The sequence below is a fragment of the Lontra canadensis genome, unplaced genomic scaffold (genome assembly GCF_010015895.1).
Source record: "Lontra canadensis isolate GAN:19392208 unplaced genomic scaffold, GSC_riverotter_1.0 scaffold23, whole genome shotgun sequence".
Lineage (NCBI taxonomy): Eukaryota > Metazoa > Chordata > Mammalia > Carnivora > Mustelidae > Lontra > Lontra canadensis.
The window spans coordinates 17245575-17493153 of record NW_022631017.1 but is presented as its reverse complement, the minus strand read 5'-3'; the positions used below and the strand labels follow the sequence as shown (position 1 = coordinate 17493153).

The 247579-nt window shown below is 37.0% G+C and overlaps 2 protein-coding genes and 1 pseudogene across 3 annotated transcripts; 1 reads left to right on the top strand and 2 right to left on the bottom strand.

Moving 5' to 3' along the window:
• Positions 1 to 16634: 16634 nt before the first annotated feature.
• Positions 16635 to 57815, bottom strand: PKIB (cAMP-dependent protein kinase inhibitor beta). Of its 2 annotated transcripts, none has more exons than XM_032862430.1 (4): positions 57811 to 57815; positions 39586 to 39690; positions 22520 to 22696; positions 16635 to 17266 (listed from the first exon to the last, which is right to left on the bottom strand). In XM_032862430.1, the coding sequence occupies exons 2-4, from the start codon at positions 39668 to 39670 to the stop codon at positions 17199 to 17201; spliced, it is 330 nt and encodes a 109-aa protein (XP_032718321.1). In that variant the 5' UTR covers positions 39671 to 39690; positions 57811 to 57815; the 3' UTR covers positions 16635 to 17198. The 2 variants fall into 2 exon arrangements, with proteins under 2 accessions (XP_032718321.1, XP_032718322.1); XM_032862431.1 differs by lacking the exon at positions 16635 to 17266 and adding an exon at positions 22263 to 22409.
• A 4-nt stretch (positions 57816 to 57819) lies between these two features.
• LOC116870546 lies at positions 57820 to 124655 on the bottom strand (annotated as a pseudogene).
• Positions 124656 to 209271: 84616 nt separating this feature from the next.
• Positions 209272 to 247071, top strand: SERINC1 (serine incorporator 1). Its single transcript, XM_032862429.1, has 10 exons — positions 209272 to 209380; positions 228006 to 228167; positions 231063 to 231232; positions 238695 to 238774; positions 239002 to 239139; positions 240838 to 241007; positions 241114 to 241204; positions 243548 to 243692; positions 243799 to 244029; positions 245467 to 247071. The coding sequence occupies exons 1-10, from the start codon at positions 209342 to 209344 to the stop codon at positions 245600 to 245602; spliced, it is 1362 nt and encodes a 453-aa protein (XP_032718320.1). The 5' UTR covers positions 209272 to 209341; the 3' UTR covers positions 245603 to 247071.
• Positions 247072 to 247579: the final 508 nt, after the last annotated feature.

Here is a 247579-nt window from a genome sequence, read left to right as displayed (position 1 = left end):
TCTATTTCTAATTTTTTTGAGGAATCTCCACACTGTTTTCCAAAGTGGCCTTACCAACTTGCATTCCCACCAACAGTGTAAGACGGTTGCCCTTTCTCTACATCCTCTCCAACACATGTTGTTTACTATCTTGTTAATTTTGGCCATTCTAACTGGTGTAAGGTGGTGTCTCAATATCGTTTTGATTTGGATCTCCCTGATGGCTAGTGATGATGAACATTTTTTCATGTTGTCTCCAACATTATTACTAAAATTATAAAGCCAATACAAAAAGCTAATGAATATTAAATGTATATAAATTAATAAATATTAAACATTTTCATTTTTAAAATTCACATAAGTCTTGTTATGTGTGTCAATAAAGTGTGAATCTCTCAAAATCCTAGCATTCAATTTTCATCTAGTTTAATTGGCCTCACAATGTATATCTAAAAGTAATATAAATTACATACTACTGGCCACCTTAAAAATAAAATAGCCAGCCACTTTACCAGCAAAATGAGTTTATTTGGAGATAATAGGGGAATCGGAATTTCAGAAATGGAAACTATGGTGAGCTATAAGCAAGTCCAGAGAACAAGGTAGTGGAGGTTTCTTTTACAGAGGAAAAGAAGGACTTAAGGAGGGGCTGTTTGGAAGGAAACAGTGCTCATGGTTGTGGCAACTTACTGGCTAGAATGTAGCAGTTTCTGGGTTGTTGCTGGACAAAGAGCAAAATTTCCCTTCCTCCTCTTGGGGTAGTAAACTAAGTCTTCCTGTTGGGTAAAATGAACTGCAACAAATGGTACATGGGTGAAGGCTCTCCAGCCGGAGCTTCCCAGCCCCATATTGAATGAGGTTTTCCCTCAAAGTTTTCACAAGGCTGTCAAGTGTTTCTCCACCACATGCAACTCTTGTGAATGCTGTTAGAATTTAGAGTTAAAACTGGAACCGCGAATTGCAGTATGAAAAGAAGCAAGAAACAGTACGTCTGGGCTTATGGGAAATAATATTTTGTAAGGCAGGAATCTACTGCATTCTTATTACCTGTAAGAAATAGTTTGACCAGTTTGGCTTTTATCGTAACTAAATGTTTCTCCCCCTCAAATCCTCCCTGCCCTTGAAGCCTTGTTTGTCTCTGACAGAGGCAAAGAAACAGACCACAAACATGCACATTAGTTATGCATCGTTACCTTTCATTTCAAGTCTTTAATTTCCTGTAGGCACAAAAAGTGGTTCCCTGGGGCCTATATGGTATTAGTCATGAGAGGGGATATAAGTCATGCTACTCCATTTAGGAGCACCAGAACCCTAAAAACGGACATGCACTTCGTTCCCCTAATACAGAAATGTTCACATATACACCCATATAGAGAGAATATGAATCATCACTTAGCGCTCACTGTTACCACCATGGGCACGTGTTCTTTAAAAATGTATTCAGTGTCACAAAATATTTTCAAAACTCAGGGAAATAAGGTGTTAGCCTCTTTGTTGATTTGCTCCTTTAATAAGTATAGGTATCAAATTCTCCTTCTGTTGAATTTTACTGGGTTCATATGGGGCTAACCCTCTTTGTTTCTTGCCACAGAGGGAGAACCAATATCAGTCATTGCCCATCCAAGCACCTTCTTCTAGAGCTAAAAGGTTCAGTACAGGAGCATATCTCCAGTCAAATTGACCCAAATATTCCAGGAATTATTTGCTGGAACTATTGGGGAAGAGCAGTCTCTTCCATGGGATATTTAAGGTGGGAGTTAGGAGTCTGGGCTTGTTGGTGGCTTTCTTGTCAGTCACATGTTTAGTCCTAGAAAAATCAAGCCAGACAGAGACAAGGAGAAAAGCAAGGGAGAGGGGCAGATCTCTGGTGACACAGCTAGAGCCCCTGAACACAACCATTAATATGGCAGACATAGAAGATAGGGAAATAGACAGAGAACATCAGCATTATTGAAGGGCCTGGACTTTTTTTTTCAGGAGGCATACCTCTGGACTCTAGTTACATGAATCGATTGATTCTTTTTGTTTAAATTCAGATTGAGTGTCTGCATCTTGCAGTCAAAGAGCACTGTGAGTGATTTAAGTTAATCTACAATAACCTGATTAAGATGATTAACAGACCCAATGTAGACATGACAAGGCTGGAGGAAGGCAGATGGGAGAGTACAGAGACACTCTCTGTACTCAATGGTGATACGACGGATACAAATCACCCCGTCATAAGAAGTGTGTATTGAAGATCCTCTGCCAGCTAGTTTAGTAGTACTGAGTATCTGTGCCGCAAAGAAGAATTGGTTTAGTGTCCTCAAATAAGAGATATTTAGAGGCCTGAAAATAGTGAAAGTATTCAAGGAGTGAATGATGTTTGGTAACGTGAGGAAGAAAGTCTCCATGTAAGTTATCTCCATTTCTGCTACCCGCACCCTCCTGTTGGTTCATGTCTTCCAGAGAACTGAAAATCCTGAACCTGTGGGACAAGTTGTAATGTTTTAATTATTTTTATTTTGAGAGATGCAGATTTTTAAAAATCATAGTAAGAAAAATTGAGAAATTAATCATCGTTATGGAAAATGAAAGTGGAATACTTGGGAAAATCCATGTTAATTTTCTCTGAGCAGTCACATATATGAAAAAAATAGTAAAATAGAGTTAAAATAAAGCCTTTTCTCTCTTTTTAAAAAACATATTCGACTAGAAATAACAAATTTAGAATAACAAATCTTAAGTTTTAAAATCCCAGTAATCAAGTTGCCTAAGAAATCATGTAATCCAGGGGTGCCTGGGTGGCTCTGCCTTCAGCTCAGGTCATGATCCCAGGGTCCTGGGATCGAGCCCCGCATCGGGCTCTCTGCTCAGTGGGGAGCCTGTTTCCTCCTTTCTCTCTGCCTACTTGTGATCGCTGGTCAAATAAATAAAATATTTAAACAAACAAAAAAGAAACCACATAATCCCAACAGTAAAGTTGAATTAGTTCATCACGGAAAAGCCATAGAAAAGCATATTAATCCGATTAAAGTGTTTCGAGACAATATATTGAAAATCAAGATTTAAATCTTTTCATTACTGTAAAGCAATTAAGAACCACCATAAGCAAAAGGTTTTACATTTAAGAGCATTATGATAGCCATCTTTTAAAAGATATGAAGTCATTCTCACCAAATATTAAAAACTATGGTCAGACTTAAGCGGTGTGTCTTCATTACTGGAACTTTTATTCTGAATATATTCTCAAAAACTGTAATGTTGCAGTCAAACTGACTGTATGAAATGTATAGCTATTATAGATAATATAAATGCATTTATTTATTATCAATGGTAGTTTGTTTTATTATGTGTAATTCAACAAACAGAAAAGGTATTTTCTTAGCTAAAAAAGCATGTTCTATGTTTAATAATGCCATACTTCTTGGAGATTAAGTAGTTTAACTATATACAGATTTATTGTAATATATTAAAACAGAAGACTCTCTTAAGACTCTTTCATGAAAAATATGCAATGTGGTTAAATAATTCAGTTGAGTAGTGAAACATGTCAGTACCTTTGCAAATAAAAATGTTTATTTAATTTAAACATAAAATTGCAAGTTGGTTAGGTTTTTAAAACTGTACTGCTAAGAATTTTAGAGACCTGTGGCCATTACCAAAAAAATTTTTAAAAATTAATATGCCTGTGGAAAATGCACCTGAAATAAATTCTTAACTTCGATAGAATTTTATGTTCAAATTTTCAAAATAAGATACAGAATTTGTTACACAATGATGATAAAATATACCCTTTAAACAACATTGATGAGTTTTATAGGTTTTTGTTGTTTTTAGTGTTTATATATACCATATAAATATATACATACATACGTGTGTGTGTGTGTGTGTGTGTGTGTGTGTGCACTAAGTGAGGTGCTGAAACAAAACAGCTAGGAAGTGAACAGTCTTTGCTAAAAGGACCATCTAGGGAACATTTAATTCTTCGTGGTTCCCAAACTAAGATTGCTAGATCCACTTTATGCTGTTAATAAAACTATTTAAACCAAGTTAAGGACTACTTAATATTTCATCAATACATCATCCGATTGCTTATTAAAATGTCTGTGCCACTGTACATTTCCACCAGCATGAGAGACACAATAACTTATTAAGATTAAACTCTTAGCATATACTAGGAACTGTGCTGAGCACATTAAGCTCATTTAAATCATCATTAATCACTGTAGGAAGTAGGTGCTATTGTTATTCTCAATTTGCTGTAGGAAAATGGAGACTTGCCCAGGGCTGGCAATCTCCGAGGCATAACCACAATTGTATCAGGTCTGTCAGCCTCAGACTCAGGCTCTTAATCACCACACCATATTGCTTTATTTTGGCTAATTCAATGGTCGGAAAAAATAAAATATGTATTTTATTCACATTCTCTTATTATTTTCTCAAACATTTGTTTCTCCTCCTTTGTGAACTGTTTTCTGGCTTTGATGTGGGAAGCAAAGGCAGAAGAAAAATAATTATGAAATTTCTTTACTACTTACAGCCCTTCCTCGAGTCCTTGAAACAGCTACAGTGACCTTCCCCTAGGGACCCAACTGCCTGGATAAAAGAATCAAGGGTCAACACTTCGCTAAGGGCAAAAGGCAATCTTAGCCCAACCCGCAGGATCCTGTAAGTCTACTTTAACATAAATACGCCTTTGGAAACTTTATCTCTACCCCCAAGATACAAGTTGGCAATCATCCTCTAAGCATACGACCCACCCACCGGTACACATCTGAAGGGTCTCATTGAGTTAGGGACAGGCGGGGCTAGGTAGAGAAAGATAGGTAGGGGGCTGTGATCAGGCTCACAGAAATCCCAGAAATGCTGAAGCCTAACAAAATCAGAGATAAGGGAACAAACTAGATCACCCTGCCCTGGGCATTAGAGGTGGGGTCTTTTTAGGCAGTCACATTGTGATCAACAAAGAATAACCAGACCCCAAAAAAGAAGCTGTGAAATGTGTTATCACCAATCCTTACTCAAATCAAGACGTCACAAGAATGTTAAGGTCACATGCTCCCTGGTAAGTTTTGAACAAAAGACTGTCGATGGAGGCCCGTGTTGGCAACTCTGTCAGGACCCCACTCACTGAGAGCTTTTTCTGTATCCTTGTTTAGTAAAACTATCACTTTCCTCACTCTCCTTTGTCCGTGAGATTCATTCTTCGACTCCATGAGACAACCATCTCGCTCTCCCACTTCAGTATCATCCTTTATTTTTTAATTTGACTACTAATGCTTTTCATAATTGTTTTATTTGAGTTCTTTTATTTTGTCTAAGCAATTATATTTTGCACAATTTTTATCTTTCTTTTCTTTTGTATAATGAACTCTTAAACAGTAAAACCTACAGAATTTTTTTCAGAATAGAATTTGTAAAAGATCATCTGGGTTAATTCCCTCACGTAATATTTGAGAAGAATCAAGGTCATACACTCAGCTAATTGCTAATCTCTTTGAGTATAACCTGGAAGGCCGCTGTTAAGAAATTTACTATGTTAACTTTGTACAATATCAGAATAGAGTGGACCTTCCAAAATTATTTATTTTATTACAGTCATTATTTGAATTAGACCACTTTTTTACACTTCTATAAGATTTGCTTAGAAATGAAATGTATGGTGGCGCTCCTGGGTTAAGCTGTAGACTTGGTTTCAGCCCAGGTAGTGATCTCAGGGGCCCTGGGATGGAGGTCAAGCTCAGGAGGGAATCTGCTTATGGATTCCCTCTCTCCCTCTCTCCTTCTCTCTGAGCCCCTCCCCCCTGCTGTCACATGTGCCTCCCTGCTCTCTCTCTCTCTCTCACTCAAATAAATTAAATAAATAAATAAATAAATCTTTGTAAAAAAAGAACTAAAATGTGTGGCTATTTTGTTCAACTGAAACATAAAAAGGCCTAAAAAATGTATGCATAAGTGATACAAAATATGCAGAGATGTATTATATCTGCTTGACTTTCTTTTCAGTGTTCCTTAGATCCAGGAAAATAAATAAAACAGAGCAAAAATCCACCAGGCTTTTCTTGGCTTTCTCTACTTCATTCCTATTTCTGAAAAAATCTTGACCTTAATCCAAATAGGTGGCCAAGGACTGAGTATTGCATTTGCTTTGCTATTGGTCCTACTGTGAACTTAGATTTTGCTTTTTTCTCTGCTAGATGAAAGTAAAGAGTAAATGATTGGCAAAGTGATTCCCACGGAGGAAATTCAAACACTTGCCAAAAGCCAAAGATAATTTTATTTCATGCTATGATTTTCCAATTTGTTGTCTATAAGCATAAATGTTTATATCTAGGATTCATTATATCCCACAGGATAGCATATGAATTTGTTTTCTTTATAGAAACCGTGTTCATATGAAGGCAAAAGAGGATGACACAAGCAAAGTATGTTTCCAAACAACAGCAAAGATTATCACACTCTTTATTCCTGTTTTTGCTTAAAAGAAAGAGATGGCGTGAGTCATGATGGAAGACAACCACTCTTATCACTCCTATTACCCCACACCCCTTCCCACATTACTACAAACACGCCCGCAAGAATTCAGCCCCCCAAATACAAGAAGGACAACTTTGTAGAGATGCATTTATTTATAACAATGTAATACTAACATTTTCTGGAAAATACCGTAAACTATAGGAAAGACAAATTCTAATAGGGGGAGTAAAGCATTTTAAAATATTTTTGTTCTTTATAACTATTCAATTAAACAGACAACAGTGATAACAGTATCCATAGGACGTGCATGTTAATGGAAGATAAAAAACTGTCTTGTAAAAAATGACATATTTTTGTCTCCACACTAAATGGCTTCAAGTGTATCAAACTCTTTACATGGAAAATGCTTTTTGACAGGATCAGCGGCAGTCTGTAAAGATGATCTCACATCACCAAATGGGCTTTGGGCTGCTTCCTAATTTACTCTTCCCTCAGTTTGTTACTTGATGTTACACATACTAATATTCTAGGCTAATCTGACTTCCAAACCCTCACCATGCTTGTGTTTCAAATCACTGAAATCAACCACTTCTATCGTTAGGAGAAAAGCATAATATAGAAAACATGGCACCCGTAACTAAGATTCCTGGAATGTGTTTGTTTTCCAGCTGATACTCTTGGAGCCGACTCTAAATTCGGGGTGTTTTCAACAACTATTCAGTAGAGAGAGAACCACTTCTAGTGAAGTTGCCTAGGCAACAATTTGGACAAAATCTGCAGTTTAAATTTTTTTCTCTCACCTATTTTTCTAGAACCGGCTAATTCTTTCCTCTTGTTTTCCAATATCTATTCCTCCTCACACGTCTCTTTATATACTATCTTTAGTATTTCTTCTCCTCTTGCTTTTTTCTCTTATTCTTTTCTTCTACTAACTATCCAAACTTTCTTTCCCTTAGGAAAGAGACCAAAACAAATATTTGCCTTTAAAGTTGGCCTGTCAACTGCCATCTGGTTACTATTTTGTTCCTTTTTAGAAAATCAACTGTAGGCCTTTCATAAATATGGAAATTCTGCTCACTTCCTCTAAAACTCAATTATAGGCCTTTCGTAAATTTGGAAATTCTGCTCACTTCCTCTAAGACTCAATTATAGGCCTTTCGTAAATTTGGAAATTCTGCTCACTTATGCTAAAACTCAATTGTAGACCTTTCGTAAATTTGGAAATTCTGCTCACTTACCCTGCAACTCAATTTTAGGCCTTTTGTAAGTTTGGAAATTCTGCTCACTTACTCTAAAAATCAACTGTAGACCTTTTATAAATATGGGAATTCTGCTCACTTACACTACCAGAGCACTGCTGAGTACCAGCTTATTATAATGAAGAAGCCTTCGTGATAGAGACAACAGTGGTTCAGACTAATTTCCACGTCCATCTGCTTTCTCTGAAGGCTGAGGGCATGTGAAATGCTATTTCTTAAGCAACACCAAAAACCCAAAAACGAAAGGTGAAGAACCTTTGATCTGAGGAAAGATTGCTTTTGTTAGATTGCTAACTAGGGTAAGTTGGATTGGTAAGAATTAGATTAAGTGTTGTGGGAGGGGAATCCCTGAATGCTAAACAGTCATTTGTATGGACTGAGGGTTCTTACAGCTTCCAGATCTGGTTCTGACGTGGTGATCTTCTTGACAGATTCAGCTAGTTTGGGTTAGTTGGGTTAGTTGCCACCCATTTCTCATCTAAGAACTGAGCATAAATATTTTCATTTCTATAACCTAAAGTTGTTTGATAATTTTCATCTTATGGCTTCCCTACTCAAAACAACAAACGAAAAACACCCTTTGAAGTGAGTTGCTATTGACTGGGTAGAGCCAGATGACTTGGCCTGCCTTTCCCAAGTCTCTAGAATCTGTCCAGAATCTCATTTCTGATCTTATTTCCAATATCTCCCTCTACTCTCTGCACCTCAAGGCCAACCACACCAGCCCATTTCTCTCCAGCTATGCCATGTGCATTGCTGTCTCCTCTCAGCCTTTGGTGATGACTGGGATGCTCTTCCCATTCCACCAATCGCATTGTCCATCATTTGCAGCTGGGCCCATATTCAGGGAGGCAGGAGATACTCTGCAAAGAGCATCCAGAAAGGTAGCCAGTGAGGTTTTCCCTGCTCTCTTCTCTGACCGCTGTTGCCGACAACTGCAAATTCCAGAGCCATTTAAGGATAAGGACCAGATGAGGTGAGGAGTCATAGATTATTCAAGTAGTGAAAGTCTTAAGGAGAAGGATGCCCGTATGGTCACTGGTCACTCAGATGAGATGGCTCCTTCCCAGGTGTAACTTGGTGTGACACCACGTTTAGAGGCCTTCTAAATAACTTCGTTCTACATATAAGAAAACCAAAATTCCAAGAAATAAAGAATGCTTTTATTTGAAAAGAACCTGTCAATGAAAAAGAACCTCTTTTGGATTTTCTGTCCCTTTTGGTGACAGACTCATCCACCCCATGGTCCTCACTTTCTGCTAGTAGGTGAAGTAACTGCTAAACTGTGTCCTTGGGTCTACAGCCTCTGATGAACAACCTGCCCCAACAAACCCTCACAGGATCTCCTGAGCAACCATCCACATCATTTCTGCAAGGAAGCAGTGATTCTCACTGTCAGAGTGGGGCCATTCATTTTGTCACTTACCAGTGAGGGGACAAACATTTGGGGAAGGGGACCCAAGGCCATCTTGGCTGGGGATGGGGATGGGTAAAGGAAGACTGGTAGGAAGATGGCATGTATGGAGGGCAGGCTGGATGTGGGAAGAAGGTAGGCTTCTAGAAGGCTGCCCCAGAACTTTGGTCCAAAAGCAGTACTCTCTCAGCACACAGCGCTCAGCAGAGGACATTAGCGTTTCTTGCTCTCCCTATTGAGGGTCATCTTTTTAGGAAAACCCCAGTGGTGACAAGAAACATAAACAAAACAAAACAAAACAAAACTACTTCATCCCCATACCTAGACCAAAACTACCAAAAGAGGCAATGGGACTCGGGGACAGCCTGGAGGCGGTGGCATCATGGAGGTCAAAGGACCCCAGGGAAAAGGAGCTCAGGGTTCAATTCTGCAGCTGCCAAGCATTCTTGAAATGGACTTTGTTTTAAAATCTTGCTTTTAAGCACACCCTTGACTTCAATCACTATCTTAAACATTTTACTGGTCCGTGCCTCAGTTTCTTCAGTTGTAAAATGGGGACGATAATGCATGCATCGGGTTTATGAGAATTAAGAGAGTGTATGTGGGCAAAACACTCAGAAAGGTAACTGGCATATAGTAAACACTGATTTTGCTCTTCCTTCGAGAAGATGGTATAAGTTAGTGGTTACAAGCACAGATTCTGGTTTCCTGTCTGCTTTAGTTTGAACCTTGGCTTTGCCATTTACTAGTGTGATCTTGGGCAGGGACTTCTCTGGACTGTTTTTTCATATGTTGTGCTGTTAAGAGAAATGAACACACATAAAACACTGGTAACTGTCCTTAATGTACTGTTACATTAACTGTTAATGCATAGTAAGCAGTATCTCTCCCCTCCCTTCTCTACTACTCACCCACATGTGGCCTGTCACCCAATCTGGAACTTGTGTCCAGTGACAACACTCCAGAGGTATCAAGAAGCTGTGCTCAGGGCCTCTTACACCCAGCAGGGACGTTGCCAAGACTACTTGGCCAGCGTCCCCTTTGTGCACTCAACTTTCCCACACAACATGCAAGGAAGTTATGGGAAAAGGTTTCTCTGCTTCCCTTCCTGCCCTTGGGAGACCAGGAATAATCACTTAGTTAACCCACATTCTAGTTTCATGAGACCCATCTTTCTCCTAAGTGGAGGAGAAACTCTGAAGTGTTAGAAGATGTTTTTAATTTAATTAAATTAAATTAAAAGAAGAAAGCCACATATTCATATGCCATTCATTTGGTTGGGCTCAAGCTGCCAGAGGCTTTTCAAAGTCTCAAAGTCACAACTAAAAATAGTACTTTTAAGTTTTAAAAACATCAAAGGCCAATTCTGAATCTTAGATTGTAGACAATTCAAAACTGTTTCTAACTCGATTTTAATGACTAAGACATTTGTTCATAACCATATTAGATTTTAAAAAAGAAAGCCATTCAGTCAACCCTGTTGTACAGAAAAAAGAACTCTTTGTTGCATGGAAGAAAACGTTGTAGCCTTATTTCTAAGAAGTGTATTTTTAAGATGTATTAGAGCACCCTCTTTTGGTACCTAAGAACATAGGGTGTCCTAAAAATTCAATAGCCGGAGATTAGCACACTTTCTTAGCCCATAATTTCCTTTCTAAACTATCTCAGAAAAAATTGTGTCTGAAATACTGTAATTTTTGTTTGTTTTTATTGTTTTATTTGCTTTTGCAATAATCCGGAACAACACACAGAGCAGAATTGGTAAAGCCAAACAAAACAAAACAAATTGTAAACCTTGGGAAAACGGATAAAATTTGACGCCTGTGAAATCAGTAAGAAATGTGGTGCTTGGCGCCACCTAGTGTCAGTTTTGAGTAATTCTTGCACATGAAAAAAAAAAAATTTACCCCAAGGAAGATAATTTAGGTTACATTTAGGTCACAATTCTTTTTTTTTTTTTTTAATTTTATTTTATTTTTCAGTGTTCCAAGATTCATTGTTTATGCATCACACCCAGTGCTCCATGAAATACGTGCCCTCCTTAATACCCACCACGAGGCTCACCTAACCACCCACCCACCTCCCCTCCAAAACCGTGTTTGTTTCTCAGAGTCCACAGTCTCTCATGGCTCGTCTCCACTCTGATTTCCTCCAACTCACTTCTCCTCTCCTTCACCCAATGTCCTCCGTGTTATTCCTTATGCTCCACAAGTAACTGAAACCATATAATTAACTCTCTCTGCTTGTTAAGTCACAATTCATCAACCAAATTCAGATTTATTGACTGACACCTCCCTTCTCTTTTTCCATTGTTTTCTACAATCTTTATAATACCAAATAACTGAAATATTTTTAAAATTTTTTTTTTCACTAACAGAAGTCCAATTTAGGTGAAAATTTTATTATAAACCTGGAGCATTTGGATGTCTAATATGTCTAAACTCCCATGAGACCCTTCAAAGAGCTATCAAAGTACATTCCATACACTTAAAGGTGAGGCAAGACTTTTTTTCTATTTCTCGCTCTGAGAATGGTCCCCCAAGGCTACCCAATCTATCCCCACCTGGTGCTTCAGGGTCTTCTCCCTCTGCTCAGTCAAACATTATTCAATCCCCAAATAGATAGATCTGCGTGGAACAAAGGCAATCATTTCATTTGCCTGTGTAGCCCTGCCTTTCAGATATTCCTGATAGTTAATATTAAGATATTAAGATAGTTCATGACGGATTGTTTTGGGGAGTCCCACAGATTATCAGTGTGAGTTTTCCGGTCAGAGGCAGCCCCAGGACAAACATGAAGTGAGTCTGGTTGAGGAACTCAGTGCAGCCTGTTTGCCCCTGCCTCATTTCCTGGGTGCTACCTCCCACCCAAAAGAGCCATAAGCTCCTCACAAATTTCTGTGCCTCAGAGTCCGGCAGGTTACTATGAATTAAACGGCAGTTGTACTTGCCATATCTTTTCTGGAATAAGTTAAAATATAAATGAATGAATGAATAAATGCCAAACGAAATTCCTGTTGCTAAGACATAAATGTCTCATGATGGCTGATGTGCTATGCTACCTACATACAATTCCTCTGTACTTTTTAGGAATCCTGAGTGGAATTCAGAACAACTTAATACTGGCAGATGAGATGGTTTGAACAGTGTGCTTTTTTGTGCCAGAGGGGCGGGGCACATCCTGGCTCTGAGACCCTCACCCCAGGTCACTGTTGCTACTTTCTTAAATGTGTGAATTCCCCAAAGGCATTTCCTGAAACAATTTTCTTCATCTGTAAAATGGGTAACATTAGTGCCTGTTTTATATGATCATTATCTGAAGCTTCAGAGAATCTTCTAGGCTACTTAGTAAGCATCACTCAAAGAATGGCTACATAACAATAATTGTTATTATCATTATTCCTATTGGTATGTGCTCAATAAGATATCTGTCCTAGAATTTTAACAGGGAGCAACAACATCTTCCCAGCCTTTTGTTTGAGCCAATGCCTCCATTTTTAAATACCTGCAGATTATCAATGTCCAGTAAGAATTATCATTAATAACTCTGGAAAAAATGGGATCCATTGTGATTAATCTATCCTGGTTTTAGCTAAAGAGGTGCTGCTCATGGAAAGAAAAGAGAACAAAGGAATAGGAGGAAAATGTACTTTGGCAAATAACATAGAACAGACATTCACCTTAAAGTTTCTGCCACTCTTTATGCTCAGGAAATTAACAGTAATTTTAATAATAATAATAATATTAATATATTACTATTAATATAATTAATAATAATAAACTGTAATTTGAATTTGAGGTGTTGGATAAGGCAATAGGCTAGTGTGCTTTGGTAGCTCTTCCTCCCCCTCTCTCTCCCTCTCTCTCTCTCTATCACCATCATCTCTTCAAAGTGGCCGAAGCCAACTGAGCTGGCAAAACTGAAGCTAACATACCATATCCTTCTGCAAATAGGACACGGTGCTGTGTAGTCACTCACATTCTAAGACACTTCCAACCTTTCCAGCCCAGAACATAGAAAGATCTCTTAGCACATGGAATAGAATTTTTTTTTGTTCTTGTTGTTCTGCTTTCTCTACCTAAACTTCAAGTTTCCAACTAACCACTTTATAGCTTTTATCATTCCCTCCTGTTCTGGTTTATCTGACAGTATTAATGAAGACTTTACAGCTATTGACTAAAGCAAGTAGCTTATAAATAGACAACAGCAAAAATGGGCTTGGAGATTTTCTTTAGTGAGCCTCAGCTAGATAGTTCTTTTGACACTGTCTTTGACAAAACAGCAAAGGTTCTCCCAAAAGAACTTGATTTTTTTCAAAAAGTCGGTAGGCAAATTCAGTTTTGCCTTTAAACTACAACAGACCTCTCATTCTCCTTTTTCTGGAGTCCATCTTAGCAAATAATAATAATAATAACAATAAATCCTTTCATTAGTAAATACTCAACAAGCCTGATACCTTCTGTAACACAAAATACTTACAAATATGTATATAATGGGACATGTATGTGTGCATTGCGATGAATAAGTGATTAAGGATACACATTTGGAATGTGTGTCATTACCAGCAATCATGAGGAAGGACATGGCTTCATTTCTTGTCTTCTAATTCTAAATGAGAAATAAATGCTATATAATACTATGACCCAAGAGTTGTTAATTTTTTTTCCTTCTACATTTTCATGGAATAAGTTACTCATTTAAATACTCAAAATTCTGTTTGGTTGCTGTAACTGTCATAAAACATTAGTGAGGTGACTCATTGTTAAAGGATAATACTCATCACCTGTCAGCAGCTCGTTAGTGTGTCTGAATTGGCATTAATGTGGTAATTACTATGAATCATCAATTTCCATTATATTGTCTTCCCCTAGCACCAAGAACTGGGATGTTTGTGAAATCACACAGGAAGGCACAAAAGAACCAAATTAACGAGTTCAGTTGCCCACTACCTCTTCTACCAGAGAACAATGGCAAAGCATCTGGAATAAAAATGATGATGATGTTAGCCAATATTTATTGAATAAATTTTCTTTGCCTGGCATTTGCCAAGTGTCTTACATTTATTATCTCATTTACTACTTCCACTCACCCTACAATGTATGTGCTATTCTTAATACCATTCTAAAAGGATAAAGCTGAGACTTGAAAATGTATAGACGTTTTTCCGAAGAAGACATACAGTTGGCCAACAGACATGAAAAAATGCTCAGCATCACTCATCATCAGGGAAATACAAATCAAAACTACAATGAGCTAGCAGCTCATACTGGTCAGAATGGCTAAAATCAACAGTAAGAGAAACAGCAGGTGTTGGTGAGGATGTTGAGAAAGGGGAACCCTCTTGCACTGTTGGTAGGAATGCAAGCTGGTGTAGCCCTGTAGAAAACAGTATGGATGTTCCTCAAAAAGTTAAAAATAGAGCTACCCCATGACCCAGCAATTGCACCACTAGGTATTTACCCAAAGAATACAAAAATACTAATTCAAAAGGATACATGCACCCCAATATTTATAGAAGCATTATGTATAATAGCCACATTATGGAAATAGCCCAAGCGTCCACTGACTGATGAAAGGATATATATATATATATATACACACATACATACACATAAACACATATATATATATGTTGGAATATTACTAAGCCATAACAAAGAATGAAATCTTGCCATTTGCAATGACACGGATAGAGCTAGAGCTAGAGAGTATTATGCTAAGCAAACTAAGTCAAAGAAAGACAAATACCTTATTTTTTCACTCATGTGAAACAAAACAAATGAGCAAAAGGAAAAAAGAGAGATACAGGCTCTAAACTTCAGAGAACGAATTGATGTTACCAGAGGGATGGTGGGTGGGGGATGGGTAAAATAGGTCATGGGTATGGAGGAGGCACTTGTTGTGATGAGTACGGGGTATTGTATAGAAGTGTTGAATCACTATATTGTACACTGGAAACTAATACTACACTGTATGTTAACTAACCAGGATTTAAATAAAAAGTTTAAAAAAAGAATGAGGCAGAAACAATACTTATTTCAGAAAATGAGCCTTTATAAATGTAAGAAAACAGGGGAGCTATGAAGATTCAATTTGATGCTGGCCATCATGTTTTTATAAAGAATTCAATGTGTATAATTCCCTCACACAGATCAAGAAATTATTGTATAAATTATTGTATAAAGAAAATATTGTATAAATACTAAACATTTGGACAAGAGGAATGATCTAACAATTCATAGACAATGAAGTACTAATGCTTAATAAAAAAAAAATCCACATGCTTAGCAGTTTACCCCAGGGTTTCTCAAGCTCAGCACTATGGACACACATAGTCAGATAATTCTTTGCGGGGAGTGTCTACCCTCTAGGATTGAATGATGCTTGGCCGCTTAGCACCATCTCTAGTCTCTGCCCACCAGATGGCAATAGCGCTTTCTCTCCCTGGCCCCCACCCTCCCAGAGGCAGTCAAAAATGTCTCCAGATATTGCCAAATGTCCTTTATAAGGCCAAATTGTCACTGTCCCACAAGTTATAAAGTATTGTTCTACTCTAATACTCTTTATACTGTTTGCATAATAGCATGTCATTCCATAATGCTCTGAAATACAGTTTTAATGGCTATAATATATTTTATTGAAAATTTAGTGCTACACTGAAGATATTAATTTAGATTTTTCTATTAAAAAATTGTATTTGAGAAAACAATTGGGTTCTTTAAAATCTACCCCTCTGGTGTATATAAAACATTAAGTTAGACTTTGTCAATGAAATAATACAGAGGAGGTGATTCATACTGTAAAGTTTACTAACTTCCTCCTTTTAAATGTGTTGCCAATTTTTAGTTGGTATACCTGAGAAGATAAAATTAAGAAGACTTGTATCAGTAACAAGTTTCTTGAACAGTGAAGAGTTTATTTGATAACTATATACAGACATGGCCTAAGTCAACAATCAAATAAAATATAACAGCATGCATATATATCTGAAAATGAAAATAAATTTGTTAGCCCATTTTTAAAAAATACAGAATTTTATTATTTCCTAAAATGTCTAATAAATCAAAATTTACTAAAACTTTGGTTTTGTTTTTGTTCCTTTCAAAATATATGCTTAAATATATATTAAAAGCAGATATTTTGCTATTTCTACCTACAACATTCACTAAATATTTAGGTATTATGTTAGCTACTTTAGGAAAGATATAAAAATGAAGGTCTGCATTCCTGAGGAAATCATTTTAGAAACAAGTCACAATACACAAAAGCCCTAAGAATTAAAAAAAGACAGTATAAAGCAATTAGTAACGTGTTTTGTATTGTATAATTAATATTAAAGAAAAACATATGCACACACATACACCCAAGTTAAGGAAGATAGTGAAATTCATTTAATAGTTATGTTCCATATAAACAATTTGTCACTAATTTTGTGTTCTAAGAGTCCACATGAAAAAAATCACAATATGAATAGACTAGAAACAAAAACAAAGCATTTGTTTGATTTGTTTGATGTAGCATCAAACAAAAACATCCTAGAGATATTTAGGTTGTCCAACTTCTGTAATTTTTCCAAATCCTTTTAGGGTTTGGGGAAAAATGGTGTATTTCTGGTTACAAAACAAACACTCTCTGTGTTTTTGACCATTATTCCTTCCTACCAAAAAACCATAATGTCTTAGAAATTCCAATAATTTTTAAATGAATGGTGTTTGCTTTATATTTACTAAGAAACAAGTCATCCATTACCATAAAAATGGAATTAAAAATACATCTGGCTAAGTAAATCCAAAAGAGAGCAGTGGATTTTGTTGGGTTTATAGATAATGATACGGATTTAAGTGACCATACATTCTTAGCCTTTTCCTAGGGTGCAATTTGGAAGTAATATGCTTTTTAATAACCCACACTGGACATCATGGTTGCATTCTAAGTGAGTAGCATCACAACAAAATTGTCTAATACACACATGTTGTTTAGGGCTACAATGTTACCATAGTTACTACCAGATCAAATATCTCAGGAATGCAGAGCCACTAAGTCTTTCAATGTACAGAAATTCAGTACTTTTGATAGTTTTTGAGCCTTCATTTTTCTTCTTTCTTCGGCTTTTCCAATTGCCTTTGTGTTGTTTCTTCATTTTTCTTTTGTACATCTAAAATAAATAAATAAATAAAATAAATAATCTCATTCACTTATAGCATATAGTGAAATATATTTCATATTATACTGCAATGAAACAGTTGGGATTTCCTTTATGCACCTTAATCATTTTCTCCTTGATTCAGACATGCTTTCCCCTCAATCTAGATAAGGACACTACACGAAGAAAAGACATATGCGTCGTTTGGGGAATCTACATTCTCCTAGTTACCTTTCTCTCTGACTCTCCAGAAGCATTACATACCAAGCAGTCTCCCGAGGTATTATTACAATCTCCATTTATAGACTGGCCCATCAAAGCACAGAGAGGTTAAGTGACTTGCTCCAAGTCATAGAGCTAGTAAGCACAGAGACACAATTTTGACCTTGCCAAGTGGTTCCATACCCCACGCCCTTAATGATCTTCCCATAGTGTATCACACTCTCTCCCACTTCCTCACACTTCTAACTCCATCGCTCTTAGGAGATGATCTGACTTTCTACTTCACAGGGGTAAAAATATCATTCAGGTTTATCATCAGATAAAAGCTCCCCCGACTTTCTGCCAAAAAACCTTTAAAACCCATGGTCTGTACTTATTCCTACTACCCTTCCTCTTATTACAATGGAAAAGGTAAGCTACACAATTTATGGGAGCCCTGTGCAAAGTGGAAATGCAGCATCTCTTGTTCAAAAAACATGGACAAACAACTTCAAGACAGGAACAGTAGAGCATGACACCAAGTGCAAATCTCCTCTGAGCCCAGGGCCCTGTGCAACCGCATTCACCCACATCTGTGGAGCCGGTCCTGGTGCTGCTCAGACATTCCAGGTCTATTCCTTCATGATCGGGGATCCTATCCGTCTCTGCCTCATCAGGAAGCTGCCTCTAACAATCATCCCCGCCTCCCTTTCACCTGACTCTCCCTTTCTCCCGACTCCTCATTTCCTCAAGTCACTACCAAACTCACACTAACAAGGCCTTCTTTCAACCGCAATTCTTCCACAGACTATCTTGTCGTATGTGCTTTAAAATGTATTATTGTTTGCTGTTTCCGTTTTAAATGGAAATGATTAAGTTTCTACTGCTTCTCCAAAAGTGCTTACTAAAATCATCACTGGCATCTCTGAAGTTTAATCTGATGGACTCTATTCAGTTCTTCAACTTTCACTCAGGAAATACGTGTGAAGCATGTATTATGTACCAAGCAGTTGGGAGGGGGGGAATTCCAGCTCTCAGGAGACGTCTGAGGAGGGATATGAGGAACAAACAGAACAGGTAAAATGTGTGGTGTGTGAGGTGTCCTGAGTGCTATGGAGGAAATTAAAGAATAGGAGTTGTCAAGAAGTCTTGGGGCCTGGAGGTTACAGCTTTACGTAGGATTGGCTGGGGAGAAAGGGCATGCGAGCGATGCACGTGAAGACCTGAGAAGGGGAGGGGTGAGTGATGCCAGTAGCAGGGAGAGTGTTCATCCCAAGCAGAGGGAACAGCAACATCAAAGGCATCAGTGTGCAGGAAGGAACTGCAAGTGGAACAGAAGGGAGAAAAAAGACTGGAAGATGGAGTCCGAGAGGTACCAAGAGACCTCATATTTTAGGTGAAAAATGGCAGCTGTCTGGACAAATGTGAAAGTAGAGCTGACAATTTTTGCAGATAGATTAGATACAAAGTTGAGAGAAAGAGGGGAGACAAGGATAATCCCAAGGTTTTGGCTCTAGCCACTGGACACGTCAAACTCCCATTCACCAAGATGGAGAAGAGGCAAGAAGAGCAGGTGTCAGGGAGAATATCTGGAGTTCTCCTTCCTGCCCATGAAGTTGGAGATTCCTGTTAGATAGCCAAGCAGAGAGGTCAAGTAGGCAGATGGACTTATGAGTGTGAAGTCTGAGGAGCTTCTGGGTAGAGATAACAAATCTGTGAGTAATCAGGAAGATGATATTATCCCAGTGAAATCAAGTGATATCTCAAGAGGAGGGAATGCTGATAGAGAAGAGGTCAAAGATTGAGTTCTGGTACCATCTAATTCATTCAGAGGTAGGGGACATAAAGAATCAACAGCAGGGACAAGAACAGTCAGTGAAGCAGGAAGAAATTCGGGAGAGGGGAGGGTCCAGGAAGCCAAGGGAAGAGGGTGTGATCCACCAAGACACAACTGCCAGGAGATCATGTAGGGCGGAGACTAAGAATGGATCACTGATTGCATCCGAGACAATGTCATTTGTGATCTTGAAATAGAGGTGTGGTGTGGTGAGGATCAGAGAGAGAGAGAGACAAAGGATTTGGAGGCATGTCCACTCTAAAAGCTTTTTACCAGCTGCTCCTTCTGCCAAGACCACGCTTACTGCTGATCGTTGTGTGCCTGCTGCTCCCTTCAGTTGTGATTCAAAACACACCTTTTTCATTCTGGTTTCAGTTAGGGCTGCCCTCATTTCTCAGTCTAAAGCCATGCTGTAACTCTACCCCCAAATCCTACTTAATTCTCTGATAGAACATATCACTGTTGACATATATTTACTTGTTGATAATTTTACTGTCCCACTGGAGATATAAGATCCATGACAGCAAGACTTTGTCTGGTTTACCACTACACTGTTAGTTTTTAGAATGGTGCTTAGCACCTGTTGGACACTAAATTATAATGATGGATCAAATAAATAGTGACAGAGGGTGTTAAGAAAAGACCCTTGTCATGTGCACCTGAATGTTTATAGCAATGTCCACAATAGCCAAACTATGGAAAGAGCCTAGATGTCCGTCAACAGAGGAATGGATAAAGAAGATGTGGTATATATATACAATGGAATACTATGCAGCTCTCAAAAGAAATGAAATCTTGCCATTTGCGATGACATGGATGGAACTAGAGGGTATTATGCTGAGAGAAATAAGTCAATCAGAGAAAGACAATTATCATATGATCTCCCTGATATGAGGAATTTGAGAGGCAGGGCAGGCTGTCCTGGGGGTTACGGAAGGAAAAAATGAAACAAGATGGAATCGGGAGGGAGACAAACCATAAGAGACTCTTAATCTCACAAAACAAACTTAGGGTTGTGGGTGGGGTGGTGGTGGTCATAGGGATAGGGTGGCTGGAGGATGGACATTGGGGAGGGTATGTGCTATGGTGAGTGCTATGCATTGTGTAAGACTGATGATTCACAGACCTGTACCCCTGGGGCAAAGAATACATTATATGGTAATAAAAATAATTTTTTAAAAAAGGCCTTTGTGACATTTACAGCTGTCACCCTCTGTCACTTTTTTTTTAAGATTTTTATTTATTTATTTGACAGACAAAGATCACAAGTAGGCAGAGAGGCAGGCAGAGAGAGAGGAAGGGAAGCAGGCTCCCCGCTGAGCAGAGAGCCCGATGCGGGGCTCGATCCCAGGACCCCGGGATCATGACCTGAGCTGAAGGCAGAGTCTTTAACCCACTGAGCCACCCAGGCGCCCCCCTCTGTCGCTTCTTGCCGATATGTTATCAGGCATCATTGTCCTCCCTATCATGGTTATTAATTTGTAAGAGATAAAGACAAATTATGAATGAGACAAATTTTAGGTAGGTTAATTTCATGCAGGATACAGGACCTTTGAGATCCTACAGTTCTTCCCACCTAAAAATACTTATCAAAAACCAAAGAGGACAGATCTGATGGAAACCACCTAATAACTACATAGTAATCCACCTAATAATCCCCTTTCCCTTCCCTCTAAGGGCATGTGATTTCGCTTGGAACAATGCTTTCTTTTCTTTTGCTAGTAACTTCTCTGCCCCACTCTCTTTCCATTTGTATAGCTCCTCAGGGCTCCCCTCTGCTTGCTAGATAGAATGCTGCTTGATTCATGAACCCCTTTATAAAGCCAATTAGGTCTTCAAATTTACTTAGTTGAATTTTTGTTCTTTAACATATAAAAATAGTAACAATATTCTTTCAGAGAACAGTCTCTTTAGTGGCCAAAAAAAAAATGGTGAAGACTACTAACTCTCCCACAGAATATTTTTTTTTCTCTTTCATTTAATGAGGTAATGTCAAGAATCAGTAAGGTTTTGTGTGTGTGTCCGGGGAATGGACACTTAAATTAGGCCTGTCGTACGAACAGGTAACTTAGCTTCTCTGCCTCTCTAGTTGAGGATGGCCCTTCAACAGCAACATCACAGTCTGATAACCACATTCCATTTTCAGACTTAAAAGGCCAAAACCATTACACACATTTTTTATTTATTTTTTCTTTCTTTCCCTTTTCTCATCTTGTAATAGTTTGTATGGACGTAGGCACTTTTTTGCTCTTACTTGTAGGGTCTCATATGAGAAAGGCAATGACCTCTGGGAACACATGAGGTGTCCCTGGACAAAGACATCCGCATTTCCTAGGATCAAACAAGGAACATCTGTAACTTTACCAGGTAACAAATAATGTCCTGAGGCAGAGGACCAAGAGCCTTCTTCTGGCACCTGCATGAACAGAGTGGGGCATGCAGCAGCTGCTACCCTCTCTTGCCTCCTTGGCAGTGGCAATAAATTTTTACCCATACTAAAGTCCACCTTGGACTAAATGGAGCACAAGGCCCAGGTATCTTGGTAATGACTTGGAACTGAAATTTTCTTTAACCTCCATGAATGTTTTCTGACTAAAAAGACTTCTTTAAAACTCTATTGAAAGTATCTTTATGTTTATTTCCAGAAGACTGAACTCTGGAAGCTAGATGAACTGTATGTAAGCAATGGGGAGACAAACCCAAGTTTTCCTCCATTGGTTTGACAGCTCCCCTTTGTCCTTAATTCAACTTTTTCCACTGAAGAATGGTTACCTTTTATACAAATACTTGCCTTAAAGATCTCATCTTTAACTGATGATAAACTTCTTAGATCTGAGACAGAGAAGAGCTTATAGAATACTATAGCAAAGCACAAGCCTCCAGTGCGGTTGGCTAAGGGGATGATAGGAGGGAAACTATTTTATATAGGAGCGTTTCTCGATGAATTTTTAAGTTTATTGAGGGATTATATTTGTTCACATTTTATCCCTGATTTCGAGCACTATGCGTGACTAGACATGTCCAACAAATACATAAATGTTCAGCTTGCACATACACATCGGGAGAGAAAAAGATAAAACTGTTCACTTTCAGAAAGCCTAAAAAATGACACTTAGCCTGCAACAAAAACTGAGAGATCTTAGTCCACACGTAAGAAAAAAAGAGCACTTATATAACCAGTTATAAGAGAGACTGCTCCAGAGGCAAGGAGAGAACTTGTGCATTACCTTCCTTCATGGACAGGGCCTCCAGTTTGAGGGGCAGCTCTGCGGACCCGCCCATCCCGGCTGAGCCCTGGATGTCCGGCACGGCATTCCGGCGGCCAGTCCTGGCCGAAGAGGCAAAATTGTTGACCACGGACTCCACATCAGTCATCTCGGATGAATCTGTCCTCATAGCAACATCTGCAGATAGAAGGTGCACATGAAGAGGAGGATGAGCCTATTGGGAGGTAAACGTTCACAGTGGTGGTGAAAGGCATGGCCAGACCGAAACGGCGACAGGCGTGCAAACAGAGTCGTTGCTCACACCTTGCATCGATGTCTACTGTCGCGGTCCTGAAGCCTCCGTTCGCACATTCGCACATCCGCTGCCTAGACCCGGGCGTGCTCAGTGTGAGCCGGCTCGCTATAAATAACCCCTGAGCCGCGTAAGCCGCTAGGATGCTTTAGGGGCAGTGATCTCTTGCCTTTTGTTCTATTTTTCCATGGATGGATCGGCCCAACCAGGGCTTGGAAGGAAATGAAAACTGACTTGTTCGGCCACTCCTGTAGAGAGCCTGCCTGCCAGGATTTGTTTGTGGTGCTTGTTCAGGTGGAAACCAAATCACTATAATTTGCAGGCCCCCAACAAAACACACTCGGCTTCTACTCCTTAGAAATAAGAAATTCAACTTCATCTCAAAGGCATTGTGCCCCAGTGACAGCTGTGTATTTCGGTCTGCTTGAGGCTCACAGCTAATTTTCAACAGCCTCATGTTCGTGTTTAGGGGAATAGAACCTGTATCGCCTTTTCTCGCCTTTAAGTGGACCTGGTAATTACTAGTGCTTTCCAAAGCATCCTTTATCTTTCTAGTAATTGTCTCTATGAAAGTAGTCTTAGGAAATCATTTATGCTACAGGGAGGCAGGGAGGCAGCAGACACTGTTTATTCTAAAACTAACCCTCGTTCATAGGTTGTTTTCTAATGAATCTTCCCTAAGAAGTCAATGCTAGTGGTATCACAAAAGCAGCAGCAGCAGGGGCAAGCATCTATGGAGAACCTGTGAAGCCCTAGGCTCTCCGCCGGGCCCTGAGAGTACAAAGGGACACTAGACTCTCTGTTTTTAGGGGACTTGTGCTCTCAAAGAGGAGAAAGAAGGTATACATGCGAAGACAGATACCGTCATGCCACAGAATATGCTGAGTATCAACCCAGGGAGGGAGACAATCACTTATGGTGCTTGAGGGCAGAAATAGCTGAGTCTTGACCTACACAGAGCAAACCAAGCTTTTCACCACTGTTGGAAGGGAGCCCTTTCCAACTGCTTAACTTCGATTCAGGAAATGCTAAAAATAAAGTGAAATAGTCACAAAATACAGTGCGTTTCGTATTAGAATTACAACTCCTTTGGTTCCACAGACCCAAGAAACGCACGCTGAGCTCAGTGTGGCCCTCGGGAGTCCAGGAGTAGGCGAGGCTCCTTCCCCAAATAGGCACATTTTTTGCAAGAACCGTGGAAAATTTGAGAACACAGCTAGATTTTCAGACACAACTTTGGAACCAATTAGAATTCTGTTTAGTATTTGCCAACTGTCTGGCATTGACAGACAACATAGAGCAATGTAAAGAGCACTGGACTGTTAGTCAAAAAGAACTTCATTCCATTATAGGCTTGCAGGTGATACTAATTCATTTAATTTCTCTGAGTCACAGTTCCTCCCCGTGTAATGGGTGTAAAAATATTAGCCTGATCCACAGTATTCTTGTGAAGAACTAATAAGATAAAGCATATTGAAATTCCTCATAACTCTAAAACCATGTTTGTTTATTGGTATCATCATTCACGTTGCAAAGTTTTCTTTACCCCACCGCCATTCTATGTATCCCTTTAATCCTACCAAGAAACATCTTCATAGTGGAAGACCACTTAAGTTTCCTAAGAGGGAAACTAGGTTTATTCAATTCAACATGAACATTTTATATCTATTATCTCATTTTAATCCTCCTAATAATCTTATGAGGTAGTAAGGAACAACCCTCCCTACATGGATACGGAGCCCAGGGCTCAGGGAGGTTAAATGATTAACTGGGAGTCGCGCAGCTGCTACTATAGCACACAAGCAAGCAAATCCGGTTTCACGTCACTGTTAAGGCATGATGACATGGATTGCCACAAAATTATCTTTCCAAATCCCTGTGATAGATATAGACAGACATACAATAGCTACTTTTGATTCTGTCCTTCATTACTCTTTAAATAGGGAAAATTATGTATATGCGTATATATGTATGTGTGTGGGTTTGTGAGGGAGAGAAAGAGAAGGAGAGATTCCCTATCTCTTCACAGGTATTCCTCTCTGGCTTAAATGTTTAGTTATCTATAATACAGGAATGTCAGTTATAGAGCTCTTCTCTGTAGTTCATGAGAGGTGCCTGACACCAAGTTTGGAAAGAGACCCCATTTACAGGCTTCCAGTGTGTCCTCAGCCAGTTAACAGCACATCAGGAGCCATGGCCATGATCAAATGTTTATTTCTATGGAGCACTTTACTGTGTCACACAAGTAAATTAACTATGCTAAGACTCGAGGACCAGTTCTATGAATACTTTGATGACTACCGACCTCAGAGTCTAAAATCTTAAAGTTGAAGATAACAACACATATAAAGATATTAAGATATGTTATTTAGAATACTTAAATGCTATATATTTTATATTAAATGAAGTGAGGAAACTTCTTTAGTAAGATGGTCTATGTTAAAGAAGTATTGAATTAGAATTTGTATATCAAAAGGGAACTTCCAAAAGGTGGCCTGTAGACCGTTAACACGGAAGAAGAAATTCTGGTCTCCAAGTTTACTTCAAGGCTTCTTGGCTATTGGCTGCTATTTTAGAAGTTTTTGTTCTTACCTTTACATTATTACTTCAGACATGGTCTTTCTAAATGACTCCTTTTTTGTCTATTAGTGTTAGAAAATAAGATCACAAAACTCTCTAAAAGTTTGTCAAAGTTATATTTGTTAACTACCATTTTAAGATCAGAAACAGAATTGGATGTGCGGGGAGGCCAAGCCATGAGAGCCTGCTTTACCCCGGAGCTTTACTTTGTCATTTCAAAGCTCTCCCTCTTTCCAGGATGCTCTTCCTTTCAGAGCCTGCCACTGACACCAGGGCTGTGGAGGATGCCAGGCTCCTCCACAAAACAGCAGTTCACCCAGCCCTGCCCTCCAGGGCTGTGGGGAGAGGGAGATGTCTGCTGTGAAAAGTCATCTCATCTTCCTGACAGAACGTGTCCATGACTTAGAGATCACTGCGTGGCGGGAACTCTGGAACCCACAGGGTCATTCTCAAATGGGCTCTTCTGATTTCTCTGGCAAGGAGATTTACTGTAGCATTGGAAATAATCTAAAAGTCTGTGAGGGAAGAATGGTTGAATAAACTATGTTACATTATGGAACATTATACAGCTACAAAGAATGTGTTAAGTTTAGTTAGATCTACCTACAGAGATGTGTCCATGACACATTGCAAAATGAAGCAAATTTTAAAAGTGTGGGGGAGGGGAAGCAATGAATGCAATATGATCTCAACTTTGTAAAAGTTTGTAAAAAGAATAAAAAACCCTAGTTGAAAATGTAAGAGAGAACAAGAAGAATGTTAACCATTTGTTGGTACTTCCTTACATATGTTAACTTGTAATAATGAGCATATATTATTATTGTAACTTAAAAGTACTGAAATACAGTCACCTGACAAAATTAAGAATACACAGATATTCTAGCACAGAAAGTCTCTAAAAGTCACACTTTGACAATTTAACTGAAAATAGTGCATCTGTAAATGTAAGTTTCTTCCTGTAACAAAGAGTCATCTTACCTGCCTGTCATTATTGTCCTATGCAACATTGATTACATATGTCTGATTTTTTTTTTTTTTTAGAGGGATGATTATATACATTGTAAAAGAAGATTTCAAAAGGGAGCAAGCAAGCCTAGTTAAAAGAGTCTCCTTTAAAAAAGGGTTGTTAGGAGGCCATAAGAGGAGAGGAATTTATGCACATCCTCAACAGAGAAACTATGAAATTTCTCTTAAAATTTTATTTATTTATTTGACAGAGAGAGTGTGAGAGCACAAGTAGGCAGAGCACCAGGAGGGAGACGGAGAAGCAGACTCCCCACTGGGCAGGGAGCCCCACGAAAGGCTCTATCCCCCAGTACCCTGGGATCACAACCTGAGCCAAAGGCAGTCACTTAACCCACTGAGCCACCCAGGTGCCCAAACTTTCTGAGCTTTAAAGCCAGCTGCAAGCCCTCAGCCTGGACTTAACTTCCTCCTCACCATGGCAACTGGATCACCTGTGGTGCTTCACTTCTAAAGGAGCGAATTCAGTTTAACAAGCTTCGGTCCTTCATTTGCATACACAACCAATCCCAGTTAATTTTTCAATTCCTCTTTTGCACAGAGGACCTAAATGAAAACTACACTCCTATCCTTCCATCTTTATATCTCTGCCCCTCCCGCCTTTGTCTTCGTTGGAATGCAATTTAGGTGTCTACCTGAATCTGTGTTTCCCGAATTGCAATTCTAATTGCCCAAATAAATGTCTGCTTTAATTTTCGGTGAATCCTTTCTTGGTCAACGTTATAGGGAGAGAGAACTGCTCTTTTCAAATGCTTTGTAACATAACCCATAGAAAGATGAGGAAATAGTACTAATAAATAAACACAGAAGAGATTAACTTCCAAGTCCTTCTAATTTTGGGGGCTTGAAAAGCTAATTATGTTTATGTTTGCTAACGAAGGCAGCTGACTCACTAGCAACTCCTCCTCTTTTTCTTCTACAGAATTAGTAGGGAATCTGGATGAGTTCTGCTTTGTCAACTGTGGATGATTACAAGAGTGGAAACCATTTGGACATTTGGAGATTTCACAGAAGTCCTTGCATGCCCCTAGCAAGGTGATGTAATTTTCATCTCTTTCATCTCTTTTGGAAACACACAGTTTTCAAGGTGCCTTAACAAAAGCCCATTACCCGGTCATATAGACACACATGCCAGCATCTGCAGCTCTGTCAAATCGAAAATGCAACATCAGCATGAAGAGGACAAACATGTTCAAGCTAACTGAAGCACTGGAAGAATACGTATCTATAAGACATGTGTACTTATATATACGCATGTAGGTATGCATGTGTATTTATGTATATAAAATCACTGGTCAGCTCCCAGTGAGCTAAGAAGGGAGTGTGTTAGTAGGTTAAAAGTATAACCAGGAACTAAAGTTTTTGCAGTTTCTTTCTCTCCTAGCTGAGATGTTCCAGCCTCAGAGCTCACACTCACTCTCTTCTCAAGTTCCCTTACTTGAAGCGGAGACTGCAAGGAGCTGGTTACCTTTTCTCTAATCTCTGGATCGGTATCACTCACTTCACCTCCTACAGTGAAACTCATTCTGCATGAATGACTTGAAATACACTTCTTACCCGTTAATCAGTTCCCTGGAGGTGTGAGTCAGGCTCTCTGGAAAAAAAAAAAACAAAAAAACAAAACAAAACACTTAAAGTAACAATGAAGAACATATATTTTGGAAAATTAGTGCTTTTCCTGGTCATAAGAAAGAGAGGATGAGATAGAGCGAGACACAGACTGGTCTCCGTTGATGTCTCTCTCTCTCTCCAAGTTTCAGCACCTCATGCTATATTTCTTCAGTTGTCCGCCTACAGCTCTTATTTTGCAAGATTTTCTGTTCTGGAGTACGAAAACTTCTTCCAAACAAGGTCAGAGAAACCTAGTAATTGCCTCTCAATGTGGACCAACAAAAACGGATAATTATTTATTCATCCAGTCGACATTTATCAAGCTCCTGCTAAATTATTAAGTGCCAGGCCCTGTGCTAGGCCCACAAGCTACAAAGAGGAACCCACAGTCTGGTGAGATCAAACACATTCTACTCTTTTCAGTAGCTTTCCTGACCTCAAATCCTGTTCTTTGAAATAAAGTAAAAGTATCCACCTCTAAAAATGGGAATCCTAACACATCTACTCACCTAAGTACTAAGACCATTTTAGGCTAAACAGAGCTTAACATGAAACATATACCTGTATAAAAATGATTTTTTTTTTAACTTAGAGACCTTCCTTTTTTTTTTTTTTTTTTGGTAATTCCTCCACATAGGGAGTTTCTGTGCCTCAAGTACAAGCCAAAGGAAATTCAACTTCTAGTCTATTGACACACATATTATTTTTCATGCTTAGACTCTTTCCTGATAATGATTTAAACATAAACAAATGATTAAACCCTTCAATATACATTTGTAGGCACATGAAAGCTATTTCTACCATGCAGAATTTTTGGACAACTGAAACCTGTAAAATTCTAAATATAAAAGCAAATTGACTTTCCTATAATCTTCCAGATAAAGTAATTCACATATCTGAATACCCTTCTGACACAATAACATTGTTATGCTAAGATAGGGTCACTTAGAATAATAATGTGGACTGATATGGATAAGAACCTCAACTTTACTAAGCACTCAACCTCCTTGAGTGGAGGGGTCCACATTTAACTGGTCATCCTACTTTTTCATTTCCTGCTAGAAAAACTTACCGGAAACACACCTTCCATCAAGGATTATAGGGAGTTCGCTTGCCACAGGCCTCCCCGTACCCCTTGCAGCTTCCCCAAAAGACCATTCCACGTAAATGGTATAGACCCAGACACTTGAGTGATTTACCATAATGCAGCCAGTTTGTGTCAAAGTCTTTTCGAAGTCCAGACAGTCCTCTTTCTGCCATTATCATGACTCCCCCCTGCTACTCTCCAAAACAGATTTCCCTAATTATCAGTACATCATCTTGGGTAGCACATCTGTGCATGTGGGTGTTATGCGTGATGGGTGGTATCCAGGACACACAGTGATATTTTCAGTTCTCCTTTAGATGAACGTCATTCTAAATGGTTGTAAGTTGTAGCAGAGCATCCCTCCTATCTTACGTCTGATGTAGTTTTGGCTTTTACTTCCCACCTTTTTATTTCTATCTTTCTGAGTGATCAGAATTGAGACCACTTAGCTTGAATTAGAACGAACCGTTCTCAATTTTTCCCCCACATTACCTCACACCCTGCCTGTACTCCTTCATTCTCACATATTTCTCACATTCTCCTTTTTCCATTCAAGGGACACAAATATCGTTGTTTTCTTATTTTATTAAGGTACTGCAGGCTACTAAAGGAAGTACTTGTATTCAACTCAGAACGTACTTATTTAACACCAACTGTGTGCAAAGCACTCTGCTGCTTGCCACAGTAAGGATTTCCCTTGCCTCAGCTGGAGACCTGGAAAGGCCGCAAAGCCAGGCAGCTCTGGGACGTGCATAGGGGAGGGAGTGGTTAGGTCCAAAAGAGAAGATGGGGCAGAACTGCAGAGGGGGGTTCCAGAGAAAGAGCGAGCAAATTCCAGCAAGAGACTGCTCTCAGATCATCCACCTCTCATCTTCGCCTTTTCCAACCATTTTCGGACACAAAGTGTTCTTAGATTTCAAAAAAGGCACAAAGATTCTCCAAGCTCACAAAAGCCCAAGAACTGAATTTGCACTACTGGGAAAATGAAATAATTTTGAGGATCCTATGGTTTGCGTGCACCATTCCCATGTCAGAGTGAACACAATCTGTCTGTGCAGGGGGGTTCAAAGGAAGTTCTAAGAAGTCAGTTCCTTTTTTAATGAGACCGTGGTTTTAAAATGTCAAGTGACTTTTGATGACATCAATAGAAAGGAGGAAAAGGGAAGTTAATCTGACCAACATGGTCATGGTAGAAATACCTTTGTATCCCTCTACCTAGTACATGGGCTGTTATTTATTTATTTGACAGAGATAGAGATCACAAGTAGGCAGAGAGGCAGGCAGAGAGAGACAGAGAAGCAGGCTCCCCATTGAGTAGAGAGCCGACGTGGGGCTCGATCCCAGGACCCTGAGATCATAATCTGAGCCGAAGGCAGAGGCTTAACCCACTGAGCCACCCAGGGGCCCTAGTCCTCTAACACTTTAAATAGCCCAGATCCTATAGTTTTAACTCATTCAACAAATTCTCTTTTACCATTTTCATTCTCAACAAGGGGGAAAATAGAGCCTTTTATCCTCTGGGCTTATTTTCTTTCCTGGGATTATTATTGAGAGTGGTACATCTATGACAAAAACTAGTTCCATAATTTTTCTTCAGTGTGAAGGTCATCTAAAGGAATAGCTTAAGCTTGGACAATTTATTAATTTTTTAAAAGATTTTATTTATTTATTTGACAGAGAGAGAGAAAGAGAGCACAAGCAGAGAGGCAGGCAGAGGGAGAGGGAGAAGCAGGCTCTCCGTAGAGCAGGGAGCCCTACGAAGGGCCAGATCCCAGGACCTTGGGCAGACGTTTAACCAGTGAAGCCACCCAGGCACCCCAAGCTTGGACACTTTAAACTGCATGCTTTTACTTCAGAAAATTTTTGTAACATATATGCTTATATGTCTTCAAAAGGAAAAATGCAGTGACACAAAAGAACTAATTTTACTAACATATACAAATGTTATATATTTATATGTGTGTGTGTGCCATATTCATCAAAACCATTCCTTTAGGAAGCTACACATGTATTCCACCACCTAAAATATTTTTGTGATTTCATCAGTGCAACCCACTTTATACTCTTATATAATATAATGGAAGAATAATGCTACATTTAAAATATAACATTATATTTTATAGTAAACTGTTTTAGTTAAAAACTATCCCAACTGGGGCACCTGGGTGGCTCAGTGGGTTAAAGCCTCTGCCTTCGGCTCGGGTCACAGTCCCAGAGTCCTGGAATCGAGCCCCGCATCGGGCTCTCTGCTCGGCAGGGAGCCTGCTTCCTCCTCTCTGCCTACTTGTCATCTCCGTCAAATGAATAAACAAAATCTTTAAAAAAAAAAAAAAAAACTATCCCAACTGATCACCCATTTTTTTGTACTGAAATGACTTCAGGTTTTTTTCAAAGCTTCCTTAAGTAATTTAGATTTGCATATACTCAAAAGAATTCTATTTCGAGATTTCAAAGCAGAGGTCTGAGCAATGACAGCATTACTGAACTACCTTAATATACCCTTGGAATGACTGCCCTTAAATTAGTCCTCATATTTATTAAGCAGTCCAAATGGCGCAATGGAAATTTTGGTCACCTAAAAGTGAGCATGTAGTGGCATCTTGCATCGCCTTCTAATAAACTTGCAACTTTCAATAAGACATTTAACTTCTCTGTTAATTAAATTTCCACATTTATCAAAAGTAGAATTAATACTACCTATTTTACTACCTTGGAACCCAACAAACTAATGGATATAAATGTGCTCAGTTAATGACCACACAAATGAAATTTATTTAGTAATCGATCATATTAATTCATAGGCACTATAATAGATTATCATTATAAACATTGATTATCCTGTTAAAGTAGGCTTTTCCTTTGGCTCTAGAAACAGCCTCTGACATTGTAAGTTATAAAGACAAGAAAAGATTAACGCAGAGATATTTCCAGAAATTTGGTGTTTAGGCGGGGAAAAGAGCCTAAAAAATTACATCCTGTCCCCCAAATCCCCTCCAAGTTGGCTACCTTTCTGCAATATCTGTTCTAGATAAGCCACCTGTCACAGAAGACCAAATCTCCCTTACACCATTCATCATGGTTTCTCCCTAAGGGTGAACATTTTGTGTAATTCCAGCAACAAACCATGTTTGAGTGTTTCATTACTAGTTAAGATATGATTGGAATTATCAATTTCTTCATGACACCTGAAAAACAATTCTTAATCTGAGTAATAACATAACGACACTATCTGGTGAGGAAAGAAGAATCACAAAATTTGTGAGACAATTCTGCTTTCTCAGTAAGCCTCCTCAGCGCATTTGAAACTGTCTTCTCCCTGTTGCTCCTAACCTCCCTTAACTTGCTCTATATTCCCTTGGCACTTAGTAGCTTGAATGCATATTATAACTTGCTGTGATTGCACTGTTGCCTACTGACTATCTCGCTCTACTACAATGTAAGCTCCATTAAGGCATAGGTTTCTGTAGGCACAGGTTTTGTAGGCATAGGTTTTTACAGGTTTTTTACCAATGTACCACAGCACTAAGTCATGCCTGTCATTCACTCAGTAGGTACTCTGATACAGAGTTTGTTTACTGAATGAAACAATTATCCTTCCTTGTCTCTCTTTCAAAAGGAATTATTTTCTTTTTGCATATGAAAATAATATATGCTCATTGTTGGGGAAAAATGATAATTTTTCTGGAAGGAAAAAAGGAAGTTGCCTTTTACCCATTATCCAGTGACAGCACTATTATAATTCTGGCGCATATCCTCCCAGAATTTTTTCAGCATTCACATACATAGATGTACCAAATATCATACATATCTGTATTTTGAAGTTAGAATATATTTATTTAATATCATTTTTTTCATATCTTCTATAAATCATTTGATCATATCTCTTAAAAATATAAGTTTTCAGGCCAACACAGTTCTGAATTTTTAAAGTTTGAAAAAAAGAAAATTTTCTAGAAAGCCAACATTCCAGGGCATATACCAACTATTTAAAATAGACAGAGCCACAAGCTCAAACATGAAAAACATGACTGAGGCTGAAATCATTCATAAACCTTTCCTTAATTAAATTGGATAAAGTTGATTTATAGGTAAGATGCTTTTTTAAATGTAAACAACTTAAAAAGTTCCAGTAATGTCTTTTTCTCCTATTTCATCAAAGTAAAAAAAAAAAATTCTTTGGGATGTCTTTTAGTCCTTTTTTGAATAGATTTCATTCTCATCTCTTTTTTTTTTCTTCCAACTGAGAAAAATGAGGAAATGATTGGGCCTTTTCAAGCTCTGATTTGTTTCCTAAGTTCTTTTCAGTATTTTATTTTTCTTTGCAGAAGAAGAAATCATTTTAGTGTTTCATCAAGCAAAAAATTCAATCAAAATCACAGTAGCAAAAATTTTTAAGCTGTTCTGAGGATTTTCTGGGTCATATAGGCAAAAAAAAATTCCCAACCAAATAGCGAGTAACTTCAGAGAGAAAAGTTATACCATTGAAATATTTTTGTTCATCAAATTATGTGTATTGATGTTTGTCTACAATTAAGTTAATAGAAATGAAATTATTTATATGGATGCATCTAACTTTTTACAAAAGCCTTTTGAAAAAAGAATACATTCTGTTACTATGTTTCTTTAATATTATAGAAGTTCATTAGGAAAAAATGAATCTTCATGAAAAATGGTATCTAAAATATATTCAATGGACATAATAAAAAAGTTCAAAGCCAGTATATACAATAATTCTCAAAACAGTTGCACAGAAAAACATGATAAGGGAAATATCCAAAATTTTAACAGTAGTTCTTTGTGAGTGGTGTTATTATACATGATTTCTATTCTCTTGTTTAACTTTGTGTTTTCTAAATTTCCTATGATGAAGATTTTCATTATGTGAAAAAAGGCATAAGCATGTGTTGAGCACACACCATTTTAAATCACTTTAGTGAGATACAACGTATGTGATTCGGTACCGTGAGGGTGATCAATACTATCTTCGTTTTACAGGTAAGAAAACTGAGGATCATAAAAATGAAATGATTTGGCTAAGGAACAGAGCTAGCGAGTGACAGAGGCAAGACCAGAGCCCATTCCATCTGACACCTCATACATTGCTCCTTCTATTACATTTCACCAAATATTTCTTGAACAGAGACTCAGCCTTCATTCAGCCAACTGTTATTGAACATCCTTCATTCAGTGCAAGATACTAGAGAAATAAGACCAAACACTGTAATTACCAGAGCGGGACACACACAAAAAGCATAATGCATGATCTTTACTCTGAAAAAGTATGTGACCTCACTGTACAGATGAAATACATGTACATGAAAGGGAATGTAAAAACAGAAGTCCACATATGATATATCCATGTAAATGGTATAAATGAAAAATGCTATGGAAGTATAAAAGGGAAATGGCTATTGAATTTTGGTAATTAAGAGAGACTTCATAGAAGCTATAGAACACACATCGGACCTTAATATCTGGGAGGGGTTCATACAGATTAAAAAAAAAAAAAACAAAAACATGAAAGACTTACCAAGCCAGGGAAATAATTTAAGCTAACTCATGAAGAAGTGAGTGTACAAAGCAACTTCTAAGTAAAGGAAAAGGAAACATCTAGCTCTGATGGAGTGTTAAGCCATATAGAGTTGGAAAAATAAGTTGGAGCGCAGTCATCACTGGAACCCAGATTGCAAAGAAAATGAATGCCATTTAAAAGGAAATTGTGGGGGCACCTGGGTGTCTAAGTTGGTTAAGTATATTCCTCACTCTTGATTTCAGCTCAGGTTGTGATCTCAGGGTCGTGAGTTCAAGCCCTGTGTTAGGCTCCATGCTCAGCAGGGAGTCTGCTTTTCTCTCTTCTCTCTCTCCCTCTCCTTCTGCCCCTACCCCTAACCACTGCTTACATATACAAGCTCTCTCTCTCCCTCAAAATAATAAATAAATCTTAAAAAAAAAAAGAGGAGATTGTGTTTGTCCCTCTGAGCACTGAGGAACCATGAACATTTCTAAGTCACATAATAAAAATATGCATAAGATGCACTATGTGTAAGTAGAGACTACTGTCAAGGAGTATTGTTCAAAGGTTATTAAAAATGGAAGTTCTGTAAGCAAATCCACCGCATGAGTGATGTTCTGATTATAAAATTTATATGTAAATGCAACATACCCAAGAATAACTTCTTATTTAAAAAGGAAGGAAAAAGGTAGAAGGACTTACAATGAAGACTAATTATAAAGTTTAAGGACTTAGATCATCAGATATAAAGATTCATTACAAATATTAGGTATTAAGATAGAGTGGCATTCTTCAAGAATAAACAGCATAATAGAATAAAATAGAGATTCCAGAAATAGACACATATACATATGGGTCCTTGATTGCTGAAAAAAGCAAAGCTAGTGATGTGGTCACTGAACTACTGCTGGTGATCTTGGAGGATTCACAGAGAGGAAACATTGACATTGACATTGATGGGAAGATTGTTCATCATGGAAAAAACAGATGGAGCTTATAATAATTTGTGACAAATTCTAGGATTATTAAATAAGTGACTTCAAATTATGGTGTCTTCCCTTGAATTTTGTATTTAAATACTGTCATATAGGTAAGTTGAAAGAACAGTGTGTAACCTCCATTTGATTTCAAGAATTGTTAACAGCTATATTTACCCTTTCTCTGTAAACATACACACAATTTTTGTCAGTCATTTGAAAGGAAGCTTCTGATATGACACTCACATCAAATATTTCAGCATTATTTAAGAACTACTGTCTTCTTTATATCCATATTACCATTGTATTTCCATGACATTTTTTTATATATACATTGCAATTCTGAGATAATTCCCCCTTTCCCTTAAAGTATAGCTTTTAGAAATTCCTTTGGGGAAACCAATGGTTTTGTTATGTCTGAAAAGATCTATTTTATCCTCATCTTCGTGCACTATTCTAGGTTGAAGTTACCTTCTCCAGGCACTTCGCAATATTAACATACTTTATTCCATTTTTGTTGTTAAGAAGTTGTTGAATACGATAATTTTATGTGGCAACTTGGCTCAGCCATAGTGTTCCTAGTGTTTGTTCAAACAATGTTCTGGGTATGTCTGTGAGGGTGTTTCTGGAATTAACATTTGGGTCAGTGGACTGAGTAAAGAAGATTGTCTTCTCCAATGTGGATGGTCATCATCCAATCCACTGAATTCCTCAATATAATAAAAGACTAAGTAAGGAAGAATTTTCTCTCTCTGCCTGTCTCAGGCCCCAGCTAGGGCATCAGTCTCTCTGCTGTCTTTACACTTAGCCTGGGACTGAAACTTAAACCATCACTCTTCTGTTTTTCAGGCCCTCAGACTTGGAAGGGAATAATACCATTGTCTCTCCTGGGTGTCTAGCTTGCTGACTATAGACTTTGGAATTTCTCAATCTCCATAGTAGCATGAGCCAATTCTTTATAATAAATATATACCTGATTGATTCTGTTTTTCTAGAGAACCCTGACTAATACACTGATGGTATAATTGATATACCATTTTTGGTAGTTTGTGGAGTCTATTTTTCTGGCTTATTTTGAGGATTTATCTCTTTGATGTCCTGAAATGTCATACAAGGTGCCTAAGAACCCTTTTTTTTTTTTTTAATCCTTCTTAAGATTTGTTAGTATTCCTGAATTTAAAGACTTTCATCGATTCTGGAAAATTCTCAGGTGGTATTTATTTGAATACCACTTTAATCCTTTATTATTTCCTTGGGAATTCCAGTTAGACACATGAGATAGACAGTCTATTAACCGTATCTCTCAATCTTTCATAGTTTCCCTTTCTTTCGTTTCTCTGTGCTATATTCTGTATAATGTTTTCCGACCTATCTTCCCATTCACTAGTTATCACTTCATCTGTGTCTAATCTGCTACATAAACTACACATCAAATTTTAATCTATATTTTCCATTTATAGACAATCTGTTTTGCTCTTTTTTAAGTCTGCCTCACTGTATTATATTTTGTTCTTTATTCACACATAACTTACATACCTTCATTTATCTTTTCAAATATATTGTCTTTTTAAAAAATTTTTATGAATAATCCTAATATCTAAATTCTTTATATTGTGATTATGTTGTATAATCTGTAAACTGTATAATCTAAACTGTAATTATGTTGTATAATCTATAAACTGTATAATCTATCTCATTGTAGCTTATTTCCTTGCATGTTTAATGATTTGTGGTTGTAAACTTACATTTTTTAAAAACTTTTTCCTTGAAATTACCTGAGACACTAATTAAAGTGTTTTCCTTTATACAGGCTCTGAATTTGCCTCTACTGGGGTCTGGTAGCACTACGAAATTGGTTAGCCTTAAATTCTCAAAATGAAATTTTTCACACTACGAAGTTGCAAACCTGCAACCCCTTGTCATAAGTGATCAGGACAATTTTCCCTCCTTTTCCACACAAGTCAAGGACAAGACTGGCAAGTATCCATACTGTTTTCCTTTGAAGTTTAGGGTTTTGCCACATTGTCGCTGGACTGAATATGTCACTCTTCAATAGCCTAAGCCTTATACCAGGGACTCAATTTGATTTCCCAACTTGAGTGGTTCTTAAGTTTCTTTCCTTGTTCCCAGAGCATGGCTTTTTAAAACAGAAATTGTGAATTACTGGGGAACTCAGGGAACTGAGTACACCATTCACATGCCTCTAGATTTGGGATTTTTCATTGTTCTGGGATTATGATGAATAATCTTATCAACATGAGCATCCATTTTAAAGTTTTGAAGAGGGGGCACCTTTGTGGCTCAGTCAGTTAGGTGTCTAATTCTTGATTTTTGTTCAGTCATGATCTCAGGGTCATAAGCAAAAGCCCTGCATAGGGATCCATGATGGGCATGGAGTTTGCTTAAGATTCTCTCTCTCCCTCTCCCTCTGTCCCTCCCCCAAGCATGTGTGCATGCTCTAAATAAATAAATAAGTAAAATCTTAAAAAATTGTTTTTTAATATATCCTACATTGTAGAGCATTGTGTACTAGGGCTTTCTAAAGGACATTAAGTTTTCCATTATTTTATAAAAGGGAGTTCTAGTTCAGTTTCAATATTTTTTTTAAATAATGCTCACTGTCTTGTTTGATGGTATAGTGGTAGACAAAGGGGTTTTATTTTGTTTTTATATTTTAAGTGATCTCTATATCCAACATGGGGCTCAAACTTATAACCCTATGATCAAGAGTTGAATTCTCTACCAACTGTGCCAGCCAGGTGTTCCTCAATAATTTTTTTATCCAAGTAATAGCAAGATACTCATTTTATTCAGTCAAAAAACAGATGTGCAATGATATAAATGCATTATTCTTTAACAGAACTGATTTTAATCCACAGATCCCTGTTTTTCCTTCAGAGAAACAATCTTGTGATTTCAAGTGTAACCATTCATTTCCACATTAAAACTTATTCTCTCTGGGGTAAATTTCCAACCAATTCACAATCATACACAGAATTCATTTCTCCATGTGGTGTAAAGCCTAAAATTAAGGCTCAATATTATATGCTGCCTTGACATATGGTAAAACTGGGAGGGCTTCAAATGGCCTAAATATAAAAGTTTCCCTCCCCACTCTGTTCTCAAGGATAAGGTATGCTATCCAAACAATCAGAGGGACCAGGCACAGTTCCTATTTATCCTTTTGCAAGCCTGTGGAATATTCAAACAAACCAATCATATCATCTTGTAAGAACCAGGAGGCATCACACACTCATATTACTACAAAGTCTGCCTCCTATCGTCCTCGGTTGGTTACTCTGTGTCTAAGTACAATCCCTGTGAAGCCCTGAGTGGCCTTCAGTATCCTTCTCCCTGAGCTATAAATACATGTGACTAAAAATTTGCTGTCAATCTCATCTGTTCAGTGGCAAGTGCTCAATGTCTAGCTATTCCCATATCCACAGGGCAGGGATCTCTCCCTTACCAACGGGGCGATTAAGAAACCACTGTGTTCCAAACCACATGACATGCTCCACCATGACTGAGGACACCTGGTCAACCTCAATTAACTGCTCTTGATTAACTAAACTGACTCTGTGATATGGTAACACTGCCTGGGAAGGAATAGCTAATTGCCGGCAGATTTGGGCTATGTCCTGTGAGGTATTCTGTTGTCTTTGCTAGGCGTTGCCATCACTTTCCACCCTAAAACTCTCTTGTCCCCAAGATGAGAATTGCTATTTCACTGCATCCTGCTATAACCTGGTGATGTCAGGTTTAGTCTGTTTGGCAGGTCATCTTTGCTTACCAAGGATCAGCCTAAGTCACTGTCTGGCCTGGGGACTATCATCAGCTGCTTGGGAAGCTATACAGACATTGTAATTGTGCACCTCTGGGCCAGGCCCACAGATAGCCTTTTGTGAGATTTGTGGAAAGAAAGGAGATCACCACCCCATAGAGAATTAAGCATGACATCCCAGTTGTTCATGCAAGGGTAGTGACCTTGCTGGTTTCCTGTGCGGCTGCTCCCCTTGCCACTGTTGCTTGCGCTCTCCTGACCCTCAGGAGTATTGAGGTGCACATCCATCTTGGCCTGTAGCCCAGGGGCTGGTGAAAAAAAAAAAAGGTAGGGAGGGGAAGGAACATTGGTACTCAACTCTTCTCCCAAAACAAAACTTGTAGCCAGTGTACCTAGGTTTTGCTCAGTATTCCTGTCTACCAACACACCAAGGGGCTAATCTTGCAATCATTGGCCTTATGGTCTCCATCCAAGCCATACACAAAATGAGTTTACTGGATATGGACCTTGATTCCAGGAAGACTGGAATTCCCTGGACAAAGAGGCAACCCCCGACAAAGGAGGCTACCAAGCTCCTGGAACTTTCCCCATAAATACCCCGAAGGTATGCACTATAGGTGATTGTGCAGACAGAAACTGAAAGCTGCAACTTTACATGGCTAAAAACCTAAAATATTTCATATTTGTGGAATTTGAACAGAGGAAAAAAAGAAAGAAAGAATTCCACATGACAAAGGAGGTGGGGCCACAGCAGAGGAGGGTTTTGATCCAACAAGCCTGGTAGTAGACCCACAACTCTTACCCTTCACCACTCTGTTCCCCATGTTTCAGTTGTAACAAAGATCCTAATCCTCCACAAAACACCCACGGCACCCATGTGGCATCATGAAGGGGTTCATTCAAACTGAATTTAAGCCCACGGTTTATAAACCAACTACTGCTATTGGGGATGTCCCCAACCCTGATGATACTGATTTGAGGTTCTCTGGGGGAAGAAACTTATAAGTATGATAGGAGTAGAGAGCACCATTCCCCACATCACCCTCATTCCTCACCTATATCCAGTGACCGAACAATAATAATAAGATAAATTAAAAAAAGAAAAGAAAGAAAGAATGCAGAATACAAGGAGAGAAAACCAACAAGAAACAACTTAAAACAAAGGTTCATAATTTGACCTCACTGGAAATCCAAAATTTACTAGAAACATTTATATAGCAAAAGATAAAAGGACACTGATTTGTGTGCCTTTATAATATAGATTCTGAGTTAATTTTCTAAAGATTTTATTTATTTAAGAGAGAGAAAGAGAGAGAAGTGAGGGAGGGGCAGAAGGAGAGAATCTCTGAGCAGACCTCCTGCTCTGCCTGGAGCCCAACATGGGGTTCAATCCCATGACCTTAACTGAAACCAAGAGTTGGATGCTTAACTGACTGAGCCACCAAGGCACCCCTGAATTAATTTTACTATCTGCAGAAATTCATCAATTGATCTTAACAAATACTAAGGTTAAAATTACAGTTATACCTTGACTCCCACTAAAAGTAAACATGGTATTCCCTACCATGAGGGAGTTACTGAATATAAGGTAGAACACAAAGAGGTATGACTTTCCTTAACTATAAGAAGTTCTGTCTAGCTTACATTCCCTATGGTTTTAGCACTCATTGCCCTAAAATATCCCATAGTGAGCATGGATATTCTGACCCAATTAAAAAATAGGTGAAAATTACTGGCTTAACAAAATAAGAACTCATGACCCATCCCTCACTCCCTACTCCCCCAACCCCATTAAATAGTTAACATGACTCAATGTAATTTAAAACAAGGTCCTCAAGGATTAAAAACTTGCTATTTAACAGGTAATGAGTGAATCCTTTCCTGATTCCACTGGTATTCCATTTAAGAGCCTTATTTGACTTGTTCCTTAAATCTGGAACAAATGAATGGTGGCCTATAGTTGATTGCTGCAACTGTAATGCCACATGCCATCCCATTAAGGTCCTACAGCCAACAACCTAAATTACTGAAATTGCTGACTCCATCCAATCAGCACTGGGCTCCATGTTTAGCGAGGTGTCTGCTTGGGATTCTCTCTCTCCCTCTATCTCTGCACCTCCCCACTCTTATGCTCTGTAAATAAATAAATAAAATCTTAAAAAGAAAAAAAAAGAAACAGGTATTGACCTTCTCAGCACTCACATGGTTAAGACAATTTCACCATCTTTAGTCCCTTTTGGGTTCTGGGGGTAACATATTCTTCAATAACAAATTTTACTTAATGTCACTAAAGTTGTTATTTAAAAATTAGCCCACCTTGAAAGGGGATCCCACCAATAAAAGTCTCTAAAAATCTGTCCAAATTGAAATCAACAGGCACTCCAGTTTGTGCCCTCAGAAACCTCTTCACCAGAGAGGCTTCAGTAACTATCTTTCATGGCTCCTAGAGTTTCTGGACCACCTATGATGGCCATAAGTTGCCCATGGGCTTCTGATACAAGAAAGTGCCTTTCCTGGCTTGGCACTATATACCATTAAAATGGCAATTATTGGCCATATAGTGTTTTCTTCTGGAAATAAAGCTCTCATAAACTTTGAGCCTGTGACCCCTGGTACCTGGCTAGCCATTAAGCCTTGAGTCATTAAAGCAGCACCCCAAAAGCTCAGCATAACTTCTGAGCCTTCCTTGCTACTGGATAAAGTCAAACCTGGACCCTCTGATATAATCCACCTGCAGAAGGGGTGTCCTGTCTTCAGTCTCTCGACAGATGCCACAATGTTGATGGAGGCCATGTCTTTCCCAGAGCCCTAAGCTACTTGGCAAGCCCATTAGAATCAAATGAATCACCAGCAGTGGGAGTTCATACATTTTACTGATGATATCACCACCATCATACATCAGTGGAGAGCTGCTGTTTTCATCCCTTAACCAGAATGTCCCTGATAAAGGGGAAAACCCAAGGGTCAGGATGATTGGTACACCTTAGGCAATAACAACTGGCCCCATCTGTACATTTTTGTACATTGACTAAGAGTTGCCTCCTTTTTTGTAAAGAACTCTGGGAATCTCTTCACAGATACCTAAAATAAAAATCAAGGTAACAGATTTCTCTACACCTACCACGACTACAATACAAAACTTCACGAGGATACCCCTTATCCCCTTTGGAGTTCTAAGTACACTAATAGTGACCAAAGCACTCATTTCACTTGTCAGAATACATAATACTGGGATCTTGAAGAAAGCATTCAAACTTTCAGCTCCTCTATAGGACCCAGGCAGCCAGCCCCAGGCAGCAAGTTTAACTGAGAGGCTGAATGGGCTCCTCAAAGTACTATTTAAGTCACAAAGTAAAAAATTCATGCCTGCCGACCCCTGAGGATATCCACTTTTTACAATAATGCCACACAGATTTCTGCTTTGCCATGTGATAAAATAGACCACACATGGCCTAACCACAAGTTCCCTCCCCACACAGCCCTTGTAGATAAGGCCCCTTTGCCAAACAACCCTCCCTCTATCAAAGGGACCAGGCCTAATTTCTCTCATCCCTGAGTAGCAGATTTCAGTTTCCTGACATGACTGAGCCAAAGGCCACTCAATCAACTGAGCTACCCAGGTGCACTGGAACCCCACTTTCTTACTACTACAGAGCCTGCCTCCCACAGCCCTGTTGTTCACTCTGTTCCCAAGTGCATGCCCTAGGTAGTCCTGAACAGTGTCTGCCTACCCAAAGCTGTGAATATATGTGACTAATAAACTTCTCCTGATTTCATACAATCTCCTCTGTCCAGTGTCAGGTGTCATGTGTTTACCATCCCCACAATCCTCAGGTGGGAATCTCTCCTTCACCAATAGGGTGAATATGAGGCAACTAAAACACAAACACCAATACCACTCTCCTTTCTCTCTTGAAAGGGAGCCTTAAGTATTAGGGAGGAGAGGCATCCAGTTCGCAGATGGCCTGTGACCAGGCATACCCTCATGGAGTTACAACTTGTCTTGTTCATCATTGGGCGCTGAGATCCACTGCCATCGTCTCATGCATGACCAGGACCTCAGGTAGAGGTATGTGCATCTGCACCCTTATTGTTCCAACCCTAGGGTATTTAGGGCTTAGAGTCTACTTAAACCACCCTGTGCCCTTCTTGAGTTCATTTCAGTCTTTCTCCTGTACCCCTTTGGGAGTCTGGGAGCTCCACATGGCCATCTGCTGGGGCGCTTCTCCTCATCATGGTTTCTCTATCTTTCTAGGGTTCTACTAAATATGAAGCTTCTTGAAGGTACTATCTTTCCTTGAGAATTAAGTCACAGTTCTGTCTATACTTGGATTTCCTAACCTCATTCAAATTTCTATTGCTTAATTCTTCTGTAACTCAACCAGAAAACTGGGGTTCTGGGCATCTTCCCAGAGACTCAGATAACACCCAGGGCCTTGTCACATCTTGAATAGCTCTCTCACCAGCTAATGAATGACTCAATTCTCTTGCCAGAAACAAAAAGTATTATGTTGTCATGTACTCTTTCCCACTCTGAAGTCTGTTTTCAACTCTCCAGGTTTAAATGCCTTAAAAAATCCTTTCTCTCAAAGAGTCAGGCTATTTCCAGAGACGACTCCGACTTCCAACACTTCAACTTTTCGTTTGCATTTTAAAAAACTAATCAGGGCTGCCTGGGTGGTCCAGTTGGTCAGTCAGTTTATCCATCTGACTCTTTGTTTCGGCTCAGGTCATGATCAGGGTCATGAGATCAAGTCCCATGTTGGGTTCTCATGCTCAGCGTAGGGTCTGTTTAGGATTCTCTTCTCTACCCCTCTGCTTTTGCTCTCTCTCTAAAAATAAATAAATAAATCTTTAAAAAAACTAATCAGAAACTTAAGTGAACATGTATCATTACACAACAAATAATGTCTATAGAAAACATTAAAGGAAGTGTAAAGGAATAATTATTTTAATTATCAGCTGTACACCTTTAAAACAGCCACTCTTAATTGAGCCTTTACTTACCTAGGTATAATGGATTGCTTTATATACATTATTTTATTTACTCTTTACCACAAATGTTAGAGACACAAGGTCAGGTGAGATAGGGTGAGAATTATACCCATAATTCAAACGAGACAACCAAAAATTGAATCTTCCAGATATTTGGAACTTGCTCCAAATTAGGATTTAAGCCCTGTTACTTGTGATTCCAAAACATGGTTTTTCATCGTTTCATTTTATTGCCTCCCTTCTACAATCATCAACCCTTAGAGGTTTAGAAGAGATTAGATAGCATAGAAATGCCCAGAATTATAAAGTTAGGGATAGACGCCACCTAAAATTCGCCTACTATACCATATACCATTCACATGAATCACCTTATCAAGAATATTTTCTTGGGGGCGCCTGGGTGGCTCAGTCGGTTAAAGCCTCTGCCTTCTGCTCGGGTCATGATCCCAGGGTCCTGGGATCGAGTCCCACATCAGGTTCTCTGCTTGGCAGGGAGCCTGCTTCCTCCTCTCTCTCTGCCTGCCTCTCTGCTACTTGTGATCTCTGTCTGTCAAGTAAATAAATAAAATCTTTAAAAAAAAAAAGAAAGAATATTTTCTTGATTTGAACTTCATATTCTCCATAGTGTTGGACCAAACTCATAACATTTTTCAAACAATTCATCTAATATGAAAATTTCCATTCAATTTTGAATCTTAAAAATAAAGCTCATATAATTGCAATAATAAGCACTTTGAATAAAAATCAATTTTTTCTCTTTATACTTCTAATTAACTATTACATGACATACATATATAGTATAATTATATAATCTGTGAACACACACATGCAGATGTCTTAAAATTCTTTTCCAGAGTAAAATGAGAGCAAATTCCTATTGCTGGTGGTATAATATTCTCTATAATCTAATTACTGCTATTTTCAGGTTGTTACTTTTACTTTTCAACTTATCTTATATCATAAGTAGCAGAATTCAATGAAAATAGTATGAGGTCGATATAAATTTTTATGTAAAAACCATAAAACTTTTTGTTAGGGGGGAGGGTAATTTTAGACTATTTAATTGCTTATTTATTTATTTTTCCTGTATCCTATCTTTGTGGTTTTAGTTGGCATTTTGTGGAAAGACATTTTCTGATTACAAAGGAGAGGAGGACCCAACAAACGCAACAAAGGAAATCTACTGTTAGATTTCCTGGGGGTAATTGACCAATGATGGCAATGTATTTATCAGGCTGTTTAGTCATTTTTGTACAGTAAGACAAATAAGTATGCATTTTACTGTAAAATTCTGAACTTTCCCCTTGAAAGCTGTAACTATGATTTGGTGACCTTCGTCAAGCTGCCCCAGCTATATACACCTTGGCTCAAAGATCCTTTAGCTCAGTAGCTGCTAAATGATCAGGCACTCTGCTTCATCCATCTGCTCTAACAGGGACCTCCATGGAATTTTTTAATAAGCTTTGGATACTTTCTTTTTATAGCTTTGCCAACATAATCATAATGCATCCTAACACCAGGCAGTGTAAATTAATTCCTCTTCTGTCTTATGAGCCACTTCACAGAGAAGAATCAGATTTTCACCTTAACACTTGATTAAATTGTGGAAAGAAGACGACCAAAAAATAGGTCTCTTGGAAAACTGTATCTCACTTATTCCAGCCTGGAGACTAAAAGTAAATTTAAAGCAAATTAGCTCTTTCTAAGATTTATTTATTTTTGTAAGTCTTGATGGGGGAGAGGGAGAAAAATAGAGAGAGAGGGGACAAGGGTGGGTAAAAAGCCTATTTAACGAAAATTAATCTTATGCCAGATGAACTAGAGATTCCCAAATTTACCTGCCCATCAGGCTCACCTGGGTAGTCGGTTAACAGTACAGACTAGAACCTCCAACTCAGTGTGTTTGACACCATGTGCATTGTAAGCACCCAGGGAGATTCATGCTGTCACACAAATTTGGGAATGACTGAACTGGAATCGAGGTTATTTATAAGTTATTGGGTTTCAGGGTCTAACGGCATGTATGACCCCGAAGAATGGTTGTTTTAGCAAAGTATACCAATGCATGTGCACAACCTTAGACATCTATTCATCCAATTTCCAAGGTTATTGCAAATTTTCTTGTAGCAGATTAAAAATTAAATCACTAAATTTTTCCAGACCTGCTCTATTAGGACATATACGATGGCCTTGGCTGTATCAGTCATCCCCTGGGTTTTTTCACTATTCACTCTAACAGTCAACCTTAAAGTCCACCTCTAAATAAGTTTAATATATTTTTCATGATGTGTTCTGTGTGGATGATTTGTTTTACCCCTAGAAGACCATAACTCCTGGAAGGAAAGAAAAATACGTTCTACGTGTGGACAGTGGATAGTAGTTGTTCAATGAGTGCTTTCCAAATGAACCTCACATCGATCTGACTTTGCAATCCACATCATTTGTAAATCCTGTCTGAGCAGATAGGAAGCTTATGTTATCAAACCTGAAAGCACTCTTTGGCATTTCAAGCATTAGTACATTTATACTCTGGGCCTGGCAATATTTCTGAATCAAGAAGGATGTTGCAAGTCAACCTAACACTCTGATTCATTTCACATCATATTTCTTTTTATCTTTTTTTTAAAGATTTTATTTATTTGACAGAGAGAGAAACAGAAGCAGTGGGAGGGGCAGAGGCAGGGAAGAAGCAGACACCATGCTGAGCAAAGAGCCCAATGTGGGACTCCATCCCAGGATGCTGGGATCATGACCGGAGCCAAAGGCAGACACTTAACTAACTGAGTCACCCAGGCACATTAAATTGTGGAAAGAAGACGACCAAAAAATAGGTCTCTTGGAAGGTTCAAAAGAAGGTAGAGCTTTTGCACCCCAATTTCACATCAGATTTCTCATTGTTATCCTTTGATATTTGATTAAGGATGCTGAAGAGTTTCAGCATAGAAAAATTCTCCCAAATCCATCATTAAAATAACCAAAGAAAATACTAAAAACCTAGCTCATTTGTAATAATCTGAAAATTAGTGTAACTATAAACACTTCTAAAGATCTTCACTAGCAGGGGAAGCAGAGGAGGAAGGAAGCATGGAAACGTGGATACACTGAATATAGCAGAAACAATTGCTCGCCAAAGCTTGTTTACCTTGTAAAGTCAGCCTGAGGAGCCAGAACACTCTGGACGATATTGACCAAGATATCTTTGGATCTTTCAAAGAGATTGTAAAAAACAATGGACTAAGAAAAAGGCAAGGTTGAAGAAGATTTCGCTTAATTCAACTAATATTTGGAGAGCATCATTTATAAATGTGCATCTTCTGAATAAAAAAATCAGAAGCAATCTTTTGAAATGTGATGCATGTAAAACAGCTGTTTGTAAGAGGATAAATACTGTGAATGAATCTATGAAGGCAGTGAAGTAAGGGAAACAAACATTACATGATTACATTAAAACACATTTAGAGCACAATTTCATTACAACAGTCAGCACTGCCTTTAGTCAATTACAGACTCTCCCAGGCCAACTTCTTTGCACCCTTCACAGTCTTCCTTCATCAATTTTCTCCTGTTCTCCTGACCCCACTCCTGCTGTAGACCTTCCAATGTCCTCTTCCTCTTTATCCTATTCAGACCAACTCTTGGAAAAATTTGTAGGGAACCACACAGAAATATGCTGTGTGGTTCCCTACAAGAAAAACTCCAAAGTCTTAGACCAAAGAATCAAATCGTTAATGGCGGCACTTCTGCAAATTAGTTAATAGAAAAGAAGTGTTATTTGGGAAAGTAGGGGGAAGACTTTCCTGAATTATCAGCATTTTATCTTCTGCCCAAGTTTAAGGTTGGGGCAGGGAGGCTAGAGTTGCATCTGTGTTTTTAGCAACACCAATTACACACCATCAGGCAGATTCCTCAACCTCTTTGAGCCTCAGTTTACCCTAACTCTGTCTTGTTATGTCTCCTCAATGACTAAATCCTTTATCTTCCATTTGCAGTGTAGGCATGAGAACCTAGATCTTTAGAGTTTTAAGTTGCTTTTAGCTGTCACCTCTTTCACTGTTCTTACCTTCACACAAATCTGCCTAAATCCACCTAAACTTCCCAATCATTCATCAAAAGCAGCCAGAAACTAAACAGGAAAGTAGTCATTAAAGCATATTGTAATTATAAGGATTTATAAACCAATTTGTTTCACTTTCAAGACCTACAGACGAGGTACATTTATTGCAATAACTTCAAAACTTGGAATTTTTTGAGCTAGATAGATAAAAACTAAAAATATATTTTACTTGCACTAAAAAGTGTGAGCTTAAAGAAAAATGAATCAGTATATACACGATAGCTCTTGTTTCATTTGAATGAGGAATGTTCTTATTCAAGTCATTCTTGTGTCACCAGGAGACTGTCCCTGGGTCTTTCAGTCTCAGAAGAGATGACTCTTAAGTTCTAAGCTACATACTCCACCTCAGAGTAGTAAGGTTTCTGAAAACCAGGAAGTCTTGCATATTGGGGACTGCAGGATAGTGACAATAATCATACACACAATAATCATACATCACATTGTATGGAGAGAGGAACATTCTGGCATTTTCAGAAGCCCCATTAGGAAATAATGAAAACAATACAGATGTTCATGGGTCTTTTTTATACCTATCTATGTGTGTAACTTTCCCCAGCAAATCATCCATGAGGCATGGAGGGAAAGCAGAGCTGCCTGTCTTCTGTTAAATAGTCTTCATATTTTAAAATATTAATTGCCAAAATTAAAATTCAAAACCTGTTTTCTAGTAAATTCTATATCAGAAGGCTTTCTGTAGTCTGAAAACATCCTGTTTCTTTGATGTGTTTTTAATTTAAGCTAACCCAGTCATAACAATATTTTCATTGAGTATTTTTTTTCCCATAAACTTCAAGTTGAGTGAGCATTTTGCCTCTAGTTAATGCATGTAGTAAACTCTTTGGAGTTTAAGAATCTTCCTTTTCTTTTGATACTTTCTGTAATTTGCCTCAAGATTTATCTGGAGAACATATATTGAAATATTCTCATCTTCGTTTCTCATACACATAGTAATAATTATAAATGTAAGTAGAATTTTTGGTCTCTTTAAAATTGCATTTTTAAAATATTATCTGCACCCTGACACAGTCTCTTCCTTTAAATTATCTTAGTGTTAACTCTTATTTTTAAAGTTAAGAGTAGTGATGGAAACATATGATTCAACTCCTAATTCTATCACCATCTATAACTGGGGGCAAGTGACTAATTTTTCACAACACATTTTTAATGACCTATGAAGTTCAGTAGCTGGGTGAAAATTAATAAGTGTGTTTCCTGCTTTTAAGGATATATAGAAATATTTCAATAGACTAATTTAAAAAATCGAGATGTAACATTTTGCACAAGGCATTCAAATGTTTATTCTGACCTTGACCACAGCACACTTAATCTAGTTTTTTTCTCTATTTTTCAGTTTCTTTTTTTTTTAAGACTGTATTTACTTATTTGTGTGTGTGTGTGTGTGTGTGAGAGAGAGAGAGAGAGAGAGAGAGAGAGAGAGAGAGACTGCATGAGCAGGGAGGGGGCAGAGGGAACTGAGCAGGGAGCCTAGTGCAGGGCTCGATCCCAGGTTCCTGGGATCATGACCTGAACCAAAGGTAAACCCTTAACTGACTAAGCCATGATTAACTGACTGAGTCACACAGGTGTCCTCTATTTTACAATTTCATAGAGTTGATGCAAAGCCAAGCTACTCAATGCTACTGAAGACAGTCCAGAGAAAAGCAAAACAATAGACATTCCATAAGTAACTTGGAGATATCTGAGAATTTTGGAGTCAGAAGGAGTTTAGTCATCAGCAAATAATAAACAAAAATCAAATTAACAAGAAAGCAATCCTGATTTCAAAGATGAGAAAAAGGAGACCAGATTGCTGGTATGACAGAGATCTCATTAATTTCAGAATCAAGTCTAGACATCATGTCACTGGACATTTGGGCTGGTATTTATCCCACAATAATTATGATTTTTAATTTTTTCAAGGACAAAACCATTTTTTAAACATCAGATCACCTATGGACATGGTGGATATAATTTGCAACAGGAAAAGACCAAGCCTTTGGGTGCAAGTAGGAGAAGAAGGTAGACCTTTTGCTCCCCCATTCCATGAAGGTTATGCCTTCATGTGCTGAAGGGAAGGTTTCTGATTGCAAAATCTCTTAGGGAAAGACATCTCCATATCCTGACTCTGTGCTGTGCTTAGAAGTCAATCTATGTTCTTCTGAGACTTTGTGAAACTAATCATTCACCCTTTTGATTGGAAAGCCCTCTTGCTTGGGAGTAGATTGTTGGGGTAGAGGGTCATTAAATGATAATCCTACCTGGGAATGATAATATTCAGACAATAACAGTTACTTATTATAATTTTAAAGTTGTATACACTAGGGTCTGAATGGCATAATAACTTCTAGGATATAAAATCACAATATGTAGTGATTTCTTTATGTGCAGGGAGAGGGATTCTAGCCTAGAGCCCATGGAGGCAACGGCCTGTGGAAGGAGGGTAGAAACCTGAAACAAGGCTAGACACTAAGGACAGAGCCAACCAGTAGGGATCTCCCATGAATGGGCATAATGAACTGACTCTAGTAGTAATGATGTTGAATACCTAATGCTAGGTTTCCCATTTCTGCACTATAATTCTCTCATATTATCCTCCAGTCTTGGGTAAACTTTATTATACACCACAACCATCCTAATGATATCTTTGCTTTGGGCAACAAAGAGAGGACCCTGAGGACAATCCTGATTTCAACTAGAGAGTTTGGCAGCAGCATCAAAAAAGTTGTGGGAAACAGTAGAAAGTGGTAAGCAGAGAAACCAGAGCATCAAATGAGAAAAGTGAAGGTAGCACTCAGGATGGAGTCCTATCATCTGAAGATTCTCAGAAATACTAGGTGTGGAGAAAAAAACAGTTTGTATACCCCATAGTATGAGAGATATAACTTGTTCATTGAGATTTAATGCAAAATGATGCCTCAGGATTGAAGAACCCACATTTTTTAGATATCTGACTGAGAAAATACATAACAGATGAAAAGATTCTATGAAATATAAATTCTCATTTTTATGATACTAACCTATATATATTTGGAAAATGGTAATATGTATGATATATGACAGTATTTATTTAGACACAGATGCATACATGGCTTGTAGACCCCTCTAATAATTCTGTAGAATCCTAGAAGACCAGTATGCCCATGTTGGTAAATGCTGGACTATATCATAAATTGTTGTCCTAATGGCCAAAAACCTATTTCCTGTAACAACCGGAACTTTAATCTCTAATATATAAGCCTTCTTCCACCTGCCTTTAATTTGTCCCTTCCTCCATGTAGAATTACAAGCTATTCAAGCTAAAGAACTTTGTTGGGTGCTCATGTAATCTAATCCCTTCAGTTGGCTCTTTGAGATTGAAATGCTAGATAATCATAGTCAATGTTCACAGACAATTTGGGGGGGTCTCAGCAATGTATCTGTACAATACATTGCAAAAATATCTTATGCTAGATTCTATCCCAGTCCAGCCCAATCATTTATTCAGTCCTGAGTCCTGGTAGCCTATTTTGAGCACTGACAGTCCACCACCACTTGAGGGCCAAGGGCTCACACATTAGTGGCATTCTTCACTAGGTCTAATCCAAGCCTTATTTGTTAGAGTATGATCGTCACATGGCAGAGAATCATTTTTGAGTGAAAAAAATAAAATATCACTCCTGAAAATTCCAAATTATTTTCAGCAAGGCTGGGATGGAAAAGTCTCATTTAATTGGCAAGTCCAATAAAGATGTGACATTTACAAACTAATTATAACACATTTCCATTCTTCATTGGTACACTGAATGATGACATATTGTTCTTTTATAGTTGCCATTTCCAAGTCTTAATTGCTTTGGTTTAATTGGTTTAATCCAAAAAATGTCAATTCAGTAATTACCACTATGCTGTTGGAATTAGCTTCATCTATCGTGCAAAAGAAAATTGACTTCAGAAAGGGAAAAACAATTATAATATAATACCAGGGGAAATACTGTATCAACAAGATATTAAAAAACAATGTTGGGTGCCTGAGTGGCTCAGCGGGTTAAGCCTCTGCCTTCGGCTCAGGTCATGATCTCAGGGTCCTGGGATTGAGCCCCACATCGGGCTCTCTGCTCAGCAGGGAGCCTGCTTCTCCCTCTCTCTCTGCCTGCCTCTCTGTCTACTTGTGATCTCTGTCTCTCTGTCAAATAAATAAATAAAATCTTAAGAAAAACACAAACAGTGTTATATATAACTGAAATTAGTTATTTTATGGGAATAAAGAAAATATAATATACCAAATAAATAATCAAATATAAATTAACTAATCTAGAAATGCATTCATTCTTTTGTAAATTTATTAATTTGCTTAGAAAATATCTATTGAGTGCCAATTATATGCCTGGAAAAACAGTTATAGAACTACTTTTATGGAATCTAATGGGTGAGGAAAAAAATGAACACAATGCATGTATAAGTACAAATTGCGGTCTTAGGTGAAAAAAATTGTTTTGTTGAGTGTATCAGAATCTGATTCGTTGACAAGATTAGCTGAGATATGAAGAAAAGGCATTAGCTGGTTGATACAGAGACAGAAGACAAGTATTTCATGCAGAGGAGAAGAGCATAGCACACTTCAGAAGCTGAGGGAAGGCCAGTATGGCCTAAGTACAGAGAAGAAGGTAGAAAATGGCACAAGATGAAGTGGGACAGTTAACAGGGGCTACACATCACTGGGGCATGTTAAGGTTTTGTTCTATCCTAAAAGCAATGGAAAGTCATTGACATTTTTTAAGCAATAGCACGAAGATCAAAACTGAACTTTAAAAAGATCACTTTGGCGCAGATTGAAAAGAAGAGTGGATTCAAGAGCTGAGTTTGGAGACAACTGCAGTATTCCAGGTGAGAGATAATGACCGGTTAGAAGGTAGAGTTTATGCCTTCAATTTAACAATACATAAAATCTAAAGTTATTTGTGTTCTACAAGTGACCTATTTTCACAGAATTATACATATCAGGCTCAAAGGGATAAGGGAGCAATGAAATAGAAGGTGCGCGTGCTTTAGAATGAAATGCACCTGGTTTAGCTTGGTCTGAACTTTTGGCTCCGCTACTTATTAGCTAAGGGACCTTATACAAGGCATTAAACTCTCTGAGCCTCAGCTTTCACATCTTTTGAGCAAAGAATACTACCTCCCACAGCTGAGAAGACTAAGTGTGACAACGTGTGTGATATTCTCAGCATGTGGAAGGCCAGTTAGTATGAGGAGCCCCAGGACAGATCGGCTGGTTTCATCCCCTCATGTTAGAGATTCCCAAATTCCTTTTGAAGCCGGTTCCTCCCCCTGGGCTTCTTTCTCCATGAACAGCACTAAAATTTACCCAGTTGCACAGGTCAGAAGCCCAGCAGGCATCCTTTTCCCTCACCTCTATGACCATCAAGTCATATAAACTCTTTTCTCAAATAGCTATTTAGTTGATGGACCACTTCTCTGCCCACTTTTCCTAACCTAGTTAAGGTCACCAACATCTTCAGACTGGAGTATCCCCTTCATCCTGCCTCAGTTTTCTTTTCCTCTTCCACTCTTTATGCTAGCCATGCAAATCTTACTATCTTAATCTTCGACCATTGCCCTTAAGCCAAGAAAAAGTAACCAAGTTCATTAGCACGACTAACAACACCCTGCATGATCTACATTCTGCTTATATATCAGCCTTGCCTTTTGGTTCTCCTCCCCTCTGGTCCAGTAGCTGAAAGAAACTGCTCCCTACTCAGGACTTGTAGCTCTCAGAAATACTCCCTTCACCTCCAGACTCAGGCCAGTGGATGGACGCAGTTCCTCCTGGCTGGAGCATTCTCCTTCCAAAGCTTTTCTTCACTCATTCAATACCTTAAAATTGAGGTATTGAGGTAAGCTCAAAACTGAGGCTTTGGCTCAGATAGCACTTCATCTGGGAGGCACTTTTCTTCCACCTGACTGTATCTCAAAAATGTAGGACAGCCTATAACTTGAATTTCACTATTTGAATGAATTCAGTGAGCACTCAAGTGGGGCCAATGAGCACTCAAGTGGGGCCAGAGAAGTCTTACTGGATTGACGCAAGTCACATAGGTTGGGATTGGTAGTGTGAGCAGAAGACCCAGGTCTCCTGCTACACGTTGCAGTGTCCCTTTCTCACCATCATGCCAACACCCACCTTATTCATCTCTGATGGCATTAGCTCTCTTCATTAAGCCTTAGAAACATTCTCTTCAGGTGGTTGCACATTTATCTTATGGGTTATGATTTTTTCACTCAAAAAAGACTGATGTCACTTCCTTTCCCAATATTTCTTTGACTCTCTTGACATGGTATCCTTGACTACTGTAACACTCTCAAACACTCCTGCAGATGTGTTGTATTGATTCTCTCCCCCATGACACTGAAAACTCTTCTGAAACCAGGACCATGCTAGCTTCATTTTGCATTTCAGGTACCCAAGACTGTCCTTGGAACACAGTAGTATTTAATATTTGTTGAACTTAATGGCACGCCAGAGCTAAATGGTGTCCAAATGAGGGCAAGTAAAATGATGTAAAGAGTGCTAAGAGAAAATGATGTAAGAGTAAAATGACAGACAAAAGCAATGATGGCTCTGCCATCTAGAGATAAAGAGAGAAAAAGCAGATGACTCTGGCTAAGATAAAGAATCAGGAAGGCAACTGAGAAGATGGTGCCACTGCTGGAACAGGCTGCCTCTCCTGGGGAGTACCTTCAGTCTTTCAGTGGCCTTCCTGCTTCTTTGTTATTCGAGAGAGAGAACTAGAAATAGAAAGGAAGAAGCTGTCACTTTCAGACAGCTGAACAGTTAAGTAGGAAAGCTGACTCACACAGCACTTTCTATGCCTGCCGGGAAGCCCACAGCCAGCACAAGAGTAGCTGGTTTCACAGGTTGCACATCATTGAAATGACAGAATCAAAGTCAACCAACTGCAATGGAAATGGGACCGAGCTGGGAACAGAAATCCAAGTGTCAGTTTGGTCTTGTCCTCTGGCCTTCGGCAGACCTCGGAGCCCCACTGTCCTCTTCCCGTGAAACACAGGTTCAAAGTAGGTGGTCTCTAACAGTTCTTTCTCATTCCGGAGTTCCACAATTTATGGGCTTGACTTGATTTACTTAAAGCAGCTACATAACCAAGGTAAAGAAGACTGTCAGCCTTGTTCATGTACGCAAATGCAGACATCCACGCTCTTCCCTTTACTCCTGGAACTTGAACCGGACTAGTTGAAGCGTTGACACATAATGATATCCCCTCATCTACATATGGTAAGCACAGCTATAAGCTTTATCAATCAAAAGTTAGAATATGGTGAGGCTGTAGAGCAGTGGTTTGCAAATATAAAAATCGGCATGGCAAGTTGTTGAAAACAAGTTGCAAGGCTTTGCTCAGGATCTGCCAAATTGGAATCTCCAAGATGGAGCCCTAAGAATATATATTTTGCACAAAGTTCACTTGTGATTTGATAAATCAACTACTCTGAGGCTTATTTTTAAGAGAAAATTTGTGTTTCTCAAAGGGTGGCCTGTAGGTCAATTTCATGTGCATTATCTGAGATACTTGTTAAAAATATCTGGGAATGTGGCCAGAAATCTCCATTCTCACAATTCTTTCAGTGATTTTATAAATAGTTTATATACTAGGACAAATGAAATCATTATGTGGACAAAACCTCAAAGTCTATGAAACAATATAATAAAGATAGGAAATTATGATTGTAGTAGTTTATTTCAGTATTATTATTTATATTATATTTCATCATTTTACTTAATCCCCCATGCAAGCCTAGAAAATAAGCATTTTTAGTTTCATTTTACTGATAAATTGAAGCGTTAGAGAATTCAGGTAACTCGCTCAAACACACAAGATTCAAATATGGTTGCATTGGAACTAAAAATTAATGTCACCTAGCTAGGAAACCACCTATATTGTGACAGCATGTGTAATTAAGATTTCAGTACACCTTCTAATTAAACAATTTGTCAAGATCTTATCTGATGAGGCAAGCTAGAAATATGTCTCTGTTCCTGCTGGTTGGTTTTATTAGCTACTACGCACATGTTAAAGTCAGTATAATAAGCATAGATTACCCAAGATAAAATGACTATTAACTACAAAGCAACAAAGTTTCAGGGATGTCCTAGAATCATAAAATGATCTAAGGTAGTCATCAACTCTAGTCAACACAAATACTTACAGTTGAGAAGCCCAGAAGTATGCTAAGCTCTTACCACCTAGTGAAGAACATCTCAGCTCCAGACCTTAGCTACTGACTGCTTCATTGTCTGTGTTTACTCCACGGGCCCTAGACTCTTGCTCTCAACTCAGTATGACGATTATTTGTCTTAGTGCTAGAAGAGGACTACATGAGATGTCAAATGTCCTTCAGGGAACAAAATATTAAATGTTGTTGCTACAGATATGCTTTTAAGACAAAGATTTTTCTTCTTCTTCTCATTGAGTCTTCTCAATTTATCTGATAAAATAACTGCTTGTGAAAAGATATGCTTGTCTTGGCCTCTTGCTAAATTGAAGCAGGAAGGGTGTCCCCAGTTCCCTGTTCCTGAGTTGGCCAGTTTTGCATCTAGCAGAGTAACAGACACTTCAAAAATATGATGAAAGTGACTAAACCTTAGCTATTAGGAGACCTAGTCTGATTTTGTACAAAATTCCCTGAAAGTGTGACTGGAAAATACAAAGTTGTCCAAAGCCATGTAACTTTTTTTCTTTTTAATTTTATTTATTTATTTGACAGAGAGAGAGGGAACACAAGCAGGGGGAGCGGGAGAGGGAGAAGCAGGCTTCCCGCTGAGCAGGGAGCTCAATATGGGCCTCCATCCCAGGACTCTGGGATCGTGACCTGAACCAAAGGCAGCCACTTAAGGACTGAGCCACCCAGGTCCCCCAAAGCCATGTAACTTTTTACAGAATACAAATTCTTCCCTTTCCTGTGTTCACACCCTACCCTTTTCCTCTTCCTTCTCATTGATGTTACAGACTTCCTAAAATATGCAGACACACAGATATTTTCACAAAGGGGAAAAAAGTAATGACAATGACATCAAGAAAGAGAAATTGCCAAAAAATAAGTCAAACGTTCACAAGCTATAGATAGATTTGATGGTTTTCTAACAGCAGTTTTGGTTTCTTTGTTTTGGGTTTTGAGAGGTGATTTTCTGTGTGTTTTACTCTCACTCAAATTTTGCATGCCAACTCAGATTGTTTAGCCGTATCCTGTCAAGAGTATTCTTGAAGGAGCCAATTCTTCCACAAAATCAATATCTAGTTCTCTAAATAAAGAAGAAAAGGATACTTACAAGTCTCTGATATGCTGTTATCTCTAAGAGGTTTAGGAAGAAACTCTGATAAACTTTCTTTCCTGTAAATTAATTAAAAAGAAACTATTAAGTACCAAAAAGGAACAAATTCAGTTATATTAACAAATTTTATTTATTTTTTTAAAAGATTTTATTTATTTGAGAGAGAGAGAGTGAACATGATCGGGGAGGAACAGAGAGAGAAGCAGACTCCCCACCAAGCAGGGAGCCCGAAGTGGGGCTCCATCCCAGGAGCCTGGGATCATGACCTGAGCTGACAGCAGACGCTTAAACAACTGAGTCCCTACATTAATGCAGGTGCCCTTACATCAACAAATTCTAATCATTTTGTTTTTATAGAGTTACAACTGGTAAACACCATGACTTGACTTTCTTAAGAAAAGCAACACCTCCAATTCTACAATAAAATTTTCTGTTAAAAGTCAAAAGGCCTTCATCTCAAATAACAGGTGTTAGTACCTAGAATTGCCAGCTACGAAATGCAGTGGATAATTACTGCATCAGTGCTGTTAGGGATTAATGTCAAGTTGAGAAGGTCATCATCTAAAAGTGACTGTCCATTACAACAAATACTTATAGGCAGAGAAAAATGTAAGAAAATATTTGGCATGGTTACACCTTTGGGAAACTGTAGAAAGTTATTATACTTTTGGAATAGGACTGTAGAAAATTTTTTAAATCTTTCTTAAGTGCCCTGAGGCATTGTACCAATATTCTACTACCCAAATGGGAACCATGTGAAAGGAATCCAACAATCTTGCTCCTAGAAACAAAGATAAACAATGTACGTATAATTTCTGTTCACAAAATGGGCCCTGTATCCCAGGGTTGAGCACCTGACACAAGAAGGATGAAAAATAATAAGAGCCATTTACTCTTCTCGGACTCTTGCAATGACATCCTAAATGACTCTTCTCTTATGCATTCTTGCTTCCTACAAATCCATTCTTTACTCAGATGTCAGATGGAATTATTTCAAAGTAAATGTGCTCATGGTCATTCTCTAATTAATCCTTCACAGCCTTCCCATCACCTACAGGATCAAGTCCAAGCCCTTTTGCAGAATGCATGGTGCCCTCCAGGAGCTGGCCCCAATCCACCTCTCCTTCATTTTCACCCATGCCCAACCTGCATTAGTCCTAAAGCTCTGAGGTCATACCCAATTAATGGCACCTCTTTGCCTTATTTATATTGGCCTTGTGACTGAGGTCCTTTGCCCACGATTCCCTCTCTATCCCCTGGCTAGCATACATTCTCCCATTCAGGGTTAACTTGGGCACCCCTATCCCAGAAGACTTCTATGCCCTTTGGGCTAGTCATGCTCCTTCCCCTGTGCTCTGAAACACTCTGATGTATCTCTATTACTGAACTTACAAATTTCTGATTATTGCTTCCCATCTCCACCTCACACAATTTTTAAAGCCTTTTGAGGACATCGGCTGTGACTCATTCTTCTTGCACAACATTTTGTACATGGTAGGAGGAATAAAATAAATATCTGTTGAATGTCAAGGTGCATGAGGTATTTTTCAGACTCGGAGCTGCCTGGATGCATACTTTATCACTGTGAAAGAATTTTAAAATCCAAAATGGATATCTTTTAACTTGTTCCTGTACCCAGCTTCCCATATGGTTTGCACTGTTCCTCTCACTCTGTATCTGGGACTATTTCCCTTCAGTTGAATCTAATTTGTTCAGGCCAAATATAAGGAACTGAGAAGAGGAAGAGAAAAATAAATGAAAACATGATCATGGGGGAAGTAGCAATAAAATAAAAATGTATAAGCTTCAAAATTTATGTACTGTAATATAAATATTCACCCCTAAAAACAAGATTACAAAAACATACTTTTGTAGTTCTAATTTTCTCAAACATCTGCATACAGCTCTTGGCAAAGATCTAGTAGAAACTGCAAACAGGAACTCAATTTAAAGTAAGTTTGATAAAACTAAACATTGTTATTTGTGTCTTTCAAATGCATGTTTTAAAAAATCCCTTTTGTATACCTTTACCATATTTGTGTTTTCATCTTATGAATTTCCACTATTCCTGCCCATTGTAATAGAACCAAGAAACAAAAAAAGAAATAGTATGTTGACATAGTTAATTTTCCCTCTCTACCTCTTTGCAAGTTTATGTTATATCCAAGTATAGTTATAGGACGGACTTTGAAAATAATATTCCATACATATTTTTGATAACTCGCACAGATCAAAATTAAAGATTAAGAGACTGGGAGAGTCTTTACTTGTCCTAAGTTATCAACTATCAACAATTTTACTAACAAAAGAGCAGTAATTTCTGAAAAGATTTCAAGAACAGTGGCATGCCCTTAATAACAACAACAAAATTGTTTGAGTAACACATCTCCTATTTATGAATATTTATTTTTATAAATTATAAGTATCACTCTACTAATAATGTAAGTTATATGTTATATTATAAATTATTACATATACTAGATACATTGACAGAAACTTAAAGTGAAATAAAAATAATATAACTGGCTATTCTACTATGTTCTTCCTGAACTTCAGTATAAGATGCAGAATCTGTAAGACATTGTTACTGCACAAGGTCTAATTCTCTCTACTATCTCTCTTAGAACTGCTATTAAATCTAAAGAAAACATAGTGTTACATACAAAGGCTAGGAGATACTCAAGGCGAGGAGCCAGCAGTCTCACCAAAGGGTGTTTGTTGCAGGCTTGACAAGAGGAGCAGATCAAGGTGTGGGCAGGTCAGCAGAAATCCATCATATCAGAACTACGTACATTCAGAATTGTGAATCATCTAGTCCAGTGGTTTTCAAACTATTTTTTTTTTTCCCAAATGAACTCTTTAGCAGATGGCCCATATGTAAGACAGATACACACAGAACTGCTCTGGTTAAAGCAGCTCCCAGGCTCTACCCACTCTCTCCTCTTCCTCCTCTCCTCCTCCAAAAGATGTAGTCTGAAAATGACATAACCACACTGCCATTAGAGATGAGGCTACCAGGCTGGAGATGGAACGAGAGCAGCCATTTCAAGACAGAATGTAAAAAAGCAGCTAAAATTACTCAGACTGGGCACTTGTTCATCTTCCCATTTAATGCCCCAGCCTTTTTTCATGGAGAGGCTTCCCTGTGCATCCTGATCTGATCTCAGTTGTAAATGTAAATACTTAAACTATGATGATCTGATAGCATTTAAGATAATTTTTGCTCCTAGTGTTTGGTAAAATAATGAGTATTTTCTCTTTGAAATACATATTTCCTAACTTGCAAGTTTTAATGACTCAAGCAGCCAGCCATGTCGACATACAATTAATTTACATAAAGAAGGAGGATCTGGAGCATCTCAAACACAAGATTTTAGGAGGTCCCTGAATCCTCAGAAATCAAGGTAAGTAATATTTAAGGCATTTTTCAAAAAATTCAAAATTAGTTTGAAAACTCTATGATGAGGGATGCCTGGGTGGCTCAGTCGGTTAAGAGGCTGTGTTCGGCTCAGGTCATGATCCCGGGTTCCTGGGATTGAGTCCCAGATCAGGCTCCTTGCTCAGAGGGGAGCCTGGTTCTCCCTCTGCCTGCTGCTCCCCCTGCTTATACTCTCTCTGACAAAAAAATAAAATATAAGAATATATATATAATAATAAATAAAAACTCTATGATAAAAAAAATCAAACATTTAAATAAAGATTTGACCTGTATTTGTGCAATTCAGCTTCACATACCTTGCCTGGACCTGGACCTGCTCCAGTATCTTCTCTGAAAGAATAAAGAACTAAATATAAATATAACGTCAGATTACTCGTATTAAATAAATATCTGTCTCTACATTACCTAGAAAAAGAAGCAAATGTAATCTGGAGGACAAAGTCCAAACCAGGTGTGTTCTGTGATATAACCATCACACCTCAGTCTGAAGGACCTAGGACAAGGTTAAGGTGTTTGGGAACAAAGAAGCAGCTGGACAACAGTAACACATGAAGTAATCCTTAGTTCATGCTTGCATTTGAGCAATTTTACAATTTCAGTGAGCTACTAAATCTAGTTATAGTTGCTTCAATAAACATTCTTCTATTTTCATTTTGTTTTTAAAAGCAAATCGTAGTTCTAAAATGCATAAAAACCTGAAAGTTGAAATGGGTCAAGTGAACATCATCTGATTCCTAAAAGCAAATTAACTACTTCAACTGCAAGACCTAGTTTCAAAAGGCTGTTCTTAAAATGTACTTAACCTCTCAAGCATGACACTGGTGAAAACAAGCTTCAAAGAAATGAATCATCGTGACATTAGCAAGTACGTGCATTCATGAAGATGTTTCCATCCACAGCCCTAGTTTAGGAAAATAAATGACTCCATGTCTGACACAGAGCAGGCACTCAACACATATTTACTAAATATATAAATGAATCAATGGATGAGTGAACTTTGAAAAAAAGATTGAAACAGGTAGACTATGACCAGATAATAAAGAGCTTTGAAGGTTAAGAACAGGAGGTTAAACAAGGGGCGGGGGGAGGGGGGGAGTGGCTCTTTAAAAGAAAGACTGGGTGGCTTGATAATGAGCCATCAGTAAATTCAGCCAGAAGTCTTCTCGCAAAGTCTTCTAGCAAAGGGCAATAAAGGCATACCAAAGGGTAAAGACAATAAAATTGTAGTAAGGAAGGTGTAGCAGCTGCTGTTAGTTGGTTCCCAAAGTTCTTCTCCTTGTCTTCTGTAGAAATAGGAAGTTTAGCTGGGCATGTAGCTAAAGACCATATAACCAGGCCTCCCACGCTGCTAAATAAGGCCCTGGATTTTGCCATTTGAAGATGGGTTATGAGCAGAAGTAATGTATTTCATTTTTAGGTTATTTCCTAAAAGAAAGGAGAATGTGGCCTCTGCCTCCTCTTGTCCCCTTGTTGAACACTGGTCTGTGCCTGTTGTGCTGAGCCATCACCCATCAAGCAGACAAGGACAATCAAGACTTTGGGGATGACAAAGGATGAAAGGAGCCTGCATTCTTAGCAGGGCTATGCCACTATTCCACCCCTGTACCATTGACCTGAGCTGTCCACAGTACAAAACTACATTTGCATCGTGGTTAATCCAGCTATTTTGGCTCTTTGTGACAACTGGCAAACATCTCTTATCTGATACAGATGAATCTAAAAAACACTTCAAAATGGAAAACTCCATAGAACATGGTGATAGCTCTAGTGAATGAAGGAAAGCCGTGAGCTGGAACAATTCAAGGTTTTATGTTTGGGGAACTAGGAGAGTGGAACCACTAATAAAATAACTGATGAGGAGGAGAGCTGGTGACATTTAAATGGTCCCAGTAGAGCCCAGGGGACATGAACAATAAGTCATGGAACTACAGACTCAGGCAAGAGGAGAAAATTTAAAATGGAAACTTCAGCAATTTTGTATAGAATATAGTTGAAAAAATGAGAATTGATAGAATGTCAGGTCAGAGAGATCAGTGTGTCAAAAACTTAACAGGTGTTCTCCCAGAAGGCAGGAAGAAGAATCAGTAATCAGCAAAGGCTAAATAAATAAATAAAAATGTTTATTCTTATCTTAATAAGAGAAGGGTAGTGATTTGAAATCTAAAGAACAGAATTAACCTTAATCCAAGAAGACAAACAAATTTAAAAGGGATTTGATACAGCTTATAGTTCTTCAATCTGTTTAAAGTTCTCATGAAAAATTAAAGCAAACATCTCTTTTTTTTTTCATTGTTTTTTTTTAATTTTATTTTTTATAAACATATAATATATTTTTATCCCCAGGGGTACAGGTCTGTGAATCGCCAGGTTTACACACTTCACAGCACTCACCCTAGCACATACCCTCCCCAATGTCCATAACCCCACCCCCCCTCTCCCAATCCCCCGCCCCCCATCAACCCTCAGTTTGTTTTGTGAGATCAAGAGTCACTTATGGTTTGTCTCCCTCCCAATCCCATCTTGTTTCATTTACTCTTCTCCTACCCCCTTCACCCCCCATGTAAAGCAAACATTTCTTGAAATAAAAAAGCACTAATGAGGGTTCTGAACAAGCCAAGCCTCAATCATGCCTTAGTTTCCAGTTAAATCCAGAAGGCCAAGACAGAAAAGAACAAGCAACAGATACTTACACCATGTTTTCTTTTCCTTATTCTCACGGTAGAGGAAGGAACAAGAGGAGAGGAGTAGAGGGAAGTGGAAGCAGAAGTGTTTTGTTACTGTTCTCATCCTTCCTACAAGGCTAATATCTGGAAATGACAAAATAAAACAAAAGCCTCCCCAACTTTTACTAAGTTACATTCAAAGACGCAGTAGATCTCAATTTCACTCTGGATCTAAATTTAAGTCACAGTGGATCTAAATTTATGCTTTGAAGTTTATACAAGGTTGGCAATGGGCAAGTCAACTGTGACAATGTAAGAGTCTGGGAATCTGTTTCACTCACCAGATGCATTCCTATTACTGGAAGATCACCAGCATTCCAGAATATTCAGGCAGCATTGTATGCCATGCTCTTAGATAGCTCATCCTCCCCACCTGGCCTCTACCACCAGAGGATATTTTTTAGGGAACCATCACACCAAAGATTTCTGTTCTCCATTCCACTGGCCACCACTATCCACTTCAGACTGATGACGATAACTATATTAGCTTTTTCTTAAGATTATTTTCTCCGTAGCTTTAGGCTGCAGAATGTACATTGTAGTTACCCAAGAACATCAAAATTTCAGGATTCTTTACCATTATATTTTTATTGAAACCAATCATACTAATTCACTTTGTATGAGGAATTGATATTCCCCTCCTTTCCTTTGAAGAGAAATCTGTTAGTAATCTTTTCCTCTTCACATAGTGACTGCATTATCCATGGTCTTTAAACTGTGTGTGTGTGTGGGGGGGTTGTCCTTATTGTTTCTAGCATTATACTTGCGTTTCATAATCTTTTTTAAAGTTCTTAATACTGGCTCAAATTGTGGGATTCCACCCCCCCTTTTTTTTTAAATAATGACCAGACATTACTATTTATTCTTTTAAGTAAATCAGGGTAGAAAGGCTTGCCCTAAAATAACCTCTCCTTTATAAATGGTTGCAGAATACCTGAACAAAAGTTACCGTACACCATCAAGTTAGCTTGTGGCAAAAAAAGAGCTTTTCTCTAATCTTGAGCTGATATAAGGGAAGAAGGTATACGTGTATCAGGGGCGGGGGGCAGGAAGGAGGATTGTGTTTCATGGTACTTAGCATACAACATGCAAAACTGTCATGCTTCACTCCCATCTGTCCTGCCCATCTCCTCAGGTGTGGCTTGTGTGGTTCTAAAATTCCTGGCATTGAACATATAAACTGAAAGCCACTCTGATCACTCAGGAAAGCCCCTTTCTCTACCTCTTTATCATGTGTCATCAGAAAACCACATTGCTAAAGCGCCAGTTACACATTTATTATAAACTACTTACTGTTTTTTAATGTTTGCTTGCCAAGCCTCAATAAAGGAAGTTATATTTTAAATTTTTTTAACATTATATTTATTTATCTGAGAGAGAATGAGAGAGATCATCAGGGGGAGGGTCAGAAGGAGAAGCAGACTCCCTGCAGAGAAGGGAGCCCCCTGATGTGGGACTCGATTCTGGGACTCCAGGATCATGACCTGAGCCAAAGCCAGTCACTTAAGCAACTGAGACACCCAGGCACCCTATATTTTAAAATTTTCCAACAATATTAAACTTCTTAGCCTATACTACTTTCTTACTTATATCACAACCCTCAAACACCAGGAAATCATCTCATAAGCCTCAGATGTGCTCTAAATGATTTACAACATTTTAATAGGTATATCTGGGACTAAAGAGAACACTGTCTGGCATCACAGTTAATACAGTAATTTCGGTGTTAATAAAAAAAAGAGTTAAAATTCTGAGTACTAACCCAACACTCTTACATTCACACTAGCATATTTAGATCTGGTGTTTATGTTCACAAAGAAAGCCAACGAAAACCATGTTATATAGGAACATGAATATACCAACATGGGAGCTACAAGTGTTGAGTATTCATGATTTTCCAGATGTCTCACACTGGACATTCTCACACTGAATCCTTACAAAAGACTTCAAAAGTAGATATTAATGCTACTGGATACCTGACAGAGCCTGTGGTTATAATGGAACCAGCACCAAGCAGTGTCAAGATGGGAACCCAGTCTGCCTGACACTGAGACATACTGTCTCATGAACAGCAGTGGAACTTGATTCATTCAACCCACAGGAGCCCCAAAAAGTAAATACATGGAAAATATGCCACATTATGTTTTCAAAGTGTTTTTGTAGGACACTGTATTGGCATTGTGTTTTAATACCAGATGCTCCATCCTCACCTTGATGAGATCAATGACCTGCTCAAAGGAGCCAGCTCTGTTTTTTTAGAAGCACAACAATATCCTTGAGGATAGTTCAGGACAACACTAGGTGATGGACATGAAGGAGGGCACATGATGTAATGAGAACTGGGTATTATATAAGACTGATGGATCACTGAACTCTACCTCTGAAACTAATAATACACCGTATGTTAATGAATTGAATTTAAATTAAAAAAATAAAGACAAATTAACCAATATTAAAAAAAAAAGTGTTTCCATCCTCCCATATCTATCAGAAAGTGATTTCACGGACTTTTAGAGTAACGGGTGTGAAATGGAAGAGGAGCACAATAAATAGATTCTCAGTTTTAAATGACATATATTAAATATAAAAATATTACAATATATTATTCTCTATAAATACATTTATTATTGTTGTTGTTATTGTTACTGTTACTATTTAGTGCTCTTTTGGGTAAGACAAGATGCTTTTATGAAATGGACACACTGACTTGTGACAAAACAGTAAAGCCTTCGGACTTCATTTTCCATATTTGCTCAGATAGCCTGTGGGAGCTTTAAGGGCTTCTGCAACATAACCCTTCCTGAGCCATGTTAAGAGATGGTGTCAAAGGCAGGAACATTAGGCAAAGGAAGTCAGACAGTCCAGAAGGTTTGGCCAGAGAAGGCTAAAGCTGGGAAAGAGTCTAATACTAAAGACAGTATAATGCTACACACATGGGCTTTGAAGCCAGATGGTCTCTAGAACTTAATAGCTATAACTTGGATAACTTTGGCCCAACTTTCTGTATTTATAATGTGGAAAGAAAACTTCTGCCTCACAGAATATGTTATGAATGTTAAGTGAGACAATGTCTGAAAAGTACTCAGTATAATGCTTAACACGTAGTAAGTGCTTAATAAATGATAGTCTCCTTGTACCCAAGGAGAAACTACTTTAGAAGGCTAAGTGACTAGCACAAGATCATAGGCCATTTCTTTATTGTGGGGGAAAGGGAATACAAACTCAGCTGCATCTAAAGCCAAATTGCTTCTAAATAACCCATTACCAGGGCACCTGGGTGGCTGTCAGGCATCTGAATCTTGGTTTCAGGTCAGGGAATGATCTTATGGGTCTTGGGATCAAGCCTTGGCTAGTGGTCGGCGCTCAGCAGGGAGTCTGCTTGAAGACTCTATCCCTCTGACCCTCCCCACCTGTGCACATGCTCCCTTGCTCGCTCTCTCTCAAATAAACAAATGTTTTTTAAAAATTTTTAAATAAATAACCAATTACCAACATAGGACCAGAAAAGGTCTGAGAAAATTTCAAATGCACTCTAATTTTTTTTTTTCACTAACAAAACTGACGTTACAGCCAACTCTTTTTTTCTCTTCCTGACCTCCATTTCCTTTCAAATCTGTGTGAATTCCTATGTGATTTGATTCCGTTAGTTCTTGGGCGAAAGATCTCCTTGCATCTATTTGTCCTGATATTCTCAGTCATAGCTATTTCTCTTTCCTATAGTCTAGGAAAAACACACATAAAAGAAAATTCTACAGAGGAACATTATTCAAAAGGCATTTATCTTTGCTAACTAACGTGCTGCAGATTTAGAGATGTTTCCAACTGAATAAGATATAGAATGTCAGTCTCAGATTTTAGAATAATATTAAGAAAAGAAAAAACCTGAAATAGCATTTTGAGATAAATCCATTCTTGAAGGGTCTTTAAGAGTTACTCGTAAGCACCAACTATAAAAACAGTCTCTAAAAAGCAAAGCAACCAAGTAAAGACTTCATACTCAGTTCGTCAGTAAAGATACGTAAGCCGTAATGCTCATCTCCGATTTCCTATCTATCCTTACTAAGGGATGCAGCCTAGTCTTGTTTCTTTTTGACATTGTTGTTGCTTGTTGTCATTGTCATTTTAAAGAGTTTTCTTTAATCCAGGTATATGGGTCAACTAAAAAAAAAACTTCGCTTTTCTAATTTTTGGTCTGTCTAGAACTGGAGAGCTATTCGGAGCAGGCCACTGCGTTAGGCTGTGTAGACTGCACGTCACAACTACCACTCACACTGTAGTCCCACACTCACAGCTGAACTGAAGACACTGTTGTCATTGAAGGACAAATTTAGAACAAAGGAAAATCTTAATACTTTTTATAAGGATTTATTTTTTTCCCCAATGTTGTTTACTAGGCCCACTCAATTCCTCATATTAAATATATTTGGCTTTTAGAAGAATTAACTGATTTACATATGCTTCACTTGAACTGATGTAGATAAGCTTCACGTTAAGACATTAAATTCAATGCAGGGTGACAGGATCAAAAATAAAGAGCCAAAACTCCACAAAAATATATTTAACGTCAAAATCATCCCCACTTCCTTGAATTTGCGAATGACTACATGTCTCAGACTGAGGCCAGTGACATTTATTACTGGCTGTATTTACATCTCCAATAACAGCAGCTTATTCACGTCAGGATTTATCTGGCTCAGAGAAAAATGGCAGCTGCGGTGGTGATTCACTAAAACCAATTCTCAGTGAAGCAGCTGCCACCGAAAGCTGTGCTACTCACATCAATCACTTACTGATTGTCACAGCTAGTTGAGTCACAGCATCTGCCCCGTCTATTGATTTCGAGGTTGTTGATATTTGCGTTGCATTGCAGCACTACTGTTGTCACATCACACTGCACTAGTTGAAATAACATCAGCTTGGGGACCCTTCAAATATGAGAAAATTCACATCATCATTAAAATACGACCGTTCTGTGAAGGAGCTGGTGAAAGAGCAATCATTCCAACTGCTAAGAGACAAACCTATTTTTAGTCTAATGAGCCCTCCCCACCCCCCACTTCTGGGCTTCTCTGGGGGATTGGCCTTGGTAGGTGAGACACCAGCAAGTGTCACAAATACCAGATTTGGCGTCATAGGTTGAACTGTGTCTCTTAAAAAGACACTTTGAAGTCCTAACCCCAGTACATATGAATGCGATCCTATTTGGAAATAGGATCTCTAGGGGCACCTGGGTGGCTCAGTGGGTTAAGCCTCTGCCTTAAAGCTCAGGTCATGATCTCAGGGTCCTGGGATGGAGCTCCACATCGGGCTCTCTGCTCAGCGGGGAGCCTGCTTCCCCTCCTCTCCCTGCCTGCTGCTCTGCCTACTTGTGATCTCGCTCCCTCTGTCAAATAAATAAATCTTTAAAACAAAAAAGAAATAGAATCTCTGTAGATATAACCGAGTTGAGATGAGGTTATATCGAATTAAGGTAGGCCCTTAATCCAATATGACTGTGCATCCTTATAAAAAGAGCAAAGACAATGTGAAGAGGCAGCTATAGAGAGAAACCTCATGGCAAGATGGAGGCAGAAATTGGAGTAATGCGTTTACAAGCCAAGGAGTACCGAGTCCTACCAGAAGCTGGAAGAGACAAGGAATGATCATTCCCTAGAGGCTTTTTGGAGGGAGCATAGCCTTGCCAACAGTTTGGTTTCAGACTTTTGGCTTCCAGACTGTGAAAAATAAATTTCTATTCTTTGTAAGCCCTTCAGTTTGTGGTACTTTGCTATGGCAGCCCTTCTGGGGTATCGATCTGGGGACAAAGAAATCTTCAGCAGCTCCTGGAGGGCACGGGTATAAACAGCGTTGACCCAGGGAACCATAGACTAAAGTGACAAGTGACTACATAGACTTCTCTCACAGGCCACGTTTACTCAGATTAGAGACTTTTCTCAAGTTAAAGCATCCTTAACTGTATAGATAATTCTGAGGATAAACAAAATCAGGACACAACTAAAAGATCTTAGACTTTAAAATATATAAAAATAGCTTGAGAGGAGCCAAATACCCCATAACACCTTATGTTTCTAGTGCTTCCTGGTGTTATCTCATGACCTGTCAGTATTAACAGATGTCAAGCTGTCACCACATTTATTCATGCCTAAAAGTTTCAACACACTCAAAAAAATGAACAGATGTATTAGAATCACTAGAGTACCTACTTCCATGAAGTTTTTCAAAGCAAAGGAACTGCAGAAGAAATGGCACAATGAGGATAGGGAGACAGAAATATGCTCAAGGAATTGAGCCATTAAATTAAATCTTCATAATTCTTGCTTAAGTTTTTCTCTTGGAAGGTAGAAAAACATGGCAGCTAAATTCAGACACCCTTGAGTTATGCCAGCCCCACTGCTAATGAGCTCTATGTCTTTGGGCAAGTTACATATCCTCTCTAAACTTCAATTCACTCATTAGTAAATGAGACTAATAATCCTACCAACTTTATAAAGAAAGCATTTGGTTATTATTATTATTATTATTATTACTAATCTCCATGTTAACTTAAGTTGTCACTTCAGTCATGGAAGAGTGTGCCTCCATACCTCTGTCATCTATTTTTAATCCAGAAAGAAATAAAGTCAGCTACAAAATGGGTCGACTTTAAAAAATACCTAGAGTGCCGTAGCCTTACTTGGACTACATGCAATTGGACAGAAAGAGAAAATCATTTGCAAATCTTGTTGATAAGAGTTTCTCTAAAATATTCTAATCATTTTCTCCTGCTTGGTAAATGGAAGATACTGGATATGACACTATCTTTTTAATCACTGAGGCTCTCACAGCTTTTGATAGTCATTACATACCCTGAATATCAAATATTATTAAGATGATCTTTTTTACATAATACTTTAAACTAATAAATATATCAAAATTGTCTTCTATAATGTATAAAGCAAGCTCACTGTACTAAATCTATACCCTTACAATGTTATCCTATTCTTCTGCTTCATTTTGTTTCATCTTCCACAGGTAGAATTTCAGATATCTAAAAAACCATTTATCATGCCCTAACTCTTTTCTTATCAAACTAAAATAAATATCAACTACCTATAACTTGTTATTTTTAAAACCTCTTCTGACATGTTGTTGAGTTATGTTTTTGAATGTAAATATAGTTATTCACTTTTTAGGCTGACAACTTTAATATTGTTGATTTCAGTTCACCAGTCTGGTCAGAAATAAGTATCATTTCTTCCAATATTGTGCCATCAACAAAAATGGGGAAAAAAATGTCTTCTAGTATTAAACAAAGCTCACCCAAAAACAGTGCTAAGGAGAATATCACTAGAGGTTTTTCTCCACCTTAAGTTGGGTCCATCCAAGAAAGGAACATAGAGTTTATAGATAGATTTTGGATCTGAAGACTTAAGATGGCTAACATGGCAATACTCCCCCCCCCTCCCCAAACTGACCTACAGATTCAAATATAAGCAACACTAAATCCCAGCTTGCTTTTTTTTTTTTTTTGGCAGAAATTGACAAACTGATTCTGAAATTCAGCTGGAAAGTAGAAAATGTGAAACAGCCAAAACAATCTTGAGAAAGAACAAAGTTGGAAGACTCACAGATCTTGATTTCAAACCCTAACACAAAGCTCTGTAACCAAGACCGTGTGATGCTGACATAAAGATAGACATGTAGATCAATGGAACAGAATTGAGAGTCTAGAAAAAAACAAAAGAACACATTTATGATCACTTGATTTTCCACAAAAGTGTCAAGACAATTGAATGGGGGTGAGAATAATCTTTTCAACAATGCCAGTACAACTGGATATCCAGGTGCAAAAGAATTAAGTTGGATCCATTTCCCACCACACACAAGAATTAATTAAAAATGGATCATAGACCTAAATGTGAGAGCTAAAACTGTAAAGCTTTTAGAAGAAAAATAAGTAAATCTTCATGAACTTGGGGTAGGCAAGAGTGTCACAGATATAACACCAAAAGTGCAAGTGGCAAAAGAAAAAAAAAATAGATAAATTGAACTTCGCTAAAATTAAAAACTTTCGCCCATTAAAGTATACCCTCAAAAAGTAAAAAGGTTATCCACCGAAGAAACTATTTGCCAATCATATATCTGATTAGCAACCTATACCTAGAATATATAAGAACTATTACAATTAAATAATAAAAGATAAATAACCCAATTTAGAAAATGGGCAACAGGCATTAATAGATGTTTCTCCAAAGTAGATATGCAAATAGCCAAAAGGCACATGGAAAGATGTATAATATCATTATTCAATAGAAAAATGCAAATTAAAACCACAATGAAGTATATCACTTTATAGCAGGATGACTGTGGACAACGACAAGTATTGGCAAGGATATGGAGAAACTGAAAGCCTCATCCAATGCTGGTTAGAATGTGAAGTGGTGCAGCCTCATTGAGAAATAGTTTGCCAATCCCTCAAATTGTTAAATAGTTACTATATGACCCAGGCATTCTACTCCCAGGTATACACCCAAGAGAAAAAAAAAGCATATACTCATCTGAAAATGTATACAGGCATAACATTTTAACATTCCTTCACAGCAATGTCATTCATAATAACCAAAAAGTGGGAACAACACAAATATCAGTTGATGAGTGCATAAACAAAATGTAGTCTGTCTTCACCATTGAATATTATTCAGCAATAAAAAAGGAACGAAGTACTGATACATGAAATAATATGGATGAAACTTGAAAACATTATGCTGAATGAAACAAAACGCATGTATGTTTCCATTTATATAAAATGCCCAAAATATGCTTATTTATAGAAACAAAGTAGATTTGTGGTTTCCTAGGGCTGGTGCGGAGGGAATGGTTTGGGAAGACCTGGGGAGTCACATTAACAGCTTTAGAGTTTCTCTTTGTGGTGATTAAAATGATCTAAAGCTGTTTGTGGTGATGGGGCATGAATATACTAGAAGCCATTGAACTGTATATTTCAAATGGATCACTTTTATGGTATATGAATTTAATGTCAAAGAAGTTTTTTTTTTTTTAGGTTAAATAAACTAACTGGGGCATGTGCATGGCTCAGTTAGTTAAGTGTCCAACTCTTGATTTCTCAGGTCATGATCTCAGGATCCTGAGATCTAGCCCCACATCCAGTTCCACACTGAGCCTGGAGCCTGCTTAAGAACTTAAGATTCTTTCTCTCCCTTTCCCTTTGCCCCTCCCCCACCTCTCTCCCTCCATCTCTAATACACAGCAACAACAACAGCAACAACAACAACAACGTAAAACAACATTAAATTTACTGCAAAACATCCTCAGAGGATGTTAATGTTCAGTGCAAATACTAATATGAGGGAGGATTTGTGTGCAGTGTGCCACCCAAGTTTATCCATACAGTCATTTATTCTTAAAGAATTTTGGAAAAACAGATCTCAACTTGAACTTGTTTCTTTTTTTTGAAAAAGAGAATGTAGAATTAGGATGCCCTTTTGTTACATTTAATATACCTTGTATATGTTCTCTATCTTTTGATTGTTTTTCTGAAATAGTAAGAAATATCTAATATGAATATTCAATCTATAAGTCTAAATGTTCATATAAAGAAAAGTTTATTAAAGGGGTAAGTGTTTTAGATAAGTGATTGCAGGAATGCACAAATCACTGAGATTTTCTCCTCTTTTTACAGCTCATGTCCAAAACTGTTTTCCTGAAGAAGTCACACATTTCCATACAAAAGCATGTTCTCTTTGGTCGCTTAATCATAGATACAATCATCCTTTTGACCATAAAATAGTATGGCGAGGGGGTTGCCTTATCTTATTTTGATCAATAAATAAATAAATACAAAAATACATAAATAAAAAAAATTTGTGCTTGATGGAACCAGAATTTTTTGGCATAAGTAACCATGTAGTTATTTAATTTCAAGATATTCAAGCCTTTCATGCTTTCCAGTGATTACTGTTCTAAACATATAGCAAGTTCTCTTTGCCATGAACTTTATGCAAGGAGGATGTGACTACGTCTATGGTTTAGATTCTAAGAGAACAACCAATCACAAAGCTACAGAATGCTAGAGTGGGAAGGAGCCTTAGAGAAGAATATATTTAACTCTCTAATCTCAATTCTCTAATTTCAGAACAGAGGCCCTCTATGCCATAGTTCCTGAAAAAGTTGCCAAAGCATGGAGCAGAGGCAGAATTAGATCAGGTCTTCTGAGTGCCTCCCCATTGTTCTTTTTACCACATTAGACTGTCTTTCAGCCCATAACACAAGATGGGCTTTTTTGCTCCTGACCATGTTGTCAACAACAATGTGCTTACGAGTATGATAAACCTGCCATGTTTTGTGGGGCTTATCTTACACGTGTCAGAATCCTCTGGGTTCTACTGTGTTCAGAAAACACCTGCAAAATGATTCAGCGTTTAGCTTTCTCGTTCATCCAGAAATTTGACATTTCTAGCTCATTTGTAAAGGCAAACTGAAGTACATAATTAATTTTCATGTTCTTTCAGAATATTTTAATATGTTGCGCAGGATAAATGTTTTTCTCATTTTCTTTTTCTTTTGCGCAGTGTTTTCTATTTTGAAAATGACTCAAATGACTGTCATTCTCTGCCTTCTTATTTAAAAGTTTCTTGTATCTTACTTTTTTCCTTACTCGTGTCCTCCAAAAATAGTCTGAGCAGAAATCTCTCAGCTAATAGATTTTGAAATTACTTCTTTTGCATTTACAGATTTTCCTCTTGCTATTTCATTTAATCAATGCCAGTCTGTACATAGACAACTCACCCAAAAAAAGTTTGAGACAGAGAGTTCACGAAATTGGAATTTTAGATGTTAGTTAAGAATATGACTTCTTTCAAATACGTGAAATTCTTGCCATGAACAGTAAGGATGACAGAATAATATACTCTTCTACTGAGTTAAAGCTTACTCAGTGTTTGTGTGGAAAAAAAGTAAGCCAAGTACCTATAGTTAAATCATATGACAGCCAAATAGTCTTGCAAATGATTTCACACTTTGTTTGGTTTATCAAAAGATTCATGATTCACAATGTCTTTTAAAACCATAATTAAATTTCGCATAATCTCTGAGGGAAACAGCATGGTAAGGGCTGAATATTCTTGATATCAACAATTTTGAAAATATTTAATAACTCTATGGCTTGAAATTTAAAACTACATTCAAGTATATTTTATGTGTATATATATATAGTCTCATTAATTTTGCTATGTACATTTATGGAGTAAATAAAATTCTAATGAGAAGTAAAGATCTTCAAACTTGTCAAGAAAACAAATTAATTTAAAGTATTTAGAAGTATCTATTTCCGTGTAAATAATATGCAGATAAAGACATTTGATTCATTTAAATAGTCCATATGACTTCTCTTTGAAGTCTAGTTTTTGTCCCTCATGAAAAAATTGCTTTGATTAAAACTATTAAATAGAGCTTACTGTTTAATATTATAAAATGTTAGTAACATCAGGCTATGATTCTATTGTATTCAACACTATGTTCCCAATATTTAAGAGAGCCCCTGGCAGATGGTAAGTAGGTGCTTCATAAAAATTTGTCAAAGAGTGGTAAATAAATGAGCAAATATCATTGTTAATATAAAATCTAACATTAAAAAGTGCTTTGAATATGCCAGGAACTGGGCTAAATTTGATTTCATTACTTCCATCCTCTAACAGACCAACTGCAGACAAACTATTGTCATCTCCGTTTTATAGATGAGGTTAATTTCAGAAGGCTAAGTAAATCCCCAGGGTGGCCCATTGAGCAAGTTTAGGAATATAAACCTAGTTCTCCCTGACCGCAGAGCCTGACCTTCACCCCTACTCTACAGTAACAATAATAGTACTAATAATATTAACAATGTTGTAATAATAATAATATTGTTGAGCCCTTCCTGTGTGTGTTACACATGGTTTTAAGCCTTTACACATGTTAATTCATCTAATCCTCATAATATTCTTATAAATCAGATACTATAATTCTCAACTTACAGATAAGCAGACAGTCTGTTAGTCTGTTTTCCCCTCAATTATTTCCAATTATTAGGCTTGTTTTTATTATGGCTTTTTCAAGTAATAAGCCAAAGAAGAAAAGTATAGTTATGGTATATCCATACTTTGTTCCAAAGCCTGTTTCTGGTGGGACTCTGGCTAGGGCATAAACATATGATAAAATTAACTTCTACCAAGCAACTGAAATATGCTAGGTAACTAATGTGACTTATTATCACAGTCCTCCTAACATCCTGAAGATAGATATGATTATCCTCATTTCATTGATGAGAAAATTGAGGCTAGGAGAGGTTGCCCAAACCACAAGCTGGTTGGTGCCGTGGTCAAGATTCAGCCTCAGGTCTTGGCCAGTTCAAACACACTAACCAAATATTATTGGTACTTCTCATCTTCTGGGGACAAAAACTTTCCTAGAACTTTGGTGAACTAAAATTGACCCATTCCCGACTTTGCTCCTGAAAGCAGCCTCTTCTCTATGAGCTTCACCACTGTGATACACTTAGATGTATCAAAGCAATAAACACAGAAGGGTTAGGTTAGTGTGTTTGGATGGGACTCGGTACTAACATATTTCTGGAATTCTTTTCCACAGTGGACCCAGAGTAATTCCTGGACAAGAAATCCATTGATGGTAACCTGATTTGTTTTCACTCCACTCGCTTGTGGAATATAAACTCTTCCATTTGTCTTTAGTAATTTAGTGCCTTATGCTTATAATACTGAATTTTTCATGTTTTATCGAATTCAAAGCTGACCAAATCCATTCATTATAATATCTCATTAAGGGGCATCTGGGTGGCTCAGTCAGTTAAGTGTCTGACTTGTGATTTCAGCTCAGGTCATGATCTCAGGGTTGTGAGATGGAGCCCCATGTCTGACTCTGTGCTCAGCGCGGAGTCTGCTTGAGATTCTCTCCCTCTCCCCATGCCTCTCCCTTCCTTGCCCCGTCTAAAAATAATTATACATATGTATAAATAATTAATAATATAAATAATTAATTATATAATATATAATTAACCAATTATATATTATATAATTAATGAATTATCACAGTTTTCTGAAATAAAAATAAAAATCTTTATCTCTTCAATGAATGGTGCTGGGGAAACTGGACAGCTATATGTAGAAGAATGAAACTCGACCATTCTCTCACACCATACACAAAGATAAACTCAAAATGGATAAAAGACCTCAGTGTGAGACAGGAATCCATCAGAATCCTAGAGGAGAACATAGGCAGTAACCTCTTCAATATCAGCCACAGCAACTTCTTTCAAGATATGTCTCCAAAGGCAAAGGAAACAAAAGCGAAAATGAACTTTTGGGACTTCATCAAGATCAAAACCTTCTGCACAGCAAAGGAAACAGTCAACAAAACAAAGAGGCAACCCACAGAATGGGAGAAGATATTTGCAAATGACAGTACAGACAAAAGGTTGATATCCAGGATCTATAAAGAACTCCTCAAACTCAACACACACAAAACAGATAATCATATCAAAAAGTGGGCAGAAGACATGAACAGACACTTCTCCAATGAAGACATACAAATGGCTATCAGACACATGAAAAAATGTTCATCATCACTAGCCATCAGGGAGATTCAAATTAAAACCACATTGAGATACCACCTTACACCAATTAGAATGGCCAAAATTAGCAAGACAGGAAACAACGTGTGTTGGAGAGGATGTGGAGAAAGGGGAACCCTCTTACACTGTTGGTGGGAATGCAAGTTGGTGTAGCCACTTTGGAGAACAGTGTGGAGATTCCTCAAGAAATTAAAAATAGAGCTTCCCTATGACCCTGCAATCGCACTACTGGGTGTTTACCCCAAAGATACAGATGTAGTGAAAAGAAGGACCATCTCTATCCCAATGTTTATAGCAGCAATGACCACGGTCACCAAACTGTGGAAAGAACCAAGATGCCCTTCAATGGACGAATGGATAAGAAAGATGTGGTCCATATACACTATGGAGTATTATGCCTCCATCAGAAAGGACGAATACCCAATTTTTGTAGCAACATGGACGGGACTGGAAGAGATTATGCTGAGTGAAATAAGTCAAGCAGAGAGAGTCAATTATCATATGGTTTCACTTATTTGTGGAGCATAACAAATAACTTGGAGGACAAGGGGAGATGGAGAGGAGAAGGGAGTTGAGGGAAATTGGAAGGGGAGGTGAACCATGAGAGACTATGGACTCTGAAAAACAACCTGAGGGTTTTGAAGGGGTGGGGGGTGGGAGGTTGGGGGAGCCAGGTGGTGGGCATTAAGGAGGGCACGTATTGCATGGAGCACTGGGTGGGTGCAAAAACAATGAATACTGTTACGCTGAAAAAAAAAAATGCCCCCCCCAAAAAAAGAATGAATGCTGAGAACTTTCCTGTCAAAGAAACTCACGTTTTCTTCGCATCCCTGTCTTCAATGACCCCTGGTTCAGATTTAAGGCAAAAAGATGTAGCAGCCAGTGATGGTCCCTAGTCAGATCTGCTCTTGCCAAGAACATGAGGTTCTCCCTAATTTAGAAAGAGTTCTGCATAGAGGTTCCCCACTACTAAGGTAAAGTCAAGCTTGAACTCCAACTTCATTAAATTTCTATAGTAATATGCACATTACATCATAATGAGAGCAATAATTGCAAGCTTGGAAAAAGAACAAATTAGTTTATAAATGAATGAAGGCAATTATTGAAAAGTTAGACATCAGGCAATTGGATTTACTGTATCTCAAAGGATAATACTTATGTCAGTCTTAAAGGATTCAGCAACCTAAGCCAATACATTTCCTATTCCATGAATAATATGTAGCCAAAAATTTATAAATGTATATAAATAATTACATATTATAATTATACTAAGTATAATTATATAAATATATAAATAATATACATATACATAAATATATTTGAATAATCACTTTTTTAAATTTGTAAATCAAATTTGACTCATCATTTACTAAGGATTATTCAATTATCATAACTACATAGCTAATCCAGTGCCTAAATGCAAGGTGTTGTCAAGACACCATAAAAATGACTTCATCGAAACCACTTCTGCAAATATAAGTTATATCTAACATTTTCTACTAATTACTCCAGGACCAGCATAAAACTAACCTCTTCCAAAACTATTTCAGCAACCTCCAGAAAATTAGAACTATATAATATTTCTAACAATTCTTACTTCACAAATTAAGTTTCCAGGCTCATTTTTAAATTTGAAATTTACATGAAAGATTAGTAAATTTAATGTATATCCTAATCAACATGTAAGGAAGTAAGGAACTTAATCTAGAGATCCAGGACAACAGCCAAGAATTAGGATTTGTGAGGGGCACCTTGATGGTATAGTTAGTTAAGCGACAAACTCTTGATTTCAGTTGAGGTTATGATCTCAAGGTTGTGAGATCAAGCCCCACCCTCCCTGCCCCTCCCCCCTGCTCGCTCTCTGTGTAAAATAAATAAATATTTTTTTTAAAAAGTACTTGTGAGTATTTCTTTGGGGTTATCATATACGTCACCATATATCTGATAATCGGTAAGCCTCTTATATTTATTCATTTCCCTTACTTGCTCTAGCAAGAGCTTCAGATTCCTGTAGCTGTGAAGCTGGACCGAGAACTTTTACTGGCTGAGTACACTGAGATTGGCTGAAAGTTAGTGTTTAAGTTGAATTACTCCCTCATCTTTCAAAGCTTAGAAACACACAGCTGAAAAAAAGAGCTCAATATATGTCAACACAGTTTGCTGAAAACACCAATGTAAGAAAGACCCCAAGAAGCTCTTGCTTAACTATCGAAAAGAAGGAAGCAGGATGCAGATATGCCCAAAACAAGAGACAATCCAAATACTTCTGTAATCAGTCACTCATAAACTCCCCTCACCAACAACTCTCCATATTAGCCTCAAAAAAAGCTAAATTAGCTCTAAAATATCATCTTAACATCAAATAAAAATAATTAACAACATTAACACGAATGGTGACACTCCGTAAGGATGAACAGCTGCATTTTGGATGGGAACAGTCACCAATATCTAACTGCAAGCCGACTGAATGATTTTTCTGAAGAAAAAACCAACAACACTAACATTTCCAAGCATGTTAGTGATGCTCACGAGAGCTCCAAATGAAGAAATAACCAAGAGCAGCACTTTTAGACTGAAGTCCTAGTGGACAAAGGGGGAAGCTGAAAGCAACTAATCAAAAGCTTTGATTGTCACACACTGCTTTAACAAATATGTGTTGAACAATTAGAACCTGAAGCTGGGTAATGTGATAAAGAAGAAAGACAATATCCTACTAATCTACAGCTCTGATGAAGGCTTTGAAGGGGAAAATAAGAACTCAAGGACAGTTTAAATCAGGTAGAGAGATCAGAAACAGCACCCTGAGGCAAACTTGGTAGAGCTGCACGTGCCAAATATACCAACTACACCGTGGGGCAAATCCGTGGGTCCCGCGACCCACTGATAAAATGATGCGTCTTTGCTTACATGCCAGTTCCCTCTCTGCACCCTCAGTACCACATCTACAATTGAGGGATGCCCTTGTTTCCCTTCTCTTTCACTCCCAGGAGTCCCGGCTCCTCCATCAACCTCTTTGCCCCTTTCCAGCCTCCATCGCACTTCTCCTAGCTGGCTGTCAGGATGAAGCTCAAGCTCCTGGTCCTGCTGCCTTGTGGGGTCAGGCTCGGAGGAATGAGAACCAGCCAGGTGATAAGGATGCATGGGGACAAGTCTCAGCACTGATGAGTGAGTGTGGCTAAAAAGCTTTTCCTGATGTTATAGGAGCAATTCTGTACCACAATAGCCAGGCCATATTTATTCTTCTCAAATTCAAGCACTACATTTAAAAATCTAAGTAAACAAATTTCATCTCCTTCTCCATAAACTAATTCTTTCCAATTATTTAGGAATATGCTTGAGGTCTTAGTGTTCAGTCCACCTAAAATAAAAGTGAGGTTTATGCTATTGTTACTCATCTTTAAAAAAGCATTGAAAATTTGATGATATAATGTTTATAACACAATAGTCTTTTATATAACAGATTTGCTAGATCTATTATTTAATGGAGATAAACATTACCCTGGTCAGATTCTCCTGACATACACAATAGCTCAATAACCAACTGTTGTTTTTAGGTATAAACATTTGCAGGTGTTAAATCTGAAGATTCCTAGTTAGGAAGAAAAAAAAAAGAAAAACTAAGAATATTATGTACCTAGGCAGACAAACCTCACAATACCACAGAAGACAAATTACTATCAAGGGCAGAAAAAAATATGAAAATAAGTACCTTCTTAGGTTTCTAAATTTCAAAGTCCTACAGCGGGACAGACCATAAATAATTGTTTCTTCCTGACTGTTTTATAGGTAGAATCAAGCTCAAATGACTATTTTCCTAGGAACTTTCTAATACAGACTTTTAAAAAAATTAAATTACTTTTATTAGCACTGTTAAGTATTGTCTACTCTCTCCAATAACATATTTTTTTCCATAATACTCGTCACAATTAGTAGCTGTATTTTTCCTGTTTGTCTATCTTTTCTGCTAGACTATTACCTCCTCTATGAAAGCGGGTACCATTTCCACTTTTGTTCCATGTCCCTAGGCCCCAGTAGGCCCTCAATATATTTTTATTGGATATATGGTATTTGTATGTAAGAATTTTAAATTCCTGAGTGAAATGCAGGAAAGGAAACATGGAGACAAAAAGTTATTTTGATTTTTCACCATATTAGTAGTATAAACAAAAAGGGAAACTGACTTGAGCCATATTTTTCTTGTACACGAGAGAAATAAATCTAAAGTATTCAGATTTCAAAATTTCTTTTCCCAATACTGAATTGTGAGAGAGTATAATATTTTTAAAAAATAATGTAATAGGGGTGCCTGGGTGGCTCAGTCGGTTAAAGCCTCTGCCTTCGGCTCAGGTCGTGATCCCAGGGTCCAGGGATGGAGCCCCGTATCAGGCTCTCTGCTCAGAAGGGAGCCTGCTTCCCTTCCTCTCTCTCTGCCTGCCTCTCTGCCTACTTGTGATCTGTTTGCCAAATAAATAAATAAGATCTTAAAAAAAAAAGATAATGTAATATATTCCAATAGGTTATGAGTAAATCAACACAGAAAAACAGAACACTAATAACTGGGAGCAAAGCTTACATCTGTTTTTAGAGTGTGAGGAGAGAATACCAAAATGTAGGCTACATTCTTAACATGTATAATCACACAATAATGCCAGTTGGTATTCACGGTTCTCCTTAGCCTTGGCTAACAACCCTGAACAAAGTAGACTTTCAATAAATGTCTGTTAATACAAGTAACATTCTCGAGGTAAAAGTAATGATTATGGGTTCGCCTTTAGAATATAAATTATGGAGACACAGCTGAAGGACTAGAGAAAATGTTTGGAATGACTCCTCTCATCTCCACCCTTTGTGTATACATTTTTGTCCACATTTTTATGTTCAGAAGGTAAAGTAGGGGATAGCAGCAAGAAAAATACCTTCTGTTAAGTGCCTACCCTGTACCCTGTACTTTTCACACACATGATCTTATTCCAATATAATCTGAATTATCTCCATTTTTTTCTTATGAGGAAACAACAGTTAGAAAATTTAACCTCTCAAGATAGAAAGAATTCCAATCCTGAGGTAACTAGTTAGTCTCCAGAGCTTAAATTCCTCATACTACATCACACTACCAGAATAGAACATCAGGAGTTGAGCTTGGGCAGTCTAGGAGAGGCGACAGAGGGAATTTGGATGTCCTCAAGCACTAAAATAATCTGGTCTAAATTAAAACACAGGTAATGTCCCACTGATGAAATGTAAAGACAGGGAAAGGCACCCAGTGGAAGAGAGGGTTGCTGATCATTACCAGGAAGCACCCCCCACCTCAATATTTTTTCTTCAAATAATCCTATTCAGTTGTACTAAATGGCACAGGGAATTTAATACAGAGGGAAAAGCACATGTTTTGAAACCAAACTCCTCCTACTCCCAATCCTTCCTACACCCCTGCTGACTCCCCTGCCATCCCTCAGTTTGAACTGTAACACATCAGATAAGCTGCCTTCAAGGTTTCCTACAAACATCTCACAGCCGTAGATTGCAACCGAAATCCTGTCAGAGCAATTTATTTCCTACCTTTTGGCCACTAGAGCATATGCAAGAATCCAGAGTGGCCTAACACACATCATTATTCCAATAAACAAGTCCCACAAGCTTGGCTAAAGGTTGTAGTCACCTGGAAAAAAAATCCAGGAGGACCTGTCACTTTGTTTTGTGACTGACAACCAAACTTTTTTTAGGAATTGCAGGAGGGAAAGGGTTCCCTCAGAAGAGATAGAATTTTAGTTACATATCAACCTTTTTTTCTGAAGTACGTTTTAAACACTCAACTATGCAGGGGCCAGCTTTCTGGAATTTTCAAGTTCTAGAATTCCTAGATAAACAAAACTAAATTCCAAACCTGTTAAAAGAATCAGCCCTCAATAGGCAGCAATAAATGAACACAATGGAAAAGACTCCTGGACCCAAAGATCAAGACTGACCCACTTAAGTATGTTTTAATAGCACTGACACTACTTAAAGCGTCTACAATTTAAAGACACTAATAGACACAGACTTCAAATAAGATGATTTTCAGGAAGGTGAGAAAATCTGTTGAGGAAAAGTCACTACAGCTACCTCTCTTTGGGGAGAAAAAAAGGACTACATCGTGCTACCAAAGAGCATAATGTAGCTGCAATACTTCATTCTATTTTGAAGGAAAAATAAATGACTATTTTTAAGAAAAACAAATGACTAAAAAGCAAACTATTATCTAGAAGTTTTTCAAGAAACCAAGTCCTAGGCCTGTGCTTGAGTAATTAGCCATAATCTTTATGGACACAACATTTATATCTGCCTATAAGTGTGATGACTACAAGTCATCACAGACAAAACTGAGCTATTAGAATTGTCAGTCTTACATGTTCACTACTGTAGGCTATAGTCCCCAGTTATTCAATCAAACACTAATCTAGGTGTTTTTTTAAAGAAATTCTGTAGATGTAATTAGCACCTATAATCAATTGATTTAAATAAAGGAGATTATCCTCGTGATCTGGGTGGGCCTGACCTAATCAGTTGGAGCAGCAGAACAGTGGTTTCCCTGAGGAAGAAGAAATTCCACTTATAGACTGAAAATTCAGGTCCTGCCAGAGAGTTTTTAGCCTGCCAACCTGACCTATGAATTTTGGACTTGTCTAGCCAGCCTCCATAATCTCATAAACTATAATCATATAATCCTCTCTTTGGCAGGAACTAGGAGGGAAAGACAGGGATGAGTTCAGGGCTTCAAAGTCCCAATTCAAGTGCTGCATAAATTACCTGAAAGTTTTCCTTTCCAGAGGGAAACCCTTGTCTTCTGTAGCTGTAGGGTTCATCCTGTAAATTGCTAAGTTACAATACAAATCCGCACCTTGCAAAGCATCTGTTAAAGTGAGGGTACAACTGGGAAAGAATGAGATCCTGAAAATTGCAATACAGACATATGAGAAATTTCAATGTAGTTGAGGATGTCACACCCCTAAATTGTGCTGAGTCATCTTTGCCAGTAGAAGTCATTCTTCCACTTCTGTCTAAAGAGGTCCACCCCTGCTTTGCTTGAAAGTCTTATAATAGTTTCTTCTGAAGTAGATGCCTTGCAAGACACTGCTGATTCTCCTCAGGCCCTATCCCTGCCACCCCTCTTTGTTTCTAGACCAACCAATAACTAGACTCGTGTTCCAGCAGAATCCAAAGGGCAAGGTGCAAAGTGTGGCCTGTGAGAAAGCATGCTACATACCAAATAAGAAGCACTGTTTTTCTAACTTGTTGGATAATTGTGGCAGAAAACATAAAGTTGGGTCAGAATGAGCTTATTGATATGGGCTCCCTAAGCAGATTCTGGATTCAATGTTTTAGTTCAAGGGTTAGAAAAAAGTCTAACATTTTGGTTGGTTGGTTGAAACATGAACCAACATTAAATGAAATCAAAGGGCCAGAACTGATTGCCTTGGTATACTATAGAATAATTGTTAAAGTGTCTTATTATGTAATACCTGCTTACCTCCCCAAGGAGAACCCAAAGGACACACCTTTCACTATGATGTGAGAAATACATTTGTGAGGGGAGCTGCAGTACCCTTGAAGAAATCTGGGGTCACTCTTATAGGTCAGAAATTACAGTGAGAATTTCTGCCACTGAACTGGATTCCCTAAATACAATGAGGAAAATTGGATGCCAGGGACAGGTGGCAGCACTTAGTCATCAAAGACAAAGTAGATTTGGTTACCATAATGGACAGCAAAGCCAAAACTAAGAATAGTCTGACTTACAGAGAGAAACCGATGGCATTGGGTATGTGATCATGGTACCCCTAGTCAATGGATGGGCTATCTGATACTTGATCCAAATAAGCCCAAGTGTTCTAGGGCTAATGAACAGACATCTCTCTTTAGTCATCAAAATAGTGTCATGATCTCTCAATCAATCCCTAGCCTTGACCTATTTTACAGACCTAGAACCCTTTGAATGAAGGGGAGGCCAACTGTCAGAATGTATTGTACTGATAAAAAATCATATGGTTGATCTTTCTCACAGCCTATGAGTGCCAGTGGCAGGCAGAGATGTTGTCTGGAGTTGTGGCAAACCCTGTTAGTGAATTACAATGCAAACCCTGGGGCTTTTGGAATAAAGCCCTCCCTTCCTCTGCAGATACCTACTCTCCTTTTGAGAAACAGCTTTTGGCTTACTACAGGGCCTTGGAAAAAAATGAACACCTTATCATGGGCTACCAAATTGCCAAGACACCTGAGCTACTTATCACATGGTTGCTGACCCAGCAAGCCATAAACCTGGGCATGCGCAGCAGCACTCCAGTATCAGCCGGAAGAGGCATATATGGGAACAGGTTCAAGCAGGCCTGAAGGCATAAATAAATTACAGGATGAAGTGACGCAAATGCCCATGGCCCATACTCCGGCTACATTACTTAATCTCTCTCAGTCCATACCTACTGTCTCATGAGGACTTCCCTAAAGCTAGCCGATTTCAGAAGAGAAAACTTGGGCCTGGTTTCCAGGCAGTTCTGTGCAGGATGAAGGTCCCACCTGAAAGTGGGCAGTTGTTGCACTGCAGGACTTTCTCAGGTATCTTGGAGGCACAACGGTGAAGGGAAACCCTCCCAGGGGGCAGAACTTCCAACAGTGCAGCCAGATGTCCATGTTGCTTGGAAGGAGTAATGGCCAAAGGTGTAAAACTATCCTGACTCCTAGGCTGTGGCAAATGCTTTGACTAAATGGTCAGTAATTTGGAAAGAAAATGTTCAGATTACTGGTGACAAGGAAATTAGGGGAAGAGGTGTATTGGTACTCAGACCACTCTGAATGGGCAGCAAACAAGATGTTTGTGTCCCATGTGAATCTTGACCAGAAGTTGCCCTCAGCAGAGGAAGATTTTAATAATCAAATGGGTAGAATGACTCTTTGTGTGGATACTGGGCCTCTTTCCCCAGCCCTGGTGTCATTGCCCAGTGGACTCATGAACAGTGGCCCTCGTAGCAGAGGTGATGATGATACATGGGCTCAGCTACAAGAGACTGAACTCACCAGGCCAACTTGGCTACAGCCACCACTGAGTGCTCAATCAGCCAGCACCAGATATACACTGACCTCCTAATATGGCACCATTCCCTAGGAAGCTCAGCCAGCTATCTGCTTCCACCACGGAAGGGGCCACATTTTCTTCTTACCATAATAGATACTCTGGATATAGAGCTTCTTTCTCTATAGGCCCTATTTCTCCCCAAATTAGCATCCATGGATTTATAGAATGTTTTCTCTACTCATGATATTCCACACAACATTGCCTCTGATCAAGGAGTTCACAGCAAATGAAGACCAGCAATACTCACTCACTGGTAATACCATGTCCTCCATCACTCTGAAGCAGATGGCATGATGCAACAGTGGAATGGCCTTTGAAGACTTAGTCACCATGCTAGTGAGGTGGCAGCACTGGGCTGGGCTCTGGCAATATCCTTCAATAGGTTACATATGCTCCAAATCAACATTTAATTTATAATACTCTGTCTCCCACAGCTAGGATTCATGAGCAGGAATCAAGCGGTGGAAATGGGAATGGCACCACTCACCGTTACCAATCACTCACTATTACCAATCAACTAGCCATCTCATTTGAAAAACAAATGCAAGGTTTCTCTAGACAATATTCACCATTATAAAGAAAATCTATTAGAAAGAACCACGGATTTTCTTCTATTGAAAATAGTACTTGAAGAAATAATGACTAAGGCTTTGGAATTTCATAATAGTTAAGGAAACTTCAGCAGAAAACTGTTAAAAGCTAAGACACAGACAAAAGATGCAATTTCCCATTTCCTCTTTTAGTCCTTGGAAGTAGAGGTTTTAGTTTGATGCTGAACATTTCCAAGTAACATAAGTTGGCCTGAATTCCCCTAAACGGTGATTGCCAGGGCAAGGCCAGTGAACACTCCATGTAGTTGTAAGGAAATTAATTTCAGTCACTTCTATACTGTTTTCTCCTCCCTTTCAAGTAATCTTAGCAAAAAACAACCACCTACTTGCTAATCCTGTCATTTTTACACTCTCTTCTCGGATATATGACCTCTTAGAATAAATCCAAGGATAGGAAGGAATAACAACACCTCTACATTGTATGTTTCACTTAACCTAGGCCCCATGTGAGCAGTTTCAACTGCATGGAATTCAGTCTTATCTGAAAGCCTTAAAACAAAAATAAAAACTAAAAACAACAATGGCAAGGTTCATTACATCAAAGATACCTTTTAATCTAACTCATTAGAAATAAAACACAGTTTAATAATAACATGCTTGAGTTTTTCAGTTTTCAAAAGACAGTCACATGAGTTTATACCAAGAACTATCAAAGTCAGTACCTATAAAGACCTGCCTGGCTTCCTGCTCCCGCTTCCCTCCAAGCCACACAACTCCCAGATTCAGGATGTCACAAGTCCCCTTTACTCTGAGGCCTCTCTCTCATGCCCCCATAACAGAGTCTCTGCTTTAATGCCCTGCATAGTACCTTATTCCCTCCAAAACTGGCCTGTACACTAGTCTACCCAGTTTTCCCAGGACCTGAATTTCAGGCCCCAGCCCCATCCCTAACCCTGGGGCCCCACTATCTGTGATCAGACCTCTCTGTTTATCTGCCTGGATATCACCTGCTTCCAGACTCTGTGTCACCATGGCACGCCCACCTGCTGGGACACCATCTGCTGCACCTGGCTGGTCTTCCTGGACTCTGACCCCCTGCCTGTCAGGACAGCCTCCTGGAGCTGTCATCATCCTCCCTAGATAAGCCCACTAGCTTGACTGGATTTTCTTCCATCAACTGAAACAAATGCCAATGTCAGTAGCCTCTTTTACTCCGTCAGGCGTTGCTGTCCTGTCTTTAAAGAACAAACTAATCCATCCCTCTGCCAAAAAGCTCTTATTCTGATGTTAGACTGCTCTATGCCCTACAAAATATTTCAGTTTAATAGGTTTCAAGCTTAATTAAAAGATATTGCGAGTTCCTTAGCAAAGAGTTATGTACGTGTGAGACGCTTAAGAAGACAGAAACCCTGTACCAACCTGCAATAAAGAAACCTGAGAGACAGTGGAATATTTTCACTGATACTACAGAGATGAAAAGCAATCATCAAATTCAGTTTTCCACACAGCTTGCCATCTAATAGCACATTTATAAAGACAGGAATTGAAAAATTGAATTGAAAAATGAAATAAATGACATTAACCCTTCAGAAGATAAACAAAATGTCTACACAGTGCAAAAAACAAGTTCCAAGCCCAGTTATAGAGATATCAGTATATACCACTATGAGATGGAGAGATACTTTGCCTAGATTTTAAAACAATTCTTTAGTTATACATATGTGCTTTAATTTAAAACAAATGACAGGGATACCTGGCTGGCTCAGTTGGTGGAATGTATGACTCTTGAGCTCAGGGTTGTGGGTTCAAGCCTCACATTGGGTATAGAGGCTACTTAAAAATAAACTCTTTAAAATATTTTAAAAATTTACTTTTTTGGGGTGCCTGGGTGGCTCAATGGGTTAAGCCTCTGCCTTAGGCTCAGGTCATGATCTTAGGGTCCAGGGATGGAGCCCTGAATCAGGCTCTCTGCCCAGCAGGGAGCCTGCTCCGCCCCCCTCTCTCTGCCTGCCTCTCTGCCTATTTGTGAGCTCTGTCAAGTAAATAAATAAAATCTTTTAAAAAATTACTTTCTTTAAAAAAAGATTTTATTTATTTATATTTAATTTTTTTAAAGAGAGAGAGAATGCGTGCAAGTGGAGGGAGGGGCAGAGGGCAAGCGAGAGAGAAAACTTAAAGCCGACTCCTTGCTGAGCATGAAGTCTGATATGGGGATCGATCTCACGATGTTGAGATCATGACCCGAGCTGGAATCAGTAGTCAGACGCTCAACCAACTGAACAAACCAGGTGCCCCTAAAAAATTTTTTAAATGACCAAAAAAAAAAAAAATCATCCATGTTCAACCACATAGCCACTAATATTCAGTACAGAAACAATGTTTTCAATGGCATAAATTTAATGAGTTAAAGGTGTGTTGAAAAAAAAGGCAAGAAACAGAAACTTAAAATGATACAGTCTTCCAACTGGAGATACTCTCATAGAAATCAAACCCAATGACGTCCAATCACAAAATTTTATTAAATAGTCATATGGGCACTAAGACTTTTTATAAATACCAGTTAATTTAATCTTAACAACTCTATAGGATAGGTACTATTGTCAGTTCCATTTTATAGATGAAAACACTGAAACAGAAAGGTTAAGTAAACTGCCCTAGAACAAACAGCTAATAAACGGCACAAGCAGGACTGAAATTTGGCAATCAATGATTTGATGCACTGCACATGCTCTATCTCTGAGTGACTTACTAAGACTCACGCAGCTAGAAGGTGGCAAAGTAAGGTACAGAGATTTCATTTCCAACGTTCAGTACTCTTTCCACCAAATCTTTTGTGGCGCTCAAAGTTTCACTTAGTGTCAGAGACCTGAAATGACATGGCGGGCTAGTAAACGGCCACAAGCAAAACAGCCAAAGAATATTTTAAGTACTGTTGAAATTACAATTGATGTGATGGGATTACATTATGATATGCATTTAAATACTAACAACAGACTCATGAAACTAACGGTAGTAATGTTAAGTGAAGTGGCTCCTTTTGGGGGATCCTCCGGCAGTCAGCTCACAAAGTTGAGCCATGTTCCACATAATAGACAAATAACATATAACCACAAACCAGACTAAACCAAAGAGTATCTTTCGTAGTTCGGCAGTGTGGATATGACTGAGGCACAGTGTCCTTTTGGCCACCCTGCAGCCACAACACCCACACATACAGAACTGTTACACACGGAAGACTTTAATAGTAATCAGCAGCTAAGAGATTCATGACGTCTTCCAGCAATGTGAAGGTAAGTCATCTGACAATAACCAGTTCATGTGCAGCTCTGACGATGATTTCATCTTTTCAAAAGCTGTATCTCTGAACTTTCAGGGTTTTTTTTTTTTTTTTTTTTTTTTTAAATTTCATTTATTTATTTGAGAGGGAGAGAATGAGAGAGAGAGAGAGAACAAGAGGGGGAACGTCAGAGGGAGAAGCAGACTCCCTCCGGAGCCTGGAGCTGGATGTGGCACTCAATCCTGAGACTCCAGGATCATGACCTGAGCCAAAGGCAGTCGCTTAACCAACTGAGCCACCCAGGTGCCCAGAGTTGTGTTTTAAAACAAGCACAAACACTTCCCTACCAAAGGATATTTATTTTTTATGACTGTAGTTAAAATTTCTAAGCTATTCACAAAGTAGAATAATAAACAGATGTTAAATTAATAAAAAAAATTATGTGTTCTCAAGCATCTGTAAATTAGAATTTTACAGGCTGAACAAATTTGTAAAATAATCTAATTATCAATTTTATTAAGAACCTACTTAGGTGAAACTTGATACTTAATACATGATAAATCTGTACTTTCAGAATACCATATAATTCATATAGAGGACATTAGCAATTAAGTAGTTCTGTTTTCAGCAGGTAGTCAAGAATACTTGTTTTATGTACCTTACAATTGCATAAAACATCTTGGAAAAACAAAAACAAATTTGAAACAAGTAAAATTTAAAAACTATTTGCAAGCCTTTAATCCAAGGAGTTGTATTACAAGTTTAAAATAAAAATGAAATGATGACTTCTTTGTCCTAACTCCATAGACTTTAAATGACCTAATTCAATACCACCTTCTTATGGAGAATGCCAGAGACAGAACCTGTTTAAAGAGAACTGCAGACCTGAGTTGGAACTGAAAACCCTTGGCTAACTGGGGAGTGAGTGCTCTGTTTCCCATATAATCGTGGCACCCCCAAACATTGCAGAAATAGACATGTCATGTTCATTAACTTGCCAGCTGTTAACAAGGAAACTATAGAGTAAAGCAAAGCTGACAAGTAACTGGAAAATAAGTGACCTCTGATCAAAAGTGAAACCTGACTTACCTAACCACATTTTTCTACCTATTGGGACAAAAGGGACAGAGGTCTAATCCAGTGGAAAGAGGCAATAATTAGGTTCACCTGGGCAAGGGAGAGAGCAATCATAGGGGAAAAATTATGGATGAAAGCCATACTGTAACCAGCTATTCTGAAAGCAGGCTATCAGGCATTTTCCTGTTGAGGTGACCCTAAGAAGCCATTATCTTTCTTTCTTTTTTTTTTTTAATGTAATTTTTTTTAATCTTTTTTTAAATTTATTTTCAGCATAACAGTATTCATTGTTTTTGTACCACACCCGGTGCTCTATGCAATCCGTGCCCTCTCTAATACCCACCACCTGGTTCCCCCAACCTCCCACCCCCCCACCTCTTCAAACCCTTCAGATTGTTTTTCAGAGTCCATAGTCTCTCATTGTTCACCTCCCCTTCCAATATCCCCCAACTGCCTTCTCCTAACTCCCCATGTCCTCCATGCTATTTGTTATGCTCCACAAATAAGTGAAACCATATGATAATTGACTCTCTCTGCTTGACTTATTTCACTCAGCATAATCTCTTCCAGTCCCGTCCATGTTGCTACAAAAGTTGGGTATTCATCCTTTCTGATGGAGGCATAATACTCCATAGTGTATATGGACCACATTTTCCTTATTCATTCGTCCTTTGAAGAGCATCTTGGTTCTTTCCACAGTTTGGCGACCGTGGCCATTGCTGCTATAAACATTGGGGTACAGATGGCCCTTCTTTTCACTACATCTGTATCTTTGGGGTAAATACCCAGTAGTGCAATTGCAGGGTCATAGGGATTCTCTCTATCTTTCTTAAACATAAGAAAACATGATGAAAAGGACAATGGGCTAGAAAGCTTTATCTATCTTACCCCATGCAATTATTTGAATTTGAGATTTGGGCTGGGTATTTCAAGGACTTCTATTAACCATCTGTGTAGCCCAGAAAGTCTTTTCACCTCCCAGAGCCTTGTTTTGTTGTTGTTTTGTCTTGTTTTGTTTTGTTTTTCATTTGTGGGCGAATTCTCCATTGTGATTTGCCTGGGAAAGTCTTAGTTTATTTACATTTTCCTGACTTCCCATCCGGCTTAGGTTTTGTCATTTTCAAAAGGTCTCAGTGTTGACAATATATAAAGACGTAAGTTAGAATGATGTTTTTTCCTAATTCATCCAGCAATAACATCCTGTCATCCATGAGCCCGATTTAGGAGGAAGGGAAGCCAGTAGATGTGAATAGCAAATGTCTTACCAAGGAAAACATAAATTTCACTAGGGAGAACAGAGCTAGAACTATATATAACTACACAGATCTCAAAAACATAATGTTGGGAAAAGCACTGTATTATTATTTGTGTGAATTTTAAAAACACAAACCAGGACTAAATATCGAAATGGTCTCCTAAATACATGAGTAACATGATAAAGTGGATTGGAACAATAGACACAAATGCATAGATGCTTCTGAAAGGAGACTTCACAAATTCTAGGTTTTTTTTTTTACTTCTTTAAAAAGAAAAATTAAGCAAATATTATAAAATGAGATTCTAAGGAAGACTGGATTTTATTCTTTGTTGATTTTGTGCTCTGCATTGCTGAAATGTCTCAAGATAGAAATTTCAGAACATGAGGTGGAGCTAATCAAAGGCAGGCCTGGAAAAGCAAGCATACAGAATGCTTGTTAATTGCAGCTGGTACACATGACCTGCGGTCGGTGGGTCTGCTGAGTTGGTGTTCCAGGCAATCACCCATTGCTTTACTGGCTCATGACTGGACTCTAGGACAACCACCTGAGGTTCTTCTGGCCTTCTTAATGGGTAATTCAAATTGTTCGGTGGTTGATACCAAGTACATAACTGTAACACAGGAACTGACTGCAACACATACATGACAACCAAAGCCCCTGCAACTTTCAAAGTTATCCAGTGTGCATAAGCAGGCTCTCCTTGAAGAGGTCATAACACATTGTCCAAGAGCCTTTTTGATACAACAGACAGAGGCTGACCATACAGGTCCCTTAGCATAATTCAGAGAGCTAGACACTGAGCTAAAAAAAAGAATCTTCCCAGCATCTAAGAACAGATGAATAATAAGCAAATGCTAACAAAATGCAACAACTGACCCAGTGTGTTTTGTAATGTTGTATGTGTTTATGTGTTTACTATTTCTCACTGCACATTTTAGAAAGATTTTATTTTTATAAATCCCAGGATAGGGCAAGAGGGACTTTCTACATTAATGGGTATCCTTTTTATTTTCTGGATTAAGGCTGTCCAAGTGTTTCCCAAGATAAGGCTCTAGGTTCCCATTATAACAGTACTATTTATCAAGTGTCTATTACAGGCTAAACATTTTAAATTAGTTCATTTACACTTATTTTATTCAATTCTCACCAACAAATATCTCATTTGGTGAGACAAATACTAATACTATCCCCATCTGTCTGATGTAGGAATTAAGGCCCAGAGATAGGAAATTTGGCCAAGGTCTAGGAGTTAAGTACAAAGCTGGTAAGCCTGATTCTAAAGCACCCTTAGAGTCTCTCACTGAATTGTCTTCAGGAGAACCCTTGTATCAATGATATCAATAACAGGTCCTAGAACTTTTGTTCTCAGAGATAAGTTAGTGAACAACCCTCCATCCCCAGCCCCTTACCATCCCGTATATTAATTCCTTGTGCTACATTTTATCCTACTGGTACCTACTGGTACCTAACCTATTCTAGTGGTACCTGACCGGTACCTAACTGGTGCCTAACATTGAGAACCATCTCAATGACCAGAGGTAGCTTATTTTAACTTCAGGTAGCTTTTTCTTTGATTAAATAAAAATGGGTCTCCTCTGATTCCCAACCACTCAACCTAGTTTTCCTTCTCAATCATACAGAACAGATGATACTACTCACGTAACTGAAGAAAGTTAGCATGGCATCTGCAGGACCTCCCCAAACTATTAAATAAATGTCAGCTTCTCTTTTGAGTCTCCTCACAGTTCTGGTAGTTCCCACGGTCTGGGGAATTGCAAAGTGTCTTCCACTGTGTAACCTCACTGCTCACAAGAAAGCCTAGCACAGGGTAAAAGGGGTAAGTGCTCAGTAAATACTCACTGAACCAAGGAATGAGAAAATGAGTTTTGCAAACACCACAAACATTAAATGACTATGATTCTGATCATTAACAATTAGTGTTAAACTGTCAATGACCATCTCATTCTATGTATAAGCTCTCTTTCCTCCCCTTTACAGGTATGTCTGTATGTTGGTTGTTACTTGTTTGGTTGCCCATTTTCTCCTCCAGAACTAACCGCTTACAAGTAGTTTTCTAACAATCTTCAAAGGAGACAGCTAGCATGAAAATCAACAAGATTTATTTCTTTATCTTTAGGTTTGTGCTTGTTCGGTTTTGTTACTCTTAACACAAAATGACTAAGGTTCTCTTTTGCTTTTACTATGAGGGAAAACATTTTATACATTTCTTTTGTCTACTTCCAGGCCTTTTTCTGAGGATGGTCAATCATATATACATACTAAGTATATATCTATGAACAAATAAAATACATGCTTAAACAAATAATTGTTTAGCAGGGGTATTAGAGCTAGGGCCTAAGCGGGATTAATTTTTTTTTATATTTTTAAGATTCAGACATTTCCAGGCATGTCTCATGAGCCAGCAGGATAAATGGATGAACCTGCCAAGGATATAACTTCATGAGACCTAAAAGTTTTTATAGGAAGGACAATGGTAATGACTACTAGCCAATCCCTAGGACCAAGACTTCTAAGAGAAAAAGCCACCTATTAACAGCCCCTGCCCTTATGTCAGAGAAGGAGAAACCTCTTTAGAGTTGGCAGCTAGAGAGAGTCAAAGAAACAAACCTGATCCAAAAGCAAAGGTCGGGTTAGAAAGGAAGGGAAAGGTGGCTGAGTGGGGAACACTGGGCAATTTGACCCTGGAGTCAAAAAGCCATCACAGATGCGGAAGAGGCAGCAGGAGGGGAGAGTGTCCATGTCAGCTGAGGAACCACTACAGAAAGCCATGGGGTAGGAGGAGAGACCTGGAGGAATAGCAGTGGCCAGGTATCTACACATTGACCAGAGACACTGAGAAGGACTGGATATGAACAGAAAAAAAGACTAGGAAGTTCATGGGCCTGCTGTTTCCTCTTTCTCATGAGATATTTGGGGCTTGTACTTTAGCAACTTTTCTAATAGGTTTGGGGATAGAAAAGCACTGTTTTGTTGGTATTAATGTGAATTGTCATGGTCCAAGATGATATCACCTGGATGTTTAAAATAAAGTAAAACTTTTTTTCTTTATTTCATTGTCCATTGATGACAATTAACTTTGCTTTCTCACTTGCCATAGGGTCCCAGCATTGAAGGGGCAAATCTACTCTAGAGGGAGAGGAAGAAAACAATCTTTCTTGTACTATAGTCTATTACAAAACAGGAAATACTTCTCTCCAAACTTGATCATTGTGACACCCTTCTGCAATTATCAATTATACCACAATCCAAGACAGGAAGCTATAATGATTTCATTTTTATTAGAGATAACATATTTTAACACATTATATAAATTCAAAATTACTCAATGATGTTGTAAGTAACTTATATTGAAAGGAAATGCCTTGGCATATGTTAAGAATTATAAAATTGTCTAGCTGAAATCCCTTACTCTCTTGGATGGTATAACTCAAATTTAGTTGACCTTTTAGGTGGAATAATTCTAATTTCTATGTCACTATTTGGTCATCTCTAGAATCTAGAATCTAGAATCATCTCTAGAATTTTTAGCTAAGACATATAATATGTTCACTCTACAAAAATGTCAGTAATGCTCTGTGCCTACAGCAGGTACAATACCAAATGACTACTATTCCAGGATGGGCTCTGCTTTATCAAGCCTTCAGACAGTAGCCTATTTGGAATATTAGTAAGAAACTGCAGATCTATTAATTCCAAAAAAATCAAGAAAAAATAATTTTCAAATTTCACATTGCTAAGCATGCTGCTTGAGTCTTTTCTCTCCTTATATTTATAGACATTTTGATATGTTCATATTCAAGTCTATCAAGCTTCAATAATGCTTTCTACCTTTGAGGTCTTATTAGACAAGATTATAAGAGTATTCGCCATTTTCTTCTGGTTATGTTTCACTGTTTTTTTCTTCTTTAATCAATAGATAATAGTATATTGTATGAATAAAAGATCCAACTTTAGAGTTTTTCCTAACATTAACCAACTATTGGAACTGTGTTGAAGTAGTAATATTTTCTTCCACCAACACGAAATGCTGTCTTTATTAAACATCATCTTTATATGCTTAAATCTGGAGAATTTTCAAGGTTAGTTCCTCTAAGTCTCTATTTTAGTAAAAAGTACTATTCCTGGGGTGCCTGGGTGGCTCAGTGGGTTAAAGTCTCTGCCTTCAGCTCAGGTCATGATCCTAGGGTCCTGGGATGGAGCCCCACATCGGGCTCTCTGCTCAGCAGGGAGCCTACTTCCTTTCCTCTCTCTCTGCTTGCCTCTCTGCCTGCTTGTGATCTCTGTCAAATAAATAAATAAAATATTTTTTAAAAAAAGTACTATTCCATCTTAGTAGTTATAACTTTATAATCTTTTTTAATATTTGGAATTGAAATTCCTTCTTCATTATTCTTTCCCAAAAATGTGTTTTCCCTTTCTTCCACATAATTTTAGTAATCATTTTGCCAACATCTCACTAAAATCTCTCTGTTTTTAAATGGAATCGCACTAACTTTGTAAATTAACTTGGGGAATCCAACACAATTACAATAGTTGTTATTCTCATCCAGGAATATATTGTAAATCTCCATTACTGCTAATCTTCTTTTGTGTTTCTCAATAAAATGTTATTTTTTCTTCATTTAAATCTTACACATTCTTATACAGTTTACTGATTGTAATATTTCATTGCTATTATAAATGGGATTTCTTCATCATGTTTTAGCTGTTATAGAAAAGTCAATGGATCTATTCACACTTATCTTTTGTATGGCCACTTAATAAAGTTTCTTATTCCAATAGTTCTTCATATACTTTTCTTGGGATTTTTAGTAAAAAATATAAACATTTTTAAGTGAAAAAGATGTCTCCTCTTTTCTAGTAATTATAACGTTTGAGAGATACATGAGTTAAACCACTTTAGTTCTAGTCAGTTCTACCACTTACTAGCTGTGTGACCTTGGCCAAGTTATTTAGCTTCTCTGGGCCTCAGCTTCTTGATTTCTAAAATGAAGATGATAATAGCTCATATCCTAGGATTGTGAAGGTTAAATGATTTAATATTTGTAAGGTATTTAGAATACTTTCTAGCATATATAAGAACTTTTAAAATGTTAGCCATTTTTTAAATTTGTTGTATTGGATAGAATGTATAGAATGATGTTAACTGTAAATGATGAAATTGGGTACCCAGTAACCCTCTGGGGTTATTTCAAGAAAACAGAAAAACCCTCATTTTTCTGTTTTCTTGAAATTGCTTTTTCACAATTTAATAATATCTCACTATTTCTAAATTACTATGTTGATTGTGTGTTTTCTCAAAAGAAATACATTTGCATTTTACCATGTTATTTGCAATTCTATTAGGAAAAAAAAGGAGGGGTTCTATTCTTTAGCCTATGACTATGAATTATTCTAATAAATGTTCCAATATTGAACTACTTATACATTCCTAGAATAAACATCACTTGTATTACTCTATTTTGTTGCTTTCTACATTTCTATATCCAGTTGATTCAATGAATTTCTGTGATTCTCCATTTTGTCTTACTTTTATCAGTGTTTTGGAGACGTGTGTGTGTCTGTGTGTGTGTGTGTGTGTGTGTTATACTTTTTATTAAATGAATCAGAAATATGTTCATCTCTTTTATAGAGTTCACAGAATATGGGATAATGTGTTCCTGAAAAAAATGAGTATTTCTAACCACTGATTATAAATACCTGATGAAAACATGATACTTTGCTCATCTAAACAGAATATTTTAGCTCCCGCCAAATCGTCCTACCCAAGCTGGTCAAGAACATAGGCTTAAGTATCAGACAAAATTAGGCTCAAATCCTAACTTCACCACCCACTGGCTAAATGTGTGCACTTGGCAAGGTGCATTTTTATCACAGGGAAAAATCATACTTTCCTTACCTTTCTCACATGTGAGGATTACAGGAGATTATGTTTATAAACCACTATACACTCCACCTACAATAAAGACTCAATAAATTATTTTATGTTAGTCTCAATTTTCCTGAAACAAAAAATTAAATTTTACAATTTTATTTGCTATTTTTTCTTAGTATGGAGATTTTAGTTATTTGTATATAGAGAAAGGGAAATGCTGATAAAGTTATTGGTATAAATTGCTTCATAATAAAAGGTAATTTCAATTAAGACATGTTATTCTCTACAGTAATAAATTTAAAGTTGGCCATGAAAGCAAAAATGAAAATGAACACATCGCCACTGTCTCCATGAAACTACTGTGGGTTATTAAAAATAAAGTTGTACTGGTTTTGAGAAAAACAGGCAATGAGCCTAAACCAAATTTAATATCTTCCACTCTTCCCTGTTCCTTTGGAGCTTTTTGTTCTCATGGGAATCTGAGAGTGGGAAGAGAATGTTGAGCCCTTCGCACAGTCTGAGGCTCGCTCCATGTTTTCCGATCAGCCCTCTGAACTACAATGTTGGATGGGGGGGTGTCAGTATCTCTCTCTGGCAGGGAGAATCCATCACTAAGAGATTGAAGTGGCCTCAAATATAAGTCCTACAAAAATAACAGCATTTTCGTGAAATTTTAAGACTGTGATATGAATGTAGTCTCCTTTTTAAAGGACCCATGATAGGTGTCTATAAGCATATACAGATATAAATATAGATACATACACTATATATACTATATAGATATATGAGTATATACAAATATTTGGATAGATAGATATTCATAGTCACCTGTACAAATGGGTGTCATTTATATATATATGCACCATTGTCATATATATATTTATAAATATGAAATATGTGATATATAGATATATAGACACATATCACCAGCACAAAGAAATCTGTTTCTCTAAAAAAGAGTAATTCAGATTTATGTCTACCAGTGTCATCAAGAAATATTTGGTTGCATTTACTATGGTCTCTGAGGAGATTAGAATTGACCCAATAGGTAATAGAATGACTTTCTCTTCTGTTTTCAAGGCTATAAATTTAAAACATTATTTTGGTAAGCTGACTTCCACTGTTAAGAACAATTTAAATAAGCCCAGCTAAGAATGTAAATATCAAAGCAGGCTCCATCTCTGTACTGATCGCTGGCAAACACCAGGATGAAAATGTCTATCTCGGATTCTCAGCATGCATCATTTGCTATTAATCTGACAATGACAATAGATTCTATTAAGCTTTGATTAAACTGTATTGATTTGTTTTCTAAAATAAAGACCTACCACTGTACCTTTTCTTTGCTGTCATCTGGGTTTATAGTAACAAAGACATTTTTAGGGACATCCTCAATAGCGGGATCAATGGATCAAAAGCTTACCTACTTCTGTCCTGCTCCCTGTGTGGCCTCAATAACTTGATGGTTCCCAGCTTCTCCCAGATTCTCTTGATCGAGTGCCTTTCAGTATACTGTGATCCCTGAAAGAAACAAAGGGGAGGAAAGATTTATTAAGATTAACATCTCTCATTCCTCGTCTACCTTGGAAAAGAACAAATGGCTCCTTGGGCAATAACACTGTCTAATTTAACACCACAATGCCACACAATTTTAAAACAACATTCATTGTTATTTTTTCATTCCCCATCCTGATTTCATTTTTACACTCTCCTGATTTATAGCAGGAAGAGGATAAATTTCCTTGTGTAAGCAGCTCAATACTCCCTTATAAATGAGGAGCGTGTTTCTTCTCATTTGTTCACTGTTCAAACTCATCAACTGTATTCTGCGTAATCTTCCTCCTGTTTTGCTTCCAAGACTAACAAGAGCAGTCACACACATTCTTACTAAATAGCAAAATCAACAATATAGCAAGATACATATTTTTCCTCAGCTTTTCAAATTTCTATTGGAAATAGATTCATGAGTTGACTGACAACTTTTCTCAAACGTGTGATTTTAAAAGCAATAAATCCCCATAGCAGTTCATCTTTAAATTCCAATGCCAAGGAGGAAGAACCTTGTTTTTCCCATAATATTTGGAATTCTGGAAGAGAAAACAACCCCAATGAGATCTGGCCTGCATGTATTGCTTTGACATCAAGAGGTAACTTGAAAATTTGCTGTGAATAAGTACCCGACCCACTTGTTTGGTTTTCCTGTTCATATCCTTTTCAGTACTTATATATCAAAAGCCCCTATTTTACAACTAATAATACAGAAAACAACTTGGTTATTTTCATTTCCACATGGATTCCTAATGGAGGTGGCTTCAACTGATCACTGGGTAAACTAGGCCCCCCTTTCACGTATTTGAGCACGTGGTAAATGCCTAGTTGTTCTAGATGAGAGCACCATGTTTCATGTTACAGAGATTTATCTGTTCCTTTTTATACAAAATGTGGGGCCAGTAACATCAATATTCCAATGCTTGTATGTTCTGTCTAACTTGATGAGGGTTATTCAGAGCAGGAAGGAGTCCAGTGCTGTCTGCTGTTTTCTCCTCTCCCCTCTTCCTCATAAACCACCAAGTTCTATCTATTTCAGGCTCAGAAAGATCCTCAGCTCACTCTTCCAATTCCATTCCCACAGGCCCACACCTTCCTCCACCCCCTCAGTTCTTAGACATGTTAAGACATCTCTCACTAGGCTCTCTGGTTTGACACATGCCCCTTCCAGTCCATATTCCACAGATCATTCATGTTGGGACACTCACTGAACTTTCCATTTGTATGAATCCCAAGAATTATACATAGCGGAAATACTGAATCATTATTCTGAAATAAAGTATCTTGTCTCCCAAGTGCCAACAGCACTATGCTAGCCATCTTTTAAGACAGTTTTCAAATAATGTCACTACACTTCTCTTTCCTTTGCTTTCCATATTTCCTCATAGCTTACAAGTAACCCAGAGCACAAGAAAGTCCTAAGGACATTGTAATAAAGAGGCAGAAGCAGTGACCTTAGCTCTAGTTCCAGCTCATCCCTTGTCACCTGTTGACTTTGACGAATCATCTCTCCTTTCTTCTTAGGTAAATGGCAGAGCCTTGCTTATCACATGGAGATGGAAATATTTATCCTGCTTATCTCTCTAGGTTGTTCTGGGAATCAAGGGTGATCCCATACAATAAAATACCAAATGTGTAATACTGCTATTACCCTCCCTGAAGGACTGCAGAGGTAAAAACTGTGCTTCTTATGTGTTAACCCTAGATTCAGATTGGGATCCTAGAAAAGGTAGCTGTGATCACACTTTTAAGTCTTGCAGCTTCCCTTTGGGACTGCGATGTTCTAAAGAGTTTTGTTTTGGCTTCCAGAGGGAGAAAAATGCCAAAGGAATCATAATCTAACATATTTGGACTTCCAAGACATGATGAATCTAAAGAGGAAAGAAAGGGAGAAGGGCCTCAAAACAGTGACAAATTTTAATTGGCTGAAACTACCATAACTAAAATAAGCTGTCATTTGTGGCACAAATGTTCATGCAATCTCCTTAAAATCCAAATAATTACTCTAGACATTAGGGGACCCTTTTCAATATGAACTATCTGCCTATTCTCTATCATTGTGCTGTAGGTTTTAACTGGAAAATGTGGACTATATATAACAGGATGAGTTTGTTTTGCTTCTAAAGAGGAAACACAAAATATCAACCCAAACATCACTTCATATATAAACAACACTGTAGCCTCAGTTCAAGGATGCTTTTCTTTTAGACTAAAAAATAACAAAGGAGGGAGGAATATATTTGAACACATGCATATAAACAAACCAAAGAAAGTAGAGAAGAAGGGCAGAGTGATAGGAATAAAGACCACGAGCTCTATTTTCCTAAAATTTGGTGAGATAAATGTTAATCAGAGTTTACAAAGTTTAAATTCTCCTTTAAATTGCATAGATATAATCAGGTAAAGAAAATAAGCTTCCATGAAGTACAATTTTTCTTGAAATTATTGTCACATATTTAGAAGGATCTAAAAGTGGGTTCATTTATTCCTTTCAGATACTCAAAACCAATACTTACTGAGTACCTTCCATGCATGAGACTTTGCACAAGATGTGATAAGATGTGCTGGTTTGAACCTCTTGGCCATATTGGGTTAACAACAGATGTCAAAAGAACTGCACAAATAGGCCCTATAAAAAACACACTGCTCTTCTGCCTAGAATGCATATCACCCTTTGCTCTTACTAGCAGACTCTGGACCATCCTTAAAGGATTCCAGCTCAAACGCTGCTCCTTTTGTAAAGCTCTCTGGAATTCCTCTAGTTTGACACTAATCATAATTCCGGCCACTAAATCACTATGTTCAAAACTCTGATGTGCTAACCATGGTCAGCTTTGCATTACGGCACTGTGTGTGACAATCTTCCCTAGTAGCCTGTGAACATCTTCAGTGGTAATGTTTTATTCATCTATCCGCAGGACTTAGCATGACATACTGTAAATACTCAATTAGTGATTACTGAATGGAAAATTCATACATCTTTACTTGCATGAGAAAAAGATAGATCATAACTTTAAAGATTTGTAAATGTTTTGTGTTCACCCTTGCTCTATGTATTTCTAAAAAGATGAATTTATACCTTGAATGTGAAAATATGGAAAACTCATGTATTCATTTATAAAAGTCTTTATAATAAAATTAGCATTGTTTTATTCAAATCCCTTTATTTACTTATTCTTAAGTTTTCCTCTCACTAACTTACTCTCTCTTATTTTTCCTACTAGATAGGAGTGATTTCTCTTTTTTAAACATTTATTTATTTATTTGAGAGAGAGGGAGAGAGAGTACCAGAGGTAGGAGGGTCAGAGGGAGAAGCAGACTCCCCACTGAACAGGGAGCCTGATGCTGATGCAGGACTGGATCCCGGGACTCCAGGATCATGACCTGAGCCAAAGGCATTCCCTTAACCAACTGAGCCACCCAGATGTCCTATATGATTGATTTCTATAACAGTTTTTAAACCAACCTGCTAATGAAATCCTCAGCAACTGCTATAATTTCAAAAGCTTTAGTAGCTATTGTACATATATAAAATTCTAAATAACCTGGTCCCCTCATTTAGTCAGCAAACATTGTTGTCTATCATGTGGTAGATACCGCAGAAGAAACACAAACCCTTTCAGGAGAGAAACGGGTTATAGCTAGAGCAGTTGATAAGAAATATATACAAACGAGCAAAATCAAATGTTACCTACATGTCATATTTCTAATTATCTGAAATTATTAAACATTCTTAGAATGAAGCCTCAGTAGCTGAAGAATGAATTAATAGGACCCGATGAAAATGACTAGAATCAGATATCTATTCATGTTTCCCATTCAGTTAATACAAATAGTTAAACAGCCAGCTGTCCTCTTAGATTCAAGTTGATATCATAAACATTTTTAATAGGCAAAGTAAAATGAAGTTTTCTAATTAAAAATGTACTGCCTGCGCTGTACAACTGCTTTTATATAGGAATTTGGCAAAGTTGACCAATTTTGTCTTAATGTTGACAAATTCTGCCCCCTTAATCCCACTATGAAATTCCCTTAAACATTTTGGTCCCCAGGATAATTCTCTTTTTACTTCATTGTCAGTGTGCTGCTATGGGGAGGGAGAGGAGACAAAGGGATTTTAACATTTAATAAACACGTGTTCTGTGTGATAAGCCTTGCTAGACACTTAACATTTTATTCCATTTCATCATCATAATTAATCTACCACATAGAGGACTTTTTTCAAAGCTTAGAAATGGCGAGATACCTCCCCCCAAAGTCACATAGCTAATAAGCCACAGAGACAGGATTCAAATTCAGTTCTATCTGACTCTAAAGCCTTTGATTGATCCACTATGCACCATGATGCCTCACAACATTCTTGGGATATTTTCTTTTGGGGCTTTTCCCCTATATTATTTCCCTCTTACGACTAAACAGTAGTTCCAAAATAAAATAAAATAAACAGTAGTTCCTTCACACTTATTGTTTTGCCTCGAAGCTCTAGGAAATATATTTTTTTGAGAATTGATACAAAAACAATTCACTTATTCATTTCCTTTAATTTTTCTTTTAACCACTTCCCATTTTTGCACATCTCATACATATATATATATATATATATATATATATATATATACCCCTCTCATCTCATACTGAAGAGAAACAACTTCAATGCCAAGTGCCTGAATTTATCTTACACGTTCACAGAATTTGGGTGGATGTAAAAAAGCATAATTAAAAGGCTCCCTTCTGTGGACTACTGGCCCATAGCATAAAATAAGCAAACTTAGTTATGTAAAATGATTTCATAGTTTGCATTCTCTTGCATTCTCTCATCATATCATTAGAACCTGAAACAAGTCTGTTGTGAATACCCACTGGGTTGCCCTCATGAAACAACATGGAACCTAAAGTATTCTGTAATGATCAAGAGCACAGATTCTAAAGACATACTTTCTGATTACAAATCTTCAATGTGTATATTTGGCCCCATTACCTAACCTTTCTGGGCAGGCCAACACTTCCCCACATGTAAAATAATCTTAATAATAGTACCCATCATATACAGTTACTGGGAGGTTTAAATGATATGGGTACTTCATTGAAGTCAAAAAGAATAAAGCTCAGTACATACTGTGCTTAATGTTTTAGATTTATTACTACTCTTCTCTAACTTTATATAAATAGAATACTCCTACCAATGATACATACGATAAAAAGAGCAAAATGATCACTTATAAATAGTAAGTAGCTATAAATAATACATCTTAGAAAACATTAAAATTTTCTATGTAGTATTGATATAAATATCCAAGTAGTCCTCTAACTGAATGGCTTAGACACATTAATGAGTGTGCATTATGTGTGTAAAACAAAAATCTGTGTGAAATTCTTGAGAGGAATTTTTAAGCTTTTAACTTGTTATTTTTAAAGAAAATAGTTCCTTCAAAGAATATAGACACTAATGCAACAAAGAAGCTTCCTCTGTCCCCAGAGCAGCAGGCAAACAGTGACAGCCCAAGGCCAGGAGTACTAGATGAAAACTAAGTGGGATGAAGGGAAATAAGGTTCATTCATATCATTTGTCTCTAGCTGGTCAGTGTTAATTATTTCTCAAATCTGACAGCTGCATGTTCCTCTGCTTCACACTTTAGCCTTTGATGCAACAGTATGCTATTCCAAAATATTTAAAGAGCTCAATTTTGGCCTCCAAAATATGTGCTTGGATCTTCAGGAGAAACCAGTGCTCAACAAAGGCAACTTTAAATCCTAAAAGCAGAACTCAGCCTTCTTATGAAAGCTGATGAGTTCTGACATTTTATCAACTCTCCTGAAGAGTCATTTATGCATCGTGTTAAATAGTAAAAATAAAATAAGTGGGCCTGGTGAATTATTTTCTGACTTGACCAGGCCAGAGTTAGCTTGCTGATTTCTCTCAAATGTGAATATTTACTTTGGCTAAATAATGGTAATAGGGAAAGTTACATATTCCATGAGGCATAAAGAAAAATTACTTTTCTATTACCCAGAAACCTTCCCTTGCAACTAAGCATGAAGGAGAAAAAAACTGGGAAGAACGTATTTGAAATGGGAACTCTAGCTGCTACAGCTACCTGACTTGCTCCCAGTTCATGTTTAATTAAATTTACATCAATAATTCCATAAATTGCTTGCACGTTCATAGAACATAAGTTATCATCTTTGATTCTAAGGTCAAATACTTACTGCTAACAACCCTTGTGCCTCTCAGGGAGACTTGGACCCCTGCCAGACTGTACTGCTTTGTCCATGGGGGCGGCCCCACTACTGTAAAACTCCGTGGGGGATGATCCACCACCATGGCCCCCTGGTTGGCTGGCAACAACCCCTTATCACTGCTCCTCGGCGACTGCTAGGCAACAGCAGCACTGAGTCTGACCCAGCTGCTCCCAGAGCACGGCTTCTCAAGAGGGCCAGGTTAACAGGAGGCCAAGGGCCCTAAGTGACTAATTACATAATCCATACACGTTTCTCAGAATGCTCTCCGACTGTCGCTAGAGAAAAATCAGAGCACAGCTAGTTCCTCCCCTGAAGGGTACTCTGGAATGTATCCTTAATTTAAACTCTATCCCTGGATCTTTAGAGAAACTGACAGAAAACTAACGCATCAGAGCCAAAATCTGTGGCCAAAAAAGTCTATTTAAAAAAGCGCACACACGCATAAAGGAGGTCATTCTTTTTTCAATCACATTTAAAATATGGCTTTCAAAGCTTTCATAATTTCAAAGAATTTTGCTATTTAGATATCGTCTGTTAACAGACCAAAAAATGGGAAAAACATAAGAATTTTCCAAGCCTGTTCCTAAGATATTTCAATACATAACTCTAAGTACAGCAGTTTCTAGGAAAGACTTTCAATTCTAATCAATAGTTAAACCCACATTTACATCTTCAATTTCAATATCTCTTTCTACACTCAACAAATCTAAATTGTCATATTTTTCCATCTACATCCAACCTACCTCTTAGGACAAAGGCCTAATCAATCTAAAAACTTACACATCAGTGCATGAGTACAGCCTCACCCAATCTTCTTTACTGTCCCTTAGATCTCTATCGTGAGGAAGAGGTAGGTGCTCCAAGAGACATGGTCTTTTAGCCAGTACACCATAGATACAAATAGGATTCTGCTACTGTGCTCATTTAAAACCATCGGTCAAGTCCAAGCTATTTAGCAGGATATGTAAGGCACTTCTGAATCTACTTCCCATCAAACTTCCAGCCACATCTGCTCAGTCCACAATGCGATTTATAGTTCCCTAAACAACATCACGCATTTTAAGTCTCTTTTTTCTTCCCAGGACACATTCCCCTTTGCCTGGCAAACTACTGGTTAGATGTCAAGATGTAACAATATCATCACCTCCTCTGAGAAACTGTCTCTGATGTTAGAATTACTCATAACCACCTCTGAGCATCTTTATTCCTGATTCATACAGCCATGATGGCATTGGTCATACTGTTTCATAGTTATTTCCCTACTTAACATTAACCCCATGTTGTTCAAAGGCTAGAGCCTTATTCTGTTCAACCTGGTTTCCTCAGTGCCTAGCATATTCCTTAACATTAAGAATGAGTTTATACTATAGTTTAATAATGATAAGAAAATTGTGCACCAAGGCTAAATGGTAAAATATATGAGGGCTGGGCATTTTTAACCTCTTAATTAAACAATTTACTAAGAAACAAAAATAAACTAATCTCCTGACTTTGGGGCTGGTCTTCTTCTCCATAAACTATGATGAATCATTGAGGGCAAATAAGCAGATATCTCTGAATTGATACAATCCATTCAGTATTATGGCTAAAATAACCAGATTTTTTGTGCCCATTCTGTTGTAATTAAAAAACATGAAAGTCAAGGGAACTACATGGTCTGGCAACCAAATCATTAAAAGCTGGTCTGGAGCTAGTCTCTGGGAAGGAAACTTCCCATTCAGATTAGTAACTCTTAAAATGGCTTTCACAGAGGGACGCCTGGGTGGCTCAGTCGGGTAAGCGTCCAACTCTTGATTACGGCTCAGGTCATGATATCTCAGGGCTCAGGTCATGATATCTCAGGGCTCGGAGAGTGAGCCCAGTGTTGGGCTCCGTGCTCAGCAGGGAGTCTGCTGGAGATTCACTCTCTTCCTCTCCGTCTCCCCCCACCCCTCCCCCCACCCCTCCCCCTACCCCTCCCCCCACTCACACGTGTGCGCTCTCTCCCTCTCTCAGTAAATAAATAAATTTTAAAATTTTTTCACAGAAATCTTGGTGTAACTAAAATAGAGAAGAGAGTATAAAAGAAATTAACTAGCTAAAGGCCAAGTAAAAAGCAAGGAAAAGTTATTCTCATTTTAAAATTTCCTAAATAGTAATTCACAAAACTTTATTTACTCAACACGTGTTCCTCAAAGCACTAATTTTAAAGATAGGAACATAACCAAACAAAACACAAAAGCCCACAAATGGCACAACAAACCTAGTATCTCAAAGTCGCTCAACCTCTTACCTCACCACCTCAGGAGCTGGACATACAGCCCTCCATTTTCAAATATAACAATGCTTTTAGGATTTTTCTGTAACAAGTTCACATATATGATTATGCAACCATATTGCCAAAGACTTTAACATTAGCAGTAATATGACTGTCTAGGTTAACCCATGCAACACAAACCCTAATTAATGGAAATCTGCATTGTGAGCCTATGAATTGTTAGTCTATTAAGAGCTTGTGGGGTCCACACACTGCTAAGGCTGTGCACTTCTGAAACTAGGAAACCTGTATTCTTGGAAGTAATTGATTGTGTGTCAGAAAGTACTTACAACCACATGATAAATTTTTCATAACAAAGGAGTCTTACTTGATAGTCTATATATTAAAGCATATTTATATATTAAAATAAAATAAACACACAATTAAGTAGAATTAAGTAGAACAGATAAGTACAAAATTTCAGGGAAACTGCCCTTTTCTATGGAGCAATTTGAGTTATGCCTCTAGATTTCTGGGAATTTTTTGGTGGAAAAGAAGGAGAACAATATGACCACAGCAGAATAGAGTTGGGCTACGACTTCCTTTGTTCTGGATAAGACACTGCTATGAATCCAATTTAAAACTATACTACTTTTGTTGGACAGCCACTTGACAGTATCAATTAATATTGAATTGGCCATAAAACAGAATCCTTTGGTATTTTTTAAACCAATTCTACTAATAACCATTTTTTCTCTATCAGGTTTCTTTAAAAAAAATGTACACCACTCCTGTGTTTATCCTCATCTAAAGAAACTGTCAAAATAATTATTTCTGACTCAGAATGCAGCACTGATTGTATGACTCGCTACTCAAAAACTTGTGAGAATGCAAATTAACTAAAAATTTAAGTCCAAAGTCTTCATGCCAGCGTTTAAGATTCATCACTACGACTCCGATGTATCTTTCCACCCTTATCTTCTCCCAGTCCCTAAATAATTCTACATAAGTCTGTCCCACTCTTTTCTGTATTTGTAACTTTGTTCATGCTGTTTCCTCAATCAGGGATGTCTTGCCTATTCATTGAAATTCCATCAGTCCTTCAAGGATCATCCCAATTACTGTATGTTCTATAAAGTCTTTCCGATTAATCTCAAAGTTTGTCTTCTTTGAAACCCCACAGCACTTTTTAGTTTTTGTGGTCTTTACTACTGTCTGCCCTGCAGGAAAGTTGTGTATATTATCTCACCCTGCCTTCTCAAAACAGATATTTCTAAGTGTCCTTAGAAAGGATGGAGGCTCACTCTTTCTTGTATGTTCTATATCACTAACCACAAGTAACTGAATCCAAGAGGTGCTTTTTAATAGATACTGCTTTATTTAAATTTAGTTAAGTATTCATATCAGAAATGCATGTGATGAGTTCCAAAATTCATTAAAAGCTTTTTCTATTATTATTTATTTTATTTTAAAGATTTTATTTATTTATTTGACAGAGAGAGAGCACAAGCAGGGGAGCAGCAGAGGGAGGAGGAGAAGCAGGCTCCCCGCTGAGCAGGGAGCCTGACTTGGGGCTCCATTTCAGGACCCTGGGATCATGACCTGACCTGACCAAAAGCTTTTTTGTTTTAAGTACTATCACACTTTATTTACTTCCATTTTTAAGTAATCTCTACACCTAATGTGGGGATCTAACTCAAGACTCCAAGATTGAGAATCATATGTTCCACCAACTGAGCCAGCCAGGCACCCCCATTAAAAGCTTTAATGAAGGACATCCATAACCATCTAGAGAAATGAACCTGAAAATTAATGGGCACATGTAGCATTAAAATATGGAATTACAGACTCTAATAGAATAATTCAGGTACTTTTTGCAATGTGCTGATTTTATGATAAAAAACTTAAATCCTATTATTCATATTAGTATAATCAAGTTGACAAAAACCTGAAATCTGAAAAGATAGAGACTTCTTCAGGGTCACATGACTAATTAAGATCTGAGTTGGTCTCACAATCAAGCTTTTTAAATTTAGTTATAATTTCTATTGCTATCTCCCAAATCATGCATCAACATGTTTTCTTGTTTTTTGTTAATGTCTTCTTAAATGTTAGCTGCAAAAGTATTTGTGTAAAGAAGGATTCCCTTATTTATTTTTTTATCTTCAAAATATTATTTTAACAGGCAGAATTTAAAATAAAATCCAGTAATGATGACTAAAGGGGATTACAACAAACAAAACTTATTTATACAAAGCTTGATTCTTTTGTAACCTAACTACAAAGAAGAGAGTCAAGAATGAAGATATTAAAAATGCTGCTGAGTAAATGTCACAAAATCTATGCACTAATAACATTCACAGTCTTTATTCACAAGACAGTCTTACAAGTTTAATCAGCACCCATTTGTGCTTCCATTTTAACTTGTGTGTCACCAGTTTAATGGATAGTAAAAATTTCATCTTCTCAACATCCATTTCCACTTTGAGAAGGCTTCCCTCCTATATTTACTCCATGTGATTCAGTTGTTTCCAAGAATAAAGTTGAGACTCAGATCTTACAAATCTGAGCTCCAGATGCACCTAGCCACAGTGATTAGTTCAGAAGTGGTACGTGACTCAAACCTGCCCCAAAAGGCTTATTACATGTTTCCAACCCAGCAAATGCTTACAGAGTGGGTTCATGATGCAAGTTTGTCCATCTTAGGACTGGTGCAAAAGCTACTAGGTAAAAATACTTTTTCTCTTTGAATCTGAACTTGAGAATTTAGGCCAGGGGCTCTTGATAGCTCTTTTGTCACTAAGCAGGGCATTAAGATGAAGGCAGGAGATATATAAAAAGAAACTAAGGGATTTCAAAATTTTCAAACATGTAGACTCTTTAAGTCAAGGACGTACTCTACATAGATAGCATCCTGGGAAACCTCTCAGGCCCAGAAAAGCCAGGAAAGTTGCTCATGTTCTTTGGGAGTATATGGATCCCTCCAGTAATTTGCATAAACAAGATGATATGGGGACATTAAGTCGTGAAGGACTCAAAACAGATGAGGGTGTGAAGGTGCTGTAGTTGTAGGGGAGAAGCTGGTAAGGGACAAGCCAGAACCACACAGAGTTCTTAGGTTCTTCACTGACTTGTGCTGATGGAAACATGGAATCCATTTTGAAACATCTTACTCTAGGCAGTAAGAGTATGGAGAGTGAAAATAGATGAGTCAAAGAATCAGCCATCCTAATGAACCCACAGGACAAGTATAGGTCTGAATCTTTGGATTGGTGTTAAACAAAAAAAAAAAAAACAAAACAACAACAAAAAAAGAATAGAGAGTGCTATGCCTAGAGAGTTTCTGAATTTGAAGTTGTAGGAAGGAATAATTTCATATAATAAAAAGTCCAGGGTGTGGCCACAGAACTGATTGGGTGAAAAATAGTAAAGATTACTGCTTGAGTTGTAGAGATCAAAAACTGAGAGGTCATGTTAGATGAGGATATGAAGCAACCCAGATTGAGAACAGAAGAAGGCTGGGAAAAGATGATTGGACACCAGTCACTAGAGTGTTCAGTGAAGGAAGGTTTTGTTCAAGTAGTAAGTAAATGATAGGAGTGAGTAATGATAGAGGGCAGTACAGCCAGATGGCTCAAAGAAATTGGGGTGAGTCAAAGAGAGTGGAGAAATAATGATTTAGAGGTGGGATATGGATATATGGAGGGCATGTGACCCACCTCTCTGCCTTGAGATTTGTGAACTATGAAATATTAAACAGTCTCCAACAGAAAGAGCTCAGAGGCAGGGAGATACCAAGTTTCACAGCTAGGGAAAAAAGTGGAAGTAAAGAGAAGTTTACTGTGATTGAACAGGTGTTCCAGAGAGCATGAGCGAATGGTTTTGAAGAACAAAAAGCAAGATCAGGTCAAGGAGAGACAGCACAAAGCATAATAAAGCTTCAAGAAAAAAATGAGTAGACAAAAGATGAAAACAGATTTGAAGCATTAGAAAATTATCTGTTTTGCAAGGCTAAAAAAAATTCTATGTTCCAAAACTGGTAATATGGAAATTTAAGAAGAGCTAGCAATTATGATGTGGGGAGTGGAATTCTTTTTCCTTCTGGGATGAGGTGGTGAGTGACAGATGTGGATCAAGGCAGCTCAGAGAGGCAGTCAAAGAGCCCGCAGTCATGTGCAGGAACAGTGGCCAAAAAAGCATATGAGTGGAAAGCCTGGGACTACAGGATAGTCAGGACAGCTATGAGGAATGTGGGCTCCAGGAGGTACAAGTATGAGGAGGCAAGGGATCAGATTCAAATTAGTGGAGAAGGAATCAGTTATAGAACAAATGGATTCAAGACAAGACTAACCATTAAAAATAAAATAAAATAAAATAAAATAAAATAATAAAGTAATAAAGGTAGATCCCCTCGTTCAATATCTACTAAAATAATTTCCAAAGGATTAAAATTTAAATTAAAAAAATTATAAGTCCTACCAAAAAAAGTAGGTGAATACTTTATAAGTGGGAAGGTTCTTCTCAAGCTCAACAAAATAAAAAACTATAAAAGAAATGGATAGCTTTGACATCTGTAAAATGTAAGTTAAGTATTCTATAAAGCAATGTTCCCTAAATGAGTAATGGCAAAAAATAAATAAATAAATAAATAAATAAACCAATTTTAGAATTGCTGTGTAATAAGTCAATCAGAGAAAGTCAATTATCATATGATCTCCCTGGTATGAGGAAGTTGAGAGGCAACGTGGGGAGTTTGGGATGTAGGAAAGGAATAAATGAAACAAGATGGGATCAGGAGGGACATAAACCATAAGAGACTCTTAATCTCACAAAACAAACTGAGGGTTGTAGGTGGGGGTGGTGGTCATAAGGATAGGATGGCTGGAGGATGGACATTGGGGAGGGTATGTGCTATGGTGAGTGCTATGAAGTGTGTAAGTATGATGATTCACAGACCTGTACCCTTGGGGCAAATAATACATTATATGTGAATAAAAATAATTAATTTAAAAAAATGCAGGCACCTGGGTGGCTCAGTAGGTTAAGCATCTGCTTTCGGTTCAGGTCACGATCCCAGTATTCTGGAATCAAGCTCTGAGTTGGGCTCCCTGCTCAGCAGGAAGCCTGTTTCTCCCTCTCCCAGTCCCCCTGCTTGTGTTCCCTCTCTCTGTCAAATAAATAAATAAAATCTTAAAAAAAAATAAAAATAAAAATTACAGGTGTAACAAACATACAAGGAATTAATATACTTATCAATAAAAAGCTTCAAAATAAAAAAGGATTAAAGGTAGGCAAAGAATATAAAAAAGTAACTCAGCAAAATTAAACCAAAATATCCAATAAACATATTAACTAACTAAAAATAGCCAAAGATATTTGATCAAAGAAATACAAATATGAGCTATCTTTTCCCATTGATTTCTAAATTCTAAATTTTTCCAACAGTATTTGTATATTAGTAAAAATGTTATTTTGAGTATAAATCTTATAGGCCCTCTGAAAGAAATTATGCAAAATGTATCAGAAGTCTTTAAAAAGTGAATATGTTATGACCCACCAATTCTATGTCAAGAAATTGATTCAAAGGAATTAATCAAACAGGTATGTGAAGTGTGTAAAAATTATGAACAAAGTTATTTACTATGACAGTTAATAAAACCACACTTGGAGACATTCTGCATATTTATCAAGATTAGTTAAAAATGTGGGTGAGGGGTGGGAGGTTGAAGGATCCAGGTGGTGGGTATTGGAGAGGGCACGGATTGCATGGAGCACTGGGTGTGGTGCAAAAATAATGAATACTGTTACGCTGAAAAAATAAAAAATTAAAAAAATAAAATAAAATAAAATAAAATAAAATGGAGTTGCAGGGGAGTCTAAGTTTTCTAAGCAAAAAATTATTTGTAATCAAACTATTTATTGTTCTATGATTATTATTTCACCACAACTTATGTTGTTATTTAAAATTTATTTTACTAAATATGTTGTTAATTTTAAACAATGACAAAAAAATAGCTCTTCTTACTCTATGTATATTGGTTCTAGATTCACTCAACTACTATCAGAATCTCACATTATATACTTGGATTCCTTGTTGACTATAAATCATGAGAGATAAGATTTATTAGAACTACTTTTCTAATTAAAAGAAAGGATAACCTTGCAAAAAAAAAAAAGATTAGTTAAAAATGTAACAGAACACTATTCAGCCATTAAAAATATCATTTGTTGCCTAGGAAACATATATGAGATGATATATTAAGTGAGAGATATGGTATCTGTTACATCAGTTTTGGTTTTTTAAAGCTACATATGTGCAAAGGATTTTATAGTTCATGGTGGAAATATATAGAGAGCCTATTTTCTTCTTAATACAATTCTGAAATTTCTTGATTTTCACTGCAATGTATATTGCCTCAAAAACACTTTAAAAATTTTAAAGTTTAAAACTGAGTATTTTAAGTGGCAAACATTACCTGGTCTGGAAATAACATGTACAATAACTCATTATAATGTAACGAGGTAAAATTGACAAAAAGATGAGAGTAAGAATCTGAGATTTTTGGTGAAGAATTTACAATAGTAAGCACATATTATTCTTGGAAAAACTGAAATCTACATTTGAACATTGCTAATATTTAAAGCAATGTATTTTAATGGATTGAGTATATTTTTCCTTTGTTCTCTCATTTCTCAAATCAATGATTACCACAGAATGGAGCAAAATTAGAATGTACCCATTTGGTAAACTGGAAAATTACGTTTCATATCTAAAAGTTCACCTAGCCAAAAACTACTTCATGGGTCACTTTGCATAAGGAAAAATGCCAGTTTTTAAAAAATTTGCAATAGGATTATAAAAATATAATCTTACAAATGTACCAAGACTGGAAGATAATTAGTATTGAATGTTAAAATTAAAATTTAAAAATCTTTAAATATTCTTAATTACATTATGGCCTTATGATAAAAATATCTGAAAGAAGTTAACAAATAAGGTAAACCTTTAACAATCTTTTTTTTTTTCTTTTAAAGATTTTCATTTATTTGACAGAGAGAGACACAGTGAGAGAGGAAACACAAGCATGGGGATTGGGAGAGGGAGAAGGAGGCTCCTCGCTGAGTAGGGAGCCCCATGTGGGGCTTGATCCCAGGACCCTGGGATCATGACCTGAGCCGAAGGCAGACGCTTAACCGCTGAGCCACCCACTCTCCCCAACAATTTTTTTGTAAGATAATTTGAGATGTTTTTAAATAAAGCATAAACTGTTGTCGTTACACAAAATCCTTATTTCATTAAACCATATTTCAAGTGGATCATATTGAGATAAAATCAGCAAAGTGAAGAACTGAACCCATTGACTATTAAAACCAATACTAATTATTGATGAGTAATATAAAAAGTTTTCAACAAATTAGGATAAAATAGGGTACTTATTTAAATTGGTAAAAATAAACATCTATGAGGAAAAAAGTTCTTTGTTTCCCTCATTTTGCAGTTAAAACTGAAAGGTTTATATGTCTTTTCAAAGGATTCAAGCTAGAACCCAAAACATGGAATCCTCAGAGTTGGAACAACTCATGCTGGGTTTTACCTGAGCCTTAATATTTTTTGGCAAAATTCCACAAACCTTTCAGGGAGCTACACTGTGAGGAAAATATGTCTCACTTCCTCCTGAAAACTTGCTTCCACTCTTCCCTGAGACAAACAAATAAAAAAAATTGCACCCCGTGTTGCAGACTGGTCTCATTTCTTCACTGTCAAATCCATATGGTACAAATGAATAAAAACCTGAAATAACCTGCAGTAGACCAAACCTGGTTCAGTGGTACAGGACTTTGACTATGTCAGGACACAGTGGATGGACTGCCCAAGTTATCACATTGCTTTTTTGTAACCATCTTTAACAACTAATAATGAGGAGGAGCACAGGACATGTGTCATGCTCAGCAGTGACTTAAGAATGTTCTATACTCTATACGGGGTGCCTGGGTGGCTCAGTGGGTTAAAGCCTCTGCCTTCAGTTCAGGTCATGATCCCAGGGTCCTGGGATTAAGCCCCATGTCAGACTCTCTGCTCAGCGGGGAGCCTGCTTCCCTTTCTTTCTCTCTGCCTTCCTCTCTGCCTACTTGTGATCTCTGTCTGTCAAATAAATAAATAAAATATTAACAAAAGGAAGGAAGGAAGGAAGGAAGGAAGGGAGGAAGGGAGGAAGGAAGGAAAGAAAGAAAGAAAGAAAGAAAGAAAGAAAGAAAGAAAGAAAGAAAGGGGAAAAGAAAAAAAATGGGGTGCCTGCCTGGCACACGCAACTCTTGATCTCGGGTTCATGAGTTTGAGCCCCACATTGGGTTCAGAGCTTTCATTAAAACAACAACAACAACAACAATTAAAAAAAAAAAAACCTCACAGATGGCTAATTTAGGAAGATATAAGGTAAATAATGTGTTAATGAATAAATAAATGTTTAAAAAAAAAAGAATGTTTAGTATGAATGAATGAGCGTAGTATTTTGAGATAGAATGGTAGGCTGTGAATTTAGGCACCAGTCAAACCTGGCTTTTTATCTGAACTCTGCCACTTTCTATTAAATGACTTTGAATAGATGTTGTTTTCACCTACTTACTTAGAAAATAGGACCATAAGGCCAACTCCACAGTTTGGAGAATAAATAAAATTTGTGAAACCACCTAGCCTGGGCCTGGTATGTTGCTCAGTAAATAGAAGTTTCCATTCCCCCCAGGAAACTGGGTGGTGAAGTTGGGTAATCAAGGTTGGTTGTTTTCAACTCCTGGTTTCACCTCAGGTTGTGATCTCTGGGTCTTGAGATTAAACCTGCCTGGGGCTCTGCACTCAGAACCGATTCCACTTAAGACGCTTCCTCTTCCTCTGCCCTCCCCACTGTGCTCTCCCTCTCTCTCTTTCTCTCTCTAAAATTAATGGCTAACCCCATTCCCTTACTTTCCATTTCTTACCTAATAAAATCCGGCTTCCATCTCCCAATCATACAGCCTTTCTACTTGTTAAATAAGATATCCTTTCAGGCCTTCTCCTACTGGTTCATCCTGTGACTATGACCTATTGATTATGTCACACATTTTGATGCTCTACATACCCGTGTTGCTATAACAATGCCCTTTCCAGCTTCTCTTTTTGGGCTCCCAAAAGAACTTACTTCCCAGGCTTCCATTTTCTCCCATTTCCTTTCTCCTTCCAGCGCTTGCCATGGGAGGCCTAATTATTATATTTACCTCCTGGTTGTAACGTCAGCTAAGAGTACGCTTCCTAAAGAACAGCCTCTTGGGCATCTTTACCTCTGATTCCTCTTTTACTCATCCTCTTCCCCCATGTGCACTATATTAGTTTCCTAGGGCTGCCGTAACAAATTGTCACTTGGTTTAAGTGCCTTAAAACAAGATGAATTTACTCCCATGCAGCTTGGGAGGCCTGCAATCCAAAACCAAGGTGTCAGCAGGGTTGGTTCTTTCTTGGGGGTCTCAGAAGGAGGATCTGTTCCATGACTCTCTCCTAGCTTCTGGCGATGGCTGGCAAAGCCCTTGCAGCTACATAACTCCAATCTCCGCCTCCACTGTCATGTGTTTGTCTTCCTCTACGTGTCTCTGTCTCTGAGTCTTTTCTTAATCAGACCAGCAGTCATACTGGGTTAAGGGTCCATCCCACTCCGGGATGACCTCATCTTAGCCAATACAACTGCAATGACCTTTCCAAATAAGATCACATTCTGAGGATCGAGAAGTACGTGAATTTTGAGGAGACATTATCCAACCCAGTAAAACTGCCAAATCTGCCCTCATTCTTGTATAGCCTCAAAACTCAAGCCAAGAATCCAAGAAGCACTCTTCACTCCCTCCTCCCTCTAATTTCCTCTTCCACTTATCAAGCCTCATTTTCAGCCTCTAATATTTCTAGACTTCAGGTACTCTTGTGCATCTCTAATTCTTTATCCCTAATCCCTGATTTACTCTTTAGCATCTCTTCTTTGGGCTACTACAATCCCCTCAAATTCAGCCTCTTCAGAGCTGGAAAATTATCTATAGATACAAATACACAGTTTCACGGCATATTAGAAAGATGTAGAATTGCTTTTTATTTTTGTTACTTCTCCCTTACTGCAATGAACACAATTATGACAGATATCCTTTTCCAGGGATGTAGGAACTAAGAGGCAGAGTGGTTTCTGTGGAAGCCTTGGACTTTATAACATCTCCTTTTGGCTTGATGGACCCTTTATAAACCTTTATAATGTGAAAAAATCCATCATCTCTACAATCTAGCTTTTTATTAGATTTCAAGGCCTCTTTAGGAAAGGCAGACAAGAGGGGTTTATTTCAATGTTTTGAAATTTCAGTGTATCTGGCTCCAGAGACTCCATGAGAGAAGCACTTATTCTCATTTTTTTTAAATAAACAAACATAATAAACTAATACAATTGCATGAGTTGTAAGTCATCCTTAGTTATGTATGCACAAGCGTGTGCACACACATACACATGCTGATTTTTAAGATATTGTTTTCGGGGTACCTGGGTGGCTCAGTGGGTTAAGCATCCAACTCTTGATTTCAGCTCAGGTCATGATTGCAGGGTTGCAAGATCAAGCCCCACATCAGGCTCTGTGCTGAGCATGGGGCCTGCTTAAGATTCTCTCTCCCTTTCCCTTTGCCCCTCCCCCATTCATACTTGTTCTCTATCTCTCTCTCACTCTCTCTCAAAAACAATTTAAAAATTTATATATTTATATACATATTTGTATTTATCTATATATATATATTTATAGACAATAGTCTATATATACATAAAAAACTATATATATAGTTTTCTCTTTTTTTAAGATTTTACTTATTTATTTGAGAGAGAATGAGAGAGAGAGCATGAGAAGGGAGAGGGTCAGAGGGAGAAGCATACCCCCCATTGAGTAGGGAGCCCAATGCAGGACTCGATTCTGGGACTCCAGGATCATGACCTGAGCTGAAGGCAGTTGCTTCACCAACTGAGCCACCCAGGCACCCTATATTGTTTTATTTTGAGACATATTAGCACAGCCCATAAAGATTAGTCTAGAAGTCCAGAAGTAAAGAATGATATAGTCACCTAAGAAGACACATGTTTGGGAAGACTGCTTAACTCTTCCCTGTCTTCCATGGTTTTATTCCTGAAACTATCACATTGGACCTCAGTTTCCTCCTTTACTTCACCCCTTTAAAAATGAAAGCTAAAGAGTTAACCATGATGATTTCCATATTCCAAAATGGGGATTCTTTTTCATCAACATGGTAGATATTAGGGCTTAGCAGGAAGTAGGGTCTATGGGAAGAAAGAATTTAAGAGGTAGAAGAAAAAAATTTAGTTCCACTTATTTTACCTGTAAAGGCTTCTAACAAGTGTTCAAGCTGTCTTGGCTCCAGACTACATAATCTTTAAGCATCTCTATATCCCTGACCCTCTTTGCAGTCTGAGAAATCCTATTCTAACTGATCCAGGATCCTAGGTGAGATTACCTCCTCCTGTAAAATGAATATATACAAATCCAAATCATTTCATTCTTATTTAGACAGCTCTGAACTTCTTTTCTAACTAGACATCCCAACTCCTGGATGCCATCATATTTTAAAAATAGGACTGACTGAAGGACATTAATCTTCTCTGACTTATAAAGTCCAGAACGTACAATTCCTGGGCATAACACTGCTTTTGTCTTTGAGAGCTAAAATAGTTTATCTTACTTCAGTGAAAAGTAGATTGTTTGATTTCTCAAAATCAATTGTATTTCCAGTAAAAATAAAAAATAATAATAACCACTTTTGATTTTCTGAGTATGTTCTCTTTATGTAATGTCACTAACTGATAATGACTTATAAAAAGTACATACAGCATATTAATATGAAAATTTCTGAGACCAACAAGATTCAGAAGAACACTGCACAAATGGCAGAAGTTTGTTTTGTTTTGTTTTGTTTTTTTGTTTTGTTTTGCTTGGAGGGTGGACAGAAGGAGAGGGAGAGTCTTAAACAGACTCCACACTGAGAGCAGAGCCTGATGCAGGGTTGGATCTCACGACCTGAGACCATGACCTGAGCTGAAGCCAAGAGTTGGACACTTAACCAACACCACCCAGGCTCCCCAATGGCAGAAGTTTAAAAACAGGAATACAGAAATCCTAGATTTGTTCTTAATACATGATTTTAATTATTTAATTATGCATGATTTAAATTATTTAATTAAATAGTGATTTAATAATTAATAAATTTAATAAATCGTTAATAAATTAAATAATTAATGATACATGATTTGAATTATTTGATTATATTTAATTAATTCTTAATGCATGATTTTTGTACCTTTCACAAATCAATCATGGGCTTCAGATCTCTATATCTAAGAATAGAATATGCTTAATTATTTAAAAGATTTCTGTGGCATCATGGCTAAGGAAGCTTATTTTATTACAGGATTTATAGGGGTTTTTAAATATTTGGAAAAAAAAGATTTTTTAACTCAATTAAAATCTTGTATTGAAGGAATGGAAAACCATTGAATTTACTACCAAGCCATTCAGGTCTGAGTCTCATCAACTTTTAAAACACAATTTTCAAATTGCTTTCTTTTCCATTTTCAATGGACACTAAAGGAAATTTAGTCTTCATTAGGCCTGATTTACATTCATTAAGCATCAAAACAAAAAAAAAATGGGGAGAGGTATGGATAGGCAGAGAACAGAGGATTTTTAGAGCAATGAAAATACCTTGTATGATATTATAATGATGGATGCCTGTCATTACATATTTGTCCAAACCCACAGAATGTGCAAGAATGAATTCTAAGGTAAACTATGGATTTTGAATGATTACAATGTGTCGATGTAGGTTCATCCATTGTAAGAAATGTACCAGTCTTGTGGGAGGTTTTGATAACAGGGAAAGCTATGCACGTCTGGGGGCTCAGAGTATATAGGAAATCTCTACACCTTTCTTTCAATTTTGCTATAAATCTTAAACTGCTCCAAAACAACTATCATTAAAATATTTTATTTCTGAGAAATACTACTTCTTTTTCAAAATTATTTAAGCTCTAAATTTGAAAGGAAACAAAGTGTTTCCTCTTCTAACCCTCTGTCTACATGTCTATCAAATCATATATGATCCAGTCAGAAACACTTACTTCTCCAGAATTTTCTACACTTCATAAATATATAACTTCTACATAAATACCATTCTATAATGCTCTTTCAAAGTTATACATAAGTTTATCATATAACCCAGCAATTCCAAGGCTATCTACCCGAGAAATGAAAACATATATATCCACTAAGATTTGAATGTAAATGTCCTTAGCATCATGATTCCTAATAGCCTCAAACTGAAAACAATCCGAACGAGCACTCACTGAAGAATAGATAGAATGTGGTATATCCATACAATAGAAAACTATTAAATAAAAGGAATGAAAGGCTGCTACATGCTACATGCTATAACATAGATGAACCTCAAAAACAATATGCTAAGTGAAAGAGGCCATAAACAAAAGACCAGGTATTGTGTATGACCCCATTTATATGAAATGTCCAGAAAAGACTGAAAAGAGATTAGTGGTTGCCTGAAGCTGGGTATGAGAACAGAGAGTAACTATTAATGGACATGAGGGATCTCTTGGGGGTGATGAAAATTTTCTAAAATTGAATTGTGGTGATGTTTTTACAACTTGGTAACTCTTCCTTAAAAATCACTGAAAGGAGTAAATTTCTAAAGATCGAAATTTCTAGTTTAAAATTGACTAAAGAGGAGAAAATTTGTTTAACACAAATAAAATGCGACACATTTTTAAATATCCTGCATAAAGTATTACATTAGCCTTTGATTTTTTGCTATAGAAAGATGGGGCAAAGATAACACTAAAGTCAATTACTAAAGACATCCCCCCCATCATACTTTGCTTCAAAATTCAATCATTTTATCTTCCAGAACATCTTTTTAGTAAATAAACTCTTTTGAGATAGTTTCAACAGAGAGGCATTGACCAGTATGGATCGTACTAGCAGGAAACAAAAAAGGTTTTCAAAATGCTGGTCTAACCAACCTTGATCCGAAATCTATCTACTCCATTATACTACTTTCTGTGAGCTATGTGACCGTCACATCTCATTTTAATAATCCAAATTCTGAGCTTTCTAAATACTAAATCCCAGAAGGATTTTTTTAAATGTGTAGCAATGTCAATATGAAGAAAGGCATCTTGGAGAGGAGTGGAGAGATGGATTTTGAATCTACATGTACACAAAGAGAGATGCAGTGCTCATAGTAATTTATATCCACTACTTTTTCGGTATCCAGACCATTAATTGTTTTTAGTTTTTATTTTCTAAGTGGATGTTTAAGTGGTCTTCTGCCTTGAAAACTCCACTTTCCAGTGCTACAGACTCTGACTAAAATAATACCTGCTTGGTTTGGGGCGGTGAGGGGGTTGTCTTTTTGGCTTTTGGGGTTTTTTTTAGTGTGTTTCCCGTTTGTCCGGCTCATGCCAAGCGCTTTCCAAAGGAACCGAGTTCCTTTGAGCTTCCTGGGATGAGTTCTAAGAAGACGGTACTGGCTTCTCGGTCTCAGCCTCACTCAGAAGGGTACCGGCAGCGGCAGCTGGGCCCTCTTCCCCAGAAGATACATCTAGGTGCTTCCCCAAAGGGGTTGCAGCAGCAACAACAACCAGGACCCACGCCCTCCATCTCCTAAACCCCTGAGACGACTTTACACTCGTATTCCTCCTGGGCAGGGGTCCTAGGCTCGGGGAAATCCCAGTAGCCGTAGGGGACCCTCAGGATCATCTGGTCTAACCAGTACCATATTTTGTCAAAGAATGAACGGAAAGTAGGGGAGTGAGACAAGTTGGCTAAAGCCACAGAGCTGGACGCTGGCAGAGCCGATTAGGGCTCGAGTCCCTGCCGATCCGGTGGCCGCGAGCTTGGAACACGCAGCCCACGGAAAACGACGTGGCTTTGAGGGCGAGAGAGACTAAGGACTCGACAACTTATGACAGGAGGTCACTAATGTCCACCTTCAGAGCAGAGCCAGCAAAAAGCAGGTGACCAGCCCTCCCTGGTTACCCCTGTTGACCTAAGCGCCCCCTTCCACTCTAAAGGTACCTTAGTTTGCATAGTGACGCGGTCGCTCTAGCATACGGGGCACCTGCTTTGAATCCCCCAGTGCTAGCGCAGACTGAGCGGCAAATGGAAAAGTTGCACTTACCACATCTTCTCTCACTCAGTCGCCCCCGACTCCCCAAGTCCTCTCCCTCCTCCCACGCACCAGCCACACTCACTCCCGCTACCCCTCCACCTGGTACGTACCAGCGGCGCGCAGAGCTTCCCGCCGCGACTGGGCCAGGTGTCCTCGCGCTCTGGCTCGCCCAGTCCCGCTGTGGCCGAGAGCAGCGATACTGGCTCGAGCTCGCTGCCGTCTCTACAGTCCACCGGTTGCGGCCGCGAGCTGAGCTGAGCTGCTGAGCTGGGGCGCAGCCAGGAGGTGGCAGCTACTCCAGGGGCGGAGGGAGCGGCCGCCGGGACCCGCCCCCAGCGCGGAGCGAGCCCCCGCCCCCACACCCTCCGCGGTGTCCATTTGCGGTACAGTCCCGGGCGACGTGGGACTGGAGGGCAAGCGCAACGGAGGCTCTTTGTTGGCTGTCCTGCGCGCACGTAACAGACAACTGATCGTCGGGGATCGTCACAGGACCGATGTCCTCCCCGCCTGCCACTCTCAGTTCCCCTGGGTGACTGTTTCAGGTTCTGCTAAGAATTCGCTTGATGTAAGTGCTGGCATTTCGCTTCTCTCTCGCTTCCCAGACGCTGTGACTTTTCGGTTGGCCCATCTGTGCGCGCCCGGAGGGTTTGTGCTCCAAGTGTCATAAGGTTGCCTTTTGATCTAACCGTGGCTGTTTGGAGAAGGTAGGAATGTGCATAGTTCTCTTATCTGCACCCGGAATTTGGGTCTTCTTGTTTATTAGAAGATTATTTTAACAGACTGGGAAGCAATATACAATGCGGACCACCTTTGGACAAAGTAAAACAGATAACAATGCATATCCAGTTTCATTCAAAGATTCTCACCAAGGAAAATGAGGACCTTATTATTAGGGTTTCATTGTGTCTTTTAAAATCCATATTAAATGGATGACAATACTGCTGAAAAAATAAAATTAAGGTACAATTCTCTGCTTCCTTAGAAGGTGGTTTATCTTCACTGAAGTCCTGAGATCACATCTGCTTTCCTGAAAGTCATTTTTAGTGCTCAAAATCTTAATACCATGGTGCTTATTGGTACTGTGCTCTGGCTTCCTATCCAAGGCCTATGATACCTGCCACTTCACTACAAACTACTTCTAAATTCCCTTTTTAGGCAAAGGCTATGTGAAATATGAAAATATAATCAGGGAAGTAATTCATTTAAGATACCTACTAATGGTGATACAATCAGGTCCTTTAAATTATTTAATATTTCTACCTCCACAATATAGTAATAATCATTGCTTGCCATTTTCACCTAATAAACTGAAGCCCAGCAAGGTGAGATAAGGTTTGAATGAATTGAAATAGCTAACAAGACTGCAAATGTTTCTGCCTTTAAGGTTGATCAGCTTTTGGGGCACCTGGGTGGCTCAGTCAGTTAAGTGTCCAAATCTTGATTTTGGCTCCAGCCACTATCTCAGGATTGTGAGACTGAGACCGAGGTGAACCCCCTCTTTAGGCTCTGCACTGGGCATGGAGCCTGCTTAAGATTCTCTTGCCCTCCCTACCCCCTCCTTTTCTCCCCCTTAAAAAAAAAAAAAAAAAAAGGTTGATTGACTTTTTTTAAACCTACACTCTGTTAATAAAGCTTGTGATTTTTCTAAAAGCTGACCTGTATGTTTTATTTTCTGAAATCATAGTTATTTGTGTGTTCATACAAATATTGATTCAAGAGATTGAGTTATTTATATTTTTAGTGTAACTTAAAAATTTACCATTTGACATTATCAAATACATTTATATAACAAAGATATTCTAAATATTATTACTAAAGGAAATTATTCTGAGTCTTATTTTAATAGAGAATGATACTAAAATGTTTAGATATGTGAGTTATACTACCATGATTGGATTTTTATGATTCTGCAACTATATTCCTTATACTCACAAAATTTGTCTTGTAAGACCTATATTTTGGTTAAATTTGATATGATCATTAGTCTTCATTATACTTTTAAATTATGTATTTGAAATAATCAGAAACACTTGAATGTATGTTCCATGAACACTGTATCTTTAGTAGCTAGAATAGTACCTGTGCAAAACAAGTGCTTAAAAGCAGTTTTTAAATGAAAAAATGTAATCTCATTTCCTTCAATTAAGACAAAATAATGACTTAAGAAAATGCTATTTATAGAATGCTATTGTCTACTTATAGTGGATTGAAGGTTTTTGGTAGTCTCTCATTTCTATTAGGCAAGTAAGGGAGATGATGCAATCAGGTAGATAACCTAAAGATTTGTAGCAGCCGTTGCTAGGAATGGTGGAGAGAAGATGACCATAAGCCCAAAGAAACACTTCTGAGTCAAGGAATTGCTGAAAGTAGTAGTAGCACACCATTGTGTGAATTTGTATAAAATATATGACTCTAAATACAGGAAGTTCGATCAACTTTGGGGTTTTACCAAGTGATCTGATGAAAAAACAAGGAGAAAACTTGGCTGCCTTTGCTAAGAAATAGTTGAAGGATAGAGCTATGAGATTAATGTAGTATGACATAGGAGAATAGGTGAAGACATAAATAAGGAGAGAAAAAGAGGTCAAGGAACTACAGGTGAATCAAATGAAGGAGAGAGAAAAATAAATTGTAGTCAAGGTGGGATAGTTTTCTTGAAAGTAATGACATGGTTATGGAAGAAAAGTGGGTGAGGCTAGCTGACATAGAGTGAAAAGCAAGAAATTAGAGACTAAGATGCTGAAAAGGCCATCCACATGGACACTGCAGCCACCCGCAGTGATGATATCAGAAGCCATGACAGAGAAGGAGTGAGGCAGATACCAATGATTCCCATAAATGTGATGGAATGATCTGGAACTGAATGAATGACAGTGCAGAGTTGGGGCAGAAGGTACACATACAGGGAGCAAGAGGCTAAACAGATCGAGGGCTGGTATAAGAGGATGGTACACTGTTCAAAAGCAATACTAGAGAGCTAGAAGGATGCCAATGCTGCCTCCCATGTCCAGGAGAGTTAAAATTATAAGTATTTTATACTGAGGGAAGATCTATGGGAAACTATTCTCAGAAGAAAGCTGATTTTTCACATGAAGCAAGAAAATGGATAAAGCATAATGAAGGTAGTGGGATTTATCAGCATTGAGCAAAGACTCTGCCAAGTCAGAGTGGATAAATTTAGGAGGCAGAGCTGGCCTCATGAGCTTGCAACCTGTGTAAGTAGCACAGGGTTCTACTTTTAAGAAGGCCCCATGCTTGACTCTTCTGTTCTTGTCTTGAAATTCTTCATTTTAAAATGACCCCACATTTCCATTTTCAATGGTTCCCTCAGATTATGTAGCCAGTCCTGTTTGGAGGAAGCAGAGAAATGGAAGCATGGTGAAGCAAGAAGCTGTGCAATCCCATCAAGGATTAAAATGTGGAAGAGACTAAGGAGATTGCATTTTGAGGGGAAACCAAGAATGGTGGAGGAAGGGGTGTGGCTGCAAGATTTCAAATGACCTCCGGTTTTGCTGTCTTCAGGGCCAGGCTAGCTGAGACCTGGGCCAGAGAGGCATACAGCAGTCCCTACCAGCCTGCTTTACATTGCCATTGGCTAGTGTGCTCATTTCCTAGGGCTGCTATAACATACCTCCACAAACTTAGTGACTTGAAACCAGCAGAATTTTATTTTCTCACAGTCTGGAAGCCAAAGTTCAAAATCAAGGTGTTGGCAGGACAGTGCTCCTTCTGAATGCTCTAAGGAGAATCCTTGTTTGCCTCCATAGCTTTTGGCTATAGGTCATCACTGGTGCTCCTTGGAGTATAGCTGCCTAACTCCAATCTCTGCACCTTCACATATTCTCTGTTTCCTCTCTGTGGTCTGTATTTTCCTCTTATAAGATAGTCATCTGATTTAGGATCTACCTGGTTAAACCTGGGTGATCGAATCTGGAGCTCCTGATCTTAATTACATCTTCAAAGACGCTTTTTCCAAATAAGATTACATTCACAAGGACTGAGTAGGATTCAAACATATCTTTTCAGAGACTGGCATTCAGTCCACACAGGAAGGTTGGCTGAGGCCACAGAAATAGCCATTCTGAATGACACTGGGGGCTGATAGTTTTTCAAGTCTATTTGGAAAACCAAGATATATAATAATGTGAAGCTTATCGATGTTCTGAAGTTTTCCAACCATGAAATTTAATACATATGAAACTGCCTAGAGAGACTTGACATCCCTAGAAGTGACTATCTGTCTTTGGAAACAAGATGCACTGAAGAGAGAAGTTGTGTACTTGGGACAGTGTCCCACTTGGTTATAGAGAATTGACCAAATGGTACCTTCCACTCCTCCTCTTTAGCCATCTTCCTTTCTGGAGGACATATGTGGTCCCTTGCCTGGTACTATGGAGAGTCTACAGGATGATTGCATTTCATCGCTCCCTGAAAATATAAGATTCAGGACTGGAAGAGTGAACTTGTGAGTCTGTAGCAGAGGCTGAGCTAGCTTCCCAAACCATGACTTATAAAGAACAGTCTTAAAAATTCTTAGAGAAGGAAGAAAGAAATGTTGAAACTGATTCTAACTGTACTACCCCATCCTCCTCCTCCAGCTGACAGGCACTCAGAGAAATGGTTGAGTAGCTACCAAAATCAAATGGATTCCCCTTAAAAGGATTCACACTCTTCTGCTTAAAATAGAACAGGAGCCATAATTTCCATCTAAGGTTCCATCCATTATTTTCTGGGTGATAACACTGAGAAGATCCCAAGTTGTAGCAACGGAGTATAAACATAACTGGGCTGAGATTCCCAGCAGGTTAGAGAGGCATCCATCTTTGGGTGACCTTGAAGGAAGTTGCCCTGAGACAGAGCTTGGATGACATAGTGGCATTGGCAGAAGGGAGTGGAGCCTGAATTGCCCAGTGGTGACTCCGCTCCTATTGTGTGGAAGAAATGATATCGCAGACCCACATACATCAAGGGCTGGTAATCCAGCCATCTGAGACTATACAGTGAGGCAGAGGGAAGAGGAAGAGAGTGCTTTCATCTTAGTATTTAAAGTAGAAATTTCATAGCAAAGTATTCCCAACGATCATTACAGTTTCTCTTGCTCCTAGTCAATGGATCATCATTTCACATAGTAACAGGGTATACGAAAACTAACAAACATTGACAACCAGGAATCTTGGATTCTGATCCCAAGTGGCAATGCCATTAATAGTGTGTATTCTCACTAAAGTCAATTTTCGCTGAAGGGAAACAGAAGTTTTATGATCAAAAGATTGTCCTGATCTAAAATTCTATAAAAGTCTGAATTGACTTTCTTATTCATTCCAAAGTCCTCAGCTCAACATCTAGAACACCGTACAGACCCATCTCAATCTCACTTCAATTCTTATAATTTCCCAACACAAATCCTTTTTCCAGACAAGCTAGTCAATTTACCAGTCCCTGTGACTGACTTTTGCGTTCCAGTATTCATAATTGGTGTAGGAAATATGATTATTTCCAACACCTTTTATGTTTGGGCAATGTCATTTAATTTCTTCAAACTTCTGTTTACAAATAATCTACTTATGGAGACCTCTTGAATTTTTTCCATCTCTGATCATTTGTTCAAACATATGCCATGAGTTTGAGGAGTACATCATTTTAAATTAAAAGAAAAATGGTATTTTTCTCAAGTTTTTGGCATGTCCTTAAAACACTTTCATGTATATTAAGTCTTCTAATTATATTGCAAGCTTCTTAGCAGGAAGTTCTTATATTCTGTAATAGTAATTTCCAACTTCATCCAGTAAACGAGACAATGTTTTAGGACCAATAAAAATAAAATTGCTAACCATGGAGTCATCCACTGGTACAACATCAGCAAAGACCTTGGCCCAGAGTAAGCATTCCATAAATATTTTTTTTTGTAAATATATAAGTAAATCAATCAACACCTTTCTACTCAACCATGATTTTATACACACACACACAAACACACATGAAAAACACCAACCATTCTTCCTCTTTTCAATATTATGACATTTCCCCAGTATGTGGTAGTTTATTTGGCCAAATTAGCTTTATTTTTTCAACATATTTTAGAAGAGCTAGAACATTTTAATAGACTTTTATTTGAATTGCTTCTGTGTACATTCATAAAATCAGAGATGAGAGCTTTAAGATTAGATCATCATCATAATTTTAAGAATCAATTAATAACTAACACAGGGGATCTCAGCATCTCTAGAATTATCTCTGTCTCTCTTTTTTTTTAAGTAAGCTCTATGCCCAATGTGAGACTTGAACTCATGACCCTGAGATTGAGAGTCACATGTTCTACCAACTGAGCAGCCAGGTCCTCTAGAATTTTCTCTTACATGTTTTATCAGAAGTACGATAGCATTTGCACAATACCTATTATATTATTCATAGTAAATATTATTTATTATGGCCCTGTAGATAACTATATTAAATCTAAGTTGTCTTACAGAATGAGTAGGGTCTTTTTTTATTTGGGGCAAACTCTAATTTAACATAATTTAAGTTTCACTGATGGAAGTTAGGGTGGAGCTTCCCAAAAAGGGAGACTTCTGAGCTGTTCCTGGGGCATTGGACTTGAATGCTACCCTCTTAAAAATTTCCTTGGAAACTGTGAATTTAAACAATTCAATTGCAGCCCTCTTTTTTTTTTTTTTTAATTTTCCTTATACAATACAGGAGTTAGAAAAGCTGTAAAAATTAACAGGCATATATAAATCTAAGGCAAATGCAATATTGTGATTTGTAAGAAATAATATATTTTGGTCATTCAGATGAATGGTGACAAAAATGTATTTTTCATCTGTATTTGATTTTCTTCCATGGTTTCTGGCTCATTGTTCCTAAAACCTTTGGAACGTCCTGTGATAAGGGTGATAAAGATACTTTTTGTTATGTTAATGAATCACTTTTAGGAAGTTCTTAAGTAACCTAAGCACAGGTTGCTGATTTCTAGGAGAACCAGCCATGCGATTAGAGGTTTGGAAATTTTAGTCCCAGCCCTAGACATCCAGGGAAGGGAGAGGAGCTGGAGGTTGAATCAGTTACTGTCAGGGACCTAGTCAATCGTGACGGTGCAATGAAGCTTCCATAAAATCCCAAAATACCCCAAAAAGGGTTGGGAGAACTTCCAGGTGGGTGAACACATGGAAGCACCTGGAGAGGTCAGAGACATTCCTCTCCCTTTCCCCATACTTCATCCTATGTATCTCTCCATCTGGCTGTTGACTCACATCCTTTTTCAAACTGGTAGATGTGTTTCCCTGAGTTCTGTGTGTCACTCTGGCAAATTAAAAGAACCTAAGGAGGAGGTCACTGGAACCTCCAGTCCATAGCTGATAGATCAGAAGTATAGGTAACAGCCTGGGGTTTCCAACCAGGGTCTAAAGTTGATGAAGGATAGTTGGAAGAAAGGCAGGCAGGGACAAGGGGACCCCACACCCTAAGAGGAAACCGCCTTAAAAGGATATTACATCACCCTGAAAGGAGCCCTCCACTGCTTCGCATGTGATAGATGACAAAAACCTTATTGGATGACAGGCACAGGGAGGATTAATCAGATTAAAACAGCCTACCAACAAGCTCATAAAAACCCCTAGACTTAGAAACTACAGTGACAACCCTCTCGGGTCCCCTTCCCTTTTCGGGAGCTTTGTACTCTATCATTCAATATACTATCACTCAGTAAAACCTTGCTTTGCTGTCCGCCACTCTGTCTGGTCTACCTCTTCATTCTTCAAAGTGGCATGACCAAGAACAGCAAGCACACAAGGAGAAGGAAATCTTATAACAAAGGGGTGTGGGTGGTGTGGAGAATAACCTTGTAGGACTGAGCCCTTAACCCCTGGAATCTGATGCTATCTTCAGGTAGACAGTGTCAGAATTGTGTTGAATTCTTGGACACCCTCCTAGTGTCTGAGAATTGCTTGGTGTTGTGGTGGGAGACTCCCTCACCACATTGGAATTGGGTCCAGGATCCCGAAAGAGTTAATGTCAGTAGAGGAAATAACAACAGAAAATTGTATGCCTTAAAGTATTTTAACAATTGAAATATAATCTTTAGCAGTAACAGTTGTCTGGGTTTCTTGGATTAGATACATTTTATCCATGATTCTTCTTATTAGTTGTAGCCCTAGACAAAAATTTAATGTAAGTAAAGCCTGTCTCCTTTCTGCATCTTTTTCATCTTCTCTTCCCAACTATATAATTTCTCCTGTGAGCCGTGAGTGGGTTTATAAACACACTGACCCCCTTAGGACCATTGTGTGCAACATTCTTTGAGGTCAGCAGTAAAGGAGTAAAGCGGAATAATTGACATTGCTGAAGAAAACTTTAGAGAAATAGTAGAGAAATAGAGAAATTTAGGGAAAGAGAACTAAGAGAACTTAAGAGAAATAGAAAAATATCTGAGAATGAATAATTGATTTCCAAAGGTTAGAGTTTAAGCACCACTCTGATACCTATGAGGGGACATCTTCCTTTACAAATGAGCCGTAGCATTACCAATTAATAGAAATGTATATGATAAATCTTTTCCCCAACCTTGTATTGATTAAAAAAAAAGAGGGGAGAGGTTTGGAAGGAACAAAGAGTGACTGCAATCAATCACCTTGAGGACTTACCAGACAAGGTCCATACTTTCCTAACTTATTCCAAGCTATTTAATGAAGATTCCTTTTCTTAAGTAATGAGGAAATTTTGATACAGAATTCTATATTGGTTGACAAGTTCTTTTTCCCAATACTTTTAAAAAGTTGTTATACTTTGTCCTAAGTACAAAATATGTTTTTTATTCTGTTTTTAAGATTTTCTCTTTGCCAGTGATTTTAAGTAATTTTATCATGAGGTCTTTGGTGTAGGCTTCTCCATGTTTCATGCACCTGAGGTCTATTGCATGATTTGGGTTGGAAGCATTTCAATAATTTCTTCAAATAATCTTTCTTCCTCCCACACCCCACCACACCCCTACCCCTACACCCCGGCCCCTTGAGGATGTCAATTAACACATATGCTTAAGCTAGTTAACATTTTGCCACAGATCATGGTCACTCTGTTCATTTGTTTTTGGTCTTTTTCTTCTCTGTGTTTTATTTTGAATAGTCCTTTTGCTGTCTTCAAGCTCACTGATTTGTTTTACTCTGTAGGTTTAATCTACTGTGAATTCTATACAAGTGTCCATTTCATCTCAGATACAGTATTTTACATCTCTTGCAGTTTGACCTTGTAAAAGATGTGGGTCTTTTACATATCTTCCTGTCTCTCTTTACTGTGGTCCATCTTTCCTCTACATGGGATATAGTTACAATAACTTCTATAATTTTATCACCTACTAATTCCATAGTCTATGTCAATTTTGGATTGTTTCTATTGATGGCTTTTTCTCCTCACTTTAGGTCATATTTCCCTGTTTGTTTACATGTGTGGTAATTTCGTATTAGATGCCAGACATTGTGATTTTGCCTTGTCAGGTGGGGGATGGATAGTTTTGCATTTCTATTAGAACTCTTTAATTTTTGTTCTTGGCCATAGTTAAGTTACTTGGAAAGAGTTTATCCTTTTGAGGCTATCCATTAGGTTTTACGAGGTAGGATTACAGGGATTTCATTAGTCTAAGGCTTATTTTGCTCCACTACTGAGGTATTAAGTTTTTGAGTACTCTATCTAATGTGTTTTGAATTATGACTAAAATTATATGTGTAAGAACATGAACTATTCTCAGCTCTGTTTGAGCTTTAATGATTGATCTTTATGTTCTTTTGTGTGGTTTTTGTTTCCTTACATGCATAAACTGATTTGTACCCAACTGAAGACTTGGGAATATCTTGTGCAGATTTCAGGAGTTCTTGGTCTGTGAAGTTCTCTCTGTGAAGCGACCCTGCCCTGCAACTTATAACAATGCTGTCCCCTCACATGACCAGTTTCATCTCTTCAACTCTGAGATAAGACTAGACTTAGCCTGGGTTCCCCCTCCCTGAACTATGACCAGGAAGTCCTCTTCAGACACTAAGCTGAGGCAATCATAGTGCTTAACTCGTTTGTTTACTCTTTCTCAGGGATCACTACCCTGGTGCTGTCTGATGTTCAATATCTAAAAACATTGCCCCATATATTTTAATCTGCTTTTAAATTGTGTCAGATAGGAGAGTAAATCTGGCCCCTATTACCCCATCTTCGCTAGAAGCAGAAGTCCATTTAGTAATTTGTTTTTTAGTTTTAGTTTTAGTTTTTGCTTTTTTCATATAAATCTTTTCCATAAAACATTTAGTAATAGTTCACTACACAAAATGGACTTTTTTATAAATGTTTTAGATTGAATGAAATAAATATTAAAGAGAAAGGAGAAATTCTATTCACTTACATGTTGCTCAGAGAAAATTTCTTCTGCAGAATTTAGTGAAGGACATGATTCTAAGATAACAGTTCTATTCTCAGTTCTATTTGTAACAACTTCTTTGGCCTTAACTTCTTATGCCTACATTTTCATATAAAATGGTAATGGATATTGACAGTTCTCTCTAAAATTAAGAAAGGTTTTTCTACATTATATTGAAACAAAGACTGTCTTAACTAGGATTATATTGAAATTCTATCTATATTTCTTCTGAAGTACTTTAACAATTGTGAATGTTATCTGTTTATAAGTTAGCCATTATCAGTAAGGAAGCTGATTCCAAGTCATGCTCTGTAAATCATCTGATAAAGTCACCATTAATAGCAACATTGGTCATATATCTCAAGGAGGGGGAAAAATAAAAATTATTTCTCAGTTCAATGGTGAAAATAATCTCAGCTTTCACATTAACTGAATGACTTAATGAGTCTTTATTAATAAGTGTCCCTATTTTTCCACAAAATATCTCTATGATGGTTATATATAAGCAGCTTATGCAAATTACTGCTGTATTTCAAAAGTAAAAGCATATAACCTTGAGGCATCCAACTCCTTTCCTATCATTCCTCTTGGTTCATATCAAGCCCTATCAGGCATTCAAAATAAAGAAGATTAAATAGCACAAATACATGAAAATATTCTGTATTTACCCTAAAACCCATGTGTGCAGATCTGTAGACACATTTGAGCTAATGTGTTAGGAGATTTAGTTTCATTCCAGTAAACAAAGTCCCTCAATAAAGGGACAATTTATGGCTGAATATGTTAGTTTGGCAGCACACACCTTTACCATCAATGATTCTTTTAGTCTGTGAAAGTTCATGACAGAAAGTGACCTCCAAACATTCTTAAATTTCAAACCAAAAATATTAACATTACCTGGCCCTAAATATCAGAGTTACGTACATTGTCGCTATGCAAGATCCCCAGACCAGTAGAATTCATATTCATTCATATTCATATTCAACAGGCAAGGAGCTTGTTAGAAATGTAGGATCTCAGACATTACCCCAGATCTAATGAGTCACGGTATGCATTAATAAGAGCCCCAACTGATTTGTACACACATTAAAGTTTGAGAAGCACTCGTGTACATCACCTCGCATCCCTAACTCAGTGGCTAAACTCAGGGTTTTACTCTAGATAAACTATATTTTTCTTACTCTAAGAAAAGTCAGACATCTCACCATTGTACAGTAATCCTGGCATTGAATCTAAATTCTGTAATGACAAATGCAACTTATAGGCAAAGTTTCATATGCAAGAGTGAGGTGTGTAGAAAATCATTCAAGAAAGCAAGGATCTTTCTTTCCTGAAAATATGTCCCAGATCTCTTGATTCTGAACTATAAGGCAATGCATATGACTATACAATATTAAAAAGGCAACTCCTTCACAATTCTTTCAATGATTAGAATTTTCCAGAATTTATACAAGCTCCTAATTTAAAATAAAACCAATTTTCTTGTTCTGATAGAAAGGCTGGATACAATTGTTCAAAAACCCAATCATAATAACAGAAATTTAAATCAAGAAGGGATACTAGAAGTTATTTAGTTCTCCTATTTTAGACGACCTCCTGTTATTTAAAGGGAAGTAATTTCCAATAAAAAATTGCAGAACTTGTTAATTATCTTCTATATAACTGACACTGCCAACTTCCAAAAATAACTGATTATAAAATACCACTGTGGGGCGCCTGGATGGCGCAGTTGGTTAAGGTGTCCACTCTGGGTGTCCCATTCTGGGTGTCCACTCAGGTAGTGATCTCGGGATCCTCCTATCAAGGCCTGTGCTCAGGAGGGAGTCTCTTGAAGATTCTCCTCCCTCCTCCTCCCCCCGGTGTGCACTCATTCTCTCTCTCCAATAAATAAATGTTTTAAAAAATAAAGGAAAATACCACCATATAACATAAAACTGTTAAACTAGATTTATTTTTAAGGATGTATAAAGGGAATGAAATAAATATATCAGCCACCTGGCCTGTGTTTACTGAGATTAAACATTAAATTTGGCTCTTCACTTCCTGGAAATTAAGTCAAAAAAAGGGAAGCAAAACAGAATATATAACCAGTTAGCATTTGCAATCCCATGTATAGAATCTCAGTTGAGGATATTAATAACCACATAGTTCATTTTGCTTTTTAAAACCTTCTATACAGATGATCAATTTTTTGAACCAGACTTTTATCTGGAGAGTTATATTCCTACAGCAAATGAAAGATGGCTGTATTTGGTTCCATGTCATTCTAACTGTTGAAAAAAGCCTAATATATGGGAAAAAAAAATCTAAATCCTATTGGCTAAATCCTGAGTAAAGGAAACTGGTAAGAACAAAGATCTGATTTAATTTTTTAAAAATGAAAAATTTTGACTTCCTAATGTTTAATAAAGTCATATTTACTTGGTCAAAACCCTCTAGTTAGGTATCCATGAAACAACCTGTATTATGTAAATAAAGTGTTTTTTACTCAATACAAACAGTCAATCCTTCCTTATATGAAGACACTTTGAGAACTAATAGTTTTCACATACATTTGATATTGGCTTATTCTCTGACAATGTTGGTATTCAGACCAGAAACAGAATACTGCATTCTTGACTTGGGTTTCAAATACTGTCTTGAAAATTGAATTTGAATAAGTTCAGATCTATGAGAAGTTATTTTACAAAGGATAGTAAATGGATATTTTTCATTTCTAATAAAGGAAGCAGTAGAAATCAGTCTATTGAAGAAGAAAAAGAGCCAAGTAGTAATTTCCAGTAGTCGTTCAGTTATTCAGAGGAAAAACATACAGTCATTAAAAGTTTGTCTAACCTGGCAGTGTGTGTGTACGTGGCAGGGTGGACAGTGGTGGTATGTGTGTGTATGTGGCAGGGGTGGAGGGTGGTGTGTGTGTGTGTGTGTGTGTGTGTGTGTGTGTGTGTGTTGAGAAATAGAAGTTACATAAAAGACCTTCCTAACTATAGAATTATTTAACAAGGAAAAAGTGGATCATGTAGAATTCCCCCCCACCACTTTAGTTATCTCTAAAGTTAGGGATAACTTAGATAAACTATAACCTCAAATGGCTGAGATCTACATGTTTTGTTTTGGTTTTTGCTTTTTGTATTTTTTTTCCTTAAAGTAAAGGTTGTGACAGATATGCCCATGAAGGTAAGGGTCAATTCTAAAGGAACCATGCAGCTGGGGAGTAGTTTGGCATTGGCAGACTCTTTCCATGCTTTTATCTACTTCAATCTACTCCCCCAATCCTTGTCAATTGAAGTCAGTTATCATCTGTGTGCAGAGGACAGCCCTGTGGGCAGAACACTGAACAGCTTCATCTCCCCTCTATCACTTTTATCTCCAGCCTCTCCCTGGCCATGTTCTGTCTGACTGTCCTTTCCCCTTTGGCCATACTAAACCAAGAAAAATGACTGATTGTTCTGTCCTTACGAAAACCCTGAAAAGCTTGCTCCAGGGTTTAAACGATCATCTCTGTAAGCTATATGTCTATATTGATCAAATTAACTAAAAAGCTAAATAATCTACACTTTTTTGTAGGACACTGATAAAAAGCTATCATTTTACTGTCTGCCTACATTTATAAACTTCTACTGGAGGGAGAAAAAAGTAATTCCTTTCCAGCTTACTGAGTACCCCTAAGCTAAGTGCTTTTCCTTCCTTACATAATTTTTTACCTCCTTAAAACAACATGCAAGGTATGCAGTATCATTGTCTTTAACATAAGAGTAAACTGAGGCACAGATAGATTAAGAAATTTACACAAGATCTTAACCTTTAAGTGGCAGAATCAGGTTTCAAAACTTAGGTATGTCTAAACATTAGGCCCATGATCTTCACCTCCTTTCTATATAATTTCCCGTAAACAAACCTTACAAAGTTTTGTTTTGAATCATCTTTGATATAAAATAGCTATTCATGACATTCTTCTACCTAAACAACACTTTAAGATGACATCATATTTCCTAACAGCCTGCTCAGATCTCAGAAAGATAAATATTTTAATCGGAACCATTCTTCCTTACCAAGAATTTAGCATTTTTGTATATTTCACTGTTTCTTCTCTATATATGTTTAAATATCCCTCCTTTTTTCCTCCTGATCCTGATTTTTACTCATTTCTTCTGATTTCCATTGATGTCAAGACACATGTAATAATTAAGTGCAGAAGTAACAAAAGATAAAATATTTCAGAATAGCTAAACCCTGAAAATTCTGATCTTTTCCAGAGACTATGACATAGTGAATACTTGCGTATCTGGACTTAAAAAAAATTGGTTTCTTATTATTAATGAAATCAATTCTGTTTGCAAAAACATGATCTGTTTCATTATCTTTTTTTCACTACTGCTCCCTGTTCTTTATGATTTTCTTCATTTTCTGTAATAATTAGATACCAATAACTCATTATGTCTTTTATAGAACACTAGCTGGCCTAGGACAGCCTCCTCCTGCAAATCTGCATATTCTCTCCCAGTCCCTGGTGTAAGGTGAGGTCAAAACAGAGGCATATTGAGTTTTTATTGGGTCCTGTGCTTTTAAAAACTTTTCTTACATTATACAAATAATTCATGAACACATTCTGGTTTTTTACAAATTAAACACGGAGATGATATCAAGCCACCTTTGAAAGCCACCTTCAACTTTTAGTCCTAAATTCCTCGTAGGCGACTATCTCTACCACAAATTTAATGTATTTATTTTCCCATCTTTTCTTAATATTTCTGTATACATGTCATGTAGATCTAGAACTACTTTACATATTGTTTTTTTACATGTTTATGTGTTTTACATACTGTAGATATTCTGCAACTTTTTTTTATTGTACAATGTCTTAGAATTCTATTGCTATTACCAAACATGAGTATGAGTCATTCTTTTTAACTGTTTGCAAAGTAACAATTTTGTTTCATAGAATAAAAATATTAAGATTCATTTAACCATTCCTCCTACAGAAACATTTAAGTTCTTTCCAGGATTTTATTATTATAAACATTGCTGGAATAAGCATTCATTTTTATGAATCCTTATATACATTTATTATTCTAGAGTAGATACTGAGAAATGGGATTTCTGACCACATCTTACCCTAAGAGATATGGCTATGGTAGAAAGTTGTATTAGGATCATAAAGGCTCAGGCATTAAAGTAAGAACCTCCTCAATCCTGAAGTCAAGAGTTATAAAAAGTCTAGCAACTTAGCAGCTGTTGTATTTTTGCAATGGAAAACATAATGTAGTGGGAATCAAAGGAAATGGACACTAACCACTCCTTCGGCTAATTAGAAGTTGTGCAGCCTTTCCAGACTTCCATATTCTCACTCACAGTACTAGGGGGTGGGACTAGATGATTTATTTCTCAGAAATATTCCATATCTACATGGCATATTTCTGTTCTTCCTTTATTCATTCATTCAGCAAGCATAAACAAGGCATATACAAAAATCTACAATGTTTCTATGCAGACAGAAAAATAAATACTACCAGGAAACAAAGCAATGTATAAACAGATATTCCTTAAACAAATTTATCTAGACCACAAAATGTGTGTTTTCTCAAAGAAAAAAAAAAGAAAAAGTACAAAAATTAAACACTTCTCATATTCTTAGTTTGCATTATTTGTTTGAATTAAGCAGCTGCTTGGTATACCTTTATCTGCAAACAATAAAATCTGGAGTAAAGTTATTGCCCTCTCCTACCACCCCACTCAGGTGAAGGCATAAGAAGATTTGTTCTAACAGGTGGTTACATGTTTTCAGCGGTCCCAAAGTGGTAAATGACCAGAAGAGGCCAATACTGGGACATGGCCAGTACTGGGACATGGAGTTCTGGTGGCTGTTTCTTGTGTTCTCCAGATTTGTAGCTGTCCATTGAACTCAAGGTCCAGCTGCTGGACTTTTCTCCAAAATACAAGTACTCCTATCTGCTGTATCATAAATTGCACATAGCAGGCACACACATTGAATTTAAAAAGGGTGTCAAGAAGGGGAAATATGGGGGAAGGACTTCTCAAGAAGAGATTTTTGAATTTAATACTTATGAAAAATGAATAAGAAAAATATATCCATTTTTATCAAGGTCTTTAAGATTTCTCCCCTTGAGCACTGAGCCTATACATCTCTTCATTTATTTAAGCTTTCTTTGAAGTTATAGTAGCTTCAAAGGCAAAAGAACTATGTGAGGACACAAAAAAGAATCACCATAGACAGTGTAAAGTAAATAATGACACTGAATTATCAGCCTGCTGAGAAGACAGCCAAAAGTAAATTATTATAAGGTATAGCTATATTAAAATGAGGAAAACATTTGACATATCAAGACTACATCTAACAATTACAACACAAATAATGGAAAACCTAAGTAGGAAAGAACCTTAAGTAGGACCCTGTTTGTTAATACCATCCTTGGTTAAATCAGTCTATTTTCAACATAGACAGTGTCTACACATACAAGGTGGGAAATTGAAACACTGAGTAAGTGACTTCAAAGCATGATTTCACTAACCCTTTGTCGATTATATCACTTTGGTTAAACTTAATTCAGTTCAGAGACCATTTATTATGCACCAGACATTCTATTAATTGCTAAGAACATAAACATGATCATGTGATTCCTACCAAAAAGAGTTTAACTTCCATTGGAGATATTTCAAAGTTCTCAAAACTCAAAAGCAAATTAATTTCAAAGTGTGTCATCTTTAAACAAAGAAAACAAAGGGGAAGAGAAACAGAGATATAAAATACATAAATATACAAGATAGATACAAAAATATAAAATACATATATATTTTGCAAGAACTCAGCATGATTAACATCCTAAGAAAGTAATAACTCCAAAAACATTAGGAATCACTATTCTGGAAAATCCAAGAAAATATATTTTTACCAAGTTTTAACATTTTGTAACAAGTTGTTGGAGGGAAGCAGGATAATAGCATGGAAAGGACACTGGAATAAAAGTTAAGAAACTAGATTTTAGCTATGCTCTTCCATTAACCAGCGGTGTGTAATTACATAATTTCATTTGTATAGACTTGATTTTCTTTAGCTGTGAGAGAAGGAGGAAATTAAATAATGTATGGAAACTTTCAGCTTTAACAAGCTATTAGGCTTCCAGTTGTTTGTGTAGAAAAGTCGCAAATAAAGATGGGTGGGATAGGTGAGTTCAACAAAAGCCAAGTAAACTTAAAAGGTATTCAATTATTCAGTGGACCGTCTGCTGTTCTTTGTATATCCTACCTCACTGTATTGGATAAATATTCCTCCATTCATCATAATACTTTGAGATTAAGTTATTTACTGAATTTAATATTTTGAAACAACAGTAATTTCATTAGATAGCTCATACTTAGTCTCAAACTTCCATTTTAAAAACCTTTCTTACTAGATTCAAGCCACTTTTCTGACCATGAATAAATAATGTGGTAAATGTAAAGTAACATTTCCTTGGCTCTGTTCACTTTTTAAAGCTATACTTAAATCTCCATGGTGTAAAAGTTAATAATATCTGAGATAGGAGATATTTTTACCTAATATTTTTTTAATCTTTCCTCTAAATGTGGTATTTAGGGAAAAAATCCACTAGATTGTTAATCAGTATTTTATAGGCCTCTAACATGTTGCTGTGTGGTTTACTTATTAAATTCATTTATGCAAAAATAAAACATCTGGTTAGAATTCTATTCATGATTGAGCTAATCCAGGATTTATTATAATTTCTAAATGATATTTCACTTTCGTACAGACATATTTAACCCGTGGTTTGTAGATGTAAATTTTAATTTGACTTATGCATTTGCTGTTCCCCTGAGATAAGAGAAAATGGTACTAATTTGGGGAAATATGTACCAAAAAGTTAGGGATATTGCCCTATCTTATACATATAACCATTCTTATATTCTTCCCATTCCTGATATCTTTTCTTAATGATGAACTGTAAGCACTTTAATTAGATCTTATTCATACTAATTGTTAACCTATACTTTAAATAGTCATTTACTTCATTTCTAATTAATAGTGATATATAATCTCTTATAGGTAAGATTAGGTCCTTCAGTTCTATACATACTTTGTATGCTAAGTGGTTCCTCAAATATCAAACCTTATAAAGAATTCCACTCAAATCATCTTTCATCTCTTCCAAGTGCAGGACTGGGCCCAGCATTGTGCATTCAAGTGAGTGCTGTACACTCATCATCCAAAAACTCATCTCAGGTACACAGGTAAAGGTAGCACATATAATTCAAGGCATAAATATAATCTGATGTCTGGCAGGAGCAGGGCTGGTGACAGCAGTGCTTCTTAGATCTCTTCCAGCAGCACTGCCATCTCTCCTCTCATTTATCAAATTTCCCAAGTAACCTCTAACAAGACATTCCAGGACTGTGGAAAAGCTATGAAAGGTTTAAACTTAGCTGACACTCCCCCTGATGTCAGATATGATATATTCATACATTTCAAAATAGTGGGGCAGGGGTGCCTGGGTGGCTCAGTCCTTAAGCATCTGCCTTCCGGTCAGGTCATCATCCCGGGGTCTTTGGATCAAGCCCCGCCTTGGGCTCTCTGCTCAGCAGAAAGCCTGCTTCTTCCTGTCCCACTCCCCCTGCTTGTATTCCCTCTCTCTCTCCGTCTCTCTCTCTCTCTCTGTGTCAAGTAAATAAATAAGATCTTTAAAAACAAACAAACAAAAAAAAATAGTGGGCCAGAGTATCAGGCCACCAGAAAAATAATAGGTAAGACCCTCCTTTCATTCCTCTATGACTTCCCAAGTTAGACTCATTCCTCTGTGGCTTCCCAAGTTAGACTCTCCCATAGTGCAAAGACACTAAATACTAACTCTACAGCTCTCCATCCATGTGAAACATCCATCTTACATCCAAATGAAAGTCTGTTAATCCTAACCATTGGCCTTTCTGCTCTATACTCACTGGTCTCAGAGAATCTTAAGGAACTGTTTACCTCTCAAGTTGAAAAAATGTTTTTTAAACTTTAGTTTGTGAAAATAAATAAATAAATAAACTAATCCAAAATGACTATTCCTATTGTTATTAATATGATCAGCATCATTATATCTAGAATAAAACTAAAAAGACACATTAGGATTATATCTGCAGAATGCGTATGTGTGTGTGACTCTGTGTGTGTGTGTGTGTTTTAATTAAGTAAATGGAGGGAAGTGGTGTAGGGCTAACCTAGCATCCTAAAGTAATAGCAGCAAAGATTTAATGGAATAACCTGGTAAACAAAGGAAAATGTTAAAGAGGTATGTCAGGGAATCATTTGTGAACAATTGTATTCTCCAGGATGAATTATATGTTGAGAAGAATGTAAGAATGATTATATGGACAAATAATTAATATATGTCCTACTGGTTTATTACCCACATCATTATTAGAATAAAAATTCTCAATTCTAAGAATAATTGAATATCACTATTAAGAATGTGTAAGTCCTTCCATTGAAGTGCTTTAGCACTCTTGTGTCACCATTTATTGTCTGCATAATGTAGAAGACACTATTAATATTTCTGTTTTAAAGCTAATAATGAAATTTTCTGAAATATATTCTCAAAATTATTAAATACTATATTAATTTGTTCAAAATAATCCTCACCAAAGTTAGCTTGTTTGATTCCTACGGCGTATTATGCAATGAAATCAAACAGCAACCCATATAATCAGCCTATTTGAGGAAAATAGCCAAAAAAGAAAAGAAAATATTAATGATGGGAGTATTTTTCTGTCATGATTGCTAAAACTATTCCATATCTTAATCTCTTCAGATTATCTAGTATTAATTCTCAGTCAATGATTATGAAGTCAGGAAAACAAAACATAACTTGCAGAGTGGAAGATGATAAAATGCAAGAATAAGGTGTCCAGATTTCTAATATTTTATTGAGTAACTGTTTCTTTCATAACTACTGTGTGTTAAGTACCATTTTAAGTCTTAGGATATATAAAAACAAAACATGAAAATCTCTGACCTTGTGGAGCCTCTATCCCAGTTCTACTTAAAGATATTTGTGTGTAAGGATACATTAATAGGGCCATCATTGCCTTTATCGCGGACTGTACAAAGATACTGCACCTCTACAAATAGCATCCATCACCAACTAGAAGGCAGCTATCATCCCAGGTACACGGCTGCTCATATATTTCTCTGTCTAGCCTCTTCTGCAGGTAACACCATCCCTAGCTTTAACTCTTTTGAAAGACATTATTTACAAACATTAGTACATTTGAGGGGGAAAAAAAACCAGACTTTATATTCAGAATCTGTTTGTTTAATAATATAATGTGGTATAAAACTGCTTTTTGCCCTTTGGAATCATTCCCGCTCATTTGCATCTGAATGAAAGCCAAAGCCAACAACTGAGTGAGATGTTGGGTGGTAACTGCATCTCCTTATTCCTCTGTCACATTCTCTTCTTCACCTCTCTTTTTTCATGGCAAATAAAAGAAAGTAAAGAGAAGCCCAGGGGCATGACTGGTAAGTTTAGCTTTCTGAAGAGCATTTACTGAGGGAGACAGTAAGGCTCAAGGATGACCTGGAAGACTCAAGGACTTTTTTTTGTTTGTTTGTTTAGAATGTTAACTATAATAGTTTTAGTTCCATGGAGGTGACAGAAAATAAAGAATTACAGAGCCTCTTATCTATCATCAAGATGCACAAACATTTTTTGAGCATCTACTCTGTATTAACCATGAAACATATATTGTATGGTTCACAGTGTAAAAGACAATCTCTGCACTCAAAGAAAGAAAACCCTCTCTCTCTCTTTCTATATATATAACCACCATGAACAATGGATGACTCACAGTTCACATGTATATATTCATATGTATATAAATGTATGCATATGTACACCTACATGTATGTTCATGTATCTGTATGGTTCATATGTAAAAGCAGGGCATAAACATTGTTAAAATACAGAATGATGTCATATTTTACATTTTACAACCACTACCTGCCCGATATGCAGACCATTCTTGCCCATAAAGACCGAAAGCTAGAACAAAAACTTCCTAATTGTGAAGTACAGAAAGATGTAATCATGCAAACATATCTTCATGGCTCAATCAACTAATATTTACTCAGCAGTCAGAGACATCTGGCACAATTAAAGTTCTGCAGTGAGCTCTGCCCACAAAAAGAGATTAAGATGTAATAAGAAAGAAAAACAGAACAGAAGTATGATAAAATCGGGGCGCCTAGGTGGCTCAGTGGGTTAAAGCCTCTACCTTTGGCTCAGGTCATGGTCCCAGGGTCCTGGGATCGAGCCGCATCGGGCTCTCTGCTCAGCAGGGATCCTGCTTCCCTTCCTCTCTCTCTGCCTGCCTCTCTGCCTACCTGTGATCTCTGTCAATTAAATAAATAAAGTATTTAAAAAAAAAGAAGTATGATAAAATCCAAATGCACATGGGTAAATCACAGAATTGTAAGAACAAACACATTAAGAGGAAGATTAAGTTTGTGTAAGAGAAAATTAATTTCTTTTAAGCCTTCAATCTTGATCTCAAAATTTCAAAAGATTTGGTCATTGTTTTTCAACATTTATCTGGCAAGTTAGTTACATTTAACATAGTCTTGCATCTTCCATTCCTAGTCTAAGTCCTCTGAGAGACTCTCTGACCAAGCGATTTGCATGACTTCTTTTCTGTTCAGTTTTTCCTGGTCATTGCCTGATTTTGATAATAACTAGCAATCATAGGCCAAGATGGGAAGGAATATCTTCCACTGTTAAAGAAATGTTATAATAAAAACAACTCTGACATGACTGATAGGGGGAGAAAATTCTCTAAGCAGAGATCTGCATTTCCTAGGAGACCTTAAATTTCAATACCAAGAAACTGCTTCAGAGGTGAAAAGTCTATTTTATCATTTGGATAGAAAAATTATCTTCTAAATCGATGTTATATAGTAGTTAAATTTATATTTCCACAAAATTACTAGGTCTATTTGAGGAGTGAGTTGATATTCTGGCTGTGTGATTTCCAACGGTCCTTGGCTCTAGTGTGACCCTAGGTATGTCTCAAACCTGTGATTAATGGATGATCCTCGACATTTGGCAGCCTAGAGTCTGTAACATAGATCAGCAGCACCCACCTAGTGGTAGCCAAGACAACAAGAATTGATGATAATGATTGTTTCTCCATCAGCTACGATTCATGCATTTTCTAGAGAAAGTAAAAAAGCAGATTTACCACAGACAGTGTCAGACAAGATATTGAGCACAATATCTTGTAAAAATAAGTAAAATAAGTAAAAATAAGTAAACCTTACTCATCCATTTATCCTTTAATTTTTCATTTTGGAAGCTCACTAAAACAGATTCAATTGAAAAAAAGAGAAAATGCTAGTGGGCCAGGAAATGAGAAGATACCAGACCAAATCAAATCCTCTGCTGCATTGTATGATACATGCAGATATGGTGCAGGAAAATTCCAGGGCCAGTGTTGCAGCAGCATGAAAACCCTGGTGTACAGGGAGACCAATCAGTATGAAGCTGGGCAAACCCTGCCCAGGCAAAAAATTCACTTCATTTACAGGCTAACAAAGAAAATTAATTTTTAAGAAAGAAAAAGAGAATGAGGAAAAAGGTGATGTAGGAGAAATAGAAATATTTATAATTCACTTAATAAATAACATACTAATGACAATAGGCTTAATAATGAGTTCTCATTTATTTGAAGAGATGAAAACAGATTAATGTTGTTACATGCCATAACATTTTCCGACGATTCCAGTGTCCCATCAGAATCAACCAAATTCTAATTCCTAAAGTTTTGTTTTCTATAATTAATAATTAAAAATACTACAGGAATGCTTGTTCATGCTTAGATTCCACTTGAAATATTTCAGTCTACAGAAGAATCTTCAAGAAAATGGCTTTAGTGTTCGAATTTAAATGTATTCACATAAAATCCTCTATTCTCAAAGAGGAAAACAAATTTTAAAACCTTTAATATATTGGACTAGTAACACTGGTCAAATATAAAATAGTTGTTCTAGGGGCGCCTGGGTGGCTCAGTGGGTTAAAGCCTCTGCCTTCAGCTCAGGTCATGATCCCAGGGTCCTGGGATCAAGCCCCACGTCAGGCTGTCTGCTCCGTGGAGAGCCTGCTTCCTCCTCTCTCTCTGCCTACCCTCTGTCTACTTGTGATCTCTCTCTGTCAAATAAATAAATAAAAATGTTAAAAAAAATAGTTCTATAATTTCAGTATAAAGTCACTGAAAAAATATTTTTGTATTGTGAAAATTCAAATAAAAAAGTGTTAATTTTACCGAATAGAAAGCATTTTAAAACCAACTTTTAATAATTTCAGGGCAAAGCTGACAACATTTTCAGTCTATACACGTTGTCTTTGCACTTGAATCTCTCTAAATGAGAAACATCTGGTTGTGCTTAACATATATCCTTTATTTGACGTGGATCCTTGTGTAAGAACAATTCTGATTTCCTCAGGCTGAACTATGGAGAGGTTGCCACTTTATTATCCACAATAACATTCATTATTTACAACCTGATCTTGATATATGGGGCCCAGAGAAAACACCAGAGGATAACTCTTGTTACGTGGTTTAATACCTTTAATTAAAAGATGATATGTCTTAAATTTTAAAATTTGAATGAATAAATGATCAACTACTCAAATGCTTCATATTTCTGTAAATAGTACTTTGCTTACTTACTAATTATTGATTAACATTCACTCATTTCAAGAAATATGTACTTAGTGCCTAATCTGATGTAAAGAGCCATAAAGATGAGTAATATACAAATCCCTTCTCTATAAAAGTCTATAATCTAGTACTGGAAATAAAAATAATTCATATGTTCTTGTAAGAGAAGTTAGAGTAAAGGAAGGGGCACAAAAAATAATACGAAGAGAATTTAAACGAGAAAAGAACTCCAAGGAATTTGATGTACCAGGAAAATCTTCATAGAGAGATATAAAGATGGCTCTTGAAGAATAGGTGAGGGCATGGGGACTAGAAGAAGAAAAGGAGGCTATTCCACACAGGGAAAGCACAAATACAAAGATATGGAAATGAAAAAGCATAAGTTGTGTAAGTGCATCAGTGAAAAGTCCAATTTCACTAGAATATATTACATGTTATTCATCATGTATCTGCTATTTGGCATGAAGAGTAATTAAGTTTTAATCCTTTGCCATTTTTAGAGATGAATATTTTAGCTCTTATTTATTACCCTTTTCTTTGATTATTAGTGAAGTTAGCTAAAAACTAGTTAACTAGTTTCTTATGACTTCTAGCCATTTTTGTCTCCTGTTGGAGAATTGTATGTTCATATACTTTTGCTATTTTTCTATTAGGCCTTTGTGTTTTTCATATTTATTTGTATAACCTCTATATACTAAGGATATCATATTTTTCATATTTGTGGTAGTTTCTTAGTTCAAACAATTTTGTTTCAGGTTTTTGACATATAAAAATTCACTCTTTTTTTGGTTCATGTTAGTAGACAAACTTTTAGAGAGGTTTCAGGTTCACAGCAAAATCGAGTAGAAAGTACAAAGATTTCCCACAGTCTTTCTTCCCCCACACATGCACAGCCTCCCCCGTTATCAACTTTCCCCACCAGACTGTACATTTGTTAAAATGATGAGCCTACACTGACATATCTTTATCACCCAGATACTACAGTTGATATTAGGGCTCTCTTAGTGATGTACATTCTAAGGGTTTGGACAAATGCATAATGCCATGTATCCACCATTTTGTATCTTAACATTCATATTTTTAAAAGTCAATTCTATCGGACTTAAATTTGTCTTTTGTACTTTGTAAAGGTTTAATTAACTATTAGATGAACATTGCTTTACAACTATTAGGTGAATTTTCTTTATAAATATTTTGTTTTACTTTACATAGTTTACATAATCATTTTTACAATAATTTATTTTATACGTACAAAAGACAAAAAGCTATAATATAGCTTAAAAAAATAAAACATTACTGAGCCTATGTACCCCTCCAATAATATTCCCTTTCCTTCTCTCATGTGTGCTCCAGTCACAAAGTAAAGTCACTAGGAGTACTGCAGGATAAGCAATATATTATAGGAAGTAAAACTTACACAGTTGTGGGAAGAGCTAGAGAATTGACAATTCAGAGGGGGAAAGTAGGAGGATCAGAGAAAGAGTCTCTAATGAGTCCTCCTGAAGCACAAGTGCAAGTAAAAATGTCCATAATTTCAGGGAATTTTGAGAAGACCAGCACATCTAGCCACCAAAGTGGGACTGTGGGGGGAGTTTTATGAAAAGCTCCCATCAAAGTACAACCACACATCTGGTGATAAGCCTGAAACTGCTCTCTCTTTTTTTTTTTTAAGATTTTAAAATTCATTTTAGAGAGAGAAAGGGCAGAGGGAAAGAGAGAATCCTGAAGCAGATTCCCCACTGAGCACAGAAGAGCTCCTCTCTGTCACTTTATCTGATCACAAAGACCTCCACAGAATAAAGGTTACTGTTTCACACTTGTGAATTCCAAATTTGATGCATGTTCTCTTTTGATCAACTTTAACTTGTAATCTCACAGGGGATTGGATTCTGGGAAACGTGGTTCTTAGCTTAACCAAGTTGACATAGCACAATCCAAAATAGTTCTCTCCTAGTTAGCTTGTTATCAATGCATACCTTTTTTAACCATATTCCATCTAAAGCAAAAGAAAAACCATGCTTCTGCCTAACATTGCACAACTACCTCTTGCTTAACTGAAAACACACTATTCTTCTCCCCAGAAAAGAATGTACAAAATACCACCTTAGAGTGATTTCTTCTCCACACTCACTTTTTGATATCCTATGACTAAATACTGAGCCATCAGTTTAACCATTATCTTATTTATATAGTAGGGAAATAGAAAAAGGAAAAAGAAAGGAAAATGATCAGTTAGTATAGGTAAAAATAACTTCATGTCAAAATAAAGAAGAAATACTCATGACTAAAACATTCCTTATTTTAACAACTGGTCATATAATTATAGCTGATATTTATGACCTTCTTGACCAGCCATTCCTTAATCCCTCTGCTCTCAGCAAGCCTCTTAGTTGGTGGTAATTTCTTCCTTGTGAGATCATGAAAGCTTTCATTTTGAAATAGGCTATATCTTTATTAGTCCTGCCTCTATTGACTAGTTTTCCATTAAATTTTATCATAGGACATGAAAGTACCATGGTGCACCTCAAAGAATCCCCCCCATTCCAAATATACTCCTTATTCTCCATTGTACAGGAGTAACCCAATTTCCCTTTCATAGTCAGGATCAATCACTCCACCTAATATAATAACCCCTTCTTTCCAACTGGTAAGGTGGCATGTGGAGCCCACTGTGGCAGTTAGTCTCAACAATCAGTTTAGTGAAACTCTTGCTATTTCCTCTAGGGGAAGCATCCCTCCCTTGGGAATGAAGACCTCCAAACCAGCAGAGGCAAAAGTTGCAGAAATAAGAGGAAAAATGTTGCTAGATAGACGTTCCTATTTCTGCCCCCTTGAATCTTAGCTGTGGGGAAACACTACCATATTTTGGTCTCAGATTCAGATAACATAGCTAATCCTGGAAGACATTCCATTGGCTCCCAAAGGTGTTAATGTCCAGCTGGCACCACAGCAGAGTTTTCACACAGTTCTGTCAGGCCAGCTGCTTCAGGGTGATAGGGAGCATGCTAAGTTCAGTGAATTCCATGAACACAAGCCCATTCCCATACTTCATTTGTTGTAAAATAAGTTTATGAGTCAGGAGTAATGTGGTGTGGAATTCTATGATGACAAATAAGGCCTTCCATAAGTCCAAGGATGATGGTTTTGGCAGAATCTTTACAGATAGGGAAAGCAAATCCATATCCAGAGAAGTATCTATTCCAGTAAAAATAAAGCAGCATGATGGAAGAGTTCAATGTAATCATCCTGCCAGCAGGTGGCTGGCAAGACTACCAGGGGAATGGTGCCATATTAGATTTTGTCTATTGGCAGGTTGGACTTTCAGCACTGACTGTGGCCAGATCAGCCTCGTGTTGCTGAGTCCATGCAAAACCATGATCGTTGTTGCCATGGCCACTTTCTGTGTTTATTTGGTGAAGACAGCAGTAGCTGGGGATAGAGCCTCACTGACAGCCACAGAATAACAAATTTTGAAGTTTATTAGAATCCTCCCTTGCTGATGTCATCCTTTGTTGACCGTTAACATAGATCACAAATCTCTTTATATGTGTAGACATAGGCAGACGTCCATCTACATACCTCTTCCCTAGATTTTCTTGTAGCCAATTTTCTGATTGTGTTCCTTCCAAATCTCTGACTATTCTTCCAAACATTAAGCACTACATATGGGTCAGGGTAGATACATGTCTCTGGATGTCTCTTCTTCTGGGAGGAATTGAACAACCATATGCACTGCTCCGAATGCTGCCCATTGGAAGTATTTCCCTCACCACTGCCCCTTGGGGCTATCACTTAGTGGAGCTGTAGTCCTACAGCTTTCTTCTTTAGAATCCTGCCAGCATATTGTGTAGAACCACATGTAAACCAAACCACAGATTTTGTTCTTCCTTAGTAGGTTGGTCATGGGGGCTCCCTATAAGGCCGCAGGTACAGGTTGAGATGGAGGAAGCAATGTAGACAGAAATAGGGGCTATGAGCATCTGTGACACCTTTTCTGCACTAACTTTTGCCTTCAAGACCTGCTTAATCATGATCTTGTATATACTAGTTTTATTTAATGAAGTGCTGCCCAATATACATGCCTAATATTTTAGCTTGGTGCCAAATACCTGGTTCATGATAGACAGCTCAGATGATCTGGTGACCACGGAGCCCAGGATTCAGCTTTTAGTTTGATCCTACTATTTATGACTTGCCCATTAACAAGTCAGAAAGCTGCTTTTCAAAAGGGGGGATATAGTTTTCTGCAGAGAATGCAAAGATTTGCTCCAAAATTATTAAAGCTCTGTACTATGACTCACTTGTAGGGACAGCCAAAGGTTCAATTCAGCATCCCAGTCCACCTCTGACCCTTCAAGAGCCATCTGATCTGCTCAGTATGGCACCCTGGACCTGATACAGAGACTTCTCTTTCTTTTCTTTTTCTACCCAAAACTGGCAGCCTTTGGAAGTACTTGATAAATAAGTTGGAAAAGCATATATGTTGTCTCCAAAAATCCAAAGAGGCCGACAAGGGGTTTGTCTTTTTCTCAGTGTTAAACGAGGCAGGTGCAGTAGCTTGCCCTTCATCCTCAAAGGGATGGATCCACATGCTCCAGACCACCAGACCTGCAGATATTTCATGAAGGGGACAAGCCTCTGAACTTTCATGTGGTATTTCTATATTATACAAGGGCTTACATTTCCAGGGTGGTGAGTTTTTCTCTTGTATGTTATGGTAAGATTAGCCTTCTGAAAAGTATCGTTATTAATAAGGAAGAGCGAAGTGATAGTGAACAGGATCTTCAAACCAACCATAAGTAATGTTCTGAAAGAAAGCAGAACACTAAGATAAGAAATGAAACCAAAGGCTAAAACCCTAATGGCAATTTGGGGAGGAAAAAAAAAAGAGCACCTGCAGGGTAGGAAATCACAAAATTAGAATAGAATGAAATTATTCCTCTTTTACCTTCAAAAAGAGAATGGCACGTTCAAGAGGAATTCTGCAGGTCCTTATCTTCTTCTTTATATTTTGTCCTTGTTTTAAGCATTTGGTATTTCTTTTACTCTCAACCTAATGCCGAGGTCTGTCAATTATCACTACCATAATCTATCAGTTGCCAATGCATCCATGCTGCCTATAAGATAAAAAGAAAAAAAAAAAAAAAAAAGAAAAAAGAAAAGAAAAGGAAAAAAAAAAACAAACCAAAAAAACAACAAAAAAACAAAAACCAACCAAACAAACAAAACCATAGCCAAAGGCTCCTTCAAATACAGCCCCATATACCTTTCCAGTCTCAGATGGACATACAGTCTATTCTCAAGCCATTCTGAATTCCTCACCTTTCCTAGAATACATTGTATGTTTTCATAACTACTAGTCTTTGCGTGTACTGGTTCTTCTCCTGGAAATGACCGCCTCCCTCTTCTCCTAGATTGCTCAATTCAACCTCAAGATTCAACTCAAATGCTATTTCTTCTCTGATTTCCCTTATTTCCCTAATTCCCCCCAAACAAGTGAATCAATCTCTCTTCTGGCTTCCCCACAGCATTTGGATCATAATTGTTTGAGTGTTCACCAAAAGAGATTTTTTATTTTCTCTCTATATGTGCCTATTTCAGTGAATAGAACAAAGAAGGAGCGTAATAAATATTTGCTCAACAAATGAATGGATGGATTTATTACCTTCTGGTTTGCCAAGATCCTCCACTGTAGAAACCCATCTAGTCACCTGCAATTTGCTGTTGATTTTATTTTAAATCTTTAAAAGGAAAATTGCATTTCCAAAACAACTATGTAAGCAGTTATCTGAAATCATTAACAGAATGTTCCCTTGAAATAATTTCAGAGGTCATTTAGAAGTCTGGTATTCAATGTCTAATTTGTTGATATTTTTGGTGGTCAACCTTTGCATGAATCTCTATATAAGAAAAAGAATTAACCAGCTAATTAAAAAGTTGATCTTTTTATAGTTTACTCTAAGTTACATATTTATCTCAGCCAGAATAGTGGACAGAGACCTTTATTAAAGTGTGTTTTCCAACACACTGTGTGACATTAGACAGATAATCCTACTGCTCAGTTATCTTTCCATTGTAAGATAAAGATAATTCTTGCCCATCTTACAGATTTCTTGAAAATCACAGTTTATTGAGTTACAAACACTAGTCAAATGCTAGCATTGTGAGTATTTTTTATGCCTACTAAACATATTGGTACATTTAGCGAGTACCAGTGATTTGTGTACTCTATGATTTATTTAATATTATATCTCTACCAACCTTCACAATGTCTGAACAAAATAGAAACCTAATTAACATATATTTAAATAACTGCCTGTCAAAGAAAATCATTGAGACGGCACCTGGAAAATTCAGAAGCCTTTGCTTCATATTTGGAGTTAATACTTTTTTCTGTCACTGTTGGGGCTAATATCTTACTTTCACCAGAAAGAAACAAGTAATTTGTAGTCATACCAGTCTAATGTAATAGTCCTTGTGTCTAGGTCAAATTCCAGTCCAGGTAAGTCCCAACACAGTGGTATAGAGTTGTAAATTGGTAAATTTAAGGAATCTATGACATGCTAAGTTCTGAATTTTTTTTTTTGAGAAGTACAGATTCTCAGTCATTCCTGCTGACCTATAAATGAAAATGTCTACCAGAATACTGAAATACACTGATAATTTGTTTTACCTAAATTAGAAGTGTTACTTTTCTCAAGTAGGTACTTTAGGTACTTTTTTACCTAAATTAGAAGTACCTGTGTCACTTTGCTCTAGTCTTGTGAGTTGTTAAGAGCACCAAGCTCAAGCTGGTCTGCCAGCTGCTTTGAAAATAGTGGGGTGCCTGGATGGCTCAGACAGTTAACCATCCGACTCTTGATTTTGGCTCAGGTCATGGTCTCAGGGTCGTGAGATTGATCTCAGCACTGGGACTCCTCGCTGGGTGGGCGTGGAAACTGCTTAGGATTTTCTTTCTCCCCCTCCCCGCCCCCCAAAAAAACCCAACAAACAAACAAAAAAATGAAATGGCAGGTTAGTACAGCTGTAATTTTGGCAACGGCAGTGGAAATAGGGCTATACTCCGAGGAAGAATCATCCTACTATGTACTATTTTTCTCACTCCTGAAATTTCACCTTGATTTTGCTTTACATTCGTAGTTAATTCTCTTTGGAAGAAACTGTAAATTAGATTCCTTATAAATTCAACACATCGATTCATTCTGCATAGATTTATTAAGTTTTTACTATGTGACAAAATGGCAATGTGCTAGGTCTGGTAACCGAAAGAAAAATAAAGGATTCACTGTAAACTCAGGGGTTCATACTTGTGAACAGGTTGTGCCCTAAGGGAGCAAGAGGTTTAAAAAAAAAAATCTTGAGAGAGAGAAAAGATCAGGGAAGTCTTTCAGAAAAGGTGGCATTGAACAATCCCATGAGATGACCATGGTGCTGAGTTAAGGTATGTCTAAAGTAAGGGAACTGCACACACTTAAGACCCAGCAATATTAATCTGCTTTGTGAATTGTGAAACCTTGAGTAAGTTAGTATTCTTGGAAAGAAAAAAAAAAAGAGTGTTTAGACATGGTGAGCAGAGTACAGGGCATTCAAGATAGCCAGAGGATATATGTAGAGGTAGTCGGGGCAGATGGAAAAGGGCGCCATATACTGTGCTATTACCCTGGAGGTGATAGACAGCCTCCTAGGAGCTTGAAATGCAGGCTCACAGTGACTGTAGCAATCAGGACTGAATCAGAGTAATTTGAGTGGAGATGGTTTAATATAAAGAATTACTAACTATAATACGGGTTACTAACTATAATACCCAGGGAGTAGCTAGTAAGAAGTAAAAAGAACTCTAGAGAATATAGAAATAGCAGCTATAAGAAGCAGCTACTACCTCTAAGGATGAGATAGAGCCCAAGGACAAGCCTACATCTGCTCCCAAAGGCTCCGATCCAGACCTTGCTGGAGAGGGCACGGAAGTGGCTCACCAAATGCAGAGAGGATGCTGTGATGCTGCATGGCTGGAACCTGCAGGAAATATAACCATTAGGGTGCTGGTGAAAACGATTCACAGGGAGATGACTCACTGGAGGGCTCTGCTATAAAACTGCCTGAGGGTGGAGATGCTGAGGAAGCTGCCAGCTGCTGGGCTCTGCTGCCGGATGTGAATAGCAAAGCGGGCCCTCGGAGAGGCTGCCTGGACTGGAAAAGCCCGGTGCTCCCAAAGCCACACATGCTGCCAGAGCCAGACAAAAGGAAAGCACTGGAGCTAGAAAGGAAAGCCCCTTCCTCCTTAAATGTCTTTCCAGCACCCTCTAGTGACAAAGCTAAATGTTGTGTTACCTGCAAAGAAAATATTTCTTTGGCCCATCTCCATGTTCACACAGCAGGTGAAAAGGCTGAATTTAAAGTGAGAGAAAGCAGTGGAGACAGCACAGAACCAACATGATTTTGTATCAAGAATGCACAAAAGACTTAGCAATAGGTGCTACCTCTAGAACCGCCAGGGAAGGCAGAGGCTAGATGGAGGATTGGTGAACCACTGTTGAAGTACTCAGAGCCACCAGATCCTTCCATCTCCCTCTGCAGCAGGCTGAATGTCTTCCTTCAACCCAGCAGGAAGACCAGAGTTTTATGCTTTGAAGACAAACAGAAGGTCTTTGGGCTGGGACATGCCAGGCACAGTATGAAAATTAAGTGAAAAATTGAATACAGGCATATTGAATGCTGAATGCTGAATGTTGAGACCTCTGTGTTTTCCTTCCTGCCTTCCAGAGGCTGGCTCAATGTTGACAAGTTTTAGTTCCCACACCCTTAAAATGAGAAGAATGAGAAGATAAGTCTAGTAGGACATCTGAAGAAGCCTCTATCATGAAGGATAGAGACAAAAACAATAATTGGAAAGAAGACCTTAAAAGGGAGAAGAAAACAAGAAAGAAAGAAAGAAAGAAAGAAAGAAAGAAAGAAAGAAAGAAAGAAAGAAAGAAAGAAAGGGAAAGAAAGAAAGAAAGAAAGAAAGAAAGAAAGAAAGAAAGAAAGAAAGAAAGAAAAGGAGAGAAAAGAAAAGAAAGAAAAAGGGGGAGGGAGCTCAAATATTCTCAGAGAAGTCAGAAACATTCCAAGACTTTCTTGCAATAAAAAGAACATTTGGTGGGATCCCTGGGTGACTCAGTTGGTTAAGCATCCACCTTTGGCTCAGGTCAAGATCCTGGGGTCCTGGGATCGAGTCCCACATTGGGCTTCTTGCTCACTGGGAAGCCTGCTTCTCCCTCTGCCTGCTGCTCCCCCTGCTTGTACTCTCTCTCTCTCTCTGACAAATAAATAAATAAAATCTTTTAAAAAAAAAGAAAAACATTTGGGAAACAAAGAACATGATAAAAAGTAGGATGGCAGAGATGAAAAACCCAACAGTAGTGATGAAAGATTATGTCAAGGAAGTGATCCAGAAATTGGAGTACAAAGATAAAGAGATGGGAAATGACAGAAAGATGAGAAAATAAGATTGTTCAGGAGGCAAAATATTTGCATCATGGATGTTTCAAAAAGGGAAATCAGGTAAACAGTAGCCAACAAATCACCAATAAAATAATTTTAAAAACTTTCTCAGTACTGAGAAACATGAGTTCCCAGATTAAAAGGGCCCACTAAGTGATAAGGAAAAATTAAGGTCCATAAGTGCAATTTCAGGATAACAAGATAAGTTTCAAGAGAGAAAAAAAGAACTATAGTATGTCATGCAAAAATAAGGAATAATACTGATACCTAAAGGGAGTGGAGAAGGACTTTCAAAATTAAGAAGAAATAATCATTTCAGTATGGAAATTGATGCCCAGCCTTCTAGTGTTATGTTAAAATGAAGATATTTTCATGTATGCAAATTCTTAAAATTGTATTTACCATGCCATGCAGCTTTTCTCAGGAAATACTAGAAGGTATACTCCAATAAAACAAGGGAGTAAAAAAGAAAGATGAAAAGAAGAGATCAAGAAAACAGGACAGTTGGGGCTCCTGGATGGTCAGTCATTTAAGCCACTGCCTTCAGCTCAAGTCATGATTCTGGGGTCCTGGGATCAAGACCCACATTGGGCTCCAGTCCCACATCAGGCTCCCTGCTCATGGGGCACCTGCTTCTCCTCCTCTTCCCTGCTCATGCTCTCTCTCTCTCTCTTGCTGTCTCTCTCTCCAATTAAAAAAAAAAAAAAAAAAAAAAAAAAAAAGAGGACACTTAAATCAGAAGAAAAGCAAGGGAATTCTCAGCTTGGCAAGGAAGAGAAATTCCTGGCCAAGTGTTTTGCAGTATTCCTAAAAAGGATGGAGGTCTTCAAACGGATGACTCCATAAAAAAATAATTGGAACTGATGGATTACCTAAGAATGATCTTGGGGAAATGGCACTAAAAGGTTATTGTGAAAAGTTAACAAAAGTTTAAATGAAATCAACCTAATGAAAAATCAAGGCTATTATTTTCAAGAAAAATAAAAGCATAAAAGGAGATGGAACTTCAGTAAATTCTTAAAATGCTCAACTATAAATATTGACACAGTTGTAATAATGTCAGCAATTAATTATATCTAAGAAAAACTTTTAATGTAACTTTGAGAAGTAGGGAGGGAAAACAGAGGAGATGTAAGGGTCTGGGAGGATTAATTGTTTTCTTCCCATCAATGTCTCCTAGCTGGACTAAGAATCAAATTGGCATGAGACAGATTAACAAGAAAAAATCAAGTTCAGTTTTGCATGTACGGGAAATCCACACAGACAAGAAATTCCAGAGACAATCAAGCAAAATGAGGTACATATGTCATCCTGAACTAAGGAGAACGGGGTAGAGGTTTGGGACTTCAAAGAGAAGGAATGCAATTCATAGGGCAATAAGAAGAGTAGATGTTTGATAATTAGATTTTTGTCCCACTGTACAGATAGGTCACTCAAATAAAATTTACCTCTGGTAATAACTTGTATTCTTGAAAAGATTTCCAATTTAGATTCTCCTATTTGGGTAGGGGAGGAACAAAAGTTTCTCTTGAGCCCTCAGGGTCTTGATTACCTTCAACTCAAAATAGTCCACAGGCCAAAGTGGTGTATTTTGGGGTGGCCAGGCCTTGGCCCCTGCAGAATTTTGAGGGAGTTAAATCCTCAACAACCATATTAGAAATCCAATAGATAATATATAAAATTGAATAATCTTAATATAAGAGTATAAACATTTTATTCAGAAATACAGATATGTATGAAGAGGGAATCTCTAAAGGAGTAAAAAATGACTGCTTCTGGGGAATGAAATCCAAGAAGAGTTTGACAGAAAATTATAATTTTTGTTAAATATATTTGACTTATAAACTGTGTGTGTATATTACTTTTTCAAAAATTACATTAGCCTATAAAGGAAAAAAGAATATATTATTTAAAAATATTCTCATATTCATACTCAACGAACAAATGTGTCCTAAGAATTTATTGTGTGCCCAGCTCAATGTTCTGCACTGGGGATAAAACTGGAATAAGACAGAGTCCCTGACATCAAGGAGCTGACAAGTTTAGACAGGCTAGAAGGGTGGCGAGAGAAACATGAAACAAAGAAATTAGAGGACATTGCCATCAGTGCTAATTGTAGGGTATGAATGGTAGCATGCAGAATTTAATTATCCAAGAGAAATACAAAAAATATTTCTTGAAAATATTTATTTTCCACTTAAAACAGGTTACTGTATCATCTCATTAATAATAATAACAGCTGCTTTTTTTTTTTTCTTTTTTACAGCCTCCTATGTACGAGATACTCATACTAGGTCTTTTACCTATACCTTTTGACTTACTCCTAATTATAATGGAGCAAATCTTATTAGCCTCATTTTACAGATGAGCTGAATCACCGTAACTTTAAGAATAGAAGAGATTCACATCTGTGCTGATGGCTGACACATGATTCAGACTCAAAGGGAGGGAATGAACTAAATTATCTTCTTGGCTTACTTCAAGTACCATGATTTTACAGTGTATTTTTTTCTGTGGCTTGAAGTTGAGGAAGTGGAAAGTCACTGCTGTACGTTATTAGAAGCTCACAATTGTATTGAAATGGACCTGTGTGCTACAACATGGAGATGTCTTTGTCCTTTAAAACTCATTGTTAACTATTTAATTATACATATATCTATAGTTACCTAAGAAAGTATTTTTTCTTTCTCTCTAAGTAAATTTCTTAAAATTTCCATGTGAATGAATTCAAAGTGCAATCAAAATATGCTTAAGTGTTCTTTTGTACCCAAAATTCTAATATTGTTAATTGTACTCTAATATATTCTGAATAATATAATTTAAACTCTAGCTACTTAACTCCATTTTTCTATCAATTTAATCTTTGTTCACTTGTTATATTTGTGTCCTTTTATAACACAAAATAAAAGATGAAAACTGAATAATACATGAAGTGCTTCATTCTATTTTGTATTCATTTTGCCATCCCATTATTGAAACATTTTGAATAGTCTCCACGGATGACCCGTATAACTATCACAATACTGTATTCTAAATTGAAATGAAATAGTAATGTTTGTGTCTTTTCCTCCTATTATTCTCTAGGTATACTTTCTATCTTGATGTCAGATGACCATTCTAAAAAGAGTAGGATGACATTTCATATTTGCTAAGAGATTTCTTTGTTTATGTTTCAGAAATGCTCGGAAATGTGAGTTCAGCTGTTGAACGTCTATATATCATTGAGCAAATTATAGAAGCTTTTAAAATCCTTCTCACAAAAGCCTCTTAAGAGGTTATTTTCATATTTAAAATGCACTGTGGATTTCTTTTTTGGCCAGAAAATGAGTTGAGAGTTGTCTGTAAGCTACTATAATTCCCAGACGTGTTTTCAATTAATTAGAGTCATGTCAAAACAGGTCTCTTGAAATTAAATTACCTTTGTTCTTCCTTTACCACACACTTCCAAATCTGGGAGAAAAGAGACCCAATAAACTACCAGCAACCAGGTTCCTATTCTCTGAAATATGAATGGTAAATAAAATGTTCTAAAGTTACACAGAGATTTTTTTCATGGATTTGGCTTCATTATTCACTGATCTAAAGCTGACCTGTATGAATTAAGTGGCAAATAAAAAATGATACCAGGCAGCTGTCATCATCCCTCCTGTCCCTTCCTCTGTGTGGTGCTTATTCTGAGCCCTTGTTGACACATGCAACTTTCTACCTCACATTGTGCAGTGTCTCATCTCCCTACTACAATATAACATGTTAAGAAAGCCACCCTTTCTTATGTAACTTCTTATCCCCACTGTACCTAGCTCCAGTTTTGTACATATTTAGCACTCAATACATTATTTTTATTAGCGCTTTAAAAAAATATGATTAAAGAGTATTTGAAGTATACACTAAAGCAAAAAAAGAAAGAAGGAAAAAGAAAAAAGGAAATCAAATGAACACAGTTTCTTCCTCTGAACATACAGAGATGTTTTAAAATATTCCTCCCCTTACTTTTTTCCTGTTTGTGGCCATTTTTATATAGTTATAAGCATGATATCTACTTAATTTACACATAAAGTTAGACAGTGAAGATGAACAGGCTCCATGTTATCTTAAAATCATAAAACAGTTCAATAGCTACATAATATTTCATCTAGGGGGTATTAAAACATATTAATTATTCCACATTCTTTTGCTGTAAGACATAAAGGTTGTTGCAAACTAAACTGAGTCTCTAAACCCTCAGTGTTTCTGAAACGCATCATTTTGAAGATAGAAGTCTGGCTAGTGATCTAGTGATAAGATCACATCTTAAACTGTGGGTTTTAGGATGACTTGTATCCAACTAAGGGATCTCTGTGTTAGCCACAGCTCTGACGTATGACATACTAGGGTCATCACACATTATTGCCAATTTTGTCCCCCTACTTTTCTACCTTGGCCACTCAAAAAACTGACCTCAAGAAGTGAAAACTGTTTGCAGATTCCAGCAGCTGCGGACCTTGTTTCTAGTGGACACTAAGCTACCCCATATTTATGCTTCTAATTAGAATGCTTCCGTTAGGGGTGCCTGAGTGGCTCAGTCAGTTAAGCACCTGCCTTTGGCTTGGGTCATGATCCTAGTGTTTTGGAATCCAGCCCTGCATCAGGTTCCCTGCTCAGTGAGAAGTCTGCTTCTCCCTCTCCCTCTGCATCTCCCCACTACTCATGCTCTGTTTCTGTCTCTCTCTCAAGTAAATAAATAAAACCTTTTAAAAAAAAAAAAGAATGCTTCTGTTAAAGAGAAATGAACCTTTAACCTGAGAAGACTCCTATTCCTGGGACTTCAACACACATTAACAAGACCTCTTGACTTTATTCATGGACCCCCCAGGACAATCTCTCTGGGCTCCACCTCCTACCCCACACTTAATCCCTGTAACTACTCTGTTGTCCCAGATGCCAGTCTCTGCTCTATACTTAGAGTCACCACTGTTTGGTCCTTTTAAAGCTGGTGGTCCATTCAAATATATACTTAAATAAAAAATAATATAAATTTATACATATATATGTATACATATACATAGTCAATAAATCAATACATAGTCAATAAATCAATACATATATATGTATATGTATACATATATATGTATAAATTTATATTATTTTTTATTTAAAGAAAGAGTGGGAAACCTCCACCGTGGACCCTCCCTTTTCTGGCACACTCCATTTCTACAGCCGGGCCCAGATCTCACAAGCCCCTTTCAGATTAGAGTCCTGCACCACCTTCTTGCTCAAGGGAAAAAAAATCAGTATCTGATTTTTTGAAAGATTATTTTCACATTTTATATGTTTGTAGATTTTACTTAATATGCTATGTTTAGACCTGAATATTTGGCCTGAATATTTTTAAGGTTTATAAAAATTTATTGATATATTTTCTTTAGAGCCAAGTTAAGAGCTTTTCTCAGAGTGTTATCACTAATGAGGGATAGAGCAAAGGCTTAAATGTACACGTGTTTTAATTCCCAAGCCTATGTGCTTAACTTCTTACCAGTTTGCCTCTCCTATGACCACACAGTCCAACTATCCTGAAAAAAACAACAAGTAGCAGTTAAAAACAGAACTAATAAGAGTATAAAACAAGGAAAAAGACATCATCTTGCAAGGTTTGTGGACTTCTTAACCACACAAACTATGGTTGGCATACAGGCCATTACTGGATAAATGAAAAAGAATAAGTAGTATAAAATAACGGGGTCAAAATTTGATAGTTGTCATTTTAATAATTAACTACATAATGGGCCCAACATGTCACACTTTACTAACAAAGGACTAATACAAAACAAAAGCAAATATTGTTTGAATGAGTAGTGGTTATATAAAAGGAACCCATAATTGGATGTTTTTAGGGGAGAAAGAAAATAGAAATAGCCAGTGATTTACAAAGAATATTTAAACACCTAAATTTCAAATTGTGTACTTGTAACCAAATTGCTTAGAGAGTTAGTGTCTGATGAGTGAAACTCTCACCTAAAGTCCCTGAAAATAAAAATTAATTTACAAAGACCAAACAGGTTTTGCAGACATAGATTAACTAAAAACAGATTTCCATGACAAGATTAAACAAAACAAAAATTCCAAGCCATGTATGAAGAAACAAAGAAGCAAACAAAAGGAGACAGAAACAAACTGAGGTCTGACTGAGCCTTTCAAATTTGGAGAGCAAAAGGAACTTATTTAGAGTATTCTACAAATTACCCCTGAAGTGTAAGAGAAAAGTTGATCATTATGAGTGCATTACAGAAACTACGAAAGTTCTGGAGGAAGTCACATGTGTGCTAAAGGGAGAAGATACCATTAATCTGGAGAAAATATGAATGAACATGCATTGGACCTCTTTTTTTTCTTTTTGGCCTTCTTTCTATTAATCCCACATATATAGAAATAATATCAGTATTTCTAGTTGCCAGCTACCCTCTCTGAATCTTTCCCTTAATTGAAAAGTGGCTATAATAATATCAAGCAGAGTTGCTGTGGTGATTAGCAGTGATCTCTATAGAGAGATATTTTAAAAACCTGGGCATAGATTAGATTATCAATGAATATTATTGTTATTGTTACAATTAACAAAAAAGACTTAGATTCTTTGGAAAGAAGAAACCTGATCAGAGGCAAAATTCATATACAATTATTCTATTATCAGTGAATATTGTTGATGTTGTTAACAGAAAATAATTAGATCAGCTCATAAGTGAAATTCATAAATATTGGGAGTTGGAAGAGTGAGAAGGTGAATGGGCAGAAGATTGTAAAATACAAGGAATGACAAGAATAAAAGGAGGATAGAGAAGATGGTAGATAGAAGAGACAAGAATTAGGAAGCCCAGTTCACCCAACTAAAGGTACAGAGAAAGAAGTTAAGAAGTAAGCATTAGAAGGTTTGAGGGTCATACAATATGGCTGAGATAAGGTTTCAAGTTATACCAACTGAGAAACAGCAAGAGAAAGAGGTGGTAGATGTATGAGAAAGGAAGCAGGAGTCAGACATTATCTTAATATGATCAAGTAATGTTTTCCTGAGTTCATTTTTGGCTGTAAATTGTTCTCGTTACTTGAGTAATCAAATTCAAAACAAGCTCACCTTAAGATACAGTTGTTCTTCCAAGAATTTAAAACACAAGCATAAAAATTCTACAAATAAAACAGTACATGAAGTCTCTTATGCTCTGAGAATTAAAATACATTGTAATGTAAAAGAATGAACTATTTTTGTTCCCTTAGTTATTTTATACCCACGATTTAGATCAGAAATCAGTCTTGATGGTAGAAATTTTAAAATTAAAGAAGAATTTCTACTTCTAACTATAATAGAGAAATTGATGCTGGACTTGCCCTCCCACAATAAACAAATAGAAAACAGAGTAAAATATATGAAACAATGGTCTGCAGACATTGGCCAACAAGCAGTACAAGACTATGATCCCTTTAAAGGAGACGATTGAGGTTAGCATTACAACATCCTTGCTATCTCAGTAGAGGCCTTTTCTAGACCACAGATTGGGAAGAAGGACCTGCACATAGCATGATGATTTACCTGGTTATGAAGTCAGAGACTGGAATTTGAATTGACTGAGGCAGCTGTGCTGAATAATAGAAATCTGACCAAAATTTTCTCTCTAAATTTCAAGTTGGCCAGAATATGTAGTCTCCATATAACTAATCTTCCTTTAAAACCATAAGTATTATTCTATTCACTTTCCTTATATGAAAGGGAAAGAGAAAAAAGTGGTAGATTCAGTGCAACCACTATCAAAATCCCAATGGATATTTTTGAAGAAATAGAAAAATTTATTCCAAAATTTAAATAGAATCCCAAAAAACTCTGAAGAGTCAAACAATTTTGAAAAAGAAGAACATAGGACTCACACCTCCTTATTTCAAAACTTACTACAAAGCTACAATAATCAAAACAGTGTGGTATTACTATAAAGACATACAGATAGACCACTGAAATAGAACAAAGAACTAAGAAGTAAGCCCCAGCATATATGGACAAATTATCTTTGACAAGGATGTCAAGACTATTCACTGGGTTAGGGTCTTTTCAACAAATGTTGCTGAGAAAGCTGGATATCCACATGCCAAAAGTGAAGTTGCACCCTTACCTTAATCCTTACTCCATATACAAAAAATTAAGTCCAAATCAATCAAAGACCTAGAAGTAAGGGGTGCATGCCTGGTTCAGTTAGTAGAACATGCAACTCTTAAAGAAACTGACCCATACATCAATAATCTCAATGTAATATAACAAGTGCCATGACAACATATGTGTAGAGTGCCAGGAAAGTAAACTAAAAAGGCACTTGGACCCGCCTGACATTTAGGAGAGGTGTCTTGGAACTGATGCCTGACCTCAGTCACCATGGATGCATACGAAATAGCTGGGAGTATTAAATTGCTTTGGTAATAAATGGCATTGCAGAGAGAATTTTTGAAAAGTAGGAAATTGCATGTTAAATGTGGAAAATGCAAATAGTTCAGCACAAGGGTGGAGAGAGGAGATTAACATGTCTATCTGGGCTATGGTGGACCTTAAAAGCCTTGCTAGTATGGTGCCTTGTGCTTTGATCTAGGGCTGGTATAAGAAATGTTGTTCCTTCCAGCTTGGAAGCACCTCCTGCCGTTCTCCAACTGCTGCTCTGTTTCAGTCTTTAGCTCTCAGTTTCAAATGGTTCTTCCCCAGAGACGCCCTGACAACCTCTGATTAAAGCAGAGCCTTACTCCCTCAATTTCTCTGATGAGATCTCCCTGAACATACTTGAGCAGTTAGTTCCTCTCACTGGTAGGCTAAAGACCTGCATATGTTGCTCTAAAAGACTGTATTAAAAGAAGAGTATCTGTTTATTTTCTTTTATCTCCTTCTAGATTGTGAACTCTTAAAGCAGCGCTGGTAACACAGGCCCACAGGTCAAATTCAGCCCACTGCCTGTTTTCTACAGCCAACACACTAAGAATGGTTTTCATACTTTTTAATGGTTGGGAAAAAAACTCGAAAGAAGAATATTTCATGATGTGCAGATTATATAAAATTCAAATTTCCATATCCATAAAATTTTATTGGAATACAACCATACTCTTTCATTTTTTTATGACTGTTTTGTGCAACAGCAGAGTTGAGTAGTTGTGACAGGGACCATGTAATCCTTTATAAAATAAAAGTAGTTATTTGAAAATCTTTTATTCCCTGCAAGTGACAACCATTGATGCTTACTGAGTTCAAAAAGATCAGAAATCAAAAACTAAATATAAAAGACATTTTTTTGTATTTTTTCATTGGTTTTCAAAATAAGCTGTTATGCCTGGAACAAATAGTTCAAATCCAGAGGTTTATCATGAAATGATAATTCTGTGAATGGAAAACAATTTAGCATTGCGTATTAGGATTGAATTTTTGATGATTTAGTTAACCTCCATTTAAAGTCCTTACTTTTTCTTCACAAAGAAGAATGTGAATTTATAAGAAACTGCATAAATACCAATTAAAAGATTAAAATACTTTACAGTTGGATTATCTCTATAAGCATACCAGGAGAAAAAGAATTGCTTGAAAACTACCATTTACTCTTGCAAAGGCCTGAGTCACAGAAGCATAGAATAAATGTGATACAAATCTTGAAGAAAACTACTCTTTAAAGCAGGATTTCTTATGGTATCCATAGAAAGAAGGCTGGAAGGACCCTGAAACTCTTCTTTAACTCCATGAAATATGATAAAAACTTACATTGCAGCTTTAAACATCTGTTATGTATGCCAGTTTTGTGAACCTGACTCTTCACTTTATCGTTCTACTGAATTTTGTTAAAGGTAGCTTGTTTTTCCAAGTGTGTTTTAAATATTTTTATGAGCACCTTAAGGTTTTATGGAACTTTATCAGTGGGACTTCCTTGAGGCCTGAGTTTAAAGATTATATGTCCATAGAGGATTTGAGTTTGCTACTGAGGCCAAACCTGCGTATAATCACATATACAGTTTAGAATCACTTATATTAAAAATGGTAATGTGGGGAGGAATATAAACCGTAAGAGACTCTTAATCTCAGGAAACAAATTGAGGGTTGCTGGAGGGGAGGGAAGTGGGACGGATAGGGTGGCTAGGGAATGGACCTTGGGGAGGGAGAGTGCTGTGGTGAGTGCTGTGAATTGTGTAAGACTGATGACTCACAGACCTGCACCCCTGAAGCAAATAACACATTATATGTTAATTTAAAAAAAGGTAGTGCAATCTTATGGAAGTAAATGAAAATTTTCAGAGATAAGAGAGTAGACTTGCTGTTTGGACATTAACATTTACATTCTTCCAATTTTCCTTAAAACATAAAGCTCTCTTGGGCTTTCATTTTCCAATTTTTTATGGGAACATAGAAATCTAGAAATGTTTCTCTATTATAAGAAAAATAACAGTCCATGTGATAACCTGTGTGTACTAGTAGCCCAGGACCATTTTCACATAAATCAGCAGCCTGGGTTTTTACCAAGCTTATGGACTATATGATTCTGGCCCCAAAGTAGATGGAAACCTTATTGATAATTCTTAAGGGAAGAATGTTTTTCCTTTTACCTAGGGCTAAGACCAAGAAAGGCAAGCATCCTTATTACCTCTATCTCCTGAATAAGATAATTCATCCCCTTAACATTCTCCCTTTGGCATACCTGGATTGGCCTCTGTGTCTCATTCCAATCTCTCAAATTGCATGTAAGCCCAGCGTTCCTAATTTTAATAATCTACCCATTAAAATAAAATCTAAACTTCTAGGGAGCAACACATGCCCTCAGGACAAATGCTGACTCTAACACTGACCTAGAGAGAGACTCATGTCTTACTATTTCTGATCTTTGAGGATTCCATCACTTTCCCTACTTACATATTTTATCCTTAAAATATTTTATCCAGCAGGTCGTTTTTTTTTGTTTTGTTTTGTTTTTTACTTTCACTCCAGCATCCAGGTGAAAGGAGAATACCACCTCTGTGATTTGTTTTTTCTCAGTGTATAGAATTAAGAGCTGGTGAAACCATGCATTACAAATGCTCCCGCTCTTACAGGTATACCATCACTTCTGCTAACATTTCATTGGCCAGAATGTCACATGGCTGAGCCGAGACTCAATGCTGTGGGAAGGTATGTTCTTTCCAAGGAAAGCACTATGAGCACATGGCAGCTGATAGAGGTATATATTATTCTCTTAGAGGGTGGGAGAGAATGAATAATTGGAAACAATAATAAACCTGCCACAACAGAGATCACAGGTGGAAGAGTGAATGTCGGGAGTGAGATGATGTGTTCACATAAGACATGTTATGCTTGAAATATCTGTGAGACATTCAAGCAGAGAGGCTGAGCAAGCAATGGATTATATGGGTCAGGAGTTGAGGGGGAGAAAGTCCAAATGGGAGATATATAGTTTAGAATCATTTATATTAAAAATGGTAGCTGCTGTCTTATGGAAGTAAATGAAAATTTTCAGAGATAAGAGAGTAGACTTGCTGTCTGGACATTAACATTTGCATTCTTCCAATTTTCCTTAAAACACAAAGCTCTCTTGTTCTTTCATTTCCCATTTTTTATGGAAATATAGAAATCAAGAAATGTTTCTTTATTATAAGGAAAGTTACAATCCATGTGATAAGCAACAACCAAAGCTTAGACTCAGTGTATTAGGATTATTGAAGACAGTGGTTGGTGGAAGAGATAGTGCATGCTTTGTCCAAATGGGCTGCCAGCACACAGCTCCAGCTAACTATCACCAGATGGAAGTATTAGCTTGGGTTGTCCAGACAGTCCAGTTTTCCAGGAAAAGGTGAAAACACATTTTATGTGTAATCCCCCAGTTTTTAAATTGGATACATTTCCAAATATTTGAAAGGCCAATTTATTAGAGTTGTTATTACTATTATTTATATTAAGCTTTTTCTTTTAATTCCAGTATAGTTAACATACAGTGTTATATTAATTTCAGGTGTACAGTATAGTATGCAATAATTCTACACATTACTCAGTGATCATCATGAAAAGTGTACTCATTAATCCCTGTCACCTATTTCACCCATCTGGTAACCGTAAGTTTATTCTCTAGAGTTAAGAATATGTTTCTTGGTTTGTCTCTCTCTCTCTCTCTTTTTCTTTGTTCATTTGTATTGTTTCTAAAATTCCACATATAGGTTAAACGGTATGGTATTTGTCTTTCTCTGACTGATTTATTTTGCTTAGCATTATATTCTCTAGCTCCATCCATGTTGTTACAAATGGCATTTGTACAATGACATTTCATTTTTTATGGCTGAATAATATTTCATTGCATATATGCCACACGTTCTTTATCCTTCATCTATCATTGGACACTTGGGCTACTTCTGCAATTTGGCTATTGTAAATAATGCTAGGAAAACGGAGGTACATATATAACCTTTGAACTAGTGTTTTTCAATTTGGGGGGTAAATACCTAGTAGTGTGATTACTCAGTCGTAGAGTAGTTCCATTTTTTACTTTTCGAGGAACCTCCATATTATCTTCCACAGTGGCTGCACAGGTTTGCATTCCCACCAACAGTGCAAGAGGGTTGCTTTTTCTACACATAGTTGCCAACACCTGTTGTTTCTTGTGGTGTTGATTTTAGCCATTCTGACAGGTTGGAAGGTGATGTTTCACTGTGGTTTTGACTTGAATTTCCCTGATGATGAGTGACAAGTGTTTTATCAGAAGGTGTCTCTTGGCCAGCTGTGTCTTCTTTGGAGAAATGTCTGTTCATATCTTCTGTCCTTTTTAATTGGATTATTTGTTTTTTGGGTGTTGAGTTGTATAAGATCTTTATATATTTGGATACTAGCCCTTTATCAGATATGTCATTTATAAATATCTTCTTACATTTAAATTTAGTAGGTTGTCTTCCAGTTTTTGTTTCCTTTGCTGGGCAGAAGCTTTTTATTATTATTAACTATCTATAGGCAGATTTGGCCTATGGAGTCACTAATTTCCAATCTCTGATAGAGAGTGACAAGAGGACAAAGAGAGAAACTTGAGAACAAAAAGGAATGAAAAAGAAAAAGAAAATTCCACTAAGAAGATAGGAGGACTGGGGAGTAACTTATCCCAGAGGAAAAGAATATTTTGAGAAGACTCTAATCTGATTATTTCAAGGCATTGATGCTTTCCTATTTCTCAAAAATGCACAAAATAAAATGTATCTTATATTGCTTGAAGTAAAGATATAATCCTGAAGTGCTAGTTTGTTAGGATACCACTATAATTTTAAAGAGATTAAGATATGCCCTGAAAAGTGTCAGCAATGCAAATCTTTACATATTTCTAAACCAAGACATTTATTACCTTTATGTAAAATGTCCTTCAGTGGATAAAATATGTAATTATGTAATATCAAAATATGAGAGTTGTGAAAAATACTATATAACATGGCAAATATTTAGTTTTTTAAATTTTTTAAAATTCAATTTAATCAACATATACTATATTATTAGTTTCAGAGGTACAGTTTAGTGATTCATCAGTTGCAAACAACACCCAGTGCTCACTACTTCAAGTTCCCTCCTTAATGCCCATCACGCAATTACCTCATCTCCCCACTTACCTCCCCTCCAGCCACCCTCAGTTTGTTTCCTATGGTTAAGAGTCTCTTATGATTTGCCTCCCTCTCTGTTTTCATCTTACTTTATTTATTCTTCTCTTTCCCTATGTTTATCTATAGTACAATTTGTTGGAAGTGTGCCAAAATCATTTTTCATGCTATGGGAAATAACTCTCTGTGCATCCATGTGTCTCTAACAAAGATACTAAAATTAGACACAAAATGCATTCAGAGAAACTAACATCAACTTTTAAGGAATCTTAAATGAAGAGTAGGATTGTTTGTTTCAACTGCTGGACACTGATCACTTAATGGTTTGAAAACTATTTGTCATAGAAAATAAAGCAGTGCTTCATTAGACTCAGATGTATTCCAAGTTGTCAAGGCCCATACTCCTTAAGACAAGGTGAACTTCATAGTTAAATGAATGATTTTTTCAAAAGGGAAATACATTTAATAGATGGTAAAGATTTTAAAATAAGGAATTACCCAGATTATTAAAGATTTTAAAGCCAGGATGCCCAAGACCAAGACTTGACACCCATTGACCTCAGAAAAGAAACTAATTACTCATTGCTGCAAAGTCTACCATAAAAGACAATAAATACAGGTCCATCCCAGTGAATTAGGAATGAAAAAATGCTTTTAAATATATCCCTCATTGGCATCTTTCCAAAGAATATGAATAATTAAAATAGTTATTTTAACCCTTAGAAAATAGTTGAATAACTGCCATAAAAGGCATTGGAATTAACTCATTCTCATTATTGGAAACAATAATGTAGTTAGATGTTTGGCTAAATAGACATCTTTTTGGATTTGTTTTATTTTTTCCATATTTTTTTAAAGATTTATTTATTTATTTTAAGAGAGAGAGCATAGGAAAGCAGGGGTGGGGTATGCGTAGGGAAAGGGAGAAGCAGACTCCCTCCTGAGAAAGAAAGCCAGAGCAATCCCTTGATATCATGGCTGAACAGAAACCAAGAGTCCGATGCTCAACTGCCTGAGCCACCCGGGAACCCCAGTCTTTCCATATTCTTTTGCTCTCATCTACATTTGTTTCATATTGCAGTCCCCATTTTCTTTGGAAAACTGTCTTTCCTCAACCCTGGTCTGGAAAGTGGGCTACTAAAAAAATCACAGTGCCTCATCTTCATGACCTAAGATGTGGTTTTGTGACCAAGGCCTAACCAACCAGAGTTGTCCACTGCCCTACTATGGGAGTTAGGAGAGGAATAGGCACAACTATAGGTAGGTATTTAATCCGCTTTGTAACATCCCCAAATAAACAAATTCTCTCTTTCTTTTGGGGTACTTAACTGAACTGACATATATCCTTTTGAAGGAAGCTTATGGTAGTAGAAGAGAATGAAGCTATAACCATAAAAGAAAAAAAGATTAAGTGATGGAAAAAGAGAATATCCTGAAGAATTTATTTAAATCCCTGGATCCAGTCATCTTGAAGTACAAGATAAATTTCCTTATTTCCTTAAGCCAGTTTGAATTGGGTTTTAAGAAACAGAAACATTTATATAAATTATTAACATCAAACACCAACTATCCATAATAATAGTAGCATTTGGATACATTTACAGGTAATACATAAGCCTCTTATGAGGCATAATTTTTACTTCCTCTGTGACTTTTAAACCTCTATAAGAGTTGCTATACAAAAATTTCAGACTCACAACCCCTGCCTGATCCTTTTAAAGAAGATATGTAATTAGCTATGAAAAATTACTGAAAATTTCTTTAACAGAAAAGAAACCAGGATCTACATAATTCATGAACTGCAGAATTCATCTCCCAAAAGTCTGGAATTTGCTTTATTTAGTACATAAAGAAAATATTTTTGGTACTTATTTTATAGCAAATAAATTTCCCTATATCTAAGAAAGTATAATATCTACTTATTTTATAAAAATTGAACATATCTAAGAGTCCATTCATGTGACAAGGGTAAATTCTTAATTCTCTATAGCAACCAGAATAATTCTAGAGATAATCTCATATAACATTTTTGTGTGTGAACTCCCAGCTACACAGTGTAAAGGTTTGAAACTAGCAATGTGCAAAAAGACTCAAAGTTATTTCTTGTGCTGTATAAATTACTGCAAACAAATATTTACAGAAAATTTACAGAAAAGAGCTAAGATAGAGAGGCAATCTTCTGTTTCCTTCCTCATTATTACAATTCTATTTCATTAACATTTATTGAACACCTAGTATGCCCTGGGTAGTGAATATTAAAAATGAACAAGAGGGTCACCTGAGTGGGCTCAGTGAGTTAATTGTCTGCCTTTGGTTCAGGTCATGATCCCAGGGTCCTGGGACTGAGCCCCACGTCAGGCTCCCTGTTCGGGGGCAGGGGGGCCCGCTTCTCCCTCTTCCTCTGTCTGCAGCTCTCTCTGCTTGTGCTGTCTCTCTCTAATAAATAAAATCTTTCAAAATACACACATACATACATAAATATGAACATGATATAACATCTGCTGCCTAGAAATACAAAGCCTGTTGAGGAATTTTCTTCCATTATTCCTAATGTCATTGGGTGGGTTATTAAGGCAAGAGTTTTCTCTGTCATGGACCAATCTGGGCACTGTCTCAATAAATATATCATAAAACTGATTTATTTATAGAAGCATAGTTGAAAGGATTAGTTTTGTGTTGTTTTATTTCTGTGGTGCAAAGCTAAGTCTCATTCTCTTAGTTGTATTGTTTCATCCCACTTACCCACTCTCATCAAAACCACCCTAACTAAAGTGTTCAAAAAACTTTAAAAACTGGGTGCAGGGTATAGATAATCTTTCTACATTATCTCTGCAACTTTTTGATGAATCTAAAACTATTCTAAAATTTTTTAAGTTTATTTTTTAAAAACTAAATGTGAGGATAATGAGCATTTTATGTAGGTATTTTCAATACCTTTTGCCAGCAATTATCAATCAATAGTCCAAGAATCACAGGACACTGAAAAACCATATGAAATGCTAACACTATTATCTTCTGTATTAACTATTTTCCTGAAATGAAGATAGAATTGAGATTTATTTTAGAGGTAATTTTTTCTGACCATTCCTTTTCAATACATGTTTTTGAGCCAGAAGAACCAAAACACATTAAAGAAGCTTAGTGGAATTTAGGAATCCTCTGCCAATGTTTCCCAAAGGAAGCATCATCAAGATTTTGGTTGGGACAATTCTCTATAGTACAACAATGTCCCATGAATTAAAGGATAACTAATATTTTGGCTCCCACTCTGTAGCACTCTTTAGTTATTGTGACAATTAAAACAAATCCAAATATTTCCAAATGCCTTCTGGAAGGAAGTATCATCTGGCACCACTAGACTAATCTCTGTTTTTAGAAAGGGTAAAATAGAAATTCAGAGAAGTCATATAGGCTTGATTGAGGGTGACAAAATGAGTGAAGCTCAAAATGGCAGGCAGGCATTTCTTAAACAATATTCCTAAGCTACATGGATGTTTTTTAATGCTATAGCATTCCTTTCAAGTTTTCTGAATTTTTGTTGTTTAGACTCAATGTGAACTAATAAACCGAATTTTCAAACAAGAAAACTCAAGGCCTGTGTGGAGTTGGATTTAGTAACTGATTTTTAATTACTAATAATTTTTTTTATTTTGTTCTCTATTAACGTGAACATATGCTTCATGACTCTGAAGGACAACTTAAGAAAATAGTTAAAAATTAAAAGCAAGCAATAAAGCAAACAGTAAGGACAGAAAAGATCTTATTCCTTTCCAGCAGAGCCACAGTAGATAAATGACTGCAAGAACAGGATTAATGGGAATAATGTGCACCCTGGCTATGGATCCAAGAAAAGAATTCTATACACCTAGAATAAAGAGAACATACAGGAAGGTCAAAGTCAAGTCGGCACATATTAGACTGGATAGACCACATTTTATGTAGAGATAATTAAGGAAATTTAAGGCCCAGCAAAAGATTCTGAAGGACAAGAGAAAGGAAACATAAACCTGAATCTCAGAAAAAGGACAAGCTGGCAAATTTTGTATTCTGATGATGGAGAAATACATTCTAGAAAAATTGTTGGGGTTCTTAGTCTCATGTAAAATGACAAAGCAGAACTTCAGGCTAAATATTCTATTTATGAAACACCACCACCAATATCAAAGTTACGGGATAATGAACATTTACATGCTAAAAAGCATAGCACTAAAGTATACATAAAATCTAATAGAAATATGAAGAAATTGAGAAAAATAACCCCACAGTTTTCCATGTAAGATTTTAATACTTCTCATACTTTGACAGCTCAAAAGGATTTATTTTTTTTTATTTTTAGAGACCTCAATTAATTAATTAATTAAAATGTATTTTAATTTTGGGGAGCCTAATTAATGAGGCTAGATATACAAATAGATAACTTATCATAGGAAATATATCCTTTTCAAGAATGCATGAAACAAAAAGTAATCAAACACTGGGACACAAATTTCAATTTTTCCAGAGTAGAAATGACAAAAGCCATATTCTCTGACTACAATGTAATAAAAAGATAATTTAATGATCATAACTTCAACCAAAAGGCTTACCCTTATGGAAAATGAAAAACATGTCCTAAAAAATTGTTGGATTAAAAGAGAACCAAAGCTACCAAAGCTTTTAAAATGTATAAGATGTGTCAAAGCTTTAAGTAGGCAAATGCATAACTTTTTATACATCAATTATTATTAATATAGAAAAATAGAACGAGCACTTCAACAAAATAAAACATAAAGTGTTAGAACAATGAAAATAATAAAAGTCAAACTAGACACTGAAAGAAAAAGGTAGTTTGATCTATAAAAGCAAAACCTTGATTTGTTGGGGGGGGGAGAATTATTTTGAAAAAATGTCTCCAAAATCCCTTATTCTAGACCAGGAATTAGTGGAAAAGAAATATAAGTACATTTCTGGAAAAGTTACTGAGGCTGTCTTTAGTCTCATAGTATTTCTGGGTACTCAATGGTAATTCTGATTTAGAGTCCAGAGGTGGTCCTAGGTCAGAGATCCAATAGAAGAGCACCCTTCCTGGCAAGCTCACAGCTTCCCTATGACCTGGATTCTATTTGCTTTTCCTCTTTCAGGGTTTTTGTCCCATGAGCATTACACATGATCAACTGGGGATTCTCCCAATATGCTTATAACTGGTACTTCTTAAACCCAAGCACTACTCTGTATTTAGGATAAGTAGAACACTGTTTATCTGAGTCTCCAAGACCAAGCTAGAATCAGTATCCTTCTCACTGAGTTCCTGAGCCTCCAGCTCACTGCTCTGGTGGCCCTCTGCTGCCCCCTTTTGGTTTTAGGCAATACTCTATCAGGCACTGGGTACAAATGGCTTAAAACCTCAGAATAAAACCTTCAAACTTCAGAAATAACCTATGTAAACCAATACAGTTAGTGGGTCTTAGCTTTTAGCAGTGTAATAAAATGACAACTTTTTTTGTTACTCATAAACCTCACACATAAGTAAAGGAAGTTTGCCTTCCGTAAAAGCACAATATTTATTTTTACCAACTAGATTCAGAAATTAACTTCAGCTCAAAGCTTTCTTGATTAACTTTAATTTTCTAGATTAAAACAGTTAAGATATACATATAATGAATTTTCCATTGATTCTTTACATTTCTGAGTTATGAACAGATTTGAAATCAGATGAAAATTATATCCCAAAAGGCATCTACCAGGACACCATGATATAGTTCCATGATTCATTTTCAAGAAAAGACTTTTTGTACCAGCTTGGGGAAGTGCTGCCCCGACCAAGGCCACCATACTTCTTCTAGGGGTCTACATCAATACCTAATTTATATCAGAACATAAAGGCCCCACTCAACTCTAAAATGTCATTCTGGCTCCAGAGGTTCCCATGAAGTCAGTTGAGGCTACAGGCAAGCCTGCATCACAGCACAACTTCTCCCTCTGTCTATTCCTGTTTCTTCCTCATCCCTGCTTCAGGAATCAATCCCAAAAGTACTATTTAATAAATATCCTAATGCTAAACTTCATCTCAGAGTTTTCCTGGGGAACCCATTATGTCAGAACTATATTCAAGCCTGAATAAAGCAGCATTTTCGCCTTCTCAGGGGAATTATTCAAAAGCTACAAGAAGAAGTTTTTAATACATTCACAAACCATTTTTGGAGAACTTGTAAACACATATAATTCCCAGACTTCATTTTATATCAAACACTGACAAAAGCAGATGACATTCATTTGGGAACAAAAAGGAGGCAGTGGAAACAAGATTTTGTAGAGAGAAATCTCAAGAGCAGGGAACCAGTGAAAACAGATGTCCAAAAGCATCAGCAAAAATATACTTCCTAAAAATTGAGGTACATCTTGAAGTCAAAAAGTAATATTCCACAGTTATGATCCTGGGTGTAAGGACTAGCTAGAGTTGGTACATCTAAGAAAGACCCTCATGTCTTTCTTACTTTGAAGAGGTGGGGCTATAAAAAGAATTATACAGAAAAGTCATATTTGCACGACTCTGTAATAGAAAAAGAGAAAGCTCCATGAAAACTAGCTAGCCTAAAACCTGAGCTCGTCATCTTCTCCCAAAAGGAAAATCTTAAAAATGATGAATTCAAGAAAATGTAACCCATTAATGATGATATTTACATTAACATTTAAAAATTAAAATTAATATTTTAAAATTGTAAAATTCATAATTAAAAATTTTAAGTTAATATTTTAAAAGGACAGAATTGATTTTCTTAAATACCATTTTTTAAAAGTCTTTTCTCCCTTCCACTCTTTAAAAAATATTTATCTATTCCTTTCACCTCCTTTTTCTTGAGGCAGCCAAGGCCAGTGAAACCTATAGGGCCAAGGAGACTGTTGAGGCTAGGAAGCAGGCAGAGCAAAGGAGGTAATCAACTGAGTCAATAGTTTGATTACATATAGAAGGAATGAGCAAATAAGTAAATGATTTAAAAATAATGGAAAACCACATTTTTCACCATTAGTAAAAGGCATTACAAGTATGGAAAAGCCAAAGGCCAAAATCAGCCAAATTCAACAATATTGAATTGTAATTGGAATTATCACTGTGAAAGCATGGTATTGATTATATAGATGTAGATCTAGAAATAGATACAAGTGCTTGTATGTAAGCATAGATGGATGATTGGATGGATGGATGGATGGATGGATGGATAGATAGATGATAGATAATAGATAAACAGACAGATAGATGAATGGATGGATATTTCCTCTACCTGATGGGAAAGCTTAGAAGCCACTACATACCAGAAGCAGCAAATAGAACTAGTAGTCATATTTTGGTTTCTAAATAGCATTTTCCACTATATAGAATGAGTATTCCTTGGGAAAATAAAATAATAACATGAACCTGGAGATCTTGTGCCAGAAAGTAAGAAAGAACTGAAAAGAAAATGATAGGAAATTATTATTGATTGAATAACAGGATATTTACATAATTTCAAAATATCTCCCTTCAAAAGACTTCTAATTACAAAGAGAATAGAGAAACTTGGCAGATACCACTTAAACAAGAGACAAAAGTTATTATCACTAATAATGGAACAAATTGATATCATATGCTTATTAATATAGTACAATAAGAACACAGCTTTACTTCTATAATATTCCTCAAAATACATAAGCTGAATGTAATCATAAGGAACATCAGATAAATCCAAAGATGAGAGGCATTCAACAGTTTAACTGGACTGGCATGCTTCAAAAAATAACAGGGTCATGGGAAAAAAGGAAAGCCTAAGGACTGGCTCCAGATAAAAAACAGACATGACAACTAAATGCAACATGTTATCCTTCATTGGATCCTGGACCAGATTTTTTAAAAATCTGCTTATCTATCTAATTATCATAATTAGATAGGTAGATAGATAGATATAGGTAGGTAAATAGATGGATAGATAGATAGATATTGCTGAAACATAGAAGATAAAACTAAAAAAATGAACCAGTGAAAGGGAAATAAATTTAAAATTAATGAAGACAATATAGATGATGAAGAGGGTGGGATCAAGCAACTATGATTGGAAACTTCAAAGAAAAAGCTAAAATAATGAAATAGAACAAATAGTTAATCACATAATTTGTAAAAATATTATAGTTGTTACTCTAGAATGAACACAGTAATTACTTAATTCAGAGTGAGTTTAGGGGGACTAAGAGGACTACAGGACTTTTCATTATCTGAAATATGACCCAAAATGATGAAACCAGATTCCAGATTTCTTCCATTGCCACAGGAAGAAGTAGCATCATGACTTAGAAGAGATAGTGGTAGACAAAAATAAATTGCTTTATTTCTAAATTTATATGTTCAATCTATCAGTTACATTTTTATCTGTGTCTATGAATATATTCTGTCTAGAAGAGAACCATAAACTGGCACTAGAGGTTGCTGCTGGGGAAAGAAATTTGTTGGAGATTTGGAGGACAAAAGTGGAAGAGAGGCTTAATTTTGGTGACCAACTTCGCTGCCACACAAAAAAGAGAAAAAGCAAGAAAGATCCAGCCTGCTCGAGCGCACTCATTTTTAATTCATGACAAGGAAGACATCAACGGATCCAGTTAAGGATTCTATCTTCAGGCACATCTCAGACTGCTGAGGATTTTTTTTGCCACCCTCATGTCAGAAACCTGAACTTGATCTCCCATTTTAACACTGCCTTTGATGTTTCTGCTGTTAACTAGCCATCCTCTACTCTCTTCCTGCTTTGACTTGGAAGTGTGTTAACCCTCTTTTGTTTCTTAACTTGTTTCTTGTTTGCTATGTGCACTGCCCTTGGATCCTAATTTCTGTATTCCAGTCACATACTACTGATTTTATCCTTAATCTTAATAATTCCAAAGAATTTAATGTTGTTTTTATTGTTGCTACTTCTGCCTTTTACCTGGAGGATGATAATACTTTGACAAATTAGTTTGTTCTAATATTTTAACCCAAACTTCTCAAATAAATACTTCATGGATGGCTATCTGTTCTATTTATAAAGTAAGATTTTAATTTTCCCTTGGGAAATAAATTCAGTGTACAGATTCTTATTTAGAACACTTATTTATATCCCACGTAATAGATTAATCCAGTTTTCCCACTTTGTCTTGTTAGGGTCCATGATCAAAGGAACGAGACTGTTATAAAGCGAAAATCAAACAAAGCTTTATTTCACGCCAAGCATCAAAAATCAAACTGACCGGTCAGGGCTGTCTCTTACGAAAAGACAACGACGTTGATTCTGACAAGGTCACTCCCAAGAAGGCCGCTCCAGACGAGGCTGCTCCACAGATGAGGCCGCTCCCCGGTTGGAGCCGCTCCCAAGAAGAGGTCACTCCCAAGAAGGCCGCTGCTGGTGAGGTCGCTCCCTGGACAGGGCCGCTCCCAAGAAGAGGCCACTCTGGAGGAAGCCACTCCCACGACGAGGCCGCTCCCAATGATGAAGCAGCGATGACGACAGCAACGATAACAAAGAGGACAACACCGATGACACAGACTCTGCTCCCCATGATGCCACTCTGACAAGGTTGCTCTGGCGAAGCCACTCTGGAGGAAGCCTCTTCCCTGATGATGCTGCTCCCACAGGGCCGTTCACCGAGGAGGCCTCTTCCCAGACAAAGCCGCTCCCCGGAATGACACAGCTCCTGCGAGGCACCGGCTCAGGGTTTGCAGCGAGGTTGCTGGCATCTAGGCCATTCCCCACGGCGCCGCTGCCGAGGATTGCGGTGTGTGGGCGGGGCCGCTGGCGTTGGGGCCCCTGGTGTCTCTGTGCCGCAGGCATCTCGGGGCCACAGGCATCAGGACCGCTGGTGGCTCGGGGCCGCAGGCGTCGGGACCGCTGGCATCGGGACCGCTGGCATCAGGACCACCGGCGGCTCGGGGCCACTGGCGGCTTAGGGCCGCAGGCGTCGGGACTGCCTGTGGCTCGGGGCCACCAGCGGCGGGACCACAGGCTGCGGGACCCCTGGCAGTGGAACCGCCGGCGTCTGGACCGCCGACAGCTCGGGGCCGTTGGTGTTGGGACCGCTGGTGGCTCGGGACTGCCCGCTTCAGGACCAACCAGCGGCGCTTATAGCTCTTATAAGAGTTGTTACAGCCCCTATAGCTCTTACAAGATCTGTTACAGCTCCTCTTCTGCTCCCGCGGACTCTTCTTTCTGCTTCCTCTTCTTCCTTCTTCTTCCTCCGAGAGCTCTCCTTCTTCTCCTCTGGACAGCCTCGCAGACCAACCTTTATGGGGGTGGTTGAGCCCTGCCCCTACACAGGCGGCCAATTGAATCCCAATTCACCCCAGTGGATATACGCGCACCCCACTGATTGGACGTCTCCACCCGCCCTGCCCCGCCCCTACATCCGGGGTCCACAAGCCAGTTCCTCTGGGAGGGGCAGACCCTTACAGTCTCATTTTATTCTCAATGGAAATATAAACCACCTAGTTACCATGTTCTGAAAAAGAGTATATTTGAACAGTGTTTCCCCAGGCATAATCCATGATATGTGATATGTTAATTGTTTTCTTTTGTCTCAGGAAACAGAAAGTCCTGAGGTTATATAAATTAAACACTGGCTTAATAGGTTTATCACAGGATTTCTCAAAACCTGTAAAAGTAATATGTGCTGTGAATCTCTAACAGAGAAAACACTTATTTGAAAAAGATCTCTTTACTTTGGCCCCCCTTTTACTTCAGAATTCTCCTTTCTTCTATTTTCCTTATAGAGTTGTGATGAGGATTAAATGAGTCAGTACATGTAAATACTTATAACAGCATGCATATAGTACAAGTTTTGGATTATAACTGTTATTATTATTATTATTATTGATGGTGATGATGATAATAAGAGTCATGTAGCAACTAGGCAATTATTTTTCCTATCCTGGAAATAAATGTGCCTTCAAATTGAATATAAAACCAACGAACTAACTTGGCAAATGGATAAATGGTCAACTAAAATATTCTTGTTGACTTTTACTTTTTAAATGGAATATCATTCAAGAATGTCAGGTCTCTTAAATTGAAACTCATGTTTTAAAAGTAAATCTATATTATAAAAATATCAGAGTCAATGGAAAAAAATGCTTCTGATAATTCAAACACTGCCTAGATAGATTATTAAAAAGAAAATAAATCTGGTAATAATATAAAGCCACAATTCATGTCAAAACTAAGATTTTTAAAGTGCATTTATTCTAGAGTACTCCGTTACCTTGCCTTGGGCAGGACTAAACCTTACTACTTCAGAGAAACGATATGCACAATCTCTTTTAAATCCCAGGCTATTTTGCACTCCATATATTTCTCCTCTACCCCAGGACATAATCAATAACCTTATAAAATAAGTCAGGATTCTTACTCATAAACATTCTGACCAAGTTGCAACTGTTTCAGTGTGTAGTTTTCAAGATAAAATTTAAACACCAATATAGAATAAAACTTCTATTTGGAACTGAAGTACTAATTTAAACACAAATATATACAGAATCAATAACCTATTTTTAGAAGAGATAGTCAGCTGTTCTGCTTCCTCAGACAAAACATTGGTTATATTTATATAAAAGCAACCATAGTTATTGGCTGGCATAAATAATGCCTACACAGATCTCTCAAGCATTACAAAGCCTGCTGTTTATGACGCCTACATTCTGGCTTTACATACAGAAGGAAGGTCAAGCTGTGAAAGTCAAAAGAACTATGACATTGTTCCACTACTAGAGCCTACAGAAGAGGGTATTATTGAAGAAGCACTAAAGAGCTCTTAAAGAATCAAAAATGAATCCATTTGCAGCTAACTGTTGGCTGCAGGCATTTATGGAAGAGGGAGTAAATGCACTAGAAAAATCTTATTTTTACTTGTAAGTAAATACCAAATTAAAAGTCCTCTGGGAGTTTGGGGAACAACAAATGACAAATTTTTAAAAATGACAAATAAGATGTGCCTGTAATGATGGAATTATTTGCAATCACACTACAGGTGAGATGTTTTAGTTTTTACTCACTTACAAAATATTCACAGTCAAGCTTTATCTTTTCAGCTTAAGATTTTATTTATTTATTTGTCAGAAAGAGAGAGAGAGCGCACAAGTAGGCAGAGCAGCAGGCAGAGGCAGAGAGAGAAGCAGGCTCCCTACTGAGCAAGGAGCCCAATGCAGAACTCGATCCCAGGATTGTGGGATCATGACCTGAGCCAAAGGCGTGACCTAACCGACTGAGCCACCCAGGCGTCCCTATCTTTTCAGTTTAATTTGTTTTTCTATTTCTTTCCTCAGTGACTGAAAACATTTCATGGGTTTTGTTGTTAAAAGCAATCACATTTTCTGTAAGACTTGCTTCCTTCCCCGCATCTTTTTAATTCTAATTCTCCATGTCAGGACTGATACCATCTGGAAAAGAGGATGAATTGAATGCCATGAACCTTTAAATTAGCATGATATTTCTACAAACTAAGAGGAAAAGGTTTTAAATTCTTCAAGATTTCAAGGTCTTTTTTCCTTTCTTCCTTCCTTCCTTCCTTCCTTCCTTCCTTTCTTTCTTTCTTTCTTTCTTTTTTTTTTTTTTTGACAAGTTATTCCTGAACTAAAATTCATAGCATATCATATTTCTGGCTTTCTAAATCTTACAATTTGTAGCAACTTATATTTCTGGCTTTCTAAATTAAATTCTAACCCAAGCCATCAATTCAAGTTTTGTTTCCGGGATAGTCACTTATCTATGCACTCATGTACAAAAGAGGTCAAATGTTTTCGGTCTCATTCATTAGACAAGGAAATTTGAGATATTTCATTATAATATACCACCCTTATTTCTGTAACTGAGGAAGAGCAAAGTCAAAAACAAAATTTTGCTTTGTGAGCTAGAGGTCAGTTTAATATTGTTTTACATTAAAACTCTTCTATTTACTGGAATTTGGAGGCAGGGGATAAGAAATAAGAAGGAAACTCAAAGAGATTTTCTTGATAGTATCATAGATTGCTTTTCTCTAGATTTGCTAATGTTCTAAGATTTAGTAATTATTATTCATTTAGGACTATAAACATACTTGCTTGTCTTCTTTCATAGAAAATAATAATCCATCTGGGAAAAATAAATATGATTACCAGATTTTGATATCTTGGATTATATTCAAGAAAATAATTTTGAAAAGTCTCAGAAATTTTGAGTCTCCTAAAGAAATACTTTCACAGCAGGATCAAAAACAGGTGAGGTATGCCTGGGTGACTCAGTCAGTGAAGCATCTGCCTTCAGCTCAGGTCATGACCCAAGGGGTCCTGGGATCGAATCCTGCATCAGGCTTCCTGCTCAGCCAGGAGTCTGTTTCTCCCTCTGTCTGCTACTCCCTCTGCTTTGGTGTCTCTCTCTCTCTCTGACAAATAAATAAATAAAATCTCTTAAAAAAAAAAAAAAAAAAGGTGAAAAGGGACCTTAAGTAACTACTCACTGTCATCCAAATCCTTCTTCACTTATTTCCTCCTGCTACAAAATTTACCCTTAAGCTCATTCATTTATAAATATTTACTGAATGTAGGCTATGTACAAAGACATGCCCAGTACCTTCAAAGCATATAAAATAATCTATGACTTTATGGAATTTACACTATATGGGGCATTCAAGGAAGGATGATTCATGGAAAGAAAACCAAAGGGAACTATCAAATTCATTTCACACCAGCAAAATAATATCCATTTAAAAACACCTCCTATGTAAAAGGCATGTTCTCATTTTACAAATATAGTAAATTGTAGAGGTATCATGTGATTAAATTTTGAGTATAGTGTTTGAGGCATGATGAAGACCACATATTATTTAAATGTGATAGCAGTAAGGTGACCTTAAGGAAACAAACAGATTATTCATTAAAATTTTCATGTAACTACTTTGCAAATTTGTTATTTGTTTTTCAATAATATTAAAATATTTTCTTAAAAGATTAGCTTATTTTCCACAGACAACAATTACAAAAAATTAAAGAAAATAAAAGTTCATTTATTAAAAAATGACAAACTCTATAGTTATTGCCAAAATCAGAGCACCTGTCCTAGGCCAAATAATGGCCCCTCTGAAGAAGGGCACATCCCAATTTCTAGAATCTGTGAATGTGTCACCTTATAAGGCAAAGGGGACTTTGCAGGTATAATTAAGATAAAGATATGGAGGTGGGAAATTAGCCTAGATTATCCAGCTGGGCTCAATGTAATTGAAAGTTCTTTATAAAATAAAGAGGTAGGTAGAAAAATAAGAAAGAGATATGACAACACAAGCAGAGGTCAAAGTGATAAGCAGCTATAGGCCAAAGAATGTGAGTAGCCTCTAAAGCTAGAAAAAGCAAGGAAGTGGATTCTCCCCAGAACTTCCAGAAAGAATGCACCTTAATTTTAGCTCAAAGAGACCTATTTTGGATTTTTGACCCACAAAATCAGAAAATAATAAATTTATGTTGTTTTAGGCCACTTGTTTGTGTTAATCTGCTATAGCAGCAATAGAAAAATAATTGTAGCACCTTTAAGAGCATTTGCTATGTGCAACTACACATTTAATGTATTTAATCATCCTAAGAGCCCTATAAAGTAGATACTGGAGTGACATCACCAAAGTGGTGTCATAGGTCAATTTCCTCAAAAGAATAATAATTATTCAAAAACAAGATACCGGTGAGACAATCCTAGAACAGGAAAGTGAGACTCAAGCACCCCTTGCACCACAGAGACCAAGACAGACCGCATTACAAGGGTAAGGGAAGCAGTTACATGTTGACCACACTGCCCCTACGCCAGGCCAATGCAGCACCACCCAAAAATGAAAACATCTCTTTTGAGCCTCCAGTTCTTCCAGTGGGGAAAGAGAACACAGGGGATAACCAGCTTTCCCCCAACATTGTGGGCTGCTTTGTGGGAGCCTGTACTCTGATCTTGACCCAGGGGGCTTGCAGGGTAATTTGCGGGACTCAATCACTGTGAATTTGAATGACAGAGCAGGGAGGATGGGCCTGTAACAACCAGCATAGGGATGTTGGCAGACTGAGTTCATACCTGCAGTGCACAAGTACTAATCCAAAAGGTAGTTTTGCTCATTTATAGAACCAAGTCGGGTATACACTCAGATCAGGGAACTCAGTACAGTGCATATATGCCTGGTTTGGATCCTCAAACAAGAAATATTCCTGGCCCTAGAGCCTAGTTTCACACAATTAGGCAGAATGCTGAGTGACACACCACCCACTGTGGAAAGGGTCTTCTGGGCCATATCTGGCCAAAAGGACTGGGGGAACAGCTGAATGTTGTGTTGAAGAGTGGCTCTTGAGCCCCCAACCAAAGCCAAAAATGAGCATAGAGGATCCCCCTGCTATACACAGAGGGATTAATTCATTTCCAAGGCTGAGATTGACTCATGGCCCTTCCCAAAAAGACAGCAACCTATATGGAAAACTGAGATTTTCCTGGAGTGGCCCCTCTCCTTCCTCCCCAGGCAAGAGAGCTGAGATATATTCCCTCCCACTGTGACTCTTGGGCACATCTGACTAGAATGGCTGGTGAGAACACCTAGAAACTGTGTGGCCCCCTGATGCTTGAGCTGACAGAAATGCAGCCAGAGCCAACTGTTTTCAGAGCAGAGAATGGGCCTGTTTGGCCAGGGAACTTGGGGCACAAGTCAGCTTGAGCTAAGACAACAAAGAGCTTTACCAGCTTTAAAGCTCTTTCTCCCACTGCACCTAAGCAGAGAAACTAATTCATAGCTCCATTCATTACTAACTACGGTCTTCAGTCTGCCTAAGAAACCCAACCAGAACATTCAAGAAGCTGTGTAAGCCATTCAACAGCTCTGCTTACAGTAGCACTTAAACAGATAGCATAGCATGTGTCCTCCTCCATCTGCAGAGCAAAACCATTGGCCTCAATCTGACCAGAGTATTCAGTGAACAATCTTGTTTGATTTGGGCCCCCAAACAAAGAGCTGTACAGGCCCTAGGACCTATCCTGCTGCCCTGCAAGGGCAGAGAAGTGAATCCATAGCCCCACCCACTACTGAATATAATACTCATTCCCAACCATCTGGAAAGCCTAAAGAATTCAGGCAACTTTAGAGCTCATGCTACAGCCTCACTTTAGCACCAAGCCAGCAGTACTATCCAATTGTTCTCAGCTGGTGGTACACTGGCCCCATCCCTGACCAGATCTCAAACAGTTACCTCACCCTACAATAGACCGTAATAGCATATCTCACTCCCCAGAGACATTACCAGTCCACACTCCCAAAAATCCAAATGAGCTGATTTGTGAAGAACTGTTTCTGCCAAAGCAACCTGGTAAAACCTAGAAGGGGAACCCAATTGATCAAATGCACAGATAGCAATATAAAGAATCAAGGATCACAAAAAACTCAAGAACAAAAACAAAATAGGTAAACCACCAAAGGAAATAAACGTAGCTCTAATAACTGATCTTAAATAGAGATGTATGAGCTGTCAGACAAAAAAATTCCAAAAAATCCTCTTAAAGAAGTTTAGTGAACTACAAGAACACACAGACAACTAAATGAAATTGGGAAAACAATGAATGAACCAAACAAGAAGTTCAACAAAGCAACAGAAGCAATAAAAAAAAAAATGAAAAAGAAAGAAAGAAAGAGAACAAAACTAGAAATCCTAGTGTTGAAAAATAAAATGATTGAACTGAAGAATTCAGTAGAGTTTCAAAAGCAACTTGACCATGCATAAGAATGAATCAGTGGCCTGTAAATAGGACATTAGAAATTATCCAGTCAGAAGAACAAAAGGAAAAAAGGTTGAAAAGGAGTAAAGAAGATCTATGAGACATATAGGACATAATGAAAAGAAACAATATTCACATTATGAGAATTTCAAAAGGGAAAGAGAAAGAGAAAGGCACAGAAAATATATTTAAAGCAATGATGGCTAAAAACTGAGGATAGAAATAAACATCTAGATCCAAAAGGCCCAAAGGACTCCAAATAGGTCAGATTAAGACACATTATAATTAAATTCTCAAAAGTCAAAGACAAGAAAGAATTTTAAAAGCAGCAAGAGAAAAAGAGAAGTTACATATAAGGGAACTCCCACAAGACTATAAGTGGATTTCTCAAAAGAAACATTCCAGGCTAGTACAGAATAGGATGACATTTTCAATATATTGAAGGGAAAAAAAAAAAAAAAAAGCAAGAATACTACACCTGGGGTGCCTGGGTGCCTCAGTGGGTTAAGCCTCTGCCTTCGGCTCAGGTCATGGTTTCAGGGTCCTGGGATCAAGCCCCACATCAGGCTCTCTGCTCAATGGGGACCTGCTTCCCCCTCTCCCTCTGCCTGCCTCTCTGCCTACTTGTGATCTCTCTCTCTGTCAAATAAACAAATTAAAAAAAAAAAAAAAAAGAATACTGCACCTGGCAAAGCTTTCTTTCAGAAATGAAGGAGGGATAAAAACTTTCCAGACAAAAACTGAGGGAGCTCATTACCACTAGATCTGCATTACAAGAAATCTAAAGGGAGTTCTTTGAGTGGGAGTAAAAAGATACTAATTAACATCATAAAAAGATAACCTTAAGCTCCCTGGTAATCTTAAATATATAGTCAAAATAGATTCTGCAATTTGGTAGTGGTGGCACATAATACACTTACAATTCTAGTTTAAAAAATAAACATAGAAGGGGTGCAGAGGTGGCTCAGTCACTTAAGCATCTGGCTTTTGATTTTGGCTAAGATCATCTTAGGATTGTGATATGGAGCACACCAGGTTCTACTCTGAGCACTGCTTAAGATTCTCTCTCTCCCTTTCCCTCTGTCCCTCCCACCAGTTGAACTTGCTCTCTCTAAATAAACAAACAAACCAACATAGTCAAGATAACCATTATTTATACAATATAAAAAATATGTAAATTGTAACATCAATAGCCCAAAATGTGAGGGGGAGAAGAAACAAAAGTGTAAAGTTTAGGGATTGTTTTGAAGTTGTTATTAGGTTAAAATAGGGTAGCATAATATTAATATGTTTTATGTTAGCCCCATAGTAACCACAAGGGACTAACCCTGTACCAATGACACAAAATAACATGATAAAGAAGTTAAACCTACTGATATCAAAAGACATCAAAACATGAGAAAAGCAGAATAAAAAAACAAGAAACACTGAATCTACAAGACAACCAGAAAACAACAAAATAGCCATAGTAAGTTCTTATCTACCAATAATCACTTTAATATAAATAGATTAAATTTTCTAATCAAAAGAGATATAGAATGGCTGAACAAATTTAAAAAACAAACAAACAAACAAACCAACCCAAGATCCAACAATATGCTGTCTATAGGAGATTCACTTTAGCTTTAAAAGCACACTGAAGGGCACCTGGGTGGCTCAGTGGGCTAAGCCTCTGCCTTTGGCTCAGGTCATGGTGTCAGGTTCCTGAGATTGAGCCCCATATCAGGCTCTCTGCTCAGCGGGGAGCCTGCTTCCCACTGTCTCTCTGCCTGCCTCTCTGCCTGCTTGTGATCTCTCTCTCTGTGTCAAATAAATAAGTAAAAATCTTAAAAAAGGAAAAAAAAAAAAAACGCACACAGATTGAAAGTTGGGGATAGAAAGTCATTCCAAGCAAATGGTAACAACAACAAAACAGGGTTAGCTATACTTATATCAGACAAATAGACTTTAACTAAAATATGGTATAAAGAGACAAGGTCATTATATTATGATAAAGGGGTCAATAATAAGACATAACAATTGCAAAAATGTATGTTCCCAGTATTGGAGCACCTAAATATGTAAAACAAAACTAACAGATCTAAAAGGAAAAAATGAATGGTAATACAATAATAGTTGAGGATTTCAATAACCAACTCTCAACAGTAGATAGGTCATCCAGACAGAGAATCAATAAGGAAACAGAAGATCAGAACAACACTATAGACCAAATGGAGCTAATAGACATATAAAGAACATTCTATCCAACAACAACAGAATACATATTTTTTTCAAGAGCACATGGAACATTTTCTAGGAAAGACCATATGTTAGGCCACAAAACAGTCAAATTCAAGAAGACTGAAATCATACCAAGTATCCTATCTGACCACAATGGCATGAAACTAGTAATTAACAGCAAGAGAAAAACCAGAACATTCATGAATATAGAAATTATGAATAACTAATGGATCAAAGAAGAAATTAAAGGGGTTATAAAAAAAGTTTGAGACAAATAAAAATGGAAAACTAACATTTCAGAACTTATGGGATGCAGCAAAAGCAGTTCTAGGAGGGAAGTTCATAGAAATAAGTGCCTACAACAGAGGTAAAAAAGATCAGAAATAAGGCACTTAACTCTATGCTTTAAGGAACTAGAAAAAGAACAACCTGAGCCCCAAGTTAGCAGAAGAAAGGAAATAATAAATATTAGAATGAAAATAAATTAAAAAGAACAGAAAAACAACAGAAAAGATTAACCAAACTAAGGGTTATTTCTTTAAAGAGATAAACAAAATTGACAAACCCTTAGCTAGACTAACCGAGGGGGAAAAAAAGAAGGGACCTAAATCAGTAAACCTATAAATGAAAAAGAAGACATTACAACTGATACCACAGAAATACAAGGATCATTAGAGGCTACTGTGAACAACTATATACCAATAAACTAGAAGTCTAAAAGAAATGGAGGGGTGCCAGGGTGGCTCAGTCAGTTAAGCATCTGACTCTTGATTTCTATTTAGGTCATGATCTCAGGGCCAGGAGACTGAGCCCCAGTGTGGGCTCCATGCTGGGTGAGGAACCTGCTTAAGATTCACTCCCTCTCTCTCTACCTCTGCCCTACCCCACTCTCTCACCTCTCTCTAAAAAAGAAAGATGGATGGGTGGATGGATGGATGGAAGAAAGATAGGAAGGAAGGAAGGAAGGAAGGAAGGAAGGAAGGAAGGAAGTCTAGCTTCCTTCCTTTAGTTCCTTCAATTTCTTGCATTAAAAGAAAAGAGAAAAAAAATGGAAAAATGCTAAGAAACACATATCATTTACCAAGACTGAATCAGGAAGAAATAGAAAATCTGAATAGACCAATTGTACCATTTAACAAGAAATTAACACCAATCTTTTTCAAACTCTCCAAAACAACTGAAGAGAAGGGAATACTCTCAACTCATTTTATGAGGCCAGCATTATAACAATTCTAAAACCAGAAAAGGATACTACTAGAAAGTTATAGGCCAAGATACCTGAGAGATATAGATTCAAAAATTCTCAAAAAAAAAAAAAAAAAGAAAGAAAGAAAGAAAGAAAATGCTAGGAAACTGAATACAGTAGCACATTGAAAAGATCATTCACCATGATCAGGTGGGATTTATCTCTGGGACACAAGGATGGTTCACCATATACAAATCTATAATGTGATATATCAATGTGATAAAATGAAAGAAAGAACGAAAGAAAGAATAGATAGAAAGAAAAGAATCATAAAATTATCACAATAGGTACCAAAAAAGCATTTGACAAAATTTAACATCCATTCATGATAAAAAAAAAAAAAGAAAGAAAGAAAGAAAGAAAGAAGAAAGAACTCTTCACAAATTAGGAATAGAAGGAACATATCTCAATAGTGGCTATATATGACAAACCCATAGCTAAACTCATACTCAATAGTGAAAGGTTGAAAACTTCTTTTCTAAGATCAGAAATAAGACAAGGGTGACCAATCTCACCACTCCTCTCAACATAGTATTAGAAATCCTAGCTAGAACAATCAGGCATGAAAAAGAAAATGTATCAGAATTGAAAAGAAGTAGTAAAATTATCTCTATTTGCAGATGACATGATTTTATATATGGAAAACCTGAAGACTCAGCCAAAAACCTGTTAGATCTAATCAATGAATTCAGTAATGTTACAAGATTAGCATACAAAATTCAGTAGACGTTCTAAACTCTGACAACAAATTTTATGAAAAAGAAGTTAAGAAATGAATCCCACTTACATCAAAAACAATAAAATACTTAGAAACAAATTTACCCAAGGAGGTAAAAGATACCACTCTGAAAACTACAAGGGACACTAATGCAAGAAATTGAAGAAGACACAAATAAATGGAAAGCTATCCCATGTTCATGGGTTGGTAGCATTAATATTGTTAAAATGTCAAGTCTACCAAAAGCCATCTATAGATTCAATGTAGTAACTATTAAGATTCCAATGGCATTTAGAATTATAATTTACAGAATTAGAAAAGAACACTCTTAAAATTTCTATGGAACCACAAAAGATCCTGAATAGCCAAAGAAATCCTGAGAAAGAACAAAACAGAAGGCATCACACTTCCTGATTTCAAGCTATCCTATAAAGCTATAGCAATTAGAACAGTATAGTTACATTGTAAAAACAGACAAATATGTCAGTGGAACAGAACTGAGAACTCAGAAATAAAACCCAAGCATATGCGGTCAACTGATATTTGACAAGGAAGCCAAGAATATTCAATGGAGAAAAGACAGTCTCTTCAATAAACTGTGCCAGGATAACCGGATATTCCATGTAAAACAATGAAACTAGATCTCATCTTACACCACTCACAAAAATTAACTTTAAATGGATTAAAGACTTAAATGTAAAACCTAAAACCATGAAACTAGTAGAAGAAAACATAGGAATAAAACTTCTTGACATAGGTCTTGGTAATAATATTTTGGATATGACATCCAAAACACAAGCAACAAAGCAAAAAAATTAACTACATCAAACTAAAAAGCTTTATACACCAAAATAAAACCATCAACAAAGTGTAAATGCAGCCTATAGAATGGGAAAAAATATTTACAAACCATATATCCAAAATATATAAACAACTCATATAACTCAGTAACAAAGAAACAAACAAAAAACAACAAAAAATAATCCAGTTAAAACATGGGCAAAGGACCTGAACAAACATTTACCCAAATAAGATATATGAAAGGCCAACAGACACATTAAAAATTATCAATATCCTAATCATAAGGAAAATGCAAACTAAAACCACAATGTGATATTACCTCATGCCTAGTAAATGGCCATCATCAAAAGGACAAGGGGTAACAAATGCTGGTGTGGAGGTGAGGAAATGGGAACCCTTGTCCAATGTTGCTGGGATTGAAAATTGGTACTATGTAAATAGCATGGAGGATCCTCAAAAAATTTAAAAAATGGGGATGCCTGGGTGGCTCAGTTGGTTAAGCATCTGCCTTCGGCTCAGGTCATGATCCCAGGGTCTTGGGATCAAGTTCCGCATCAGGGAGCTCAATTCTCTCTCTGCCTACTGCTCCTTCTGCTTGTCCTCTCTCTCTCTCTCTCTCTCTCCCCCTCTTTCTGTGTCAAATAAATAAATAAAATCTTTAAAAAAGAATTTAAAAAACAGAACTATGATCCACCAATTCTACTTCTGGGAATATAGCCAAAGGAAATGAAAACACAAACTCAAAAGATATCTATCTATATGCCCATGTTGGTTGCAGCATTATTTACAATCACCAAGACATGGGAATAAACCAAGTGTCTACTGGTGGTGAATGGATAAAGAAGTTATGGTGTATGTACACACACACACACACACACACACACACACACACACACAGTGGCATATTACTGAGCCATAAAAAATGAGAAAAGCCTACCATTTGCAACAACATGTATGGACCTTGAAGGCATTATGCTAAGAGACATAAATCAGGCAGAGAAAAGATAAATACTATACATTATTACTTACATGGAACCTAAACAAAACAAAACAAAAAGCCCACCGCCCCAAACTCATATGAGTTTCTATGAGATCAGACTTGCAGTTACCAGAGGCAAAAGGTTGAGGATGAAGAATTGGAAGAAGTTGGTCAAAAGGTACAGACTTCCAGTTATAAAATAAATCAGTACTAGGGATGTAATGTACAACATGATGACTGTAGCTAACACCACGGTATAATATACAGGAAAGTTGTTAAGAGAGTAAGTCCAGAGAGTTCTCATCGCAAAGAGAATTTTTTCTTTCTTTTGCTTCTTTCTTTTCTTTATATTGTACCTATATGAGATGATGAGTGTTAGCTGAATCTATTAAGGTAATCTTTTCACAATACATGTAAAACAAACCATCACGCTGTAGATCTTAAAGTTGTATAGTGACATATGTCAATTATTTCTCAATAAAACTAGAAAAAAAGTAAATATTATAATTATCCCAGTTTCACAGATGAGAGAACTAAGACAAACTGTTTAAGGCTGAACTCTTTTTTTTTTCTTTTTTTCTTCCTTGTTTTGTTTTTTAATTTTTAATTTTTTATAAACATATAATACATTTTTATCCCCAGGGGTACAGGTCTGTGAATCGCCAGGTTTACACACTTCACAGCACAGATGCTGAACCTTTAATCATCACTAGATTTCCTCCTGACTAAGCAAGATGATACATACACATGGATACCAAAGTCCTAGCAATTGCACTATCGAAGAGTTCTACCAAAGTGTTCATAGTTTCCTTAAATTTTATTTTATACTTTGATGAGAATTTTCTAAGTTTACAATATAACAGATTTGAACAATTACTTGAATTTCATGATAAATGTAGTGACATTTGTTTATTCTTGATGACTGTATACCATTTCCAACATTTTCCATTTGTTTCACTTCTGGAAATTTGGTGAGCTATCTGCCACTGTTTCTGTCCCCCTCTCAGAATTGCACCAAGACTACCAACCCACACCATACATAAAAGATATTTGAACAACTTGAGGATAAGCAGTTTATTTAACCAAGGCTACTTGAGGGATAGTAGAGCTGTCGTTGTTTAAAAATAACAAGAAATTGTTGAAGCAGTTTAATAAAGGTATCGATTTTATGTCCCAGTTTAAGCTTTAACTCATTTCTTCATTGCAAACTTTTTCTAGAAATGAAAGAAAAATATTCTTTAGCATATATATAGGTATTCCTGTTTAGGTACCAGGTATATTTAATCAAACATAATATGAAACACCCACAGATATACCTTCTATTCAGTCATATGCAAATAGAGAAAGTACCTGTCAACATATTAGAAATTGCCATTTATAAGTACTTATCAGATAACATAATTTTGATTATTCCTAAAAATAAGTATGTATATAACTTATTTTATTATATCTTTTGTTTGGTTGAACAATAAAATGTGCTCCTTCATATTTACTCTTTATAGTAAATGGTCTAATAGTACTACCTTCTCTTCAAAACAAAAAAGAAAAAAAAAATATATGATGCTCTTTTTCATGGATCTGTCTTTATTTCCAAAAGGTTTATAGAGTAATTAAAAAACCAAGTTCAATGCAGTTTTGCTTATGCAAAACTGAGAAAGACATATGTTAGTTTTATATTGCTAAATGTCAGAGATATATTTCTCAAGGAGTTAAAAGTGAATACTAAACCCTTAAACTTGACATTAAGGTATCTGGTGTTACTATATATAAGAAAGCAACTGATTTCTGTACATTGATTTTGTATTCTGTCACATTACTGAATTGCTGTATGAGTTCTAGTAGTTTAGGGGTGGAGTTTTTTTGGGTTTTCCATATAAAGTATCATGTCATCTGTGAAGAGAGAGAGTTTGACTTCTTGACTTCTTTGCCAATCTGAATACCTTTTATTTCTTTTTGTTGTCTGATTGCTGTTGCTAGGACTTCTAGTACTATGTTGAACAACTACAGTGACAGTGGACATCCTTGTCATGTTCCTGATCTCAAAAGGAAGGCTGTCAGCTTTTCCCCATTGAGGAAGATACTCACTGTGGGTTTTTCATAGATAGATTTTATGAAGTTGAGGAATGTTCCCTCTATCCCTATACTTTGAATTGTTTTAATCAGGAACAGATACTGTATCTTGTCAAATGCTTTTTCTGCATCAGTTGAGAGGACCATGTGGTTCTTCTTTATTCTCTTACTGATTTGTTCTATCACATTGATTGATTGGTGAATGTTGAACCACCTTTGCATCCCATGGATTAACCCCACCTGGTCATGGTGGATAATCTTTTTAATGTACCGTTGGATCATATTAGCTAGGATCTTGTTGAGAATCTTGGCATCTGTATTCAGCAGGGATATTGGTCTGAAATTCTTTTTGGTTGGGTCTTTGCCTGGTTTGGGGATCAGGGTAATGCTGGCTTCATAAAAAGACTCTGGAAGTTTTCCTTATGTTTCTATATTTTGAAACAGCTTTAGGAAAATAGGTATTATTTCTTCTTTGAATGTTTGATAGAATTCTCCAGGGAATCTGTCAGTTCCTGGGCTCTTGTTTTTTGGGAGGTGTTTGATCACTACTAGATACTGGTCTATTCAGGTTGTCAATTTCTTCCTGATTCAGTTGTGGAAGTTTATAGGTTTCCAGGAATGCATCCATTTCATCTAGGTTGTTTAACTTATTGGTATATAACTGTTGATAATAATTTCTGATGATTATTTCTATTTCCTTGGTGTTAGTCATGATCTCTCCCTTTTCATTCATAATTTTATTAATTTGGGTCCTCTCTCTTCTTTTGGATTAGTTTGGCCAATGGTTTATTGATCTTATTGATTCTTTCAAAAAACCAGCTTCTAGTTTTGTTGATGTGTTCTACTTTATCCCTATAAAGGGATATGAGTTTCTATCTCATTGATCTCTGCTCTAATCTTGATTATTTCCCTTCTTGTGTGTGGGATTGGCTTAATTTGTTGTTGATTCTCCAATTCTTTAAGGTGTGTATTCTGGATTTTTCAATTTTTTTGAGGGAGGCTTGGATGGCTATGTATTTCCCTCTTAGGACCACCTTTGCCGTACCCCATAGGTTTTGGACCGAAGTGTCTTCATTCTCATTGGTTTCCATGAATTGTTTAAGTTCTTCTTTGATTTCCTGGTTAATCCAAACATTCTTAAGCAGGGTGGTCTTTAGCTTCCAAGTGTTTGAATTCCTTCCAAACTTTTTCTTGTGTGAGTTCCAGTTTCAAAGCATTGTAGTCTGAGAATATGCAGGAAGTAATCTCAATCTTTTGGTATCAGTTTAGCCCTGATTTGTGACCCAGTATGTGGTCTATTCTGGAGAAAGTTCCACGTGCACTCGAGAAGAATGAGTATTCTGTTGTTTTAGGGTGGAATGTTCTGTATATATCTATGAGGTCCATCTGGTCCAATGTGTCATTCAATGCTCTTCTTTCTTTATTGATTTTCTGCTTGGATGATCTGTCTGTTACTGAGAGTGGCGTGTTAAGATCCCCTACTACTAAGGTATTCATAGCAGTATGACTCTTTATCTTGATTAACAGTTGTCTTATGGAGTTGGCTGCCCCCATATTGGGGGCATCAATATTTACAATTGTAAGATCTTCTTGGTGGATATACCCTTTAAGAGTGATGTAGTGTCCTACTTTATCTCTGAATACTAACAATGAAAAAATAGAAATGTAAATTAGAGAATTGATTCCACTTACTATAGCACCAAGAACCATAAGATACCTAGGAATAAACCTAACTAAAGAGGTAAAGGATCTGTACTCGAAGAACTACAGAACACTCATGAAAGAAATTGAAGAAGACACAAAAAGATGGAAGAGCACTCCATGCTCATGGATCAGAAAAATAAACACTGTCAAAATGTCTATACTGCCTAGTGCCATCTATACTTTCAATGCCATCCCAATCAAAATTCCACCAGCATTGTTCAAAGAGCTGGAACAAACAATCCTAAAATGTGCATGGAACCAGAAGAGACCCCAAATTGCTAAGGAAATGTTGAAAAAGAAAACCAAAACTGGGGGCATCACGTTGCCTGATTTCAAGCTTTACTACAAAGCTGTGATCACCCAAGACAGCACGGTACTGGCACAAAAACAGACACATAGACCAGTGGAACAGAGTAGAGAGCCCAGATATGGACCCTCAACTTTATGGTCAAATAATCTTTGACAAAGCAGGAAAAAATATACAGAGGAAAAAAGATAGTCTCTTCAATAAATGGTGCTGGGAAAATTGGACAGCTATGTGTAGAAGAATGAAACTTGACCATTCTCTTATATCATGCATAAAGATAAACTTAAAATGGATAAAAGACCTCAATGTGAGACAGGAATCTATCAAAATCCTAGAGGAGAACATAGGCAGTGACCTCTTTGACATCAACCACAGCAACTTCTTTCAAGATATGTCTCCAAAGGCAAAGGAAACAAAAGTGAAAATGAACTTTTGGGACTTCATCAAGATCAAAAGCTTCTGCACAGCAAAGGAAACAGTCAGCAAAACAAGGAGGCAACCCACGGAATGGGAAAAGATATTTGCAAATGACACTGCAGACAAAGGGCTGATATCCAAGATCTATGAAGAACTCCTTAAACTCAACACACACAAAACAGATAATCATGTCAAAAAATGGGCAGAAGACATGAACAGACACTTCTCCAAAGAAGACATACAATTGGCTAACAGACACATGAAAAAAAATGTTCATCATCATTAGCATTCAGAGAGATTCAAACCAAAACCACATTGAGATACCACCTTACACAAGTTAGAATGGCCAAAATTAACAAGAAAGTAAACAACAAGTGTTGGAGAGGATGTGGAGAAAGGGGAACCCTCTTACATTGTTGGTGAGAATGCAAGTTGGTGCAGCCGCTTTGGAAAACAGAGTGGAGATTCCTTAAGAAATTAAAAATAGAGCTACCCTATGACCCTGCAATTGCACTATTGGGTATTTAACCCAAAGATACAGATGTAGTGAAAAAAAGGGCCATCTGTACCCCAATGTTCATAGCAGCAATGGCCACAGTCGCCAAACTGTGGAAAGAACGAAGATAACCTTCAAAAGACAAATGGATAAGGAAGATATGGCCCAGATATACAACGGAGTATTATGCCTCCATCAGAAAGGATGAATACCCAACTTTTGTATCAACATGGATGGGACTGGAAGAGATTATACTGAGTGAAATACATCAAGCGGAGAGAGTCAATTATCGTATGGTTTCACTTACTTGTGAAGCATAAGGAATAACACAGAAGACATTGGGAAATGGAGAAGAGAAGTGAGCTGGGGGAAATAAGAGGGGGAGAAGAACTATGAGAGACTGTGGACTCTGAGAAACAAACTGAGGTTTTTGGAGGGGGCTGGTGGGGTGGGGTGAGTCTGATGGTGTGTATTATGGAGGGCACGTATTGCATGGAGCACTGGGTGTGGTGTATAAACAATGAATTTTGGAACACTGAAAAAAAATTAAATTAAATTAAAAATATATATATGTGATGTTAGATTACATGAAAGTATTACTTTTTATATTACTAAAAGGCTAACTTTTCCAGTTATATATTACAAAAAGAATAATACCATGTTTCTCTTACACTGCAGAATGAGAACTGTCAGCTACAACCCAATTGCAATAATTATCACTGATGAGGATACAAAAAACAGAAATAGCACTACTTGCTGACAGATTGTAGGTGGATTGTGGGTTACCAGAAGCAATAAAAATTACATTTCCAGTTGAATAGCAAACTTTCTATGGAAATCTCTGAGAAATGAATAGGTTCACTCACTATAATCTTAATCACACAAACCGATGTTGCTGCAGATGAATTGCTATTTTTTTTAGTTATATCTACACATGTTATTATTTAAAAATGTTTTAAAAACTAAATTCTAAATGAATGCATTCTTTTATGCTCAGGAATGTTATGTTACTGGTCACATATTTTGAGAGTTGTCTCTCTAAATAATGTATTTATTCATTCAACTAGCCTGACTGTTTATCACAGGACTAACATTTTTTTACCTGAGAATACAAAAAAATGCCTAAGACAGTCACTGTTCTCAAGAATCCTAGTATGGTTGGGAGATAAAAGCGCAACGAATAACAAGAGATGCCAGTAACAATATAATAAATGTAGGCATGCAAAACTCATGCCTTGACAGGCCTCATCAAGAGTAGATAAATCATCATACTTAATGTTTGAGATTAGCCAAAAAAAGGAGAAGCTGTCAGGAGATTTCTTGCAGGAGCTGCAACTGAGTATTAGCTGATGAATTGGTATCAGCTATATAAAAGCATTTATGAGAAATGGTGCTGGTAGAAATACGTACAGAAGCAAAGACAGGAAGATTAAAAAGTTCATGGCATGTTGGGTAAACTCCAAGCAATGTGGAGTGACTTAAGCATAAAATAAAATGCAAGTCACAAGAGTAGATTGCCAGTTTCAAGGTGGAAGTGGGAGTTGGCATTTTGCTTAGTCTATTTCTGGAAGTCATCCAAACTGAATGAGGAGAAAGAAAAACAAAAATATGATCTCATTTTCAAAGTAAAATCAAGGGACAGCTAAATTCCAAGTGAAATTGAAGAAAAGGGTGACAAAAATTACTGGAGAAGAGAAGGGGATACATTCAAGAGGAAGCAAAGAGAGGATGCCTTGGCTATAGGTCCCCGAAAGAACCAGCAAAATCCACTTCTCAATGGAAAAGGGCACACTTTGACGTGAAAAACTAAATTCTTTATTTGCAATCATGAAAACCAATTGTAGACAATGGTTATAATGTTTCTCTGGGCCGAGTTTGGGTATGAAAAGCAGAGGCAGGGTTATCTGAGGATCATGAAAATTGAAAATAAGCTCATATATGTAGATGGTAGATAGGAAGCTGTTGTAGTAAAAGAAAAAAAAAACAGAAGAAAAATAAAAGAGTAACTTTTGCAGGGTGGTAGGGGATAGAAACAATTTGCACTGACTAAGGAGAAATAAAATATAAATAACACCCCTCATACTCTCCCCCACAAAAAACAAACAAACAAACAAACAAACAAACAAACAAACCCTGGTCAAAAGAACATTTCTGATAGGGTGGAACATGGTGCGGGCCATTTCTCCATATGAATTTCCTTTAATTACTAAGTCCAGGACCAAATTCACCATTTAAGATGAGAAATTAAAATATTATAAGCATACGGCCTATATAAAAATATTATCAGGAATGATGAGAAGAGGAAGAAGAAAAACAAATAGCAGATGATGCTCATAAACCAGAGAAACCATAACCTTAAAGAAGCAAACTGACTTCTATGAAGCAATAGATCAAAACAAAGACTAAAAGAACTCAGTGAAGAAATGAGGAAATAACAGGAAGAGAGAAATGTTAATAGCAGAGGTGAGGCACTAAGTGGTAGAAGGTAAACAACATAAAACAAATAAAGAGTTTAAAATTGTTAGGGAGAAGAGTTTGTATGGGAGGCAGGAAATAATGGAAATAAGCAAATAACTTACAATTATAATTCAAGATAACTTTCTTGAAAATAAATAAATAAATCTGAATTTTCCTTTAAATGGTTTCCCCATACTCCAGAGAAACCTGACTTGGAATGTTCAATACCAAGATATAGCCTAATGAAGTTACTGGACTTGGAATTAAAATAACACTTTAGAGATGAAGGTTAAAAACATTAGGTTGCATACAAGAGGGAAAAAAATCAGACTGAGCTCAAACTTCTCCTCAAAAACATTTAATTTAAATAAAAAAGACAATTGATATACACCTAAAAAAAAAAAAAACCCTTACAAAAAGAGAAGGTGATCCAGTAATTTTATTTCTAGGCAAACTACTATACAAATACAAAGGCAAAAACAATCTAAAACAAGGAAGAACTCAAGGAATCTTGTTTTCATCAGTCCTTTCTTGGAGAATCCATAGAGAAGAACTTCACTAACCAAAAGATGACTTAAGAAACTACAGCAAAATACTGGAAGTGAACACTGACTATATTTTACTATAGAACAAATATTAAAATAAACATAGAGCTGAGGGGGTCAGAAGAGAACCTAAATGTTATAGGCCCTCATGCCTTAGAAATAACAAAATAACAAAAACTAAGGCAAGAGGATGAGGGAAGAAGTGTAAGAATGCTGACTGCTTCAGTTAAAAACAGCAAATGATATCATTTAAAGCAAATCAAAAGAAAGTAGGAATAGTCATATAAACATCAGAGAAAGTGAATATTAAGGTCTGACACAGCAGAATGAAGAAGGATTCAGTGTAATAAAAAAATTATAATTGAACAAGTTAATATAACCATAAACTTGAACATATCAAAAAAACAACTAACCACCAAGTAAATACTATGAGAAATTACAAGAAAAAAATGATTTAAAAACTTAATAACAGTTTTTAAGAGAGATTCAGCAGACCCCACTTACAACTGGATTTATCTAGCAAATAAAAAATAAAGACAAAGGAACTAAATAATAGATGTCATAACCCTAATTTAATAGATTTGTGGATCTTTACATTCCTTTAATAGACAATGTACTTTTTCCTTTTTATGTCAGTATAATGTTTAGAAAAAGTAATCAGATGCTTGGTCACACACTGAAAAGCTAAACCAATAACATAAGCCAATAACATTAGAAAAGTTGTAAGCCAGTAATATTTAGAAAAGTCTTTTCTATTTGGAAATTGAGAAGTATCATTATTGCTAAAAACATTCATATCAAAAAGGGAATTTTAAAGGAAATCATAACCTTTATATAATGCAATGAAAGGGAGAACTTTTCATACTATAAGAAATGGAAAATATTATTCAGGGGAAAAATCTATTGCTTTAAATGTCTTCACTATTAAAATAGAATTATGAGTAATAAAAGACATATGTATTCATACTGAGAAATGTAAAATATTTGTAGAAAGAATAAATAATTGAAAAATGAAGAAATGGAGAGGAGACTGGAGACATAGGCAGATAAGCTACATGGCACCTTCAACTTTATTCTTTAGACCAGGAATAAAAATGCACATGACTTCAGAATAATATATATGCTTGAAGAAAATGCAACACCTGAGACATTGTGAACTACCGAGCAGGGGAAATTAAATATCTTTACCTCACCCGAAGATATTTAATTATTTTTTTCCTAATCATTTTGCAATTGTTTAAGTATTAGATCCATCCCAAAACCATTGTCTCCATTGTTCTTGACTACAGAGTAGAGCTGCCAGGTCTAACTGTTCAGGACAGGTACCATACAGGGGTTCCTCATCTAAGTAAGCATGATTTACAGCATACAAATTTTTATTAATAGGAACACATTTAACTGTAGTATAAATATTACTGACTCTAGTGATGAGTAATTTGTACAGTTATTTTCTACTGTATTCTAATGAAGTATCTTATCTATTAACTTTGTTAAAACCAATTTCAAATTGATGAAAATAAATGTCTATCTTAACAGGGTTGATATATATTATGCTACTTGAATTTATGCAAGAGAAATATGCCAATAATTGAACATCCTTGGTGGGACTGCTCTTAAAATATTACATTATATTTAGCACTAGTTCCAAATACTTTTACAGCTTTCAGAATTTTTATATTCTGTATATGTTTTTATTTATGCAAATATATAAATACATTTATGCAATATTATTTGCCAGTGGAGGCTTCTCAAAATTAAAAATTATTAACGAATAGTTGAGGTGTACAATGTCACAGGAAAGACTTTCAGATCTAGCAATCATTTCTATAGAAAATGAGATTGAAGCAAACAAGATTTGGCTTTCAAAAGAATTTTGTTTCCAGGACCCAAAGGTAGCTCATTTGGTTAAGCATCTGCGTTTGGCTCAGGTCATGATCCGAGAGTCCTGGGATTGAGCCCCACATTGAACTCCCTGTCAGAGGGGAGCCTGCTTCTCCCTCTGCCTGCCACTCTCCCTGCTTCTGCTCTCTCTCTCTCTCACTCTCTCAAATAAATAAATAAAATCTATTTTTTTAAAATAATTTTATTTCCTAGAAAAGAAGATGGGTAGTTATTTTACAGAAAATTAGTATTCTGGGGCACCTAGGTGGCTCAGTTAAGCATCCAACTCTTGATTTCAACTCACGTCATGATCTCAGGGTCTTAGGATCAAGCCCTGCATTGGGCTCATGCTCAGCACAATCTGCGTGAGATTCTCTTTCTCTCTCCCTCCCCGCTGCTGTCTCTAAATAATAAAGAAATTTTTTTTTTTAAGAAATTTAGTATCCTACTGATTTAAGTTCCTAATTATTGTGAATAAAAATTTACATTTTCTATTTACTTATGAAAAGGTATTTTAATTCTAATTTTTATTATTGAGAAGTTATATAGTGAATTTTAAAAGTTTGCTTGAGAATGAAGCAGCTTCTAAACTTGAGGTGGCTTGGTAACTGAACTTCAGTTTTGTTCAGGTTTGATCCAAGACTGCGTTCTTCAGGGCTTTATGGTGGGCATACTGATGAGTAAATCTATCATGGTATCTCCACTCCTTTTCTCAAGAATTGTTTAAAGCAGAAACATATAACACAGTTCCGATCTTGAGACTGAAGAAGAATTTGATAACAGGTGGTCAGGGCTTCTGGAAAATACTTTACTTCCTTGAGGAGAAGAGATGTTTGGTAAGGTGTAAGGAGGGTACAAAGAATTTCTCTCTCTTTCTTTCAAAATTATCAGGCTTAAGTGCATAATTTAACTAATCCTAGAACTGTTCTGCCTCCAGGATAGATTCTAAATGGCTCCATTCTCACCTCCTCCTGAAATGGGGTATTTAGTAAGATTTTAAAAAGAAAAAAAAAAAACATTCTCTTAACAAAACAATGTATGGCAGCTGTACTTTGATAAATTGTGTGAAAATTTAAAAACAGCAGTAACAACAAAAAACCTCGTTTAGATGAAGTCCGGAGGCCAGCAGGGGGAGCTCTTACATCTAGCACCAGTTACCAATTGCACACCCAACAGAAGAAAGGGACCTTGCAAGTCGCTACCAGAGAAAGTAAGATTTCTTCTTGGCCTGGCAACAGCCTAGCCAATGAAAAGCCGCTATACTTCAACCTCCCAATTTACTCCAATGGACTTTAGCCTTATAATAGTCCCTCCCAGCTACCTCTTTACAGAACACTCCTCTCCTTTGTTTCCCATACCTGCTTATGATTTTGCTGCAGCTTGCTTGTCCTGGGTGGCAGTTCTCTACTATTCCTGAATAAACCCCTCTTTGGCTGACAAAATAACTGGCAGTTTTATTTTCAAGGTTAACAGTTAATACAAATTAAGGAAAAGGCCTGTTTTTGTCTTGTAGTTATTTACTCAGCAGGACCTGAAGCCCTTACCGTATTCTACCTTCAGTTTTATTGCGGAGAAAATTAGATGGAAACATTTGACTGAGAGCCAGACACAGGGTTTCAAACATTAAGAAACTGTGGGGGTGGGGGGAGATACTAAAGAAAAAGAAAACAGAAGAAAAGTTCCTGTTATCTAGAAGTAGCTAATATTTATTGAGTACTTACCGAAGCCTAACACCCTTCTGTGCACTTTGCTTGTTTCATTTAATCCACACAGCAACATTGTGAAGAAGGTACTGTTACTCTCCCATCTTAAATTTGACGAATCTGAAGCAAAAAAAATGAAATTTGCCCCAGATTACACAGCTAATTTGAGGTGGGGGTAGCATTTAAGCACAGGCATCCTTACTCCAGATTTAAGCATGTCTCTAAACACTTCTTCAACTCACATTTAATCCAAGGTTGTGTCTATATGGCGATTCAATGGGAAAAGTCCATCTTCTGGACTCTGTTTGCATGAGAGAGCTCCTTTTTTAAAGCATAATTCTCATGTATTACTATATTAGCCAACTCTTTTGTTTTTCTCTCTTACTGAAGACTAACAGTTGATATTGCTGAACTATGGTGCAGTGTCTAACCATGCCTGAATCAAAGTATTAGCCTAAATTATAAGAACTTAACATTTACCCTTCCTACAGTCTCTTAGATTTGATTTTTATGCAAAAATAAATTAGATGAAACCAATTAAATGTCTGAAGTAAATTAGCAGGCTCAAAACCACTTTACTCTGAAATATCTAAATGATTTATACAAAGATGTAATGTGGCTGGTCTGAACTGAGATGTGCTATAAATGTATGATATAAACTAGATTTAGAAAACTTAACAAGAGGCATTCTGGGGTGGCTCAGTCTGTTAAGTGGCTGCCTTCTGCTCAGGTCATGATCCCAGGACCCTGGGATCCAGTACTGCATTGGGCTCCCTGCGAGGGGGAATCTGTTTCCTCTCCCTCTGCCCCTGCCCCTACCCCTGCTCTGCTCTCTTGTTCACTCTCTCTCAAATAAATAAAATCTTAAAAAAAAAAAATGGAAAACATGAAAAATAATGTAAAACATCTCATTAGTAATTTTTATATTAATGTCATGTTGAAATTATATTGGGTTAAATTAGATGTATCATTAAAATATTATTAAAATTAATTTAACCTGTTCCTTTTTCTTTTTAATGTGGCTACTAGAAAATTTTGAATTATAAAAGTGGCTCACATTGTATTTCTACTGGAAAGTGATGATTTAAACATTGCCCTAATAATGTATTCAGTAAGAATTCAAAAATCTGCATAAATAGATGCATAAATCATAAATCATGCATAAATAGAAATAGTTGGCTCCTTTCTACAGCCTAGTAACATTTTTTGGTGAATGAATGCTTGATTTTAATAGTTCTTCAATATATGATAACATTAAATTTTATCAACTCCTATGTGAGGACAATAAATCCTTAACATATTTTAGCTAATTGCCCTTGAGAAGCAAAATGTTTTAGAAATGCCATTAGCATTTCTTCAAGTAGTCATTCTAAATGATTATAAAATAGTATTTAAACCCTAGAAACATTTGAATTCTCTATCACTTCATTATTTACATTGTGAATATTTGCCTTTTTCCCTAAATTTATATATGTTCTACCTGAAATAAATATTATACTTTTGTACTCATCTACGTATAGACATATCTGGTTGTCATGGGAATTAATGGCTTACATTGGGCTGGGGGAGGGAAAAAAAATCTGTGTGGAAAGAAAATTGTTCATAGGCTATCTTAATATTAAGGTAATAAATTAGGAGGGTGTTTTACCTTTATTATGTCTTGATTTTTAATTAAAAAATCAAAATATGTCTTCACTGACAAAAACATGTCTTTAATCAGGATACGGCCTCTTGCAATTCTAAGTTTATACTGACCCCTATAGGTTATTTTGTCCTAATCTACTCCTAGCTTATTCTTACTGAACATATGTTAAAATATTTAAACATGTTTACATTTAGAATTTAATTATTTTAGGATTAAAGTCATAATATAATTTTCATACATCCTTTCTCTCCTTGTATTGTACAATATAAACTATGCATAAATTTTATTCATTCTTTAAGACAATTTATTTTGGGGGAAACTAGCTTGTATTTATGGTCTACAATAGGCTTACACTGTGCTATAATTTATAAGACCACGTGACTATTATTTAATCCCCTCAGCTCTTTAAGATTGATATATTACTAACAAAGATTCTGAGATTCTGAGAAGTCAAGTACCTTACTAACACTATTTTCACAATGTATATTGAAAGCAGAATTTAAAATTCAGAAGAACTTGAAAGGAGGGGTGTGTAAATGACATTAACCACAGTGAGAAGTTAAAAACTAAGTCAATAGCTTCTCCCCACTTGATAATTTTTCCAGTGGTAAATTTTTTGGATTCATATTAAGGACTCCTGTAACTCTACAACATCTCTCTTTGGATATCTACCTCAATCCTCTATCTTTTTAAAAATGACTTAAGTAGAGCCATTTTAAAAGGGAGCCAGAACAGCCATTTCTGGAGAACTGGTTTTCACATCCTGTTTCTTGAACCTTGAACTCGGCCAAATGGTCAACATTCAAGAAGTCAACGAGCAGGAGAATATCTCTTCTGAAAAGATTAATAAAAGTGAACTTTTGCCTAGGGATCACTTCACCTGACCAATCAATGAGTGCAAATCCAGCCCTACTTGTCAGCACCAATGAACTCTTCTTTAAAACTATTTACCCAATCTTCCTCCTTTTTTTCTTCATGAAAATCCTGTCAACCTTCTGAAATCTGGACACTATTTGGGATTCTACATAAATCTGTGTATCCTGAATTGCAATTCTTTGATTCCAGTTAAATGCTTTGCTTCTTGAACTGGCTTCTTGTTTTCAGGCTGACATCTTCAACTCTAAGGGCAATTTAAGTTACTTTAAATTTTGCATCTCATTACTCTTGGTTTTTAAGCTTGCATTTCACGTGCTGAGGGGTAGCATTTCTGAGACTTCAAGTTCAACATGCCCAAACTGAACCCATTGTCTTTTACCGAATTCCATTACTTCCTTTTTGCTACTTATTTAATGGTCACAGTTCTAGATTCCTAGGTGTTACTTCACCTTCACCCATCTAATTTTTGTAATCTTTATAAAACTGTCATTATTAATGACAAAGACTATTTCTATTTTATTTCTGTGCACCAAACTGTTTTCCCAGAATATCTTTTTACATCACTATAAAAGAATTAGAACTTTATGTACACTCACTAGAGATGATCATTACCACTTAATTTGCAAGGATTCCAAATGTCCCCTGAACAGCTCATGACGTTCAATAAAATCAATGCCATATTTAAGTCTTTATAATCAGTATGTCTTTTCACCTAATTAAAATTTCTGAACAGGCAAACTTCCTGTAACATCTTAATTGGATGAGAAATTAAAATGCGTGTCAACAACAAAAAAGTGATACAAAGAACTGTTAGTACCCAAACGAATGGAAATACCCCAATAGAACTTTTCCTAGGCAGTGGCCTGCAGGAATATCTGAGAATGTAAGTGGGGCAAAAAGACGCAAAAGTGTTAAAACGAGAAATAAGTGGACGAACGTATGAGCACCGAGAAGGCAATCCTTCAAAAGCAGTTAGAGGACAAAATCATCAAGCACTACTCTACTGAACCCAAACTCAAATAAACATTAAGCAATGGTGAGTTTTTCTCACATCGTTTCCTTAATGTGGCAAACTACGATCACTGCATTAGCCAAAAACTTCCGCCCGCGGCGTTAAGATAATTCTGCTCGGAAAGCAGCCACAAATTCCAAAAATGCGCACGCGGAATCTCATCACAACACCCTCCTCCGCCCCACCCAACTCAGACCTCAAAGGAAGTGACGCAAAGCTAAGGGGCGGGGTGAGCTATGCGCCGGAAGTGGCTCGCAAATAGTAAATAAGGCCCGAAAGGGTGGAGAGGTACTGTCTCCATCTTGTTGCCTGCCGGTCCTACTGCGACGTTGCGGAGATGGGGAACGTCTTGGGGCTGTGCTCCATGGCGAGCTGGGTAAGGAGGTTTTTAGTAACCTTCAGGGTGCTAAGCGTAAGAGGCGAAGGCGACAGGAGCCCGAGCCGGGCTGGATGGGTTGCATAGGTAACGTGGTATCCCACCCAACAGGGAGTGCCTTCCGTCCCCATTTTCTCCCTGTATCCCGTGGTCACGCCAGTTCAGCTTTAGGGCCCTGAGTCTTGCGTAGAGCTGTCAGCAGTGGCCGTGAGGAGCAGTGAGATGGAAAGTTAAATCCGGATGGGAGAAGCAAAGACAAGACAGCCGTAGTTTCCCACCCCCAACTGTTTTTCGTGAGTAGCTTTCATGAAAGCTACTCCCCATTCTTCTAGGTCCCTTTTTGTTGCTCTTTTTCCTGTGTCTGCGTAGGCCGTCCGTACGTAGGTTTTAGGCCTATTCCGTGGAGTACCCTGTCTTTTCGTCCTGTTCCCAGCGACCTCAGACTGCAGCACTGTCATCCCTGGAGCCATGTCGGCCTCTTTGTTCTGTCGGGCGGACTCTGCAGTTAAACGCCCGCTATTTGGGACAGTTTAGTGGTAATATTTACTAATACTGTTGAATCTTAGTTCTGTGGCTGGGTCCTCGACCTTCATGCTAGAAAGAAATTACTGTATTTCTCAAGTAATAAATGTATGTATCTGTAAAAGCTGGTCAGTTCAGTGGTGTTACAAATCTTGTATCTTGACGTAAAGCATACTTCTGTAATCTGAAATTCCATGTTTAATTCGGTGTAGGTTGCATTTAAATTAGATAGCATCGTTAGAGTGATACCATTTTTCATTATAGTGATACAGTTTCTTTATTCAGGTGGTGCAAATAAACTTCAGTTTAAGATAATCATTTCCCCCCCCCCCCAACAGCCTGCATATATTAGAGTTACTAAAGTTATTTTTAATTTGGGGCGAGGTATTTGCGTTAAAATCATATTTCTTTAATCCATGATTTCTAAATTCCACTTCTAACGCTTGTCGGATTTCCCAAATGATTCCCATTATATACACGAGTCAGAATTTTTATTATTTTACATAAATCACTTTTTTTCATAAAGTTCTGATATTGCTTGAACTGTAAGTGTTAAATTTTAATAAAATAATACCTGGAGGTTGTTAATTCAACTGAGATCATCCTCTTGATTATATTTCTTCTTGTAGTTGGGCATGGAAAACAGGTATTTTTAATCTCAGTAATAAACTGGAATATCTACTTGAGTCTGTTTAATACAAAAGAGGCATAGGGTAATAAATGTATTACAGAATAATAAATTTTAAAACATTACTTTTATTTTGGGGGGGTAGGAAGAATGTGTGATTTGTAAAGTCAGATTTTGGCCATTTATCAAGTTGGCATGTTCTTTGTGTATAGTAAAGACTTAAAAGGAGGGATTCATGTTTCCAGTTTTGTTCTCCTCTCCAGAAACATGATGAACACCTTTTTTTTTCCTTCAAAAACAATTACGGTTGGGGGAGGGGTGTAAAGGATTTTTATATATATATTTTTTATGTTTATGTGTTTTAAATCAGAAAATCACTTTAGTGAACAATATGGAAAATTATATTCCTATTAAAATTTTTACAACTAGTTCTTCACCTTTATTGACTAGAAAACTGATAAAATTGACACTGCATTTTAGTCACTGTTAATAAGTCACTATCTCTGGCAGGTAGGCTGGGTGGCCAAGGTTGATCTTAAGTGTGCTAGATTATGGTGGCCAGCCTAGGAATTGACTCTGTGTTATGTAATTCTATGTAGTATGTGATATTTCCTCCTTTCATTCTTGGTGCTTTTGTCTCTATTCATGAACTGTTCAATTTTAGTGTAGTTTGTTAGCAACCGGAGGGGATTTTGTCTTGCATTAAGTCCTATTTTTCAAGTCTTAATAGTCAATATGCTTATTTACTTAAAGGTTTTGACAAATCCAAAACTTATTCAAATTTTCAAAAGTACTCAAGTCATTAAATTAGAACAGTTAAACTGTATCTAAACAAGGCTTACTTTTTACTCAGATGTTTTGAGGCTTAATCTATTTTTGTAAGGTTTTTTTTTCTGATTTATAAAACAGCTGTAGAAAATTTCTGAGCTATGAAAACACATAAAAGAAAAAACACATGTAATACTGTTGTGTATTGATTGGAGCTTTAATTTTTATTTTGAGCTTCTTTGCTAAGTGTCCTAGAATTAGATTGATCATAAATCTTGGTTCATGTGGCTGTCTTTTGGATCGGTGATTACATTAACCACTTAAATATCTGGATCTCTCACCTAATCCTGGAACTACATTACCAGCAATTTATGCCTACTTCAGTGCTTTTCTCCACCCCAGTATCAACAGTGATACTAAGGACTAGAATTGATTTTTTGAATGATTGGACTTCATTTTTTTTTTTTTTTTGTCCAAGATACTTAGTATACTTAAGAAAGAGCTAGTGATTACTACCTACCTATTTTGTGTCAGCTTTTGCTAGATTTTTATTTTTTAGTACAATGACTTGTTTTTGCAGAAATGATTCATAGTCACTGAACAGTCAAGCATAGCAGAGTACAAAGTTAGTGTCACACAAAAAAATGCCACTACCAATAATATTCCTTCTCTCTGTGTATATGTACATAGATGGATCGTAGCATGCTAAACATGTATTTTTAAACAAAGCATTAAATCTAGTTTTTCTGGAATTTAATGAAAGAAAAATAAAAATAAAGGAGTTGTTGTTAAATAAACATTTCTTCATGAGGAGAGTTTTCTAAAAAGATTCATCTAAGGACATCCTTCTGTAGCAATGGTTCTCAACTGGGCACAGTTTTGCCCCCAAGGGACATTTGGCAATGTCTGCAGGGATCTTTTGCTGTCTAATTTGGGGTAAGAGGTGCTAATAGCATCTAGTAAGTTAAGGCCAGAGATACTACTAAACATTTTACACTGCACAGGATGGCTCCCCAAGGAGCAGAGAATTTTTTGACCCAAGATATCAGTGGTGCCAGCCTTGAGAAATTCTGCTTTATCCTCTTCAGCTGGCCAGAGCAAAAAAAAAAAAAAGGAATGAAATCTGAGTCTTAACTGCTTTTAAAAAAGCATTTAATGAATCCTGTTTTTATCTCTACCTTTTACCTCAGTTATGGAGGCTACCTGGTGCCACCAGTTCCTGATCTGTTTAGGAATTCTCTACAAATTTTATTGCTTAACTTATTCCTTCAGTGGCTTATAATTCAACTTCCTAGGCCTTAAAGGTCAAGAAAAACAGGAGGATAAAACCAGAAGTCTTTGACCTTTTAAGTTTATTCCTCTTTTTAAAAAGCCCTTTGTTTTTGTTTTTATCTTATTGGGAGCATGGGTAAATTCACATATTTAGTCTGCCATCTTTAACCAGAATCTCTTTATATATTTGTTATTTTTTGTATGTGACCATTATATTTTATAACCATAATAATCCTGGTTGTTTAGTTTTAGAACTGAACAAGTCATTTTTGAAGTGTTTTCTTGAGCCTATAGCATCAGCACACTGGAGACTTACTGGAAACGCAAAGGCCCAGCATTCTGTTTTAATAAGCCCTCCAGGTGATTCTGGTACCTGCTACATTTTGAGAACTACTGCTATACACATAAGTGGTGTCAAACCTCAAAGCACTTTTAAAACATGGCTTCTCCCAGTTTTGTTTTGTTTTTTAATTTAATGTTCTCTCCTAATTGACTAAATTTTATAATACGTTAGATTTTTGAAGAATTTGTGGATGCTGAAATCTTTAAATTCTTCTGTATATAAAAATGTCTCTTACATTTCTGAGAGGCATTAATAGTATACCCATTTCCTTCAGAATTTAATAGTGTTTTCTGTGAATCCTGTTTTGTCTAACAACACTGATGTCCACTCCCTCCCAACACATCTCACATGTTCTGTTGACTTGTTTACTCTGCCTGGATATCTGAAGAGTTTTTACTTCTCTTTGAAATTAACTAAGTATGTCTGGCTTTAAATCTTTTATCACTTTTTTTTGTCTAGAAAATAGTTTTCTCTGGAACAAACTGGGTTAAGCATCTGCCTTTGGCTCAGGCCGTGGTCCAGGTATCAGGCCCTTTGTCGGGCTCCTTGCTTGACAGGGAGTCTGCTTCTCCCTCTGCCTTTCCCTGGCTTATGCTCTCTCTTACTTACTCTCTCTCAAATAAATAAAATCTTTAAAAAGCAAAAAAGAAAGAAAATAGTATTCTTTTGGAAATACAGGTTCACTTCTTCATCTAAGGAAATTTTTCTTGGATTCTATCTTTGAATCTCCTTTTTGTTTGTTTGTTTATTTTAAAGATTTTATTTATTTATTTGACAGAGCACAAGTAGGCAGAGAGGCAGGCGGAGGGAGGTGCAAAGCAGGCTCCCTGCTGAGCAGAGAACCCAATGCGGGGCCCCATCCCAGGACCCTGAGACCATGACCTGAACCGAAGGCAGAGGCTTAACCCACTGAGCCATCCAGGCTCCCCCCTTTTTGTTTATTTAGAGGATTCTCTATTTTAAGGACACCAGTTACCTTTATGTTACATTGTCTTTGTTTTCCTTCCGTATTATTTTTCTGTATTTTTGTCATTTTTTTAGTTGTTAGAATTTACCTGTAATTCACACTTTGTAAATCTACAGGTCTGTGAATTTTGAGAAATCCTTTTAGTTACATAACAGCTTCAGAAGAATTAGATTCAGAAGAATTTAGCACCTTAAATTCTCTCATCCGCATTCTTGGCAACACCTGTTTTTTCTCTCTCCAGAAATCGTTCTTTCCAGAAAGGCATATAAATAGGATCATACATGATGTGGCCTTTTGAGTTGGGCTTTTTTTACTGAGTATAATTCATTGAGATTTATTCATGTTTTGTGTATTAGTGGTTTGTTCCTTTTTATTTTTGTATAGTATTCCATTGCTTGGATGTACCAAAACTTACTATCCATGTATCAGGTGAAGGGAAATTCTCTTTTGCTCAGGTGAAATATCTAGCAGTGGAATTGCTGAGCAATATGACAAGCATACATTTGACTTATAAGAAACTACCAAGCTGGTTTCCAAGATAGCAGTACCAATTTTCAATCCCAGCAAAGAGAGTTGTTAGTACTTGGTATTATGAGTTTATTTGAGTTGAGCCTTTCTGATGTGTGTGGTGGTATCTCATTAATGCTTTCATTGTGCATTTCCTTACTAACTGATGATATTGTGTACTCTTTCATGCACTTACCTGCCATCCATATATTTTCTTTCTTAAAATGTTCAAATAATTTGCCCAGTTTTTATTCTGGTTGGTTGTTTACTTAAGTTTTAAATATTCCTTATGTAGTCTCAGTACAAATCATTTATCAGCTACCTGATTCCCATATATTTTTTTCAAGTCTATGGTTTGTCTTAGTTCTCTTCAAGGTGTCTTTCAAAGAGCAGAAGTTCTTAATTTTGATGGAACCTGGTTTATCAATTTTCTTTCTTCTGAGGGTCTTGCTTTTCATATTGTATCTAAGAAGTCTTCAGTTAATTTTGATACATGGTTTAATTGTGGCTTAAGGGTTTTTTTGAGATTTTATTTATTTTATTAGATAGCAAGTATGTGGCAGAGGAAAAAGCTGAGCAGGGAGCTTGACATGGGGCTCAATTGTAGGACCCTGGGATCATGACCTGAGCCAAAGGTAGACGCTTAACCTACTTAGCCACCTAGGCAACCCTTACGGTTCTTCTTTTAGATAGATAAATAAACCATTATTTCATTACTGTTTATTAAAGAGATTATCCTTCTTATATTGATTTGCTTTGGCACTTTAATCAAAAATCCTTTTACCTTATTTATGGAAGTCTATTTTGAACTTTATTCTGTTCCATTTATTTGTACCTATACTGTTGCCTAAACCCACCCTATTTTGATTAGTGGTGATTTTAAAGTTAATCTTGGAAAGTAGGTATTGTGTTTCTTTCAATATTGTTTTTCAAAATTCTTTGGGCTATCTGGTTCCCTTACCTTTCCACATAAATTTTTAAAGCAACTGATTTATTTCTACCAGCCTCCTGCTGGGATTGTGATTGGAATTTGGTTGACTGTAGGCAAGTTTGGAAAGAATTGACGTCTTAAAATACCGAGTTTTCAATTCATGAGCCCAGAGTATCTTGCCATTTATTTAAGTCTTTGATTTGTTTCATCATTGTTTTCTAATAATCATCATTTGGGATCTCGTATATATTTCATTAGATTTATACTTTAGTATTTCTTTTTGTTTAATTTCAGTTTTCATTTGTTTTCTTTTGGTATGCGGGATTATGATTAATGTGTGTATAATAATGACCTTGTATCTTTGGACCTTTTTAAACTCCCTTGTACTTCTAGTAGCATTTTTAAGTTTTTTGGGATTTCCATGTAAACAGTTATTTGTGAATGGAAGAGTTTTAGTTTTCCCTTTCCTGTGTATATTCCTTTTCTTTTAACTGTCTTCTTGTATGGACTAGAACCTCTAGTGTGAAGTTAAATATCTGTGATGAGAGCAGATATCCTTGCCTCGTTTTGACTCTTAGGGGAAATAGACTTTCACCATGGTGGCAGCTATAGATTTCTTATAAATACACTTTATCAAGTTGAGGATATGGTGTTTTCTTTGCAGAAAGTTTTGTTCGATCTGTCATGCGTGGCTATTAAATTTTGTCAAGTGATTTTCCTGCATCAGTTGAGTGACCATAATGGTTTTTCCTTATTATGTGAATATGATGAATTGCATTGGTTGATTTTCAAAAATTCAATCAGCCTTAATTTTTCTCACTAAACCCTACCTGGTTACAATGTATTATCCTTTCTTTATTATTTTATTTATTTATTTATTAAATTTTATTTAGCAGAGAGAGAGAGTGAGAGAGCAAGCATACAAGCAGGGGGAGCTGCAGGCTCCCTGCTGAGCAAGGACCCCCCCCCCCTTTTGGGAGGCTCCATCCCCAGGACCCTAGGGCAATGACCTGAGCCAGAAGCAGATGCTTAGCCGACTGAGTCATCCAGGCATCCCATATAGCCTTTATTTTTAAAGGCTTTTTCTTAGGAGCACCTGGGTGGCTCAGTTTTGTGTCTGACTCTTAATTCCTGTTCAGGTCATGATCTCAGTGTTGTAAGATTGAACCCCGTGTAGGTCTCTGCAGTGAGCATGGAGTCTGCATAAGATTCTCTCTCTCCCTCTCCCCCGTCCCTCCCCCCACCCACTTGTACACTCATGCTTTCCTTCTCACTTTAAAAAAAAAGGGGGTGTTCTTTAGAGTAGTCTTAGGTTCATAGAATAATTGAGAGAAAGAAAACAAAGATTTCCCATATATCCCCTGAACCTACATCCCCCAACAGAGTGATACATTTATTAAAATTAATGAACCTATAGTGACACGTAATCACCCAAAGTCTGTAGTTACAGTATGGTTCCCTCTTGGTGTTGGACACTCTGGGAGTTTGGGCAAATGTATAATGACATGTAGCCACCATTATAGTAGTACACAGAATATTTTTACTCCCCTTAAAATCCTCTATGCCTTGCCTATTCATTCCTGTACCTACTCCAGTCACTGATCTTACTGTCTCCAAAGTTTTCCCTTTTCCAGAATTTCATACAGTCGAAGTCATACAAGTTGTAGTCTTTTCACATTGCCTTCTTTTAGTTAGTAATACCCATCTAAGGTTTCTTCATGTCTTTTCATGGCTTGAGAGCTCCTTTGTTTTCAGCACTGAATAATGTACAATTTTTTAGATATACCACAGTTTATTTGTTCATTCACCTATGAAAGGACATTTTGATGGCTTCCAAGTTTGGGCAGTTAGGAATAAAGCTACTATAAACATCCATTTGCAGGCTTTTGTATGTACATGAGTTTTAATATGCATTTCCCATATGCATATGAAATATGTGGAACGTCCTTTCATATGCCTATTTGCCATCTGTATAATTTGATGAGGTGTCCAATGACCCTTTTTCTTTCTTTTTTTTATTAACATGTAATAATGTATTATTTGTTTCAGGGGTACAGGTCTGTGAATCATCTTCTTAACACCATTCATAGCACTCACCATAGCACATATCCTCTCCAGTGTCCATAACCCAGCCACCCTATCTGCCCACCCCCCCCACCAACCCCAGCAGCCCTCAGTTTGTTTCCTGAGATTAAGAGTCTCTTATGGTTTGTCTCCCTCCCCAGTCCCATCTTGTTTCATTTTTCCCTCCTTTCCCCCATAACCCCCTGCCCTGCCTCTAAAATTCCTCATATCAGAGAGATCATATGACAATTCTTTTTCTCTGATTGACTTATTTCACTTAGCCTAATATCATCTAGTTCCATCCACATCATTGCAAATGGCAAGATTTTGTGGGTTTTTTTGAGTTGCATAATATTCCATTGTATACCACACACACACACCACTTTTTCTTTATCCATTCATCTGTTGATGGACATCTAGGTTCTTTCCATAGTTTGGCTATTGTGGACATTGCTACTATAAATATTCAAGTGCACATACTCCTTGACATCACTATGTTTATATCTTTAGGATAAATACTCAGTAGTGTGATTGCTGGGTCATAGGGTACTTCTATTTTCAACTTTCTGAGGAACCTCCATACTTTTTACAGAGTGGCTGCCCCAGCTTGCATTCCCACCAACAGTGTAGGAGGGTTCCCCTTTCTCTGCATCCTCTCCAACATCTGTTGTTTCCTGACTGGTTAATTTTAGCCATTCTAACTGGTGTGAGGTGGTATCTCATTGTGGTTTTGATTTGTATTTCCCTGGTGCCAAGTGATGTTGAGCAGTTTTTCCTGTGTCTGATGGCCATTTGGATGTCTTTGCAGAAATGTCTGTTCATGTCTCTTGCCCATTTCTTAATTGGAGTATTTGTTCTTTGGGTGTTGAGTTTGATTAGTTCTTTATAGGTTTTGGATACCAGCCCTTTATCTGATAAGTCATTTGCGAATATCTGTGGAAAAGCTTTTGATCTTGATGAAGTCCCAGTAGTTCATTTTTGCCCTTGCTTCCCTTGCCTTTAGCGATGTTTCTAGGAAGAAGTTGCTGTGGCTGAGATTGAAGGGGTAGCTGCCTGTGTTCTCCTCAAAGGTTTTGATGGATTCCTGTCTCACATTGAGGTCTTTCATCTATTTTGAGTCTATTTTTGTGTGTGGTGTAAGGAAATGGTTTAGTTTCATTCTTCTGCATGTAGCTGTCCAATTTTCCCAACACCATTTGTTGAAGAGACTGTCTTTTTTCCATTGGACATTCTTGCTTTGTTGAAGATTAGTTGAACATTGAGTTGAGGGTCTGTTTCTGGGCTCTCTATTCTGTTCTGTTGGTCTATGTGTCTGTTTTTGTGCAGTACTATACTGTCTTGATGATTACAACTTTGTAAAAGAGCTTGAAGTTTGGGCTTGTGATGCCACCAACTTTGACTTTCCTTTTCAACATTCCTCTGGCTATTTAGGGTCCATATATATTTTAGGATTATTTGATTTGTTCCATTTCTTTGAGAAAATCGATGGTATTTTGATAGGGATTGCATTAAATGTGCAGATTGCTTTAGGTAGCATAGACATTTTCACAATATTTGTTCTTCTGATCCATAAGCATGGAACATTTTTCCATTTCTTTGTGTCTTCCTCAATTTATTTCACGAGTACTTAATAGTTTACTGAGTACAGATTCTTTGCCTCTTTGGTAGGCTTATTCCTAGATATCTTACGGTTTTGGGTACAGTTGTAAATGGGAGCGACTTCTTAATTTCTCTTTCTTCTGTTTTGCTGTTGGGATATAGGAATAAAACTTATTTCTGTGCATTGATTTTATATCTTGACACATTACCGAATTCTTGGATGAGTTCTAGCCGTTTTGGAGTGGATTCTTTTGGGTTTTCCACATAAAGTATATCATCTGCAAAGAGTGAGCATTTGACTCCTTTTTTGCCAATTTGGATGCCTTTGATTTCTTTCTGTTGTCTGATTGCTGAGGCTAAGACTTCTAGTACTGTGTTGAATAGCAGTGGTGATAGTGGACATCCCTGATGTGTTCCTGACCTTAGGGGAAGAGCTGTTTTTCCCCATAAAGAATTATATTTGCTGTAGGTTTTTCAGAGATGGCTTTGATAATATTGAGGTATGTACCGTCTATGCTTACATAGTGAGGTTTTGATCAAGAAAGGATGTTATATATTGTCACATGCTTCCTCGGCATCTGTTGAGAGTATCATACGGTTCTTGTTCTTTCTTTTATTAATATATTGTATCACATTGATTGATTTATGGATGTTGAACCAAACTTGCAGCCCAGGAATAAAGCCCACTTGGTTGTGGAGAATAATCCTTTATGTACTGTTGGAGCCTGTTGGCTAGTATTTTGGTGAGAATTTTCGCATCCGTGTTATTCAAGGATATTGGTCTGTACCCTTTTGATTGGGTCTTTGGTTTTGGGACCAAGGTAATGCTGGCCTCAAAATGAGTTTGGAAGTTTGCTTCCATTTCTGTTTTTTGGAACAGTTTCAAGAGAATAGGTATTAATTCTTTAAATGTTTGGTAGAACATTTAAAGAATTGTTTGGGAAGCCGTCTGGCCCTGGGCTCTTGTTGGGAGATTTTTTATGGCACCTTCAATCTCCTCACTGGTTATGGGTCTGTTCAGGTTTTCTCTTTCTTCCTGGTTCAGTTTTAGTAGTTTATATGTCTCTAGGAATGCATCCATTTCTTCCAGATTGTCAAATTTGCTAGCACATAGTTGCTCATAATATGTTCTTATAATTATTTGCATTTCTTTGGTGTTGGTTGTGATCTCTCCTCTCTCATTCATGATTTTATTAATTTGGGTCCTTTCTCTATTTTTTTTTTTTTTTTGATAAGTCTGGCCAGGGGTTTATTGGTCTTATTAAAATTTCTTCAAGGAGCCAGGTCCAAGTTCCGTTGATTTGTTCTGCTGTTCTTTTGGTTTCTGTTTCATTGATTTCTGCTCTTTATTATTTCTCTTCTGCTGGGTTTAGGCTTTTCCCCCCCGCCCCCTTCTGTTCTTTTCAGCTCCTTTAGGTATAGGGTTAGGTAGTGTACTTGAGACAGTTCTTGTTTCTTGAGAAAGGCTTGTATTGCTATATACTTTGCTCTTTTTTTTTTTTTTAAAGATTTTATTTATTTGACAGAGATCACAAGTAGGCAGAGAGGCAGGCAGAGAGAGAGGAAGAAGCAGGCTCAACACTGAGCAGAGAGCCTGATACGAGGCTCCATCCCAAGACCCTGGAATCTTGACCTGAGCCGAAGGCAGAGGCTTAACCCACTGAGCCACCCAGGCGCCCCTATATACTTTCATCTTAAGACCACCTTTGCTGTGTCCCACAGATTCTAAACAGTTATGTTTTCATTTTCATTTGTTTCCCTGAAGTTTTTAAATTTTTCTTTAATTTCCTGGTTAACCCATTCTTTCTTTAGTAGGATGCTCTTTAGCCTCCATGTATTTGAGTTCTTTCCAACTTTCCTCTTTTGATTGAGTTCTAGCTTCAGAGCATTGTGGTCTGAAAATATGCAGGGATGATCCCAATCTTTTGGTACTGTTTGAGACCTGATTTGTGACCCAGGATGTGATCTGTTCTGAAGAATGTTCCATGTGCACTAGAGAAGAATGCATATTCTGCTGTTTTGGGATAGAATGTTCTAAATATATCTGTGAGGTCCATCTGGTCCAGTGTGTCATTTAAAACCTTTATTTCCTTGTTGATCTTTTGCTTAGATGCTCTGTCCATTTCAGTAAGGGGGATGTTAAAGTCCCGTACTATTATTGTATTATTGTCAATGTGTTTCTTTGATTTTGTTATTAATTGGCTTATGTAGTTGTCTGCTCCCATGTTAGGGGCATAGATATTTAAAATTGTTATTTCTTCTTGTTGGACAGACCCTTTAAGTATGATAAAGTGTTCTTCCTCATAGGGATGAGGAAGCCTTTGGCTTAATAATCTTTGGCTTAAAATATAATTATATGTTGTAAGGATTGTCACTCCAGCTTTCTTTTGATGTCCATTAGCATGATAAATTGTTTTCCACCTCCTCACTTTAAATCTGGAGGTGTCTTTGGGTCTAAAATGTGTTTCTTATAGACAGCATATTGATGGGTCTTGTTTTTTTATCCATTCTTATACCCTGTGTCTTTTGATTGGGGACATTTATTCTATTCACAGTTAGGGTAACTACTGAAAGAGATGAATGAAAAATGAAAGAATGAAGATCTGAATCGAGTGCCATTCTTTTGCTTGTAAGGTGACTGTTACTGTATATTGTCTCTGTTCCTTTCTCATCTCTCTTAAGGCTCTCTCTTAGAAGAATCCTTTCAGTATTTCCTGTAGGGCTGGTTTGGTGTTTGCAAATTCTCTTAATTTTTGTTTGTCCTGGAAGCGTTTTATCTCCTTCTATTTTCAATGACAGCCTAACTATACATAGTATTTGTGGCTTGCATTTTCAGGCTCTGCTGGCTCCTTAATAATCGTCATTCTGAACTCTAGTTCTGACATATTACAAATGTCTGTATTGATTAGGTCCCTAGCCATCAGTATTGCCTTTTGTTCTTTTCTTGCGGTGAGTTTTTCTGCCTTGTCATTTTATCCAGATGAGAATAGATGAATGAGAACAAAATACCAAAAGAGTAGCAACAACCTCAGAAAAATATACAGTAACAAATCAGAAGAGACCTGAAACCAGGGGGAGAAGAAGGGGGGGGCGAGGAGGGGGATATACATACACACACACACATATACGTATATATATACATATACATATACATATACATGCACTAATTAGACTGGTGAAGAGAACAGAGCCACACACTTGATTTTGGGTGTATTTTGGTCTGTTAGAAGAGACTACCTCCCAAAATTATAAAGAAAGAAAACATATATATACAAAAATAAGGGTAAACAAGGTGAAGGGCTGGAAATGACTGTAAAGATGAAATTTTAAAAAGATTCTAAACAAGGAATTGATAAGAAGTTGGTTGGGGAAAAAAAAAAAAAGGGAAAAAATGTGATCAGGCTGGAGATTAGAACATAGCCATGCACCAGATTTAGGGTATATTTTGATTAGAAGAAATTGTATCCCAAAATTTTAAAGAAAAATCTATATGTAAACAAAAAATAAGGTTCAATACAGTGAAGGGGTAAAATATGAGTATAACAAAGAGAAGTAAAAAAAAGATTTTTAAAAAGATATTGGTAAGATAAAATAGTTAAAAAGCCTTAAAAAAGTAAAGAGGAAAATTTAAAAAAATAGAATATGAAAAAGAATTTTAAAAGTTTAACTTTGAAAGACTAAAGGATCATGGGAGAGAAGCTATGAACTCTATTTGTTGCTTTTCCTAACTCTGGAGTTCTATAGTTCTCACTGATCGGTGAACTTGGTCTTGGCTGGATATTTTTGCTGATCTTCTGGGGGAAGGGCCTGTTGCAGGGATTCTCAAATATCTTTGCCCGAGGCGAAATTGCACCGCCCTTTCCAGGGACCAGCTAAGTAATGTGTTCAGGTGAGCTTTTGATAGCTTTTGTTCCCTGAACACTTTCTGTACAGCTTTGGAGGAGGAGAATGAAAATGGCAACCTCCAATCTGTGGCCGTGGAGGAGGCAAGAGCTTGGGGCCCCACTCCTCAGTGCACCTCCAGTGAAAAGCAGTCAATCACTCTCGTCTCCCTGGTGTCCGGCTGTGCTCTGTGCACTTCTGGCCTGTGACCGAGCATTTTTATCTCTGGTGCACAGCACCATTTGGAGTCTCCAAACCCAGCAGATACCTGCAGAGCTACTGCACTGCTTCTCCCAGAGGAGGAAGGAGAGAGTCTCCCCAAATCTGCCTCTTGTGTGGTCTCTGCTCAAAGAGTAGTGGCCCGACTGTGCCTCAGATCACAGTTTAAAATAACGCTGAGCTGAGAACCCCCTTCTTAGCTCCATCTCTGCAGCCAGCTTCCCTGCTCCAATACCTGGGAGCTCTGCCACATTCAGGCACCCCTGGTCTTTCTGTGACCCCATGGTTCCTGAGACCACACTGTCCCCATGAGGGTTCCACCCCACCCCACCCCCCAGGTAGCCTGTGGAGCGACATCCCTCAGTGGAGCAGTCCTTTAAAAGTTCTGATTTTGTGCTTTGGTGCTCCACTGCTTGCCAGGAGCCGGCCCTTCCCTCTGTGTTATATCTTCCTGTCACTTCAGATTCATTTCTCCACAAGTCCTACCTTCCAGAAAGTGGTTGATTTTCTGTTCCTAGAATTGCTGTTCTCTTCTAGCTCCTGTTGAGCTTGCAGGTGTTCAGAATGGTTTGATAACTGTCTAGCTGAACTCCTTGGACCTGATGATATTTCTATCTCTTACTTCTCCTCCATCTTGCTCCCTCCTCTGTTTGATTCTTTTTTAAGGTAGAAGCTCAGATTGTTCCATTGAAATCTTCATTTTTGTCTAATGTAGTTTAGTACTGTAAGTTTCACAAATGTAATGTGTTATTTTCATTTGTTGTAATTTCTTTTTGGTATTTTTTTCCCCTATGGGTTAAATAGAAGTGTGTAACTTAGTTTCCATATATTTTTTCTGTTACTGATTTCTAACTTAATTCCATTGTTGGTCAAGAATACATGGTGGTTGTTTGATTTGAGACATTTTGCATATTTATTGAAATTTGAGATTTGTTTTATGGCCAGAAATGTGGTCTGTTTTGGTGCATTCTGGAAAGCAATTTGTGCCCTACTTTGGTTATATTGAGTATTCCCTAAATGTCAGGCACAATTAATTGATAATGTACAAATTTTCTTTATCCTTACTGATTTTTGTTTGGCTACTTAATGAGTGACTATAAATGTGAATTTGTTATTCTTTTCAGTTTTATTGTTTTTCCCTAGTGTATTTTGAAGTTCTCTTATTAAATGTAGAAATATGTAGGATTAGTGGTCTCCTCCATGAATATACCCATGTATGTCTCCTTTTCATTATGAAGTGTCCCTCCTTAACGTTGGTAGGATTCTTTGCTCTGAAATCAATTTAGTCTGGTACTACTATAGCATGGTATTTATTTTTTCCTTCTTTCACTCTTAACGTGTATGCATTTTTATATTTAAGTAAGATTCTTGTAGAAGAGAGAATTGGATCTCAAGATTTTATCTAACATAGTCTCTGCCTATTTGTTGGGAGTCTTTATGCCATTTACACATAGTGTGATTATGTTTGGGTTTAAATCAACCATCTTTCTATTTTCTGTTTGTGTATTCGTTTTCTGTAGGGTTTTTTTGGTTGTTTGTATGTTTTGCCTTACTTTACATTAATTAGCCATTTTTAGTATTCTGTTTTATTTCCATCGCTTTACTAGCATACTTCTTTGTCTTGAGTTTCTCAGAAGTCACTCTAGGGTGTATATTATTCATTTTTAACTTTCTACAATCTGTTTTCATTTCCAGTCATGCCACTTAAAATTTAATAATCGTGCAGTAGTATAAAGTTGAATGTCTTGAATGTCTCCTCTTGCATGCTATTTGCAGTCATCATATATTTTTCTTCCACCTTTGTTATAACTGCCCACAATATTTTTGCTTTAATTTTAATAGTTTTAGTAGTTTTAAACACAACTAATGAATCATTGAACACTACATCAGAAACTAAGGATATGTACTGTAAGTGGCTAACTGAACATAATAAAAAAGAGATAATTATCCTTTAAAGGATTTCCTTGTATTTTGCCATTTGCATTGTTCTTAATTCCTTTTGTATAGATCTGCTGTCTGGTCTAATCTTCCTTCTGCTTGAAGGATTTCCTTCAACATTTCTGGTAGTTCAGGTCTGCTAGTTTTGGATTCTTTTGTCCTTTGTCTGAAAGTGGTTTTATTTTACGTTAATTTTTGAAAGACTTTCCCTGAGCCTAAAATTTTATTGTTTGTGTTTTTTTTAATTTATTTAAATTTTTTTTTAAGATTTTATTTCTTTGACAGAGATCACAAGTAGGCAGAGAGGCAGGCAGGAGAGAGAGAGAGAGGAGGAAGCAGGCTCCCTGCCAAGAAGAGAGCCTGATGTGGGACTTGATCCCAGGACCCTGAGATCATGACCTGAGCCGAAGGCAGAGGCTTAACCCACTGAGCCACCCAGGCGCCCTATTTGTGTTTTTTTTAACATTTTTTTAGCCATTTTTTTAATTAAAATTGACGTTTTCCTTTTTCTATATATAATAAGCCTTAATTTTTTCTGCCTGCTTTTTATATATATCTCTATTTAAGGTTGTTTTTAAGCCGTTTGTGATATGAGTTGGTATGGTTTCCCTCGTGTTTATTTTGCTAGAATTTCATTGAGCTTGGATCTGGGAATTTATAATCTTGATTAAATTTGGGAATATTTTGACAATTATTTCCTCAGTAGCACTCTTCTGGTCATCTCCCCTTTTGAGAACTCCAGTTTCACTTCCATTAGGCAGCTTGAAGTTGTCAACGTTGTTCTTTTCATTTTTGTCCTAGCATTTTTGTCTCACTTGTTTTGCTGTGTTTTGGGGTTCACTTATCTTTTTTTGCAGTATGTTAGTATTTTTTGGTTTAGTTATTTTATTTTTCATTTCTACAGGTTCTGTATAGATCTTTTATATTATCTTCTATGGCTCTCCTTAACATATTGATGGGGTTTTTTAAATCTCCTTCATATTCCTTGAGAGTATGAAATACAGTTAAAATAGTACTTTTATGCCATTGTCTATAATTCAGTCATCTGTGTTTAATCAGGTTAATTTTGATTGATTTTTCTTATTAAAAGTTATATGTTCCTACTTTCTTACATAACTGTCAAATTTTTATTAGATGTCAGATATTGTAAATTTTACTTTCATGGATGTTGGATGTACTTGTATTTTCAAAAGAAAATATTGGGGGCTTTGTTCTTGGGCATAGGTGAGTTACTTAAAATTTGATGTTTTTGATGTTTCCTTTATGCTTTGTTAAGTGAGACTGGAGTAGTCTTTAATCTTATGCCTTACTTTTATTCTGAGTAGTAGCCTGTGACTCATTGCCTCCTGGATTACAAGGTTTTTCCACTGGCTGGTGGGAATACCATCTCTTCCCCTCCTTGGGTATTTTATTCAGATGGTTGCAGTGATAAGTGCTTTGCTGAAGATTCAAGTTGAAGCCTCTGCAGATTTCCAGAGCTCACTTTGTAGCTTTCTTTTCTCCAGGATTCTGCCCTGTAAACTCTAGCTGCCTTTACTTTTCTCAATGACCAACTCTGTTCCAGCTCCCAGTTGTCTCCTTAATTCAGGTGGACTGTTGGCCTCTGCTTAGATTCAATCTCCCTGTTCTGGAAGCTTTCCCCAAGCAGAAAGATGGATCAGTTCAGTCATGGAGTTCACATTGTTTCCTCTCTCAGAAATTACTGTCATGTATTGCTTATTGTTAATTGTCTGAAAAACCATTTTTTTGTTTAACTTTTTCCATTGATTAAGGCAGTAGGATATGTCTGGTCACTATTAACTCCCATCTTGACCTAAGTTTATAGTAATTATCTCAAGCTTTTTTCTGTTTGTAATTTTATTTTCAGCTGTGTCTGTTTTGTTCCTTGATAGTATTCTTTAAGTTTGACTTTCTCTTTTCATTATCTTATTTTATTCTTTTCCCATTTCATTTTTGAACTCTTTTACATTTGCTTTTTGTTATTTTTCTGTAGTTCAGGTGAAACGCTTGTACAGAATTTCCTTTTACTAAGTTTTGTTTTGTTTCAGGCAGGATTCTTCGAATGTCTCTCCCTCACCCTTTTTCCACTTCCCTGAGGGTTGTGCTTATTTATTTCTTTTGCTAGAGTATGTGTGCATAGTTGCTATGACTTTTATTTCTTTTTTTCTTAAGCTTACTATAAACAGCTTTGTCTGCATTATATGGGTTGCTATAGTGTGTAGGACTGCTGCCATACTCCCTTCCCATGGTTTCTGAGACTTTTCCCCCAGAGCTGCAGCTCTAAGGTTGGAATATCCTACTCTGTCCCAACTTTCTGAAGTCTGACAGCATGGGGAGCTGAGCCAAGGTTATGGTGAGTCCTTGTGAGAACACTTAATGCTTAACCTTTCTGAAATATTGGCAGATTCACTAATCAGTGTTCATCTCTCCTGGTGAGGGAATTACCCGATTTCCCTGGTATATTCTAGTAGTTTACTGTGGAGTTCCAGGGGAGAAAGTTAGCTAGCCTGAATTTTCACTACTACCATCTCAATAGGAAAAGATAAGGATACCAGTTCCCTTTTTTTTTCTCTTCTGGGATATTGGAGATTCTCAGAATTTTGTGAATTCACCAGTATGATACCTGGGGGCTAGAGGACAGGAGCCAGAGATGGGCTTGTTATTATTCCAGGATTTTTTGTTTGTTTTTGCTGAACTCTTTGCGGCTATTGGGTTTGTTTTTTTTTTCTTCGTTGTTTTAGCTGATTTGATTTATTTTAATTGATTTAGAGGTCAAACACTTTTATTTTTAACTTTGGTCCATCTTTACACAGAAAGTACATAGAAAGTTTATGGATAATTACATGTGAACCAAATACATTTTGTTCCTTGGTAATTACTTTAACATCAGTCTTTTTTTTTTTTTTTTTTTTTTTTGGAGTAGATGAAACAAATTTTCAGTGTATCATTTTAAAATGTACTAATTTTTAATACTCTTTTCCCCAGATACCATGTTTATGTGGCAGTGCCCCATGTTTGCTCTGTCGATGCTGTCCTAGTGGAAACAACTCTACTGTAACTAGATTGATCTATGCACTTTTCCTTCTTGTTGGAGTGTGTGTAGCTTGTGTAATGCTGATACCAGGAATGGAAGAACAACTGAATAAGGTTAGTTTTTTTTGTTTTTTTTTTAATTGATTAACTGAACCTGTAATAAGTATGCTTAAAACCAGTTGCTGGGTTTTGGAAATTGTAATGTACAAAGTAAGATAACTTATAATTACAGTTTTAGTAATCCTAATAACCTTTTAGGAAAGAAAGGCAATGTAAGACTAATATAAGCTTAACTTTGGTGATGGTTGTACAGAAAATGTGCTGTGGTAATAAGGAGAAATAAGTAATTCTAACCAGTTAAATGTCAGAACTCAGTGGGTCTCATGGAAAAAGCAACATTCTAAGAATGAGAACTTTTATATGCAGAGATTGAAAAATGGAAGCAAAATGAGGATAAAGAGCTTGTTGAGCAGAATATGTATGCTTTAGGAAGACTGGTCTAATAATTAGAAGTCAAGTAGTTAAATGTGGAGGCTCTTTTAGTCGTGTAATCAAGAATTGTATAGGGGGCCAGCAGTAGCTTTTCTGAATGTAGAATTAACTGAATCTGGATTTAAAAACTGGCAGTGATAGAGTAATATATAATACCCAGATTCTGATTCTGGACAACTAGCAGGAAACTTACTGTTAACCGTTGGGGGGAATGGGGGTGATGTGTTTTATTTAAAAAACATTTTTTTTCAGGGAGTCAGGTTATAAAAGGAAATGAGGAAAATACTCATTTAGTTTATAAAACATTGACTTAGGAATATTGCACTACATATGTGTTCGAGAAAGTGTGTGTGTGTATCTAACAGGAAGTAGGAAACACAGTATGTAACAAAAAAGAAATCTTAGCTGGAGGTGTTTTGGGAATGGAAATGAAAGTTGAAACCATGGCAGCATATGCTGAAGAAGACCATTCAAAGTGAGGAGACTGTAACTTTTACAAACCTGTTATTGAAAGGGGTTGGTAGAGAAAAGGGAGCCTTAGAAGGAACAATGAAAAGGGGTGAAACAAGTGAATGCCCTGTTGTGCAGACCTTAGGAAGAAAGTATTTGACAGCCAGTATATCATTAGTGTTTTGAGAAAGTGATTTCTTTAGAGTGCTGGGATTAGAAGTGGAAGGAGACCCAAATAGCTATGAGGAAATGTATCTAGTAGTTATAAACTGCTGATTCGAGGAGTTTTGTAACAAAGATGATGGTCTCAGAGGGCAGCTGAGTTAAGGCAAAGATTTTTTAGGATGAGATTTAATCATTTATATTTTGATACGAGCTTTAATCTGTATGAGGGAGAGAGGGAGGAGGTGATCAAGAGAAGTTATAGAAGTTGGCTTTCCACCAAGACAAGATGAATGATAACAGAAAATTTGAGGTTGAGAAGGATAGTATGGCAGTTGACCTCCATTTTAAAGCACAGTATCTGCTTGATGTTGGCTTTAGGGTAAGGAAAGATGGTGAAAGTTTGGAAAATGAGATTATTATGATTTTAAAAGAACTAGCATTGTACATAGTAAATGTGGATGACCAGCTAATGTTACTCAAGTCCTTGGCTATAAGTAATACAAAAGTCTAGGTAGTGTTTTCTCATACGGTTTTGTCGTGGATCCAGTTGACTGTGGTTTTAAATAATTTAGATGGTAGGTGTTAATTCTCATCACCAAATGTTTCTGCTTCTCTGCTTTCTGAAGGTCATCAATGATTTGCATTTCCTAGAGTGCCATGTCTTTAATACTTACTCATCAGTGAGTTGTGAGTTGAAGAAATACATATCAGCTTCTACTTACTGATATAAGATTTCCTTTTTTCAATTTGTCACAACATGTACATCATTTGAAATGGTGGCTTCTCCAACAGCCTGGACTCCTGAAGTGACTATCAGAACCAGTTATGTACATGCACAAGAGCAAGAATTATATATTTGCTGTATTAAGCCACTGATACTTGGGGATTGTTACTGAACTAGCTCAACCTGACTAACCTTAACCTGACTAATTAATGATGGGAATTTGCCAGGTGGTGTCCTGCTACCACACAAGGGAGTGGGATAATTAAGGATGTCTAGTTGTGTACGTGTTGCAAGTGAGTATGGGTAAGTATATACTGCCCTAGGGCTTAAACTGGGTTGGAAAGGTGAGATTTAAGTGAGACCAGGAAAGGGTTTATAGACTCTGCAGGAGCTAGCAAAAGGAAGTAGTGCCTCTCCATTAGCTTAAATACAATGATAAGTTCTTGGTTTTAAGGCACAAATTAACAGTCATATTTGGCATATCCATTTGCTTTAACATTTTCTAGAGGAAATTTATTCTCATGTAGAAGTAGTGTATGTGGTTCTGAGGATTGCTCCCATTTATTGCATTTAAGGTCCTGTGTGTGTGTGTGTGTGTGTGTTCAGGTTCCAGTGTGACTTTCAGTAATGGCCATCAGTCTTTTTCAGATTTCTAAGTTAAAAATAAATCAGTGGCAGCTATTTTTTAATCCAGATCATTTCATTATCAAAAATAACACCTGTAGAATGAGACACCAAAACTCAAAATGTATTTAGGTCTCATTGGTTTCAAGGAGCCATCGTTGTTTTCCTTGGTATTTAGAAGCTGACTTACTTTATAATTCTCTGCTTTCTGAAGGTCATCAGAGCTTTTTTTGAGCTTTTATTGACTGTATTTCTCTCTTATACAGATAATTGAGATATCACAGGAGAATGAAAGTTTTAGGACATTTGGACTAAGTCTGCAAGTCAAAATAAACATCCAGTTGTGGATCAGTTTATAGTTTATCATGGGCTCAAATAAAGTGAAAAGAAAGTTAAATTTCTAGCTGATGAAAATGTTCCAGACTTACCTTGCTTACATATTCAGCAGAAACTGTAAAGCATATTTCTGTTTTCTAAACCTGAAACTATCTGGTTACCTAGAACTTGTTTTTATTTGAAAAAATTCGACATCATAAACTCTTTGTTTTTTCTAGATTCCTGGATTTTGTGAAAATGAAAAAGGCATTGTTCCTTGTAATATTTTGGTTGGCTATAAAGCTGTGTACCGTTTGTGCTTTGGCTTGGCTATGTTCTATCTTCTCCTCTCTCTGCTAATGATCAAAGTGAAGAGTAGCAGTGATCCAAGAGCTGCAGTCCATAATGGGTATGTCTTTGAGTAATACAAAAGTCTAGGTAGTGTTTTCTCATTTATTTTATTTTGTCTAAAGAAACTATAAAATAAGTTATGCAATTTTCAGATTTGTTATTCATGAATGACCAGGTAAAAATATCTTTTTGTCTCTACTGAGAATATCAGATTTTAGAAATATAAATATTAAATAGTAGCCTTGGGTCATTTGTTGGTATAATCTCTGATGCATGATGTTTTATAGTTCATGATAAAAAGAGGATCTACTGGGGCACTTGGGTGCGGCAGTCAGTGAGCACCTGACTCTGGGTTTTGGCTCAGGTCATGATCTGAGGGTCATGAGATTTAGCCCCGCCTCGGACTCCACACTCAGTGTGGAGTCTACTGGCAATTCTCCCTCTCTCTCTGTCCATCCTGCTTGTGCATTCTTTCCCTCTAAATAAATTTTAAAAGGTGGCGGGGATCTACCATATCTGTTACTAATAACAGGGAACTCCGTCTTCCTTCTCGTAGTTCTTGGTAGATCAGTGTTATTACTACATGAAACTGAACTTGGTTACTTAGAACTGCATTCTCACCAAAATGAAAAATTTTAATCCTCAACAGGGTGATTTTCTAAATGGTTGGTTGTACTAGACAATCTAGAAAAAAACTTTAGGGTCCCTTTTATTAATCTTCCTTAATGAAGAGCATCACCTCTGGTACTTAATTTGAATGTTTTGAATTTTATCTGTTCTTTTCTCCCCATAAATTAAAAAAAATTGTTTTTGAATATTTGCTGTTGCTTATTTATTACTAAGACAGGAAGAATGAGCAAGTGAGAAATACAAATGTTAGTGAAAAATATATTGTGACAGGTTGAATTTATTTTGTTTATTTTGTTCTTGTAGTCACTGGTATTTGTTTATTTGTACTTTTACAACTATATTTATTAAACGTGTTTTTAAACACTTTTCAGCGTGCATCACAGAATGGCTATGACAGCTCTTCGCTGAGATAACACTTTAGTCAAAGTAGCATGCTTGTAGCACACTTAACCATTTTCCTTACATGTGTTTTCTTTTTAATTGAGATATAATTAACATATAACATTGTAGATTTAGCACCTACAAAATGTTGATTTCATACATTTGTATATTGCAGTGTTATTACCATTGTAGGGTTAGCCAACACCTCAGTAATGTCACATAGTTATTACTTATTTCTTGGGGTAAGAACAGTTGCAGCTTTGAGGTCTGTAATACAGTTTTGCTGCTTACAGTCACTATGCTGTGCATTAGATCTCCAGGATTTACGTACTGGTTGCAAGTTTGTTCCCCTTAATGACCTGTCCCAGTTCCGCCCCCCACATACCCCATACTCTGGTAACCATTCTATACTCAATAGAGAATTCTGTTCTCAATGAACAAGCTTGGCTTTTCTAGATTCCACCTATGAGTGATATCATATGGTATTTTTCTTCAGCTTATCTCAGCACAATGCCTACAGTTAATATATGTCCTTGCAAATGGGAGGGTTTGCTTCTTCCTCGTGGCTGTATAACATTCTATTAATGTATCTGTCTTTACCACAGTTTCTTTCTTCATTCATTGACAGACACTTGGGTTGTTTTCATATCTTGCCTATTGTGAATAATGCTGCCGTAAACATGGGAGAGCAGGTATCTTTTTGGTATCCTGTTTGTATTTCCTTTGGGTATGTAACTAGAAGTGGAATTGCTAGATCATATGGTAGTTTTTATTAATTTTTTTTTTGAGGAACCTTTATACTGTATTTCATCGTGGCTGACCTAGTTTACATTCCCACCAGCAGTGCGCAAGGGTTTCCTTTCCACCACATCCTTGTCAACACTTGTTACTTCTTGTCTTCTTAATGATAGCCATTTCATTTTAACAAGTGTGAGATGATATTTCATAATGGCTTTGATTTACATTTCCCAGATGATTAGTGATACTAAGCCCCTTTTTAAATACCTTTTGGCCATTTGTATGTCTTTGGAAAAATAGCTGAGTTCCTCTGCCCATCTTTTAATGGATTTTCTGTTTCTTGATTTAGTCTTGATAGGTTGTATGTTTTTAAAGAATTTATCCATATCTTCTGGTTATGCAATTTGTTGACATAAAATTCTTCAAGCAGTTTCTTATGAATGTATTTCCATAGCATCGGTTGTAATGTCTCCTCTTCTGTTTTTGATTTTAAGTACTCTTTTTTTCTTAGTCTAGCTAAAGGTTTGTCACTTTTATCTTTTTGAAATACCAGCTCTAGTTTAATTGATCTTTTCTATTTTTTTCTGTTCTGTATCATGTTTATTTCCACTCTGATCTTTGTTATTTCCTGCTTCTGCTAACTTTGGCCTCGCTTTTTCTAGTCCTTGAGGTATAGTTAAGGTTATTAGAGATCTGTTTTCTTTATATATGCATTTTTCACTATATACTTCCTCTCAGAACTTTTTTTTTAACACAGATTTCTTTTTTATTTTTTTATCTTTTTACTAATTATTTTTATTGACCTATAATGTGTATTATTTGCCCCAGGGGTACAGGTATGTGAATTTTCCGGTTTACACATTTCACAGCACTCACCATATCCCATACCCTCCCTGATGTCCATAACCCAGCCACCCTCTCCATAACCCCCCTCCCCCCAGCAACCCTTAGTTTGTTTTATGAGATTGAGAGTCTCTTATGGTTTGTCTCCCTCCTGATCCCATCTTGTTTCATTTTCCCCCCAGACCCCCACCCTGTGTCTCAAATTATTATTTTATATATATATATATATAAGACAATAATTATATATATATTAAGATGATGTATATATACACATCTTCTTATCCATTCATCTGTTGATGGACATCTAGGTTCTTTCCATAGTTTGGCTATTGTGAACATTGCTGCTATAAACATTCAGGTGCACATGCCCCTTCGGATCACAACATTTGCATCTTTAGGGTAAATACCCAGTGGTGCGATTGCTGGGTCATAGGGTAGCTCTATTTTCAACTTTTTGAGGAACCTTCATGCTGTCTTCCAGAGTGGCTGCACCAGCTTGCATTCCCACCAACAGTGTAGGAGGGTTCCCCTTTTTCCGCATCCTCTCCAGTATCTGTCGTTTCCTGACTTGTTAATTTTAGCCATTCTGACTGGCGTGAGGTGGTATCTCATTGTGGTTTTGATTTGTATTTCCCTGGTGCCGAGTGATATTGAGCACTTTTTCATGTGTCTGTTGGCCATCTGGATGCCTTCTTTGCAGAAATGTCTGTTCATACCCTTTGCCCCTTTCTTGATTGGATTACTTGTTCTTTGGGTGTTGAGTTTGAAAAGCTCTTTATAGGTGTTGGATACTAGCCCTTTATCTGATAAGTCATTTGCGAATATCTTCACCCATTCAGAACTGCTTCTGCAGTGTCCTGTATGTTTTATTTATTATGTTGTTTGTATTTTCATTTGTTTAGAGATAATTTCTCTTTTGATTTCTTCTTTGATCTCTTGATTTTGCAGGAGTGTGTTGTTTAGTTTCCATGTGCTTGGAAATTTTCCAGGTTTCCTTTCTAGTTTCATTCTGTCGTCATTGGAAAGAAAAACAACTTGGTATGATTTCAGTCTTTTTAAATTTAAAAAGACTTTCTGGGGTCCTGTCATGTGATCTGTTCATGTTGGAGAATGCTCCATATGCACTTGAGAAGCATGTGTATTCTGTTGCTATTGGATTGATTGTTCTTTAAATGTGTTCCGTCCATTTGGCCTAATGTATCGTTCAGATCCAGCATTTCTTTGTTGATTTTCTGTCTGGAGGATTTATCCATTGCTGAAAGTGTGGGGTATTGAGGTCTCTTACTGTTATTGTTACCCATTTCTCCCTTAAAATCTGTTAGTATTTGCTTAATATACTCAAGTGTTCTAATGTTGGGTATATATATATTTATGATTGTATCTTCATGGAGAATTGAGTTGGCCCCTTTACTATTATATAACAGCCTTCTTTGTCTTATTACTTTTTTTTTTTTTTTTAAGATTTTATTTATTTGTCAGAGCACAAGCAGGGAGAGCGGCAGGCAGAGCAGGTAGAGGGAGAAGCAGGCTCCTGGCTGAGCAGGGAGCCCAGCCGATGCGGGGCTTGATCCCAGGAATACCTGAGCCAAAGGCAGACGCTTAACTGACTTGAGCCACCCAAGCATCCCTCCTGTTACCTTTTTTGTCTTAAAGTTTTCTTGTTTGATATAGGTATGTTAACGGTACTTCCTTTTGCTTTCCAATTGCATGGAATATCCTTTACTATCCCTTCACTTTGAGCCTGGGAGACTTCTTAAATCTGAAGTGAGTCTTCTATGCAGCATATAGTTGGGTCTTGGTTTTTTATCCATCTAACCATACCATGCTTTTTGATTGGTAAATTTAGTCATATACACATTTAGGGTAATAATTATTGGTATGTAAGGCCTTAGTAATGTTACGTTATTTATTGCTTTTTGATTGTTTTGTATTTCCGTTTTCTTTTTCCTCCATTTCTGCTTGCTTTTGTAAATTGGTGTTCTTTCCTTCTTGTTTCCCTTTATCTTTTGTGAACCTACTGTAGGTTTTCGCTTTGTGGCTACTGTGGGGCTTACCTAAAACATCTTTTAGATAAAACAGGCCATTTTAAGCTGTTAGCATAGCAGCTTAACTCCAGTTGTATACAAAAGCTCTATCCAGTTAATCCTCCCCTTTTAGAATTTTGATGTCACAATTTAACAATTTTTACATGATGTATTAACATAGTGTAGTTTTTTAATAGTTCTTACTAGCCTTTATAGTTAAATATTAACATATCATATTATAGAATTAGTTTCCTAAATCTTACTATTTATCTTCACCAGTCTTTTATATATGTTCATATGTTTTCATATCACCAATTAGCATTTTTTTCATTTAAGCTTGTACTGTCACCATTTTTTTTTTTTTTTTTTTTTTTTTTTGCAAGATAGGTCTAGTAGTAGTGAACTCAGCTTTTATTTATCTGGGAGAGTATTTCTCTTTCATATCTGAAGGATGACTGGTAGAAGGAATATTCTTGGCTGGCAGTTTTTTTCTTTCAAAACTTAGAACGTGTCGTTTCCCTCCCTCCTGGCCTGTAGAATTTCTGCTGAGAAATCCGCTGCTAGCTTAGTGGGAGATCATTTGTAGATTAAGATCCTTATTTCTCTGGCTGCTTTTAGGATTCTTTTTCTTCCATCTTTTGACAATTTGTGTTTTAGAGAGGGTCTTTTGCATTGAGATAATAGCAGTAATAAATTTATTAGATTTGTGAACTCAGGTGTATAATACTTCCCAGGCTTGGGAAATTCTCCATTACTTCTTTAAATAAACTTTGCCCCCTTCTTTCTTTCCTCTCCTCTGGAACACTAATTATTCTAATATTTAGATACCATAGATCAAATGGCTTGCTTCACTCTTTTTCATTCTTTTTTCCTCTGTTCACGCTTACAGGGGTATTTCAGAATTTGTGTTCTCTGGGTCGCTGATTCTGTTGGACATTTGATGTACCCTGCTGCAAGTGCTCTCTTGCATTTTTCATTTCTTTCGTCATATTCTTTGGCTCCAGATGTTGGTTCTTTTTTTACAGTTTCTGGCTTTGCTAAAGTTCTCGTTTTGTTCATGTATTTTTTTTTCCTGATTTTGTCTTTTTGTGTTTTCTGGGAGCTCTTTGAGTTTCCTTACAGCAGCTATTATTCTTTATGCACTAGATTGCAAGATTCTGTGCCTTTGAGCTCAGTTGTTGGATTATTTTCTTCTGTTGATGGGAGTGTTTTCTTGTTCCCTGTAGTTTTGTGTTGTTGCTTGAGGTAGCAGATAACTTAAGTCTCTACAGGTTGCCTTCAGATGGGGTGTACTCTTGATCCTGTTACGTATCTGGGGTTCTCTGTGACCTTGTATTTATACACTGGCTGCACACTTCTTGCTCCCTTTTGTGGAAGAAGTCTTAAGCTTTTATGACTTCTCGGGGTCTTAAAACTCACCTTACTGGCTACTGGAGGTCTTTGTTTGTTTTCCAGAAGGTGGCACTATGGCTGAAGTTTGTGGTTTCTCCCTTCCCTACAGATGGTGGTGTTTTTCTCAGAGCACTCTCATTTCTGGATTGGCTCTTTCTGCCACACTTGGGAGCACACACAGAGAGCTGGCTGCAGAGTGGGTTTAGTACTCCAGGTGTTTGGGGTCCCACACAGCCAGCAGAAATATCCTTGGCTGAGGATCTCCCAGAGACTTGTGAACATATTTCCTGCTTAAATCCTGAATGTAATTGGCAGAAACTGTGTTCCTTTAATGCTTTTTGATGTTCTTTGCTGCTGCTTTTCCCATTTCCTGTTCCCCCTTAGTCATGGAGGTCCTGCCTCCATAATCTGGGTGCTTCTGGAGAAAAACGGGTTTCTTTAGAATTGTCCCGCAGAGTTGGAGTAGCTGTCACTCACAGTTCTTGTTTTGCTCCAGGGGAGAGAGGTTGCTGCCAGGTAGTGTCCATACTCTCTTGCCATGGTATAGGGGCGGTGCTGACAAAGTTTCTCTTCCCCTCTCTGTTGCACTGAAACTCATCTCCCCAACACACATACAGGCCATGCTGGAATCTTCCCTCAGGAGAGCTGGGCTATTATAAGTTGTCTCTCATTCATGGGTATTTGCGTACATCAGCACTCTAGGTTTTCCCCAACTGGGAAAAGGTGGGAGGGGTTAGGGATGTTTATTAGTTCTGCAGCCCATACCAGAGTCTGTCTGCCTATTACCAAATACACAGGTGCTGGAGACGATTATCCTGGGTCTCTTAAATGTTTCTTGATCTCACACCCTGCTGCCGAGACCCTTCTGTTAATGGTTGGAAGCCTAATTAGTTGTTAAGAACAGGGGAACCAAAAAATAGGCTCTTTGCCATCAAGACGCTGATGTCCTAAAAGCTAGTGTTTTTTTTTTATTATCAGAGTTTTGGATGGAGCATTTATCATGTGTTTATAAAACCTGTTCATTTGTACAGTGCACCTTATACTTTCACATATTATTCTTATTTTTAATTTCTTATTCATGTAAAGTTAACATACAGTGTTAACATTAGTTTCACGTATACAATATAATAATTCAACAGTTCCATATATTTCTCAGCATTCATCAGGATAAGTGTACTCTTAATCCCTTTATCTGTTTCACCCACCCCCCCTCTGGCATCCACTCATTTGTTCTCTGTATGTAAAGTCTGGGTTTTTTTGGTCTTTTTTATTTTGTTCATTTGTTTTCTTCCTTAAATTTCACTCAGCATTATACCCATTCATTATTTAAAATAAACCTGTGAATATAGAATATTCTCATTTTCTCATAGTGAATTAATTATAAATCTTTCTTTCTTAAAATGGTCCTAAACAGTCACATAAACTTTTTTCAGATGCTCTTAAAAGATTTCATATATGAAACTATTGATTGAGTGAATCTGTATTAGTAAACTCTATTTCTGTTTCTTTCAGATTTTGGTTCTTTAAATTTGCTGCAGCAATTGCGATTATTATTGGGGCTTTCTTCATTCCAGAAGGAACTTTTACAACTGGTAATAAATCTTTTCATAATTGTGTGATGTTTATATTTTATAAAGAAACTGAGATAACTGTTTCTTGGAACTGTAACACTACTTGTTTTGTTTTGTTTTTCTTTTTTTCCTCCTGTTGGCAAAATCAAGACATTTGTGTAAAATATTTCCTTTTGTGTATTGTGATTACGAAGGTGAAATAATAAAAAGTGAACCAGCCACTGATTTGTATTTTTTTTTTCTTTCAGTGTGGTTTTATGTAGGTATGGCAGGTGCCTTTTGCTTCATCCTCATACAGCTAGTCTTACTTATTGATTTTGCCCATTCATGGAATGAATCATGGGTTGAAAAAATGGAAGAAGGGAACTCAAGATGTTGGTATGCAGGTAAGCTTTTTTCTTGGAGCATCTTCAAGATAGGTGAACTTTGAAGGTGAGAGCAATGTATGTAGACTATAGGGAAATCAAGATTTTTATGATGTTTTTGTGAGTGGCATCTTATCACATTGTGTCAACAACTTTACTTGTTGAAATAGTTTTTAGGTAATTGATTAGAACACACCTAAGAGCCAGAAAATAATCCAGAGTACCTTGAATGGCTAAAATAGATGTTGCAAAGGCTGTGTTCTATGGCTGACAATATGTACTTTTTACAGCGTAATTTCCTATTTTACAGCAGGTTAAAAATACTAAAGGGACTAGGACTGCTAGAAATAAACAGTGGTATAATTCATAAACATCAGCATGCAGAAAAAATATAAAAAGCAACTCTAGAACATTTCTTTTTATATAAGTGGAAAGATGCCTTTTTGTGTCAGTAACACGTAATGGGGTTCTTAAAGTACTATGACTGTTTTATTTGTAATGATGAGCTTGAGTCCAGTGGTTATACTGCAGAACAGGGATCAGAATTCATTTGCTTGCCCCAGATGATGAAAAGGAGGGAAGAGATTCAGGTTAAAGTGCATAGGCAATCCTTGTGCAAACAGAACTGTGATGACCGTATTTTATTTAAGGTGCATAGCTGCTGCTCAGTTTCATACAGTAGTTGCCTTGTGGAAATGTGGGCTCAGTATTGCTTGAATTTTTTCTGATTCCTTTCAAAAGAAGCCATAAATATAAATCCTTATGTGAAATGATAAGAGTTTCCACTAAATATTTTAAATCAGATTGAAAGCTATATTCATTCTTATCTGCTAGCCTGATACTTCTCTCACAACTCGTTTGTTTTATTGGATCTCAGTGGTTAAAATAAAGAGAGTTTAGTATCCAAAGAAATAAGCTTCAGTCATTTGGAAAATTCACTTTTATAGAACACGTCATTCTTTAACGCAAATCTAATGCAAGAGTTTGCTTTTGTTTCCTGCTGTATCCCCAGTGCTTAGAACTTTGCAGGCATTCAGTAAATACTTGTTGGGTGGATCCTGGCAGGCACATCTGCATAAACACCCGTATATTAAGGACGCATTAGCACAAAAACACACTGTTTTAATTTACATAGAAGAAACTTGGGTTGTCTTATTAAATAATAATGACTTACTGTTACGTAATACAATTTTTTTTTAAAGATAATTAGTTAAGGGGTGCCTGAGTGGCTCATTCAGTTTTGCATTGGACTTGATCTCATCTCAGGTCTTGATCTCAGGGTTGTGAGTTCAAGTCCTGCATTGGGATCCACATTAGGCATGAAGACTAAAAAATTTTTTTTTAAATAAAAAATAATTAGTTAATACAGGAAACATTGTTTTATGGACTTAGCATTAAGTAATTTTCTTTTTATTTTTCTGTAGTTTGAAAATAAAGGCCACTGTGTGTGAATGTATTTGTAATGGAGCTATTACTGTTAATGAAATTTTTAATGTTACCTTACTGATCTTGAAAATACTATAGTGAGCTATGTGTAAGGACTATAAAATCACTGTGATAAAGTTCAGAAATATTCTTCTCTGCTTTTATAGCCTGCATAATGCAGACAGTGTTAGTTGCTTAAAATACGTTTTGAATGATTGTTTTTAAAATGAGCCCTATGCCTAATTCCTAATATTTGTGATACATTCTAATTGTCCAATTATATTTCTTTCACAGCATTGTTATCAGCTACAGCTCTGAATTATCTGCTGTCTTTAGTTGCTATCGTCCTATTCTTTGTTTATTATACTCATCCAGCCAGTTGTTCAGAAAATAAAGCATTCATCAGTGTCAACATGCTCCTCTGCCTTGGTGCTTCTGTAATGTCTATACTGCCAAAAATCCAAGTATGATCTTTATATCATTAGTTTTTATGAAGCTTCCATTTTTCTAAGTTTCCTCTAAATCTTGAATAATGTCAGAATATTTATTTGTCGTAATTTTTCTTTGTAGGAATCACAACCAAGATCTGGTTTGTTACAGTCTTCAGTAATCACAATCTACACAATGTATTTGACATGGTCTGCTATGACCAATGAACCGGGTATGTTTTGTTTGCTTGGGTTTCTTTCTTTCTTTTTTTTCTTTTTTTTCTTTTTTTTTTTTGTAAGATTTTATATATTTATTTGCCAGAGATTACAGGTAGGCAGAGAGGCAGATAGAGGGGTGTGGTGGGGGAGTAGGCTCCCTGCTGAGCAGAGAACCCGATGCGGGACTTGATCCCAGGACCCTGGGATCATGACCTGAGCCGAAGGCAGAGGCTTTAACCCACTGAGCCACGTAGGTACCCTAAGAGAAGTTTTTGTTTTTTTTTTTTAAAGATTGTATTTATTTGACAGAGAGGGAGAGTGAGTGTGAGTAGGCAGAGCGGCAGGCAGAGGGAGAGGGAGAAACTGTCTCTCCACCAAGCAGGGAGCCTGATGTGGGGCTTGATCCCGGGAATGTGACATCATGACCTGAGCCAAATAGCCGCTTAACCGACTGTGCCACCCAGGCGCCCCTTATTTTTTAATGAATTCTACAACTTTTTTTTTTCATAAATGATTATTTTGTGAAAGTAAGCTATTTAAAAAATTAGCCTCTGGGGTGCCTAGGTGGCTTAGTGGGTTAAGAATCTGACTCTTGATTTTTGGCCCAGGTCCTTGATCTCATGGATCCTGAGATGGATCTCTGGATCACTCAGGAGGGAGTCGTCTTAAGAGTCTTTCTCTCCCTCAGACCCCCGCCACCCAACGCTCTCTTGCTCTTACTCTCATTCTAAAATAAGTAAATAAATTTAAAAAATAAGCCTCTAGAAGAAAATAGTATGGAAATAATAGCATTTTCATATTTGATGTACTGCTATGTATTTTTTTCACTTTGCTTCTTTCACTAACAAATTATAATCGTATGAAAATTATAACAAATATACCTAATTTGTAGTCTCATATTTATGATTGTGTGTTTGTATGTGTGTATATATATATATAGTGTGTGTGTGTGTATTAGAAAAGCTATTAAAATGCTCCTTGATTCATTGCTAAGCAGTATAGTTTTGTTTGTTTTTAACTAATTAAGATACTATTTTTGTCTGTGAGTACCTTGCAAGTGAATATAATTGGGCTTTCTAATGAATCTCTTTATAGGCCAGTTATATTGCATTCCATGAGATTAAGAAGCTAATATAAATCATTAGGGGTGAAACAGATGAGCAAGAAATTAGTTATTGATTTTGAAAAGGAAGAAATGGTGCCTTTTACTTAAAATTACAAAATGTTATCTGAATCTGATTATAAACTCATTAGATGCTTTATCAATAGTGGGATGAAGGCTGTTTTTTTTTTTGTTTTTGTTTTTTTTAATTGAAGATTTTATTTATTTATTTATTTATTTATTTGACAGATAGAGATCACAAGTAGGCAGAGAGGCACAGAGAGAGAGAGGAGGAAGCAGGCTCCCTGCTGAGCAGAGAGCCCGATATGGGGCTCGATCCCAGGATCCTGGGATCATGACCTGAGCCAAAGGCAGAGGCTTTAACCCACTGAGCCACCCAGGTGCCCTGATGAAGGCTGTTTTTAGTATTACAGAAAAGATTATTTTTGTTCAGGTGTTAAGTAGTTAGAAAAATTTTTTTATTAATTTGTTTTAGAGCTTACTCTTACCTGAATGGCTCTAAGATTAGAATCAATTTTGTCTTATTTTTCCCCCTAATTAATGATTGTTTTCATCATAAGATGGTAGTTGATATATCTGACTTTGTGGAAGAGAGAAACATTTTGGATACTTTAGTGAATACAGACTTTACTTTTTCTTACAAAAGTTAACAGTATGGATTAGGTCATTATGAATTTGGACATTTCCACAAAGCACTTGTTAAAATTCTAATTAACTGGTAATTTTATGTGTAAGCTCCCTTGCCTACATAGCAGTGTACTTTGACAAGTTTATAAATTTCATAAAGTCACTATTCTCTTACAGTATATATTAGGAAAAGCCACTGTATCTTCATTTAGAACACCTGAATTTTATTCCTAACTGTACTAGGGTTTTATTATACTTATGAGAGCTCATCTAAATTTCACCTTTTTCTTAATCAGTTTAGAGCTTAATATCCTCTCCGTTCTGGACATTTTTCTGGGCACTTCTATAAAGTTAGCGCTGTTATATTTAAAAGGTCTCATTATCAATAAATAAAAGGTCTCATTATCAATAAATATCATTATCAATAAATATCAGATTACTTTTTTCTTATATCTGTGCCCTTTTCCAGGAAAATTATTTGAATATGCAAGGGCAGTAAAGAGGTTAAAAAAAAAATGAAAATAAAAACACTTGTAACTAGGTCACCCAAAATAAATTACTTCTTATACTGTCTGGCATTTTAATTTGACCTTAATTTACGTTACAGAAACAAACTGCAACCCAAGTCTACTAAGCATAATTGGGTACAATACAACAAACACTGTCCCAAAGGAGGGGCAGTCTGTCCAGTGGTGGCATGCTCAAGGAATTATAGGACTGATCCTCTTTTTATTATGCGTGTTTTATTCAAGGTAAGAAAAACTGTGGATTATTTTTTAACAAGAAATCTAGCCATTCATTTAAAATTCAGTTTTTTAAATACCCTTTTTCTTTCTTTCTTAACTGTCTTTTATGCAGCATCCGTACTTCAAACAACAGTCAGGTTAATAAATTGACTCTAACAAGTGATGAATCAACATTAATAGAAGATGGTGGAGCCAGAAGTGATGGATCACTGGAGGATGGAGACGATGTTCACCGAGCTGTAGATAATGAAAGGGATGGTGTTACTTACAGTTATTCCTTCTTTCACTTCATGCTTTTCTTAGCTTCACTTTATATCATGATGACCCTTACCAACTGGTACAGGTAATTATATTTCATGAAAACTTTGCATGTGGAAATGTTGATGTTTTTCATCATTGCATTGTATGTAAAACATGTGGTATGAAGTACTTTTTATCCTCCAGTGTATTTCAAAATTTACATCTAAATGAGATCAGTATAAGAAGTGCAGACTTTACTTCCTTGCTTTGGCATTAATATTGAAATACTTCCAGATCTTGAAGAGATTAAAATCAGGAGCTTCATGAAATTACACATTTTTTACAGAAATTACCATGTTAATATTAGATTATTCTTCATTTTAAGAGCAGACTTTACTGACATATACTATTGAAAAATAAGTATTTTTTAAAAAATTCCTACACTGCGGCATATTAAGTGATAAGAATCCATGTAGTGTTCACATACATGTTCAATTCACAGCTTTGGCTGTCAGATAACATTAAACATTAAGACTTTAGATTGGGGCACCCTGCTGGCTCCGTTAGAGGAGCATGTGACTCTTGATCTCTGGGTTATGAGTTCGAGCCCCATGATGGGTGTAAAGATTACTTAGAAATAAAATCTTAAAAAAAAAGAAACCTTTAGATGAAAAATATTTTTGGTATGTTTCATTTGTACAAAAACCAGCTAAGTTTGGAATGTATTTCCTTCCGAATCTCTTAAATCTGAAAAGGCTGAAAGTGAGAGAGTGGTTCCAATATACACTTGGAATAGATTACACTTTTTATACAGGATAGGATTGATAACTCTTTTTTTTTTAATTTTTATTTATTTATCAGGGAAAGAGCACAAGGGGGAGCAGCAGGCAGAGGGAAAAGCAGACTTGGCTTCCCTCTGAGCAAGGAGCCTGATGTGGGACTCGATCCCAGAACTCCAGGATCCTGACCGGAGCAGAAGGCAGATGCTTAACTGACTGAGCCACCCAGGTGGCCCTAGAATTGATAAATCTTTTATAACAATAACCGGGCATCACAGTCCATTTCCCTGCTGTCTTATGACTGCTAAGCCAGAAGTACAGGTTCCCCCCCTACTTTGTTACAGTTTGCATTATGCTACTTCATTTTTATTAAAGGCTTATGCTAGTACCTGCTTTTGCTGACTGAAAGAAACACGAAGAGAAATTTTGCTTTTAAGAAAAAAGTCATTTACTTTACTCATAAAGGTTTTTTGTAAAAGCAAAGTGGCGTAACAAACGTACAGAAAGTGGGAACCTGTACATAAAGAACCCAAGTATTAGTAAAAGAGCTACTTCAGAAGGCCAATGTCCTTTACTCCTTTAAAGGAAATTCTTAATTTTTACCTTCACATTATTTGCTCAAGTAGTATGACAAGCAGAGCAACAGATTAGATCAGCAATTGTGTATCTGTTACCACAAACTATACAGAGAATACCTTGAAGTAAAGTAACGTGATGGCTGAATCTAACTTTTTCCCTTTCATTTTTTTCTTAAATTTTAGGTATGAGCCTTCTCGTGAGATGAAGAGTCAGTGGACAGCGGTATGGGTGAAAATCTCTTCTAGTTGGATTGGCATTGTGTTGTATGTTTGGACACTAGTGGCACCACTTGTTCTTACAAATCGTGATTTTGATTGAACAGGACTTCTGGCATGAAAGTCCCACTTTGATCATTGCTTGTTTGAGATTAACAGTATTGCGAATTTTGTAAAGTTGTGTATGTGTGTGCTTCCCATGTAACTTCTCCAGTGTTCTGGCATGAACTAGATTTTATTGCTTGTCATTTTATCATTGTATTTTTGCCATGCACATTTATATGTGTGTTAGAATGAATTACAAAGGGAGAGATATAGGAGTCTGGTGGTATAAAGTGGACATTGTTAGGTTTATCCTTAGTTCTGTGCCTGTGAAATTAAGAGTAAAAACAAAACTGCTTCTTGACAGTTTGATTTTTAAATTGTGCTAGTCCCTAAGCTGTTTTAGAAAGTGTAAAAGGAAATTATGGCTGCCTTTTGAAATATTTGATGCCTTGCTCTACAAGAGACTGCAAAGAACGTGGCTATTGTAAAATTGTATAAACAAGTGACTTAAATGCTGGTTGTCTGAAAAATCTTTTCAGGTTTTTCCATTGATGTGAAGATAAGGAACTTACACAGGTAGGGAGTGTTTGATGGACAACAGTGTAAATTATGATGGAGATTAAGAGACAGAGGCTTCATAGAAAGATTGGGGATAGTGGGTTACTAATTTGAATACCCAGTTAGGTTGTAATCTTCCCTGGGTAGGAATGGCCTTTCATATCAACATACCAACTTTGTTTTAGTCATTATAACATAGGCAAAAGTATAGGTTCAATGGAGATGTTAGGAACTCTGAAGGATTTAGACAAAGCTTTTGAAAAAGATAATCGTGGGTTAGAAGGTGTACTTTGAAAGTTCATTAAAATCGAAGGTAGTAAACTTTTGACAGGACATTACTGTAGTATAGACTAAGCCTCAGGAGATAATTAGATAAAATCTATTCCAAGCCTTTGTTTTAGAAATGAAGAAAACTGAAGCTCAGATAACTGATCAGTGACCAGGCTAGGAAATCCCAAGTTTCCCTAAAACAGCTGGCATTTCTTTGGCATTGAAAAACAACTTCTATTCAAAATACATGCATAATAGATTACACACCTCATTAGTGGTGGTTAATTCGTTATGTGATTTGCTGGTGTCCAGCTTGCCTTCTACCCATAAACCGAGGCCAGGAGAATGATGGAATGCTATAGAATATAAACTGCTTATAGTATACTATACAATAGGTTCAGAAGATGTTTAAAATGCTTTTGTATTTGCTGCCATTTAATTGAAATATATAGTTTATTATAGTCTTTCAACCTGAAAATCAGGCAGTATAACAGTTAACTTAGAAACTTAGTTAACTTGTGTATGTTACTAGTGTCATAATCTTAAAATCTACATTTGCTTCTTTTAAGGTATTTATTACTGTAAATGAAAGATAACAATTCAACTTAATTCCCCAACTTTATTCTGTGTGTTGATATTGTGTTCCATCATTTTGAATGGCTGTGTTCTCTCTCTAAATAAATGAATTCAGAGAAAGTGTGTGGTGTACTAATTCTTTAGCAACTCAAATTTAGGTCACTATAATACTCAGACCTACTTTTTCTCTTCTGTATAAAGGAACCCGAAACAGGGTTTACTGTCCATTTTATTTGCTGAAAACCTGAATTATTTTAAAGGTGGTAGTTTCATCCTTTTGGTCTTCTGTAATTAACCCATGAAATTGGATCTCAGGTAATTAAAGTCATGTTCTCCTAAAGAACCTTTAGTAGATGGGCCAGTTTAATTTGGAGAATATTTTTAACCTGCGTCCCATAGGCATTTTTTCCTAAGTTGCAAATGGATGCTTTCTGACACAAGAGGATATAAAAAAGTTCCTTAACAACAACAAATAGAAATGAAGTACTCTATTCCATATATGTTACTAAGGCTTGGTATATTTTATTCAGTAATTCATTTAAAATGGCATGATTTCTCCAATATTATAGGCAGGATAGTGTCTATAAAGTCTTGGGCATTTTACTCAGAAAAATCTTAATGTTCACACAAA

Bases quoted from the DNA above. Each gene is read 5' to 3' on its own strand.
- PKIB (XM_032862430.1), bottom strand. From the start codon at position 39,670: ATGGATGTGCACCTCAATACTCCTGAGGGTCAGGAGAGCGCAAGCAAC. The intron at 22,697-39,585 runs GTCACTACCCTT...TTCTATCTGCAG, and splicing joins CCGCACAGGAAACCAGCAAG to ATGTTGCTATGAGGACAGAT. The intron at 17,267-22,519 runs GTAATGCACAAG...TATTTATTTTAG, and splicing joins GGCCCTGTCCATGAAGGAAG to ATGTACAAAAGAAAAATGAA.
- SERINC1 (XM_032862429.1), top strand. From the start codon at position 209,342: ATGGGGAACGTCTTGGGGCTGTGCTCCATGGCGAGCTGG. The intron at 241,008-241,113 runs GTATGATCTTTA...TTTTCTTTGTAG, and splicing joins CTATACTGCCAAAAATCCAA to GAATCACAACCAAGATCTGG. The intron at 244,030-245,466 runs GTAATTATATTT...CTTAAATTTTAG, and splicing joins ACCCTTACCAACTGGTACAG to GTATGAGCCTTCTCGTGAGA.